This window comes from Monodelphis domestica, chromosome 4, assembly GCF_027887165.1.
Source record: "Monodelphis domestica isolate mMonDom1 chromosome 4, mMonDom1.pri, whole genome shotgun sequence".
Classification (NCBI taxonomy): Eukaryota; Metazoa; Chordata; class Mammalia; order Didelphimorphia; family Didelphidae; genus Monodelphis; species Monodelphis domestica.
The window spans coordinates 990163-1278520 of record NC_077230.1 but is presented as its reverse complement, the minus strand read 5'-3'; the positions used below and the strand labels follow the sequence as shown (position 1 = coordinate 1278520).

At 44.9% G+C, this 288358-nt stretch overlaps 1 protein-coding gene and 1 non-coding gene across 8 annotated transcripts; both read right to left on the bottom strand.

The window, feature by feature from the left end:
* Positions 1-3653: 3653 nt before the first annotated feature.
* Positions 3654-3735, bottom strand: MIR125B-1 (microRNA mir-125b-1). The gene has a single exon (NR_032167.1). It is a non-coding gene; the product is annotated as a microRNA mir-125b-1 (primary transcript).
* An 81143-nt stretch (positions 3736-84878) lies between these two features.
* On the bottom strand, positions 84879-262219 carry USP25 (ubiquitin specific peptidase 25). 7 transcript variants are annotated; one of them, XM_056797044.1, is made up of 26 exons: positions 261411-262219; positions 233163-233240; positions 226785-226929; positions 194011-194134; positions 180566-180728; positions 170509-170595; positions 166353-166490; positions 164936-165012; positions 163788-163861; positions 161179-161327; positions 157329-157456; positions 156800-156895; positions 155496-155657; positions 153979-154187; positions 148190-148260; positions 147348-147576; positions 146189-146389; positions 136659-136798; positions 133929-134042; positions 132088-132183; positions 114850-115028; positions 97193-97271; positions 94776-94855; positions 87449-87572; positions 86114-86309; positions 84879-85418 (listed from the first exon to the last, which is right to left on the bottom strand). In XM_056797044.1, the coding sequence occupies exons 1-26, from the start codon at positions 261453-261455 to the stop codon at positions 85246-85248; spliced, it is 3357 nt and encodes a 1118-aa protein (XP_056653022.1). In that variant the 5' UTR covers positions 261456-262219; the 3' UTR covers positions 84879-85245. The 7 variants fall into 7 exon arrangements, with proteins under 7 accessions (XP_056653022.1, XP_056653023.1, XP_056653024.1 ...); XM_056797045.1 differs by having other exon boundaries at positions 164936-165009; XM_056797046.1 differs by lacking the exon at positions 155496-155657.
* Between the last annotated feature and the right edge of the window lie 26139 nt (positions 262220-288358).

The window sequence follows — 288358 nt, the reverse complement described above, 5'->3', positions numbered from 1 at the left end:
TATCTGACAAGTAACACATATCTGACAAAATTAAATTGATACGGCAGAGCAATGAGTCAAGCCCAACTAGAATGGGCGCCACCGATCAATACATACTGCTTCCCAGAGGCTGTTTATTGTCTTGGTTTTAAAATGCAATGATCTGTTTTTGTTTTGTAACTTATTTGGTTAAATATTTTCCAATTACACGTTAATCTGACTCCAGTTGAACTTGGGACAGCTCTGGACAACGGGTCTGACTCCTTTGCTCTAGAGTGTGTGGTGCTAACTGTAGAGTGAACAGTCTGTACATCCTAAAAGAGTTGCCGTCTATATTCACAATCTGAATGAAAAGCTATCATAGCCTTTGATAACGGGAGCTGTGGATTGCAAAATGGGTTCAAACACGCTGTTGGGATCATCGTCCACTGCCATTTGCTTTGGAATGAAGCTTTGGGCAAAAACGAGAAGAGCTGGTTTCTAGTATATATTTGGTCACGAACAGAAAAGGTCTTTAGGTGACACATTGCTAGGCTTCTGTCTGCTAAGTGTGTATTTATAGGGGTTCGCTGAGATTTCACAAATCCTTCCATCCTATTGATCACTTGTTCATTTTTCAGGCTTTAGAGAGCTGCTGAAGGAAATGGAAACCCAGCACCTACTTAAACATCAAGTCAGAAATGGAACAAACGAATGTAATAAAGTGACGACAATGGCTACATTTACTGCTGACACTGCACTCACTGCCTATTAAAGTGATCATAAACGGTGGGAACTAACACGTTTTCAAAGTGCTGTCCAAAACATGTGGCAGCTTGGCAAACGCATTTCCATATTTTACAAGCGGATCCCCAAACATTCAGAACTACCGACTTTATGTAGACTCTACTTTGACCACGGTCAGCAGTAATAGACAGCATTTCCTCAAATTACTCACGAAGGCGAATGCCCACCTGGTTAAAGAAGAAAAGACTAATGGACTGCTTCTGCAACTTCATTGTCTTCCGAAGGTGTCAAGGACTTTCCATGCTGTTCACAGATATTCACCGAATGAGTCCCGACATGAACCAAGACCCGATTTTAACTTGGTATTCATTCAAACACAGAAACTTAAAAAGGCTTCGAAGAATCTCAGCCGGGAAAACAGATGTTTTGTGTGCACAGATGAAAGTCCGGTTGCATGATTTCCATTGCAATAAATAATCAAAACAGACAACAGAAGAACACTTCGTTACACCCTGCTGGATATTTTGTGGGGTAAAAGAAGGAAAGCCTCATACTTGTCCGCTAATTCATCAACAGTGTGAGGGAGAAAAGGGGACTCCTGCAGGATTGAAATATTTCTGTGATTTTCCAGTTTAGAATCAACTGTACCAATAAGCTGGCGCCGGAGACAAGGTGATCCTTCATTTCCACTGCACTGAACAAGCTTCTATCGGCAGCAGACAGCACTTAATATATGCGTCTGGCTCAGTCTGGTCTAGCTGAGGAAGGAATTCACGGAATTGTTAATATCCCTCCTTTTTCTGTATGCACCGCACATCATTGTATTCCGCTGGGTGCCTGGAGGGGCTTTTGCTCTTCGCCTGGTCTTGCTAAGACCAAATCCCATTGAACAGTACCTAGAAAATGCCGTATTGCAGGGTCTAGGCTACAAATAACACAATATGGCCTTAATGTTATATCTAGCAGCCTACAGAACTAAAGCCCCTCACCAACATACGACTGTCTGCATGCAAGCATCCAGTAAGCCCAGAAATCCTCTGCTCATGCTATTGATCGTCCAAGAAAGAGAAGATTCCCACATAGATGGAGCACACAGAGTGCATTACAGAATGCTTGTTTTCCGAGAATGAACCCTTTCTGAGCAACACTGTTGGTTTGTGTGTGTGTGTGGAAAAAGCCCCCCAAACATTCTACTTTCAATTTGGTTTTGGTCTCTTGACCATTGGGTCAGAGTGGCTTAATATGGAGATAGAGCCCCAGCTCATCGCAGAGTGCCGTTCTCCCCCCCCCCCCCCCATTCATCACTTGTATAACCTGGAGATCACTAGGGTGAATGCGATCGATTCCTAGTCTATCCATTCATGATTTGTCCTCACAAATCTACAGACATCAACACACATAAATGCTGATGTTATCCTGAGAGGCCGTGTCCACTATGGCAGTATGAGGAGTACTAAAAGTCTTCTATGTCCGCGTGTGCACACCCAACTAGCATTTTATGAAGGTGATTCTAGACTAGGCGGTCTTGAGCTTCCTTGGTATATTCAATGACTGTTAGAATGAAGTTAGAGAGTCCCACAGTGAAACAAGGACTACCAAGAAGCAATATTATTTCTGTTACTTTAGGGAGTACCCTTTTAACACAACTCTAAAGAACTTGAGGCATGCAAAGATTCTTTTTATCAATGGAATGTTGCCAAGTAACAAGTGTAAGTAGAGTGGGTGCCTCATGGACATGGAATATGTGTTGTGAACTGTCAAATGTTATGCTTATATGAAATATAATTTTTAAGTGTATGTATGAAAGTTCTGAAATAGTTGCTGCACTTCCGACTAAGTAGTTTTAACAATTTCAGTATAATATAAATTTAGATCTTTCAAGAGATGGAAAAAAGCAACTTTAGCAAGACTAAAAAGACATTTCGTTTTTTCTACTCAGAAAAGGCGAAGCGACCAGTTATTCAATTTCAACTTCAAAGTTTGATTTTGAGACAAATTATTACAGTATCTTGAAACATTTCTTTTAAAATGCTAATTGTTAAAGAAATATTTTTTAGGAAAACAATCAAGTACCAGGCATCACCTAAGAGTTTGGGAATTTAACTTTTGTGAGTACCAAAATATCCATTTTAGGAAAGGAAAATAATAGGTTCTTTAGAGAAATACATTTTAGAGATAATGACCCAAAAGTGCATAGGAAAAACTATTGAAGGTTATGGTGAAAAAAATCTTTTATTTTCTATCACAGAGAACTTTGAAATGGATACAAGGAAAAATGGAAAAAAGAACGATAATCATTTGAAATAGGCATGTAACTTTTTCTTGCCGGGATCATTGTGAATTAGTGAATTATTCAGACTGTTTCCTGTTTGGACATGGAATGATGGTAAGGTGTGATAGATAATGAGCACACTTTTTAAAGTGAGCAAACTTTTCTCCTTAAATGTAGCCCAGAAAGAGATCCGACTAGGAGAGAGGATTAGACACTTACTTATAGGCACTTAAGATTGTGTATATAAACTTAGCTGAAATGGCTAGAAACATACAGTCAGTTTCTGTCTCTCATGTATATGTGTGGATGTGCATGCACATATGCCAGCCAGCCCTGCGTATTGGGAAGTTGTGACTGTGAATTCCTTGGTTTTAGCTTGGCAGTGCATTCTATAATAATTCCTCCAAATAAAAAAGGAAGGAGAAATGAAGCAGTCGTGTTTTGGTATTTGGCTCCTTCCATGCCAATTAAAAATGCGCTGCCGTGTTTTAAAGGATCAGATACTCCGACAGTTATGCAATAGCCTCGAATTGCACTGCTCCTCTGGGGTAATCTGAAAAGATGACTGCTTACAAGCAAAGGATATGTATGCTCTTTCCCCCCTACAGTTACACGTTCTTTTGTTCTGCTGGTCTACCGCAGGCGAACACTCAGTGGAGTCCCAAGCTGCTGTTCCCCTCCGCCTAGGTCCCAAGAGCCTGACCTGTGGTTGTCGCTGAAAAGCCTCACAAGTTAGGGTCTCAGGGACTAGGAAAAGTCTCATCCGGCGCAGTAGGATTCTTCTCCCAGGACTGTGGAGATCCGGGGACTCCGACGTTAGAAAAACAAAGCGCAATAGAAGCTGGAGGAGTGTGAATACAGAAAATGAACTCTTGAGGCTACTCTTCAAGCAATTAGGAGCAAGAGAAACACGACACACCTTAAATACCGAGAAAGGGGCCTTCTGCCCAGTTGGAACGAGACCCTGAACACATGCTGAAAGCTGTTTCGGAAACAGGCTAGCTCCTCGAATGCAGGAAACATTAAACTGTCCTTCAATGCCATTCTCACCGAAGTGATGTTTCCCATCACAGCTCCAGCACTGTGCATGCGGCCCCAGACACGGACTGGCTCAAACTGAGCCAAAGATGGCTTCGGACAGCTCACAGAAAGGAATCAAAGCCGTCCTGGTTTGGGCACGCGCCGCACACTCGGAATTTAGGGCAGCTGCAGCATTTTCTCTTTGAGGTTAAACAAGTTCCTATTTACACAGCGAGGGTTTCTGCCAACAAAATAAACCTCGAACTCTAACCCGGGGACACGGTCAGAGGAAGAGCCATTTTCCTGAAATCGCACCGAGCCCGACACCGCTAGTGCCGCAGGCAGTCCCAGTCTGGACCTCGGCCGCTTTGGGGCTTGCCTGCGGGAGGGACAACAGAATTCCTGCCTTAGAACAAGCCCGAGGGGTCACACAGAGCCCGGACTAAGGCTGCCAGACAGAGCAGCCGCTAAAGCAAGCTGTGGCTCTTCTGGAGAAAAGGGCAGGAGGAGGGAGAGGAAAAGAACGACCGATCTCAGGCGCGCTGTAAGCAAAGTCCGCGGGAGAGACTCCCCCCCTCCCCCGGCCGCCACCACACCCCTCTCCAGGCGGCTATTATTTCAGCGCTCGGGATGCCCTGGAAGACCAACTACCGCGCTGCTCGGGGCACTGAAACGCGCTGTTTCTCTCCGAGCATTTGCTTTCGCGACCGAGTCAGACCTGCCTTAAAGGAGCGGAGAGTTTAAAAGAGGCTCTTCCGAGAGAAAACCGAAGTCAGACCTTCGGCCAGCCCGGGCTTTCCTTAAAGGGGAATGTGGGGACTCGAGCTTTCCAGCCAATAATTAGCGTGAAAGGTCCCCCCCCCCCCCCCCCCCACGTCCACAAGTATGACATTGACATAATCCGGCCCCCTTCCCCCCTGCAGAGACCCGTCCTCCTCAGGGAGTACAGCGGACGCGCCAAACAGGGGAATCACTCCGATTTGGGTTGCTCTCCAACGTACCTTTGCTTCTCACTGACTGACGGGCTTCCTACCCTTCACGCGCACCCGCGCACACGCGCGCACACTCCCACAGACAGCCACAGACACACGCAGGAGCCGGCGCGGGCTCGCGCACGCGCGCGTTTGGAGGACACACACGGGCGGTACAGCGGGGGTATTTGTAGGGAGTGGTATCCGCTGGCGTGTTCATTGCGCTCCCGACGGTCTAACATTCGCTCTCGCCCAGGTCTGCCGGCCGGCCCGCGGCATTTGTGGCTCTTGTAGGCCACATGCTGGAAGAGAAAGAGAAGGGAACGAAGTGCGATCAAAAGCGCCAGGCAGACTTCCAGGAACGCCTTCATTTCCTCGGGGCCGGCCGGCCCCTTCTAAGCCCCTTTCCTCTTCCTCCGCGGCCGCCTCGCACTCGTTTGACAGCTTTCCGGAAGAAAATGTCTGGCGCTCCACGAAGCCGGTAGCCAGCGGATCATCCGCCGCCCCCGATCAATAAGGCCCATCCAAACGGAACTGGGCAAAGCGGGCTCCGACACGGGCCCCCCTTACTTCCTTCACGGCCTCAGGCAAACGGGCACGTCCAAACTAGCGCCCTGGAGACAAGTGATGCCGCAGAGGCCTCCCGCCTTCGACTCCGTTTCTGCCCTCCTCCTGCTCTCCGGCGCTGAACAAATGGAACCCAGCTCGCTTCTGACTCCTCTTCCAACACACTGCCCAGAACTCGGGGGACCAAACCTGCAGAAACACCAAGCGCCCTTTCCCCACACAGCGGCGCCTGACGCCGTCGCCCCGGACTCCGTCCTGGCCGGCTCTGAAGCCGCTGGGACCTGGCCAGCGGCTCCAGTCATCTTTGCCGCCGATAAAGCCGGGAAACGGAGCCCGGAGAACATTCGCGCTCGTGCCTGGAGAACGAATGCTTTTCGGTGACGGAGATTCAAACATAGCCAGCTGCACACTCCCACCCCTGTACACGCGTCGTTGGGCCGCAGACGAAGAAGGCACCCGCGCAAATACCCCACAGCCTATGTATGCGTTCGTTCCTTTACCCGTAGACTGAGAGCTAGAATGGAAACCCACAAAAGGAGGTAAGTTCCGAGTACAAAGCAGGCGGGCTTGTCGCAGGTCTGTCTGCACAGCTTCGGGCACTCACTCTGCCCCGCGGCTCTTCAGTGACTGCTGTTTGTTTGTTTCTGACAGATCACAATCCGACTACCTTCCCTTCTCTCGGGAACAAAGTTAAAACAACCACCTGGGCAGAGTGATCTGCACAAAGGGGAAAAGTAGGAAATCCTCGAGTCAGTTCTAAAGTTGGGGGGGGGGGGGTATTTTACAGGACCCACCTTGACAGATCCCAGAATGCTGTGCGGCACCGCAGCGCCAACTAAGGGAAGAGTTTGCCAATATCATTATGGCAGCAAACTTCAAGCACATCCACTTGCAGAAAATATGACAAAGCTTCATAAAGGGAAAGAAGTTTCTCTAATAAGATCTGGCTATCTCAAGGCAGCTTCTTCAGCCTCCTAATTAAAAACAATAAGAAAAACTGGACAAAATGAAGCAACATAGCCAAGTCTAATCACTGATAGAGACAAGAAGATGGAAAAAGAAGTCAGGAAGTAAAGGTAGGCAAGGAAAGAAAAGAAGAAAGAAAAAAGGAAAATAGAAAGGGAGAGGACTAGATAAGAAGCACCAAGCATTATCCAATAACAAACACAAAGAAATTTGATTTGAGAAACTGAAAAATTTCAAGATCAAACCATTGTTTTAGTATTTGCCAAGGTCTTCAAAAAATAACAGCATGGATTAAACACTTACTTTATGATGCACTCTAGCTTGGACATTAGATTGGTCATTGCCTCTTAACCATTCTTTTTTAACCAGAGTTTTCCCCTTTCATATATGTATACATAACATAATATATTTACTTTTTGCCTATACAGGTACCCATAATACTCTGGATAAATTAATATTAATTCACTATTACACTAGGGAAAAAGTATACTATACCTTTATTTATAATACCATGAATATTAATTATTATATGTAATAACAGTAATTATTATATTATGTTACATATTATTATTAATAATAGCATATGCCTGGAATATATATTTAGAGCCATTTCTTTGGACGATCTCCATTAGCATTCTAATCTAAGTTCAGAAAAATCACAAAAAGATGCAAATAGCAGCTCTATTTTTTGTTTTCTTGTTTTCTTTCCTCTCCTTTTGCCATCCCTTCCCCCTTCCTACACACACACATCAATCATGACAATCACATACACAGACATATTTTCTTTTTCTTTCTTCAATAGTTTGAAATGTTAACATAATGGTTCTTGAACTATTTGAGACAAAGCATTACGACATTAAAAAATAATTAAACTGAACAATTTGCAAATTTATATCCAGACAACTAGTATAGTGAAGTTCAAGAGTGGAGGCATCTGTTGGGATGACTTTTGAGGGCACTTGGGAGGGAAAGCTAGATGAAATCAATAGTTATCTTAAACTAGTTCTTATAGTCAATCCTTTCACTTACTACTGTTATATAGCTGATATATCACTCAATGACTGGCTTAGCATTTGGAGGAGGAGCTCTAGCACACATCAGCATTGTGGCAGCAGGGGAGCTGAGGACTCAAGGCAGAAGAGAATGCTTCTGGTTACTAATAGACCAGAGCACAGGCTGGGAGAGCACCAAACACATCTCTCTTTATATCATACCACCTGGGAAAAATTGAAGGTAGATAATAGGGAGAGCGAGCTCTGAGGTCAACTCCATGAAGAACATGAAGCTTGGAACAGTGAAGAGAGCTTCACCCAGCCACAGAGCCCACCTTGAACTGTTGCTGTTTTTATTCCCTAAAGTCTTTTTTAAATTTAAAGATATTTTAGTTTCCAAATGACATGTAGTAATAACTTGGAACCTAGACTTTCCGAAATTCCAAGATCCACGCTCTCTCTCCCTCTCTCTTTTTCTTCCCCAACTCAAAGACAGCAAGCATTTGAGTGGGGCCAAACACATATTATCATGCAAACCACACTTCCATAGAGTCATTAGTGTATGGACTACACAAATACCAAACCAAAACCACCAAGCAAGGCTCTAAATACTCTTCGGCTTTGATCCCCACCCATTGGACTCCAACAGTTCCGTCTCTGGAGGGGGATAGCGCCCCATCACAAGCCCTTCAGAATTGTCCCTGACCATCGTGTGGCTGAGAGTAGCCAAGTTTTCACAGTGGATCACTATACAATCTTCTTGTCATTGTTTACAGTGTTCTTCTGGTTCTGGTTATTTTGTTCTGTATCATTTCACTTGGAGCTTCCCAGCTCTTTCTGAAGTCAGCCCGCTTATCATTCCTTGTAGCACAGTAGCATTCCATCACCAGCATAGACCACAACTTGTTCAGCCATTCCCCAAGTGGAGGGCAACCCCTCATTTCCCAATTTTTGCCACCATAAAGGGGGCTGCCATAATATGTTTTGTACAAGCAGGTCCTTTCCCTTTTCTTAATGAACTGTTTGGTATACAGGCCCAGTAGTAATCCTGTAACAACAGGGTCTTTGGGCATAGTTCCAAACTGCCCTCCAGAATAGTTGGATCAGGTCACAACTCCACCAAAAATGCATTAGTGCCCCAATTTTGCCACATTCCCTCCAACAGTGATCATTTCCCTTTACTGTCATATTGGCCAATCTGGTAGGAGTGAAGGGTTCTTCAGCATTGTTTTAATGTGCACTTCTCTAGACAAGAGTAATTTAGTGGGGGCAGCTGGGTAGCTCAGTGGATCGAGAGTCAAGCCTAGAGATGGGAGGTCCTAGGTTCAAATCTGGCCTCAGACACTTCCTAGCTCTGAGCCCCTGGGCTAATTGCTTAACTTTCATTGCCTAGCCTGTATCACGAAGCCTTGGAACCAATACATAGTATTGACTCTAAGGTGGATGGAAATGGTTTTAGAAAAACAAAAAAGAGTGACAGCATATATTTTCTTAAGATTATTGAAAGCTTTGATTTCTTCATTTGAAAATTACTTGTTCATATTCTTTGGCATAACTGGTTTTTAAATTAAAAGAAAAATCTGGAAAATGAGCAAACAAATAAAAATCAACTTCTAAAGTTATTTTAGTGACAGGTATAAGGTTTAAAAATGAAAGGTTGTACTAAATGTATAAAAATGTGGTTACTCAAGTCAGGATGACTTTTTATGGTAGTTTATTTACCAAAGGAGAAAGAGTAAAAGACAGAAAATCATAGAAAGTCAATATTTACTCCAGCCTGGTGTGAACCAGGCAGGGCTTCAGAGGCCCCAGCAAAGGGACTTCAACCAAGAATCGCTTACCCAACAAAACAGCATGATCCTTCAGGTGAAAAAATGGGTATTCAATGAAATTCCTGATGTCCGAAGACCAAAGCTGAAAGGAAAATATGACACTAAAAGGTGAACTAAAAAGGTAGACAGCAAAGAACAATCAAAAGACATTCAATGAGGTTAAACTGTTTACATACCTACATGGGAAGATGATTCTTGTAACTCTTAAAACCTTTATCATTATTAAGGTAGTTTAGGCATGAGAAGGACAAATGCATTGGGAGAAGGAGAAAAGGAATAATAGATTGGGATAAGCCATTATCCAAAAAAGAGGCATGAAAGAACTTTTACAGTGCAAAGGGGACGATGGGGAAGGTGGGAAGAGGAGCACATGAACCTTACTCTCATCAGAATGGGTTCAGTGAGGGAAGAACATACTCAATGTTCCTGGGGGATGTGGGAAAAATAGAAATCTGTCATACCCTACAGGAATGCAGAAGAGAAAGGAAATAAGAGATGGGGGCAGAACACAGAGAAAAGAGGGAAAATTGGGGGATGTGGAAATCAGAAAGTAAACTGTGAAAAGCAGGATGGAGAGTAACATGCAGTAATCATAATGATGCAAAAACACTTCCTAAGAATTCTCATTAATAAAGGCCTCATTTCTCAACTGTGTAGAGAAATAAGTCCAATGTAGAAGCATAGAAGTCATTCTCCAACTGGTCAGTGTTCAAAGGGTATGAGCAGGCAGTTTTCAGCCAAAGTCATTAAAACACATGCAAACACAAGCTTTAAATCATGACTAATTAGAGAAATACAAATGAAAACAACTGAGATCCCAACCCAGACTTATCAGATCGCCTGTTATAATACAGAATGAAAATGACAAATCTTGAAGGGGATGTGAGGAAATGGAAGCACTAATGTTCCATTGGGGGGATCGTGGACAGATTCAACATTAGAGAAAGCTATTTGGAGCTATCAAATAGCACGTACTCTCTGTCCTCGCCGTACCACTGAAAAACCAACCGAACAGAAAGAGGAAAGACCTCGATGCACAAAACATTTAAAGCAGCTCTTTTTGTGGGGGCAAAGGATTGGAAAACAAGGGCAAACCTGTCAATCAGGGAATGGCTGAGCAAGTGATAGTATCTGATGGCCGTGGAACACGACTGGGCTGTAGGAAGTGATGAGCCAGAGAAACCTGCTAAGACTGACCTGTGTCGGAGCCGAGTGAAATAAACAGCCTCAGGAGAATATTGCATGAGTGACATTCTTGCCCAGGTCAATAACTGCTATCCCTAGAAAATCAACAGATGTGCTTTTGGCAAACACCATCACCCTAAATTCTAGATCGCTCCCTAGTGACTTGGAAAGGCTCAAGCATTGTCCTTTCTACTGCCGTCTCCAAGGACTTCTACTAGAGTCTCTTGGAAAATCTTCATTCATGATCAGTTCCAGAACCGGAAATTAACATTTTGTGCTTTGCACATATGTAGCAGCATAAGGAACAGGCAGAGAGTTTGTTTCTATTTTTATGATCAGTTTCCTGACAGGCGAAGTCACTTTGCTAATGGTCAGTTACACAGCTCCAATTCTCAGACACAAAATGGATGTCATAGGATGGTCCATGTAAATCTGCTCTTGGTCTTGTATGTAGGTAAAACAAAGCTATGGGAAGAATCTCTGGCCATTTTAGATGAGTTTCATCACTGAGTTTCCCCACCATAGTCTTGAGTTCTCTATTTACACACTCCACTTGACCTGAACTTTGTGGGTGATAAGGAACATGATATTTAGGTGTTTTTCCTAGATTCTCCTACTCTTTTCAATATATCCTGGGTGAAATGAGATCCCTTATCAATATTATGTAAAAACACATTTTTGTTAGTGTGAAATTACATTCTAGTTTTGAAAGCTTCATGTTTGCACATGCCAATAAATTGCCTTGAAAAAGCAGCATTAAGTTTTGCTCCATTGATGTGCATCATCTATTAAATGTAGCTAATTGTTTTATATAGCTAGGCATATATTTACACATTCTGAAGCCCTCCTATAATTTGTACTTATTGGCAAACATTCAGCCAAGAAAAAATGTAGGCTTCAATTTTATTTAGCTTGACAGAAATCCAGTGATTCTGAAACATTCAATTCTGCAAACGATATTATTTCATGATAAATATTTCCTTATCATGTTACATTATATAACTTTTGTTATGAATGTTTACAAAATGAATTTATGAAACCAAAATTACTTAAGAGACAGTAATGGACAAAGATAAACATAAAATAATACTGAAAACTTTTTTGATTTGATGACTAAAACTTCTCTGTATTTTTGTGCTTTGTTCCCATTCTTTTCAATCAATTATACTGATTTTTCAGGGGCCAGAGGGAATCATCAATTGGTCAAAGAAATAGCCTAAGCAAAAGAGTCTGTCAACTCTATTATTCAATCACAAATTTGTGAACTTTTGAGACATTATGGTTATTTATTTTTTATCACTGTGGTTCTTTAGCTTGTTTCTCAACATAAGGGAAGAGGCAAAGAAGTAAGCACTTTCTTAGTAAGGTAATCATATTTTAGGTGACTTTTTCTTCTTGGGATTATGGAAGAACATGATAGAATTTGTTCAGGGCATTTTGAAAACTTCATTACATTCAAGCATTTTACCCACTTGTGGAATTTTATAAACTCTTTCACAGAAGGAATACCTGTTAACATTACTTTGAAAATCCAGAAGTTGATGGGATAACAATGATTTCATATATTCACACATTGTACATGTTTGTTTTTAAAAAATGCATTCAAGAATAAAATCTACCTGAAATTCATATATTCTTCTGGGAACTTTTATATTTTTATAATTTATAAAACTAAATTGTCATTGGAAATAAATGAAAAAACCCTCCTGAACTGAGTTGTACACACTTTGCAAATTCAAAAGCATTTTTTGGCTTTTACACATTTGAAAAACTGAATGTTATTTGCCTGCTTATATTCTCCATCTAGTCTTTATTTTAGAATATACATAGCTCATATTTTTATGAATTGATTTCATTTGTGTGTCCAGTTTCAAAATTCATTTAATTTTTATTTGGAATCAAATTTAAATGCAGTATGTTCAAGTATGCTCTGTTATTTTAGAGACAAATATGAATTGAAAGGAAAATCTATATCTATTCGTGTGTTTTAAAAACTTTAAACAAGAGAAAAATGATTTCTAATAATAAAATGCAATGTTAAACAAAGCAGAAATATCACTGCTATTCCTAAAGGCCAGGGACATTAACAACACTTGTTGGCTTACAATATAACACAAAAACATTTTCTTCAGTGAAGAAAGAAAGCTGAATGTGCAAATTTCTGAAGAGTGTTGAATAAGTCTATTTGTCCAGCTTATTTTGCAAAGACTTTAAGAAAACAGCCCCATAAACAATTTCAGTCCCCACACAAGGGCTAAACAAAGAATCCTCTTTCCAGCCATCTAATCTAGTAATTTAATTTTTTAACTATCACAGAAATTGAAACACAGCTGTAACCAATATCTTGCAGATCTAGTTCCTAGCCAGCTGGATTCTGTCTTGCTAAGGAAGCAAAATTTTTACATTGTTCACTTTTGTACATCTGGAGAAATCATTGAGGTTCAAAAGTGACCAGAACACCCCCCCCCCCCAACAACAACAACTTTAAATAAATGGATAGTGAAAATCTGTCTAAGGATCTCATGAATCTACACATACTTCCATTAAAATCTTCATTTCATGAAATTAATGCCCATGGAAGTTATTTGCAACACCATCTATTTTGTTTTGTGGAAGTTTATTCACTCAAATGCCAACCTTTTTAGGGACAGATGTTTTCAATTTTCCCCACATTTATCTCTTTAATAAAAATATATTAGAGACAGTCACTTTAAAACACTGTCATTCTTGGGGAAGTATCAACCATAAGAAAACATAAACACCCCAAAAGCTAACAAAACTTGTTTTCAGTAAAAATGTATAGTATAGCCTTCATTGTTGTTCTTTTCTTTCTTTCTTTCTTTCTTTCTTTCTTTCTTTCTTTCTTTCTTTCTTTCTTTCTTTCTTTCTTTCTTTCTTTCTTTCTTTCTTTCTTTCTTTCTTTCTTTCTTTCTTTCTTTCTTTCTTTCTTTCTTTCTTTCTTTCTTTCTTTCTTTCTTTCTTTCTTTCTTTCTTTCTTTCTTTCTTTCTTTCTTTCTTTCTTTCTTTCTTTCTTTCTTTCTTTCTTTCTTTCTTTCTTTCTTTCTTTCTTTCTTTCTTTCTTTCTTTCTTTCTTTCTTTCTTTCTTTCTTTCTGTTACCCTTAACTTTTGTCTTAGAAAGGAGAGGCGCCATTCTAAGAGAGAAGAGTGGTAAGGGCTAGGAAATGGGGGTTAAGTAACTTACCCAGTGTCACACAGCTAGGAAGTGTCTGAGGCCAAATGTGAACTCAAGTCCTCTGAACTCCAGGATGTAAAAATTAAAATAAAATCTTGAATAGTAAAAATATTATATTTTTAGGAGATTTACTAATGATCATTAGAAATAAAGGAATAAAAGGGGTACAAAATAAAGACCACATGCCCATGGATGATCAACCCATTTATAATCCCTGTGCTTAGCTTACCAATGCCACCAAGCTCGATGTCATCATGCCAAAGAGAGGTGGGACTCTCCACGTCCCCACCTAATATCCCTCGTCTACAGGAAATATGTAATGACAGGAAGTCAGTGGGCTCTTGGGAAATGTAGTTTTTTTTTTAGAGTAACAGATTTTCAATTATACAATCCCCCCTGAGACTAGTCTCTCCAATGGATCTTATAAATATAACCAACTTTGAAATTACAATATTTGGGAATAAAAGGAAAGAGAACAAAGCCAATGATTGCTAGGTGCATTGACAAAAAGCTAGTTAGGGGGAAGTCCCCTTTGGCATAAGAGTATACATACAAAACAAATGCATTCAACCCCACACAGTTCAGATCACCACATCCCAAAAGTTTACTTTCTGGATTCAAAGAGGTAGCATGTTTCTTATCCTAAAATTACTCTCAAAAAGAATTTAAACTTTGCATTTTAGAATAATAATACACCCCCCCCCCAAAGAAGGTGTTGAAAAAACACAGGGATCACTTAGGGATGCATGAGTGAGTTATGAGGTATATGAATCAATTGGCACGAGAAATCAAAAACATCAAAAAATATACACTATCAAAGTCTTATGTGTAAAAATTGAATCAGGACCCAATTAAAGTGATTTCTGTCCCACAAATCTGTAGGACAAAATGCAGTAATATTTCACTTACCCAATTGCAGCCAAAACTGCAAGATGTTGCCATACTATATGAGATAAAAAAGGACTAAATTTTCATGTGATAGGGAAGTGTCATTCCCTGGCCCAATTTTACCTCCACTCTCAGGGATAGAGGGAGCCAGGGTGATAGCCATACTTTGGTACTTCTCAGTGAATATTTCACAAAGAGTGTGGTACAAGGTGTCCTACATCTTAACATATGTCAAGTGCCACAACCTCTAGTCTCACACTAGGTTCAAGTCCTTTCATATTGGCTTAGAAGTTTATCAATCCTACCTGTATTGGTTTGGTCTTTTTTGACCTTGTGCTTGATTGGCATTATGCAAGTAGCTTTGTGCTTCTTTGGTACTGTGCAAAGGTTCTTTTTGTATTCCCTTCTCCTGGAATCAGACAGAATCATTAAGCAAAGTCCCATAATTTTTTTGAAACAATCAATGGCATCATTTTTATAGTCTAAAGCTTTTTGGGTATGCATTGATATATTTTAAACTTATATTACTGCAAAATCAAAAAAGTTAAAGAAAATCTTCTTAATACTATTGACATGTGCTTCAAATACAAAAAGGATAGAAAAAATAAAACTAAAATAGTATATTGAACATGCAAGCAAAAACAATAATAAAAAGGTTTTAAAATTTAAAAATATGTAGCTTACAATCATTGACACACTGTCAGCTAAGGAAAGGTAGAATGCAAAGGTTTCTCACCCAAAAAATGAGATCCATTTCCTCTTCAAACTTGGTCATGATCCACTGTTTACAAAGTAACAGTTTTATAAAGAACAGTAATACAACGGGTAATGTGCATTAAAAAAGTATCAAAATACCCAATGTTAATAGTCCATTTAATGACAATAGCAAACAAACCCACTATCATTAGGATTCATATGAGTCTGCTGGGTGATATTTAAAACTAATGGGAACTTGTCACAAGTTTTTCAGGTGTAGCAATGTTTCAACCTTGGCTGAGATATATTTTAAAAAATCTGTTACTGCCATCATTACAAAAATGTGGCAGAGGAATCTAGGAAAAAACACCCAAATCTCTGTACTATTGATGTTGTGTCTAAAAGCATCATCAAAAAACTAGATCATTCTGGTGGAAGGGTAGAATAAGCCAAAGAGTTACAAACGAGAGATGCTTCCTCTTGGGAACCATCCAGGGGTACCATTTCCTAGTATCAACTTCCCATCTCCTTTGGTATGAGACTGTTATGTCCCATGCATTCACATTTTTACAAATGTGGAGGTGGGGATTATAATAGTGCTTCACTTCAGCTATTAAAATGGACTCTTTACCTCTTGTTACAATATTCAGAGGCAGGCAAAATGATCAGTCAGAGTTTTTGAAAAAAAAAATGAAAAAATCATGTCTGAAGACCCCTTAAAATCAATTTGAGATATTTAGCTCATTGAATTTTCCAAAGGTTATCATACAATTGTAACCAGTTTTTGATGAAATTCATTCATTCTCTATGTGACAATTAACAAAGCAAAAATGGAAGAAAAGGCTGTTTTTTATAAGCTTATTCAATAATATTTGTTCAGTATAGTTGCAGGAGAAAGCTAACAGAATATAAAATAGTTAAAATACAGTAGATTAAAATGATTCAGTATAATAGAATAGTATTGATCAGATTAATATATGAACTTAAAACCAACCAAATTAAATCTTAAAGCAGACAATCATCAAAATACAATAAAATACAGAGACTTTCATAAAACAATGGAGTCTGAAGAGGCTTAAAATTTTCACCTCCAGTCTCTTTAAAGTTTCTTTCTCTATCCATTCAGATTCCTTTTGTCAGAAGTCTTGGATCTCCCATAGTGAGGGAGAACTCCTTGCTGAGCACAGTGTGAAGTAATCCCAAATTGGATGACTCTTAGAGTCTGGGCAGGCCCAAATGGCAAAGGGTTGTAGGGAGGTGAATTTCTCCCCTGAATCTCAGGTAAGATAAGTGAAAGAATCACTGCACTCATGAATGGTAGAAGCTGTTTGAAATAAGCACCCTTTCATAGAGTACATCATGTTTGTAATTTACTTCCTGTTTTGAAGAGTAACTTCCTTCTTCCCTTCCCCCCTTGAGGTCCTCTGCCATGTGGAGGCTAATTATTGCCTAGGGAAACCACACTCAGGTCTTTTTACCAGCTGCCTGGAGAGCAACTCCAAGAACTTCCAGGTTCTTGGTGGCAACAATCAGAAGCACCAAAAGGATCAGCAACAGGGGCAGCTACCAGGTTTGGTGCCTGGGGCTGGGGCTGGGACTGGGGCTGGGACTGGGGCTGGAGCAGGAGCAGGGGCAGGGGCAGGAGCAGGAGAAGGAGTGATTGGGATAAAGAAGTTTAGGAGCAACCAAGGAGGCTGGATTGGCAGTAGTATCAGCAACACCAGAGGAAGCAGCGAGAAACTGAGGAACATGGACTTAAGCAGAGGGGTGAGAGAAGTGACTTCTCTCTTCTTCACCAAAAGTCCCCCAGATAAAAGTAACCTGGTTGGTAGGGAGAGAGACAAAGCAAAAAGTAGGGAAAGAAAAAGGTAACAGCGCCAAAGAGAGTTTGGAGGTCTCTCAGAGTTTGCAAGAGTGGGTGAGTGGGGGGTGAAAAGCAGGAGAAACATGTCTTAAAAAGATTGAGAATTCCTTCTCCAAGTGGTTGCCATCAATGTAAAAATTAAAATTAGCTCTCATATATTAAAATGTTGTATTTTAAGGGATTTATTAATGATCATTAGAAATAAAGGAATAAAAAGGATACAAAATAAAGACCACGTGCCCATGGCTGATCAACTCATTTAAAATCCCTGTGCTTAGCTTATCACTGCCACCAAGCTCAATGTCATCATGCCAAAGAGAGGCGGGACCCTCCATGTCCCCACCTAATATCCCCTGTCTACAGGAAATATGTAATGACAGGAAGTCAGTGGGCTCCTGAGAAATGTAATTCTTTTTTTAGGGTAACAGATTTTCAATTATACAAGGTCTGGTGCTCTATCCATTACACTACCCACCTGCTTCTTCATTAATTTTTCTTTAAAATAATCTTTTACTTAAGTAGATATAATAAGAAATACCTTGAAATAAGGTTTGTATTATTTCCACTGAGAATATTAGAAGAAATCCCAAAGTAACAGAACAAATGGAGATTGGTGATGTCCTCCATTCTGTGTGGGCTTAAGAGAATCATGAGCAAGATGGTCTAGTAGCCCCTGGCCAAAAGTTTCTGAGAAAGTAAAGGTTACCTCTCAGGAAAATATTAACGTATACCAGACAGGGGATAGTTTAATATTTATATAACAACAACAATAATAGCTAATGTTTATTGAGCATCACCTATGTGGTAGGTATTATACCAAGAACTTTACAAATATCTCATTTGATCTTCACAGCAACACTGGAAGGTAGGTGCTATTATTATTCCCATCTTACAAAAGAGGAAACTGAGGCAAATGCAGGTTAAGTCATTTGCTTAGGGTCACACATGTAGTGTCTGATTCCAAGCTTGGCATTCCATCCAGTGCACCCCCTTGTTGCCCCTTAAAGTTAGGGAATCTGATGCAAAAGATATTTTGTGTAAAGTGTATAGTACGAGAGTATAGCAAGTTACAAACGTGTCCATGACATTTAAAATAACAAAATACATTTTCTCAAATATATTATTTTCTTTAGAAGAGAAATCATAAGCAAACCAGCTATATATTTGGAAGGGAAATGCAAATTTAATATCAAACATTCACAGTCTTGTAGGTCTTTTTTTTTTTTTTTTAATTTTTACCCATACCATCTTAGAATTAATACTATGTATTGGTCCCAAGGCAGAAGAGCATTAATAGATTCACAATGTAGGTTAAGTGACTTTCCCAGGGTCACACAGCTAAGGAGTGTCTGAGGCGAGATTTCAACTGAAGACCTCCAGTCTGTAGACTTGGCTCTCAGTCCACTGAGCTACCTAGCTGTTCCCAAACTATTAAGTCTTGATAATTTGCCAATGAAATCACATATATACTGGAATTTATATAATTTTCAATTCACATTTTACTCATATAAAAAGGAATTCTTTATTCCTTTTTTAAGTGAATGGGGGACCTGGAGGTCCTCTTACCATAGAGATGTGTAGGGATTAACCAGCCCACAGTGACAGGAAGTAGGAGCCTGAGAGCCCCCTGTTGGGCAAGTGTCAGTTGAAGGCTGCCAATTGACAGAAGAGGGGAATTTGGCTGCTGGGTGGGAGTTGGTTGTTGGGGTTGATTGATGGTAGTTTGGGTTGGCAGTTTAGTTGCTGGAATATAGGGCGGGCCTGAGCTTACTGAGAGGGCTTTTGGCTTTAACCTCGAAAGGGTCTTTTGCCTCTGGACCTCGTGGGAGCAGGAGTCTGTCTCTGAGGCAAGGGGCGACTGGCAGTTAAACACTGGCCGTTTAAGGATAAACCTTAAGGAGGTTGTAGGAGGTGGCTGTTTATTTATTAGTTTAGATAGGTAGTGAATCAATTTTAGGTAGAGTAGGTTAGATTAGACCTGGTCTGGCCAGGCAGAAGAACCTGTCCTTGAAGACAGTTAGAGTAGGGTTTTTTAGGAATTTTAATTAGTATTAGGAATTTTAGGTATATTTATAGGGTATAAGATTAGTAATCTCTCTATCTTTTCCTCCTTTACTATATTCTTTTACTATTTCTATTTTAATTAAACTAAATTGTTATTTGTTAAAAGCTGCTAGAAGTTTTCTTTTCTCTGGCTTAAAGGGATAATATTAATTTATGATTCTACTATATTCTCATCAAAACTTAAATTATTAAAAGCTGCTCTATTATTTTTGTCAAAATCCCCGTTTTAACACTTACACTCACAACTAAAGATTAACTTCAAATAAATGAATATTTAAGCCCTTAGAAATGGCTTCTCATGCTAAAACTAATAGAAAAAAAGACTTTTGGGGAATATATTATTCAGATTAAATTGATGGAATACCATGGCATCTTTTGGATTTTAAATTAATTCTGTTTTCAATACTAATTTTAAAGTGGGATAAAATAGATGGTAATTTGGTCTATTAAATAGTATTATGGAATTATGGAGGTATTTACTTCATTTAATTCACATTTGCTTAAAATCTGCTCATAAAGTGTAATCCTACTCCCATGATATTCCCCCTTACTGATCAGATGCTAAGCTCACAAAATAATGCTTTTTAGTGTTGGGCGTATTATATACCTAACATGACATTTGACACTTTATTGCCCACATATGTACATGTTATTAGAATGATTTTAAACTATCTAGAAATTTTTGTTAGTGTCAATTATCCTTTCTGTTGTTATAACAAAGGATTGTATCAATCAGTCAATATGTAATTCAGAAAATTACTTGTTTCTATACTTGATGATTGAGGATTAGGGTTAGGACACATAAAAATTGAAATCAAAGAGGAAAAAAATAATTTTTGTTCAATTCAGGAAATGTTTATTATTTGTCAATTGTTCAATTAGACAATAAATGTATATATATATATGTATGTATATATATATATATATATATACCTTTTATAGTTGTATAAAAATCAGAATATTTTATCCTTCTACTATAACTAAGAATCAAGAACTGCGAGTTACAGTCTTCCCTTGGTTTATGCTATTTCACATGAGTTAAAAGAGTGAGCCTATTCCATTCGTTTTCACCTACATTTCAGTTCTGAGTTATTAATGAAGAAATTATGTTGGCAAAATATTAGGGGGTCATTTTCTGTCGACTTTAAAGTCTTTCTGGGTTTTAGAAGTGAAAACTCCTCAACAGTACTTCATTAGAAAATAACCAGTATAAAGATGGCTAAGACGCATTCCTCAAGTTTCTCCCTCCAAATGACTCTCAACGTGCTCATTTCAGTTCAGTGAACGGTCTTGTTTTTCACTTGGTCAGTCGTGTATGACTCTCCGTAACCCAGTTTGAGGTTTTCTTGGCAAAGATACTGGAGTGGGTCGCCATTTTCTTCTCCAATGAGGAAACTAAAGGGAACAGAGTTACGTGACTTGCCTAGCATCTCACCCAGTAAATGTCTGAGGCCAAATTTAAACTCAGACCTTCCAGACTCCAGGCCTGGAGCTTTAGCCACTCTACCACCCACCTTTCCTACCACTGAGCCAGTCATCTGTCTTGCATCTTTTCTAAGAGCATAATATTGTGTAAATAAAAAACTAGACTTGCAGAATTAGCTTGCTATAGCCAGTCTTACATGCTGAAAACAACTTGAATCTTAATGCTAAAAATTGTGTCAAATATTTTGAGCATTTCCCTGTGGTCTCTGGGGAAGCATAAGCAATGTTTTTTCTAGCAGTGAAATGCAATCTTCCATAGAGGAGTGTAGGTTGGATTCATACATTTAAAAAAAAATAAAAAATGAAACTCAAGTTATATCACATTTGTTCATCTCAACAGTTTTCCCATAATGCATTCCTATTTAATACACTACAATATGCTTATGAGGTATTAACTTGAGATCCGTGTTCCCCAAAGGAAACTCCACATTTAAAAAGGAATATATTTTGCTTTTATTATTCAGAGCAAACATTGAAGCTAGTATTAATAAGTTCTTTGTATCAATTAAGCATTTTCAGAATGCTGGATACTAAACCAGAAATAAAAGAAATGGCACTTAACCTTTTTTAAAAAAATCTTCATTAGTTTTAATTCAAATTTGCAAAATCTAATAATTATAAGTAATTATTCTGCATGGAAGTATTTGAATAGCAAGGAAATATATATTACATTTACTAAGGAGGAATACCAAGACATAAATATAACCATAACCTAACAGGGGATTTATAAAGTATTAGACAAAGTGCTGAACCTAGAGACAGGAAAACTTGTATTCACATGCTTGCCTCTGTCACTTACCAGCCCTGTGAATTTGAAAATGGCTCAACTGCTCTGAGTTTGCTTCTTCATGTGTGACCCTGGGCAAGTTGCCTATCCCTTACTGCTCTTCTGCCTCAGAAATGATACTCAGTAGTCATTCTAAAACAAATGTCTACCCTTTGACCCAGCCATACCACTGCTGGGTTTGTACCCCAAAAAGATAATAAGGAAAAAGATTTGTTGAAAAATATTCATAGCTGCACTCTTTGTGGTGGCAAAAAATTGGAAAATGAAGGGCTGCCTATCAATTGGAGAATGGCTGAACAAATTGTGGTATATGTTGGTGATGGAATACTATTGTGCTCAAAGGAATAATAAACTGGAGGGACTCCATGTGAACTGGGACGACCTCCAGGGAGTGATGCAGAATGAGAGGAGCAGAACCAGGAGAACATTGTACACAGATGGATACATTGTAGAACAATCAAATGTAACTGACTTCTCTACTAACAGCAATGCAATGACCCAGGGCAATCCTGAAGGATTTACAAGGAAGATGCTCTTCACATCCAGAGAAAGAACTATGGGAGCAGAAATGCATTAGAAAAATATATGATTCATCATATAGTGTGATAGGGATCTGATTAGGGTTTTGATGTTAAAGAATCACTCAACTGCAAATATGAATGACATGGAAATAGACTTTGAACAATGATACATGTATAACCCAGTGGAACTGCTTGCTGGCTTTGGGGGGGCATAGAGTGGGGTGGGGGGATCATGAATCATGTAACCATGCAAAAATATTCTAAATAAAAATTAAAAAAAACACAATAGGTAAGAATCTATTTTTAAAAAAGAATATATTGTACTTCCAGTCCCTTGGGCTAGCCACAGTTTTCTTTGTTAGAGTCATGCTATCTTGATCATGTCTCCTTGTATTCATTGCTGAGGAGGTCAGGAGAGTGGAAATGGACACTTCTGGATTTGAGTAGAGGTTTTCCAGTGCCCTCCTCCTGGACAATTAAGATACTTTTACATATCTAGAATGGTTTGTTTAGGATATTCAGGGAAGATTGATACTGTTAGCATGAAGACTTGCCAAGACCTTTTCAGAAAGGGCTGTTTTCCTGTGTCTATCCAGCTATGTGTGTGACTGGGTATGACTGGCTCCAAGAAGCTAAAGCATATTCAGTGGTCACACCCCAATAAACCATCTTGACAAATAGGCTAAACTAGGTTGACACTAACCTACAACCCTCAAACCCATTGGTGAGTTAGAGTGGTGTCTACCCTCTCTCCTGGTAGGGTCAGTTGTAGAGTGGATCCATTCCACTTTAGACCAGAGGTGTCAAACATGCAGCACATCACGGGCAACATTACCAAGAGCTGCCGGAACTCAATTAACATGGAATTGGGAAATGTTAAACAGAATAAACAAACAAAAACATAGATAATGTTAATTTGTGATGTTCTAAGTCAAAATGTAGCCTACAAGGATCAGTTCCTGTTTTGAGTTTGACATCACTGTTCTAGACTGTTTTGTTTTCCCTTGAGAATTAGAAAGCTTTTGTTTTGTTTAGAATTTTATTTTGTTTCCTAAGGCAACATGTGATAAAGCCAAGATTACTAGAATTGCTAAACTGTTTGGAGGACAGGAGGGCAGTAATTGAGAGGAAATCTACAAAGAAGGATATCTACTCAGTAAACTGTAATAAGTATTTATTAAACCCTTACCGTATCCCAGAATTGAACTAAACACTGGCAAAAACAAAAGGAACCCTCATTCTTCTAGGGAAGACAACATGCAAACAACTAAAAACAAAATATATATTGGATAACCTGGAGGTCCCACTGAAATAGTGGGAAGCAACTTGGTGACCTGGAGTTAGGAAGACAGAGTTCATATTTTACTTCAGACATTAGTTGTATGTTCCTGGGTAAGTCACTTAGCTTGTCTGCCTTGATTTCCTCATTTAAAAAATGTGGATAACAACACTAGCCTCCTAGAGTTGTCGTGAGGGCCAAATAAGATATTTTTAAAGTGTGTGCCTGGAATGGAGTAAGAATTTAGGAAAATCTTTGCCTTTTATTTATTAAGGAGGATCATGAAAGACTTTTTTTGCAGAAGGTGGGACTTTAGCTGATATTTTAAGGAAGCCAGGAAAGCCAGGAGGGAGAAGAAAGGAAAGATATTTTTGCAGGTGTGAGAGATCACTGGTAAAAATCAATGGAGAAGGGAAATGAAGTTTTTTGTTTGAGGAAAAGCAAGGAGGGCAATGAAACTGGATTGTAGAGTGTTTGGAGAGGAATAAAGAATAAGAAAATTGTCAATATAGGGAACTAGGTTGTCAAAGTCAATAGAGAATATCATATTTGATCCTGAAGATAACGGGGAGCCGCTGGAGTAATGGTGACTTTGATGGGTCTGTACTTTAGGAAAGCATTTTTTGTAACTAAATGGAGGAAGGTACACTGGAGTGAGTAAGACAAACCAATAAATAAGACCAACCAGAAGGCTATTGAAATAATTCGGACTTACTATGATGTGGACCTGAATTGGGGTGTTAATGGTGTCAAAAGAGAGACAGAGGCATATGCAAGACATATTACAAAGATAAAGCCATCAAGAAATCAGGATATTGGATATAAGAATGGAGGAAAAAGAGTAACGAGTCTGTGATTGGTAGCTTGTGGATCGTTAGATTGTTTAGAGTTGGGTCTTGGTGTACTAGGAGGATGGTGGAAGCCCTGACAGTTAAAAAGGTTGGAATAGGGAAAGGTTTGCACGGGGAAGACACGTTTTTGGACATATTGAGTTTAAAATGTCTCTGATGCATCCATTTCAAGATGTCCAACATTCACTTAATATGCAAGAATGAAAGTCAGCCAAGGATCATCGGTATAGAGATGATAACTGAACCCACCAGAGCTAATAAGATCACTGTGAGAAATAATAGGGATGGGGAACAAAAGAGCACCCAGTTGACATGATTTATGTGAGGAGGCAGCAAAGGAGACTGGGAAGGGACCTAGAAACAGGGAGGAGGAGAACCAGAGGAGAAAATAGTCCCCCAAATGGATCATGGTGAAGTCTGCTTCCAAACCCGGTTCCAAAGGCTCTGGGTAATCCTATAGTTCAGAAGAAGCTGGTTTGAGCCATTACAATAAAGCCGTCAGCAATATTTTGGCAGAAAAAAATATAGTAGATCAATCAAAACAAAGTTTGGATGGCGTATTGATGAATTTAGGGGGTGATTGATGGGAAATTGAGAATAAGGAGATTTCGGAGTTTATTTCTATGAAATCCACATGAATCCTACCAGCAAGACTTCTGGTTGGAGGCTCATATTCAAAGAATAGAGAGAAATTGCTGATTTTATTTTCATTTTGATTAGTAGAAGGAACATTTGTATTCGTGTTTCACTGGACATAAAAAGGAATCTATAGCATTGTAGAAGCAGTAAATACTGCATGCAAATGCATGGCCCAAGCAGGAATGAATAATTAATATCTCTTCAAGTATTTGCCATCTCAATAGTGTTCTATAGCTGTAATTTTGTAATCACTATGTATTTTGGAAGATTAACTAGCAGATCGGTAATACATTTTGTAGTTATTTCGAAAGGAATTTCTTTTACTGTTGCTTCCTATTGGGATTTGTTGTCAGTATTCAGAAAAAAATTATCTTTTGTGACTTTTCTATATTGCTACTTACTTGAAGGAACTCTAAGCAAAACCTCAAATAATAACTTGACCAAAAAATCAAATAGAAAAATGAAGTAAGTTTAAAAAAATTATAAATCAAAGGTGAATGCTACAGTAAACAAATAGAAAAGAAACAAGAGCTTTGGGGAAAGACTTGAAAGGGCACAAGACCTGGCCCAAGCCAAAATCTCTTAGAACTTAGAATTGACAAAGGAGAAGCTAAGTACTCCATGAAATAAAGATAACGTTGAAGTAAAAAATGGAAGATGTCTCATAGCAAAAATAACTGACTTGGGAAATAGATGAAGTAGACATAATTTAGGAACCACTGCATTATCTGAAAGCCCTGAGCCCACTCCCCAAGCCATGTATGTTTCACAAGGAAGTATAAAAGAAAACTGAACAAGTCTTTTGGACTAAGAGGACAAGATGAGAATAGAAAGAATTACCAGTAAGAAGACGTTACAAGTGCCTCCTCAGAACTTCAATGCCATCACAAGTACTAGAGGAAAGATTAAAAAGACAATAATGGAAGTAACTTTGGTATGCTTTGATGATCTTAAAAGCATGAAATATAAAGACATACTGAGAGCATGAATGAGAAAATGTATTATTTCATGAAATCAGTTGCACAAGTAGAAGATGCTATAAATAAGGAGGGAAGGGTGGAAGGTAGACATTTCTTTTGATTCTCATTTTCACCTGGACTGGCCATAAGGAGGGTGGAATACGCCCAGACACACTCATAAAAATACATTCAACTTATTAATAAAAACAGGAGGCAATGAAGAGAAGGGACAAAAGAGAATAAGAGCCAAAGGACATAGGTGAAGAACAAATCACCAGCAAAACAATCTTTAAGTTTCTAGTGTGGGTTTTGAGAAGGAGTTGAAAAGGTAAGAACTTCTGATTCAGCTCTGTGCAACTGAAAGAAAAGATAGAAAATCAGAAGCGGATTCAATCAAATATCACCAACTGTTGTTGGGTACATTCCTCTCTTACCACTCTTTAAAAAGGACTGTGAAACAAAAAGAGGGAAAATGTATGAAAGAAGAGGATGGAGGGAAAATACACAATTAGTTATCACAATTATGAATGTAAATGAGATAAACTCACCCATAAGACAGAAGAAAAATGGGAAAGCAAAATAAAACAACATGTTGCTTGTAAAAAACATACTTAGACCATTGGATGCACACAAGAGATAAAATGAGGAGATGGAATAAGGCCTATATGTTTCCACTGAATTTTAAAAATTAAAAAAAATTAAAAGCACATTAATGATTCTCTACAGTTACCTTTTATTATTTCTTGATATTCTATATTCAGGTTTTTTTGTTGGATCATAGATCATAGATTTCTGGCTTTCTTTCCGCCCATTTTTAAATTTAGTTTCCTAAAGTGTAAACATCCCACTTAATCATTTAGTGGGAGAGGTCTGTGACCCATGTGTACAATAGTGGGTGACAACTCAGAATCAAATAGACTGCCCCCTGGGCAGTCCTAAACAAAGCTTCAACTGTGATTAGTAGACATAAAATTAGGGGAAGGCACAGGAAGAGATGCAAAAGAAAGCATCTTTAAAAGGAGCTGCCACTTCCTGTGAGAGAGAGTTCTTCATTCTTTTGGAAACTGGAGACTTCTTAAGTTGGGAATATTGACTGCTCTCATATTTGGGATTTCTGAGTTCGAGTTGGAGGCTGAAGAGGAATCTGCTGACTGGACCTATTCCTGGTGAGACTCTCCCTGAATCTCTCCCTTTGGACTGACACGTGGTGAATGAAAAAGGTGACTCCTTTTCTATATTTTCGAAGAGACTAGCCTAAGGAGATGCCTACCTTTTGAGAGAGACTTCTCCAGGTTCTCAAGGCCTCTCTGGTTAAGGACTAACTCTCCCTGTCCAGGTTGAGCCGGGGGCTGGGAGTAAATTACTTTGTGCTTAGGCTAGATATCTTACCCTATTCTCTCTCTCAGATTTCCTACTTCATTCTTTCTATATTTTGTAAATAAATTAATTCTTTGGAATAAATTAAATTCCTGGTGACCATATTTCATTTATTTATTTATTTATTTTTGAATTAATTTATTTAGTCAATTTAGAATATTATTCCTTGGTTACAAGAATCACATTTTTTCCTGCCTCTACTCCCCTACCCTTTCCAGAGCTGACACACAATTTCATTTGGTATTACATGTGCCCTTGATCAGAACCTATTTCCATGTTGTTGGTGTTTGCATTAGAATGTTCATTTAGAGTCTATATCCCCAGCCATATGCCCTTGACCCATGTATTCAAGCAGCTGTTTTTCTTCTGTGTTTCTACTCCCACAGTTTTTCCTCTGAATGTGGATAATGTTCTTTCTCATAGATTCCTCCAAGTTGTTCAGGATCACTGCATTGCCACTAATGGGGAAGTCCATTACATTCGGTTGTACCACAGTGCATCAGTCTCTGTGTACAATGTTCTCCTGGTTCTGCTCCTTTTACTCTGCATCACTTCCTGAAGGTTCCAGTTCCCATGGAATTCCTCCAGTTTATTATTCCTTTGAGCATAATAGTATCCCATCACCAACATATACCACAATTTGTTCAGCCATTCCCCAATTGAAGGGCATCCCCTCGTTTTCCAGTTTTTGGCCACCACAAAGAGCACAGCTATGAATATTCTTGTACAAGTCTTTTCCCTTATTATCTCTTTGGGGTACAAACCCAGCAGTGCTATGGCTGGATCAAAGGGCAGACAGTCTTTTATCGCCCTTTGAGCATAGTTCCAAATGTGCCCTCCAGAATGGTTGGATCAATTCACAACTCCACCAGCAATGCATGAATGTCCCAATTTTGCCACATCCCCTCCAGAATTCATTACTTTCCTTTGCTGTCATGCTAGCCAATCTGCTAGGTGTGCGGTGATACCTCAGAGTTGTTTTTATTTGCATCTCTCTGATTACAAGAGATTTAGAACACATTTTCATGTGCTTATTAATAGTTTTGATTTCTTTATTTGAAAATTGCCTATTCATGTCCCTTGACCATTTATCAATTGAAGAATGGCTTGATTTTTTGTACAATTGATTTAGCTTTTTATAAATTTGAGTAATTAGACCTTTGTCAGAGGTTTTTGTTATGAAGATTGCTTCCCACTTTGTTGCTTCCCTTCTAATTTTGGTTGCATTGGTTTTGTTTGTACAAAACCTTTTTTAATTTAATGCAATCAAAATGGTTTATTTTACATTTTTTGATTTTTTTTTAACTCTTACTTGGTCTTAAAATATTTCCTTCCCAAAGGTCTGACAGGTATACTATTCTCTGGTCACCTAATTTACTTATTATTTATTTCTTTATATTCAGGTCATTTACCAATTCTGATTTTATCTTGGTGTAGGATGTGAGATGTTGATCCATACCTAATCTCTCCCATACTGTCTTCCAATTTTCCCAGCAGTTTTTTAAAATCAAATAGTGGGTTTTGGTCCCCAAAGCTGGGATCTTTGGACTTATGATAGATAGACTGTCTTGCTGAGGTCACTTACCCGAAGTCTGTTCCATTGATCCTCCTTTCTGTCTCTTAGCCAGCACCAAATTGTTTTGATAACCATTGCTTTAGAGTATAGTTTGAGATCTGAGACTGCAAGGCCTCCTTCCTTTGCATTTTTTTTCATGATTTCCCTGGATATCCTTCATCTTTTGTTCATCCAAATGAATTTTGTTATGGTTTTTTCTAATTCAGTAAAAAAGTTTTTTGGTCTAAATAAGTAAATTAATTTGAGTAGGATTGTCATTTTTATTATGTTAGCTCATCCTACCCATGAGCAATAAATATTTTTACAATTGTTTGGATCTAGTTTTAATTATGTGGAGAGTGTTTTATAGTTGTGTTCATATAGTTCCTGTGTTTGTCTCGGCAGACAGATTCCTAAGGATTTTATATTGTCTCGGGTGATTTTAAATGGAATTTCTCTTTCTAAATCTTGCTGCTGAGATGTGTTGGAGATGACTTATGTGGGTTTATTTTGTATCTTGCTACTTTGCTAAGGTTGTTGATTATTTTGACTAACTTTTTGATTGATTCCCTGGAGTTCTTTAAGTAGACCATCATATCATCTGCAAAGAGTGATAGTTTGGTCTCCTCATTGCCTATTTTAATACCTTCAATTTCTTTTTCTTCTCTAATTGCTACAGCTAGTGTTTTTAGTACAATGTTAAATAATAGAGGTGATAATGGGCATCCTTGTTCCACTCCTGATCTTATTGGGAAGGCTTCTAGTTTATCCCCATTGCAGATGATGTTTGCTGATGGTTTTAGATATACACTGTTTATTATTTTTAGGAAAAGCCCTTCTATTCCTATACTTTCTGGTGTTTTCAATAGAAATGAGTATTGTGTTTTGTCAAAGGCTTTTTCTGCATCTATTGAGATAATCATGTGATTTTTGTTGGTTTGCTTGTTAATATGGTAAATTATGTGGATGGTTTTCCTAATATTGAACCATCCTTGCATTCCTTGTATAAATCCTACTTTGTCATAATGAATAACCCTCATGACCACTTGCTGGAGTCTTTTTGCTAGTATTCTATTTAAGATTTTTGCATCTATGCTCATTAAGGAGATTAGGTTGTAGTTTTCTTTCTCTGTTTTTGACCTGCCTGGCTTTGGAATCAGTACCATATTTGTGTCATAAAAGAAATTTGGTAGAACTTCTTCTTTGCTTATTCTGCCAAATAGTTTGTATAATATCGGGATTAGTTGTTCTTTGAATGTTTGATAGAATTCATTTGTGAATCCTTCTGGTCCTTGGGATTTTTTTAAGGGAGTCCCTTGATGGCTAGTTCAGTTTCTTTTCTGATATAGGGTTGTTTAGGTAGTCTATTTCTTCCTCTGTTAATCTAGGTAATTTATATTTTTGTGAATATTCATCCATATCACCTAGATTTCCATATTCATTGCCATATAATTGAGCATGATAATTTTTAATGATTGCCTTAATTTCCTCTTCAATAGAGATGAGGTCTCCCTTTTCATCTTGGATACTGTCAATTTGGTTTTCTTCTTTCCTTTTTAAAATTAGATTGACCTGTACTTTGTCTATTTTATTTGTTTTTTCAAAGTACCAGTTGCTAGTTTTATTTATTAAATCAATAGTTATTTGAATTTCAATTTTATTAATTTCGCCTTTGATTTTTAGGATCTCTAATTTAGTTTTCATCTGAGGATTTTTAATTTGTTCACTTTCTGGTTTTTTAATTTGCATGCCCAATTCATTGGCCTCTGCCCTCCCTAATTTATTAATATAGGAACTTAAGGATATACATTTCCCCCTGAGTACTGCTTTGGCTGCATCCCATAGATTTTGAAAGGATGTCTCATCATTGTCATTTTCTTCAATGAAATGATTGTTTCTATGATTTGTTCTTTAACTAAATGATTTTGGAGAATCACATTGATTAATTTCCAACTAATTTTTGATTTGCCTCTCCAATACCCTTATGTGTTTTAATAAAAATCCAAGATTTAAAATTTTTGTTTGAGCAAGATCTTCAAGGAAAGAAGCTTACTAACTCCTAAATCCAAAGAATGAACTGTTTGTAGAAAAATGCCTGAAAAACCTACACTACATCAAGAAGATCCAGAATGAACTTTGGTGGTTGTGGTTGATTGAACTGAAGGTTGATTGAACATTTATTTTGAATGTACACTCATGCCAAAAGGGGACTGCCCCATTTTTGTCAATGTGCCAAGCAAGACATTGGTTTTGCTTTCTCTTTTCTATTCCCCTCTTATCTCTAACTATTGAAGTTTCCTCTTTGAAGGTGAACTTTTGTATGCACCTGCAGTTAGAAGACTTTAGAAGAACAAGATGATTATGTTTAGTGATCAGTTATGGAGACTAGTCCCCCAGTTGTCATCAGGGGGGATTGTGAATTTTTAATTTTACTCCACCCTTCTTAGTCTTTAGAATTTTGGCAACCAGGAATATATACACCCTTACTTAAATATTAACTTTGGGGAGGATTGCCTATGACTGACCGGCATGTGCTAGCAAATGACAAATCAGAAACAACTGATTAACCCCTTAGGCTGTCCTAAGCCAAGCTTAAGTCACCATTGGTACATGTGAGACATAGGAAGTGATGTAAAGAACTGCCTTTATATTTCTCGTGACTTTCTGTGAAAGGGGTTTTTGGCAACTTTGCAGCTTTGACAGCTTTTGGTGTCTTTTGAGGCTTTGGTGGACTTTGGAGGTGCAGGAGCTCTGAAGCATGGTCTAGGTGAGATGGCTTCCTTGAACAGTCACATGGTGAGTGATCAAGCTGACTCCCCTTTCCTTTGACATTTCTGAAGGCACCAGCCTCCAAGGAGGTCCCTCATCTTGGAGGAGGCCTTGTGGCTGGAAGCAGAGGTAGCTTTAATCTTCTGAGGAGGCCCCTTGGCTGAGGCCTCTGGACTAGCTTGCCTGCCCTCTGAAGACTTGATAAGATTAAGCCATGCGGAATTGATCTTGCAGATCTGGATGCGTCATGAGGCCAAAACCTCGGGAAGTGGTGTGGGGGGGGGGGTGCAATATGGAATGTCTCAGTTGTAATTGGGCTGCCTTCTCTGAAGTTCTCCTCCAGCTGTCTCCCCACCAGCTGTGTTCAAAGCTCTGAGCCGGGCACCGCTTCACCTGCAAGGTTCTCCCTCCATACTAGCGCCCTTGCCTGTCCAGAGATTCCAGCCACTGCTGGAGACTCAGTACTGTAGGTGGGGGAGAGGTCCTGGGACCTTCCTTCTTCTTTCCCCTTAAACTCAAGTGTTCTCAAATTCAAGCTTTTTGGGGGTGTAACTTTTAAGTTGAATCCAGTAGGAGGGTTCCTTAGCTCTGTCCTGTTGTTAGATTTGATGTTCAGTCCCCTAGGAGCATTTGGTTTTTAATTGGTGAGGAAGGGTTTTCAGAGGTCTGAACTTCCACTGCGTCTATGCTGCCATCTTGACTCTGCCTCCTCAATGATGGTTTTGTATAATTTTTCTGCTTCACACAGATAATTCTGTATTACATAAAAGACTTGAAAAGAGGGGATACCATGTAAAGAACAGGACAGTGTTTAGTGTGAAATTTCCCAAATTCTTTATGAAGCCACCCCCCCCACAAGCCTGAAATAGTACACCGGCTGCCCAGCAATGTACCAGAACAACTAGAGAGTAATTTAGATCAGATAATGAAATGGATTGAGGAGTGGATAAAAGATAATAATTGAACCTTGAGGGGAAAGCGTGGATTCTCAAGGCTTTCCACATGATGGCTAAAGATTTTTCTGGATGATCTCTCCCTCCTCAGTGCAATAGAAATGAAGACAACATAGGCCAGATTTTACTATCCAAGATTGTGTTGTAGAAGTAAAAGGTGGACAAAACAAGGTTGCATTATGTATGGCTGAATTATTTTTTTCTTCATTAGAACACTGAAAACACTGAGATATATGAATATGGTATCAAGGCCTTTTTACGTTTTGGGGGAAAAGATTCTGCAAGCTCGGTTTCAGTAATATATGAATGGAGAATTCCCGAAAGAGCAGGCTTGTTTCCAAAGAGGCAGAGGAACTAAGTATTCATTGGATTATGGAGAAAGCATAGGTATTCCAGAAAAAATCTACTTCTACATTTCTCAAAGGGGGAGGGCGGATATCGGATCATCTTACTTATCTCTTGAGGAAACTGTATGCTGTTCAAAAAGCAACAATTGGAACTGAACTTGGAATAATTGGTTGGTTTAATACTGGGAAAGGAGTATGACAAGTTTCTACATGTGTCACCTTATTTCTTTAACTTCTATGCAGAGTGCTTCATGTGAAATGCCAGGGTTGACAAACCAAGTTTGGGTTCAAGTTACCAGGAGAAATGTCAACAATCTCACATATTCAGGAGATACCACTCTGATGGAAGAAAGCGAAGAAGACTTAAGAAGCCTCTTGGTGAGTATGAAGAGGAGAGTATAAAAGTTGACTTGATGCTTAACATTAAAAACAAACCCTAACTTCTGGGCAACTTTCCCCATCACTTCCTGCCAAAGAGAGGGAAAAGAAATGGGAGCCGTGTCAGCTTTTATATTCTTGGGACTCAAAGATCACTGCAGATGGTGGCTACAGCTCTGAAACGACAACATGCTTGTTCCTTGAAAGGAAAGCTAAGAAAAATCTGGACAGCACACTAAAAGCCGAGAGATCTTGCTAACGAAGGTCCATAAAGTCAAAACTATAGTTTTTCCAGTAGCAATGTATAGTTGTTAGAGTTAGGCTATCAGGAAAGTGGAGCCTGCAGAATGTACACTTTTGAATTTGGAAGCTGGAGAAGACTTCTGAGACTCATTTGGAAACCAAGGACATCAGATCAGTGGATACGTAAAGGAATTAATCCAGACTCTTCACTGGGAGGTCCAGTATGGAAGCTGAAGCTTAAATTCTTTGGCCATACATTGAGAATACAGGGCTCACTGAAAAAGACTGATCTTGGTCACGATCGAAGCCAATTTTTGGATGGCAGAAGTTGTACTAGGTAGGATTTTGTTGTGGAAATGGGCATGAACTTAGAGAGACTTTGAGGGACAGTTAAGGATAGAAAGACCTGGCCATTTTTGTCCATGGGGGCAGGAAGAGTTGGACACAACTGAATAACTGAACAACTATAATTCTGCTCAATGAGTTCTGGTTCCATTTATTTCTTTACCTCTGAGGTTGGATTAATAGCCCTATTAATGAAAATATCTAATTGGTCTTTTGTTCAGATATTTTATATTTTTGAAGTTATTCATCAATTTCATTTGTATTCTCCATTTTGGTAGCATAGAAATGAGCTTTTGGGTTCTGAGAATTCTTTTACTTTCTTCTGGTTTTATTATAATTTCACCATGTTTATTTGTCATTATGTTGATTTATTTTTTCTGCTTTATTCACTTTAATCGGGTTCAAGAAATGTTCATCACTCTTTTGCAGTTCTTTTCAAGATCTTGTTTTATATTTCTGTAGGATTTTTTGTTTCCAATTTAACATCTTTTCCAATTTAAAAAATCCATTTTTTGCTCATTTCGAATGTTTGTTTGATTTCTAATATTTAAATAACCATATTTTAATTCCAGATCACATAAACAACAAGATGGTGGACTAGCCATTTTCTACAACGCCTGCCATCTCCCAAATTTCTCCAAAACAGAATTTCCATGTGAAAAGATAAAGCATTTTCTGTTTTCTTCCTGGTGTCGGACACACAGAATCTAAAAGAACATTAGAAAACTGCCCACAAGTTGTGCTGCACTTTTAGACCCAATTTCATGACACCGGGTTTGCTATAACCCTCTTTCCCTCTTTCCGTGCCATGGAGCCAGGGATTCAGGTTGTGGAAGTTTGCCTGGGTCTTGAGGGCCAGCCTGGCCAAAGCCCTTCAGCAATAAAAGTCTGTCAGAGGCTACACCCTGGAAGCACCAGTGCTATTACTAAGCTCGGAATCGTCCACGCCAATGCAAATAGTTCTGCAAAGCTCTGAATTGCCAGAGACATGAAGATGAGAGGGAGTGAAACAGGGCACCAGGGGAGAGCTCTGTGCATGGGGGGCGGACGTGAAACATTCCTGCCAGAAATAGCACAATATCCGGCTCTGGCCAGTTCTGACCTGGGTGAGCGTGGACTGAAAAGAAGTGAAAAATGGAAAATGAAGAGCAAAAGAAAGCCTTTTTGAAAAGGAGAACGGGGCTGGGTAGCTCAGTGGACTGAGAGCCAGTCCCAGAGATGGGAGGTCCTAGGTTCAAATCTGGCCTCAGCCACTTCCCAGCTGTGTGACCCTGGGCAAGTCACTTGACCCCCATTGCCTAGCCCTTACCCCTCTTCTGCCTTGGAACCAATACACAGTATTGACTCCAAGATGAAAGGTAAGGGTTAAAAAAGAAAAGACAAGAAGAACGAAAAAGAAAAGAAAAATGAATCAAAAGAACTAGTTGAAAAGTGGAGAAAGGGGAAATCTACCCACCTGAGGATACAAAGGGTGAAATAAGTTTTATTTTATTCTTTGCAGCTTTATACAATTTTTAAGACTCATTTTCTGCTATTTTGTTATCCATGTTCTCTCCTTCTCCAAGCCCTTCTCCCTTCCCAAGATAGCAGGAGTATAATATAGGCTGGGCATCACTACAATGTCTATTTCCATTTTCATCACATTGTGAATGAAGGTACGTATCCCACTAGAAAGAGATTTTTGAAGAAAATAAAGTAAGGAATGGTATGCTTCGATTTGCATTCAGACTGCTGGTTCCTTTTATGGTGGTAGATAGCCCTTTCCCTCAAGAATCCCCTTGAGTTGTCCTGGATCCTCGCATTACTGATAACAGTTAATTCACTCACAGCTGATCATTTTACATTATTGCTGTTACTCTGTACACGTTCTCCTGGTTCTGCTCACTTCACTTTGCATCAATTCATGTAAGTCTTTCTGAGTTTGTTTTTATTGTTTTATTCATCATTTCTTTTTTTTTTTAAACCCTCACCTTCCATCTTGGAGTCAACACTGTGTATTGGCTCCAAGGCAGAAGAGTGGTAAGGGCTAGGCAATGGGGGTCAAGGGACTTGCCCAGGGTCACACAGCTGGGAAGTGTCTGTGGCCAGATTTGAACCTAGGACCTCCCCTCTCTGGGACTGGCTCTCAATCCACTGAGCCACTGAGCTGCTCCCTTATTCATCATTTCTTATTGAATAATAAAATTTTATTACAGTCCCATACCACAACTTGTTTGGCCATCCCTCAGCTGATGGACAGCACTTCAGTTTCCAGTTTTTTGTCATAAAAAAACAGATGCTAAAGATATTTTTGTATAAGAAGGTCCATTTACCCATCTTTGATCTCTAGGATACAGACTAAGTAGTAGAATTGCTGGGTCAAACAGTAAACAGTTTTATGGCCCTTTGGGCATGGCTCCAAAATGGTTGTGTCAATTCACAACACTACAATAGAGAGAAATATACATACATACATACATATGTATATATATATATATATATAGAGAGAGAGAGAGAGAGAGAGAGAGAGAAAGAGAGGAAGAGAGAGAGAGAGAGGAAGAGAGAGAGAGAGAGAGAGAGAGAGAGAGAGAGAGAGAGAGAGAGAGAGAGAGAGAGAGAGAGAGAGAGAGAGATGAAGGAGACAAAAAGGAACTAATAAATTAAACCCTAAAGAGAAAAGAATAAAAAATAAGAAAAAGAGATTAGGGATGAGAAGAAGAGAGCCAGTGGGAACAGGACCACCTTAAAAAAGGATCAATGAAGGAACTTAAATTGTGTTTACATCAGTAGAAAAAAAATCAAATTGGAAAAAAATTTAGAGACAGATGGAGGAAAATATAAGCCTAACTCATCATTTTAAATGATTTAAATAATTAAGCAATGCAATAAAACAAGAGTGACAGACTAGATAGGAAAAGAAAATCCTACCATCTGTTGGGTTACAAGAAACAAATTTAAAAAACAAACACATTCAAAAGATAAAAATGTACGGGAAGAAAAAATTGCTTTACATCAAGAAATAAATCTATATGACCAATCATAAAATTTATGACTAATAACACAACAGATAAGCAGATGAAATTTATGAGCAAACATTGAACTGAACAATATTCAGGAAGAACACAGGAAGAACTCCAAATTGCTATTAATGAGAGAAATTCAAGTGTAGGCACACCGTACATATTATGATCCAACATATGTTGGAGCTGTGAAATGGTAGAATTAATTTTTGGGAGCAATTTGGAATTATTCAAACAAAGTGCCTCAAATGTTGAGTCCTTTGAACACGAGACTTCATTACGGGCTTATCCTCAAAGGCACAAGGAATAAGGAGACCATCACTAAGAAAAGAAGACTCAGTATACTCCAATATTTATAGCAACATTTTCTGGCGGTGGTTGAGAATTGGAAACAAAACCGATACCTATCAGTTGAGGAATGCTGAAACATGTTGTGGTGCATTGATGAAATGTCGCTGTGCTGTAAGAAATGTTATATGATGAATCCAGAGAAGGGTGGAATGGTCTATGTGAACTGATGCAGAGTCAAGTAAGAAGAGCTGAACAAACAACACACACAGGAAATACAATGTAAATGGAAAGAACAATACACCAAAAAAGCAAAAGTAAACTAAAAAAGTTACAAAAATCGTATGGGACTTGAATGAAGGGAGACGAGAAGTCCGTCGGTGTTACATATTATGTGTGTTTTTAGACTTTTTCATTGTGCCAATCAGTTGTGCTTTTTTTCCTTTAAAAATATTCTTTATTATATGGGATGTCTCTCTGAAAGGAGGAGGGGGAAGGATTCGTGGAATATTATAAATATATAAGAAACAACATATCACCAAGAAATTTTAAAGCATATTTTATTCATTAATTCTTTCCTTTTAAATTTTGTTAATGGATGATTTCATTCCCCCCCCCCCCCCATTAAGCACTGCTTTTGTTGTATCCTAGAAATTTAGGTATTTTTTTCAGCAATTCACATTTTCTTTTATGGCATTGTTATTTCTGGTTCTTTTTTGGTTCACTTGTTATTTAGCATTTCATTTTTAACTTGTCACTTGGGTCTTAGTATTTTTTTATGGTCCCTCATTTGACAGCTATTTTTATGTTGTTAGTCTATAAAGGTTGTGTTTATTCTTTCACCCTTTTTACATTTCTTTGTAATGTCTCACTGACCATTTTTGGGGGGTAAAATTTTCATGTGGGGCTAAGAAACAGATATATTCTTTAGCAGGCATTTTAGAAAATTCCACAAATCTTTTGACTCTAGTATCTTCAGCAATTTGTTCAATTTTATTTTTTCCTTTCTGCCTTCCATTAGATTTGTCTAAAACGATGAAATGATATTAAATTTTCCTGTCATTATTCTATTATTATGTCCTCTTGCCACTGTTTATTTTTCCCTTATAAATTTAGATACTAAAGTATTTGGACATATAAGTTAATATTCGTAGCACTTTATCATCAATGGTTCCTTTTACAATAATGTTGTTTCATGGTTTATCTCTTTCTTTGTTATAATTTTTTTTATTTGTCTTATTTCATGATTGTAACTTCTTTTTTTATTTACTTGATAAAGAGTATTTTCCCCTAGCCACTAGTTTTTGTTCTATTTACATCTTTTGGTTTTAGTTGTGTCTTTTGAGAGAACAGACTGGAATTTTGTTTTCTTATAAAATCTCTCAGTCTTTCATTTTTTGGATTGTTTAATCCATTCACATTTAAAATGATAAGAATTAGGTTTAAAATTTCCTTCACTTGTCTCTAACATTTTTTTTTCTGAATTAGGATTTTCCCCTCTTTTTTTTCCCTAGAAAGACAGCATTTTGTCTCTTCCATTATTTTAACTTAATCTATATAAGGTCATCCTATTCCCACAGGCTACTTCCCTTCACCCTCAAGTCCCTGTTCTCATTCTCCTTTGTCTAAGTACTGAGTTTCATTTAACTTCTTTTCTTTTTCATCTATTTGTTTACTTTCCTAATTTTTCCCAACTTTTTTTTCTGACAGATTAATCAAATAGTCCCTCTTCTTTTTCTCCCCTTAGATTTCTTTACATTGATTTTTATTTCATTTTCCATGCCTTTTTCAATTTTTTTTCTTTTATTGACTTTAATAGTTCTATCCCGTTTCTCTCTATTTTGGACTTTTGTTCTTTGATCTTAACCCTTATACTCATTTATTCTTTCTTTTGACTCTATTTTCCATGGAATTAAAGTTTCTAAGATGCCTATTTGAGACGCTTCTAAACAATTTATTTTTATTTTTAAATTTTTTTTTTTTAAACCCTTACCTTCTGTCTTGGAGTCAATACTGTGTACTGGCTCCAAGGCAGAAGAGTGGTAAGGCTAGGCAATGGGGGTCAAGTGACTTGCCCAGGGTCACACAGCTGGGAAGTGGCTGAAGCCAGATTTGAACCTATGACCTCCTGTCTCCAGGCCTGGTTCTCAATCCACTGAGCTACCCAGCTGCCCCCCTAAACAATTTTTGTTATGCTTTATAGACTATCCCTCTGCCTCTATCATTTTTGTTCTCCCTCACTTTTAGACATATCACTTGCTTCAGGTGATAGAAGTATTGCTCATCATAGGGCCAATACTGTGCCCCTGATTATGGAGTTTATTACTATACTTTGCCCTTCTTGGGATACTTTTTCCAATTCCAGCCTTCCCACTCTGCTGGGTGTCCTTTGTTTCCTGTAGCTCTTGTTCCACTTCTCCTGTGGCAGAATTCTATCTTTGGAGGCACATTACTCTTTTGGCAATGGTCTCTTTAAACACCGAGACACCACAGATCATATCCTCTTTAAGGTCTCTATTTCCCATTATAAAGTATGTTTCTCTCTTACGGGGGAAATTTTCTCAGCCCAATTGAAATATGGTTTCCCCCTTTCTTTCCCTTTGATTCAATCCCCTCTTTGAATTTTCACCAGTTCTTCAGGAGACCCCTTTCTTTCTGAGAAATTATATTGTCCCTTTATTATTAACCATTTACTTGCTTGGGGTATATAACACGTCATCCTCCATTTTTTCATGTCCCCTCTCCCTTTTTATGTGCCCTCCCTTTTTTCAGCTTAGGCTCACAAAAATACCTGTAGCCAGGGTAGAGTGCGGTTGTGTCAGGGTGTTTCAGACATTTCTCCATGACGCCTTCTATTTCGTTTCTAATTTTTCCTTTTCTACGGGTTCTATTATAAAGAAGGCTTTAGTTGTCCACTGTTGTGTTTTATTTATGCTGTTGTTATTAACTCCATAGAGGAGTTTCTCTATTTTCTCCCACCCCTTGTTTACTGGGGACAACTTTTTTCATTCATGTCTACATCTGCCGAGTTTTCCACCATGGAATGCATCTTGAGCATGTTTGATCCTCAGAACGGATTATTTCATTCTTATGGTTTCTTATGGGTACAGAATCGTTTTGTGCTCTTCAAATTTCTTTTCCTTTTTATGTTGAAGCCTTTCTCAGAGTTCTTTGTTTGTCAATTGAATTGTTTTCTTCAGTTTAACCTCTGTATGTTTTGGAATTTGTAGTACAGTTTTTACTTTTTTCCTCCCTGAGATCACTATATTCTTTAAATGGGCAGTCCATCAGGTCCTCGGTCTCTTCAAGTACTGACTTATTTTCTTTTGTGTGGCAATTAAAAAAACAAAAAACCTTACCTTCTGTCTTGGAATGAATACTAATTAGGCAACTGGAGTTAAGTGACTTGCCCAGGGAAGCTTAGCTCAGAAGTGTCAGAGACCAGATTTAAATCCAGGACCTCCCATAAGCCTACACCTATCTCTCAATCTCCTTCCTTCCTTCCTTCCTTCCTTCTTTCCTTCCTTCCTTCCTTCCTTCCTTCCTTCCTTCCTTCCTTCCTTCCTTCCTTCCTTCCTTCCTTCCTTCCTTCCTTCCTTCCTTCCTTCCTTCCTTCCTTCCTTCCTTCCTTCCTTCTTTCCTTCCTTCCTTCTTTCCCTCAAGAAGAATCTATTAAATTCCTACTATATGTGATATATTACGAGTTAGAATACATAACCAAAATGAAACACCTATTCTTAAGGAACTCACATTCAAATTGGAAAAAATGTGTGTGTGGTGTATATATACATATATATAATATATATATTCTGTGTGTGTGTGTGTGTTTGTGGCAGTTTGGGAAGGGAGATTATTGATGTAGAATAGCAAGTGGGAACTGAGATTAGTCTAGAATTAAAAAACAACAACAAACCAATCAGGGATTCACATCAGTGGAGGTTAGGAGGCATGGCATCCCAGGAATAAAAAATGGTTAATGCAAAGGCACAAATATGGGAGATAGAGTGTCATGTCTATAAAGGGACAAGTAAGCCAGTATGACTTAAGTATAGAGTAATATGTAGTATGTAGCATGTAGTAATTAATATATAGGAAAATTATATAGGAAAATATATAGGAAAACTCAAAAGTGGTCAAGTTGTGAAGAGTTTCAGATGACAGAGGGGCTTATATTTGATCCAATTTTGGGGGTAATAAGAAAACTCTGGATTTTAGTAAGCAGAAGTGTGAAATTCCCATACCTGTGTACTTTTGATAAATAATTTTGACTATTGGAAGACATATTGAAATGGGGAGAAACTTAAGTCTAGAGGATAGATGATTAGGGCCTGTACTAAGATGATGGCAGAGTGAAAGGAAAGGAAGGAATATGTTTAAGAGCTGTTATAAAAAAAGAACTGACAATATTTGGCAATTGATTGGATATGTGAAGTAGGTGTGAAGAGTCAAAGAGATCACTGATAATGCAAATTTAAGTAACTGGAATAATGGAAATGATTTTGAGAGCCTTAGGGAATTTAGAAGAGAAATGAATTCTAGCTGTTTAATTTTGGTGTCTAATTTGTTTGTCATTTAATTTGATTTCTGGGTTGCTTTCTCCAATTGGGAGTTCCTATATTTTAAAGTGTTATTTTCTTTTTGAACTATTTCTGATTTTTCTTGCCAATATTCTTCCATCTTTTTGATAAGCTCTGATTTAAATTCTTCAAGAGCTTGTGGCCAATTTCCATTGTTTTTGGAAGGCTTAGATGTATTTATTTGAAGGTCCTCTTCTGCTATTTCCTCTGTAGTCTGGATTTTTCCTCCATAAAATTTACCCAGGGTCAAATTCTTCTTGTTGTTCTTCTTGGTGTTGAGAAGTTGATTTTTTTGCCACCATTATGCTGGTTTTTCCTTCCCTTTCCACTCTGAAGTCTGAGTGAGGGGGCAGGCTCTCTGTGTGTATGGAGCTAAGAAGTGAGGTTTTTGCCTGAGGCCACCTCTGGAGACTCCATGACTTCTACTGTTTGTAGCCCTTCTCTGCTCTATATTGGCACCCAAGGTCTGTGCTCTTCCACCTGTTGGGGTCTCGAGTCTAGCATCAGAAGACCCAAAATGAACCATGGAGTATAATTGATTGAACTGTGGGGGGTTATAACACATTTATTTTGTATGTATACTTTTATGGATTTTTGTCAATGTGTTTAGCAATCATTGGTTTTGTTCTCTTTCCCTTTTATTTCCAAATTATTGTAATTTATAAGTTGGTTATGTTCATAAGATCCACTGGGGAGCTACCCTTCCAAAGGATTTTAGGGGGGGTTGTGTAATTATAATCTGTTACCCTAAAAACTACAATCCGCAGCAAAACTACAATTCTCAGAAAAATTCCCATCCCCATTCAATCCCCAGCTATGATTTCCAGAACTTCACTCACTTCCTGTCGTTATGTGCTGATGTAGACAGGCTGTAAATTGGGTGGAGGTCAGTCTCTCTCTCTCCTTCCTGTTATGGCTTTGGTAGAGTGGGGACTTTTGAGCAGGTAGAAAACTTAAATATAAACTTTATAGGAGTTAGGCAGAATCAGGAGAAAGCAGGGTCATGAGACTTAGAGAAGAAAAAGTGTTCTGAAGGGTATGTTCAATAGTATCAGATGATACAAAAAGATGTAGAAGAATACAGATTAAGAAAAAGTCATTTGATTGAGTAATTAAGAAATCAATGGGTAACTTTAGAAAGAACAATTTCATTTGAATGATGAGTTTTTAATAATGGTAGAGACTTAGCATATAGAACTCCCATCTCCACAAAGGGGTAAGTTGAGGGAAACCTTTTATATCTTTTCATTTGAATCATACTTTAATTTTATAATTCTGCTACATTCACTTTTGGTAGCATGGTAAACATTTTTTCTTGCTAGTAATTCCCAGGAATTCTGTGATCTTTTGTGCTAATATCTCAATAAAACAAAAAAGATTTCAGACAATATTCTAAATTCTGTACAGCAAATAACATTCTTAAAACTAAAACATTTTTTAACCAGAATCTGACCTTCCACTGTCAGACAGCATTGTCAGACAGCGTGTGTGACAGCTTTTTACTGTAGATTATATTTCTCTTTGGCTTCCCTCTGAAAAGCAAGATAGAGGTTTCTGGGACTTTTGTTGCTATTGAGAAGATTAAATTGGTTCCCTATCATTTTTATTGATCTTATTAATGGCACTAAGAGTTTTTATTTTGGGAACTCTTTCAGGAACTGATAAGTATATTCTCCTAGTTTCTATTTTATCCTCTTTCTTATGAATTATCAAGGTAGTTTCCCCTGATAATTTCCTATAATATGGTGTTCAGGATCTTTTTCTGATCATAGCTTTTAGGTAGTCCAATGATTCTCTCCTGGGTCTATTTTCCAGGTCAATTGTTTTCCAATGAGATATTTCTGATTTTCTTCTTTTTTTCATTCTTTTGATTTTTAAAAATCCTTTATTGATGTTTCATGAAGTTATTAGCTTCTACTTGTCCAATTCTAATTTTATTATTTTCTTCATTGAGCTTTTTGTGCCTCAATTTCCATTTTGCCAAATCTATTTTTTAAAGGAACTGTTTTCTTCAGTGAATTTTTGTATGTCTTTTATCAAGCTGTTGACTTTTTTCTTTCATTTCTTCTCCCAGTTTTTTCTACCTCTTATATGATTTTTAACTCCTTTTTGAACTCTTCCCAGGAGTTATTTTTAGGTCTAACATACTTTTAAACTTTCCTTTAGGCTTCATAGGTTTCCATTTTGACATTTTTGTCTTTTTGTGAGTGTGTTTTGATCTTCTAAGCTACTAATGTACCTTTTCACTTTTTAAGGTCAAATGTTTTCTTTGTCTTTTGCTCATTTTTCCATCCTATTTTATGATCTTTGCCTATGTGTTAAAATTGGACTCTGTATCTAGGGTGGAGAGGATGCTGTTCCATACTTCTTTTGCTGGCGTCTACACTGTGTGCTTGCTGTGATGGTCAAACTGACCTGCTATGGGAAGACCTACATCTGTTTTGCCAAAATGCTGCTCTCTCTGGATTGAGTTTGACTTTGCTCCTCCAGATGCTGGTCAACTTTGATTTGCCCAGACCCTTCAAGAAATTCTAGAGCTGGACCATACTCCCGTCCTACTAGTGAAATGGATCTTGACAGCCAACTTTCCATGCTGTCTTGAGGAGGAAAGTGGTTTTACTCTCTCTTTTATTGATTCTGTTCCTCCTGAATGCTTTTTTTTTTTTTAACCCTTACCTTCCGTCTTGGAGTCAATACTGAGTATTGGCTCCAAGGCAGAAGAGTGGTAAGGGCTAGGCCATGGGGGTCAAGTGACTTGCCCAGGGTCATACAGCTGGGAAGTGGCTGAGGCCAGATTTGAACCTAGGACCTCCTGTCTCTAGGCCTGGCTCTCCATCCACTAAGCTACCCAGCTGCCCCCAGAGTGCTTTTTAAGATGTTTTTGGTAGTTTTTTGGAGGTGAGTTTGGACAAGTTCAGAGCACTCCTTCTTTATTCCATCCTGGCTTCTCAAAGTGGAAGTTGTTTTTCTATTATTTTTATTGATCCCATTGACATTGAATTAATTTTGTCCTATAGATGCCTAGTTATGGTTCTTTGTCTCTGAACTTAGTGCAGAAATTCAACATGTCTGCAATGAGTTAATTCTAGACATCCAGTTCTCTGGTTAATCACTGTTCTATTTTTGCCTTAAGCAAATCTTCTATTCTTTAGGAGTATAAAATGGACATCAGGGAATCTTATCTAGTATCTTTATACTACCAGCTATCCTTCAATTTTGCTATCCAAAGAAGCCTGATCTTGCAGGTAGATTCAAACAATGAGTATTTCTTATTCTCAGGAGGGTAGTAAGGGGTTGTTGCTCTACCTTATTCCCAATTCCCAACTAAACATATTGTTTTCCTTCCCTAATCTATATAACCAATCATGTCCTCAACCTCATGATATCATCCACCTTGTTCAATTCTTTGTTCTAACCTAATAAAAGTGAGTTACATATACAACTGAGGGTTTTTTTATATAAATTAAGGAAAGACATTTACTCCTTTATTAATAAGTTCAGGCCCTAATAATACATTTTTATCTTTCTTAGAGAATATATGCCTTAGTCTACCTTTGCTAAATTTTACTTGTGATCAATAATGTTAGAAAATGTAAGACTGATGAGGTCTCACTTTAAGAGCACAAGGGCAAACATGACAGAGGAAAGACTCGGAGCGAACACTCTGATGCAAATACTAACAACATGGCAATGGGTTCAAGTCAAGAACACATATGATACCAGTGGAATCACGCGTTGGCCACGGGGGGGGTGGGAGGGAGGAAAAGAAAATGATCTTTGTCGTTAATGAAAAATGCATGGAAATGAACAAATAAAATACTATAAAATTAAAAAAAATAAATAAATATTGGGTTTACACTTTGGGGATTAAAATCTAAAACTAGAAAGGGGATTACAATTTAATCTTTACAATAAAGGAAGAGCTAAGTAAAAAAAAAAAGAGCACAAGGGACTTGCATTGTGCTTTGGGGGCATAATTGTAACACAAAATATGAATATTAAAGGCAAACAATGAAAATATGCAATGCCTGAAAATCTCTTTACAATGGTAAAGACCAGTGAAGCACCTATTAAAATTCCAGCCACTCGACAAACTTGTGTATATCACACTTATTGTTTTTTCTACTCTACATAGCTGAGAATGTGTGTGGTTGCTAATGGGAAAGTGAAAATCAGAGAGAAGCTTGAAGTTATAGAAGTTAAATGTGCAAATGTTGAGGACTGACTATAATTCTTAGTTTTTTCAAAAATAGCTGTGCCATTTAAAGGTCAACCAACAATGCATTAGCATACATATCATTATACAAATCCTTCAAGATTTTTTGTCATATTTGCCATTTTTATTATATTGAAGTGGCTTAATTATGAGCATTAACTATTCCTCTAGTTATTTAAATCATTCTTTATTTCATTAAGAAGCACTTTAAAAATGAATCTATATATAATTTGTATGCTTTACACACTAGATCCCTAGATATTTTATACATTTTTGATGTCAGTTTGAGACCAACAGGTAGCAAATCAAATATTTATACTTTATATATTTTGTATACATTTGGAATGAAATTTCCATTTCTATTACTGCTTTTTTGACTTTATTATAGAGGAATGCAGTTGATTTTTTAGGATTTATTTTGTAGTCTAAAACTTTGCTGAAGCTATTGCCTTAATTACTATCTTTGTTAATTCCCCAGGGTTTTCTAAGTATTCACTATCAGCAAATAGGGATCTCTTCCTTACCCATCTTTTTGCTCTTAATTTCCTTCTCATGTCTTATTGTTGAAGTTAGCATTTCCAGAACTTTTTCAAGTAAAAGTGAGGGGAGTAGTCAATTTGGAAACATTTCTGACATATCCTCATTGCCTATGATTCTTTCTTTTGGTTGCAGATAGATCTTTTAAATCATATTGTTAAAATCCCACTAATTGTAGGGCCTTTTTAAAGCACAAAAGAATGTTGTATTTTTTGAGGTAATACTGCATTTTGGATGTTTTTGTTTTTTGATAAGGTGATATGTTGGTTTTTTTCCTAATGTTGAACCAGTTTTTATCCTTTATACCCATTGGTCATAATGCATAATTTCTTGGAAAATTACTCGATTTGGACAATATTTTGTTTAAAAAATTTGGACTCAATATTCATTAATGATGTCAACCTAATATAGGTTTCCTTTTGTGTTTTATCCTTCCCTGGTTTAGGTATTAGGACTATGTTTGTTTTATAAGAGGATTCAGGCAGAGTGCTTTCTTTCTTAATATTTGAGAACATGTAATATGGACACTAATTTTCTTTAAAAGTCTGATAAAATTTTCCTGTAAACCTATCAGAAGTAGGAGTCCCCCCCCCACTTTAGTAATTCCTTTATAATTAGATGTATTTCCTTTTCTGAGATTGGGTTATTTCACATTTGTAGCTGTTCTTCTGACAGTCTGGGTATTTTGTGTTTTTAAAGGTAGCATTGGAGGAGGAAAAAAAATGAAAGCATAAAGACTGCACAATCTCCATAAGATTCCTCCAATAAGCAATATAATGAGCCCTGAAGAAATAAAAAAAACAACAGGACAATCAAGACCAGAAATTCTAGGTCTTGCCTCTTCCCCTTAAGACAAACATTGTCCCAGTTCTTAAATAAGTGGTCCATGTGGTGAATAATGCCAAACTTTAGTAGTTCACAATCTGTCTCACAAAGTGGCCCCCTGGGGGAAATGACAGGTTATGTAGGGCAACCAAGACATCCTTGACTTTATCTGTTCCTTTGGAACAACAGTCAGAGGTCCTAAAAATCTAGGTAATGGCAGCCATTTGTAGTTCCTAATTTCTGCCTCGATTTAAAGCTAGAATGATGAGCAAGAACTAGCTAGCACCTGTGCTTTGGAACAGATGATCCATTTCTATCCCTTTCCCTGATCCTCACCACAAGCAAGGGCCATTTGTAATAATGTGGTCAAGAGTTAATTACCATTTTATATGCAGGGTGCTCTGGTGTTAGCTTTGAGCCCCCAAACCATCCTCTACTACTCTACTGATCGCCTTGTTGTCCAGCAGGGAGGGCCTCCCATTTCATGGAAGTCCTCTGAGGTGTAGAGGCTCAGCAAATCTTTGTCCCTTCAGAGGAACCTACTGGAAGACTTATTGCCCTTTTCTTGACTGTTCCGTATTTTCCCCTCCCTCTTGTCACTAGACAGCATCATGTCTCCTTTCTCAGATCACGTCCTTCAAAGGGGTCTGATGACCACTGTCTAGATTACAGTAAGGAAGGAGCTGCCTGTACTGAGCCCGTCTTTATTTCTATAGCATTCCTTCATCCCTATCAGCCTGGAGGCCAAAAGCTGCATGGACTACTTCTGCTCCCCGTTCTGCTAACGTTCCATTTGTGGGAGAGAAATGAAGAGAGAGGATTTGCAGGCCAAGCTGGGATGCTGATCTGCAAAATCAAGGTGAAGATTCCCATCGGAATGTTCCCAGAGGAGGCAGTTGGAGCTGGCCAAGAGAGGAGAAACCAGGACTTGGATTCTCTGTGTCTCGGGGGTGACGGACCAAGAAAGGAGACTTGGGCTCTCTGGGCTTTCTCTGACCAGGGGAGGCGAGCCTGGCCGGAAGGGGAAGAAGCTGGACTGATCCTGTTAGCGTCTGCCCCGGGCGGGAGGACCCTCGAGGAGTTAAGGCTGAAAGGAACTTGGCCTTTGTTGGCAACTCCGTGAATTGAAAGAAGAAAGAAGACGAACCGCTGTCCTCCGTCTCTCTAACTGTCCCTCTGTCGCAGCGGAGACTGGACTGATTCCCCCAATTCCTCCCATCCCTCATTCGAGATTAGGGCCACCTCCAGCCCTCTTACCTCAATCCTCACCCGGTTTCCCAATAAACCTCCTTCCCTGAAAAAGAAAACAAGAGTATATAGTCCGGGGGGGGGGGGGGAGGGAGCAACAGGCTTTGGGTGGTTAAGGGGGGGGAGTGAGGGAGGAAGGGGGAAGGAGAAATCTATTGATCCATCAGCTGTCAAACAGTGAGCGGCCCCCAGTGCAGCATCTCTCGGTCTCTCTCAAAGTACCTCCATCCCCCTCGTAGCTAGGCAGGCCTGCGCTGTGTCCCTCTAGCGGCAGCTCTCCAGTAAGCCAGTCTTCAGTCATTACAACCAGAAACAGTCACACAGATTAACCTTTCTGTACACATTTCTTAAAACACCAGAGAACGGGTGCGCCACGCTTCCCCGGCTCGATGAAGCTTCCGGCACCCAACGCGTCTGTGAGTGAGTAGCGGGTGCAGAGCTGACATCTCCAGGACCGCCTCCTCTCCCCCTCTCCCGTTCCCCTCCAACCCCCCCCCCCCCCCATCAGGTCTGTTGCGGGAAGTGAAGCGCTGCCTTGCCAGGCTGACTGGAGAGAGGGTCAGGCTGCCCGAGAGGCACGCGCGCCCGCCGTTAGACCCCTCCTTTGCCTTACCAACAACGGAGCTTCTTACTTAGTGGAATGGCCTCCTAGTTGTTTCTTGGCCTAAATTCCAGACTCCATTTACGAGCAGAGTGAGGGGAAGATAGTGGAGGCTGATGCCAGATCACGTGGGATGAAGAGATGGGGGAGGGAGGCTTTCAGTGAGTGACGTTTCTTTTGGGGTGAGATGAGAGAAGGCTACAGTCAACCTGAATAAACAGAGATGTGACAAGGAACTACTGTGTGCCAGGTGTGCATTACGCTCCGGGAGTACAAAGAAAGGGGGGAAGGGATCAGAGAACGGAGGCTTCTGCTGATGGCTAACTCTTGCGTAAAGTGAGACGAAAAGGAGACAAAGACATCCAGGACAGAGAAAGAAGGAGAACGTTCCGGCCTGGGAGAAGGCGGGTGAAGATGCACAGAGAAAGGCAATGGATTGTCTTGTGGGAGGCCAGCGCGACCAGACCATGTGGAGGGGAGGAAACTGCAATAAAAAGAGGCCCGAGCACTTATTTGATCGCGGAAGTCCTAGGAGTTTACTGAAGGGCTGACCTAGGCAGACCAGTTTGAGTGGCGAATAGGAGTTCTGAGAGACTCCATGCAAGATCAGCAGAGAGAGGAGATGTTTCTTTTCTTTCTTTTATTTTAAACCCTTACCTTCCGTCTTGGAGTCAATACTGTGTATTGGCTCCAAGGCAGAAGAGCGGGAAGGGCTAGGCAATGGGGGTCAAGTGACTTGCCCAGGGTCACACAGCTGGGAAGTGTCTGAGGCTAGATTTGAACCTAGGACCTCCCATCTCTAGGCCTGGCTCTCAATCCACTGAGCTACCCAGCTGCCTCCTAGCAGAGATGTTTCAAAGAAAGAAATGAAAGGATTTGGCCACATATTGGATACAGAGAGTAAGAAAGAGTGAGGAAGAAAGGGGATGACATTGAAGTGATTATGACTGGAAGGATAATGGTGCACTCGGTAGTAATAAAGAAGGCAGAGCCAAAATCACAGAGCTGTGGAAAGCAGCATAATCGAACTCTGTACCACAAAACTCCAAACAGATGTAGAAAACATACCAGACTAATCATAGTAGGGAAAACCTAAAAAATGTCACAATGAAGAATTTTGTCCAGCCCCGTTTGGCATAGGGAGCCTGGAAGGTGTTTAGATATCAAGGTCAGATCAGGACAGGAGCATAACATGCTGAGAGCATTCTAACCTAATCTAGTTGTGCCTCAGGACAAGAAGCCATACCAGGCTACCACTAGACCTATACTGGGTCCCCCAAGATGGGGACAGGTACCAATTGTCAGGTTTATTGCCCACTACTCGTTTCTGGGTCACAGATCCAGGATGGACCAAGAAGGGAGCCTATGCAAGAGAATGGTATTTTCTGGTAAGGGGACCCTGGACCCTTACCTACACAGGTAGATAGTGTACCTAGATAGGAGCAAGTAGAGTAGCAAGTAGCAATGGTGTGGTTCAGACCCCAGGAGCTGATATGTATCTCAGTTCCCACAGCTAGACCAGACAGCAAAGGAATAACCAAAGGAATCCCAGAACACAAGGGAACTTAAAATATTGCTATTCCTGAATCACTCCAAAATACTTTTTAAAAAAGCAAAGCCTCAGAGAAAGACATAGCTTGGACATAAACCCAACTAGTATACCTGGAAGAGATGAGGTAACAGTTTTGGTTGTTTGGTTTTTTTTTTTAAGTTAAAATACATCTATAAATGGAACAAGATCATTTAAGAGGGAAAATGGAAAAGAAATGCGAATATTAAAGAAAGGAAATTAATTGTTTGATACAAGAGGTACAAAACCTTGCCCAACTAACAAACTGATTAAAAGTGAATATGGATTAAATAGAGGCAATGAGGTAATGAAATATATTAAAACAAAGCCAGAAGGCTGAAAAAAATAGAAGAAAATATAAAGTATCTCACAGCAAAAATCAAATGATCTGGAAATCAAATAAAGGGGAAAAAAGGAATCACTACACTATCTGAACACCATTTCCAAATCAGATATATTTCAAGAAATCTTAAAAGAAAACTGCCTAGATCTACTAGAATTAGAGTGCAATGTGGAAGAAAAAAGGATCAGCCAATTACCTATTTAAAGGAACCCACAAATGAAAACTCCCAGGATCAGCATAGTAAAATGCCAGAGTCTTCAGGTCAAAGAAAAAAATACTGACATCAGCCAGAAAGGAAGAATTCAAGTACTGAAGAATCACATTAGAGATTAAAATGTATCCCCCATGCACTCACTGCTCCTAAAGAATACACTCTGCCTCCTGGATTCTCTGGCTTCAAGTCTCAGCTTCAAGTCCTACCTGTTACAAGTCTTTCCCGTTTTTCCATAATGTTAGTGCCATTAATTATCTCCAATTTATGCTGTTTGTATTTTGTTTATACATAGGCATTCTCAAGTTCTCTCCTCCATTAGACTACAAATTCCTTGAGAGCAAGAATCTAAGGAGAGCCATCCAGTGGTCTCTATGACGGTCTGAGCTTTCTCCGTCTAAGTGTGACAATCCAGTCGAGTAATGGAGATGAGAGACACTGTGTGCTCAGGCTCACGTGCTTAGGCGTCACATAGTGTTCTGCCATAGCATGGAGGTTTGTTTATTATATAGGGTTTCAAGTACATACTTCTTTAGCACACAATCAATTTTCTACATATGTGTTTCCATGGAACTTAACAACAGATGCCTAGCCTAAGGAAATAGTCAATGAAACATTGTTGCTATGATGAATGACATAAACAGGGTGATCTAGAGGTTAGTTCTTCATGACCTAGGAGAATCATTGTTACTTTTGGTCAGCTTTCACAATCAATTACAATTACTTAGGAGATGGGTAACAAAACATTTCCTAGCTAGGTACAAGGTTAGAGGGCAATTTAATGACAGACCAGATTTGGGATTTTCCTCAATTTACAAGTTCTATTTTTCCTGTGTTACTTTAAAGAACCTGCAAATGTTGCCTGGTTTCTGTCCATAAACAGAATTCAATGGAGTGTGTCTTGAAGGTGATTGATGTTCTTGGCTTGCCTGGCTTGTAATGGGAGTGAATGTAGCTCTGTGGAGAAGGAAAGAAAGGGGATAATGATCTTTAGGCTTTAATTCTGTGAATGTAATCTTTTAGGGTAATAATCTGGGGGGGGATCAAGGTGGGATATATGTGTGTTGATCCTATAACTGTTTGCTCTCATATTATTTCTTCTGTATTGGGGAGAGAATAATATTCATAACAAGTCCATTAGTTAGGAAAGTTGGAGTGAGAGAAGTCACAGAGGGGGATCAGTGGGGGCCTCATTCTCTGGGGGCTGCTTTGCAGACCCCATTTCCCCAGACTGTGACCTTGTCAGTCAGTGAGGGTATGATGGCCTCCAGCATGTATCCCCAACCACTGTGCTTAGAAAATAGTAAATATTTAATAAATGCTTGTTGGCTGAATTAAAAAAAAATTATATAAGATAAATTTGTCTTCTTCTTTGTTGAAGGCACCAAGATTGGGTAAGACTTCTTGCAGAAAGCTGGACTTTGCTGTGGTCTTGAAGGAAGACAGGGAAGCTAGGTTGCAGAGATGAGTAGGGATAGAGTTCCAGGGTTAGGGAATATTACAATAGTGGGAGAAACCGTGGAATAGTACAAGAAGAGGTCCCAAATCTAGCACAGATGGAGATTTTTGAAAGTGCCAAGAATAGATCCCAAATGGTAACTCTTTTGATTACTGATCTGAATTACAAAATGTTAGAACTCACTAACAATGAGGATCAAATAGAAGAGAATGAATGATCAAATAAAATGAGAGAGAGAGACAGAGAGAGAGAGAGAGAGAAAGAGAGAGAATCTTGGACATAATATTTTAAGGAATCATAAAAGAAAACTACCCAAGTCTCTTAGAACCAGAGGGCAAAGTGGAATCTACTCATTATCTCTTGAAAGAAACCACAAAATGAAAACTCCTAGTAATATTATAACCAAAATCTAGAACTTCCAGGTCTAAGAAAAAACACAGCATGCATCCAGATAGAAAGTGTTCAAGTACAATGGAGCCACAGTCAAGATTAGACACATGAGAGGAGAGCTTGCAATACAATAATCCAGAAGATGAGGTATTTCAACATATAACCAACAATAATTTACCTGGCAAAACAATGTAATTCTACAAGGGGAACAGGGGACTTCCAAGCATTCCAGAGGAAAAGGTCAGAGTAATATAGAAACTGTGAAGTGTAAACACATCATGAGTAGCATAAATAGGTAAATCTAAATAAGTATAAGGGACTAAACAAGTACAAACCATTTGTATCTGGATATAGAGGGATGATACATACTCCCTCAAAAACCTATCGTTCTCAAAGATGACAGTGTCTAATGAGATAGATGGTCTGGGAGGGTTCCTGTTAGGTTCTAATGATCCTAAATGAAAAATGGAAAGAGAAAGGAAGAAGAATACACTGGAGGAAGACAGGGAAGTGAGAAGGATTAGAGGAAATTATCCCATTATTGGGATATGAAAATAGAACAAAGGAGGAAGGGTTAGAGGATCTAGTGACCTTTTTGTCTGAATGGGTCAAAGAAGGGAAACACATATACACACATATACACATGTTGTAGAATACAGAAATATACTTCACTTAAGAGGAAAACAGGAAGGAAAGGGAGAGAGAATAGAAGGAAGACAAATTAAAAGAGGGATTAGTCTTAAGTAAAACAAATTCTAAATAAGGAGAAAAATGTGTTTGACAAGGCAAAGAATTGTAAATGCAGTGTGGGTTGGAAGGTGCCCATCATTTGGTGACAGCTGAATAAATCATAATATATAAATGTGATAGAATGCTAATATGCTATAAGAAAAAAGAAGAGGGATTGTTTCAGAGAAACTGGGAAAGATTCAAATGAACTGATACAGAATGAAGTGAATAGAACAAGGATAACAATACACAATAATTTAATAATAATATAATAAATTAATAATAAAATAATTAGTATTTCCTAATTCATCACTGAGAAGTGAGTTGAGGAAGATTATTTCCCCCAAAGGCCAAGCAGCACATGTGAAAATGGTGTAAATCAGAGGGTGAGGCATTGGTAAAGAGTGAGTATCTTGGCTAAGCCTTCACAGGATGTGCAAATTCCAGGGAAAGACTCATTCATCATAGAGATGGCCTCAGTTGGAATCCCCACAGGTGTTGGGCATCTTATATGGAGTTATAAAAGGGGGGACAGCAATTCTCTTATGGGGTCAAGATAACTGATGTGTGCTTAGAAGGGTATATTGGGACAGCTGATGATATAAGGGATTGCAGAGTGAGGGAGTGAACACAAGAGATTGATATAATCCAGATGTGGGACCTGACAAGATCTGATTTTTGTTAGGACAAGGAGACAAAGGAGTAAAGGGTAGAGGATTAAATAGAGTTGAATTGGTTCACCAATGGGTTAAATAGAGGTTATGATGAAGATGAAGAAAAGGCTTAGTTTTAAGGGTCAGAAGGCATTGAGAAAGAAGGAAAGATGAAAGAATTTTAGAGTTCATGAACACAGAAGTAGAGAATTTGTGGGTTATAACATTATTAACTTTGTGCATATTTATGGGAAATATTATGGCCAAGTGGACAAAGTGGCTGAGCCCTTAACTTTTGTTTGCCTTAGTTTTCTCAACTGTAAAATAGGGATAATCATAGCACCTACCCTCTATGGTTATTGTTAGGATCAAATGAGATAATAATTGTAAAGCACACATAGTAAATACTATATAAATGTCAGGTTATTAAAAGTTATTATTATTATATTGAATACCTGGTATAAATATGTATACTTGAAAGAGCATAAATAAATATGTTGAAGTAGCCTAGTTGGCTGGTTGGTTGGTTGTTGTCCTTCTTACTCAAAGCATTGGAATATGAACAACTCCAAGCTAAGTAAACAGTTGTTAGGTTCCCTCAGCACACCATTGGGAATAACTAAATTCAAGACTTCCAAGCCCTGAGTTAGGAATGGATCAGAATTCTGCTTATTTAGTACAATTGCTCTGAACTTAACAGATTCGAGGGTAAAACCAAACTCAGTAAAAATGAGATTTTTTAGTTACAAAAATTATTTTTACGGTCTCTTTAACAAGGACTCTATGGCAAATGCACAATTACTCAGAATTACATTTTATCGTTTTCACATTGAAAAACAAAAAAAGAATGCAGTGTCAGGCTAATACTTGAGGAATAAGTATTAGAATAATTTTAAGTGTGTTAACCATACTAATAATAAGTGAGTTCCTATGCTAATTCTTGGTGTATAAATCTTATTATTATTATGTCATAATAATAATAATATTCATTATTATTTACATCAAATTAATTCATGTAAAAGTTTACAGGGACCAGAAGATCACTTAAAGTCCTGTCTTGGAAGACAGTAGCCCTAAGGGGCTGGAGCCTTGGAGGCCAAGGGTTTCATGGGAGTTGGGATGTACTCTGTCCAAATGACCTGTAAAGAAACCTGGGTCAAAAGTGTTCTAACCTATCCATGACCTAGAAGCCATTATTACATCAAGAGTGATCCCTGTAAGTCTTTATCTGGACTCTGTTGGTTCTTCTTTTTCTCTTAAAAAGGCCTGTCCATATCAATGATCTGAATGATGGGTTTTGAACTGGAAGGAAACCTGCAGCCCTCTGGTCCTGGGATTTCTCTGTCACAATAAAGTCAGATCTTTACCCAGAAAAAGGTTTTTCCAGAATCTTGTTTTTACAATAGGTTAGATTAAAATGTTGTGATGGCTTTTTAGCAGATATGCTGGGAAGCACAAATTTCTAAATATTTATTACTCACAATATTGTTATTGATGGACTTGATCATCATTGATTCATTACATCCCAGAATATTTCTATTGATTTGTCATTCAGTATTTTCAAATAAAATACAGTGATTTATTTTACAGTGTTATTCATGAATACTGACTCAAAATCTTAAACAAATTCATCTATTTATCAAACAGACTACAACTATTTATCCAAGGAACCATTCATTATGACTAAATGGGATTTATACCAGATATTCAAGGATGATTTGACAGTTTGGAAAACAATAAAAAAAGTATGACCTAAAAAGCCAGAACATTCAAGATCATATGATCATCTCATGAGATTCAGCAAAGCCTTTAACAAAGTAAAGCATTCTTTTATGCTAAAAGCCCTACAAAACATAGGCATGGTGGGATCTTTTTAATATCACGAAAAGCATACAACTAAAACAAAAGGCAAGCATCACATATAAAGGTGATACACTAGGATCTTTCCCAATAGCACAGGAGTAAAGGAAGGATGTCCACTATCTCCACCATTGTTAATTATAACAACAATAATAAGACAAAAACAAAATTAAAGGCATAGAGTGAGACCCATAGGAGAAAAAACTATAGCTATTTGTTAACAAATTGTTGGTGTACTTGGAAAATCCAAAGGAAACAACATACAGGAAATAGCTTCAGTAAATTTGTAGGCTATAAAATAGACTGTCAAAAATATTGTATTATAGTTTTCTGATAAGGGTTTAGCATTGATGGAATGTAATTACTATGTACATATATGTTTATATATACACTATGGAAATGAAACAAGACTGACAGTTGGTGGAGGAAGGGCAACTGGGAGTGGCAGTTGGGTCTTGTGACTAGCACCTCCTTCCTGCTGGGGTGGACTTCCTTCCTGGTGTGGGGAGTGTGAGGAGGTTGTTCTTCACAGTATCTGGAGAGTAGTGCCGATATTTTGTTCAGCCTGAAGATACCGGCCCAATCAGCTCTGAAGGTCAGAATTGTTATTGTTGCTTTTTGTCTACTGCTAAGATTCTGAAATTGACAAAACTAGTACAGAGGATGGGAGTGGGAGAAACCCTCCACCAGCCTGTGAGGCCTGGCCTTAGCTCCAAGCTGAGGAAGACCCCAACCTTATTTAGGAACATCCCTTGCCTCTCTTTCCTGATACCTCTAAAATCCCAACTGGTTATTAAACTTTATTTTATGTGAATTTGCAGTCAGAGAAGTGGAGTATCTTTTCTGGGGCATAGAGGGAGCTAAACATCAGTTCAGTCATTCAATGACAAACAGTCCTTATCAGACCCCTTCTGCGTCCTCTTGGCAGGGGGCATCTCTCTCCTTTTACCTCACCGGCGGCCATATTCCCTCTCTAAATTCAACTTCTCCATACCCTGCTTACAAGCCTTCCTTATCCCGTTCTTCATATCCTTCCTATCTTTCCCAATAAATATTACAACACACACACACACACACACACACACACACACACACACACACACACACATATACACACACATACATACAATAGCTAAGTGGTAGAAGGATCTGAAGAAGCATTTCTCAAAAGCAATGAAAAGTGTTCCCAACCACATAAAAAATGCTCCAAATCACTATTAAGAAGAGAAATGAAAGTTGAGATTTCCTACTTAGTGTTGCAGGGTTTGAGGAATAACAAGCCCGCTAATATATTGCTGGGGGAGCTCTGAGATGGTGAAGCCATTTTGAAAATCAATTTGGAATTCTGTCAATAAAGTGACTAAAATCCGCATGCTTGGCAGTCGAGGATTCTTACTAGGCTTGTAGCCCAAGGAAGCCAGTGATAAAAAGAAAGACCTTTATAGTATTGATCGTGAACCGAGGAATCATATATAGTCCTTTCCATAAATAACAGCAACTCTGATTTTAGAGTTATGATGATGACTCCGTTTAAGATATTAATAGCAATGAATATTAATCGTAATGTTAGAAAAGATCTCGTTTGGTATATTAGAATATTATGGCAGTTAACGAGATGAAGAGCTTCTGTTGGAGGAATACAAACTTCAGGTTTGCGGAGCTATCTGGGGAAGCTGAAATTCATTTGGCAGGAAGTAGACTGTGCTCATTTGGAATGGCGAGTGCCCGGTGGTCCTGATGAAGTCGTAGAGAAAAACCATGGCGTGTCCAGGTGCTCTCTGATCCTGGGAGATTTGTGTCAGCCACGGCCCCAAGTGTCCCAGCCCAGAAAGGCTCCTTTTACCCAGCCTCTCCCCGAGTGTGGGTGGTGTGATCGCCTTGGAAGGTCAATTCAATCTTCTTATCTTAACCTTCTACTGGAACTTACGGCTTCCTATCAGATGCTGGAAACCCTTTTCACCGAACATCACAGCATGTTTCTTAACATACTACGTCCTCCCGCCTTGTTCATAATATTCAGCTAATTGGCTGTCAAAACCTATAAAATACGCTCTTGAACACCTCTAGGAGACCTTTGCCACAGGTGGGGCATAGTGAGACCTCCAGCTTCTATCTCAACAGTTACAATTTAGACCTTCGGCTCAGAATAGCGCCCCAAGATTGTTTTTATTTCTTACAACCCAGAATTACTCCCCAAAGCCCATTCGTATCATTGACATATTGAGTGGGACCTTGTTAGAAAAGGCGGAGAAGATAGTCTATTCTCAGAGGTGCAACCCTAATGTGAGCCTCCCCCTTCACCTCCTTCTGGGGCTTCTCCAAAATTGGTAGCCTAAAACACCCACTTTGGGAAGAGATTCTGGGTAATGACTGGGGGAAGGCGAGGGAGGGTGGAGATGAAGAAATCAATATTTTAAAATGCCATTTAGGGTAAAGCCTCTTTAATGGGCCTCTTTAACGCTGTCACGGGGAAGGGGAAGCGCTTTAAAAAGAAGAACCGCGGTCATTTCTCAGTTCAGAAAACGTGAACCATCAAAAAGCGTGTACAAGTACCCTTTTTACACATGTTTTCATTGGGATCTGTTTGTGTCAGAAGAAAACGGACACTTCTGGAATATCATAAATCTGCCTCGTTCTCTTCCCTCACAGCCATGCGCCTTGGCACCATTTTATCGTGAAAGCATTGCGTGTTGCCACAGAACGTGCCTTTGCTCGTCATGCCCGGCCCAGCCTTTGCGGAGCAGGAGGAACATTTCCCTTAAGAAGCCCTTCGTAGACCTGCATCCATGGAAGCAGAGGCCTTTCCCCGATCCCTGCTTCCCTCCTGTTCAAGGCAGCTTTCGGCATCCCGACTGAGCTCGCCGCTTCCTCCAAGGGCGCGATGCTGCCACGTCACGGAGCCGGACCGTTTGCATGGCCTAGAGAACAGCCTCGCTCTACCCCTTGTACTAACTGAGGCACAGCAGCAGTCAACCAATAACAGATGTGGAAGGACCCTGCAGAGCTGTCCTTGGAGAGGAATCCATCTGATCTTAGCCTTGTGCCTTCTCTGGATCGTCGTCATGCCACTGAGCTTGAGAAATAGATTAGGCAGCCCTTCCGTGCCCCACTATTCGGTGGGACAAAGGCCTTCTTCCTCTCGGTGTCCGCTACCTTTTCTTATTCACTTTATTATTAATTCGAGAAATTGGGACCGACCGCCACGCTCACTGCTCTGGAGCGACTTTACCAGCAAGCTCTTGGCTTGGATGCGAAGGCGCATTTCCTTCGGCGGCTTCCGTAGCAGTTCTTTCTCCAAGACCGTTTCATGACCCCGTAGCTCTGACGAAAGCCCTAACAGACCAAACGATGAAGGCGTGTCGGTCCGGCCAAAGACACGCTTGGCTCAAGGAGTGTCAACCCAGAAAAACGAGGGATTTCGGTGACTCCGACTGTAGGAAGACCCCAATCGTCCACGCTACATTCAGCTTTCTGAAGTTTAAATCAAAACGGTGCTTTTTGCTTGGTTTTTGGAGGAGAGAAAGGGACGGTTTACCCATTTTTCTCCATTACACTCGGGTGGTGTGAGAAATTTTACTTGAGAGTAGACCGAAAATACTGAGATTTCATGTGTATACAAGCTACCCTCTACATGAACAATCATGCTGCTCCTTGGAATACATCACAACGTGCTTAATGCTCTAATCAAGATGCTGAAACTGAGGAAAGCCTTCAAAATGTCATAGACGGTTAAACTTTTATTTATTTATTTATTTAGTCAATTTAGAACAGTATTCCCTGGTTACAGGAATCCTCTTCCTTCCCTCCCCCCACCCTTCCTGCAACTGAAGTGCAACTCCATGGGGTATCACACGTGTCCTTGATGAAAACCCATCTCCATGTTGTTGGTGTTTGCACTTGGATGTTATTTTCCTAAACTTAAATGGTAAATATCAATTTTTTTAAACCCTTACCTTCCCACTTGGAATCAATACTGTGTAAGGGCTAGGCAATTGGAGTTAAGTGACTTGCCCAGGGTCACCCAGCTGGGAAGGATCTGAGGTCACATTTGAACCCAGGACCTCCCGTCTCTAGGCCTGGCTCTCATTCCACTGAGCTACCCAGCTGCCCCCTCAATATCAAATTTTTACAAGAGGCTAATTTATTAAATAAGTCTAATTCTAATAAACAATTTGTTCAAAAAGAAAAAAATCTCACCATAATCTACTGAGTCACTCTAAAATGTCTATGTCTAGGTCTTTTGTATGTTTTATAATATCTGATCATATTTTAAAGCCACACATTCTTCAGCATACTGCTTAGCCAAAATGACAATGTTTTTAAGAGTGCCGTTATTTTATATGTCTATTGTAACATTTATTAGGAAAGATGGGAGAAACGGGATAGGGTTTGTAGCAGGGAATGGAGGAGTTGGAGGGAGAGAGGAAATGTTGCTGCTGGTGAGGCCAAGGTGAGAGATGCCCTGGCCAAAAGGCAGCAGAAGGGCTCTGATAAGGACCGTTTGTTGTTGAATGACTGAGCTGATGTTCAGCTCCCTCTATGCCCAGAAAAGGTATTCACTTATCTGACTGCGATATTCTAATAAGAGAAATTTTAATAACCTGTTTGGATTGGAGAGACATCAGGGAAAAAGGGAAGAGGGAGGTCCCTAAATAAGGCTGGAGTCTGAAAACGAAAGATAGTAAGCTTTGATTGGAATCTGACTCCAACAATTCTTCCTCTGGAGGTAGATAGAATTCCCATCTTAAGTCCATCTATTGCTGGAGATTTGCATGTTGGAATGTTTGGTATTTTATTTCATCCCTGGAAAGGCATCTCTTTTTTGAAAAAAATTGACTTTGTTAACTTTTATCTATTTTTCTTTATATGCATTATGAGTTTCTTCATTACCTACTTTAACTCTTTCAATTTTTTTCTTTTCTTATAACTAAAGCTAGCATTTCCAGTACAATATTAAATAATAACGGGCATCCTTGTTTTGCCCCTGATTTTATTGGTAAGGCTTGTAATGTATTCCCATTGCAGATGATACTTTGCTTATGGCTTTAGGTAGATACTACTTATCATTTTAAAGAATGGCCTATTTGTTCCTATGCATTCTAGTATTTTTAATAGAAAAAGTATTTTGTTGAAAGTTTTTTTTCTGCATTTATTGAGATAATCATGTAATTTTTTAGTTTGGTTATTGATATGGTCAATTTTGCTGATAGTTTTTCTAAAATTAAACTGATCCTGCATTCCTAGTATAAATCCTATCTGATCATTATGAATGATTCTTTTGATATATGGCTGTAGTCTCCTTTTATTCACTAATGAATTTGGCCTATAATTTGCTTTTTCTGTTTTGCTAATCCTAGCATAGGTAACAGTATCATATTTGTATTATAAAAAGAATTTGGCAGGATTCATTATCTACCTGTTTCCCCAAATAGTTTATGTAGTACTGGGATTAATTGTTCTTTAACTATTTGATATAATTCACTTGTGAATTCATTTGGTCCTAGGGATCTTTTCTTAGAGAGTTCATTGATGGTTTGTTCAATTTATTTTTCTGAGATGGAATTATTTAAGTATTCTATTTCCTTTTTGGTTTATCTCAGCAATTTATACTTTTGTAAATATTCATCCATTTCACCTAGATTGTCATATTTATTGTCATGTAATTGTACAAAATAGTTGCTAATGATTGGTTTAAGTTCCTCTTCATTGGTGGTGAGTTCACTCTTTTTATTTTTTATACTGATTATTTGATTTTCTTCTTTTTAAATCAAATTAATAAATGCTCTATTTTATTTGTTTTTCATAAAACCAACTCCTAGTCTTATTTATTAGCTTAATGTTTCTCTTATTTTCAATTTCACTATTTTCTCCTTTTAGTGTTTAATTGGGGATTTTTATTTGTTCTTTTTAAAGTATTTTTAGTTGCATGCCCAGTTCATTGATCTGGTTTTTCTCTAGTTTATGGATGTAAGCATTTCAAGATATAAATTTTCCCATAAGTACTACTTTGGCTCTATCTCATAAATTTCAATATGTTGTCTCCTCATTGTCATTGTTATTCTCCTTGATGAAATTGTTGATTGTTTCTATAATTTGTTTTTTGACTGACCTCTTTTTTATCATTAGATTAGTTTACAATTAATTTTTTTCATGGAGTCTTATTGATTATAATTTTTATTGTGTCATGATTTGAAAAGGAAGCATTAATTTTTCATGCTTTTCTTCATTGACTGTGAAATTTATATGCTCTAATACATGGGTACTTTTTGTGTAGGTGTCATATACTGCTAAAAAGAAAGTATGTTCCTTTCAATTCCCATTCAGTTTTCTCCAGAGATCTATTAGTTCTAACTTTTCTAAACTTTCATTCACTTCCTTTACTTCCTTCTTGTTTTTTGTTTGTTTGACTTATCTATATCTGAAAGGGTCCTAAGATCTTGATATTTAATCTTACTTTTTATTTTTTAGCTTCTAATTCTGTTCCAGACCTTCATTTTTACTCTGTGTATGTCTCCTTGCCTCAGATGTGTCTTGTAAACAGAGTATCACAGGATACTGGTTTTTAATCTACTCTGCTATCCACTTTCATTTTATGGTTGAGTTCATCCCACTCATGTTCACAGTTATGGATATGAACTGTGTATTCCCTCCAACTTATTTTCTCCTTTTGGTCCTGTTCTTTCTCCTTTCATTCTGTTCCTCTTCAAAACGGTTTTGCTTTTAATCACTGTCCCCCCTATTTCCCCCTCCTTTTTATTATTCCTCCCATCCCCTTATTTCTTTCCTATTTCTCTCTAGGGCAAGATGTAAAAATAGAGACTTCAACCCCGAACTCCAATCCCCAGAAGTCCCAGCTCTAGCTCCCGAGATGCTTTGTAACCTCACCTGAATTCTCACATGGGCAGAGAAAAAAAATCTCCGCCTATAGCTCGCTCTCCTTTTCCCATTTCCGCTTCCAAACAGACATGTCTCTCATGATGTAGGTGAGGTTGAATGGGCCTCTCGGCCCACCTAGGCACCCGCTTTCTTACTTGTATTTTCTTAAATTCTTAACCTTTAATAAACCTCTAAAAAAATGTAATACTTCTAGAGTAAAACTAATCTTTACCTGCCACAGTCTGGCCTTAAATTTTACTCTTAACAAAGGTAGGATTCTATATCTATTTTTGAACAAGTATTTTTCCTTATTATCTCTTTGGGGGACAAACCCATCAGTAGTATGGCTGGATCAAAGGGCAGGCATTCTTTTAAAGCCCTTTGAGCATAATTCCAAATTGCCCTCCAGAATGGTTGGATCAATTCACAACTCCATCAGCAGTATATTAGTGTCCCAATTTTGCCACATCCCTTCCAACATCAATCACTTTCCTTTGCTGCCATATTGGCTAATCTGCTAGGTGTGAGGTGATAACCCAGAGTTGTTTTTTATTTGTATTTCTCTAATCAAGAGGGATTTAGAACACTTTTTCATGTGCTTATTGTTAGTTTTGATTTCTTCATGTGAAAACTGCTTATTCATGTCCCTTGACCATTTGTTGATTGAGGAATGGCTTGATTTTTTGGTAAATTTGACTTAGTTCCTTATATATTTGGGGAATTAAACCTTTGTCAGTTTTGTTATAAAAATGTTCTCTAAGTTTGTTGCTTTCCTTCTAATTTTGGTTGCATTGGTTTTATTTATACAAAAAAAATTTAATTTGATATAATCAAAGTCATTCATTTTACATCTTGTAATGTTCTCTTTCTCTTGCCTGGTCTTAAATTCCTTCCTTTCCCACAGATCTGACAGGTATACTAGTTTATGTTTACCTAATTTATTTATGATTTCACTCTTTATATTTATGCCATTACCCATTTTGAATTTATCTTATAGTGTGAAACGTTGATCTTGTGTTGATGGAATTTGCTCCCCAGAACTCTCTTACTCAGCATCCCATTTGTGTGTTTAAGGTATGTGCTAACGTAGGGAGGATATATTTTGGTGTGACCCTGCCTCCCTCTCTCTTATTCCCAGAACATGGCTGTGGGGGCTGGGGGGGATGAGCTTGACAGGAAAGTTTACTCACGTGGTCATACTTAAACTTTGTACTTCTATTTTTTATTTCTTTTACTTCAAGCAATTACTAATAAATTTCATAAAATATAATACTTGGAATTGTTGATATTAATTTAAATACTACATTTTTGGTGACCAGAAGTCTGGAGTTTAGAACCTTTATTCCTATCTTTGTTGAAGACAGATTAACTTTAAAAGCCTCTGCCACCCTCTGCTCCTCTTCCTCCTCCTCCTCCTCCTCCTCCTCCTCCTCCTTCTCCTCCCCCTCCTCCCGGTGAATGAGAAAGTTGGAGAAAATCTGCAACAGAACCAAAGGAGTAAGATTTGCAAAAGCTGTCAATCAAGAAGCATTCTGGAATGGAATGGCGGCCAGGGGGGAAGACTATTGAAAGGAACAGCCAAACTGTGAGAGGTGGTCTCGTGCTCTTGAGACAGGAAGGAGTAAGGAAGGAGAAGATCCTTCTCTTACTGATTTCTTCCTACTGGACAAAAGTGACTAAAAATCCTCAACCTGTTAGCCATATCCCCCAAATTCAAGACTATTCTTTTATTCTTCAATTTAGGAGTATTTTAAGATTATGGAAACCCTAAACCGTCTCTCCCATCAAACTTCCCTGTCCTTCCCCTTTCCCTAAATAAACCCCTTTCTTTAAACTATCCAAAGAAAGTTTTCAATTAGATTTAGTGTCACCAACTGATGGGGGGGAGAGGGGGGGAGGGAGAAGGGAGGAGGAAAAGGGAGGGAGAAAAGGGAGGAGGGTGACAGATCTGATCTCTCAATCACCATAACCCTTAAATCAATTACCTAATACATCCCCTCCCCCTCTTCCTCCTCCTCCCACTGCTGCTGCTATTTCTGCCTCACTCACTAACCACCTGGGGGTTCTTGCCTACCCTGATACTGCCTGCCTGCAGGCACACTGGCTGGGGATCCTTGGGACCTGTTTTCCTGCGAGAAGGGTGAAGTATAAATCCCCCTCCCCCACATGGGTCTCAGGGGTGCTCTAGCCACTTGAACTTCCAGCTTGGAGTTTAGGCAGCTCTTAGACCACTATACATATCCTGTGTTCTTCCTGTGTGTAGAGTAGTGTAGTGTGGGAAACCATTGCACCTAGAGTAGCCCTTTCCATACTGACCAGCTCCTCCCCCATTAAGCTTCCAAGCCAATTTTAACCTAACTCAGGGAAGCTTTCATAGCCTCTTTTAGAGCTCAAATCCCAACAGCCTGTATTCAACACACATAAAACCAACATAGCTAAGCAGTTCTGAGGTGTTTTGTTTCATTGTGCCTAAAATAGATTTTTGTTTTTCTTGTTGTCCCTCCTAAATCTAGTTTCTGGCTAAGGCTTTTCACACCACCCTTCATTCAGTGGCTGATTGGGGTGTGTCTCTATTAGCCTTGTGAGGCTTTTACTCCTAGACAGTACATACTAGGATAGCACCACCTTGGAACAGGAAGAAAAATTGCAACTAATTTAATAATTTGCTTTAAATGCATGGCCCACTCTACCACAGTTTTAGAGTGTCTTTTCTTACTACCGTTCCTGGGTGTTCTTGTATCAATAGGATATCTTGGTGTTAGCAGGAGTAATCTCAAGATTCAGAAGGGAGATTCATCCCCCTTACTATCCAAGCATGCCCAGTCTCTGCAACACACCCAATATGGGGTTTGTCCACACTATGCTCAGTGTGGAAATCCCTCTCAGTATGGGGAACCCCAGAGGCAGGATCAAAGCAATCTAGATGGATGATGATACTTGGTAGGGGAAGGAAACTCATTAAGTCTGGAGGTGAATTTTAAGACTTTTCAGACTCCATTGCCTTACTTTTTTTTGAAAAATTTATTTAGTCAATTTGGAACATTATTCCTTGGTTACAAAAATCATATTCTTTCCCTCCCTCCCCTCCCACACCCTTTTCTGTAGCCAATGCCCATTTCCATTGGGTTTCACATGTGTCCTTGATCAGAACCCATTTCCATGTTGTTGGTGCTTGCACTTGGATGTTCATTTAGAGTCTACATCCCCCATCATATCCCCATTGACCCATGTGATCAAGCAGTTGTTTTTCTTCGGTGTTTCTACTCCCACAGTTTTCCCTCTGAATGTGGAAAGTATTCTTCCTTGTAAATCCTCCTGAGTTGTTCAGGATCACGGCATTCACTAATGGAGAAGTCCATTACATTCAATTGTATCCCAGTGTATCAATCTCTGTGTACAATGTTCTCCTGGTTCTGCTCCTCTCACTCCGCATCACTTTCTGGAGGTTGTTCCAGTCTCCATGGAATTACTCCACCTTATTATTCCTTTGAGCACAATAGTATTCCATCACCAACATATACCACAAGTTGTTCAGCCATTCCCCAATGGAAGGGCAGCCCCTCATTTTCTAATTTTTTGCCACCACAAAGAGTGCAGCTATGAATATTCTTGTACATGCCTTTTTCCTTATTATCTCTTTGAGGTATAAACAGTGCTATGGCTGGATCAAAGGGCAGACAGACTTTTAGTGTCCTTTGGGCATAGTTCTAAATTGCCCTGCAGAATGGTTGGATCAATTCACAACTCCACCAGCAATGAATTAATGTCCGAACTTTAATAATTTGCTTTAAAAGCATGGCCTGCTCTACCAGTTTTAGAGTGTCTTTTCTTACTACTGTTCCTAAGTGTTCTTGTATCAATAGGATACCTTGCTGTTAGCAAGAGTAATATCAAGATTCAGAAGGGAGATTCATCCCCCTTACTATCTAAGCATGCCCAGCATCCCCTCCAGCATTCATTACTTTCCTTTACTGTCTTGTGAGCCAATCTGCTAGGTGTGATGTGATACCTCAGACTTGTTTTGATTTGTATCTGATTATAAGAGATTTAGAACACTTTTTCTTCTTAATAGTGATTTCTATATTTGAAAATTGCCTATTCATGTCCTTTGCCCATTTATCAATTGGAGAATTGCTTGATTTTTTTGTACAATTAATTTAGCTCTTTATAAATTTGAGTAATTAGACCTTTGTCAGAGGTTTTTGTTATGAAGATTGTTTCCCAATTTGTTGCTTCCCTTCTAATTTTGGTTGCATTGGATCTATTTGTACAAAACCTTTTTAATTTAATGTAATTAAAATTATTTATTTTACATTTTGTGATTTTTTTCTAACTTTTGCTAGGTCTTAAAACCTTTCCTTTCCCACCTAATTTGCTTAGTTTCATTCTTTATATTCAAGTCATTCACCAATTCTGAGTTTATCTTCATGTGAGATGTTGATCTGAACCTAATCTCTCCCATGCTGTCTTCCAATTTTACCAGCAGTTTTTAATCAAATAGTGGACTTTTGTTCCAAAAGCAGGGATCTTTGGGCTTATCATAGACTGTCTCACTTACCCCAAGTCTATTCCACTTATCTTCCTTTCTGTCTCTTAACCAGCACCATATTGTTTGGATGACCACTGCTTTATAGTATAGTTTGAGATCTGGTATTGCAAGGCCAACTTCCTTCACTTTTTTTTTCATCATGATTTCCCTGGATATCCTTGATCTTTTGTTCTTCCAAATGAACTTTATGTTTTTTTTCCCTAACTCAGTAAAAAAGTTTTTTGGTAGTTTGATGGGTATAGCACTAAATAAGTAAATTAATTTGGGCAGGATTGTCATTTTTATTATGTTAGCTCATCCTACCCATGAGCAATCAAAGTTTTTCCAATTTTTTAGATCTACTTTTAATTGTGTGGAGAGTGTTTTGTAGTTGTGTTCATATAGTTCCTCTGTCTCAGCAGATAGATTCCTAAGTATTTTATTTTGTCTAGGGTGATTCTAAATGGAATTTCTCTTTCTAATTCTTGCTGCTGAGATGTATTGGAAATATATATAAATGCTGATGACTTATGTGGATTTATTTTGTATCCTGCAACTTTGCTAAAGTTGTTGATTATTTCTACTAATTTTTTAGTTTATTCTCTAGGATTCTTTAAGTAGACCATCATATCATCTGCAAAGAGTGATAGCTTGGTCTCCTCATTGCCTATTTTAATATGTTCAATTTATTTTTCTTCTCTAATTGCTACTGCTAGTGTTTCTAATACAATGTTAAATAATAGAGGTGATAATGGGCATAGTTGTTTCACTCCTGATCTTATTGAGAAGGCTACTAATTTATCCCCATTGTAGATGATGTTTGCTGATGGTTTTAGATATATACTGTTTATTATTCTTAGGAAAGGCCCTTCTATTCCTGTGCTTTCTAGTGTTTTCAACAGGAATGTGTGTTGTATTTTGTCAAAGGCTTTTTCTTCATCTATTGAAATAATCATGTGATTTCTGTTGGTTGGCTTGTTAGTCAATTATGTGGGTGATTTTCCTAATATTGAACCATTCTTGCATTCCTGGTATATATATCCCACCTGGTCATAATGAATAACCCTTGTGATCACTTGCTGGAGTCTTTTTGCTAGCATTCTATTTAAGATATTTGCATCTATGTTCATTAAGGAGATTGGTCTGTACTTTTCTTTCTCTGTTTTTGACCTGCCTGGCTTTGGAATTAAAACCATATTTGTGTCATAAAAGGAATTTGGTAGAGCTCCTTCTTTGCTTATTCTGTCAAATAGTTTGTATAATATTGGGATTAGTTGTTCTTTGAATGTTTCATAGAATTCATCTGGTACTGGGGATTTTTTCTTAGGGAGTTCTTTGATGGTTTGTTCCATTTCTTTTTATGATATGGGATTATTTAAGTATTCTATTTCTTCTTCTGTTAGTCTAGCCAATTTATATTTTTGTAAATATTCATCCATATCACTTAGATTGCCATATTTATTGCCATATAATTGGGCAAAATAGTTTTTAATGATTGCCTTAATTTCCTCTTCATTAGAGGTAAGGTCTCCCTTTTCATCTTTGATACTGTTAATTTGGTTTTCTTCTTTCCTTTTTAAAAACAGATTGACTAGCACTTTGTCCATTTTATTTGTTCCTCCCCAAAGTACTAGCTTCCAGTCTTATTTATTAAATCAATAGTTCTTTGACTTTCAATTTATTAATTTCTTCTTTGATTTTTAGGATCTCTAATTTAGTCTTCATCTGAGGATTTTAATTTAATTAAAATTTTTAATTTTTAATTTATTTTAATCACTTTCTAATTTTTTAATTTGCATGCCCAATTCATTGACCTCTGTTGTCCATAATCATAATATATGAACTCAAAGATATAAATTTCCCCCCCAAGTACTGCTTTGGCTGCATCCCATAGATTTTGAAAGTATGTCTCATCATTGTCATTTTCTTCAATGAAGTTATTAATTGTTTCTATGATTTGTTCTTTAAAAGATTTTGGAGAATCGTATTATTTAATTTCAAATCAATTTTTTATTTCCTTCTTCATGCACTCGTATTATTTTCATTGCATCATTATCTGAGAAGGTTGTGCTTACTATTTCTTCTCTTCTGCTCTTGTTTGCAATGTTTTTATGCCCTAGTACATGGTCAATTTTTGTGAATGTGCCATGTGCTGCTGAAAAGAAGATGTATTCCTTTTTGTCCCTATTTATTTTTCTCCTCATATCTACTAATTCTAATTTTTCCAAGATTTGATTCACTTCTCTTACCTCTTTCTTTTTTATGTTTTTGGTTTTATTTATCTAGTTCTGATAGAGGAAGGTTCAGGTCTCCCACTAGTATAATTTTTCTATCCATTTCATCCTTGAGCTCCACTAGTTTCTCCATTAGAAATTTGGATGCTATGCCATTTGGTGCATACATGTTGAGTACTGATATTTACTCAGTCTATACTGCCTTTCATTAGTATGTAATAACCTTCCCTATCTCTTTTAATGAGATTGATTTTTACTTTGGCTTTGTCAGATATCATGATTGTGACTCCTGCCTTCTTTTTATCAGTTGATTCCCAATAGATTTGACTCCATCCTCTTACTTTTACCCTAGGTTTATGCACTTTCCTCATGTGTGTTTCTTGTAGACAGCATATAGTAGGGTTTTGGATTCTAATCCACTCTGCTATTTGCTTGTGTTTTATGGGTGAGTTCATTCCATTCACATTCAGAGCTATGATTTCCAGCTGTGTATTTCCCAGCATTTTTATTTCCACTTAGTCCTGACTTTTCTTCTTTCACTATTTTCTTCTACCCCAATGTTTTGTTTTTAATCAGTCCCGCTAATTCCCACCCTTATTTTACTTTCCTTTCTACTCCCTCCCTTCTTATTCCCCCCTTATTTTCTTTACAGCCTTTTTAAACTACCCCCACCCTCTCCCTCCCTTGTACTGCTTCCCTCCCCACCAGTTCATTTGTTACTCTTCTACTTCTACTTCCCCCAAAAAATTCTCTTCCCAATGGATTGTTCTTCCCTCTTTGAGTCAATTTCAATGCATGTAAGAGTCAAGTATTTCCTATCTCCAACCTCCTTACCCTTCCAGTGTATTGAATGTTCTCCTCCCTCACGCCATGAGCTTCTTTGTGACATATAAATTTATACCCTTTTGTTTCTTTTCCCGTTTCTTTAGTATTAACTTCTTTTTTTAGCGCTAGTTGCATATATATGTGTGTGTGTGTGTATACATATATATGTACTTTATGCATATATATCTATATACATATTTATGTCTTGTCCTTTCATCCTATAGAGTTTGTCACTGTTCCCTCTAAGTGTAATTCTTCTAGCTGCCCACATGATAATAACAATTTTTAAGAGTTACCAATGACCTCTTTTCTTATAGGGACACATATAATTTTAACTTATTAGGTCTCTTAAAAAAAGATTTTTGTTTTGTTTTGTTTTGTTTTTCTTTTTTCCCTCTTTTTAAATTACCTTTTGATGATTCTCTTGAGTTCTGTACATGGCGATCAAATTTTCTGTTCAGATCTGGTCTTTTCTTTACAAATGCTTGGAATTCTTCTATTTTGTTAAATGACCATATGTTCCCCTGTTAGAATATAGTTAGTTTTGCTGGGGAGTTGATTCTTGGGTGTAGTCTAGTTCCCTTGCTTTCCGGAATATCCTATTCCATGCCTTTCAGTCCTTCAGTGTAGATGCAGCCAGATCCTATGTTATCCTCACTGTGGTTCCATGGTATCTGAATGACTTCTTCTTAGCAGCTTGTAATATTTTTTCCTTTGTCTGATAGTTCTTGAATTTGGCTGTACCATTCCTGGGTTTTGTCAGTTGGGGACTGAGTACAGGAGGTGATCTGTGGATTCTTTCAATCTCCACGTTTCCCTCTTGTTCTAGAATACCAGGGCAGTTTTCTTGGTTAATTTCTTATAGTATGATGTTCACGCTTTTTCTTTTGTCATGGTCTACTGGTTGACCAATAATTCTTATGTTGTCTCTCCTGGAATGATTTTCTAAATTTTCTGTTTTGTGAATGAGGCGCTTCATATTTTTCTCCATTTTTTCATTCTTTTGATTTTGTTTTATAGTTTCCTGCTGCCTTGTGAAGTCGCTTGCTTCTAATTGTTGTATTCTGGTTCTTAAAGATTGGATTTCATCCCTTGCTTTTTGGTCATCCTTCTCATTCTGGTCTGATTTTCTTTGGAGGTCATCTTTCATCTCCTTTGCCTCATTTTCAAGTTGATTAATTTTGATTTTCAAGACACTGTTTTCCATTTCCAGATGACTTATCTTGCTTTTAAAGTTGTCTTCAGTCTCTCTTAATTGTGTTTTGAATTGTATTTTGAGTTCTTCCAGAGCCTGTATCCAATTTTCTGGGTTTTGTGTTTTTGCCTGGAGTTCTCTCATCCTTCTCTGTTCCATTTGCTCTTTAAAGATTCATTGCTTGTATAGAAGCTGTTGATGGTAATTTCTTTCTTCTTTTTCTGTTGTTTGCTCATATTTACCCCTTCTCTACTCCATGCTGTTGCCTGAACTCTTACTCCTCTCACTTCTTGGGGGGTTTTGGGCTGTTCTTTCTGCCTTAACCCTTGCAGTTTTCTCAGTAAATCTTTCAGTGCAGTCTGTGGGGGAGGGGTTTTGGAGCTTAAGCTTCCTTGCCCTCTGAAGACTTTGATGTGATTAAGTCTGGCTGGGTTGCTAGATGTGCCCTGGGGCCAAAACCTTGGGAAGTGAGGTGCAATATGGAGTGTCTCTGCTGATGCAACTATGCCTCCTGCTCTGGGCTCTGCATTTCTCCTCTGTGTGCTTCCCCACTGCAAGTGTTAAATACTCTGAGCCTGGCACAACTTTGCCTGCAAGGTACTCCCTCCAGACCAGTGTCTTTGCCCACCCAGAGGTTCCAGCTGCTGCTTGAGGCTTAGGGCTCTAGGTGGGGAAGGGGTCCCGGGACCTTCCTTCTTCTTAAGCCTGAGTGTTTGTGAACTCTGGCTTTTGGGGGTGTACCTTTTGAGTCCAGAAGGAGGGTTCCTTGGCTGTGTTTTGTTGTTAGTTTTGATTTTCAGTCCCCTAGGAGCATTTAGTTTGTAATCGGTAAGGAAGGGTTTTCAGAGGTCTGAACGTTTGCTGACTCTATGCCTCCATCTTGACTCCACCTCCCAAATTTACTTTCTTTAAGAACTGCTAAGCCATAATTACCTATTGTGGTTCTCCAATGTACCCCCTCTTCCCTCCCATATTCTCATTCCAGAAGGGCAGTGAGACCTCTCCCACTGTGACAAATAATGACAAGGTGGACAATAGGGAACAAGAGACACACTGGGGACTCTGGCATTTCAGAAGAATTTCCCAAACTTGTGCATGCTCCTTATTCTCTATGATGTATCAAACCCCAAAACACACATCCACCTGAATTTGGCCAAGCCTATTTTCTAGGGTTTTGAGGAGAGGAGAAAATTTCTCTGTAATGGGAGATGACTAGCTCCCAGATGCTAATAAATATGCCAACTCTGATCCACAGAGGCACAGAAGCACTCCACACTTGGGAGTTGCTACTCTGCCCTTGGGGCTGCTACTCCATACCTGGAGAGCTGTTTGTTATTCCTTCAACTCTATTATCCCCTGGGCCTATCCATCAGCCCTAAGGCTACCTGATTAGCCTCTAGACAATTCTATCAGCTATTAATTACACAAGTATAAACCTCTTCTTCAAATAAAATTCTTTTCTTACTTCTGGATTGATTGGAGTTTGAGTCTCCTATTCTTGGGGCAAGATCCTGCCACAAACTTGAGTGTGTTTCTCCTACAACACTTTGATGGGCACTCTTGAGAGAAAATCTTTATCAATTATTATATTTTAAACATTTCCCAATGCAAAAGCCAAAAGTTGTATCTGGGTTTTCTCTTGACAAAAGTCTGAATCCTGAATAAGAAGATTCAGATAACAGCAAAGGGGTTTAGGTGCATAAAATAAAAGCCAACATTTCCTTAGAGGCATGAGAACAGAGCTATTAATTAAGGGATAGTCATGTGCTCCGGCTAAAGCTGAAGGGAGGAGTTGGTAAAGACAGGTGGAATAGAGGAGTAGTAAGTAGTAAGGCTGCTATAACTCAACAATATGTAGAGTGCCAGAAGAAAGTAATGAGTAGGAAGCCTGGAAAGGCAGGAAGTGGCCAGGTTATGAAGCTTCAAATGCCTAAGAGGGAATTTGATATTTCCCCCAAGGGGAACCCCCTTGGAGTTCACTGAGAGTTCACTGAGTAGAGAAGAGACATGGTCAGATCTACATTGCCAAAAGAAAAATTGTTTGTTTGTTCTTTCAAATTAAGAACAAACTGAAGTAGGATGCAAAATAAGTTGTCCAGAAACTTGTTCTAAGGATCACAGCTGGAATTATTTGTTAATGATATTAAATTAATTTCACTGGGAATTGATGTGAACGTTAGTTGGAAGGTCTCATTCTTTTCCTTAATATTTATGGATCCTATAAAGCAGCGTCATTTATGAATACTTTGACCTGGTGTAAAGGCATTCTAAGTCCTGACAGGCCAAGTGCTGTGATGAATACATTCATGAGATAATTCTGGTCCTGAAGGAATTTTCATTCTAATAAGGGGAAATAACAATTATGGAAGGGGTAGTCAGGAAAGCCTTTTGGTTAGAGAAGCTCAAAGGAGTGGGTCGGTCAGCCAGAGGGCAGTTAATTAATTTATATACCCTTTACAAAAGTAATGATATTATTAGTTAAATTGTGATGCTGTGAGCATTAGGTGGGGATAAGAATATAATGTGTGTGGGGACAAGATGTAAGTCAAGATGGCTGAGAATGGGACCATGGTTGGAAGGACTAGAAATCCAAGCATGATCTGTGGACTGATTAGACAGAAAGAGTCAATGAAGTTCCGGCTCTCAACCTGATAAAAGAGCTGGCGCCAAAGGGTGACCACTCACCTTTACTCTTTCCCATGCCGGGGCCACCTCTTGCCCTTTCTCTGGGACTTGAGTTGTGTATTGTTGCAGCACCAGAGCCAAATAAGCCTCCTTTTGGTAACTGTTCAGTAAGTTCAGCAACGGCCTCATTTTGCCCCAACATCAAACTGGAAGTGGAAACTGCTCCAATAGGGCACCTCAGTGCCTCCAGACAGACACTTTGTGTTCCCAAATTGTCCCCTTTCCCGTTATCTTTGAGAGCACTTCTGACCTGGCTGAGTTCTGGAGAAGTCATTTGCTCTAGTTTCTCGTTGGATTTCTTGATCGTTATTCATCCTGCTAAATGCTGTGGGGTTTGCCAGAGCCGGCACGTGGCACTCAGCAATCCATCTTGGCAGGAAGTAGACATTTCTTTTCGATGTTCTTATTGCAGCCTTACTTTATGCCCTGGTCTAGTCCCCACTAGGGCAGACCTGTGAATCCCCCCATCTGTTCCCTGTTCTATTTGCCACAGGAAGCACACTGTCTCTTTTCCCCTCAGGCCTTCCACGCCATCCCAGCCTTCTATTTCTCTGCGGAGAAGAGAACGAGGCCATCTGTGGAGTTTGTGTCTTCGTTGTGCCTCCCTCCTTTGCCGTTCACTCTGCTCTGTTTCAACTCTCGTCGTCGATGACGACGTCCTTTAGTTCAGAGACTCTCGACTACTTGACGAACAAGAAAAGGCGCTCGGGACGAGACGCGGCTGCTGGCTGTCGTCCCCTCCTCTCCCTACTTGTCTGAGACACCGTTTCAGGATTGCCACAGCCATGAGCGGGGGGTGCCCGAGGGCCCGAGACCTTCCTCTCGTCCTCCTCCTTCAGCTGGCGGTGAGCTCGCCTACGGCTTCAGCTGGGAGGCTTGTGCAGACTCTCGATCCTGGCCAGTACAAGCAGGCACCTCCAGTGCAAGGGGCGTCGTCACCTTCCTGCCACGCTGCCTTCCCAAACGGCCAGCGATCGATCGCGTATGCCGCGTTTCCAGCCGATTGCCAAATTCTGTCACTTCCGCCGCTCTGGCCCTCACTGCCTCCCCCTCCTCATTGCACTCCTTGGGTAGCGTCTTTGGCCGATGGACGGGAACCCTGTTGGGTGTAGAGCCCTGGAGGGCTTTGCTCAAGAACGGCCTCCACCATACTGCCTGGCCCCCTCCTCTCTGCACTGACCTCCTGGCTGCTCTGCCCCTGCTGCCCTGCACTCCCCCCTTCCTACCTGGACCGAGCCATCCTCGGAGCCTCGACTTCCTCGCCACAACGGCCCCAGCAGCCCCTGCTTCCTGCTTCCTTCTGCCCAGCTCAAGGGCGTTCCGTTCCCCGCAGGCTGGAAGTCGGGGGGATGTCGCCGCCGCCTCGGAGTGGTCCTCTGCCTGTGAGCCACGCCAGAGGGCTGGACGCTGAATGTACTCGGCAGACTGTGCGGAAGCAGCCGTCGCCGGCGGCCCTTCACCCTCCTGGACCTCTTTTCATTTGGGCTTGATCTTGAGCGCGGACAGGACTGCGCTCTGCAGACCCCGTCGTGGGGAGTGAAGAGGGCTGGACGGACCCCGAGCAGAGCAGCGCGCCGGAAACACGCCGCGGGGCCAGGCTCGGGCTCGAGAGCAGCCCGTAATCGGACACGGCTCCGGCCGGGATGGAACGTCCCGTGGAGCCGAGCGCGGAGGCTCCGTGTCCACGCCCCGTGACTCGGGGGGACACTACCTAAAGGAAAGGCTTTCCCCGAAGCCTGGCCAAGCTCTCTGGCGATCCGGGCTTCGTGGCGTCAGGACGGGGTGCCGGGGCTCAGCGAGCACCCCGTGACGGCCCAACGACGCCCCATTTCCCGACGGCGATGAGAGCAGGCGCGTGCTTGGGGGAGCTCGCTGCGTTCCGAGCCCCAACCCAGCGGGAAGGCTGTGCTGAAGCGACTCCTCGTGGAAGGGGGTGAAGTAGATTTCCGCCTCGTTTCCACTTGGACAACGAAGACGCAGAACGCACATATCCCACGTAATACAGATCACCAAGTCGCTCGACCGCATGAGCCGGGAGGCGCGGGAGGAGGAATAGACAAGGTCAGGCGCCGCCCCCAAGACCTCCGCACTGAGCACCGGCTCATCTCTGCCGCGCCAGGGCCGCCAGGCGCACTCGGGGCGCAGAAGGACGGACGTGCGTGAGCGTGAGCCCAGGCGGCGAAGGGCAGCCGTGGGGCACCCAGCGACGGGCTGGCAGGGGCAAGAGCGTGCCTGCCCGCAGCGTTGGCAGCCAAAGCACAGTCCGAGGAGATACCGAGAGGGAGCCGCGCGAGGAAAGGAGGAAACGCTGAAACGACTGAAGGCGTCAGGAAGGGTGACGAGGGCCGAGAGGAGCAACACTTAGGAGCAGATCTAGAGAACGAGTCCAGGAATCAGCCTTCCAAACAAGGAAAACGGCTCCATGGTGGGCGTTGAGCACAGCAGAGCCACCGCAGGCTCTTTAGGACACGAGGAAAGCAGAGCTGACAGTCTGCCTGGCTGAAACCATTGGCAGAATATCCCGAATCAGCCTTCTTTAAAACAAGAGGCGACAACTTTGGTGGGAAAGTGAATACACAGAAGGGAGAGTCTAAGCGGAACAGAGAGCCCCCAAAGCTACAGTACAAAGGGACAGCTTCATAATCCCACAACAGGTCTAAAGAAAAACACAGGAAAATTGTCCGGAACTTCTGAACACATAAAGCGAAGAGCCAGTGAAAAGAATCCATAGAACGATCCTCAAAAACAGACAAGACGAGAAACTCCAGGAAACAGAGCAGTTAAATGGAATGATTCCTTTGAGAAATAATCCGCTTCGTATGAGCAGGAGAGAAACTTTTATATATAAAGGAAAGACCATTTGAGTAACCCGAGACTATGTGGCACCCACAAGAAAACACGACAGGAAATGAAAACATTCCTGAAGAGCAATGGAGCAAGCAGCAACCCCAGGGGACAAGCCCGGCAAATCATTTTCCATCTATGAAAAAAGATGGAAGTTCTAGGAAAAAAATGGGACCTGAAGAGAGCGTTTGTTTTTTAAATATCCTAGGCCCGTAGTGGCAAACCTACAGCCCACGTGCCAGAACCTGCTAGAGGGAGCTGCCCTCTTTCCCCTCTCCATGGGCGCCTGCAGACATTTGTCTGCCCAGCAGCCCAACAGGAGTGCTTCCTCCCTTCTGTCTGGGGTAAGGTTGGGGGGCTCACACATGGTGTGAGGGTTGCAGTTTGGGCACTCAGTTTCTAAGGTCTCTAAAAGGTTCGCCATTACTGTCCTAAGCAAATGAAATACAGGGAAGGGGAATAAACACAGTAGCAAAGAACAGCAGTAAGAGTGGCAGCAGCTAGATGCATAGGAGGACTTCTCTCTAAACACACACGAGGAGGCTGGAGTGCGGATGAAAGTCAGGAGAAGGTGACAAGAGAAAGGACGGCCTGGGGAATCAAGGGCTGGCTAAATGATAAACTTGTAAGATATATAAACGGGAGTACGGAAGGAGGGTGTGGAGCCGTCTGAGCTCTCAAGAAAAGGAGAAGCTGCAGGAGAGAAGAGGTAGGAGGCAAGGGGGCAGGGACTGGGAAAGGGGAAAGGGCCAAGTCTTACCTTGGTAGGGGGAAGGAGTGACCCGAATGAATGCTCTTGAGAAGAGAGATGAGGAAACTGGGCAGAGGGTTGTGGTAGGGAGTCAGTGTAGGGAGAGCCGAGGCCCTCAGATTTAAGGGAGGAGGAGCAGGAGCTTCTGGTGGCAAGTGGGGGAGTGGGAAGGCATGAGCCCAGGGATGAGACTTTGAGGCAAACGGGGAAGGACAAGTGACTGAAGAGCTGGGTCAGTGCTGGGCTACATAATCAGAGATTTGGTAGCAGGAGGGGGCCCTTCAGTGAAGGGATATCCTTTCTATCCACTAAAAGAATTGGAATTTTCCAGGAGGAAGGCACGGTGAAGGAGGGCTATGGAACCTAGTCAAGCAGTGGCAGAAATGCTTAAAGGAAAGAGCTCAGAATGGAGACACTGGAAGCTTTTATACTACTGAAGCAACAGTGGATCGAGAGGCATGTCTAACTCTAAGAGGCACGTATCAGGGATGAGAATCTAGACAGAAAGGGATAATCAAGAGTGAGGGAAAGAAATTCTTAAGAAATGAACAGGACCAATTGAAGAAGAGGAGAAGAAAGGGGATTTTACTTGACTGAGTAACCAGATAAAAGATGAACAGAAAAAGGAATTAATAAGCAAAACTCCAAAAGGACAGAGGAAACAAATGCGTCCAGGAAAGGGCGAAGTCAAGAGAAGAAAAGAGTCTGTGGGAATAGGGCCATGTTTAGAAAGAATAAGCTAAAGAAAGAAAAGACATTGTTTACAATGGAAGAGGGAAAATTATGAACTGGAAAAATTTAATATTAAGAGACAATACAAATCTAATTCTCATAGTTTTAGGTTAATGGATTAATTCAACCAAAAGAAAGCAACAGGATAAAAAACTTTTGAAAATTAAAAAAAGACAAACAGTACTTAAAAATTTACCTGTGAATTCAAAAAGCAGTTGTTAACATGCTATTTGAAAAAGCAAAAACATTCAAAAAGTAACATTCTAGAAACTTCCAAACAAGGAATCTGCATTCTGCTGAAATAAATCACAGACAATAAACCAACATCAGTATGAAACCATCAGTATTAAGTGTGTTAGCATTCAAATTCATGAAGGAAACAGTAACTGAGCTGTAATACTATATAGACAGTAACACAATAGCAACACGAGACTTTAATGTCCCCTTCTCAGACTTGGATAAGTGCAATTGAAAGATAAAGGGGCAAAGAGAGAACCAACCAAATCACTAAAAGATTTAGAATAGATTTATGGCATCTTCCAAATGTGACTAAAAAAGGTGTTTCTCAGCAGCACATGGAACTTTTGACAAAAACCTGACAATATGCTAAAGCACAAAAACATGGCAAACATATAAAAAGGAGGACATAGTAAAGATATACTTTGACATGTTAACACAATAAAAAATATTCATTGGTTCAGGGATGACAGCCAGACAAAAGACACAGAACTCCCACTGAGACTTAGCAATGCAATCCAAAGTCATCTAAGAACCAATCAGAGAAGCAATAATTACGTAAAAGAAAATGATAATGGTTGACCAACATACCAAAATTTATGGAATTCAGTAAAACATTTCTCAGAAGGAAATGTGACATCCCTACAATATATGCTAACAAAATAGAACAAATTACAATGAACAGAATGTGCATTTCAAAATCAGAATGCTGATAAACACATAAATAAGCACAAAACATATAAAACTAGAGAAATCAAAAAACCAAAGAAATAAGTAAAACTAAAAGCTCTTTTGTTTAAAAGACTAATACAATGGATAAACCTTAAATAATCTTATTAAATCTAATTAAAACAAGAGTAGAAAGTCACTAAGATGGAAAATGAGCAAGATGAAATTACAAACACACACACATACACACGCGTGGGCGTGCACACAAAATCGAGAAGAAATAAAGACTAACCTGAGCCTATTAAATGGGACAGTGAATGGATACTGATATTAAAATTGATCTACATTATTTCCTTATTGATCCTATTTACAAGTAATTGATTTTGTCTTGCACTTTCCCCCCGTAACTAAGTCATGGTCTTTGTCTTTAAACTGAGCTGAGAACTGAGCTCATCTACAATGGGCTGAGCTTAGAAATCCCCCCCGGCTGCCCATAATCGTGCTGACCTTGGGGAGCAGGTGAGAAGAGAAGGGAGGGCCTGATGTCTTTAGCTGTCCTTTAGTTGTCCTTCAAGGATGTCCAAGCCCTTCTTGTCTTGTGGGAAAAGGGCTTGGGGTGGGGTTGGTAGCCGTAATTATCCAACTTTTAATCACGTGCTTTCTTGGGTTTCAGTTCTCTAAAATCATGTTTACTCAATGCCAGGATGCCATACGCCCTGCTTGGTGCTTTGTTTTTAACTTCTTAAAACTTATATAAGAGAACCGTCCAACTGCTTGGGATCTCCTGCATGAATGAAGGCAAGTCACTGACTCATTTACGGACAGGGAGAAGAATGCCTTTGCAGGGAGATCTTCCTCAGTTTACCCCTTTAAGAAATTCTACTGAAACAATATGCAATTTTAACATGAAACATATTAGGAAAGATTTCTTAAAAAAAGGAAAAAAGATTGTATGAAAAAATCAGACCAGAAGCAGATCATACAGCTCCCACAGAGTCTGAACTACCAAAGACAAAGTGGATAATTTTGATTATACGAGATTGAAACGCTTCAACACCAACAAAATCAATGCACCTAGAATGAAAAGGGAAGCCAACAGAAAGAAGACCATTTTGTATCAGAATTCTCTCCTAAGGATTTCATACCCAAGATGTCAAGAAGCTGGTAAAAGAGGAGGTATTCAAAGAACAGGAACAGTTTAAAAAAAGAAGGAAGAATTGCAAAGGATTCATCACCATGAGTGAGTGCAAACCTCAGAAATAAGGTAAATAAGAATCAGAACAATAGCCAGCACTGGAAAGGTCCTGGGTGACAACCATGCCTGCGGGACTGTGGGTGGAACGAGGACACTGAACAGCCCTTTGGGGAAGCCACTGAGACTTCCGCAGCGTCTGAAGCGTTCATCCCTTTGGGCCCAAAGATGCTGTTCCTGAGCTCGTGCCTCAAGGAAGGCCGTGAGCAGGAAGTGCCCATACACGTCAAAATACTGACCGAAGCACGTTTGTGACAGCCAAGAGCCAGAGAAGAGGAGGTGTTCATGTAGCTAAAAGCAAAGTGAAGCCTGACACGGGATGTCTTGGTGTCTCGCGGGGCCTGGAAACCTGTGAATGGGCAGCCGGGCCGACCCGGAGCCTTGTTCCCCGATCCCACATTAGAGGTGGGCTGAACAAGGCGAATAATGTCCTGTGAGACTCCAGACCCCTCACTGTCAGGCCATCTAGATGAGCTGCTCAATGGGACTGTTTGATGGCCGATGCCAGTTTGGATGGAGGAATGGCCCCGCCTGAACAAGGAAGCAATGTCTTCTCCGACATAATTTCCCCCATCATCATGGAGTTCAAATGCTCATCCGGGCTGAGCAGTCCAAGGTAGGCACGTCCTGGGATGACGTCTGATGGGGCTTCTTCCTAAAAGGGCCTTTCAGGGCATGATTCCCGGCCAAACCCCGACATTCCTGCCTTTACTTGTTTCCCCCCATTTGCCATTTCTGTGAAATCGCCAGTGCAGACAGCAGCGCAGTGTCCAGTCCCTGAGCTTGGCGCATGTGGGCTGTCGGTGAAGAAGACCCAGGTTCAGGTTCTACTCCCCGCCCTGACCCGTCCTAGCCTGGCAACTGACCGGTGTCTACCTCCGCGTTCTCAGCAGCAACCTGGGGACGAGGAAGGTGTCTGCTTCCCAAGGGGGCTGTGAAGGTGAAACGGTGTATTTGTAAAGCACTTTCTAAACCTTCAGAGCCATGATGCTGGCTCGTGTTTCTGCTCACTGTATTCCTGTACGGCACCGTGTACAACACACACACACACACACACACACACACACACATGCTTCTGGCAACGGGCCTTTGTCTTGTCTTCGGGATGTTCTGTGACATGTCCAGGGTGTTTTTGGAGTGATTTGCCATCTCCTTCTCTGGCTCACTGGACAGTGAAAGATAGAGTCAGTGAATTGCCCAAGGTCACACAGCTCAGAGGTACCTGAGGCCAGGACGGAATTGGGAAGATGAGTCAGTGTTCATGATGTCAGACCTGGCCCTCCGTTCCCTGACAGGCTACAACAGAAATGTAAGAACAGCCCAAATGTGTATATTCCTACAGTTACAAATTGATCCTGGTCGGGATCATTGACTGGGGCTCGAGGCTTCTTCTGCTGATCTTGGTCAGGATCACTGACTGCCAGAGTCGGGATCGGAGCCTCTTCTGCTGATCCTGGTCAGGGTCATTGACTGGGGCTCGGGGCTTCTTCTACTGATCCTGGTCGGGATCCCTGGCTGGGGCTCGAGGCTTCTTCTGCTGATCCTGGTCGGGATCACTGGCTGCCAGAGTCGGGCTCGGGGCTTCTTCTGCTGATCCTGGTCGGGATCCCTGGCTGGGGCTCGAGGTTTCTTCTGCTGATCCTGGTCGGGATCACTGACTGCCAGAGTCGGGCTCGGGGCTTCTTCTGCTGATCCTGGTCGGGATCACTGGCTGGGGCTCGAGGTTTCTTCTGCTGATCCTGGTTGGGATCACTGACTGCCAGAGTCAGGCTCGGCGCTTCTTCTGCTGATCCTGGTCGGGATCATTGACTGCCAGAGTCGGGCTCGGGGCTTCTTCTGCAGATCCTGGTCAGGATCACTGACTGCCAGAGTCGGGCTCGGGGCTTCTTCTGCTGATCCTGGTTGGGATCACTGGCTGGGGCTCGAGGCTTCTTCTGCTGATCCTGGTCGGGATCACTGACTGCCAGAGTCGGGCTCGGGGCTTCTTCTGCTGATCCTGGTCGGGATCACTGACTGCCAGAGTCGGGCTCGGAGCCTCTTCTGCTGATCCTGGTTGGGATCCCTGGCTGGGGCTCGAGGCTTCTTCTGCTGATCCTGGTCGGGATCCCTGGCTGGGGCTCGAGGTTTCTTCTGCTGATCCTGGTCGGGATCATTGACTGCCAGAGTCAGGCTCGGCGCTTCTTCTGCTGATCCTGGTCGGGATCATTGACTGCCAGAGTCGGGCTCGGCGCTTCTTCTGCTGATCCTGGTCGGGATCACTGACTGCCAGAGTCGGGCTCGGGGCTTCTTCTGCTGATCCTGGTCGGGATCACTGGCTGGGGCTCGAGGTTTCTTCTGCTGATCCTGGTTGGGATCACTGACTGCCAGAGTCAGGCTCGGCGCTTCTTCTGCTGATCCTGGTCGGGATCATTGACTGCCAGAGTCGGGCTCGGGGCTTCTTCTGCAGATCCTGGTCAGGATCACTGACTGCCAGAGTCGGGCTCGGGGCTTCTTCTGCTGATCCTGGTTGGGATCACTGGCTGGGGCTCGAGGCTTCTTCTGCTGATCCTGGTCGGGATCACTGACTGCCAGAGTCGGGCTCGGGGCTTCTTCTGCTGATCCTGGTCGGGATCACTGACTGCCAGAGTCGGGCTCGGAGCCTCTTCTGCTGATCCTGGTTGGGATCCCTGGCTGGGGCTCGAGGCTTCTTCTGCTGATCCTGGTCAGGATCACTGGCTGGGGCTCGAGGTTTCTTCTGCTGATCCTGGTCGGGATCATTGACTGCCAGAGTCAGGCTCGGCGCTTCTTCTGCTGATCCTGGTCGGGATCATTGACTGCCAGAGTTGGGCTCGGGGCTTCTTCTGCAGATCCTGGTCAGGATCACTGGCTGGGGCTCGAGGTTTCTTCTGCTGATCCTGGTCGGGATCATTGACTGCCAGAGTCAGGCTCGGCGCTTCTTCTGCTGATCCTGGTCGGGATCATTGACTGCCAGAGTCGGGCTCGGGGCTTCTTCTGCAGATCCTGGTCAGGATCACTGACTGCCAGAGTCAGGCTCGGGGCTTCTTCTGCTGATCCTGGTTGGGATCACTGGCTGGGGCTCGAGGCTTCTTCTGCTGATCCTGGTCGGGATCCCTGACTGCCAGAGTCGGGCTCGGGGCTTCTTCTGCTGATCCTGGTCGGGATCATTGACTGCCAGAGTCGGGCTCGGGGCTTCTTCTGCTGATCCTGGTCAGGATCACTGGCTGGGGCTCGAGGCTTCTTCTGCTGATCCTGGTCGGGATCACTGACTGCCAGAGTCGGGCTCGGCCTCTTTGGCCGATCCTGGTCCTTACTCGGTCCGCCGCCCCGCTGATAAAGGGTCATTGATGAGTCGGGAATGGGTTTGGAAATGAGACGGCCCTGTGAATGCCTGAATTCCGTTGACAGCGTTTCTTCACGAAGTGGGAGCCTTCTCTCTGCACAGCAGTGCATCTTCTGACAGCATCAGCGGAGAACGTCGTCCCAAGGAGAAGCTGGACCGTGCGGCGTGAGACGTCCCACACCCAGCCTCATCACGCGTTGCCAGCGCTCTCTGAACGCTCGCCTCCTATCTGAGTTGTGAAGCCGGCTCTGCAAGGCTGGGGTCGACGCGAGAAATCAGCCTCCGACTCTGATGAAGGCGGCACCCGGGACTAGACCCAGCCTGGAGGCCGTCTTAAGGGAAGCCTCCCTGGCGGAGATGCAGACATTGTGGCGCCCGTCAGAGACCCGGACTTGCCCCCACGTCCCTGGCGCTCTCCTCGGGTCCCGGCGACCCCCCAAGCTCACCTGGACCCTCTCTCCCAAGCATCCGGACCACAGAGCTCCTCACAGACACTTCAGTAGCCATAAATAGAACTTTATTCTTTCATTTCCTTTACACGGCTCCAAGCACTACGCGCCTTACAGAGCAGCAGACGCTTAAAGCGGCCGCCATCCACAAGGATCCAGCCTGAACGGGGTCGGAGATGAAAGCCAGTAAGAGTGGAAAGGGCGTCTGCCGCGTCAGGTCCGGTTAAAACAAAGACTGAGCGCCATGCGATTCTCAGCTTTATTGGGTGCAGCCTGGCTAGTCTGTACAGTCATCTCGGCTTTTGCAATTATCAAAATAAAAAAGTTAAAAACTATAGCAGCAACAAGCAAACCTTGTGACAGGAAGGCAAGGGTTAAGAACGAAGAAGTTTATACAATGTGCTTAAGAGAGGTCTATTTATCTTCCATCAGCGGGCGTTCGACTGAGGGACAACATGATTCGGGCAAAGCGTTCACACAGTTCGTGTGTCGAGCAGGGAGGTAATTTCGGCGGCTCGCTGAAACCTTTCATCTCCGTAGAGCAATCGAGCAGTTTGGGCAGGAAGTCAGTCAGCTTTTCCTGGAGGCGGGCTGCGAAAGCAAAACAGATCATTCTACGGATGGCGGGAAAAGCAGCTCATGGGACAAATCTCTTCAGCAGGGGCATCTAGGTGCAGTTTACAAGTGACACGTCAAACATCTACTGTGTTCTACAAGAAGCCAAAGCATCAGCGGAAGGCAGCTCCCGGCTGAGATAAAAGTGGACTTCAAGGCAAAGAGAGCACCGAGAGAGCTAAACGTCTAGAAACGAGAACAAATATCATGGGATGGAAACCCCAAAGGGATGTTGGGAAGGGCTGAGGCCAGGAAAGGGTACGTGAGCTGCTCTCTCCGTGCAGCTGGAGAGTCAGGCTTGAGGGGGGTGAGGAGCGGAGAAAACCTACAAGGGATCCGCTCAAAGTCGCGGAGGAGGCCTCCTCAAATCGGCTTGGAGGCTGCTAAGAGGGCAGCTGCCGAGTCATTGTGAACAGAAAATTGATACAGTGAAACGGCTGCCGTAAAAACACGAATTTGGCAACTCTGTATGGATGGATTGAAAGCAAAGTCTAGGTTGGGGATGACGAAGGCCTGAAGTATGATCAAGGGGATGGACGGAGGACACGGAGGAAGGGACAAGAGCTGGCAGCTTGGTGGACGTGCGGAAAGCAGGAAGGAAGCAGGAGTCCAGGAGGAGTCCAGGGGGACGAGCTCGGGTACTCGGGGAAGGAAACAGGGATCACACTTACATTCCATTTCTTGTCCGAGATACGAACACCAGCGATTTCTCATATCTTCTACAGCAACTATGTCCTTCTCTTCCATCTCATCCACCAGCAACAACGGCAAACACGGGACAATCAACTCATTCATAATTATCAATCCATTGTTCACTTCTTGATCATCTCCAGATTCAAAGAGCTCCGCAGCATGCTCGTTTAGCTTCTTTGTGAGATAGAAGAGAACAACTAAGTTATGCTATGATCTCGCTACTGAACACAACGACACGCTATGCGCTCCAGTTTATGACAAAAGGCCACTTGGAGGCTTGAACATCACCTGCAATACATGCTTATCTCTGGAAGATAACCAATTGGCAATTTTTCAAAGAGTAAATGATTTTTTGGTATCATTTTAGGCATTATTTTCACTGATTCTACGGTGGAAAAAATGCTGATTTCTAAAATAATACTGTATACTTTCATCACCCCCATTCTAAAAATTCAAAAAGGAAGGAAGTGTGGTAAGTTATACAGAGCTTCAAGGGAAAAAAACAACCAAAAGATGCACTTTGTGATGACTTATGAAGGACCCGTATGTTGAACCCCGTCTTTGTTCCCATGGAATTGAAGCCTGTATTTACTGGGGTTGTAAACTATTGCAATGGATCCAAAGAGCGTAATCTGTGGTCCTTTCCAGTGGCCAGCAGAGACTGGCTTCTGGGAAAGTGAGATTACACGGCCACGTGCCACCGATTCACATAGAAAAGTGCTTCAGAACCAGAACTGGGCAGCTGGCTACCTGTGAGCCGCAGAGTTCCTTCCTAAGAGCCCACAAAAGAGTTCCGGCTTTCGAGGAGTGAACTTTAACGAGGAAAGAGCAGCAAAAGGGGAAGGCTGCGCTTTACACAGCAGTTAGCTGAAACGAGTGTCGTTGACGCTTCCCCATGGACACACTTCAAGTCATTGCAGCTCATCGGAGGGGAAACAGGATGCAAACGCCGGAGAAGAAAGCTCACGGGAAGGCCAAGCCTTTTTAGACAGGAATGGTAACGAGTAATGAACTGTGACGGTTTAAACACGCCAGTTAATGATTAGATGAGCACAATGAAAGGACAGTAACATGCTCACGTCTTCTGGGCTCGCGAGAGCGTTCCAGAAAAGGGCGTCCCAGAGAAAGCTTGAGAAGGGCAGACCGTCTGCTCTAGGACGCTGAAGGGATCCGGCTACACGGGACGCCTTCAGCGCAGTCTCGTCTCAGACTTAAACCCCCCCTTCTGACGACCCCTGCCCGCGCTCTCCGGGTAGGTCTTCAGATCTGGCCACTAACGGCCTAAATTCGGAATGAAACGGGCAGACACTTACCAGCAAACACTCTCTTCGGTAATGTGACAGCAGCTCTTCATCGTGCCCTCGGTAGGGACCCTTGGACAAGAGCTCCTTGTTATGCTGGTAAGCACAGATGAGATACAGTATGGCTTCTACATAACTTCAAATGAAAAGAAGAGACAGAAGGTCAGTGCGTCCAGCCAACATTAGGACCATCTACCTGTCAAGGAAAGGGGACTCGCACCCACTCACACTCGGCACTACTCTGTCTGGACTGTTCTTCCACCAAAAGGGGCATTTATCAGCCATTCAGTTCCTAGAAGACTGAAGGACAAACGAGGGCGGCACGCTATGCCATGCTCATTTGTACTTTTAGCTTCCAAATGTCCTACTTTTTCAACCTTCAAATAGCAAACAAGAACGAATCGGAGAGGAAAAGGAGTGGGATCCGTTCCATTAATGAGTAACAATTCCTTTTTGTAAAGAAGCACAATATTATTTCAAGTCCTCGAATCACGAAAATTAAAGAACATTGGGAAGAATTTGGGAGAATTATCCACTGTGAAAAAATGACAAAGAAAGAACGTCCTTTGAAAGGCGCAATAAAGTAGTGGATGAGGCACTAACGTTGGAAGGGGGCTCTTCCCCCAGAAACTTCCAGGCGCCAGGAAAAGCAACGGAACTCTCGAAAAACACAAAGTAGGCAGTGAATTAGGGCGCCAGACCTGGACGCCAGTGAAGTCGACCTGAAGTCTTGCCTCACAGATGGACTGGCTGGGGGTGATTCTGGGGAGGCCAATTAATACGTCCACGTCCTCTGTGGCACGGAGAGAGCAGAATTTACTTTTCAGACTCATGAGAAAAAAAAGAGATCTCGGCCAAGTGTTTGGAGAACCTACACGAATGCTAGTATCGTGGTCGGCGTTTTCGGATACCAGACCAATGTAACTCAACCTACTGCTTAAAGATGACATCTTCGGGGAGATCGATGAAAGCATCCAAAAAGAAGCGCGACGGGAAAGCACCGAGACCTAAAGCTAGAGCAGAGAACGGCCACATAACGGATTCTATGCTGCTCCTTCAAAGAAGACATGGCAGACGTCGAGTGCTGACATGCATTTGCACCGAAGAAGGTTATCTGTTCCCTGATGAGGCCACTTTCTTCATGCTCAGGTAAAACGTCACCTCAAAAGTCCCTCCAGCTTTCAAGAGCCATCATGTCCTCCTTTGTATTGTCTTGTGGAATGGACATACATCACAGCAGGTGAAACGGCGACGCTGTCACACTTAGTTGAAGACATGAAGCGGGTTTGGAGAGACGGTTAAGGAAATCTATAGCGAGAGGGTCCATTCGTGCCCCCTTTCAAGATGATCAAACCTTTTCGAACGCGATCTACCTCTAGAGAAAGAGCTGGTGGGAGGTGGAATACAGATGAAAGCTTGAACCTTTTCACTTGTTGATTTGGGTTTTTCTTTCTTTCGGGTTTTGGTTTTATACGATTATTCTCTTACAGAAACGAAATGTATGGAAACGTTGAGTATAAGCCAGATTGATTGCTTTCTAGATCTGGCAGAGGGGAGGGAAGGGAGGCACTCTGGATCATATCACTTCAGAAAACTTATGTGGACATTCATTACAACTGGTAAAAACTATCATTATAATAAAAAAGAATCAAACCTTTTAAAACTATCCCAAGAATGCTGATGAAATTATTTGATAAAAATGTACAGATATACATACATACACACACGGAGTCAATTTTAGCTTTAATACTATTAATCCTGGGAAAAACTAATCAATATTGAATTTTAATTTTTTGTAATTAATACAAAGTATTATATCTTATGCTAGGAAATGTAATACTTTCATAAGTATTTATTAAAAAGTTTAAGAAACAAAACCAATGCAACCAAAATTAGAAGGGAAGCAACTGGGAAAAAAAATTTTATAACTGACAAAAATCTAATTTCTCAAATTTATAAGGAGCTAAGCCAATTGTGTAAAAAAATCAATGATAAATGGACAAGGGACACGAATAAGCAGTTCTCAGCCAAAGAAATCAAAACTATTAATACGCACATGAAAAAGTGCTCTAAATCTCTTATAATCAGAGAGATGCAAATCAAAACAACTCTGAGGTATCACCTCACACCTAGCAGATTGGCCAACATGACAGCAAAGGAAAGTAATGAATGCTGGAGTGGATGTGGCAAAGTCGGACATTCATGCATTGCTGGTGGAGTTGTGAATGGAGGGCAATTTGGAACTATGCCCAAAGGGTGCTAAAAGACTGTCTGCCCTTTGATCCAGCCATAGCACTACTGGGAGAGATCATAAGGAAAAAGACTTGTACAAGAATATTCATAGCTGCGCTCTTTGTGGTGGTAAAAAATTGGAAAATGAGGGGATGTCCTTCCATTGGGGAATGGCTGAACACATTGTGGTACATGTTGGTGATGGAATACTATTGGACTCAAAGGAATACTGAACTGGAGGGACTGGAACGACCTCCAGGAATTGACGCAGAGCGAAAGGAGCAGAACCAGGAGAACATTGTCCACAAGAAGTAAAACACTGTGGAACAATCCAATGTGATGGACTTGCTACTAGTAGCAGGACACTCCTGGAGGACTTATGAGGAAGAAGGCTATCCACAACATCAGGAGAAAGAACTGTGGGAGTAGAAATGTGAAAGCAAAGCACTATGGGTATGTGATTTGGCATTTAGGCCTTTAAAAGATGGCTCTATAGCAAAAATGAATAATAGGGAAATGGATATCAAGTGACAGCATTTGTACAACCCAGCAATTGCTTGTTGGCTCTGGAGGAGGGAGGGAAAAGAAAGTGAATCATGAAAAGATGGGAAAATATCTGTAAAAACCAAAACCAAAGGGTTAAGAAGGCATGCAGTGAATCAGAAAACGAGATCAGTGCTGTAGGCTCCACTTCTTTCAGTGAAATGCCAGTAAGGACACGTGGGATCTTTAAATGGAATTCTGAGAGAAGCACGGATGTACCCTGCTTCGAGCCTTCTCCTCCAGGAAGACAGTGACATCTTTTGAACTTCCCGCCCCTCAGTTCTTCTCCAAAGCAAGACTAATGTCCACCCTTTGTTTTAAAATACAGGGAGATCTCATTGCCGAAGTGCCCGGAAGCAATTAGAAGCGGAAGCTCAACATTCAAGAGGCCTTAAACACTTGGCACCACAGAGAGGCGTTTGCTGCGGGGGGCTGTGTGAAAGGCCTTGTGCTGCGTATGAGTCAAAGACGAGGGAACGTCGGTGGAGAGACAAGATGTACCAAACAAAGGTGCAAAGTGTCCGCAGCACGGGGCACGGAGGATCTGGGGTGGAGGCCGTGGGCTCCAAGAGGCCGAGCTGGGGACAGGCGTGGAGGGAGAAGACGGATGGCCGGGCTGTGCCAAACAGGACGTGTAAGGGGGCCACGCCATGAAGAGGACACTTCATCTCGGGGGTAACTAACGGGGAGCCAATGGAGCTCCCCCAGTCGTTCTCTTCAGGAATCTCTCTGGCGGTTTGCGTGTTGGAGCTGAGAGGGGAGACTGGACTGTGAGCGGCAGCAGGGGCCACACAGGAGAAGAGGGCGCGCGTGGGGAAGACGCTGTTGGTGTGAAGGAGCCAAGAGTGGCCGCGTTCGCTGGGGGGCGCTTCGTGGCAGGTTCTGAGGGGCGGTGCCGGAAGTATCTGAATTCGCTCAATGAACACTGAGCAGAGTGAGCGGTGCCGCCGTGCTCCAGTGCCTCATGATTTCACAGCCCGGGTAACGTCCCACGGCCACCCACGGCCACATCCTTCTTGCTCACACGCCTCAGAAACCACGAGAAGGGGTGAATTCTGTGCCCGGAAGCAGCTCTGATTCTGCTGCTTTGACTGGGCTCGTCGGTCCTGTCTTCGGAGGCGCTGTGAGAAGGCTAGTCACTGCTGTGCTGTGAGAGCAGGTTCTCATTGAAGCTGTCAGAGGAAATCCCGCCCTTACTTTAGATCCAATCACACGACACCGCGGACTCTGCTTCCGTTCTTTGGGGACCCGGTCGAGCCGCCATCTTTAGAGGAGGACTCGCTGCCGAGCATGGAAGCTCCGCCCTCTACAGTCCAGGCGCTTGGAAAAGTGAGGAGCGTCATGAAACGACGGGGGAGGAGGAGGCGTCACCGGCCAGCTTCCACCGCAAAAAAGCCAGAAATGTCCTCCGGAGGAGAGAAGCGCATGCCTCGTGCACCAAGAGGAAACCGTGCGTACCTATCGCACCCCAACGGAGAGCAGTGCCCTCTGCTGGAGATGGGCTGCAGCGACTCACGGCTCTCGCCAGCCGACTTGACGCTGACCGTGAACCAGGCTGAAAGGCTCCATGTGCCAACTATTGGATCGTGGATTCTACACACCGACACAACCCCGCATCGCTGGCAGGGCGCCATCTCTCTGCCCTCCCTTCTGGGCGTGGGGACGAGAAAGGACGCTCAACACGTCTACAAGCCGGGACTCAATTAATGTCACAGTTTAACAAGAGTCACAAGAAGGGTCTCAGTTAGTGTCACTGTTAACGAGAGTCACAAGAAGGGACTCAATTAATGTCACTGTTAATGAGAGTCACAAGAAGGGTCTCAGTTAGTGTCACTGTTAATGAGAGTCACAAGAAGGGACTCAGTTAGTGTCACTGTTAATGAGAGTCACAAGTAGGAACTCAGTTAGTGTCACTGTTAATGAGAGTCACAAGAAGCGTCTCAGTTAGTGTCACTGTTTAACGAGAGTCACAAGAAGGGTCTCAGTTAGTGTCACTGTTAATGAGAGTCACAAGTAGGGTCTCAGTTAGTGTCACTGTTAATGAGAGTCACAAGAAGCATCTCAGTTAGTGTCAATGTTAACGAGAGTCACAAGAAGGGTCTCAGTTAGTGTCACTGTTAACGAGAGTCACAAGTAGGGTCTCAGTTAGTGTCACTGTTAATGAGAGTCACAAGTAGGAACTCAGTTAGTGTCACTGTTAATGAGAGTCACAAGTAGGGTCTCAGTTAGTGTCACTGTTTAACGAGAGTCACAAGAAGAGTCTCAGTTAGTGTCACTGTTTAATGAGAGTCACAAGAAGAGTCTCAGTTAGTGTCACTGTTAATGAGAGTCACAAGAAGGGACTCAATTAATGTCACTGTTAATGAGAGTCACAAGAAGGGTCTCAGTTAGTGTCACTGTTTAACGAGAGTCACAAGAAGAGTCTCAGTTAGTGTCACTGTTTAATGAGAGTCACAAGAAGAGTCTCAGTTAGTGTCACTGTTTAATGAGAGTCACAAGAAGAGTCTCAGTTAGTGTCACTGTTTAATGAGAGTCACAAGAAGGGACTCAGTTAATGTCACTGTTTAACGAGAGTCACAAGAAGGGTCTCAGTTAGTGTCACTGTTAATGAGAGTCACAAGAAGAGTCTCAGTTAGTGTCACTGTTTAACGAGAGTCACAAGAAGAGTCTCAGTTAGTGTCACTGTTTAACGAGAGTCACAAGTAGGAACTCAGTTAGTGTCACTGTTAATGAGAGTCACAAGAAGGGTCTCAGTTAGTGTCACTGTTTAATGAGAGTCACAAGAAGAGTCTCAGTTAGTGTCACTGTTTAATGAGAGTCACAAGTAGGAACTCAGTTAGTGTCACTGTTTAATGAGAGTCACAAGAAGAGTCTCAGTTAGTGTCACTGTTTAATGAGAGTCACAAGAAGGGTCTCAGTTAGTGTCACTGTTAATGAGAGTCACAAGAAGGGTCTCAGTTAGTGTCACTGTTTAATGAGAGTCACAAGAAGGGACTCAGTTAGTGTCACTGTTAATGAGAGTCACAAGTAGGGAGTCAATTAATGTCACTGTTAATGAGAGTCACAAGAAGGGTCTCAGTTAGTGTCACTGTTTAATGAGAGTCACAAGAAGGGTCTCAGTTAGTGTCACTGTTTAATGAGAGTCACAAGAAGGGTCTCAGTTAGTGTCAATGTTTAATGAGAGTCACAAGAAGGGTCTCAGTTAGTGTCACTGTTAATGAGAGTCACAAGAAGGGTCTAAGTTAGTGTCACTGTTTAATGAGAGTCACAAGAAGAGTCTCAGTTAGTGTCACTGTTTAACGAGAGTCACAAGAAGGGTCTCAGTTAGTGTCACTGTTTAACGAGAGTCACAAGAAGGGTCTCAGTTAGTGTCACTGTTTAACGAGAGTCACAAGAAGGGACTCAGTTAGTGTCACTGTTAATGAGAGTCACAAGAAGGGACTCAGTTAGTGTCACTGTTTAATGAGAGTCACAAGAAGAGTCTCAGTTAATGTCACTGTTAATGAGAGTCACAAGAAGGGACTCAGTTAATGTCACTGTTTAATGAGAGTCACAAGAAGGGTCTCAGTTAGTGTCACTGTTTAATGAGAGTCACAAGAAGGGACTCAATTAATGTCACTGTTAATGAGAGTCACAAGAAGGGACTCAGTTAGTGTCACTGTTAATGAGAGTCACAAGTAGGGACTCAGTTAATGTCACTGTTAATGAGAGTCACAAGAAGGGACTCAGTTAATGTCACTGTTAATGAGAGTCACAAGAAGGGTCTCAGTTAGTGTCACTGTTAATGAGAGTCACTTCTATTAGATCACTTTAATTCTGTGGTTGGTTCATTCTTTCAGCGGTGGGTGACTCTTTGTGACCTCATGGACCATCTGTGGGCTTTTCTCTGATGAGGGCCCCGCAGTGGTTTGTCATTCCCTTCTCCAGGGGAGCAGAGGTTAAATAACTTGTCCAGGGTCACACAGCTAGAAAGCATCTCAGGCTGGATTTGAACTCGGATCTTCCTGACTCCATGCCCAGAAGCCCACCCATAGTGGCCTCTATTTTCCCTTGTTTGACTAAAATGAACCCGGAACCAATTTGCAGCCGCATTTCTTGCTGGGCCGGTGACAGCGCAGCAGAGAAATGGCATCTTGTACCTTTCAGATAGGGGGCTCTGGGGGCAAAAGGGAGCCGGACACAAGGAGGCAGAGCAGAGCCCAGTGTCACACAGCTAGAAAGCATCTCAGGCTATATTTGAACTCGGATCTTCCTGACTCCAGGGCCAGCACTCTATCTATTGAGCCCCTAGACATAGTAGTTAAGTGACTTGCCCAGGGTGACACAGCTAGAAGGCATCTCAGGCTGGATTTGAACTCGGATCCTGGTCCTTCTAGTTCCCATGTTGTGCTTGGCGGCAGTAGATGGGGATACAGTGAACGTCGCCTAAAGGACACATGAGGTCTACAGATGATAAGGAGGATGTAAAGCACGTTTCCATAGAAACGGCGCCTGTGCCACGCACGTAGCTATGAGGCACCAACGTTCCCCCAGAGCCAGCAGGCTCTCCACAAGCTTCTCTTACCTCTTGGTCTGGAAGTGCTCGAGGCCTACCGTGAGATAGGCTGTGGTGTCTCGGAAGCTCCTGTAGTCCTGGTGCCACTTCTGTAGGGAAGAAGAAGACACGTTTAAGACAGCTAAGGAAGGCGAAGCGCACCCACGGCATCTTTTCCTCACACTCTTCTCCAAAGAGGGAAGAAGGCCCAGAGAACAAATAACTCCTCCGGGGCTGCTTCTAGAACTGTGATGGAACTTCCTGAATGCGGTAAAATTCGACATTAGGCTATGAATTCACTTTTAGGAGGAAACTAAAACACATTTAACAAACTCCCACACAATTGTGAACATCTGAAGGGCGCCATTTCCTCTGTAGATAGTGGAATAAAGGCCGTGGTCTGAAGTCCGTGCCTTGCACACACTACGTGATCTCACAAGAAAGAGGTCGAGAGACCGCTTGGCCCCTCCATTCCAGAAGTGGTATCGGTGGCCTTTCTGAGTCCGCACTAAGTGGCTGAGCTCGGGTCCAGGCTACTTCTAGCCTGGCTTCAGACTTCCCCACTTCCCCTTGAGAGAAGTACGTCAGCGCCGCCCCCCCCCCCCACCTCCCCTTATCCTGTGCTGGTCCTCGGACACGTCTAGGGCCTCTGATGGGCTTGTTCTCTGCAATCAAGCACGCCATGGCCAGCAGAGGCTGCCCACCTCCTCCTCCCAGGCCTTTCCCACAAGGACCCATCAGACGTGCCGGCCCGTTCTCCTTAGATGAAAGCGCCAGCAGAACAAGTGGGACCCGATGGTTAGTCTTCAGTTTTGCAGAATGGTCACTTGCCAAATGAGTGGTGAAGCACTTGTTCAATGCCGGCACTACGGCTTGGGGATACAAATGGAAAAGTAACCTTCTCTGAAGAGACTCACATGGTGAGGGAGACAACATATATTCTGGCTACAACTCATGTGGGAAGGCATCAAAGCACAAGTAATGCCTCTTGTTTAATGCCATCTCCATCGATAAAAAGATGTCAGCATAGGAGGCTCTTTGCAAATGGACTCGAGAGGATGGCTGAGGGCTGGGCTGGCGAGCCAGCGGTCTAAGGGGTGCTGCCCCTCCGAAGACTCTTATGCCTCTCCGTGTCTTGGTGGGAGCTGGAAGATTAGCAGCAGCTCTGCTTTATCACTAAACAAAACTCTATTTATAGGACCAACAGTTGATATTTAAGGATGACTTAAAACGATGATGTTTACATCCTTTCTCTATGCTTAACCAGTCTTGCCTTCTTGAGGATTTCAGAACATTTTTACTCTCCTCTCATTAGTCATTCTTTCTTCTCTCTCTCTCTCTCTCTCTCTCTCTCTCTCTCTCTCTCTCTCTCTCTCTCTCTCTCTCTCTCTCTCTCTCTCTCTCTCTCTCTCTCTCCCTCTCTCTGTCTCTCTCTCTGTCTCTGTCTCTCTCTCTCAGCTCAAGTACCATATTCTGCATAGAGCATATCCTGGTTCCCCCACCTGCTAGTGTGGCCTTCTTTTCAATTGCTTTCTATTGACTTTATATGTTAGCATGTACTTGTCTGTACCATGAGAACACAAAGCCTTTTAAATGGTGCCTCATTCTTTGCACATTTGTCCTCTGCATCCAGCATAGCAATTGGCAAATAACAGGTGCTTAATAAATACCAATTGGCTGGCTGACTGATAAGCTGAGGAGCACAACAAAGGTCAGGAAGGACTTGCACGTGCCTCCTACTAGTTGCTTAGGATCTCTTAGTGCTCTGAGCAACCAAAAAGTTGGACAAGTTGTCAGCATCAGGGAAAAAGTCTACCGTCAGGGACTCTCCCAGTGCGCCTCTCCACTCTGAAAGTGAAGCCAATCAGTCACGAGGGAACTACAGAAGGAGCAAAATCAGAGGACAGCTTCACACGGCAGCCATCTATCCATCCTATCCATGCATCCATCCATGCATGCATCCATCCATCCATCCATGCATCCATCCTATCCATGCATCCATCCATCCATCCATCCGTCCATCCATCCATGCATCCATCCGTCCATCCTATCCATGCATCCATCCATGCATCCATCCATGCATCCATCCCTCCATCCATCCATGCATCCATCCATCCATCCATCCGTCCATCCATCCATGCATCCATCCATGCATCCATCCATCCATGCATGCATCCATCCATCCATCCATCCGTCCATCCCTCCATCCATCCCTCCATCCATCCATCCATCCATCCCTCCCTCCATCCATCCATCCATCCATCCATGCATCCGTCCATCCCTCCCTCCCTGACCGCAGCCGAGATGACGTTCTCATTACAGAAATGCCACTTGGCTAACAGGAAATGGCACTCAGTCATGGCTCGACAGAAATGCCATCTCAAGGCCAAGGTAACGGGGCTAAGAATCCTCGCATCCCATCACTTACCCCCCAAGATAGAAATTACCTCGTATTCTTCCATGTTTACTTCTTCTGGCTTTATCATTTCAAGTTTAGCTTGAGCAATTTTCATGATGTTGCGACACCTTCAAAAGAAAAAAACATTTGTTCCCAGATTGATAGCAGCACCAGTAAGGGTTAAGACACGCGTGTACTGTACACGTTAAAAGCAGGGTGGCCCTAGCTGTCAGGTCACGGAATTAGCCCATCCCTGCTGGGCAATGGGTCGCATGGAAAGGCATCCCAAAGGCTTCCATGGCGAGAGAGCCTACGTTCTTAGGGCCAGGACTCCCGGACACCTGGGACTGCTCATCCGTCAGTCGGCCGAGGACGTAGTGACCTGCGGCCAATGAGGAGACGTATAGAAGGAAGCCTGGGAGGGACTACGGACAGGAGAGCATTCTGTGAGGGATGGCCGGGGGGGGCAGGGGGGCCTCGGGAGAAGCCCCGCTGAGGGCTGAGGACACAGAGCATCACGCCCTCTGCACCGCGGCGTCTATCCTGCCGTGGGAGGAATCACGTTTCCGTTTCACTGCCACACTCCGGAGGCTGTCACGGAGGGGCCAGACGGAACAAGTACCCACGAGGCCACAGGGGTGCCCAATGCTAGAAACCTGGTACGTGCCCCCCCGCCCCCCCTTCCGCCGAGAGATCCCCGACGCCCCCAGCCCGTACCACCCAAGCGCCCCTGGAAATCCCTCTCACAGGCTGCCCAACGCGCCGGGTCACAGAGCACAACGGAGCACAGCGCGGCTCTCCCTGCTCTAGACCTGGGCACGTAGCCCAAACGTGGGCTGCAAGTGCAGCCCTTGTTGGACGGACGTCAGCTCCTCCAGGGCCTCCATTCGCCACTTCCGGAGCGCGCCCGCCTCCCCGCGACTCTTCAAGCAGGGTGGCGCAGACTCCCGGTGACGCCCTCGCACAGACAGCTGTGGGTCCGGGCCAGCATCTCCCACAAGAAAGTGCCCTTCGCCTCCCCTTTCCGCGACCGTAGCAGCCATGACGGAAAAGGCAGGGGCGACGGACATTTTCCGTGCTTCTCTGGAGCCGTCGCTTGTGTCTCGATCTGTTAAGAACACGTTCACAGCGATGCTTTCTTCCCTGTCACCGTCATGCCGAGGGCGCTTCCTCTTCCCAAGGAGCCGATCCCGGGAAAGGCTGCCCCATCTCGAGGGGGGGCGGGTTCGAGGAGGTCTTCTCGGCTGCTCTCCACCTACGTCTGACCTGGGCGTGATGCGTATCCTTGGGGGGGGGGGGGCCTCTCTTTTACTGTCTCCTTCATACGGGCCTCTCCATGTTTCCGGGTGCGTCGCAGCCGAGCTCCAGGTGGACCCCAAGAACTGGTGAGCAGGTCCGAAAGAGCACAAGACGCCGGAGGGGCTCCTCCTCCACCCGACACCAGGAGCCCCTGGCGAAGCGGCGGGCCGGGGGCCGAGTCGGGGTACACGAAGACTCCTCTCAGTGGGACAGACGGACAACCCCTTGCAGCGCTTGGAGCTCGATCCGGCCCTCACTTCTGCCCTCGATTTCAATCCCTCCGGCAGAGAGCCGGGCTGAGGGCCGCTGGCAGCTGCATCCCGGACATCCCTGCAGGGCGCCATCGGCCCTCCTTGAGAAGGAAGACAAGCAACGATAACCGGTGGCAGCCGTGCGCCCCGCTTTGCTCAGGCGTTTCCCAGCGGATGGCTGCCTGCTCGGGGCCACAAAAGGCGCTGCTGCAGCTATTCTGGAGGACACGAGGCCGAGTTCCTCCTCCACTGGCGGCTTCAGGAACGGAAACGGATTCAAGGCGTGTGGACGCTTCAGCGACCTCCTCTGCAGAGTTCCAGCAGCACCCAACCCGATCCCGTCGTGCTCCGGCCCCACGACTCGCCACCCACGCCCACAGGGTAGAAGACGAGCCCGTTGGGCGGGGTTGCGCTGGCCGCTGGGTGTAAATGTCCTGCGTCCTTCTTTTGGACCACGACGAGGGGACGCTCATTCACGTTCCACACACTCACTCAAGGGTTCGATGTCTTGGGTGTCAGGCCCTTTCCAGAGAAATGCGACACAAACGCTTTTCCCCTTTTCATCACTTCATCTTTCTTCTCCTGGACGCATTCCTGTCTGCTTAGAGCCCCGCCAGGTCCCAGCAATCATCTACTAGTCTGCCTTCGGTAACGGCCTCTTAGCTCTTATTTGCCTAAGCATCCACCTCATCCACCGCGGAGAGAAGCACGTGATCTCTTCACCTCTACGTTTGAAGAGTCTGCTGTCTTTAATATCAGACTGGCAGATACACGTAGACTGTATTGTGCAGAAAGGTAGAAGCATGGAACGGCGGTAGTATTACACAATAGGATCCTGGCCCATTTCTGCTAGACTGCTTTCTTGTTTTCTAGCAGTTTTTACCAAATGAGCAGTCCCTCCTTGCCCCCCAGTTATTTATGTTTTCTATTTTATCAAATATTGGGTTATTACGTTCTATTGCTTCTTAGTCTCTTGACCAATGTATTTTACTGATCTAGCTATCTATTCTTTAACTAATACCAGGTGGTTCTGATGTGTAAAAATAAAAAAAAAATGGCAAGCTAAACAAAATGTAGATAGAAAAACTGTTCCAATATAGGTTCAAAACTCTTCAGATACTTTTGATAAAGGTAATCAAAAGTATCTTCAGTGATGAAGTGAAGCTCAAATGTGAACTTCCCTTCAGGGCCAGGTGCAAGGACACTAAAGAGACCTGTTATAAAAATATTTACTGAAACATATAAGGAGAAATAAAGGATTTCTAATTCTAAGGGATTCTAAATCCACCCAAATAAACTCCCTGGTTCTGCAAAGAACTTCTGCTCCTGTGTTTCACAGGCTACACTACTCTTCCCTGATTTGACTAACCCAAATTTATACTATCTAAATAAAAACTATCGCTATTATCCTTATAAATCTTAACTTTACCTTTAAATTATAAAATAGCAAAGGCTAGTTGGTTGAGTCTCAACAAGAATCCAGTTAGGACTCTGAGTCCAAACCAAAGACCAGGTTTTTCTTTGATCTTCTCAGTGTTAAATCAATCTATAAAAACCACAATAGATAGTCACTAGTGTTTCCCCAGTTGGGAAAGGAGAACCCTGAGCTCCTTCAGGTCTTTCCCTCAGACAGAGAGGGACAAAGATGTTCCTCCTCCAGCCCTGAGAGAGTCTCTGCCAACTGCCAGAGAGAGTCATTGACACAGAAAAGTGGTTATAACTGTCAGCAGTTGAAATCAACACACTCTCTCAGCTCTGCTTCCAACTCCAGGTCTTGTCTCAAGCAGCCACTTTACTAATTATCCCTAAACGAATAAAACAAGACTGATTTTCTAATATTATCCTTACAATTTCCCCCCTTCGAGCATATGGAGAGATAAAAAAATCTCACCCATATGCTGGCTATTGTATGTCATTCTAAAGCTATACCTAACCTTATTATTATTATATTTCCTAAAAATAGTCTTAATCTTATGCTCTTATCCTATTCTTATTGCTACACTTTATCTATGCTAACCTGTACTAGGGATATAAATGAAAGAAAAGAAAATTTCAATGAAAACAAATGATCAATGAAAACATTTACAGAAATTCAAGTGTAAAATGTACAATTACAGAAATTCAAAATGTAAAATGTAAACTTTTGAAAAACTTTAGAAACAATAAAATACAGTTACAAACTAACTTATGTTTTACAAAAAACTAAAGTTAATCTAAAATAATAAATATGCAAAACTCAATGAAACTTCATTTTATAAATCCTATTTGAACAATTCAAATGAAACCTTTTACTATGCTAAGACCTTATCCTATCATTAATACAGAAAACCAAAACTAACTACATTAAAACTCAAAATCAACTTGTTATACTAATAAAATCAAAACTTTTAAATAATTTAACTATATACATATCTATATAAATATACAGATCTGTACAATTTCTACAGCTATGTATATGTTATATATAAACATGTTGCAGGAGGAAAATAAACTTCCCCCTCAAGATAGTCTAAGAAAACCTTAAAGATTTTCTTTAGAAAGTTAGGTATGTTTTCTTGATTTTATCTCCAAGGGACACATCAAGTCTTCTTGTGAGATAAGATCTTATTATTTCAATGTGTACAATTATTATTATTTTCCCAAGGTGACTTATCTGTATTTATTTATTTCTATGGATACTCATCACCTGGTTATGGTTGCAGAGTTTGTGAGAAATGGGTTCTATGTGTGTATGCTATTTTGTAGCAAATATTTAATAAATTTTTAAAGTCTCCTCCTCTGTTACTATCTTGTCTTCATGTTACTATGCAGTTTGTTTGCAACTATGATGAAAGTGTGTAGTGTTATAATGGCGCAAAAATCTTACAGTTCATGTTCATAATCAGTCTGTGTTCCTCTTCTCTATGTTGATTTTTTTCTGCAATGTCTTTGTTACAGTTCAATTGTCCTTTCTGCTCTCATCTTCTATGTTGTCTTCTCCTTTGTCTTGATCTTGATCTCTGTCTTCATTTCATTCTTCTTCTGATATCATTTTGACTGTAGCCTTATTGTCTGATGTAATCTATTCTGCTGCTGCTTTTTTCACATACAAGCAATGCAGCCACATTTCTTTCTCTAAAACATGGATAGCTGATGGTGTTGTCAAAATAACATGAAAAGGTCCTACCCATAATGCATGTGTTGCGCTAATTCTATTAAAGTTTTTATGTAAACAGAATCCCCAGGTTTTATCGAATGGACTAATTCTCTAACCTTGTTTTGCAACTCCATGATATGTTCAGCAAGTGCAAGATCCCCTCCAAGCATACACATGTAAGCTGATTTAAAACTTTTTGCCTGCAATGGTGAAGGTCCAAATAGCATTTCATATGGTGAGATATGCACATCTCCTCTTGGTCTAGTGCGCATATAAATAGCGCTAGAGGCAAAATCTCTGGCCACTTCAAATGAGTTTCCATGCATAATTCCCCAACCATAGTTTTGATTTCTCTGTTTAGTCTCTCCACCTGCCCAGAACTTTGGGGATGATATGGGACATGAACTTTTGGTGTGATACCCAGATTCTCATAAACTTATTTTAGAACTAAATCTGTAAAATGGCTCCTTTTGTCAGAATCTACTCTTAGGGGTATATCATATCTTGGAATGATTTCTTTCAACAAGATTTTGGCTACAAAGCTTGATGTGTTTTTACTAGATGGAAAAGCTTCTGGCTATCTAGTTATTTGGTCCATTATTACTAGACAAAATTTACATTGTCCTGATTTGGGCATGTGGCATGTTGATATAATCTATTTGCAAATGCTCAAATGGTGCGTGAGCTGGTGGACAACCACCAAAAGCCTTTTGCTTAAATATGATTTGGTTAAATTGTGCACACACAGAGCAAGCTGAGCAGATCTTATTTGCTACAGTGCTAATTCCTGGAGCTAACCAAGTTCTTTTAACATCCTTACAGATGAGTCCTGCTTTATAATAGATGAGGTCTGGAAGTGATTTTTCTCCTTCATTTTTACTTTACCATTTCCCTTCATATTCTTTTGAAAAAAATTTTTTAAATAATTTCTCAATATTCTAGATCTTTCGTTTTTCCAAATTATTTTAATTATTTTCAAGTTTTACAAAGAAACCAATTAGTAATTTGATTGCATTTAAAAGTATTTAAAAAACATAAAGTAATTTTAGTTATGTTGTTATTTTTCTTATATTGGCATGGTCATGTCCCTAGCACTGGATATTCCTCCAGCTATATGAGGCAAATTAAATAAGCTGATCTTTAGTTCTAAATGGAGCATTTTGTAAATAACTCTATACATGGCTTTTGCGTGCTTTGGGAGGAACATTTCCAGACATTTTATGTATTTTGCATTTTTGTGCGTGTTATTTGGATAGGATTTCCCTCTCCATTGTTACTTATGTTTTAATATTATTATATAGGATAATATGTGTTATTATGAAGAAAGGCTGTTGATTTTTTAGGATTAATTTGATAGCCTGAAATACTGCTTAAGCTATTCATTGTCTTAACCAGTGTCTTTGCTGATTCTCTGATTTTCTAAGTAAACCATCAGATCTTCTGTAAACAGGGGCAGTATTATCACCTCGGAATGTGTCTATTCCTTTAATTTTTTTCTTTTAATAGCACAGTAAGCTCCAGAACTACGTAAGGCATTAGTGAGGAGAGGAGGTATCTTTGCTTCATTCTCATTTTTAGTGGAAAAGGTTTTTGTGCATTTCATTACACAGAGTTTTATGATATAAAAAGGTCCCTCTATTTGTTGTTATACTTTGTAGGGTTTTTAATATAAAAAGTATTAAACTTTGTCAAAGATTTGTTTCTGTATTGATTGAGATGATCATGTAGTTTGGGATGTTTTGGTTTCTAATATAATTATGCTGATTGTTTTCCTAATGTTGACCATTCTTGCATTCTTCATATATCCATAATGAACAATTTCTTGGATAAATTGTTATAGTCTGATAGGATTTGGGTTAAAAATTTTGAGTCAATATTCACTAATGATATTGGCCTTGCTTGTCTTTCCCTTTTTTGGGAATTAGGACTATTTGTCTCAAACAATTTTAACATCTCCTCTTTTCTGCTTATTTCTAGGTTTGCTTATTTGCTTTTTATTTTTTTTTAAACCCTCACCTCCTGTCTTGGAGTCAATACTGTGTATTGGCTCCAAGGCAGAAGAGTGGTAAGGGCTGGGCAATGGGGGTCAAGTGACTTGCCCAGGGTCACACAGCTGGGAAGTGTCTGAGGTCACATTTGAACCTAGGACCTCCCGTCTCTAGGCCTGGCTCTCAATCCACTGAGCCACCCAGCTGCCCCCTTATTTGCTTATTTTTAAAGATGCATATTAGGAGTTTATTAAGTTGCATCACAGAAATTTGGGTATATTTTTTCGTCATTATCATGTTCTTTCACATACTTATTAAATCTTTCTATTATTTGTTCTTTGACCTATTCATTAATTATAATTTCAATATGATTTCTATTTGGGTCTACATCTTTTCTTTGTAGCCCCTGCATTAATTTCTACTTTTATTACACAATGGTCCATATGGATGTATTACTAATAATTAAGTTTTTATATTTGTGTGCGTTATCCTGTCTGTGTCCTAGTACGTGGCTAGTTTCTGTAGAAGTATCCCCGGTTAGAAGAAGCCATGGCTCAGCTCTACTTTCTCCAGCCATTTGGTCAGTTCTGCACTTTTCCTTTTACCTACCTTTTTGTTATACGTATTAGTTGAGATGCGCCCTTTATGGCTTGGCTGCCAAAGCACTTAGAGGTTATGTAAAGTTATTATTTGTATTGATTTGTTGTCTGTGGATCTTTTGAGCCTAACGGTGGTTTCCTTATCTTTCTAATTCTTTGAATGCCTATTTTTGCTTTGTCATATAGCAAGATTGTAACCTCTGCTTTTTTGCATTCACTTGATTCACAGTAAATCTTGTCTATTCCTTAAGTTTTATTTTGTGTATTAAAAAAAAAAAAGTATTGGTGGGGTTAGCTGGGTGGCTCAGTGGATGGAGAGCCAGGCTTAGAGACGGGAAGTCTTGGGTTCAAATCTGGCCTCAGACACTTCCCAGCTGGGTGACCCTGGGCAAGTCACTTGACCCCCATTGCCTAGCCCTTACCACTCTTCTGCCTTGGAACCAATATTGATTCTAAGATGGAAGGGAAGGGTCTTAAATAGATAAATGAATGAATGAATACGTGTAAGCAACAGATTGTAGGATTTTGTTTTCTTATCCAATGTCACTTTAATATATTTTTTTAAGGTGGCCCTGCTACCACTAGCTTTACTCATCCTGATCTTCTCCTCTTCTTTGTTGCCCATTTCCCGTCAGAGATTTTGTCCCCCCCTTTTTACACTTGCTTTTATCAGTTTATTTAATTCTCCCTTCCCCCATCCCCTTTGACACTCTCTTCCTCTCCTGCTTTTTAACTAGTCCGATGTGTAAATTTTTCCATTTCATTTTTGGGGCCCTTTGCAGAAAGAATTTTTCTTACTCTCTTCATTATCCATTCTCGTTTCTATCCAATAAAAACCCTCCTTTTCTGATGCGTGACCTCGATGACCATCTGGCCTTTTTTCAGGCTCCGATCCGAGGCCTCCCTAGTTATGTGCTCTCTTCTGATCTCCTCATACAAAGCTTCCAGGGCGTCCTTTCTAGGCTCTCTCCACCATGACCTGGTAATTCTAATGGTATGACGGCTGCCGTTTATTTAGCACGTACAACATGTCAGGCACAACGGGGTGGCTTCACCAATGTGATCTTCTCTGGCTTTCACAAAACCCAGGACAAAAAGGAGCTGCCAGTTTATGGATGAAGAATCCACGTCTGACTTCGGGCTCTAAGAACTGTGCCACCGAGTGCCATTTCCAACGCCGGAACAAAGCCACATCCTGCAGGTGTCTGAGCGGGAAGAGATCATCCTACGGTAGAGTCAAAGACCCGCACGAATCGAGACGCTTCCAGTCACCGGGAGCCAATGCGAATCCGCCTAAAGACAAACTGGATCCACTGAGGAAAAGCCGTCCTCAGTTCGCCCAGGCTCTCAGGGCAGGGCCGAGATCTCGGAGGAGCAGCTCAGATCCAAACAGAGACCTCTGCCCAGAGCCTTCCTCATAATAATCCTCGGATTGCTTGTGATGGCGCCAAGGAGCGCCAAGGACTCCCCCGATTCCTGTAGGCTCTCGTCACTGTCGGTACTCCTCCAACCTGCCTCTGCAGATTTGGCTAAATTCTGTTCATGAGCAATTTTCCGTGAGCACGTGACCCCTTAGGAATGACGTCATCCTTAAGGGCTGAGGGTCGGCCCATGACGTGGTAACGCTCTTTCTGGTGGTCGGAGAACCCTTTCCTGCACATATTGGCCGGCGTTCTCAACAGGACTTGCTTGTGGCAGCCCCCTCGTTCCACTTGGTCCTCCCGACACACGCTGGCCCCTCAGCCGTTGAACTCAACACGTCCTCCTTGTCTTCGGGCTCCCTCTGGGCAGAGTCAACGGTTCCAGCACCAGCAGGAAGTCCTGGTCTCTGTTGGCAGACAAGGCTTCTGCCCCCAGACGTGCAAGTCTTCATTGGAAGCCCCTCCCACGACCAAAGGAAGGCCGTTTCTCTTCCTATGCCCTTCTCAACTGGTCCGGCAGCCTCCTCAGCAAGCCTCGCACCGCTCTCCTCTTCCCTCTGAGGGCACAATGCTCGCTCGTCCCCCCGCTAGCACGTAAGGGGACCCCGAAACATCGTCCGTGCTCTCTACGGCCTGAGCTCCTCTCCCAGACTGAGGCAGCTCACAAAAAGCACCAATTCACCTCTTGGTAGGTTTTGTTCCCAGCGTTCCCTGTCGTGTGCCTGTCTGCCTTTGTGCATGATCCCTGTCACCTGGTGCACAGCCACCTAGAAGATCACCTCTTCCTGGTCACGCTGGGGCTGCCGTCGTCCGAGAAGCGAGTGTCTTCTTTCGGGAGCTCCTCCCTGAACGCCGTCGTCCGAGAAGCGAACGTCTTCGGTTTGGGAGCTCCTCCCTGAACGTCGTCGTCCGAGAAGTGAACGTCTTCGGTTTGGGAGCTCTTCCTTGAACGCCGTCGTCGGAGAAGAGAACGTCTTCGGTTTGGGAGCTCCTCCTTGAACGCCGTCTTGGGAGCTCCTCCTTGAACGCCATCGTCCAAGAAGCGAACGTCTTCGGTTTGGGAGCTCCTCCTTGAACGCCGTCGTCCGAGAAGAGAACGTCTTCGGTTTGGGAGCTCCTCCCTGAACGTCGTCGTCCGAGAAGCGAACGTTTTCGGTTTGGGAGCTCCTCCTTCAACGCCGTCGTCGGAGAAGAGAACGTCTTCGGTTTGGGAGCTCCTCCTTGAACGCCGTCGTCTGAGAAGAGAACATCTTCGGTTTGGGAGTTCCTCCTTGAACGCCGTCGTCCGAGAAGCAAACGTCTTCGGTTTGGGAGCTCCTCCCTGAACGCCGTCTTGGGAGCTCCTCCTTGAACGCCATCGTCCAAGAAGCGAACGTCTTCGGTTTGGGAGCTCCTCCTTGAACGCCGTCGTCTGAGAAGAGAACATCTTCGGTTTGGGAGCTCCTCCTTGAACGCCGTCGTCCGAGAAGCAAACGTCTTCGGTTTGGGAGCTCCTCCCTGAACGCCGTCTTGGGAGCTCCTCCTTGAACGCCATCGTCCAAGAAGCGAACGTCTTCGGTTTGGGAGCTCCTCCTTGAACGCCGTCGTCCGAGAAGAGAACGTCTTCGGTTTGGGAGCTCCTCCTTGAACGCCGTCGTCCGAGAAGAGAACGTCTTCGGTTTGGGAGCTCCTCCCTGAACGCCGTCTTGGGAGCTCCTCCCTGAACGCCGTCTTGGGAGCTCCTCCTTGAACGCCGTCGTCGGAGAAGAGAACGTCTTCGGTTTGGGAGCTCCTCCTTCAACGCCGTCGTCCGAGAAGCCAACGTCTTCGGTTTGGGAGCTCCTCCCTGAACGCCGTCGTCCGAGAAGCGAACGTCTTCGGTTTGGGAGCTCCTCCTTCAACGCCATCGTCCGAGAAGCGAGCGTCTTCGGTTTGGGAGCTCCTCCCTGAACGCCGTCGTCCAAGAAGCGAACGTCTTCGGTTTGGGAGCTCCTCCCTGAACGCCGTAGTCCGAGAAGCGAACGTCTTCGGTTTGGGAGCTCCTCCCTGAACGCCGTCGTCCGAGAAGCGAACGTCTTCGGTTTGGGAGCTCCTCCCTGAACGCCGTCGTCCGAGAAGCGAACGTCTTCGGTTTGGGAGCTCCTCCTCCTGAACGCCGTCGTCCGAGAAGCGAACGTCTTCGGTTTGGGAGCTCCTCCTTCAACGCCGTTGTCCGAGAAGAGAACGTCTTCGGTTTGGGAGCTCCTCCTTCAACGCCGTCGTCCGAGAAGCAAACGTCTTTGGTTTGGGAGCTCCTCCCTGAACGCCGTCGTCCGAGAAGCGAACGTCTTCGGTTTGGGAGCTCCTCCCTGAACGCCGTCGTCCGAGAAGCGAGCGTCTTCGGTTTGGGAGCTCCTCCTTGAACGCCATCGTCCAAGAAGCGAACATCTTCGGTTTGGGAGCTCCTCCCTGAACGCCGTCGTCCGAGAAGCGAACGTCTTCGGTTTGGGAGCTCCTCCTCCTGAACGCCGTCGTCCGAGAAGCGAGCGTCTTCGGTTTGGGAGCTCCTCCCTGAACGCCGTCGTCCGAGAAGCGAACGTCTTCGGTTTGGGAGCTCCTCCCTGAACGCCGTCTTCCGAGAAGCGAACGTCTTCGGTTTGGGAGCTCCTCCTCCTGAACGCCGTCGTCCGAGAAGCGAACGTCTTCGGTTTGGGAGCTCCTCCTTCAACGCCGTCGTCCGAGAAGAGAACGTCTTCGGTTTGGGAGCTCCTCCCTGAACATCGTCATCTGAGAAGCGAGCGTCTTCGGTTTGGGAGCTCCTCCCTGAACATCGTCGTCCGAGAAGCAAACGTCTTTGGTTTGGGAGCTCCTCCCTGAACGCCGTCGTCCGAGAAGCCAACGTCTTCGGTTTGGGAGCTCCTCCCTGAACGCCGTCGTCCGAGAAGCGAACGTCTTCGTCTTCGGTTTGGGAGCTCCTCCCTGAACGCCGTCGTCCGAGAAGCGAGCGTCTTCGGTTTGGGAGCTCCTCCCTGAACGCCGTCGTCCGAGAAGCGAACGTCTTCGGTTTGGGAGCTCCTCCCTGAACGCCGTCTTGGGAGCTCCTCCTTGAACGCCATCGTCCAAGAAGCGAACATCTTCGGTTTGGGAGCTCCTCCTTGAACGCCATCGTCCAAGAAGCGAACGTCTTTGGTTTGGGAGCTCCTCCTTGAACGCTGTCGTCTGAGAAGAGAACGTCTTCGGTTTGGGAGCTCCTCCCTGAACGCCATCTTGGGAGCTCCTCCTTGAACGCCATCGTCCAAGAAGCGAACGTCTTTGGTTTGGGAGCTCCTCCTTGAACGCCGTCGTCCGAGAAGAGAACGTCTTCGGTTTGGGAGCTCCTCCCTGAACGCCGTCGTCCGAGAAGCGAACGTCTTCGGTTTGGGAGCTCCTCCTTGAACGCCGCACTTTTTCCCCGCAGTCTATCAAAGGTCAGACGGGCAGAGCAGGCCACATTCTTCATTCAGGCCTACCACACAAATCCTCCTCTGTCTTCTAGCGGGCAGGAGACAGTTGCACATCCTGTGAAGGCCTTTCCTGGGTCCTGCAAAGTGTCTCTCGATCATCTGTAGATCTGGTTCCTGAACTGAGGAGGAAATGGAAGCAGCAGGTTTGCAGTCTGAAAGGGGCTGTGAGTTCTTTCGACTGGCATTTCATTTTCCATGCTCAGAAGTTCAGGCGGTTCTTTTCTATTATTGTCTTTGGGTTCCTGTTAGGGCTTTTTTCTGTTGCGTGCTTGGGGGAAGGCTGTTATCCCTAGGTCATCACTACCGATGCGGACTCCAACGGTATTGTTTTCTTGTTTCTTCTTGTAGACTGTCTTCCACTTCCGTGTATCTGCATTCCCAATATGCTGTTCTCTCTTCTATTTCATTAGCAAGGCTCGCCACCTTTGAAGATTCCAGTTTTTCTCTTCTACCTATTACTTTTGTTTATTTTTGGACTCCTTCCCCTCTTATTGTGGGCTTTTGAGGGATGAATTGCAAAGTATCTCAGCTTCCTCCCATAGCAGGGATTCGCTGTTCATCAACCTGGATCTCTGCCCAGGTGAATTTTGGTTGCAGAGACCTCCATTCAGAGATTTAGCACAACTGCAGTCCTAATGATATTTTTGTTGAGTCTTGACATGCTTTTGTATTCATTCAGTGACTTGCCCTTGCTTCTGTCGGTGTATTCCTTTTTCTAAGTTCATCAGTAAGGTTTCTCTGACAAAAATGATGGGTACCTGCCCAGAGATAGACCCAGGTTGTGGAGACTACGTTTAATTGAATACCTGTTGCTCTGATCAGGCAGAATTTAAGCTGAAAAAGTTGTGAAAATTCCTACATATACTTTTGACCCAAGTATATAATGGATGTTATCAGACATGACAGGGAAGGGAAATATAACAGAGTAGGAGGAGATATATATATGACTTCATAAGGCTAAAGAATCAGAAAAAGGGTCAAGAATAATATGTATGGTCACTTAGATGCCAATATAAATAAAAATACCCACAGTGTGAATAGTAAGGAAAATGCTTGATCTATTTGCCTAGCTATTATTGCCCTTCTTTCTTAAGAGTTGTTACTAAAACAGAAAGGGTTAAAAAATTAATTTCATGTAACCTTCCTATGTTTAAAAAAAGTAATATTTCATCAAAATAATGTTTAACTTGTTTATCCATTCCCCAACTGATGGGCCTCCCTTCAATTTCCAATTCTTTTGCCATGACAAAGAGAGCTGCTATAAATATTTTACAACATAGAGGTTCTTTTCCTTTTTCCCGGATCACTTTAAACATATAACCTAATAGTGGTATTGCTGGATCAAAGGGTATATATACATGGTTTTATCTTCCTTTGGACCTAATTCCAAACTACTCTTCAAAATATTTAGATCAGGTCACAGTTCCACTAACAGTGTATTAGTGGCCCCATTTTTCCATATTCTCTCCAACTTCTGCCATTTTATAATTTTAGCCATTTTGTTTGGCATGAAATGAAATCTTAGTTGTTTTAAATTGAATTTCTCTAATTGATAATGATTTAGAATATTTTTATGTAGTTATATATAGCTTTGATTTCTTTATCTCAAAACTCTCTGTTCATATTTTTTGACCATTTACCAATTGGGGAATGGATCATATTCTTATAAATTTGACAAAGTGCTCTACATACTTTAGATAGGAAACCTGAGAAACTGCCCATAAATTTTTTCCTCCAATTTTCTGCCTTAGTTATACCGATTCAAAACCTTTAAAATTTAACAATCAAAATTATCTATTTTATGTATCACAAGACTGTCTACCTCTTGTTCATTCATAAATTCTTCTCCTATCCATAAATCTAATAGATAATATGTTCCCTGTTCTTTTAATTTGCTTATGATATCTCCCCTTTCTGTCTAGATTGTGTAGCCATCTTGTTCACATCTCATGGCCTTCTATGTTATCTCTAAAGGGTTAGGCACCTCAGAAGCCCATCTGAGTTCTAAGACTCTCAGTTCACTTCTATAAAGTCAGTGCAGTCAATTCCCCCCCCCCCCCCCCCAGGTGGGACTCCTTCTGCTATGTCTCATGCCCATTTTCTATTCTGAATGACATATATGCAGCTTGGAAGAGCTAGTAGTCATCTCCGTTTCTTATCATGATTCTTGGTCACGAGTTTTCTTGAAGTAGGGATGTGGAGCTGGGCTGTTATTTTATTCAGGCGAACATCCATGGTCACTTAATGACTGTTTATTCATTGATTGAAGTTCTCCTGAAAGGAGGTCTAAACTAATAAAATGAAATTTTAAGGGGACAGTTGTAAAAGGTTTCATTTAGATTCTAAAAATTCATTGTGCAAGTTAAGGTACAAATGAAGAGAAGGGGCAAAATGAAAGCTGATGTAAAAAACCAAACTGAAGAGGTTCCAATTTAATTCCAAGTTCAATATTAGTCAATCGTATAACATGGATGCTAAAAAAGTCATGCAATTATGATCTTCATATGAATAGAAATAGTCCCACTAAACTTTGTGCTGATCAGACCACATATGGAATATTGTCTTCTGTTCTCAGCACATTGTAAAAGTAACACTGACAAGCAAAAACTCTGATTATAGGTTCGTAGATTTAGAGCTGGAGTCTTGAATCTAAAAGATCTAAAAAATCTCAAAGTATAACCCCCCTGGTTTTTTATTTTTAAAATTTTATTTATTTAATTTAGAATTTTTCCCTCATGTTACATGATTCATATTCTCTCTCCCCTCCTCCCCATAGCCAATGAGCAATTTCACTGTACTTTATATGTATCATTGGTCAAGACCCATTTCCAAATTATTAATATTTACAGTAGGGTGATCATTTAGAGTCTATATCCCTAATCATGTCCTTATAGAATCATGTGGTCAAGGAAATGCTTTTTCTCCTGGGTTTCTACTCCCACAGTTCTTTCTCTGAATGTGGATAGTGTTCTTTCTCCTAAGTTCCTCCGAGCTGCTAGTACAGAAGTCAGTTACATTTTATCGTGCTACAATGTATCTGTCTCTATGTACAGTGTTCTCCTGGTTCTGCTCCTTTCACTCTGCATCAGTTCCTGGAGGTTGTCCCAGTTCACGTGGAATCCCTCCAGTTCATTATTCCTCTGAGCACAAGAGTATTCCATCACCAACATATACCACAGTTTGTTCAGCCATTCTCCAATGGAAGGGCAGCCCCTTATTTTCCAATATTTGCCACCACAAAGAGTGCTAACCTCCTTGTTTTATGGAAGAGGAAAATGAAACCCAAAGAGGGTAGAGTTTATATGGTTTGCCCAAGGTCACATACAATTAAAGTAGTAAAACCAGGATTGAAGCCTAGATACTAATTCTAAATGTGATGCTCTTTCCACTCTAGTATCATGTCCAGGGAAGCTTTCTTATTTCAAATGCTTGTCATGGCAGAAATCACATATCTGATTAATACTAAACTTGGGATGAATTCTGTTCTTAGAACCTCAATTTTTTTTTGACATGAACTATCATTCTGTTGGTGTGGTAAACCATATTATATGAGGGCGTCAGTTTATATGCAGGAAAGATGGCTATCTGCAAATATGTAAATTTGAAGATTGAAGAGTTTCTGTATTGATCTTAATGTTCCAGAAAGTAAATCGAAGACTAATTAGTGGAAATAATAGGAATTTTAACTCAATATGAGGAACTTCACAACAATGAACCTGTCTAAAAAATGGACTTGGTTGCCCTTATCAGTGTGTGGGCAATCTATGTAGTAATGTGAGGGAGGAGCAACGGGAGCAGTACCAGATTTTACATTCTTGGGCTTACAGATAGCCAGTTTCAGCCATCAAGTTAAAAGACACTTGCTGCTTGGATGGAAATAGAGAGCAAATAGGAACAGGATACTAGAAAGCAGACACCACCTTGCTGACAAAGATCCAACATAGCCCAAGTTAGGGCTTTTTCCAGGAGCAACATATGGCTGCAGGAGTTTGACTATAAGGCAAGCTGAGCACGACAAACTTAAAGAATTCAAATTGTAGTGCCAGAGAAGACTGATCAAAATCAGATTAGTCAACACTTAAAGAAATCAATGCAGACTATTCACTAGAAAGCCAAATACTGAAGCTGAGGCATACATTTTCTTTGGCCACATATTGAGAAGCCGGGACTCGATGAAAAAGGCCCTGATGATAAGGAAGATTAAAGATAGAAGGAGAAGGACAAGCAGAGGTTGTGATGGACAGATGATGTCAGGAAAACAATGAACACAAACTCGGGCAGTCTTCAAGACAGTGGAGCACGATGTGATTCATGGTATCACGAAGGGTAGGACATGCCTGAACAGAATGCCGACAACATCCTTTCCAACTGAGAGTCGATGAAGACTCAACCAAAATTTCCTTTTATCCCTTCAAGTGAAAGTGACAGCCAGTTTTGTTTCCAGAGAAGAAACTAAAAATATTCATAGCATTTGAATAAAAAGAAGGACAGTTTTAAACCACAATCTCGTCTGGATTGTTGCTTATAAACAAAACAACCAACCCTCCACTAAACAGGAAGCTGATAGAACAATGATTGATTTCCAACTTTGTAAGAAAAAATACTGTGGCGATTAAGGTAGGTCAATGATAAAAACATAATCCATTTACTTGCTCAAAGAGAAGTCCTTCCATTTAATACTCTACACATACTTTACTACAGCCAGTGGTGGTTCGTTGGCTTCTGTCATCATCATTTTTCCCCACTCATCTGGGCTCTCTCAATAAATAAAATATTTGATGACCACAACAGACTATAACAAGTACTATTTTTATAACGATTGAAAGAGCATAAGTGATCTGATGAAGGCCTCGCAGAAAATAAGTATCTGAGCTGGAACTCAAACTCAGACCTCTGCTCCTGACAAGTCCAGCCTCTACTTACTATGCTACGTGGCTGCCAGGCACATACACATGCATTAGCGCTTACTGACTTTTAGAATCCCTTAAACACGCATCTGCAGAAATACAAATACGTGTGTCGATAAATGGACGCAGATGCAGACATCCATCCATCCATCTATCAACTCCTTGATCACGCGAGAGCTATTTCTCGGCATTTTTCCCCTTCCTATTTCCATCTGTAGGAAATTTCAATACGAGAGGACGGGAAGGAGCGAGAGGAAGAGCTGACCGTCCGCTCTGCATCGTGTAAGTTGAACTAGGGCTTCTACGGGACTCCAGGACTCATTTTCTCGCGCTATAATTTTGTGTAAAACGGTACTTGGACCATCTGAGCAATAATAGAGCTCTGCTATGAGGCACGCACGTCCTTGCGACCAGTTCCAAAGTTCTTAAGCAGGAGATAGTGAGGACCTTCGCTAGCTTCGCCTTTGGACGGTCTGGAATGGGACTGAAGCCTGCAGCACCCCTATCAGCTATCTGAATGACAACTTTAGAAAAGGCGCACAAAGCCCAGGCGACAGGCTTGTGCTGAAGAGGACCTCGAGACGCCGCGCCAGGAACCGCTAGAAAACGAGAAAAAGGGGTCAGTGCGTGGAGCTCTTAGTTACCGTTCGTCAAAACTCAAAGTGCGGTTTCCAAACTGTTCCAACAAGGTCCTCTCAATGATTCTCTTGGGCGATTGGTTCTGGATGAAATAGACCACGGCGTGCTGCAGGCGGTAGTCTCGCTCCGGGGGCGCGTCCTCCTGAGCCAGCTTCAGGAGCCGGGCGTACTCCAGTTTGATGGCCTAAAAAATCACCAAGGAAACGTCCGTTGTAGTCATTAGAGTCAAACACGGCCTCCTAAGCACCGGCGCCCTCTACAACTAGGTCTACGCTTTCTGGAGGGCCCGACCCGGCCCTCTCGAAGCCGCTTCTCGGGTCTCGGTCTGCTCTGCGTGAACAGCGTCCTGGACACGGCCCGGCTCTACGCAGCGTCTCGTTTTAAAAGACAGCAAAGCCACGAGTGGCCGTCGCGGACGCAGGCGGCTAAAGGGAAAGAGCGTTTCTGACATTTCGGCGCCTTATTTACGACCACGTAAGAAAGACGCCTGCGCGGGGCGCGACCCCGTCTAGGCCCGGCGCAGCAGAGACCAGCGTAGGAGGGGACGCCCGCTCTGACCCTCGTCCGGGGGCAAAGGGGAGGCGGGCCTCACGCAGAACCGCTGGCAAGATGCCCGGCACGGTCCCCGGCGTGCGCCGTAACGAGCAGCGGCGTCCAGAAGGCTCTAAGGGGAACAGAGGCTCGCACAAGCTCACATCCGTCTGGGCACCTTCCGCGACACGGCTGGCCCAGCAGCTCAGCGCGCCACGTCAGCGCCTCCCGGCCGCGTCCTCGCTCCACCAGGGACGCTCCTCCTGCTCCCGACGCTCCTTCTCCCCGGACAGGGCCCGCGGCTGGAGAGCAGCTTCCTGCTGCCTTGTCCTGCGCGGCTTCCCCGGCGCCCGGAGCACCGCTAAGTCTCTAAGGCGCGGTGGCTGCTTTGCCTTCTTTTCCCCAAAGCAAAGCCCGACAGCCACCATCTAGACACTCCTCGTGAGGCTCAGGATCGAGGAGCTCATTTCTAATAGACGAGAGGCCGAAGGGCTTTTTTAAGAAAAAACACCGACAATTCTCTGAAAAACGGCTCGAAATCGCTGATGAAGAGGTGAAAATTAACTAATAAACAGCTCTGACACACCGTCTCTATCACTCTAATAGAATCGGCAAGGACGCCATGGGGCCGTGTGGCGCTGTACTTGGAGACGGAGGGTCTGGGTTCAAGTCCACCCCCTGCCCCCGATCGCGCGCAACGAGCTCTCAGGCCTCGCTCCATCTCCAGAGCGGCAAGCCTGCGACTCCCAAGCCCCAAGTAAGGCTGCTCAGCGGCGCAGACACGGAGTTGGCCAGCTCACGTGCTTGTGCCAGTTCACAAGGACGTAGGAGGCCTCCCTGAACCAGAATGTCTAGGAACAGGGACGAGGCCAGGCCAGAACGGGGAAGGGCCTTCAGGCCAGGTGGGTGAGGGTTGCCTGAGGAGAATGAGAAGAGAGACTCTGCGCCACCCCCTGGACCAGGCCCTGCACCACCCCTGGACCAGGCTCTGCGCTCTGCGCCGCCTCCTGGACCAGGCTCTGCACTCTGCGCTGCCTCCTGCACCAGGCTCTGCACTGCCTTCAGGCAGTCCTCACAACCCTCCTCGCTGTCACACAAGATTGTGCTCCTGACAGTCATTCGGCCCAATGGCTGATGGCTGACTTCCCCAACACTTCTGGCCACCTCTTGACACCACAATCACACACTGGATGGTCTCTCCTCGGGCCGGATCGGTCTCGGCTGCCCCAAAGGCTTCTCTGTGGAAGTTCCCGGAGCCTTCTGAGCCCGGCCTCGTCCCTGGGCTCTGAAGGCCGCCTCGGTCCTTCCCTTTTGGCCTGGACGTTCCACTCTGCCATCCAAATGCACTGAGCGTGCCCGACTTTCCCCGCCACGTGAGCTGCTGTATCTCACCCATGAGTGAAGGAAGCACAACACGCGGCCTGTGTGCCGGCATGTGCTTAGTCCAGGAGTGCCTCCTCTCAGAGAGCTCCTGCTCTACCAGGAGAGTCGCTGCACCCGTAAGGTCTGTGAGGCAGGGCCGCCATTCTTCAATGGGGTGCTGGGCACAAGACGCACAGGAAATCCAAGGAGACGTGTGGCCAGACGAGTCTGGGGGACAGATTCAGCCTCGGCGAAGAAGTGCGGGTCGCTTCCGTTTACACACACACACACACACACACACACACACACACACACACACACACACACACACGAGGTCCCCGTGGCGCCGCACACAGAATTCGAGCTGGAATCAGTGGTGCGGCGGTGGGGGGGGGGGGGGAGGGGGCACTCCTGAGGTCTGCAGGGTGAGCATCCGCTGGCAGAGTGAAGCCCAAGCAAGAGCCCTCGCAGGGCGGATGAGGGATGGGGGCTCAGCCGGGGACCAGGGTCCCTTGGGTGGCTCGCAGCCCTGCGAGCTGTCCCGACTGCACTGCCAAGAATGTCTAGCCGTGAGACAGACTGGAATGGCCTGTCCCCAGGTGACCGCTGTCAGACAAGTTCTGGCCTCGGGTCTCCCGTGATGGTCTTGGCAGCCTCCTCCACGTGCCATTCACAGAGCGGATTCGCTCACTGTCAGGACAGGCCACCAGCAGCGTCCTGCTGATCTGGTGGGGCCCCCCTTCCTTGGTATCTGCAGAGTTCCTTCCCTAGGTCAGGGATGGGGGGCCATGCCCTGCCCCCACCCCCTAGTCCAAGGGCTGTGCCAGACTCCTACCAGGGTCTGTGGGCCATTCTGTGCTCCGCCCCTACCCCAGACAGGGAAGGGAGGAAGGAAGCGTTCCGGCTGGGCAGAGGGGCAGGTGATGAGAGGGAGGGGAATGGCCTCTGCTCTCTCCCAGCTCTGTAACCTGCGAGCTCCCCTTGGCTGCTGGGCAGAGGGCATGAGGATATAAAAAGCGTCATCAGGCCTGGTGGAGAGGGAGAAGGGGGCAGTTCCACACGAGCCCCCCTGTCTTTCTAGTAATGAACTCCGGGGCCAGAGTTGGGGGAGGGCGGCCTGCATGCCCACAAAGAGCGCTCTGTGCTCCGTGCCATAAGTTCGCCATCACTGCTTTAGCTTAACCAGGATGGAAGCCACCAAGCCGCCTTCTGCTTGAACCTCAGTACCCTTTCGGGTGAAGTCTGACGTTAAGAACAGACCATTGGAAGGTAACCGAGTTGTCTCCAGAGGGTCTTGTGCTCCCCTGAACCAGGCTCCCGGCACCTGTACAAGGCACGTCACACTGACGGGCCACTTGGCCGCTCGGCACGCAGACAGACTCCTTATCGCCCCCCGGAAACGTGTCTGACCCCTTTTCTAACCGCAGACCAGAAGCTGTCAGTCCAGCTGGGGAAGCGGCGTCGCAGACGTGCTCCGAGAAGGGCAGGCAGACAGACCAACAGAGCTCCTGGACAAACGGCTCTCTCGGGGCTTCACCTTATTTGACGTGATGAAAATGGCGGCTGTTCTGGTCCGCTTTCTTCTCTGGCAGGACGACCCCAACGGGGGCTCCCTCGTGCTCACGGCCCAGGTGACCGAGGAATGACACGGCCAACACGCCACGACAGCCCGATCAGACACTTACTGTGGGCTGGCATCAGGCCGGAAGCCGGTGTCTGTTTTGGATCGCCGCGAGAAACGCGCATCCATCCTGGCTCCCACCGTACTCCGTCCGCCATCGACGGAGGGCCACCAGGGACGGCCATCGAGCGCGCTTACAACCCCCACCATGACGCAGTTCTGATGTCCTTCTAGAGAACCTACTTAATCGCCGATAAATGAAATCCTTCAATGAACGACTTACACGTTACGCAGCAGACAAACCCCCCAAAGAGGCGGCGTAAAACGCATCTATTCTGGAAAACGGACAAAACCCTTTTCTCGCCGCTTTACGCCAGAACAGGGCCTTTTCCTTTGGGTGCCGCAGGAGCAGCAGCACCGCCGGTCTGGTATTCCGGCACGTGCGCAGAAAGGAGCAAGAGCGCTCTCCCTCGCCGTGAGCGCGCCACCGACCGCAAAGGCCTCCGGGGCGGAGGGAGCTTCCTGCAGCTGGCACCTTCCTGGCGCTGTTGTAGTTGTGACCAGGGCCAGGCTGGCCCCGTGTCTGCGAGCCCCTGGAACGGGGCCAGCGCGTGTCCGGCACGGACGCCCCCTCGGCCTCTCGCCGCCGCCATCGGTAGCTTCTCCCCCGACGCCGCTCCATCTCTACCCCCACCGGGCTCCTTTCGGGGAGAACTCGCCGGCCTGATCCGCCACCCGCCGTTAGGGGGCGACGGGGGGACCGACGAGTGCCGGCCAAGGCTGCCTGAGGCGCTCTCCGCGCTCCGCAGGGCGCGCCGGCCTCTTGGCCCTCTCTCTCAGCCCAGGAGCATCGCTGGCTCCCTTCAGACACCAGCCCCTCCCGAGGGCTCCCTCCAGCCTCTGATGAGGGGCTCGTCAGGACACTCAGGCCGCCCTCCCCTCCCTTCTGGTCTCTGCAGGCTCTTCTCTGCCTCGGACGCGGGGCTCCTCCCCGGACAGCTTACGGCTCGGGCTCGAGTCGAAGGGCCTCCTCAGGGCGCTCGGCTGATTTGGAAACATCCTCACCGACTTGGCGTTTTCCACGGTAGGCCCTGAATGCGAGTGTGGTCAATCTGGAGGCCCTTCTGGAGGAGGCGACGAGCGAGCGAGTAAGAGAATGTTCAGGCTGTCTGGGACGTCTCCACCTTCTGTCTCCTACGGCAGGCGTGGAACATGAGGAGCAATCGGGAAGGCGCCGCGTGTGCTAGGAGATCCCCGGGGAGCGTGCGGTGAAGCCTGCGAGAAGGCGCCAGCCAAGCGCCTTTCTCTGGGCCCTTCTCACTTCCTGGAGAGAGACCGGAAACACCGACTCACTTCAACAGGATGAGCTCCGTCCTGACTGTGGCCTGGAATTTCCAGCCAGAGAAGACGGCCGATCCCAGCCCCTCCCTAAAGATGGCTGCAACGAGAGCGGCCATGTTGGCCCACTTGTCAGACTGGGGAGGGCGAAGACCTCCGACACGCTCCCTCCCCCCCCCCCCCTCCGTGCTGAGAGAGGACTGTACGGTGGTTCCCACGGCGTGGAGTGGCGAGATGGAGGCCCAGGAAGGAAGAAGTGCGAGGCCGGCAGGGCCGGACGCTGACGAGGAAGAGCATGAGGCCGCCACGGTTGGAGGACGCTGACGAGGAGGAGCGCGAGGCTGCCACGGCTGGACAGACGCTGACGAGGAGGAGCGCGAGGCTGGTACGGCCGGAGGACACTGACGAGGAGGAGTGCGAGGCTGGTACGGCCGGAGGACACTGACGAGGAGGAGCGCGAGGCCGCCACGGCTGGACAGACGCTGACGAGGAGGAGCGCGAGGCCACCACAGTTGGAGGACGCTGACGAGGAGGAGCGCGAGGCTGCCACGGCCAGACGCTGACGAGGAGGAGCGCGAGGCTGGTACGGCCGGAGGACACTGACGAGGAGGAGCGCGAGGCCGCCACGGCTGGACAGACGCTGACGAGGAGGAGTGCGAGGCTGCCACGGCCAGACGCTGACGAGGAGGAGCGCGAGGCTGGTACGGCCGGAGGACACTGACGAGGAGGAGCGCGAGGCCGCCACGGCTGGACAGACGCTGACGAGGAGGAGTGCGAGGCTGGTACGGCCGGAGGACACTGACGAGGAGGAGTGCGAGGCCGCCACGGCTGGACAGACGCTGACGAGGAGGAGTGCGAGGCTGGTACGGCCGGAGGACACTGACGAGGAGGAGCGCGAGGCCGCCACGGCTGGACAGACGCTGACGAGGAGGAGTGCGAGGCTGGTACGGCCGGAGGACACTGACGAGGAGGAGTGCGAGGCTGGTACGGCCGGAGGACACTGACGAGGAGGAGCGCGAGGCCGGTACGGCCGGAGGACACTGACGAGGAGGAGCGCGAGGCCGGTACGGCCGGAGGACACTGACGAGGAGGAGCGCGAGGCTGGTACGGCCGGAGGACACTGACGAGGAGGAGTGCGAGGCTGGTACGGCCGGAGGACACTGACGAGGAGGAGCGCGAGGCTGGTACGGCCGGAGGACACTGACGAGGAGGAGCGCGAGGCCGCCACGGCTGGACAGACGCTGACGAGGAGGAGTGCGAGGCTGGTACGGCCGGAGGACACTGACGAGGAGGAGCGCGAGGCCGCCACGGCTGGACAGACGCTGACGAGGAGGAGCGCGAGGCCACCACAGTTGGAGGACGCTGACGAGGAGGAGCGCGAGGCTGCCACGGCCAGACGCTGACGAGGAGGAGCGCGAGGCTGGTACGGCCGGAGGACACTGACGAGGAGGAGCGCGAGGCCACCACGGCTGGACAGACGCTGACGAGGAGGAGCGCGAGGCCGGTACGGCCGGAGGACACTGATGAGGAGGAGCGCGAGGCCGGTACGGCCGGAGGACACTGATGAGGAGGAGCGCGAGGCCACCACAGTTGGAGGACGCTGACGAGGAGGAGCGCGAGGTCGGCACCGCGCAGACGCCCAGGAGAGACGAGGAGGCTGGGAGCTACACCACGGAGCAGGGCTGACTTTGCTCTGGGTGTGACCACAGAAGATGAAACACCCCCCAATAGCGTTTGACTACAGCACAGCAGCCACCAAACACCCAAGGGTGCAAAAAGTGAAAAGCCAAAACGTAGAGGAAGGAAGGAGGAAAACAAGGAAAAGCCAAAGCGTAGAGGAAGGAAGGAGGAAAGTGAAAAGCCAAGAAAGCCACATTTCGTGCGTCGTCACGGGTCACGAAGGTGAGGACGCCGGAGAATGAGGCGAGCGGTCCAACCCTGAGCAACACTGTCTTACAGAGGCAGGACAGGAATCTCTAGTCTTCCGTGGGGCGGCAGCCCCCGCCCGCCCCCAGTCCAAGCTGCCTTCACTGAAAAACAAAAGCTCGCCGCGGCTGAAGGGTCGAGGAAGCCAAACGGCAGCACAGGACTACCCGGAGGGAGGCCGGTGAACGATGACGTGCGAGAGATGACGCGAGAGCACGGCGCTCTCTACCCCCAAAACAGGTCCTGAAGAGCGTCCTGCACCCGGCCGGGGAGCTTAAAAGGTGGGGAGGGGCGAAGGGGAGCAGAGGGAGGCGGCAGGTACTCAGCGGCCCGGGAACGTGAGTGAAGGCGGAGGAGACTGGAGGGTAAACCCGGAGGGAGGACTCCCAACTACGGGCTCCACTACAAGCTCCCGTTTACATCACTCCCTTCTTGTCCTCACCACCGCCCTGGGAAGAGGGTGCTGGGATAAGCTTCACTTGACAGAGGGGGAAACTGAGGCAAAAAGAAGTAAGGAGTCTCCCGGGATGCCTCGCGCCCCCGACGCCTGACACGTGCCCAAGAACTAACAGGAAAGACCTTGGCCAGTCTTCTTCTTGAACAGCAGCAGCCTGATCCGAGACGTTCCAGCGGAGGCCGATAACCACCAGCACCCCCCCCGGCCCCCGCATCGCTGGGGGAAGTCCACCTGCCGGGCGATCAGCAGAGATCCCTTACCAGGCGGAACAGGGCGTCCCTTCGCCCTCCCTAATCCTTCATCCAGAGTACCAAAGCGCGCTTGAGCTGGACGCGCGTAGAGCGCTGAATGGGCGCAGAGAAAGCGCGAAGGCTTCCGGGCGCGTCTGCGTCACGGGCTGTCCAACAGACGAAGCCCATTGCTAAGCGTGTCCTGGGCCCCCGCTAGAGGCATCCAGGGCAGACACGGAGGGGATGGCAGCCGCCTCTGGCCTTCGAGTCGAGGCTCGGCAGGACGGACACACACTCTGAATCGGGGCAATGGGCCAAATCTAGTCACTCCGGGCTCAGCGCGGATGGACATGACCCACGAGCGTGCTGAGCGCGTGAATCGACACAAGTGCTTTTAGAACAGGCGGCCCAAGCCGTAGTAACGCCTGACACACACAGTCGGATTGGTCACGTGTCCTGCGGTTCCTGCTCTCAGGCCGTGCATCCGGCCGCCTCAGAATGGCACCCAAAGGGGCAACAGCAGCAGCGTGAGCCGAGCTAGCTGAAGGCTGAAAGGGAGAACTGAACTAGGCGTTGGGACGCGCTGGGGAAGGAGGACTCTGGAGGGCTGGAGGACAGCAGAGCGACTGCCTAACGTGTGCCCGGAAGCCGCCAAAACCCGCCTCCAATCAAAGGCAAGCCGTGACCCGAGGGCCGGAGCCGAACACGAGCGGGATGAATCGTGACACATCGTGACAGGAAGCAGACGCGCCCCTGCCTGAAAGCAGCCAGTGGCCACCCAGCAACACTCCCGCCTCGAACTGTTGGAGGAAAATGACACCTGATCATCACCCGCCGCGAGCACCATTTCCGAGCTAGGAAGCGACACCTCTGAGCAGGAGGCGACAGACTGCACCATCGATCCCGTCACCGAGCGACTGCCCTCACGCTGCGTCATGGCCTGTCAGCGCTCTGGACAACAATCGGGGCGTATCGGACAAGAACACGCAAGCACACAAGTCAGTGCGGAATTTAGAAGATTCACCACGGAACGGCCTGGAGTTTTAGCAGCGAGCTGGGTGGTCCAAGGGGGAGTGCTGGGCCTGGGCCGGGAAGACTCGTTTTCCTGGGTCCACATCGTGTGAGCTTAGGCACGTCGCTTCGACCTGGTTACCTCAGCTCCGGTCTGTCACGTGAGCAGGAAAAAGAAATGGCAAATCGCCTGAGCGTCTCTGCCAAGAGAACTCCCGATGGAGTCATTGACAAGCATGTGGGAGTGGACACGCCTTCAGCACCCCAAGAGCAGCCTTTGGGGACGGACAGGAAATGGCCGGCCCCTCAGAGTAGCTGGAGAGCGTGCCCAGAAAGCTATCCTGGAACTGGAGCATGACCAGAAGGAGAGACGCTCCGGAGCTGCCCCAAGAGAGCAAGTCATGTAAAAGCACACGAAACTAACGCTTTCATATTTTACTCTATCAAACATGGCTTCACACGACCCACCCAACAGAAGAAATGACAGCCGTGTGGGAACAGGAAAGGCCGGGCACGTGCTGCCAGCTATCTCTGCCCAGGGCCGGAGCTGCCCTCGGGGGATCCCTCGGTGAGGCACGGATTCCAAGCCCGCAGGATGCCGGCCTTGGGCTCTTCCGTGCTCCTTCTGCAGGATCGTCTCTAAGCAGAGGAATCCCGACGAGCCTCGTCTCCTTCTCGAGCTCCAGGCCCACATCGGGCACGTGAACAGGAATCCCCTACAGGAACGTCACCGCGTCCACAGCAGAGCTCCTCCCCCCTCGGTGGACACCAAGAGAAAGCTGACACCCGGCCGCTGCCTGTTTATGGTCGGCAGCCCCAGCCTCGGCGCCTCCCTCTCACTCGGCCACCAGACCCTGTAACTCTCCCAACAGCTCTTGGACAGGCTCCTTTCCTGCTCACGCTCCACCCTCTGTTTCTCACTCGGCTGAGCACAACAACCGCCCTGTATCCCTTGCTCAGTGGCTCTCCATCAGCTCGAGGATAAAACTCATGACGCTGTTTGGTATCTAAAGCTCTTCGAAAGTTGGCCTCCGGGGCCCGGCCTAGAGACAGGAGGTCTTGGGTTCAAATGTGGCCTCAGACCCTGCCCAGCGGGGTGACCCTGGACAAGTCACTGAACCCCCCTTGCCGAGCCCTCACCGCTCTTCCGCCTTGGAGCTGAGACACCGCGTTCTTCTGGTAGGGCTTAAACCACCCCTGACTTTTTCTTTTCCTTTACTTCCAGGCACTCATTTCCATGCGTTGGCGCCTGCTCCTTCCCTTCCTTCCAGACAGAAGGCCTTTCTGGGCGCCTCGAGCAGCGAACCTCTCCGTGAATCTTCTCACACACGATTTCCCCCCATCCCGGGGGCTCTCGAAGTGATCGTTCCATGAATTCATGCTGGTTGACTGAATAGTAAGTTAAAAAGGCTCCCCCCCCCGCCCCCCAAGAGCACAAGGTGCCGAGAGAAAGAGCAGGGGGGGAGGGGGAGCCGTCAGCCACTAGACGGGGTGATGCTCCGAAGCACCACTTCGTGTGTCCTGAGATGGCCGACGGCAGAGCCTGGCAGGAACTCGGCAGCGCCACGGATACAACGTGTCCAAGCCCTAGATGGGGCTGCAGCCAGCCACGGTTAGGCTGACTAACATGGAGAGCGGCAGAACAGCAGGTGCTCGTCCTCCTCTGGGCTCCGCACGGACACGCCCCCTGCCAGAGGCCCGGTGACGGGAGTGGCGTGGCAGGAGCGCGCAGGCAGGGCTCTACTGCGCGCGAGAACTACATGGTAACAAAATGAGAAACAGAGCTTACCCGCGAGAGGCAAGGACTTCATTCTGCTTTGGGCCAACGACCTCCTCGGCTCCAAGTTACACAAGAACTTACTGCGGATCAGTGCATGGCAATCGTAAGAAATAACTTCATTCCTAAACCCAGATTAGACGAAATAAAAGCGGAAATGGAGGAGTTACTCAGACCTGGAGAGGGAAAGTGCAAGAAGCCGAAGGCATTACAAGCTACACTTAATGCAAGTCACTGGAAAAGATGGTGGGGGTCAGGCTGGCCGTCTCTCGTGACTCTGCAAAGACGGGCGGACTCGGAAGAGCCCTCGGTAAGGGTGATGACGGGGATCCCAAGGAGGCAGCTCTGGCCAAGCCAAGTCCTTTCTAAAGCTGGCACTGACCGCTGCTCTATCCATCACGAACACGTGCTCCGGGAATGTCTGACGGGACGTGCTACTGTATGTTCCAGGGGAAGGAGGATGGGGGCAAAGGAGCCAAAGTCAGGAAAACTCCTAATGACACCCAGGGAAAGGCGACTTGAACGCTTTGCAAAGACAGTGGAGGATGCCAGTGTCTAGCCATTCCACGTAGTAGCATGGCAGGAAACGGGCATCCCATTGTCCGATCAAAGACAACGAAGAGAGCGTGTGAAACGGAATCCGGAAAATAAACGAAGGTCAGAAATTGCCGATATTCTTAATCAGAGCATGCAAGTGAGAGTCAAATGGCCAAGGCCAGCAGAGGGGAGCGAAGAGAATGCAAAAGTAATGAGAAATGATAGTGGAGAGGCTTCAGAGGCGAAGAAACGAGAAGAGGCCCGGAAGGAAGAGGTGGAAATTGGTAATCTATCTGATTGAAAGAAGACCAATGCAATGAAAGCACAAGATGGAACAAACAGGAAATGGCACGCTGAAGATAATGAATGACAGAAGTTAGACCTCTGGAGGCAACTAAACTAGCTTTTCTGCCAAACGGGCAAGTGGTGGGTCTGAATGAAATCCCCAGTTTTGGGCTCAAATGTGTCACACTGGCAGCTGAACTTTAGCAAAGGGCGTGACCAGCTTCCTCTCTGATGAACGACCAATCAAAAGGGCTACACACATAGCAAAGGAAAAGAACAATGAGTGGCCTCCCTCAGCATGTCCATTGATTACCTCTTGAGATACCTCATACTGGATAGTCACAGCTTGTCTGCTAAAAACAAATCAATAGACAGAAGCAAAACAGGAAGGGTATGTAAAAACTCCCCAACAAATCGTATGGAGCCAATTGCTGCCGAGCACTGTAGCGTTCCCGTCGTCTTTCTGACTTATCACAAAAAAGGTAAGACATCGAACCAATAAACACGGACATCCCAGAGGATATTTCATGCCCCCTGAGAAACTGCTCTCTCTTTAAACTATCCCGTCAGCAACATGCCAGGAACAATCGAGGCAAAACAGGCTATCTTCCAGGGTGGCTCGCCATAGTTTTCCTAAATAGGACTTTCAAGTCAAAGAGGAAACAATATCAACCCTATTTACTATTTGATGTACGTGGAAGACGCAAACTGACACGGCTCCAACGAAGAGCAAATACACAACGACTTCGTTCCGTGGAAACTTGTTTTCTAATGGCATCACGATTTGGTTTGTACTCAATAGGAGCAAAATTCTTAATGTATGCCAAGGAAGATGAAGAGGCCCAAAGGCTTCAAGTTTAAATCGCCCACGTTGGACTTCTCCAGACAAAAGAGGCGGACTCTGAGGCTATCAGAAAGGGAAGTTTCTTCATGCCAGGACACTAGTCGTGGCACCTTCATGTCAAAGGCAATAGAAAGAACATGTTTGGAGTGACTAATACTGGCTTAATTCATGGCATGCAAAGAGAGTGAGAAAATCCTAATGAAAACGCTTTGCTTATCACCCTACAGTAGAGGTAGAAAGACGGACATTTCCTTATCACAAAAACTAGTTCAACATTTATAGAAAGACTTTTGGAACAAGGAGACTTCACTTCCCACCTCTGAATATACCTCAGCACGCAGCCTGGCACATAGTGGGGATCTGTCAAGCAGAAGCCCAAGGGGTTCATCTCTTAGTGGACCCTAAAAAAGGTCTTGACTTTTAACCAAGAGGGGAAGCAAAATGTACTCTTCGGGGCGAGCCACACAAATTCAACCCCTACATCATGACTAAATGGTTGCCATGTAGATGCCTTTACCCAAGAGAGCTGCTTCCTATAATTGCGGGTCAGGCCGTTGTCAGAAATGAAGGTGAGATGATTCTTAAGGAACCCAATGGTGCAGCTTACATAAAGAAGCAAAGTGTAAATGTGCCGCTCAGTCTGGGGCACAGAAACTTGGAACTGTATGCCCGAAGTTCATTATCCTGTTGTTAATTAACGGACGACTAATGCCGACATGATGATTCAAACCCAAAATACCAGCGAGGGCATCCCAAGTCCAAAGGTAAGGAAGTAGAGCACCATATCGGCAGAGCTTTGGTCCATAAAATGGAAGAAGAATGCAGTTAAAGGATGACGCTACAGCAACTAGGCAACCTCCAAACTATCCGGAATAACAAGCTTTCAGAAACGGAACAAGAGAAACTGGAAATGCTACGAGAAGAGGATGAGGTGCACGTCGTCCTGCTGTCCTCTCTGCTACTGATGCTATTCTGAAACTTCTGGTGAACTGCCGGTGACATCTTGATAGTCACTAAATGAGGAAAAGCGTCACTTGATTCTCCTGAACAGCAATCGAGAGCACATGAAGTCAGAAGGAACCCAGCAAAATGGTCGGTCTCCGGATTTTCTATCCAGACACCGTCAACAATGGCGAGACCAAGACGAGAATTGGTGACGATGACGACGACCAAATCTCTACAAGACATCAACTGGGGGTTAAAGGGACACGGAAGGCTCTCTGTCTCTCAAAGACAGGACAAACCCTCGTGCTAGAAACAGGAACCTCAAAAGAGCCTCGAGAATCTAACGAATACATAGTGGATCCGGATCCTTATGACCGAAAGATTGGTGTTCGCAACGACCCAGCGAGAACGGCTGCGAACACCATTATGGGAATGTCGCCGTAATGGATGCTAAAGCTCTCCAAGCGATGCGTTTGAAAACAGAGGCAGCACGCAAAATGATGTCGGCAGAAAATGAGGCGGCTATCACACTGGAGGAGAATTTGGCGTCCTAAAAATGCCTTCAGCGAGCCTCAGGAAATGAGTTACGTTCCAACACCTACATAGCTGTAAATCGGTTTGGATTTTACCCATCTGTACAATGAACTGCACAGCATCCAGTGTAAGGTATAATACATATATAGAGCTGAATGAATGAGGTCATAACAACAAGAACGGAATTAATAATGCTCTCCTTTCCAAGCATTTATTAAGGGAAGGGGAGGAATAAAAGGGCTGGTCACAAATAAACCACGGTCTAACTTGGAGAGGAACCATGGAAAGAGTTTTTAAAAACGTGTGCAAATATAAATACATGTTTTCAATATACACACATATGAAAACACATGCACTGAATCAAATAGTTCCTAAAGAATTTAAGGAGAAAACTAAATGAATTAAAGAAATAAGAGAAGAAAATGATAATAGTAAGTGAATTAAATGTATTCCTTTCAGCCCTAAATAAATCTAACCAAATGGACAAAAGCAGAATATTAAATATATCCATTATAGACCACATTTTAATGAAAATTATGTTAAACAACACTAAAAGCACTAAAAATTAGCCGGAGAATAAAGATTCACCTAAAAATTAGGTGAGAAAAAGAACAAACTATAGAATGATCATTTCATTAAAGATAACACAAAGCAATCCTAAAAAGAAAATCTGCCTCTTTAAAAACTTTCATTAACAAAAAAGAGGAAAAAAGAATTCAACAAATTAGGGATTCAACAAAAAAAATCCTAACAAATGAAAAAATCAAAATAGAAATACTAAAAATCAAGGAAGAGATTCATAAATTTGATAGCAAAAATACTTAATTAATAAATAAAGCTGGTTTAAAAAACTATTTAAAAATAAAATAAGCAAATCAGAACTTTATTTTAAAAGAGGGAAGCAAAACTTTAAAAATTTAATAAACATTAGCAAAGAGGCAACCACCTATCATGTTCTTTTACTAATTTGTATTTATACTAGGAATATAAAGTTGGCTTCCTATTAAGAAAATGGAAATGGAAATCATTAATAAAAAACAACAAAAATCATGAGATTTTATCAACAGATGCTGAGAAAGCTTTTTCACAAGATATAGGAATAAAGAGATTTCTTTAACATCATAAAAAGTATATATCTAAAACCGAGATTTTTTACAAAATCTCAAGGGAAAATAAAGACTTTTAGAAAAGGCAAAGAGAAAATCGTAGCAGCAGGATGAGTAATTTTCAGTGCAGTACGGTACCGCTTAAAAAAATAAATGGATCAGCAGAAAAGACTAGGCTCACAGCATAAAGAAGGGAAGGAAGCCAATGGCCTGGTGGTCGGTTTACACAAAGGCCTCCCCTCTGCGGCCTGGACATGCTGCGGCCTATCAAACAGCAGTAATACAGAAACTGGCTTCAGAGCAGCCCCTCGTACGAAGAGGGATTGCCCAAGGAAAAAGAAGCCAGTCGACACCCAGAGCCTAGAGCAAATGCTCCAGATCACTACTTAGAAGAACAAAAATCCAAACCTCCTCATGGCCACAAGGCCGGGGGAGCGGCAGAGCGCCAGACAAGGCGCTCACCCATCGAGAAAGCAATCTTGAACTGCACACAAAAACTCTCAGAGTCCGAGCGGCACGTCCTGTGTTGGCAAAACAGCTGGAGATGAAGGGGACGTCCACCAAGTGGGGAAGGAATGACGGGAACGCTGTTGTCTCATAGGAGATGAGGGAGACGTTTCAGTCCCAAAGGCTCGACAAGGTGGAGTATGCCGGACCAGAAGGAAAACGTGGGCTAGACGTCAATCCTGTCCCAATGAACACTGGCGCAAGGTCCACGATCGCAGAAGACTGAAAACGGCCGACGGCCGCAGGCGGGGTTGGGACTCATGAGAGGCGCTCTGGGGCGTGATCGACGCACGCAGTTCTATGCTTCTCTCCCTATCTTTTACATGGACAGGAGGAGGTAAGAAAAACCCCAATGGCTGGCCGTGGAAAAGATCAGAAAAGTGAAGAAGGGGAACAGAAGACGTGGCTTTACCGTGGGCACGCATGCCTCGGTAAAGGGAGGAAAAGGCACTGTTTGGTGACGGGGATGACTTGGACCAAAGGCTTAGGGGAAAGGGTTTGATGCCGAGATTTAGAAAATCCTAAAACGTGAGCCGGGAGACACGGGCCTACAACGTTTTTTCTTAAATGTTGATGCCACACTGAAGACAGAATTTTCTTTTAATACTTTAGATAACAGTATTTTAAAGAATGAATGAGCTGGCAAGCTGTGTCACCAAAGGGGAGGAAATTATCTCTGAACATGACAACAATTATATGAATAGAAAATAATTAAATTTATCAAAACATAGGGGTAAATTATTTTTAGGATAAGAATAATTTACTGTAGAAGCAGGAACACAAACGAGCCCATTTTTAACAAAGGGAACAATTGTATTAACATTTAAGATATAGTAAATGTACTAAAAATTAGCAAAACTTTTTTTCTGAAAAGTTCATAGGATCCAGCTTAATACCCTTTGCTTTAATCAAAGGAGTCTGTCCTAAAAACAACGTCCCTTCCTAATTTAGAGTTCATGAATTTATTCTTTAAAAACATTTTGACAATTGTATTTCAATGCAATTGGCTTTCTTTATAATTTCCTATTTTATGTATTCAAAAATATTATTCCAAGAAGAGATCCTTAGGCTTCACCAGATTGCCAAAGGGGTTCATGACAAAAAAAAAGTTAAAAATCCATTCTCGAGGGTTTCCCCATTCAAATCTATCTTCCATAAATCTGCCAAATTGCCAGGCCTAAAGGATAGGATGGATCATGCCCCTTCTCTGCCCATAAAACTCCCTCTTTCCCCTAGGATAAAACCAACGTCTGCTTCTAGTATTGAAGGTCCTCGTACTCTGGGCCTCAGTTTACCTTCTACCTTTCAAACGCTCTAGTCAAACCGGCCTACGGGCTGCTCCCCTTACAAGACATTCTGCTTTCCATTGCCAAGGTGTCATCGCTTATCTTCCATGCTGCCAAAATCTATTCCGCTCTCTCAGAGGATGCTGGAATTCTTTTGTATTCATTTTTCATTCCCACGTCTGTGCGTGTATAAACATAATCTAACGCACATGCACACATTATTCTCCCCTCACAGGTCAGCCATTTGTTTGCACAAATTGAATCCGTGTAGGGCACACAGTAATTATAGAAGACCTGTCGAGTGGGAATAGAAATAGCCCCGACCTGCTATTGTGGTGCTGCTGGGAGGATGGAACAAGACGACAATATAAGTAAAGGGCTTTGCAAACCTCCAGCTGCTGATAGTATAACTGCCCTAGCAGAGCAAGGATTATGATGCTGGGCTTAGAGAGGAGAGAAGTGAGGCTCCAAGAGGTTGCATGACTGCCCAAGTTCTGTCAAAGGGAGAATTTGAACCGAGGCCTTCTGACCACATGTTGAGGGGGGAATTCTCAAGACTTGTCTAGCCGTCAAAATGACGGTCTTCAACATCAAAGACTCTCCCGCATTGCCTCTCTCGCAACCTTGCTAGGTCAACACGCATGAAAGAGAAGAGAGAACTCCCGAGACACTTCAGGTAAAGCATTCTCCCCACCCCAAATACCTGCACATTTTCCCAGTGATCCACTTGGCTTTAGTAGCCTTTTAGACAAGACAGGAGAACACTGACAGCACCAGTAACAAGACGTCACGTACAAGACCAACGTTTTAGAATCAAAGGGGGGAATGACAAAGAAAGCAGAAAGGAGGAAGGGTCGCTGTAACAAGAAGTCACGTGCAAGACCAACGTTTTAGAATCAAAGGGGGGAATGACAAAGAAAGCAGAAAGGAGGAAGGGTCGCTGTACCTTCAAGAACCCTGCTTCAGGGCCACACCTGTCATACACACTCCTCGATTGAGCCAGAGCCATGATAATACCTTGCATGTCGGGCGTCATCATGATCTGCCACAAGGGATTGAAGGGAGAAGGTTGGAATGGTTAACGGCTGTCAGGTCAAGAGAACGTCCTCGCGTTCATGCCAGCTAACAAGCAGCCCGCAGCTAGACGAGTCTGGGACAGCACCGCTGCTCGCAATGGCCCCATCCATCGCAGTACAGGTCCCTCGACCCTGCTCAAATCCATGCACTTCTCCACAGCCCCAGCAATGAAAGGTTCTGCCCCAGCACACGCAGGCACTCCAAGCCAAAGAGGAAAGAACAGAGCCCCTCACCCCTGGGCAAGCAAGTCCCCCCATGAGAACTCACACACGTACATGCTGGTTAAATCAAATAAGCTACTTTCAGAGGCAACAGGAGGCCCCAATGTTACATGAGACAACTGGCCAATGCCAGAAAGCAGTTTGTATCACTCTTTTTGGCTTCGTGCCCTCTTTGAATGAGCAGATGATGCAATACAACAACAGAATCTTCCATGACGAATGAAACGTCTGCAAAGGACAGAGCTAAATGGAGGCCATGCCAAGTGGGCACTGTGGAAGAGGCCGGGCGCTACTTTGACATTAGCATACAGAGACCTGTAATTAGGGCATTCTAACTGAGCCACACTGTCCCCAGCTTCCAACATCACGTCCCAAACCAGCATCTTCAAACCACCTCGCTCTCACTCTGAACTCCTTTCTGTCTGATCTAATGTTAGACGTGCTGTTTTCAGGGCAGTAGCGTCGGGACGTTATGAAGCCCCCGCTCCAACTTGTACCCTCACATAGACGGTCTGGGGCACTCTAGACATGGCACATAATTCCCCAAACAAACTGCCGAGAGCATGTCTGAACTGGCTGCAAGGGGTCTCTCCCCGGCACTTCCCTCCCCTGCTGAATTGCACGTCCAGTCCTTATTGCTACGAGATTGAAAATGACTTTGGTTTGATTGTTTCTAACATTTGTACTATTAAAAATCATAATCACTTTCAGTTCCCAACTGCACATTCAATGTAGACAATTTAATAACTAAACTCAGCTTCTTTTTGGGTGGATTTTGCTTGCTAGAATCCCTCCTCCGTCCGTATTCCTCGCCAAGGGAAGAATTCCCCAGCAGTGAGAGAAACAAACCATCCCAGCCCCCCTCCCCCCCAGAAAGTGTGAAAGGAATAAGCCAGATTTCCCTGGCCCTGCTGGAAGCGCTTGGCGTCCATAACGAGCACTTCTTACAAGGTGCAATGGCAGCCCTAAAGGATCTTTTCTAACTCCTAAGGAAGTGGAAGAACGACGTTAACTAGCGGCTCCATCTGTGCTGCTTCACCCTTTGCCGGGGCCTCCCGCGCTCTCTATACCTTTCCCTCCTGCTCTCAGGCTCTACAACGGAAAACCTAAGAAAGAAGAACTTGGGCATGATATCAAGATGTGGAGAATTTGCACCAAAGGCGCTTTTAATGCTCAGACATATTAGGAGATTTCACCATTCGATGCCACATCAGTTATTTTCCCCATTTTGACATGACCCCAACTCCCCCTTCTTGAGTTCCAACACAATCTCCAGCTTTTCGGAGGATGATCAAGGAAGTTGTTCAATACTGGGGATCACCACATCCAATCTAGAGGCTGGAAAAGAGTGGCAAAGCTAAAACGTCACCTAGAAAGTGGCCCAAACGCTCTACAGATGTAAGTGTGGCTAGGCAGGCATGCTCCAAATACTGTGCCAAGCAGCAAAATGAGTCCGTTCAGGGGGTGCAAAGGACTCCAAGAACAGTACCTCATCGTCATCACCCCCCTTCTCTGAGGCGACCGCAAAGGTCCCTACAGGAGCGAGTGCCACCTCTACAGCGGGCTGCTTAGAAGGTGGGGGGCTGGTGGCTTTTTCAGGGGGCTGCAGGAGAAAATCATGAGCAGGAAGAATTCGAAAAACAGAAGAGAACCATCTAAAAGAGCAAAACTATTTGGGGGGCGGTGAAGGACTGCAAGTTCCTGGCACGACCACTCGGATTATTTCAGGCTATAAGAACGGAAGCAACATTCACTTTCTTCCTCTCCATTGTGGGCCTGACAACTAAAACTTCCCCGTTTTGGTCCCTTAAACAGGCTGAACGCCAAATGCTTAACAGACTCTCAAAGTATTTTCCTAACACGATATATCCCGCAGGCACCCCGAAGATTACGTGGAAAGAGGCCTTTTCTCTAATCCGATGCCAGTCTTTAATGTCTCTGTGTGGTAAACATGTTTATTTAGTCTGGGAAGAAGATGAGAAGGCTCATCCTGGGAGCCGAAAGGAGCCTTAGCAGGCGTTCCAGGCCAGGACCTTGATCTTCCCGTGGACCAAACAGCGCTCAGAATGGCCACATGAATCAGTAAAAGAACCAGCATCTGAACCGGTACCTCTGCCTGCAGATCTCGGAGCCTTTGCAGTGAACCAATAAACCATGGTACAAAGTACAAATGACAGCTATTTGGGGAAATGAAACTCGACTTCAGATAATGATCGCTTTATCAGTACGGGGCGCGGCTCACAGACATCATCGCCCATTGACATGGGATGCTTTCTAAGGAACTGGACCTCCCTCACGTTTCACGACAAAGGAACGCTTCGATAAGCGGGCCACCAAAGGAGACTGCGAGTTAGGAGGTTCTATTCTACTGTGAATAAAGGTACTTTAACACCCGAAAGAGGGACGTTTCCTGCCTCTGGTTACTGGCCGTGATCCTCTCCACTCAGGGATGTTCCTGTTCGGGTGTCGCCTTGGATTCTAGAACGCTACCGGCCAAGGGGCAGCCTCACGAAGGGATCGTTCCTGTCTGTCTGTCGGACGCGGTGACTGAGGAAGAGTTTCTGTTAAAGCGAAGGGGACTGTGCTCTGTGACAGGTATGGCTGCACCCGTCCGTCCCAGGGAAGGAAGTCCTCGATCTTTGCTCGTATTTCATTGAATTCAAATACTGTGGACTCGTATGAAAACGAAATGAAAGGATGAGAGACACGCCATGATGGCTAGCTCTGGGCACATCATGTACCCGTTTGATAGGCGTTCTCTTAGTTCTGCCAATATTCCCGTCAGTGAACAATGGAAGAAACTAAATTTCCATGTGAGGAAGACAACATTTGAGGTTAAACGAGTTTAAAAACAATGGAGACACTCAGGCCAAGCCAAGGGAAAACCGATTCCATGATTCCTAGGAGAGTTTATTGTACTAATTTCCTATCAAGAGAGCACACAGGACGCTATGAAGCATAATGGCACACGGAGGAGAGATGATGTCATATCCACCTAGTGGAAATGACAATCTTAAAGACTCTATTTTGGGACACCTAAATATTAGCACACCCAAACATTGCTGCCTTCAGGAACGTTCTTTTTCCACTTTCAAGGAATACGGCACTTTTCAAAGATATTTTTTAATGTTTTTAATGACTTTTTCATTTTATGTATGCTGAATTTGGCTCCATATGTTCAAATTGTGTGGAAAAGAGAGCACAGAGTTCCTCAGATACCATCTAAACCAGTTAAAGACTGATCACATTTCATACATCAGAAAAATAGGGCCTATTTCTGTCAATTCTTTATAATAATACACGTGTGCACGTTCTGAAAGTCAGTTAATTGTTTCTAGGTGCATTGAATAATAATCCAAATTACAGAATATGAAAGGACTTTTAAATGATCTGGTCCAAACTCCCTTTCTAAAGAAACCAGTCCGGTGAGGTTATAACTGGTTCAAAGCAAAACAATGAGGACCCAAAACAGGATGAGAGCCCAGAACCCCAAACCCCAAGCCCAATGTTCTGTTCTCTAAACTCCCTTGCAAAAAGAGAGGCTTAAACACACGCACACTCACACGCACACACACACTCACACATACACTCACATACACACGCACACACTCACACACGCACACTCACACACATGCACACACCTTCACTCACACATATGCACACTCACACTTGTATACACTCATACTCGCACACACTCACATACACACCCACACATACACTCACACTCTCGCATACACTCACACACACATGCACACTCACACACCCTCACTCACACGCACGCACACTCACACATACACTCACATACACACGCAACACTCATACACGCACACCAACACATGCACACTCACACACATGCACACACCCTCACTCACACACTCACATGCACACTCACATACACACCCACATATACACTCACTCTCGCATACACTCATACACATGCACACATACACTCACACACATGCACACTCACACGCACGCACACACATACACTCACATACACATGCACACACACCAACACACGCACACTCACACCCATGCACACACCCTCACTCACACACTCATATGCACACTCACATACACACCCACACATACACTCACACTCTCGCATACACTCATACACATGCACACATACACTCACACACACACATGCACACTCACACACCCTCACTCTCATGCACACACACACACACACTCTCATGTAACAGCTAAAATTTCTTACCAGCTGTAAAACGGTTTCAGGGTTTTTATCTTCATGCTCTAACGATGCCTTGGTGATGGCTCGCATGGTCTCTTCTTTCAAATACTTGGTGACATCACTTCTTGAGGGCTGCTCTAGGTATTCCGGTTCTTCTGCAGGAGCTTAACGACAAAGCAATTCATTACACAGTGAGTGCGGGCCCTAAAAGGAGCCAAATGAATGGCGTTCATCAAACGGTTCTCAAACAACGCGCACAATGAACTCGACGTTGTCATGCAGCCCCTTTGCTCATGGCAGCTTTTTTGGAAGCGCACTCACAGGTTCTTCACAAAGCTACTGACTGTAATGGTTGGCCATTTCCTTTTCCAGCTAATTTTACAATGAGGAAATCGAGGCAGGCAGCATGACGTAGACTGGAGCTGGGCTACCTAGCCAGTGAGGGGGAGGGGGGTTCTCCTATACAGACATGAGATGGAATGTCCCAGAGCAGAGCTTTCTGGGAGCCCAGGGAACTGTGAACCCCGGAGACAACTGGAACAACCCCTTCGGGATGATTTTCCCTGTCCTATCCAAGGCCCAGGGACTCCACTGATCCCGTCTCTGCACATTCAAGGCCTGCGAGGACCGACAGGCCATTCAGCTGCCTGCAGGAGAGGCTGGGTCAGCCCCAAAGGATGAGGCTCTTCATCCGTGCAGCCACACCTGCAGCCCTGGCTGCTTCTTCCTTTAGGAGGGCCTCTGGGCAGGGCTGGGGGTTAGCTGAGGGCTGAGGGGGCCTGGCGTCAGCCTGTGCTCTTAGCTAGGGAAGCCCTGCAGACCCTCCTCCCTCACCCCACCCTCCTTGTTCTGTCCCCAAATGAGGGTCTGCTGCTCTGGGAGGCGCAACCACATCCATAGAAAGAATATTCAAGAAGTTCCGGGGGGGCTGGAGGTGCTCTATTCCAGGGGGAGAGTGTGCTCAGGCCAGGTTCTGTGACTCCTGGCCGACCATTCCTGCTCTCTGTCTGTCTGACTGTCTCTGTCTCTCTCCCTGTCTGTCTGTCTGTCTGTCTCTCCCTGCCTGTCTGTTTGTCTGTCTCTCTCTCTCCCTGTCTGTCTGTCTCTGTCTCTCTCCCTCCCCCCATCTGTCTGTCTCTGTCTCTCCCTGTCTATCTGTCTGTCTCTCTCCCTCCCCCTGTCTGTCTGTCTGTCTCTGTCTCTCTCCCCCCCCCCCCCCCCCTTGTGGGAGAGGCGAGGTCTAGTGAAACTTGACAGACAACCGATCCTCCCCTCCTCCGGAGGCGTCCTCTGTCCCATCTCAGAAAGTGCTGCTGTGGCCTCCCGCACAGAGCAGCCATCTTGCTCTCTGGCAGTACCTGATCACTCATCTCTATGGACAAGCAGGGTCTCCCTCCCTTTTATAATTTGTGTCTGAGGCTGACAGAGCTCAGGGAAATGGAGTCGGCCTGGGTGCACTCCTATGGAGAATACATTTTCTCTTTAAAATCACATCAGTCAAAGGACAGGCTTTGCCTTTCTAGGACTCTCGAGTATCATGAAAGAAAGACTCCAACTGAGGAAAAGAGGGAGAAATCTGAACTTGGAAAAGATAATTACAAATAACTATGGAATACGAAACAAGCTTTTTGTTCTGTCATCACAGCCAAATATGGTCACAGAGACATTCCAGTGGAAAGTAGTGAATATCCAATAAAGAGTGGATTCTGACCCCGCAGGAACTACAAATGGAAAACGTGACGACTGAAAGGAGAACGAGGACAGAACGAGAACAGGACAAGGTCAGGACGAGGACAGGACAGGACGAGGTCAGGACGAGGTCAGGGCGAGGACAGGACAGGACGAGGACAGGACGAGGTCAGGATGAGGTCAGAACGTGGACGAGGTCAGGATGAGGTCAGGACGAGGTGAGGTCAGGACGAGGTCAGGACGAGGACAGGACAGGATGAGGTCAGGACGAGGTCAGGGCGAGGACAGGACAGGACGAGGACAGGACAGGATGAGGTCAGGACGAGGTCAGGGCGAGGACAGGACAGGACGAGGACAGGACGAGGTCAGGATGAGGTCAGAACGTGGACGAGGTCAGGATGAGGTCAGGATGAGGTCAGGACGGGGTGAGGTCAGGACGAGGTCAGGACAGGACGAGGTTAGGACAGGACAAGGACAGGACAAGATGAGGTCAGGACGAGGACAAGGACAGGATGAGGTCAGGACGAGGACAGGACAGGACGAGGTCAGGACAAGGTCAGGGCGAGGACAGGACAGGACGAGGACAGGACAAGGTCAGGATGAGGTCAGAACGCGGACGAGGTCAGGATGAGGTCAGGACGAGGTCAGGACAGGACGAGGTCAGGACAGGACGAGGTTAGGACAGAACAAGGACAGGACAAGATGAGGTCAGGACGAGGACAAGGACAGGATGAGGTCAGGACGAGGACAGGACAGGACAAGGTCAGAACGAGGACAGGACGAGGTCAGGACGAGGTCAGGATGAGGTCAGGACGAGGTGAGGTCAGGACAGGACAGGACGAGGTCAGGACGAGGTTAGGACAGGACAAGGACAAGACAAGACGAGGTCAGGACGAGGTCAGGACGAGGTCAGGATGAGGTCAGGACGAGGTGAGGTCAGGACAGGACAGGACGAGGTCAGGACGAGGTTAGGACAGGACAAGGACAAGACAAGACGAGGTCAGGACGAGGTCAGGATGAGGTCAGGACGAGGTGAGGTCAGGACAGGACAGGACGAGGTCAGGACGAGGTTAGGACAGGACAAGGTCAGGACGAGGTGAGGTCAGGACAGGACAGGACGAGGTCAGGACGAGGTTAGGACAGGACAAGGACAAGACAAGACGAGGTCACGACGAGGTCAGGATGAGGTCAGGACGAGGTGAGGTCAGGACAGGACAGGACGAGGTCAGGACGAGGTTAGGACAGGACAAGGTCAGGACAGGACAGGACGAGGTCAGGACAAGGACAGGAAGAGGATAGAATGAATGAGGACAGGACGAGGACAGAACCTGAAGGCCTCCTCGCTCCGCTCCTAGTGAACTTTCGGAGTTATAGCTGGTGGTATTTCCAAGAACTCCCCATGGAGGGTGTTACTTAAGGGAGAACATACTGGTTTTAATAGGAATGCATTTATGTATCCATCAGCTCCATTCAATGGGCTCCTTATCTGACAAGAACTGCCAGAAGAGTTTTTGGACAAAGAACTGGCTAAAAAAGGATTTTACTGAACATTCCGAATAAGTGGACAACCAAAACACAAAGAAATCCCATCCAACCTGGAATTGAATGATGAAAAGATGAAGGATCAAAAAGAAAAGGGCCGCTCAGGGAACACAGCAGTAAAGTCAGTGAGTCCAGCCTCACCGCGAGGAGTGCAGGACCCACTTTGGGAAACAACCATCAATGAAGTGACAAAAATGGCGGAACTCTGTCACTCGGAGATCCTGATTCCAGGGATATACTTCAAAGAGCTGAGACAAAAACGAGGCCACAGACAATGTTCAGAGGCCCTTTTTGTGTTAGGAAGACTGAAATAAGGTCAAGAAATGGCTAAAAGAGGTTAAATGAATGCCTGAGGAGTCACTTCTAGCATGTGACTGACTCAAAGGGAATAAAGAGCATAAAGAGCGAGCGTTTCCCTGCAGGTACCGAGCTCACAAGAAAGGACACTCCAAAGGAGTGGAAGGATGGCAGAAACCTCCAAGAGAGCGTACAACACACTGAATTGATGCACACCCTGCAGGTGAACCCCCCAAAATGGACTGAGCTTCACCAAAGAGGCCCCAGCGCGGGGATAACAAAACAATCAGTAGAGAGAGGGGACCTACGGGCTCCGGAGAATTCCTCTGAGGCGGTCAAAGAGAATATTGAAGGGAATAAAGTTGACGAGAGAGAATGAAAATACAACGTAGGAGGGGCATGTGGATGTGACAGAAGCCAAATGAAAGGAAGAATGGATGGAAAACCTCAAGACCTCCGAGGACCCTCAAAGAACAAGAACCCCGGAATATCACAGGCAAAATAAAACGATGAAACTATCCAGAAGGAAATAAAGACAACAAAATGTCCCTCAAGACGGTTAAAAGATGTTGGAGGCAGCTAGGCAGCCCCCTGGGCAGAGAGCCAGGCTCAGGTACCAGAGGTCTTGGGTTCGAATGTGGCCTCAGACCCTCCCGTGGCTGTAGGAGCCTGGCAAGCTGCCGAATCCCCAGCGCCTGGGCACAGCATAGCACAGCACAGCACAGCACGGAGGCTCGCTTGAGGGGAATTAAGAGGGAGCATGCCAGCCAACAAGCCTGAGGGCTTCCACAGTGCACAGGAGATCTTCTACTGAAGAGCCGATCTGAAAGGTCAGGGGAAAGTGCGGCCCTCCCCGTCCATCCTGACAAGGAACCCGTAAAGACTGCACAAGACCAAAGAGAAAGGAAGCGGCACCCAAGCAATTGCTGCGCAACCACAGGACCGCACGGTGCAGGAAGAGCTGGAAGAGCAACAAGGAACACTGGTCTCTGTCCCAGCAAGCAGAAGGGAAGCCAGGCGGCGCGGCTAGAGTGCCTAGGAGTGGGAAGGAGGACCCGGAGGCTGCGGGGCTGCTGCTCTACCCGGTGGGGGGGAGGGGGAGGATCTCCAGAAGAGGAGGCGGAGTCTGAGGGCGAACACCAGCTCCAATGAGGATGCGGAAGCCGAGTTCAAAGTCGGGCCTGAGGCAGGAAGTAGGGCTCCATGGCGGCTTATGATGTGCCCGACAGTCCAGGGCCGGGTTCCAAACCAAGAAAGCAGGGATTACAAGAAAGCAACACCCAAGGAAAAAGGCGCAGCATCAGAAAACCCCCAAAGCAGAGCGATCACAAGCAAGCTGGAAGAAGGGAAGCGAGGAAACATTCTGGAGGGAAAAGCCAAGGAAGAGCACAACTCCTGGAGCCGCTGGCAGAAAAGGGACCCGAAAGGCGTCGTCTACACAAAAGGCGCTTTCAAGAGGAAGAAAAAAAGGAGGACAAAGACTTAAAGAAACATATTACCAAAATAGGTGAAGCAGGGCTAACGCAAGTCATCAGACCCTCTGGTGGCCATAACCAAACAAAAGTAGCCACTGTATTTTTTAGACATCACAATAGAAGAAATCCTGTATGTATTCAAAGCAAAGGGATAAATAAAAATAAAGAAGACAATGAGTGTATCTTTGGGGGGGGGAAAGGTCGAATTGAAAACTCCCAGAAACAGAGCCAAAATACCCAATTCCTAGTTCAAAAAAAACCACTCCAGTTTTCCAGAAAAATGGTAACAAGAAAATACAGCTCACATAATACACTAAAGCTATTATGGAATGAGGAAATCTAGACAAAAATTCAAGATTTACAATAAAAAAATACCCCCAAAACTCATGCAATTGAAAAATGGCCTCATTAAAAAAATCTCAAGTGCTCTCCTTTCCTCATCCATTCTTCTTCATTCATCTCTATTCTTCTCTTTCAAATTTCTTTGGATATTTTAAACGGTTTGTTTTTCCCAAGAATTTTGTTATTCATAAAGTTCTAAAAGATTTTTGTAAAAGTGATAAAAAATTAAAAGTATAAATAAATGGATAACACATTTTTTTCCTCTCTGTAATTTAGTAATAATGAATAATTTCCTGAATGCCTGTTGGACGGAATCAACCTTCATCAATGGTGTTGGCCTATCGTTCTTTTCTGCTTTATTCTTCTCTAGCTCAGTTATTAAGACAATCTTAGAATCCTGAAAGGATTCTGCAGGGCATTTTCGATGAGAGCTTTGGGTGGTGTAAATGCCACGCTAGTTGAGCACTAGGAGGCACTACTAGGCTTTAATTCCTATGAATCCACCAGGAATGGCGCTTTTACCACTTGGCGGCTCCTCTGCAGGCAGCTCTATTCCTTTTCTGAGGACGGGCCTCTTCGAATCTCCGTCCAGTGCCCTGACAGCTCGGGCAGCTGATGCTCTGGAAGACGTGCCCCAGCTTCTAAACGTGCTCATTTGGTTAGCACAGAACTGCATACTCGATCTCACTACGCTAACGGATTCTGATTACTTCTGGCAATTTTTCTGCTTTTCTTGTGATTTCCTATTGGCTACTTTCAAACAACCAGCATTTCATTGGACTGATCATTTCCATAACACTTGGGAGTGGGCCGAAAGAGGGCTCCAGACGGCTCACTTTACTTTGGGTTTGTTTCAGCTCTTCTTTACGCTGATTTCATGCTTGCTAGTTTCTAATTTTCTAAAATGCTTATTAAGTTAATTATATCCCCCGCCCAATTTTGTTACTCTGTTTGCAGGGCTATGACTGTCTCTGTGAGAAATGCTTTAAGCTGTATCCCAGAAATTTGGGGCTATTTTACCAACATTTTTTTTACTCACTAACTTCTAAGGCTTTGACCCACTCATGATTTAGTATTTCACATCTCCACTGGGGCCTTGGGACCTCTACCAGTCAACTACTACTTTTACTGTGTTACAGAATATAAAGAATTCACTAGTGTAGACTTCGGGTGTTTGTTCACAATGTATTTCTGTTTTAAAGTCTAATCCAATTTTTGCAAAAGTTCCATGTCGTGCTGAGAAATATAGCTTGTTTTCAACTGATTTCTCTAGGAATTTGTCCAGTTCTCTATTTTGTTTATCTTTATGTTAGAGTTATCCAAAACTGAGAAAAGGACATTGAAGTCTCCTGTAACTATTGGGCTACTCTCTAGAGCTTAGCTAATATTTTCTTTATTAATTTAGATGTTTATTTTTTCTTGATTTTCTGGGTTCAGTGGATGAAAAGTAAATTTGTTTTTCAAGTTCATCATTTTTATTCTCATTATGACTTTGTTCTTTAATTATATTTCTTATGAGGTGTATATTGTGGGTTTAGAAAAGAAATCCTATCGATCATTCTTAAAAAAAACAAACAAACATCTTCCATCTTGGAATCAATACTGTGTCTTGGCCCGAGGGCAGAAGAGTGGTAAGGGCTAGGCCATGGGGGTCAAGTGACTTGCCCAGGGTCACCCAGCTGGGAAGTATCTGAGTTCAGATTTGAACCGAGGACACTTCCTGCCTCTAGGCCTGGCTCTCCATCCACGGAGCCACCCAGCTGCCACCTAAACTATCATTCTTTTACCTTTTATTACCTTTTATTTATATTCTTTATATTTATTTATATTATTACCTTTTATTAGGCTGTTTAGTTCATTCACATTTAAAGTTATTGGAATTAATCTTACATTTTCCTCCATTTGTCTTTACTATTTTTTCTCAAATTAAGATTTTGTTTCTCCTCCTTATCTATGGTTAAAACAATATTATGTCTAGTTATTAGCTTATTGGGGGGGGGGGCTCCTCTAGTCCCCCTGGTTCTTTTGGAAATTTTATTTATTGGGTTCCTTCTTGCTTTTTAGCTGGTTCATTTAATTCTTCCCCTCTCTTTTGACTCTCAGTTTCAATACTCAAATAAGTCTCGTTCCTCTCCTTCCCTTCAATTTTTAAATCAGTTTAAATTTTTTAAAAAATTATTTTCTAGAAAAAATGTCTTTCCCTCATTCTCTTTATTACTTCTCTTACTTTCATTTTGTCATTCTTTCTCTTCTGTATTCTTTGAGGGGAACAGAGAGCCCAGTAACAGCTCATTACTGGTCTTTCTCTATTGTGAATTCAGCAGATTTTTACCTTGTTCAATGCTCGGTTCTAGAGACCGACGACGTGCTTAAACCTGGGCACAAAATTCTTAATCTAGGTAGCTTTGAGAGGCTCTAAGAGTCGGAAAAACGGCCCTCTTGTTGGTGCTACAATGAGGCTGACGATCCCGCTCTCTCCCCCTTGTTCTCTGTAAAGTCGGAGGTGAAGAAAAGCAGGAACAATGGTCGGGTGAGGCCAGAAGAGGCCCAAACGAGAAGGAGACACTCCACAAAAGGGAGATGCGACGATGGGATTCCGCAGTGACTTTCTGAAACCAGGGAGAGGGGAGGCTTGGGGCGGGACAGCTCTCGAACTGGAACAGGGATGACGCTCTGAGTACAGCGAATGCATGGAGCAAGGGTCCCCCAGGGAGCCCCCTGCAGCGAGGGCCCCACAGGGCAGCTAAGTGAGCAAGCGGAGGGAGTCCCTGGTAAACGTGGAGCCGCCCTTTCCCCTTCGCCCACCTCAGGGCTGATGGCTGTCTGGCACACACTCACTCGGGCCTTGGGCAGATTAACTGGAGTCTGGCAGGCACTCTGCTAAGCCCCTTCGGAGCCATGCGGAGGGAGTGCTGACAGCCCAGGACTGGACAGTGGAGCCTCGCAAACAAGCCCGTCCCGGTGGCCGCTATGGAGGCCTCCACGTCAGGGCGGCTCGTGTCCAAGGCACCAGTTTCAGGCTCTTTTGCAGCCCCGGGACAGAGCTCTTCCTTAGACAGGGTGGTTTCCTGAAAGGAAAGTGAGCCTCTATCCAGCCTCCCGGAGAAACAACACCAGAGGAGAGAGACAAGCAGGAGGACTGAGGGGGCTGCTCAGTGGATGGAGAGTCAGAGATGGAGGCCCCAGGTTCCAATCTGGCCTCAGACACTTCCCAGCGGGGTGACCCTGGGCCAGTCACTTGACCCCCGTGGCCTCGCCCTGACCCCTCTTCTGCCCTGGAGCCAGTGCACAGTATTGGGAGGGCCTAAAACAAAACAAGTAGAATGGAGGAAGGGCGGAGTACCCGGACCTGCTGGGCGAGATCATGTGATCAGGTGATCAGCTGGGCAGCAGAACCTACAGCAGAGCTGCTGAGGGGAAGGAAGGGGAGGTGGCTGGGAAGCTCAGAGCGGGAGGAAAGTCTTCCTCAGGGGAGCTGTCTTTAGATTCTTCCTAGAAACTGCCCTTCACCGACACACTTGGGGAGAAAAGGATGAGGGCGGCCACTAGCCTGCAGTCACTTCCCATCTGAATGACCCTGAGCCATGGGAGCATCCTGGAGTCTTGGCTCTGCTTCCTTTGGTTATTTGTGGTACCATTTCCTGTTGGCTCCTTGTAAAGAGAGCCCCACCCTGGTTAAAGAATTGCCCTTTTCAGGATTTCATTCTGTGCTGTGAACGCCCCGGAGGGCAGTGAAGAACTTGAAGTCAGGAAGACCCGAGTTCAGATCTCGCCGCAGATACTTAGGAGCTCTGTGGCCCTCGCTGGGCAAACGAGCAAACCTTTCTTAGCAGCTCCTTTTTTGATAGGGACACCGAGAGCACCGATTTCAGCTGTAAAGACCAAAGGAGCTCCTGAAGAGCACAGAAACTGCTCGCTGGGTCTAGGCGAGGCCTGCCAACCTGCGCCTCTGCAATACATATAGGCACATACATATAGGCACGGGGTGTGGCCTGGCCGAATCTTTCCCAACAGACCCAGCCACCTCTTGCCTAGGGGAAATGGAGCGAGACTGGCAGCCGCCACTGCCATGGCCAAGGGCCTGGAAGACACCATTCCTACATGGACGTGCCATGCAGCATCTGCGGGCGGGTGCGCCCATACAGAGCGTGCCCACGGCTTGCACCCAACACCCTCCCGTGTCTCGAACCGTACTGAGAAGAGGCTCACCTGCCGTGGTGGGCGGGGCGGGCTCCCTCCCTTTCAGGGAGGCGGCCATCTTCTCCTGCAGGGCGTTCTGGGCCAGCTGCCTGTCCCAGTCCTCCAGCTCCCTTTCAAACTTCTGGTTGTCCTCTCGGACAAAGTCCCTCAGATCTGCCGGGAGCGTTTCCATGCCGACGAGCTTCTGTCCCGTCTCCTTGTGGAAGTCTTCTGCAAAGCACACAGTTCAGAATGTCTCAGGTGAGCGAGCACAGAGAGAACATGTTAACGCCCAGCAGAGCGAAGGGCACAACTACGAGGCCTGGGCCTCCCGCCGCTGGGACGGCGACAAGAAAAGGCCTTTCTGGGCCCCGTCACAGAGCAGTGTTGGGAAGGACAGGCCTCGGCTGGGTAAGCAGTAAAGAGGGCTCTCCGCTAACGGCCTGGAGCAGGAGAGCTCAAGGAGCGCGGCCTCCCCAGACTGGAAATGGCCCCCATATACTGGGGATGCAGCGTCATGCTCGGCTCCGGGATGGCCACAGGGAAGGGCCTTGCTCAGCCCCGGTAAAGCCCAGAGGGACTGCGCGGGGCTTAAACATGGCGTCTTTGTCACAGCCAGGGAGAAACCCCAGCTAAATGGCAAGCGATGCCAAGCCTGTCTGCCCAGAGCACTCCTCGCCGGGCTCAGAACCAAAAGCAAGGCACATCGCTGGGGCATCACCAGGATTGCTTGGTCCGAGATGGCCACTTGCATTTCTTCTACGGACCAATCGCCCTGAAAGAGGGGAGCAAGATGTCTCAGCCTCAGTGGTGGAACTCTTGGGGCACATGGGCATAGCCATGAGATGCAGGGGGGCTCACTGCTCCCCACCCCCACTCTGAGCGTTCCTCAGCCACCCCCTTAAAGAGAAGCTGTGAAATGCAGCACTAATGACAGGCAGGTTGGCTGCCCCCACCCCCAACCCCACCCCGTCACTATATCCTCAAGAGCACAACACGGCCCACATGAACCTCTGGTTCTGGTTCTGCTCTGCTCTGCAGGCTACTGGTCCTTTCAACCTCCAATTGCTTCACTATAAAGCAGTAATACTTTGGCACGGACTTAGCACGCGATTAACTGTGCCAAATGGCTGCAGAGAGCTTTGGATCATTTCTTAGACTAGCCAAGAAGGAACTGTTGCCTCCTTACCTTGTATTAAGAATTGTTCCTTGTCGTTAATGTACATCAAGCAGTAAGCGCTGGCATTTCTGTAGCCACCGAACGAGTCCCGCTCCAGCTCCTCCCATGTTGATTTGGTCACAGAAATGTCGTTATACTTCATCCACCTTTCTTGGTGATGGTCAAAAATGTATGCCCAATAGTGGCCGGCGTTCGCTTGGCCTTCATGAACCAACACCGCATGCAAGCGATAAGGAACCTACACGGGGAAAAGGTTAACTTGCATTTTGCATGTCCAAATCAGTGTGACTTTATACTTGCATGACCCACATGGAGGACGTGCCTCCAGTTAAGGGAAACCAGATGAAATGGAAACATTGCTGTCCATAATAGAAACAGCTGATTCTTCGGTCTATTCAAGGCAGGGAGACTCGTCTGAAACATGGCGGATAGTCGACGATGGGTCGCTACCGACATACTTATACCACTATTGGCTAATGGCAAACGTCTCGGTGATGTACACGAACACACGTGAATTAGAATGGAATGCGCATGAAGGTTTGGAGTCCTGGACCAACGTCTAATTATAAAACGTTCCGGTTACTGTCACCAAGAGATTGGCAGGAAACAAGGATTCCAAACCTTTATCGACTTCACCTCCAACAACGAGAATGTAAATGAAAGCCCCAATGACTCGAGGAACAATAACACTGGAGACATTGTACACACCAACAACAGTATTGGAAGACACGGTGTGTTGAAAAGGGGTTCAACTAAAATGCTGAAAAGTGAAACGTAAAATTAGACTGCTTAAAGATACGTGTCGGCTGAATATAATTTTAACGTACTTCCCCATTCAGAATTTCACTTACTTGTATCATAGACTTGTCAGAATACATTAGTTCAATTGTACGATGAATTCTAGATATGCTTTCCTGCAGATCTAAAGTAATAAAGAAATATTTTAATAGCATTAACTTTGTAATTAATAGAACAAACTTCTACTGAAGCTACATGGAAATGGATAAAACATTATTTCTTACTTAACATTCTGAGCGAAATCGATGCCTCAAATCAACATTACCTTTAACGTCGCTAATTCAGAATATACTTCATGAAATCCAACACTATTACTACAGAGAATCTGACTGTTTGAAATCTATTTCAAATACATGGGCCGTTCTCTGAAGCCACTTATGAACTAGACGGATGGGCCGAGAATTATTTGGAATGGTATTTTTTGTGATGGAATTCCAAGTATATGTTCAACACTTAAAAAAATCATGCTTAAAAAAAATCAAAAGTAGTCAAAGTTAGACAATGTCTTTAGAAGAACCTTTTTTGAAAAAAAAAAGTGTAGCATGTCATAGTTTTGCCATTAAATTTGTTAGAAATAGAGAACTCAGCACATCTATTTCTATTTAATTTTGATTAATTCAATGAAAAAGTATTTATGAATAAAGACGTGGAAGGGGACTGTGATATATATGCAATGCTAAATTTCTGACTTTTAAGGAAATCCATAAAATCAAGAAACATGTAGGCTGTCTAATAAATAATTTAGACAATTAAAAACAAAACAGTATCTCCCTGAATTTATTTATGATTCAATTTTTGGTGCACAAATTTTGAAAGTTTCAAGTTTTAAAATGAAATTTAGAAAATTATTCCTTGGAAAAGTTTCAAAATTAGGATTCATTATATTTTAGAAGTATTTTCAAGAAATTGTTGTAGTGGAAACTGAGAGATTTGGCCGCAAAAAAGATCAAGATAGGAATATTGCGCTGGACATTAACTTCCTCTGTAATTAATAAATGTACTTTCAATGGTCCATTCCTCAAATAAATACAAATTTGAGCAACTTAAAATAGTCCAAACATCAGTGACATTCTTTTGTAATTATAACAGAGAATATTATTGTATTTGTATTGTTCAAAATATGTGAGTGATTTTTCCTGGAAAGTGGAATAAATTTTTTTTACACAAAGATTTTTCAATAATTATTTGGAATAATATTACTCAATGCTTGGAATTCCAAGTATATATTTAATTAAAATTTTTATTATCAAGATTTCTGGGTCACGTGAGCAACAAGATAGAGTGGTAGATGTTTTCTCTGATCTCCCAAGCTTCTTCAAAACAGAAACTGAGCCAAAGATAAAAACAACTTCATCTGCCTCCGTGGGTAAAGACACCCAAGAATTCAAAGATAAAAACCCCAAACCAAAACACTCATTATGATGACGTTCACTCAGCACCCAGTCCCTCTTCTCATGCTAGGAATAAAGAGGCTTCCCTAGCAGACCTAAGGATAAGACACAGACTCACAGCAAAGCTACTCCACATCTTAGTCTCTGTTCCTTCTTTCTCCAGTGCTGTGAATGAGACCCCAGTTTCGGGGTGCAGAAAATTGCATAACAGTAGCCCTTCCAGAAGCAAATGTGTGCTGGAAGCCCAAACCCGGAAGTCCTGGCTCTGCAGAGTTCTGAACTTCCAGAATAGTCAACCCCATAGCACCAATGGCTACAAGGCTAAAGGCACTAAGTCGAGTATAAGAACTAGGGAAGAGAAACAGAGGGGGAAGGGACACTAGGACAGGTCACTGTGTGTGTGTTGGTAATAGCTGCTAGAAGTGGCAGAGAGAGGAATTGTACATCATTTTACTAAGCCTGAAGCTAAGAGCACAATATCCACGAGAATTACTTGAGGAAGGTATCTAGGATGGTTAACAGTAAATCGCCAAGTGTAAAAGTAGGCTGAGATGCCATGAGATTGAGCTTTCAAGGCAACCACAAGGAGAGGAAATCAGAAAGTGTACAATAGGGAAAAAAGATAACTGAAATTACCAAAGATTCCAGGAAGAAAAATGTGTTATCTGATCCTAGCCACAGTTTTCTCATCTACATTTACTTAAGTGTCACAGTGTGGATCAAATGAGACAATGTTCATAAAGCACAATGAAAACCCAAAATACTATACAAATTTCATTTCTAATTATTATTATTATTGTAAATTTCTTTCCTACAAATTTGTAGGGAAACAAATCCATTAATATTGTATTTATCCATTATAAGTCAGGACTACAGGAAGTTGCCATACTATAATAGAGAAAAAAGGGCTAGATTTTTGTGTAAAAGGGAAGTGTTATTCCCTGGTCTGATCTTTTGTCATTTCTCAGGGATAGGGAAGCCAGAACAGCCAATTGTTAGGTACTTTCATAGAAATTATTTCACAAGGAGTGTGATTCAAGGAGTCCTGCGTCTTAACACATGTCAAGCACCACAACCTCAAGTCTCACACTAGGTTCAAGTCTTTTCATATTGGCATAGAAGTTCATCATATGTAGATAAAGTCTGTGCTCTTTCTTTTAATCCCATTTCCTAGAATCAGACACAAACATTAATCACAGTCCCATAACTTTTATCAATAAATGGCAGGTTTCCATAGTTTAAAGCTCTTAGGTATGCATTTATATGCTAGGCATGGAACATCTAGCTTATTCTATTGCAAAAATAAAAAAAATAGTTAAAAGAAAGTCTTCTCAATACTGGTGGCATGTGTGCTTCAAATACAAAAAAAATGAGAGAAAAATCATATACTGTATGACACATGTAGAGGAAAAAAAGAATGTTAAAAACGTGTATATTTTACAGTCATCAAGGTAATGTATTCAAAAATCCATTTCTTCTTTCTTCTTTGCTACTATGTGGAGGGGAGACAAAACTGAAAAGGGCTAATTAATATCAACAAAATTAATAGAGTCTAAGAGGTACCACTTTCTGTCCCATGTGGAAGGGCAGTAGCACCCTGAATAATTTTTGGATGAGCTTTACTTGTTATATTGTTGTGGAGTTATTTGGCTTGAGTTATCATTTTCCCAATTTCTATTTCTAGAATATAGATTTCTAAAATTTTGATTCCTATAGTCATAACAGTTATTTCTATTAGTCCTAAAGTTGTGATTTCTATAATTATTATTTCTGATTGCCTTGAATACATTTCTATAGTCCATCATTTTGTGGCCCTTTTTCTCACAGAAGTGGCAGATAATAGATCGGTAGTTAGATTCTTGGAGAGGGGCAATTGTCATTGGTTGAGTATCATGCCCTTTTTCCTGTTTATCAATTCTATTTCTTAAATATTTCAATTCTTTCCTAATTGCCTCCATGAAATCATTAGCCTCTTCCTCTTTTTCTTTGTTGCCTTTTGAAACACAAACAGCAGTTTTTCTCAATTGATCAAGATCCATTTCAGGCCACCATGGGCAGTGAGTTCTAAAATAACCCCTGATCACTTTGCAAGAGTTATGAACAAAGTGTCTTCTAATTTGTCGTATGTAATTTTCTTTAGAAAGATCAAAATCTAAGTACCAACCCCCAAACCCAATGAGCCTATCTACATATCTAGAGGGTGTCCCATCATTTGATTGCTTAAGTTTTTCAAATTCTGTCTATTTATCTGTGTTTTCAGAGCACTCTCTCATTGTAGTTAGAATGGCCGCCCTACAACGATATAGTTGAAAATAATCTTCAAAGATGTTATAGTCCCATCTGGGACCTTGTGATGGTCAGTGTGCTACATTGAGCCCTCGGACTTTATTAACATAAGACATTATTTTATTTTTCTCACATTCTGTTAAGAAAGCCTGGAGTAGATTTTCAAGCTCTTTATAAGACAGATCATACACAAAGGGATATGCTTCAAAAGTGGGTACATTGCATTTCAATGCATTTATGTCTTGGGGAGTAAAAGGTATACAGTGTCTTAGTGTCATAACATCCCTATTGCGTCCTGTTTCAGGCACTTCCCTTAAGGGGAAATGGAATTTATTTGAATCAGATAATGGTGAGTCAGCTTGGGTAGAAACAGTTTTATTAAAAGGATGAGATTTCTAAGGGGCTGGGATTGGTCATGGGGTGGGAGAAGGAACAGGAGATGAGATGTCAGGAGAAGGATCTTGGGAAATAAGGTCAGCCAAGAGTTTCAGAGCAGGAGAGAGGTAGTTCTGAAGCTGAGCTATAGGAGAGGGGTCTTCCATCTCTATTTCGGGGGGAGGATTTTCCTTATTTTGAGGTTCAGGAACAGGCTTGTAAAAGTCAAACATGTTTTGGGTGGGGTCAGTATTTGCCATTTGACCATGTAAGAAGTATCTGAAATTCTCTAATTGGATTTGTGTGTCTGCCTGCATTTCAGCTTTAATTTTTTGTCACACTATTTAAGGTTCCTAATTGTTCAAAAGTCAGAAAACTTTCATGTAATGTAGCATCCACTTTTTTCATTTATTTATTATAATGTATATTTTATTTATTAAATTGCTTATAATTCTGGATGAAGCTACTGGCTAGGGGTTAAATTCAGGCTGTGAAAATTAAAGGTAAGGGTGTGGTCCCTTTAAGGATGGCACGCCTTAATTGGATTAACTCCTTGGTTGGAGGGTGGGAGAGGATTAACTAACTCCTTTTGTTGTAGGCTAAGTATAGGAGTGGCAACTGGAAGCAGCTAATTTCCCTCTCAGGGTAAAACACCAGAACTATGTGTTTTCATCACCTGCTTCCAGAGCACTTTTTAGAATGGTCTGGGGCAAAAAAGGTTTTTATAAATTATTTTTTTACCTTATTTGGGCTGTGAAAATCTCTTAGGGTAGAGGGCCAGTTTTTTGTTGTTGTTTTATTTAACACTACTCTTCCTCACTGATCTCTCCAGGTTTTACTTCTTTGTTTCTTTCTTGTTTCCAAACCCCACCATCAGATGGTGGGGTTTGGAAACAAGAAAGTAGATTTTCTGTTGGGGCAGATGGAGGACTATTTTCACCCTCTTAAGAGGGAGTGAAAACTTTTCCTCACAGGTTTTTGCCCTCACAGCTAATTATGAGACAAGGCAATGTAGCTAAAAATAGAATCTTTCTCAAGGTGAGAACTTGAGGGTCTGCTAATTTGTTTGTGAGAGGGGGAGGGTTAGTTTGGAACAGTTTTCCCAGGTGAGGACTCAAAGCCTCTAAGATTAAAGATGGCTATGTTCTATTTGTTTTTGAAAGGAAAAAGGAAAAAAAAATTAAACTTACCTTCTGCAGCTGATTTCTATAGATTCAAAACAAGCTATCAAAAGCTGATAGTCTTAAAAGTAAAGGAAAAGTTTAGGAAAGCTAAGAAGATTGAGGGTATTTCATCACAACCCAGTGATTGCCAAAAATGTAAGGGAAAGTGATCAAAGAGTTAACACTTATAAATTATGTTAAACTGACAGGAAGTATAATTTGATATACAAATATTATTTGAATATATTCTTGAGAGTTTATCAACATGAAAAGAAAATTCCATTTTAAACATTTTAATCAAATGTACAAGTGAATAAATAAACTATATTCAGTCAAGGTCTATTAAGATAATTTCAAATTAGAAAATAAGACCTGAGAGCAAAAGTTAAAGATTCGTTTTTATTAGATAAGGCTAAATTGAAAAGGCCCACGAATATAAAAATCATTTTCATTCTATGGACAATACAAAAACGGGCAGTGAATCATCAAGGCTGTAGCTTATCAACTTCTGTACTAGGCTACTCTAAAATCGCAAGAGGATTTCTATGTTCTTAGAAATGTAATTTATAGGATTTCCCTGAACACAAGACATCTTGAGGTCACAATTATTAAGCTACACTATCTTACCTCTAGTGTCATTTTCTACTTCAGTCCTCCAGCGATGCAAACAGCCTTCTAGTACAGAAAGTTCTTCTTCTGTTATGTGTCTTGGTGCTGGATGCATGGGCAAATCTGGAGGTATTCGTGACTGTGTAAATGGCTTATATATAAATGATCTTGGTGTCGGTGATGTGCTTGGAAGTTCTGAAGGAATTCCCTGTTGTTGCTCTGCTGGGCTGCATTTTTAAATGACAGAATAGGACAACCCAGCTTGTCATATAGTCACAAATCTTCACTATTTATATAAACAAATATTTAAAAGAACTATAATAATCGTCTTTGATGCATGTTGTCAGGATATGACTTTTTAAAACCAATAAAAGAATTAGATATTCACATTTGATTTCTGTATTCTAATGAACAAAAAAGGCCAAGAGCAAATCTTCCAGCTTGCATTGCTCAGTAGGGTAAAAACAAGTTATGTTGCTATTCCCTTTAAATTGTTTCCACCATGTCCAATCAGTTAAGTCCTGTCAGTTGTAAATCTATTAACTCCAAGTCTTTTCTCTGCCTCTCTCCACACACGCACACACACTCTCTCAAATCCACCCATTTCTTCTTGCTTAACCCTATAGTCCTTTCCCCGCATCTGATCCCTAAAATTGTTCTTCCCAATCTTCCTATTATGTTACTCTTTTGCTTAAAAAAAAAAATCACCATTAACTTGGCATTTAAGGCCTTATACAATCTGGCTCTCCTATCTCTTTCCAGCCCCATTTCTCAAGTGTGAAAATCGTACTCTTTGGCCTTTGTGGTACTAATGAGACAGGTTAGACCACTACATGTTCCTTCACCGTGACACAACATTTCTAACCTCCACGTATTCAGAGCTGTTCTCTTTTAAGAACTGAATACAGCTGCTTCTGCTTTCTGCCTTTCAGAGTGCGTCCTTTCCTGTAAGTCCTAATTCAGTTATTCTTGCAAGACTCGTCTCATTTCTACCCTGTCTATGAGTGGCGCTTGTGCTACCATGACCAGGGTAGTAACATTTACAATCACTGAATTCCTTGAGCTTTGCAATCGTGGGCATAATATAAAGTGACGTGAGCTGAGATCATCCGATAGATCGATTTCCCTGCAAGCCCAACAGATGAGCCCTTCACACCTGGACAGCGCGTCTGCTCTGGACGCTGTCCCTAGGCTGGCACAAACTATCCACGGCCTTTGGCGTCCTGATTACCAAAGTCTAGGGCTGCACAGGGAGAAGGTTTACAGGGAAAGGCGTGTTTGGCCTCGTGCTCCTAAAGGCGCCCAAATGCCTAAAACTGTATAAACAACAGCGTCTAATTTACTAAGCTACGAATGAAGAGACAGAAAACAGGCACTTTCTCAGCTTACAAATGAAACATCTGATAACACACCCATTCTAATCGAGTATAGCAAATGCGTAAGACATGTCCGTCACAGTTTGTTTCAATGACTTTCTCCATCTTAACTGTCACACTGTAATAAATGTTTCCGCTCACATTAAAAAATGTTTTTACCTGGGTAATGTCTGTGCTGGTAGGGAACCACTAGGTGGGGAACTAGCATCAATATCATCAACAGGAGAAGTGCAAACAGGCTTACTCGAGGCAAACTCCAGGGCATACTGCAGAACATCTACCAAGGGGAATCGCTTAGGGCCAGAACCATAGCTTAAATATCTGTTAACCATAAAATGGACGAATGCATTTACTAAGAGAGTCAAGAAGTGCCGTTTTCAGCAATTGTTAGTTTTCAACACCTGTTATATAACGATAAAATGAAATTACTTTATGCCACCCTTTTCCTTAGGGAATCAAAGGAGTCTGTTCACATAGAGAAAAAGGCTAGTGGAGCAAGTCAGGAAATGAAACCCTTAAATATGGTCCAAGTTGATTCACTAACGCTTCTTCTGCATGCACGCATGCACGTGTGTTCGTGTTGTTTTCATTCAGAGAATTCCATTGCCCGCCCCATGCAGGAGGACCCCTAGGGCAGGCTTTTCTTTCCTGCAGACCCATCACCTGTCAGTGGAATCGCTTGCTTGGCTCTACCAAGTCTAGTGGGCTTCCAATAGAACTACAACCCGCCGAGTCACGGAGTGACAAAGAAGGGCTCCTCTTTGAAAGCGGGCGACTTGCTTGTCTGTCCAAGATTTTGAAGTTTGGATTTTCAGTGAAAGAGAGTAAAGGTGGGAAAAGGGATCGACTGCATTTTAGGGCAGCTGAAATTGTTATGGCTAATCAGAGTAGCAAGGACAAGGCACAGCCACACTACAGCAATCATAGTGAGTGTCCGTAGGCTACGGTGAGCCTCAACAACAAAATGACTGTAAAATTACTTTGGTAGGAGCCAGCCTTTGACAGGAATAATCTAAGGCAGCGATTTTCAAAGAGGTTCCCAGGGACCTCTCTGGACCCAAGACTCTTTCAGAAAGTTGGGAGGTCAAAACAAGCCCAAATGCAGGTACTCCCCTTCCCCTCCTCCCTCCCCCCTCCCCCTCCTCCTCCCTCCCCTTCTCTTCCCCCTCCCTCCCTCCCCTCCTCCTCCTCCTCCTCCCTCCTCCATGAAAAAGCAAAGGTCTGCTGCTGGGGTGAGGGATCTTTCAGAATTCTTAAGAATGAAAAAAGACTCAGGGCTGACCAAGCTGGTATTGAGACGACTCACAGGCCTGATCACCCCAGAAAGACTGCTTCTGGCCACAGTTATTGGGTGCCCAAAGAGAAATGAAAACCCATCTCTATAATGACACGTTTTACATGAATTGTGAAGAGCAACAGTACAAACCAGTAAACGGGACTCTGTGTTTTGGGGGAAAGAATACCTTTCTAGTCGCTGCTGCAATACTGTAAGGTACTCTTTTAGCCTCTTGATCTCATCCCGTTTGATCCTTGTTATGTCTCTGTTTTTGTGCATATATCTGTAAATAAAAGCAAAAGCCGCATTTAGAATCCCACAAACCCAGGGAGCACCATGACAGAGATCACTGCAAGGAGCACTAAGCTCAATTCGCAGTCATTTCTGTGCAACCATTTCAGCTCATCGTCACTATGGAAAAGCCTCTCATTAATTATAGGCTGTTAAGATAAAACAAACCATCTTATTTGACCGTCTAAAAGTCAGTCTGTCTCTCTAATTTTTGAGACTGCTTGAACTGAATGAAATACTCCCATCCATAACACCCCCGGGGTCTTCGCAAACCGATGCTCTCTCTGCGTGTAATACGAGATACGGCGAGCACGGAGGCATCTGTCACTGAATGCTCCGTCTGCTCCGCGGGGCACACACAGCCCCCACCCGCACATCCATGCCCACGTTCATTCTTGCTGCTATATTAATGAATTAAGCCGTACCTGTCCAGATATAAAACTTGAGGAAATTCTAACTTGTTGTGAATTTTCTCTGGTCTTCCCAAGGCCTGATTGAATTCAAATCTCGATAATTCAAAGGTCAGTACAGGCGGAAGTTCCGTAAACCAATGCTAAAGAAGAGATATTTTAAAATCGTTTAACTCTTTTTCACATTTTCACAGTCAACAACATTCGTATCTTGGTAACTAATTTCCTCGTACCTCAAATTCCCCCAAATGGCCCAATCTTGGGGGTTTTCTAACAGAAAAGGGTAACACAATCGGCCCTGATCCGCCCGCCTCCGCCCCCCACGTACAGACAAAGGGTCACGAGGAGATGGGTGGTATTTCGAGGCCCTCATCTCGCCCGCTTCGGAGGAATACAAGGAAAGGCGCGAAGGGTCAGAGCTGACGTCCAGCTGACACAGCGGACAAACAAGGTTTTGAGCTCAACAAGTGCGCACGTTTCCAACAAGGTGGTCGCATAACTTGGAACTCCGTGGTCGGATGAGAACGTCTCGAGACAGATAGAGCTGGGCTCTGCCTCCTCCATAGGCTGCACCATCTGACAGCTCACATTTCTGTCATTTTATTGGCTGACTCGCTGATGGCCACCTGCGTCCTCTGTGCGCAGGCGCGCACACGCACACAAACACGCCGATAAATATCACGTGGTATCCGGGGACTTCATCCCGATGGCTTGGGGGGATGCTTTAGTCCATTCACTCACTGCATAACGCCAAAGGGCTTTTCCAGTCCTATCTCACAGCGCCCCCACACGGCAGGACAGCGTACTGCGCCGGGCACCAGTGAACGGGCGTCAGAGGAGCGGCCTCTTTCTGGAACATTTCCCTGATGATGCAGCCGACCGCTGGCCTAGACGTGCTCCCCCACGTGGCCCATCTCTGCTCTGCATCCTTCTCCAAAGGGCAGAGGCCCCCAGAAGCTCCCGCTGCCCCTCCCAAGGGAGGCTCAATGACGTTTCTGACCAGACTCGGGGCCAAGTTCAAGTCTCCCTCACAGAGCATCTCTTCACCCGGAAGGAGGCATCTTGGGAACCCCTGAGCCCTTGGCCCTGCTCCTACGGGCTCAGCTCGCCCTGCTTTCAGCCCACATCCTCGCTAGGTCCCAGCTTCCCTGACCCGCATTTCCACCTTTCTAATGTGGATTCCGAAAATGTAACTTGGACAATCGTATCCGTATTCTGACCGGAAGAAGGGCTCATTTCTCCAGCGACATTCTGAATGTGGACCCTAGACCACTGGCATGATTTCATGCTCTTTCATGCTTCCGCCGTAGCCCAAGAATTTCTTTTTGTCCTAAATTATGAGAGCTGGAAAGTGGTGATTTTACAGCCAGCAAAGCCACAGACAAAGAGGAAGCGGGGCGGATGGCGGACGGAGGTCTGGTCTGAGTCTATCTCTGAAATGAATTTTCGATGGTTTTTACAAAGTTTGAAGAAACATAAATTCATATTAAAGTGGCCCCACCCACACCCATTAAAAAAACCTTAGCTTATAGGGAATAAAAGTGGGCATCCACTAAGAAAGTTTACATAAAATACTGTTTCAAAACAAAAAAATGGGCACAGTGAATAAGAGTCCTGAGGCCATGGAATCAATGAGACCTCAATTCAAATCTAGCCTCAGACATCTCCAGGGCGGCTCTGTCTGCCTCAGTTGTGTAAACTAAAACGGAGACAATAATAGCACCCACTTCAGAGGCTTGTTTGAGGACAAAATAAGATCAGTTCTGTAAACTGCTTAGCACAATGTCGCGGACAGAAGACGTGGTTGCTCCCCTTCCTTTTTTAGACCAGGAGGTCCTATCTCGGCCATATAAACGGATGTCGCTACCAGGAAAAGGCTACTTGGAGTTGATAAAAGCCATGTAGTTGAAAGAAGGGTGGCTTTAAACGTGAAGAAAAGCCCCATTTCAAACTTTGCCCATAGTATTTACTAGCTGTGTAGCATGAGAAACTGACTCCACCTCTCTGAGCCTCGATTTCCTCCACAGTAAAATGGAGATAATAACACTAGTAATACCCACCTGAGTCGTTACTAGCATAAATAACACTTTGTAAGCCTGAAGGCATGACAGAAAAGTCAAGTGCTATTATTAGCTAGTGTGGCTATTACATCACATTACTGCACATGAAATGATTCGAATTGATGAAAAGCAGGCAAACTAAAGCAGAAAGCTAGTTTTTCCCGGTACTGACGTTTCAGGACTCCTATATTGCTACCTAACTGCTGATCTCACTTGGCCTCCTCTGTCTAGGTTTTGAGAAGGGAGGTGAGGCCTCAGAATGAAGAGGGAGAAAAAGGCCTTCCCTTGACTGAACAACCTAGGCCCATGATGGTGAACCTATGGCACGCAGGATAGAGGAGCCCTCGGGGCCCTCTCTGTGGGCACGTGCACCACCACGCCAGCAGAGATCGCCAGAGGGCGTGACAGGAGGGCCAGAGGGACGCGGGGCCGGGCCTTCCCCTTCGCCTCCCTACTGCGGCCCGAGAACTTTCCTCACATCACTTGACCTGCCGAAATATGTGCCATCACTGGTCGAGGCAGTATTTATGAACAACCAAGCAGCCAACTGGTATTTATTAAGTGCCTACTATGTACGAGGCAGAGCGCCAGTGGTGGAAGTATACATACCGAGAATGAAGCAACTCCTGCATCCTGATGAAGGAAACGACAAGTACGTCTAAGACTACATACTTAGTGCAAACATGCGGCATGCATTCGATAAAGCCTAACAGAACTATGGAAGCCATATGAAAGAGCTAACCACAAGGCAGTTTAAAAGGGAACGCACTGGCAGACGCGGGATTAGGAAAAGGGTTAAGCAGAATATCGCCCTTAAAATGCACCTTCCGGCAAGAAAAGGCCTTTGTGATGCTGAGATGAAGAGAAAGGCACCCCCGAATGGGCCACTTTAACACCCAGAGAAAAGGACAGTGTGCAGAACGGAAGAGTCTGGGAGGGGAGGAACAGCCAAGAAGGGTCTAACTTCAGTCTGGGGACGGAGAGGAAATGGTGAGCACACTGCTGAGATTGGACAGAATTAAGGAAGTCTGGAAAAGGGGAGGGCGCATGTGGAAAACAGGGACAAGGGAGGAAGGAGGAGGAGGGCGGTGAAAGGCAAAGGGGCAAACTATCTCTCCGATGAATCGAATTGAATAATCATCTAATGAAATCATAAATAAATCTCATCAGGCTAAGAATGTATTCTGAAAAGAAAAGACGCTCTCGTGGGAGGGACTTCAAGGGACCAGAAAAATTTCTTGAGCTTTAGAAGAAGAATGTATCTTCTGCTACTTTTGAGGAGGCCGTGTCTATGTTTTATGATCAGCAGAATTTAACTGTGTGAATGAAAAACATTTTATTATTTGCCTATGCGGAAACAAATTCTTCCATATTGCTCTAAAATATGCCCCAGCAACTTCCTAAGAAAAGAGATTCTGACTTATTAGGTCTGGAAAATGGTATTTTCATTCAAGAAGTACTAGATCCCTACAGATATATTCCATCGCATCAACAGCTGCGTTTTCCTCCTGTCAAAATATCGGCACGCCATAACAAACAAACAAACAAACAAACAAACAAACAAACAAACAAACAAGTGCTACAATTCACAGAAAGAGGTGGGGCGGAATGATCCATGACCAGTTAGAAGACAGGGATTGTGCGGGTCTGACAATGAATATTTGACAGAGACACACGGTAGGAGAGATTCATAGCAGATTTGTTTGGTGGCGATATTGCCACCACGGTCAACAAACCTTTGTAATGAAGGCATTATGAGCCTGGAGTGGAGGAAGAAGAAATGACCGAAGAGCCGCACAACCCACCTCTTGGCCAGACTTTCCTGAATTCTCTGAGTGCAATGACTCGATCTCTCCTTCAATCATGGCAGCTTCCAGGCATTCGTGCAAGTCTTTAAAGCCATTCACCTGAAGAGGATACTGACCAAACATCTCCGTATTTTCGAATTTTTTACCTGTAGAAGAAAAGACAATGAAATGTGCGCTTCTACATTTGACCCTTCAGCTTCTACGGAGGGGCTCCAATAGAGGCTTCATGAATATGCAAACTCCTTAAGAACTCTCTGTCTGTACTCCACAGCGCGGCTCACACTCAGCACTCCGCAGAGGAGGCGCCATCTTGTCAAGAATGAAGGCCACGTGCACAGGCTCCAAGTGGCCGCCAGAGGGTCCAAGACAGAGAAAAGAACCAGAAATCGAGGCTAAGACGGCACGTGGTCCATACGGGAAAATCTTTCAATCAAACAAAGTCTGAAACTCAAAAAACCGAGATAAGTATTTATTGAAGAACAAATGCCACTTCTGAAGAGGCAAATCAAGGCTCAGAATTAGCCAATCAGAAATGAGAGTCATGACAGAAATGGGAATCAGATCATCTCCACAAACCGACACCAAGTCAGTGGCGCGCTGACTGACTTGCGAATGGATAGAACCATTCTAAACAGCATCGAGAAATGCTGTGGAAAAGGTGACTCTGGTGGAGAAAAGTCTGCTGAGAAGCACACGTGCTAAGGAGGCCCGACACAAAAGGAGGGCCCTGGGTGCGTGGCGCGCTGTGAGTGTTCACGAGCTGCAAAGAAGGCCCTAAGAAATCGCCAGATGGGACGTCTGATGGAGCGTGGCAGAGCCTCGTGGCTACAGGGTACCAGGCAGTGACCATGTCTGCACGCATTTATATGTGTGTGTGTGTGTGTGTGGTGGGAGGAGACAGACAGACAGACAGACAGACAGAGACGGGGGAGGGAAATTAGACTTATTATACGTATTTTTTCTCTTGGTTTGGGGAATGTCTGGAGCCTTTTCTTTCTCTGGCCCGTTTTTCATTGTTTAACAGATAATTATGAACATGACACACAGGATGACGTCAGCAAAGTCTGGCCATACAGGAAATGAGCAGAGCCAGCAGAACGTGGTACGCCGTGACAATGATGTCTTGATGAGCAAACGCGCATTCACAGCCATGCACGGACCCGAGCTACTCCTTAGATTCAGGATGAAAAGTGCCATCAAAGGAGGAACTGATAGAATCTGCATTCTGATGACACGGGCTGTCTCGTCTCTCCCACCGAATGACCAACAGGGGAACGTGTTACGTGACTGCACACGCCAACCTACTCTTGGAGGTCAGAAGGAGGGAGGCCACGTGGAACCCAGAACTCAAAGAACTCAAACACGTCATAGGAGAAAAATGAAACACGGAAAGGTGAGGAGTCTCGTTTTTGTAGTACCAAAGAAATGGAAACAAGGTAGACACCACGACAGACTCTGAATATGCAGAGAAGCATGAATAGAGGCGGACAATGCAAAGGCTTTGCGATGGGTAGATGGAGTGCCACATGGATGCAAGAGGGAAAAGGCAAGACAACACCATCGTAAAGGAAGAAAAAAGGCAGACTAAGGCTGTACAGACAAGTGAGGGGAAGTGCTCTAGATCTCCAAAGACAGACGAGAAAAAGTGAGAGCCACCGAGGAAGAAAAATAGTCGTGTGAAAGAGATCAGCGCTGAAGGAGACGTACAAGGACAGCGCTGAGGAATTGGGAGGGATCAAAGGCCTTCGCGGTATTCTAGGCACGAGGTCAACTGGAGGAGTCACTGTGTAGTGAAGACTGGACTGTGACCCCGATTGTGACCACGAAGGCACTCGGCTCCTCCTGGATTGCGAAGATCAGACTGTAATCCCGTCTGCTTTTAGATGTTCATCCCCAAAGTGCTAACCCAGCACTCAAAGTAGGTCTGCCCGTGTTAACTAACCACAAGAAGGTGGGAACACCCATTTCGAACTTGAGTGGGAGGCGTGAGAGTGGGCAGTCCTCCTGTGACTGGTGGACGTAAGCTTTAGGGGAGGGACACAAGACAGACCCTCAGACTGGACATATACAAAGACTGGCCACGTCCCAGGGCCTTGAAGGTGAACCTATGACATGCCATAGATCTCATTCATTGTCTTCATGTGTGCGTTCTGCTCTCACTTGGAGGATATTTTTAGAGCGAGTGAGTGAGTGAGAGTGTGCGTGTGTGCGTGTGCATGCACACGCGCACACGCTTGTGGAGTTGGGAGGACTCAACGCAATGAACTGAGGGGTGAGACCAGGAAAAAGAGCCAAGAGCAAGAAAAGCGAGCAGAGCTGTTAATCTAGAATGGCTGAATGGAGGGCTGTCCTCGGCTCCAGGAGAGACGCCGGAGTAGTCTAGAACAGTAACATAGAACATATTTTGGTGTTCCTACATTTAGCACTGCTCATCCACTCAGAGAGGCCATTATACATACGTGTCTGGCCAAGAACATCTCCTCACACAGGAGGGGTTCACTGACATCCCCAGGTTTGGCCATTTCCAGCAGGGTCTGATTAGAAGGGAGGCCTATGGTGAACCCAAAGTATATATAACACACATACATGCATATTTTTCATGATACCTTCGAGCACGCCCACTGCTAGGAACCTTCCATAGAATAATTCGAGCATCGGATTCTTTGGTTTCTCTCCGTCCCTGAAAAACATTTGAACATGGAAATGCAGTAACAACTCTTGGACTTAGAGGGAGGAATAAAGAGCTAAACTGTAAAAAGCTCTATCGAAACAACCTTATTCTGTGCTTTATTTAACACCCTTGCATTTGAGAGCACAGGTGCTCAGCTAGGGCTGGGCAACTTTTAAGAATAGACTGTGATGAATGCAGAGGAGCGCCTTTCTAACCTTGCATATAAGAATATTCTCATCTGAAGAATTCCATGGGCTTTAGCAGCTCCAACAAAGAGGTTCAGCACCCCAGCAATGTTGAGGATCCTGTTTTAAGCACAACATCTTTGAACATTTCAGTAAACGGTACTAACTGAACTAGAAGAAATGAACACGGGGCTTCTACGCTGTAGTTTCCGACCTTCCACATTACTCAGGACGACAAGACCCAGACAATGTTCTCTCTTAGATGCCTGGGCTGTTCGCTTTCAAGGAGATGAAGTCAAGAGCATGTAAACATACTCATGTTTAGCAGCACTTCCATCAGAAAAGAGAGCATTTTCCATCTCACAGTCAAACTGTAGCTAACTTAGTGTTGTCTGATTCCTAAAAGTCTTTGCATGTCCCAAGAGCACCCAGGAGTGGCCAGGTCCAACAGCTCTCACACGCATGTCAACAAGTTTTCATGGAGCCAAAGGTAGAGGAAGTCCATTCACTGTCTTCCCCATCAAGGCTACACGCTAAGGGCTGATTTCATTCTCGTTCCTGCATGTTGTCCAAACTCCTGAAGAGCATTTTTTTGCGAGATATGACTGGGAAGGGGGTTGGGACGTCTGACTTCACAGATGTGGGCGGGTCACCCCTGTGGACTTCCTCGCTTTAAGGCACGTGTCTGGGCACGAGCACGCTAAAGGACGTGTTAGTCAGGACGCTGAAAGCTGGCCCTCGTTCCAATGAGGTTGTAAAGTGGGTACGTTTAGACGCTCACCTATGAAAACGCTGCTAATAGAAGCAGGCGTTAAACCTGCATGCGAGCACCCACTCCACGTCAGGAAGAACTGAACTAAAGGAGGCCCGCCAACAGTCAGCTTGGCAGGACACTTACCTTTCCTCTTCGGCTTTCATTTGGAAGGCGTCTTCTAACCAGTCCAGCAGTTTGTGGGTGAACTCGCTCACATCCTGCTGCAGTGAAAGAAAGAGCGTTAGAGGGTTTCCCCACGAAAATCCGCTTCTGGGAAGCATCTGAACACCGTGTTCAAAGCAGTCTGACACGAAACGCTGTAAATTTAACAAGAGAAATGCAGGGCGAAGATTCGATAAGAAAACCAGGTAATACACAAGAACTTCCGGCTCTAACACACGCCTCACCTCACGAAACCCTCAGCTTCAAACTCCTTCAAGCAGTCTCCAAGGAACACAGGCAGATGCCTTCATTCCTCACTGGGACTGTCCCAAGCATGTCTATGCGGTGACGCGCCCAGCAGTAAATTGGGAAAGCCAACCCTCTAAAGGCTGCTCTCATCTCAAAGGAGGATGAGTCCAACGATTGAAGGGCAAAGGCCGGAGGAGGCCTCAGGGCCACAATGCTCTCCTTCGTGAGCCACTTTGAGGTCAAGGACCCAATTCTGCTCAGTGTAACAGGGACAGCTGCTCCCGGCTGCCAGAACTAAGGGCGATCTGTCACCGCAACGCTCCTTCTCGGGCTTCTCCGTCAGGCGCTCGGCAGTTTGGAAGCCGGGGAACAGAAGACGCCCACTGGTTTTAGAGGGCCCTAAAGGAGCACGAACATAAAGGGAGCCTATCCAAAAGAGCCAGAGGGAGGGTTTGCAATGGGGGGAACAGAGACATGAGCTGCTTCTTCTTTGAGGAGGACCTCCGTGTTTAGTGCAGAATTCTTAGAGATGTGAAGTAGTAAAGAAAAGGTCACTTTTCCCTGTTCAGTGATGTGCCTATCATTAGTCTCCAAAAAGTCTAACTCTTGAAGCCCAGATGATAAGTGTACCTGGAGACCTACTTGGTCACTGGCGAGTTCTTGGCAGGGGGGGTGGAGGGGTAGGTGGGTGGGGGAGTGGGGGAGGACAGCCCTGCCCAGGCTGCTCCTGGCACTTCTAACTTGCCCTCTGAGGGGGTTTCACCTCCATCCTGGCTACCCTGTCCTCCCTTCCCTTGTCTCTGGTCGGATCTCCTCCATCAGAACAGAAACCTCCTAAAGAACAGGAATTGCTTTGCTTCACGTGTGCGTGTGTACATGTGTAAACATCAGACCCAAATGCAAAAAGGGGAAAGATTTTCAGACAAAACACTGTAAAATTAGTTTCTTTTCCTAAGCTTGTTCTGGTGGGTGCATGCTTGTGTGTTTGTGCATGTGTGTGCATGTACGCTCATGCCAAGACATTAAATATTTAATATGGGCCAGGAATGCATGGAAGGGAAGGGGAAAAGCCAAGTCTTTTCAAACAAGGCATTCACAATGGAATCAAATCAAATTAAATAGACATAGACATAAATTAAATAAAAGCTACCTGTTGGGAGCCATTCGACTTGAAAGCATCTTTAAGAATATCAACTGCTCTTGAAGGATCGACATATTTTCTCTTGGAACCAACAAGCAGTGCGAAAAGATGCCGCAGCTCACGCATAAAAGGCAGATTTCGATGTTCCTATGTTTTAAAAATACATAAAATTCATGTCATAAAAACTTTATTCTCCTGAGACAATCATTGTGAAGTTAGCTAAGAACATGTCAGCAAAACAAATGGACACCCTATTAGGAGTCCAGATAAGGAAAAGCCAGTCTGGAAGCATTCAGGGCGGTAGGAACAAGCCACAGAGATGGAACTGCTGTGTAGGGGCTACCATCGGCAGCAGCTCGAGAGCTCTCTTCCACATGAAGGTGTGCCCCACCGTCTACACAGAGCTCGTTTCCGTTCCTGTTGTAATGAGGGGAAAAGGGACAAGCATCATCGGGGGCAGTCCTCCTGAGGAGGGCTCTTGAGAGTGAGGACACAGAAGGCAGTGGAAGGAGGAGCTGTTTCTTGGACCCTTTCATTGGCCCACCCCTGACAGAAATCCTAATGTTGCTGGTTCCTGCTAAGGAAGCCGATTACTCTGCAGACTTTCACAGTAGGACCTGGAGGCACCTTGTGGAGCGGCGTGTTCTCCCCTGCCTACAAGAAACGCCCCTTATTTCTGGAATCAGATGGCTCGGAAAGAGAGATTTAGGAGGAATTTGGGAAGGGAAGGTGAATTCTGAGACACGGTAAATGCCACCCACTCAGGGGATGGACCTCTGAAGGATTCTGAAACTGGGGTGACCTACCAGCCCCCAATCTCTACCCACATCTGCTTCCAATGAAATCACCCCGAACAGTCAGACGGCGACTTCAAACTTGTTGATTTGCTTCAAGGGAATAAGCTCATTGGCAGACTGCATCTTGCTGCTAGCTTTCAACAGGACACGAGGGGGGGGCTTGGGAGCACCCCAAAGGAGCTCCTCAGGGGATTGGGGTCCCACATACCTCTTCCTGCACAGATGACTTCCTTGCTGCTCTTGAGGGCTGGCACGGCTACCGAGGGAGGACTCCCTCAAGTAATTCAGGGACTCTGGGAGGGGGTAGTGAGGGATGCCATTTTCATCAACCCTTTCCTCACTGCCTTTAACCCTCCTTCTCCATCTAAGGAGTGTGAGTCCCCTCAAAATTCCACAAGCCCACTCCTACCCCCGCTTTCCCTCTAATCTCATAATGTTCAAAATCTTTTCTATGACATTTTAAAAAACGACTATAACGATCTTTAAATTAGGCAAAGGGAATTTTCAAAAGGAAATTCAATTACCTAATGGAAACTGGCAAACCTTAGGACATGTGTGGAAAGATAGTGGTGCATTTTCTACTACATGATGATTGTGTGTGTGTGTGTTCTTGTTTCATCTCCCCTATTAAACTAGCCCCCACTAGGGGAAGCGCTCTGAGAGAAGCAAGGGGAGAGGGAGATGTTCATCATCTGTGGACGTCACGGATTGGGAAAGGGAAAGCAGACGATGATGAACTGCTACTGGATGAACACTTCACCGCCCGGGGTTCGGTTTCCCGTTTGAGTAGGGCCTTCTAATGCTTATCTGACTGAACTGACACTGCACACTTCTGCTCAGGCCATTCTGCACATTTCCCTCGTCTATCCAAAAGCGACTGAAAATCTTTGGCACTCGAGCATCACATATCTGTAGGCTACCAAAGAAGGCCACGAGGAGGGGGCTTGAAGGGTGAGCCTTTTCTGACACACACCAGCTTGAGACCACGAGCCCTAAGAGCTGCCCCAAATGACGAGCCAATAGAACTGCTGGCAACGTGCAGCGATGGAAGAGTCCAGGCTGACAAAGGACGGAGACACGCCCCGGTGCTTTGGGTAAAGTAAGTAAAAAATGGACTTTCCCCAGAACTTACAGAGTTAGATGAAATCACTCCTCGGATCCTCTCTATCGCTCAGAACATTTTTATGACATTCTAGATCTCATTCTCTAAGGAAGAAAACCTTCATTGAACAATCCATTCTGCCTACGCGTTAACTTCTCTGGAAAACGTCTTCAAGCTTTGTTTCCCAAACTGGCCTATTTGCATTTGTTTATTTTCTTTTTGAGCTGATCGCGTCACCATCATTTTGCATGAGGGCACAAAGATCCGTGCACACGTCCATTAAGTTCCATACAGCGTGGATGCCATACAGGAACAGAAGGCAAATATTCGTTTTTAGTTTTAAAACAATGTAAGAAAAATGGGAAATGGGGTTAATATCACGCTAGATCTCACTCCGTATTCCTAGAACTATGTCGGGTCAGAGTTAAAGGTAGCAAAAGTTATTTTATTTTAAAAAGGAGCCTTCTGCCTCCTCAGTGTGGTGGAGGGTAAAGAAAATGCGATGACAAATGTCCTCCAGGATCACGGGACACAGACACCCTCCTCCCTTCCAGGGGCACGCGGGCACGTACGGGGTACGGCGAGCAGTGACTCCCTGGGGACGGCTAATCCTTCCCAAACCTAATCTTTATGCTCGGTCAGATCACAGTATCGTCAGAACAAATAGAAAACGGAGACGTGTCAGCCGCAGCTCAAGGCCAAATTGCTTTGTTTTCAAATCCCAAAATGGACAATTAAAAGCACACACTGATTCTAGCATCTTTTGTCAAAACTATGAGATAAAGAAATGGTCAAAACAAGGCCAAAAAGACCCTGAAAATAGCCTCTGCCAACAATTTCTGTCAAGTAAACACTGTAGATAAGGACATCAATTTAAAGCATTGCTGAAACACTGACCGGGATTAGAGTAAGACAGAATGAATTAAGTAAAGCTCAAAAGAGCTCTTTCTTGGAAAAATTTAATAATCACGGGAAAGTTTAGATGGAGTACCAAGGTGGGGCGATCACAAGCAAATGAACACGGAGAACGGGCGGGAGAGTACAAGGTTGGCGCAGGACAGTCAAGGCAGTTACACTCTTGCCTCCAAGGACCGCCCTCTGGCCCCGATCGTCAAGTGGCAACGTCTTAAGCTGCTAAACGGAGCCAAATGATTACGAGGTCAAGGGTGCGCTCTGGAACCCGCTCCAGGAAGTCGGAGATTCCTGAGGTGCCTGATTTGGAGACCCTCCGCGGCTTCATCCATCTCCCACCATCTTGGAAGATGGATTATCTTGTATGAGAACAGCAAGAAGGCCCGTGTCGGCGCTGGATCCGAGGATATGGCGGAGGAGCAACGAATCACGTGCACAAGGCAGGAAGGGCTTAAAGAAGCCAAAGGAGTTTTGATCCCACGGAATGTTGTTGTCATCATCATCATCATCATCATCATCATCATAACCATCATTATTGTTATCATCATCATTATTAATATTACGAGGATGATGATGATCACCATCATCATCCTCGCCATCGTCGTCGTCGTCACCGTCGTCGTCGTCGCTGTCGTCACCGTCGTCGTCGTCATTGTACATGGGGGGGGCACGGGCGGGCCAGCTCCCAAGAAAGGTAAATTCAGCAGCTCAGGAGAGTCTGCAGGGAAGTGAGAAGAGCCTCGGGGCAGGGAGAAAACCGGCCCAGAAGACTCTGGGTCTTGTGCCTGCAGACAGGCTGGCCACTGCACCGAGGGGACACAGGCTAGTGGACGGAGCAGCAGGAATCCACCGTTTGTTCCGCAGGTCACCAAAGGAGAGCCGACCCCATCCTGTAAGCCCCTTTGGCCCTTTTTGTCTACCCCAGGGCAGCCCTCGACTAGGTCACAGGAAGAGAGACCAAGGACTCGGCACGAGCCACAAATGCCCCCCCCACAGGAGAGCCACAAATACCCCCCCCCACAGGAGAGCCACAAATGCCCCCCCCCACCCCCTCGGACAGCAGGAGAGCCACAAATGCCCCCCCGCCCCCTCGGACAGCAGGAGAGCCACAAATGCCCCCCCCCGCCCCCTCGGACAGCAGGAGAGCCACAAATGCCCCCCCGCCCCCTCGGACAGCAGGAGAGCCACAAATGCCCCCCCCCCGCCCCCTCGGACAGCAGGAGAGCCACAAATGCCCCCCCCGCCCCCTCAGACAGCAGGAGAGCCACAAATGCCCCCCCGCCCCCTCGGACAGCAGGAGAGCCACAAATGCCCCCCCCCCAAAACAGGAGAGCGTTCATTCCCGGAACTTCACCTTTTGGTTCCGGGGGAGGTCTTGGGCGCTGGCCGGAGGGCTGTAATTCAGCACTAATCTTCGGAATTCCAGAAGGTTAAACAGTGACTGAAAAGGAAGGAGAGAGACGACATCGTTAAAGCAGGAAAAGAGGACGGACACCCTTTCACCCGGCTTCCTCCTCCGAGGCTCGTTCTCTGCCCGCCAGACAGTCGGCGAGCGCCCCCAGGCCGGGGTCCTGGCACGGCGCCCAGAGAAGGGAAGGAGGCCCCAAGCGCGCGGCCTGCTGGGGAGGAGGCGCTTTCCCCGGCCGTGCACGCGCTGAGGGGGGCGCAGGGGGGACGCGAAGTCGGTCCTTCCTCGTCCGCCTCATGCCTGGATGCTCCACGTGGCGCCCGTCGTCCTGCCCGGTTTCCGCTCCGACCACAGGACGCCCCTCCCAAGAGCAGCACGAAGCGGCCCCGTTGAGCCCCGAGTCCCCAAACTCTCCCGGTGACCCCCTTTACAGAGGGCACAAACCGGGTCCTCGAACCGCTCCACTTGTTCAGGGCGTGGCGCCGTCCCCCGCGCTTCTGCTTCCTTCTCCACCCAGCTTCCTGCCCCCTTTCCTTTGGCTCTGGGCGGCCAGGAGCTCTCTCGTGGGGCTCGGGGCTTCCGAGAGCCGACAGGCACAGATCCCGAACGGCCTCTACGGAGGCGACAAGGAACACGTTCATTTCTCTGTGCAAAAATAGACGAGCTCTTCGGGTCACCTTCACTGGGGCACGCGTGACTCAGTTTACCTCTGAGGAACTCCAGCGCTCAGCACACCTGCTCCGTTTGTTCTGAAGGGCTTCCTAGCGTCTCCTTTACTTTGTGAGAGCTGGCCATTCCCGCGCCGCGGCCATTGACGACAGAGGCGCTGCGTGGCCAGTCCTTGCAGGCCCCCCGAAAGGCACGAAGACGCTCTCTCGGGAGAAACCGTTCCGCCCCAGAGAGGAGTGGCGGCACTCAAGGCCTTCGGCTTCGTCCAGTGCTCGGCGTGACGACACGCGGCACAAGGATCCAGCCTGCGGTTGCTCGATCCGTTTTCCTGCGGGTGATAGCTTGAGAGGGAGAAGGAGCCGGAGGGAAATGGGCGACCAATGAAGACTCGCAGGCGAGCCAAGAGGCCCCGGGGCGGTGCGAGCTCCTGCAGGGTCTTCCCTTGAGGATGGACTAAAGGGACACACGAGAAATAAAGACGCGCGCGGCGAGAGAGCGCCGAGATGTCAGCAGGGGCGACGGTGACGCTAGGAGAGATCAGGAGAGAGAGAGGAGGAGAGCAGGGAGGAAGCAGGGGAGAGAGGCAAGCAGGGAGGAAGCAGGAGAGAGAGGCAAGCAGGGAGGAAGCAGGAGAGAGAGGAGGAGGCAGGAGAGAGAGGAGGAGGCAGGAGAGAGAGGAGGAGGGCAGGGAGGAAGCAGGGGAGAGAGGCAAGCAGGGAGGAAGCAGGAGAGAGAGGAGGAAGCAGGAGAGAGAGGAGGAGGCAGGAGAGAGAGGAGGAGGGCAGGGAGGAAGCAGGAAGCAGGAGAGAGAGGAGGAGAGCAGGGAGGAAGCAGGGGAGAGAGGAGAGCAGGGAGGAAGTAGGAAGCAGGGGAGAGAGGAGGAAGCAGGGGAGAGAGGAGGGCAGGGAGGAAGTAGGAAGCAGGGGAGAGAGGAGGAAGCAGGGGAGAGAGGAGGGCAGGGAGGAAGCAGGAAGCAGGGGAGAGAGCAGCCCCTCCGCAGCCTTTAGTGGGTCGGAGGTGATCCGTGAACACGTCCCAGGTCTTAGTGCTGGCCGAGGGTGGGGATTCCCCGACAGGCGCCCTTCAGAGGACGGAGGTCCGAGCAGCCGAGGTTGTGGCTCGGGCTCAGGCATGGACTGTCTGTGCAGTGACCGTGAACTGCTCTGACCGGGTAGCTGGTGACTGAGTACAGACACTACAGCAGCCACACTCATCCAGACGTCCCGGATGCCAACGTGCCTGGCGAGCTCCACGTGGGAACACCCCTCCTCCGGGCTCTCTCTCAGGCCTTGGAAGGGCGGCACGTATTCCCACGTTCTCACTGGTGATGCCGCCGTGACAACACAGACAACAGACAGGCATCCCGTGGAGGAGGGAGGCACCATGTAAAAGGGTGAAGCCAGGACACACGTGCCGCGCGTCTCTGCGCAGACATCGGCACCTCTGGAGGAGCCGCTCTTTGGAGCGGCTCCACGTCCAGTCGGGGGTCCGACCGCCTGGACAAACCGTCCAGCGGTCCCGGCCGGGAGGGCCGAAGCCGATGCTGCAGACGCTCTCCCCACCGCTGACCTTCGGCCTGCACGACGAGCTGACGGCTCGCACTCGGCCGGGGACGCCGCCCCTCCTGGCCCTCGTCTCTCGACAGCTGCTGCCCCCCGTCCTAGCGTGCCTCGCGGCCCTCTGACTGCCCCCTTTGGGCTGCCAGTGGCTCGGAAAGGAGCGTCTCCAGCACTAGCGAAGGTGCAGGCGGCCGGGCCGGGAGCCAGAGCCCAGCAGGGCAAGCACGGCAGCCGCCCCAGCTCGGAGCTGCTTCGCTTGTGTTCCACAACCAGGACGTGTCCAGGGAAAGCTGAGACGGCGCTTTAAGGGCGTCTCCAGTGTCTCGGGCTGGCGAGGCCAGGTCTGGCAGTCAAGCGCTCGGAACCCCCTCTGAGACGAGACTCGGCGCCGCCGAATCCCGGGAGAACGCGTGGAAGGGAGCCACGCCAAGAAGCCACGCAGACTCAGCGCCAAATCCCGGGAGAACGCGTGGAAGGGAGCCACGCCAAGAAGCCACGCAGACTCGGCGCCGCCTAATCCCGAGAGAACACGTGGAAGGGAGCCACGCCAAGAAGCCACGCAGACTCAGCGCCGAATCCCGGGAGAAGGCGTGGAAGGGAGCCACGCCAAGAAGCCACGCAGACTCAGCGCCGCCGAATCCCGGGAGAACGCGTGGAAGGGAGCCACACCAAGAAGCCACGCAGACTCGGCGCCGAATCCCGGGAGAAGGCGTGGAAGGGAGCCACGCCAGGAAGCCACGCAGACTCAGCGCCGCCGAATCCCGGGAGAAGGCGTGGAAGGGAGCCACACCAAGAAGCCACGCAGACTCGGCCGGGAAGTTTGACGGACCCTTTCACAGGCCTGCAGGAGTTCAGGGGTCACCGCTGGTCCCTTGAGACGCGCCACAAGCCTCAAATGGGGAAAAACGGGAGAGACCCCTTGAAAGGAGGCTCGTCCTGAGCGAGGCGGCACAAAGTCTGGCACTTTCACCATGCAAAGAGGCAACCTAAGACGAAGCTTTCCTTCAAGAAGACACCCAAAGTGCTCTCGGAAGAGCTCTGGGTGAGCCTCCAGGATCTCCGGCTCCTCATCAAACACTGCGTGGGGGGTTGAGGCTCCAGGGCTCCGGAGGCTGTCTGTGGGGACGACGGGCTCTAAACGGCACTGAGACCGCAAGCAAGAGGGGCCTGGCGTGGAGAAGGGGAGAAGGACGAGAGGCCGCCGAGAACGAGACGGCCTTCCATGTCATTCCGGGACACTCGGCCATACACACTGCTCTTTTGGACCTCACCTTCCGCCCGTGAACGGGCCCAGGGCAGAAGAGCGGTCAGGGCGAGGCCACAGGGCTCCAGGGACTCGCCCAGGGTCACCCAGCGGGGACGTGTCCGAGGCCACATTCGAGCCCAGGACCTCCCGTCTTTAGACCTGGCTCTCCATCCACTGAGCCACCCAGCTGCCCCCAGAACTGTGTACTTCTTTAATGGCTTTGGAAGAATTAGGTTTCCTTCAATGGGTGATTCTTATGTGTAGATAGATAGACAGACAGACAGATGGACAGACAGATAGCTTGATAGATAGATAGATAGATAGATGGACAGATGGATAGATAGATACATGGATAGATAGATAGACAGACAGATAGATAGATGGACAGATGGATAGATAGACAGACAGACAGATGGACAGACGGATAGATAGACAGACAGACAGATAGATGGATAGATAGATAGATAGATAGACAGACAGACAGATGGACAGACAGATAGATAGACAGACAGACAGACAGATGGACAGATGGATAGATAGATAGACAGACAGACAGACAGATAGACAGACAGACAGATAGATGGATAGGTGATATAGACAGACAGATAGATAGACAGACAGACAGACAGATAGATGGACAGATGGATAGATAGATAGATACATGGAAAGATAGATAGACAGACAGATAGATGGATAGATAGACAGATAGATGGATAGATAGATAGATAGATAGATAGATAGATAGATAGATAGATACATAGATAGATACATAGATACATAGATAGATGGACAGATGGATAGATAGATACATGGATAGATAGATAGACAGACAGATAGATAGATGGACAGATGGATAGATAGACAGACAGATGGACAGACAGATAGATAGACAGACAGAGAGATGGATAGACAGACAGACAGATGGACAGACAGATAGATAGACAGACAGAGAGATGGATAGACAGACAGACAGATGGACAGATGGATAGATAGATAGACAGACAGATAGATAGACAGACAGACAGATAGATGGATAGATGGATACAGACAGACAGATGGATATAGACAGACAGACAGACAGATAGATGGATAGATGGATATAGACAGACAGACAGATAGATGGATAGATGGATAGACAGACAGATAGACATGCACACACATGACCGTGATCACCGGTTATCATTGCCAAAACTCGACAACGAAAGCCGATATTAAGGAAGAAGGCGAATGGTCTAGAGTGACCTCTTGTCCTTCAGCATGTTGGGCTTCGAAGGTCTGGCTTCTGACAAACGGGACTGGGTTCCAGAACTGTACCTTTGACGAGCACTAAATAGAAGTTTTAAAATAAAGTGGACAGGAAGCCGGGCCAGGCTGGCGCTCAAACTCTACCTCAAAGTGGTGACCGCCCAACCACCTGGAAGTGCCTCAGAAACAGGGCGGTGACTCGACGGCACAGCTCAAGTAGATGATGACTGCACTCACGGACAATAGTAACGTGGTAGGCGATAAACCCCCAAATCCTCGATTTTGGGACAAAAACTTGTAACTTGGACCAAAAATGCTGGCAGAAACTAGATGCAAAGCAACATGTGACGCTGGATACCAAGATAGGGTCACGATTCAGAGCAAAGGGGAGAAGGAGCCCAGGAGAGTCACTTCTCAGAGCTGTGGTTAATTACGAGCCGTAACCGGGGGCTGATGGTGATGACGTCACATTAAAAAGCGTCTGTCTGTACAAAGGAAGCCACAGTCGTTCTCCGATGGATCCATGGCCAAAGGCCACGAAGAGGCCGTTTTCAAATGAAGAAGTCAAAGCTCCCGAGAGTCGAATGAAAAAATGTTCTCGATCACGAATAGGACAGAAAGAGAAAGTGCTCAATGCTGGAGAGAATGTGGGAACGTTGGCGGACGAACGCACTGCTGGAAGAGCGGGAAGTGATAGACCCCTTCTGGAGAGCAGTCTGGGCGCGGGCCCAAAGAGCTATCAGGCCGCGCGTCCCCTCGGGTCCAGCACGATTGCTCCTCGGGTGCTCCCGAGTGACTAACACGGGAGGACAGCCCTGCTTACACAGCCGTGGAGCAGCTCCCGTAAAAGACCGAGGACTGGGGGGATCCCATCCATCCGGCGCACAATGGCTTAGAAAGCTGTGATGGGGTGTTACATGAAATGGTAAGCAAGACGATTTCGGGAAAACCAGGAAGCGAAAGCAGGAGAAGAGCGGCAAGAGGTGCCCCTCAGCACCACCACGACGTGGCTTCTCCAGACGACTGCAAAGGCCTCAGAGGAAGAACAAGCGGAGCCTTCATGCTCACGTCATTGTCTTCCACAACAGGATCAATATGGAAGGGTTTCGAAGGCCTGCCCCTGGACAACACTGTTTTGTTACGGAGTTCTCAAGCCCTTTATTCATCCCTTTGTTCTGATAATCATCAGAATCTACTCCCGTTCCCTGTCCCAAAGCATCCCCTAAAATGAGAGCGATGAAGAATGAGACTCGCGAGACAAATCTGGCTCCATATTGGGGTGGGGGCGGGTATGGGGGAGGGGCACTACGGCCACGGTCTTGATCCACTACTAGGATGAACCATTTCGCCATCTAGATCTGCAAGGATTTCGGAATCAACAGCACCATCCCGAGGGGATGAGGAAGGGACCGGGACGGCGGATGAACCCACTTCCTCGTTAGGTAGTCAGCAATTAGACGTGCCCGAGGGCCATCGTGAGCTTTCACAATAGCGCTGAAATGGCGAGAATCCGAATGAACCGCGTGTTCCGGAGTCACGGACTGACACATTCATATGAACTCATCTATTTAAAGTTGATTTGTCATCCCTGAACTCCGCCTTTGGGGATTCTGATAAACAAGTGGAAATATTATCCGGTGTACGTTGGTCCAGAGGACCGGGGGGAGGCGCCGCGCTCTGGCTCGGGGCAGCCATCGATTCTTCTAAGGCGAGAGCTGACGCAGAGGAGGGGCTCAGCGCTGGGTTAGAGGAGAAGCGGGAGAGCCGCCTTTCCGTGGCGACACGGAGAGAACGCTTCTGGTTTTCATAAAGGGCAGGAGCGAGAGAGGAAGACCTGATGACTCAGCTGTTTCCCACCGAAACCTTCCGCCTCCTAGAGCAGTGATGCAGAGTCCATGGGGCACCAGAACTCTCTCTGCGGCCATGGCTGCAGGCCTCCGCCAGACTTCAAAGCTCTTTCCCTGGCCCTCTCCATGGGCCAGAGGTCACTCCGTACTTCACGGGCCCCTCTGGCCAGCAGTCCAATGGGACGCTTCCTTCCTGCCGGGGTGGGGGTGGGAGGCTGTGGTGCAGAGAGCAGCCTGTGGAGTCTGTGGTGAAGGTGATTCCTGTGGTGGCGCTAGAGAGGAGCTGGGTTTGAGGGGAGCAGAGCTCACAGTGTGGCGCATAGTGGGGGGTGGGGGGGAGCAGAGTGCTTGAGCCTCTCCACAAGTGCCTCTCATCCCAGTGGCCCAATGGAAGCACTTCATCCCTCCTAGCACAGCCCTCGATCTGGGGTGTGTGGTGGGGGCAGGACCCGGCATTCTTTCTCTAAAAGGTTCACCATCACTGTCCGAGTCTAGTTTAGACCTTGATGCAAATGTAAGTAAGATTAAGGCTAGATTGGGGAAAATGTATTGTACATCAAAGGTATATTTAATATTCAATAGGACAACTATAAGATTTTATGATGAAGGTTTAAAGAGTAGATCTATAATCTGGGAATTTAATTCTAAATTGTGTAAAATAAGTCACTGAAATTCTACATGAAACGTTTTTAAAGATTTACAAAGTTGAAAAGTTTATCGAAGATGTTAATAAATGTGTTTTCCCTTCTGGTTCGTTCAGGCTAGTGCACACACAGTTCTCATTTTGCAACCAAAATGTCAACTCCTTAAAAGAGGAGACCGTTTCTCTGATCTCTCTCAATCGAGACAGAGCGGACCGTACCCTGGCTAGTCCTCAACAATGTCTGCTGAATGGAGACGTCCAGTCCTCCTTCCCATAAAGGAGTCCACCTGGTTAGGAACTTCCCTTCCGTAGCATGACGTCAGCTTCGACAAACAACTGCTTTAGAGTTAGAGGAGAGCTGCTGCTGATTCAATGAGCATTTTGTTCAGTGTTTGAATCCCAAGTTTATAGCACTAGTTGCCGTCTGCAGAGTGCACGTTCGAAGGGTCGTGGAATTTGGGTTCATCGTGCACTTGACCTTCCTTTCCCAACCTCGACAGCACTGCTGTGCTACTGTGTACAATTTCTTTTACATTCACGGGCTTGCTTTGGATCTGGAATTTGTTCTGGAACAGGCCCCTCGGTCAGCGTGGCGACTCTGCAAAGTTTATAACGCCTAAAATAATGCACGAAGGAAACGACTGGTTCTGAAATTCGGTCATCAAAACGTGCCCAGTTCAAACTCCTGGGCCTGGCGAAGGACCTCTCGGCCTTTGAGCCGTGTTAGCGGGCACAAGGCAGCAACTCCTTGGCGCAGCCTCGCGGTACCTGGCCCCGGTTACAAAGACGCCCCCGAGTGGCAAGCGTTTCGTGCAAATACTGTGTGGGTCGGAGATTAGCAAAGGGAGAAAGAGGACGATATGGCGAAAGCAAAAGAAATGTTAGAAACGATCGGCTTGACTCCTTATAGCCACGTGCCAACAAACTGAACGTGGAAAACGAGAGGACACTTACAACAGCATCGAGCGCCCCGAACCCTAGGACGAAGCCAAAATCTTAAACATCTAATCTCAGAACCCCCACCGACAAGGCAACCTCAACCTGCTGGACAGGCATTTCTGGAGGACAACGTCCAGGCGGAGGCAGCTTTCCACGAGAATTCTCCGTTTTAACTACCAGTTAAATCTAAGAATGAAGACACGGCACCGCGGCCGAGGAAGGAAGTTCTGGAGTGGATTCGATCTCCCAGGAAGCGGCTTTGCGGTAGCCCATTTCGAAAGCAACAGACATGAGAACAGCCTGTATGGCCCAAGAAGGCGAGTAGCCAAGAAGGTCTCACGCACAACCTCCTTCAAGAACCGAGCCTAAGAACGAGGTGATGCCCCTCTTCAGCCTGGCTCTGCCAACCCACCGGGAGGATAAGCCCCAACGCACAGGCAGATTCACCCACTTTGAAGTTTTGTGTCTTCCTCCAGCTTGGAATGTGGGAAAACCAAAGACAAGGAAGCGCAAACTTGAGGGAGAGCGTGTGCACGTGTGCAGAGGGGCGGCGGGAGATGAGTGCAGAAGATTCCGGAGCTTGGGGGGAGGCCGAGACTGGAGCCGAGGGGTCAGCTGGAGGAGGGGCTGCCTGTCCTCAGTGGGGATCGCATCCTTCTTCCTGTCTGCTTGCTGTCTTGTGGGCTCTCTCTGGAGAGCCCGAGCCCGTGTGTGCTGGTTGGGCGAGCACAGCGAGGGTCTCCCACAGACCAGTTCCTTATGTCACCCTGAGGGGGGGAGCTTGGCAAGAGCAGGAACTGAGAGTTAGGGTGGAAAACTCGGTCTAGGAAGACGCTCGCTGGGGAGACGGGAGATCTTGGGGTGTTGCTTGGAAACTTAGCTTTAGGCCATCCCCCGCCCTTCCACTTCCCCATTTCCCTGAGCCTTCCGTGGGTGATCTCGGCCCAGGCTCTGCCCTGGTCAGAGTCCAGCAGCCTTTTCAGCCCACACTGGCCCAGAACGATCCACTCCCCTCCTCCCCCCTTCTCAGCACGCGAGAATCCTGTGCTTTTTGTCTGGCACACACACGTGCCTTCATGAAACACACATTCTTTCATGTAGCACACGCGTGCCTTTATACACACGTGCCTTCTTTATGCATGCACACACACCTTCTATGCACGTGTGTGCCTTTAAACACATGTGCCTTTATACACATGTGCCTTTATGCACACACATGCCTTTATACATGCACACACATGTCTTTATACACACATATTTATGCACACACGCCTTTATGCATGCACACGTGTGCCTTTGTACACACCTTTATGCACACACATGTGCCTTTATACACGTACACACATCTTTATGCTTGCACACACATGCCTTTATACACACACATATTTATGCACACACACCTTTATGCATGCACACGTGTGCCTTTGTACACACCTTTATGCACGCACACACATGCCTCAATACACACATGTGCCTTTATACACGCACACACATCTTTATGCTTGCACACACATGCCTTTATACACACACATATTTATGCACACACACCTTTATGCATGCACACGTGTGCCTTTATACACACATTTATGCATGCACACACATGCCTCAATACACACATGTGCCTTTATACACACACATGCCTTTATACATGCACACACATGCCTTTATACACGCACACATATTTATGCACACACGCCTTTATGCATGCACACGTGTGCCTTTATACACACCTTTATGCACGCACACACGTGCCTCCACACACACGCCTCCACACACGCACACATGTGCACATGCACCTGATCAGAAACACAGGAAGCCTCGCCGGCTTCCGATGGAGCGTGCACAAAGGCTTTACCTGGATGACGGCACTGAACCAGCACGTGTTGCCCACGTTCTTCAGCCCCACGGGGCAGTTGTCCTGCCTTTTCCGGTCGTGGGGATTTGGAGAATCGTTCCAGACCTCCGTGTGCGTCCTCTTCAGGCTGGCCTTGTTCTCCGCGATGCTGGCTTCCAGGACTCTGAAAGGGCAAAGCAAGGACAGGAAGCACGTTAAGGAGCTGCCGAGCACCGCGCGGCCGCGTCTCCCCCCGGAGCCAGGGAGCGGAAACGACTCCTCGGAGGCGCCGACGGACTCTCGGCGAGCGCCGGGGCGACGTCGCCCTCCCCAGCCCAGACGGGCTCAGCGCACCTCCAAGGGCCTCCGTCCTCTCCCAGGAACCTGTGCGCTCTGAGCCGCGATCCCGCCACCCCCGACGCCTTCTGGCCGTGACTCCGGGGGCGTGGATGGCCGGCGCCTTCGCCAGCCCACTTCACAGACGAGGAGACTGAGGCAGACAGGGTTAGCGACCGCCCGGAATTCGGTGCCGTCGGCCCGGAGGAAAAAGGCCTCCAGCAATAGGGAAGCTCCTTGGAGCGCTGTGGCTCTGCAAGCTTGAAAAGCGGCACGTCGTGGCGCTGAGACGCCGACCGCTCGCGCCCTCCTTCCACGGAGACCGTGTCTGCAGCAGGCCCCGACTCCACGGGCCTGAAGGCCGAGCGCGCGGGGAGCAGGAGCAGGCCCGCCTTCCCCGCTGTCCTTGGGATCCCGAGGAAAAGGCGGCGCCGGGCCGCCCACGGGAGACGAGACCCCGAAATGACCGGCCCTCGGGCTGCCGTCGAGGACGTCCCGCAAACCACGGCCGGCCAAATGCTAGCTCTGCTGGACAGAAGCGCCGCTGCAGCCCCGCCCGTGGCCGCCCCTCCACTTCTGGCCGCTGCTAGGCCATGCCGTCGGGGTCTCCTCTAGCTCCATGCGGCGTCTTGCGTGCTGGCAACGAGCAGCCCGGCCCCCCAGCCTCCCACAATGCCGAGCGTTCACGGAGCACTTCCTCTTAGTCGCGCTCAGCACTCTCGCCCGGGGGTGGCCGAGCCTGGCCCAAGCAGCTTTGCTGGACGGCAGCCCAAGAGCCACTTTCGCCAGCTTCTTCTCAGCGGCCTGGGCGGCCCTCGCGCTGATCGGCTGCTTCCTAGCGACGCTTCTTCGCTCTAAGCACTGTCTCTCCGCTTTAAGCCTGTTCTGTGCACTGACGGGTCGCGCCTCGCGGGGGGCTTCATTGCTTCCCTTTGACATCCCCCGCCGCGTCCTGAGCAGTCGTTAACACGGATGTGCTTCCTTGGACTGCCCGTCCGCTCCCGAGAACAACAGAACGAACACGGCCGAAGGGAGCGATGAAATAGCCTGACAAAGAGCCGACGGGGGACACGAGCCGTCTGTTCACTTGAGGAAGCTTCCTGTCAGGAGAAGCAGCCGCTCAGGACCACGGCCAAGAGAAGGCCCAGAAATCACGGCCAAGAGAAGGCCCAGAAATCACGGCCAAGAGAAGGCCCAGAAATCACGGCCAAGTGAAGGCCCAGAAATCACTGCTCCAGATGGAGGAAACGCGGCCAAGTGAAGGCCCAGAAATCACTGCTCCAGACGGTGGAAACACAGCTAAGCAAAGGCTCAGAAATCAGGAAACACGACCACTGAGTGGAGGCCCAGAAATCACTGCTCCAGACGGAGGAAACACGGCCAAGTGAAGGCCCAGAAATCACTGCTCCAGATGGAGGAAACGTGGCCAAGTGAAGGCCCAGAAATCACTGCTCCAGACGGTGGAAACGCAGCCAAGTGAAGACCCAGAAATCACTGCTCCAGATGGAGGAAACGCGGCCAAGAGAAGGCCCAGAAATCACGGCCAAGTGAAGGCCCAGAAATCACGGCTAAGTGAAGGCCCAGAAATCACGGCCAAGAGAAGGCCCAGAAATCACGGCCAAGAGAAGGCCCAGAAATCAGTGCTCCAGACGGAGGAAACGCGGCCAAGTGAAGGCCCAGAAATCACTGCTCCAGATGGAGGAAACGCGGCCACCAAGTGAAGGCCCAGAAATCACTGCTCCAGATGGAGGAAACGCGGCCACCAAGTGAAGGCCCAGAAATCACGGCTAAGTGAAGGCCAAGAAATCACTGCTCCAGACAGAGGAAACACAGCTAAGCAAAGGCTCAGAAATCAGGAAACACGGCCACCGAGTGAAGGCCCAGAAATCACTGCTCCAGACGGAGGAAACACGGCCAAGTGAAGGCCTAGAAATCACTGCTCCAGATGGAGGAAACGCGGCCAAGTGAAGGCCCAGAAATCACTGCTCCAGACGGTGGAAACACAGCTAAGCAAAGGCTCAGAAATCAGGAAACACGACCACTGAGTGGAGGCCCAGAAATCACTGCTCCAGACGGAGGAAACACGGCCAAGTGAAGGCCCAGAAATCACTGCTCCAGATGGAGGAAACGTGGCCAAGTGAAGGCCCAGAAATCACTGCTCCAGACGGTGGAAACGCAGCCAAGTGAAGACCCAGAAATCACTGCTCCAGATGGAGGAAACGCGGCCAAGAGAAGGCCCAGAAATCACGGCCAAGTGAAGGCCCAGAAATCACGGCTAAGTGAAGGCCCAGAAATCACGGCCAAGAGAAGGCCCAGAAATCACGGCCAAGAGAAGGCCCAGAAATCAGTGCTCCAGACGGAGGAAACGCGGCCAAGTGAAGGCCCAGAAATCACTGCTCCAGATGGAGGAAACGCGGCCACCAAGTGAAGGCCCAGAAATCACTGCTCCAGATGGAGGAAACGCGGCCACCAAGTGAAGGCCCAGAAATCACGGCTAAGTGAAGGCCAAGAAATCACTGCTCCAGACGGAGGAAACACAGCTAAGCAAAGGCTCAGAAATCAGGAAACACGGCCACCGAGTGAAGGCCCAGAAATCACTGCTCCAGACGGAGGAAACACGGCCAAGTGAAGGCCCAGAAATCACTGCTCCAGACGGTGGAAACACAGCTAAGCAAAGGCTCAGAAATCAGGAAACACGACCACTGAGTGGAGGCCCAGAAATCACTGCTCCAGATGGAGGAAACACGGCCAAGTGAAGGCCCAGAAATCACTGCTCCAGATGGAGGAAACGTGGCCAAGTGAAGGCCCAGAAATCACTGCTCCAGACGGTGGAAACGCAGCCAAGTGAAGACCCAGAAATCACTGCTCCAGATGGAGGAAACGTGGCCAAGTGAAGGCCCAGAAATCACTGCTCCAGACGGTGGAAACACAGCTAAGCAAAGGCTCAGAAATCAGGAAACACGACCACTGAGTGGAGGCCCAGAAATCACTGCCCCAGAAGGAGGAAACATGGCCACCGAGTGAAGGCCCAGAAATCACTGCTCCAGATGGAGGAAACGCGGCCAAGTGAAGACCCAGAAATCACTGCTCCAGATGGAGGAAATGCGGCCAAGTGAAGACCCAGAAATCACTGCTCCAGACGGAGGAAACGCGGCCAAGTGAAGGCCCAGAAATCACTGCTCCAGATGGAGGAAACGCGGCCACCAAGTGAAGGCCCAGAAATCACTGCTCCAGATGGAGGAAACGCGGCCACCGAGTGAAGGCCCAGAAATCACGGCTAAGTGAAGGCCAAGAAATCACTGCTCCAGACAGAGGAAACACAGCTAAGCAAAGGCTCAGAAATCAGGAAACACGGCCACCGAGTGAAGGCCCAGAAATCACTGCTCCAGACGGAGGAAACACGGCCAAGTGAAGGCCCAGAAATCACTGCTCCAGATGGAGGAAACGCGGCCAAGTGAAGGCCCAGAAATCACTGCTCCAGACGGTGGAAACACAGCTAAGCAAAGGCTCAGAAATCAGGAAACACGGCCACCGAGTGAAGGCAGAAATCACTGCTCCAGACGGAGGAAACACGGCCACCGAGTGAAGGCCCAGAAATCACTGCTCCAGATGGAGGAAATGCGGCCAAGTGAAGACCCAGAAATCACTGCTCCAGACGGAGGAAACGCGGCCAAGTGAAGGCCCAGAAATCACTGCTCCAGACGGAGGAAGCAAGGCCAAGTGAAGGCCCAGAAATCACCGCTCCAGATGGAGGAAACATGGCCACCGAGTGAAGGCCCAGAAATCACTGCTCCAGACGGAGGAAACACGGCCACCGAGTGAAGGCCCAGAAATCACTGCTCCAGATGGAGGAAACATGGCCAAGTGAAGGCCCAGAAGTCACTGCTCCAGACGGAGGAAACACGGCCAAGTGAAGGCCCAGAAATCACTGCTCCAGATGGAGGAAACGCGGCCAAGTGAAGGCCCAGAAATCACTGCTCCAGACGGTGGAAACACAGCTAAGCAAAGGCTCAGAAATCAGGAAACACGACCACTGAGTGAAGGCCCAGAAATCACTGCCCCAGAAGGAGGAAACATGGCCACCGAGTGAAGGCCCAGAAATCACTGCTCCAGATGGAGGAAACGCGGCCAAGTGAAGACCCAGAAATCACTGCTCCAGACGGAGGAAACGCGGCCAAGTGAAGGCCCAGAAATCACTGCTCCAGACGGAGGAAGCAAGGCCAAGTGAAGGCCCAGAAATCACCGCTCCAGATGGAGGAAACATGGCCACCGAGTGAAGGCCCAGAAATCACTGCTCCAGATGGAGGAAACATGGCCAAGTGAAGGCCCAGAAATCACTGCTCCAGACGGAGGAAACATGGCCAAGAGAAGGCCCAGAAATCACTGCTCCAGATGGAGGAAACGTGGCCAAGTGAAGGCCCAGAAATCACTGCTCCAGACGGAGGAAACACGACCACCGAGTGGAGGCCCAGAAATCACTGCTCCAGATGGAGGAAACGCGGCCAAGTGAAGGCCCAGAAATCACTGCTCCAGACGGAGGAAACACGGCCACCAAGTGAAGGCCCAGAAAATCTTGTTCTAGACTGCTTTAGATGGAGGAAACACGAATGCAGCACTTCATCTCGTCATCTCTGCAACAGACAGCTGCAAATCAGTAGCCCGTACTAAGAACAAGACTCCTCCGAGCACTTGTGGTGGACATGCCACGTACCAGGAAGAGGAACGACACGTTTCTCGTCGCAGCCCTCTCTCAAATGTAGAGCCTTCAACATTTCATCCCAACTTCTAGGGCAGCTTCTTGTACATTTTACAGGAAAAAAAGTCTCTTCTTTTTCTAATTAGCAACTTGCTGCTCCACAGAATAACGAAGCTATTCCAAAATATGTCCATTGCAATCCGGCTTATTCAATTAGGGAGTATCGATCCCGTATAAGCAACCCTGGACTCACACACAAAATCCTTCCCCAAGGCTAGGCCTTTCCCTCATAATAGGATGCAAAATTGTATGTGTTCATCTACTGTAAAATCAACATTCGTTCTCCTAAGTATCCCTAATTAGTCCATGAGTCTATTTGGAATTGGGTAATAAAATCTTTTTAGGAAATAAATAGTGCAACCAGAAAATATGGATTTCTCTTTCCATTTCGAGTCTATTATTTTTTCTATTCCATTTATTTTTAACATATATTTTCATTTTAATTGTTGAAGGAAAATTCCACATACATCCAAGACAGGGTAATTTTCTAATCTCCAGGATCAGTAGTCCGAGGGACAGGCTTCGTAGGAACACAGCTTAGCAACATCAGAAGCTCGTTGTGTCTTGTGAAGGCTTCATTAAATGATGGGAAAGACCCAGGATTTGCAACGACTCGTTACATATTAAGAGTGTGCCAGCCTAAAAGATCACCTACTCCAGCCCTTACCATGATGCATATCGTTTCTCTAACCTACTTCAGAGTCAGCTAGCCTTTGCTTTCAAAGGCTTCCAGCGAGAAAACTCACCACTTTGCACTGTTTCTGGGTATTTCCATTGAGCATGCCAGGTTCTTCCTTATTCCAAAAGCTTTACGTGCCTGTTATTACACAAAGTGCTTCCGGCCCACTTTTCTTGGGCTCCCTTTCCCCATTGCTTTCCTGTCTGGAGGAAATGGAAGGCCACAAGGAGCTTGAGAAGGACAATTCGGATGGCGGAGGCGCCTGGGCTAGGGGAGACGGCTTGTCCTGATCCCTTGGGCACTGGCCCGGAGGTGGAATCCTTCCCATCTGTAGGATGCTCCAAGGCAGAAGGAATCCCCAGGCCCTCTTCTGATGACCAGAAGGCCTCTCTGTAGAATGGAGCTGAGGGGACAGATGATGGAGGGTCCTCCTTGGACGCTCCTCTATGTCATGGCTGAGGAAACCTCTTTGGGTTCATTTTCGAACACCCTTCAGCTATCTGGTGTTGGTCTAACACAAGACCCTAGACTCAAAGGGGCCTGATTTGAGTCAGATATTTCTACAGCAATGAATCAACATGCAATTCAATGGACAGAACAAGTTGTAACAGGGCAAAGATCATGGGCTACTTCAATCTCAGGTGCTAACTGGAAGTCTAGAAAGCTAGCGTATAAATGAATAATGTGGACCTCAATGAGGTAAGAGGATGTTTCCCCTTTTGTTCTTTAACTCACTCAAACTTTAGTCTCCAATTTGTTTTTCCTTTTTCTTTCCACAATATATATATATATATATATATATATATATATATGTATATATATATATATATACTTTTTATTGAGTTATGGTCTGAAAAGGCATTTAATATTTTGCTTTTCTTCCTTTAATTCTATTATTTTTGTGCCCTAATATAGGGTCAATTTTGTGAAGATACCAAGTACCGATGAGAAGGTGTACTCTTTTCTGTTCCCACTGGATTCTTTACAGATAACTATCATATTTAACTTATTTAAGATTCTATTCATATTTTTGACTTCTTTCTTATCTTAGGCAAGATTCATTGAATTCTGAGAGGAAAACTAAAGTCCCTTAAAGTTTTGTTATCTACTTCTACCTTATTTAGTTTTTCCTTTAAAAACCTGGATGTTCTAACATTTGGTGCATACAGATTTAATATTGATAATGCTTCACTTCATTATGTATGATACCTTTTAACATAAGATAGTTTCCGTTTATCTCTTTTGCTTATATCTATTTTGCCTTTAACTTATCCAGAGATTATGATTGCTACCCGTGCTTTCTTTGCATCAATACATTCTGCTCCAATCCTTTAGTTTTACTCTATGTGTGTCTCTCATTTTTAAGTATATTTCTTGTAAACAACATATTTTTAGATTTTGGTTTCTGATCCATTCTGTTTTTATTTTATGGGTAAATTCCTACTATTCACATTCAAAGTCAGTTACTAGTTGTGAATTTCCCTTCATTCGGTTTTTCTTGTTTGTCCTTCTCTTTCTTTCTTCTTGGAATGCCCCTCCTCAGAAGTCCAATTTTTTTCTATTCACTACTTCTCCAACTCACACCCCTTCTAGAAACATCCCTTATCCCCTCCCCTTGGCCTTCTAGTCCAAACTGACCCACCTTTCTAAAGGCACCTGCCTGGTCCTTTTCCTCTTACCTTTTAGCTCTTATCCTATTGCATCTACCTTTCCATAATTCCCTTCCTTATCCTCACAACTGTGCCCTTCTATTTCTTGATAAAAGTTTGGTTCTTAAAAAAATCTCTCCCTTATCCTAAAATCCTCCCTTATCTCTTGACCTTAGCTGCCTGATTTCTTGATGTGTACTCCCTTCTAGGTATCTTTCCCTTTTCTTATCTTCTTGGCTCTCCTTTCTCTTAATCTCCCCTTCCTTCTCTTAGTTAAAGGGGGAACTTTAACCCAGAACTGATGTGATTAGGATTCTAGTACTACCATCTCTCCAACCCCTTCTCTCTTTCTTTGGGCAGTTCATCCACTCGTTCCTCCTTTATATGATAATTGTTTTACTTAATTTTTTCTTCATCCTCTTTTTTATTCTTTTAGCTCATGGCATTGTATTCAATTCAACCTTAAATCTTCTATTTTATTCTTAAGGGTTATAGATGATTTTTCTTCATATGAAAATTGAATAATTTGAATTTTTAGGTTCCTTTTAATGGTCTTTCACAATTACCTTCCTATGTTTCTTACAGATCAAATTTTCTATAAGGTTCTATGTTTTCCTCCTAGAATAGCTGAAAGTTCATTAAATATCCATTTTTCACCTTGCACAATTTTGCTCAGCTTTGCTGAGTATTTTTTGGTTGTAAGCCCAGTTCTTCTGGTTTTCAAAATATTATGTTCCATGTTCTTTTAATGTTGAGGCTGCTAAGTCTTATGCATATTAGAATATAATGGTAGCTCCACAGTATTTAAATTGTTTTTTTCCCCCTTATTGCTTATTTTCTCCTTAACTTGGGAATTATGGAACTTAGCAATGATGTTCCTGTTCATTTGGGGGTTCCTAAGGTGGTGAAGGGTGGATTCTTTCAATTTCTGTTTTATTCTTTGGATCTAGAATTTCTGGGAAGTTTTTCTTGATGATTTCTTAGAGTATGGTGTCTAAACTCTTTTTTTAGTCATAACTTTCCAGGTGTCCAACTATTCTTATATTGTCTCTCCTTGATCTATTTTCCAGGTCAGTTATTTCTATGATTTTTCATATTATCTTCTATTATTTGATTCTTTTGAGTTTGCTATATTTTTGTTGTCGTTCTTAATAAATTATGTCCCTCGGTGAGTTCCTCTTTTCCCATTTGGGTGACACCTTTCTTTCATCATTTAAAATGAGTGCTGTTGGTTTTTTCCCCTAATTTTTCCTCAACCTCTCATTTAGTTTTTGATATCTTTTAAAAGCTCTTTTTGAGCTTATGACTATAAATTGCTTTTCTTTGCTGTTTTAGAAGTAGATATTTGTATACTTCACTGTTCTCTGAGTTTGAATCCAGGTCTACTTTGGCTCCATAACAGCTATCAATAGTTGGGCTCTTTCTCCTTTTCTTGCTCATTAAAAAAAAAAAAAACAAAAACAAACTTTAGTGGCCAGCCTGACAGACTTAAATATTAGCTTTATGCTGGAGTACGAGGCTTCCTATGCTACTGGGGAGGATGATATCTCAGGATTTCTTTGTTTCTGTTATTTCCTGGATCCTATTCTAGATTCCAAGGTGAGGTATTCCCAGTCAAGCCCCAAGCTGTGATTGACCTCAGGTGCTCCAAACAGAGGCCCCTGGGCAGTTGTAACATTGTAGCTATAAGCAGACTTCCCGCCTTCCCCTGTGACATCAACTAGGGACTCTACTCTTTGTGGGGTGCCCAAAGCCCACAGTCCCTCAGCAACTTCCTCCCTGGTGTATGCTGGCTACTCACTCTTCCTCTCTTACTGTCCTAGCCTGGGATAGAGCAGGTGTCTAGTCTGTGTTCCTTGAGGCTCCCAAAGTCCTTCCCTGATCAGATGAAGGCTCCTGTCCAAAGGGTCTGGTGACGACTCCCTTAAATCCCAGCATTGGGCAAGTGGTGATCTCTGGAGCCACGGCTCATGCCAACAACAGCTCCTCCCAGGTCCCTCCTCCTCCTGCTTCCAGGGGCAAACTCTGAGACGCTAACTCCCAGGTTCAGCAGATAAGGCGAGGCTACCTATCCTGCCCCCCTAGGTTGCCTTGTTGATCCCATGTCCTAATCTTGGGCCGATAGCTTATCAATTCTAGTATTTGTTCTGGGGACTCTACATTACCAGACAGAGGCCAGGAAGTTGGAGACCTTCCTGCCTAGTTGTCCCTTTCCACTCAGCTTCACTCTCAGCACATATTTTTTCCACTTTAGCATTGATTCTGTGAAGTTATTTTTGATTATTTGTGTAAGGTGGGCAAGAAGTTAGTACTCTACCATCTTCCCCTATTTTTCTCCTTTTGAAAAAAGTCTAAGTCCTAATACAGAGAAGAAGTTAGTACCGTAACCCCCTCCTCACACGTCTCGAGACCCTTGGAAATGCAGGCTTTCTCTTCAAAATCCCAGATTACGTTGCCAGAACCACCACCTTCTTCCCCTGCCTTCAGATCCAGAGGGTAACATGGATTTTAGACCACTGGGATGAACTGGGAGTCACCAATTTTAGTCCCAGAAATTAAGGACCATTCTTAGGCCTTGTTATCTTGGCTGCCACAACACCCTCGGGACCAATGTTCCGATCTTGTCATCCACCTTCTGCTGATCCCTCCCTAATGAATTCTGGGCTTTCCCCTCGGGCCGGGAGCTACACTTCTCCAATACTAGGGTTCCTAGGGAAGAGGTGCCCTCTGGCTTTTTCTATTTGTGTATCTAGGCCTTAGCATCCTATGGTTACAATGGAACCTAGTGAAACAAATACTTTTCCTCCATTCGCATCTGCTATAAGAACACCATGAGATGTCCGTGATCATCAGCTCCAGGGCAGACTGGCTCACACTGATGACGGTGATCTACCAGGTGGGATACTCAATCCGCTACAGCAGGAGATCATGTTCTAATCTGCGTCAGAAGCAGGAAAGCTTCACCGCGTGGATTATGTCACCAAGCAACAAATAACTACAACTGAGTTCTAGGGCTCCTTCCCAACCGCCAATCTATTACCACTATTGAATATAAAATTCATATTCAGGTTCCTTATCAAGAAAAGTCCATGCTCTTCCTTTCAAGTGGGAGGAAAGGAAGTGTGCAGGACAGGAAAGGCACATTATCTATAGCAAGCGTTTCCTAGAATGCGATGGCTAAAGTGCCTCCATTTATAAACAAGGTTCCATATATCATGAGGGTCCCCAAAGCAGCAAAGTCTAAAAACACATTCAAAGAATGAACATTTTACCTCTCCTGACAGTTGGAGGAATGTCCTTATATTCATCTTTGCCCAGAAAATCCCAAATGGGAATGACAGTTTCCTGACTGATACAACTAACCATAAATTGATCATGCTTGGAACTTTTCCCCTCCGTTTACCTTAATTTCCTAATATAAAAGGAAATAAGGGTAGGATTAAAAAATGTAAATGACCTAAAAGATAAAATGCGAACTTTAATATTAACTTCTTTTCAAATGAGGAAATAATCTCTCTGAAAGTAAACTCCAAATGTATTCTGGGAAAAGAAGTCCTAAAGATTGAAGCCTGAAAATACTTCGGCATCATTTTGTTCCTACACCTCAAAAACAAAAGGCAAGACAAAGCAGAAATTTTCAGTGTCCCTCTTCTAATTATTCCAAATATGTTTTAAATGGTGACACCTGAAACTACACTATGCTTGGTACGGGCTGTATTACTTGTTTGTTTTTACTTAATGAAAAGGAAGTGATGGTGAAACTAAAAGTTAACAAGAAAAAGGGGTTGGGGTCCTCGATTTAATGATTCTAAAGACTGCACCAAGATGTTCTAGTTTTACTGGTCCTCTCTAAGAATGGGGTGCGTTGACTCTTCTCTTGTTGTTCTGGAGAGGTTTCTCCCTCCAGAACACTCCGGAAAAGCTTGGAGATGCTAAGTGTTCCCGGAAGTGCTCAGCGAAAGGCAGCGGGTGGTGGCTTTGGAGCACTAGCTCTGCCGACGTCTCTCAAAGGAGAATGAGAGAGAAGGACACCAGACGCGGCTCAGCGCTCTTCCTGTGCCCGTCCTGGCTCGCTCCGAGCGCGCGCCGCCGGCCGGGTCCCTACAACGGCCCGGCGAGCTGCACTCCGAGAAAGCCAACGTTCCCGGACCGCACAGCTCACAGAGAACCTCACGGGTCATAGACGCTCTGCAGAATAATCTGAAGTTCATTTGCAGATAATGGAAATGAGCGGAGACATGAAGGAATGACCCCACATTGACCCCTTTGGACACTCCCAGCGTCCGTCTTCCAAGCGGCCCCAAGTGCGGGTTCCCGAGGGAGTGCTCAGGCCGTGCCAGGGCCGCCCGCGGGCCTTCAGTTTCCAGGCCGGCTCTCCCTCCACGGCGCCCCTCGGCGGCCCCAGAGACGCTTACTGCAGGACCAGGGAGGAGCCCTAAGATGGGGCTCCCCCTCGACCAGGAGCTACTCTGAGGCCAGGCCGGCCGCTCGGCTCGCCCGTCTGCTCCAATTACCGGGCGGGGCCTCCAGGACTCGCACTCCGGCCTTCCCTCCCGGGTCCGGAAGGAGCGGCCGGCCAGGGGAGGCCCTCCGAGGCCCGGGCTGCCTCGTGTCTTCTCGGCGCGCCCGGTGGCGGGCCTGGCGGCGCTTTAGAAGAGCGCGACCTCCGTGGCATCCGCAGGCAGCGCCCCGCCGCCGCTCTTCAGCTGCCGGTCACAGGCCTTCGCCGCAGGGCTGGGCGCCGTCCGCCGGAGCCGGCAATCCCGTAGCAGCCCAGACGCCCGGTCTGCCCCCTTGTCAGGGATCAGCCAATCAGCCGCGCTCGCGCACGTCTTCCCGGCCACACGGATTAGGAGCGGGAGGAGGGAGGGCGGCCGAAGACCCGGGTTCAAATCCGGCCTCAGACGCCGGATGGGGTCCCCGAGATGCGGCTGGCTTCCGGCGCCCATCGGAGCCGACGGCGTTTTCGGGTCGGGGAGGGGCTTGGGAGGGCCTTGAGCGAGCGAGGCCGGGCCAGCGGCCCAAGGCTCGGCACGGAGGAGAGGGCGCGACCAGGACGTCCAGGCGGAGACGGGCTCCGTCCTGGAGGCCCCGTTGCGCTGCGGATGACAGACAGCCCCAAGCGGGCCCTGCTCCGCAAGGGGCGCCCCCTGTGGGAACGGCCGGGAGGCCGTGGGAAGGGCCCTCTTCAGGAGGGGCCGGAGAGCATGCTGGGAAAGGAGCCTGCCCACAAGGGCCCGCGTGCAGCCCGGAAGGGAAGGCCGAGGGGCAGGCACGAGGGCTGCGAATGCCAAACACGGGAGTCAGAGGAAGCAGCTTCGCCAGCCCACGGGGGCCCTGAGACGGGCTCCCGGGTGGATCCCTCCCTCCCGGGGCTGGCAGGAACCCTTCGGGGCCAGGAGCTTCTCCCGGGTCACCAACACAAACAAACCTCAGTCCTCACCGTTCAACTCTTGGGCTCTGGAGAGAGAGAAACGGGTCAGCACGTCCTCCATTTTCAAGAGCGACTTTTAGGGGCTTCCAATGGATCAATTCGTTGCTGAAATAGTGACTCGGACGTGTAAATGGAGAAACGCAAGGAAGCGCTCTTCCCTCGTGCGAGAGGCAGCGGTCAAGGGACTGCCCAGGGCCTCCCCCCCTCCCCCCCCGGGTCCGGCTCTCAGGCCGGAGCTGCCTGGCTGCCCCGTGGAGGACTCGAGCAGCTCCCGATGTTCTGTAGCCTAGAGCCGTAGTGACGGACCGCCCGGGGGACCCCGTGCGGCCGGCTGGCTTTCGGGGCCTCCTTGTGGGGAAAATGAACCCTGAGCCAGCCGCCCGAGGGGCGCCCGACGACCAAAGCGCGAGCGCTTCAGTGGCCGGACGCCACACGGGCCGTTTTCCTGGCTATGGAGAACAAAGAAGCACCCGAAGCACACAGGCTCATGGGTAAACCGTTCAAGGAGGAGCCGTGGCTCTCGGGGAGGGGCCGGGGCGAGCCATGATCAATACAGAGGACCTCGGGGACGTGCGTGTTCTCTTAGAGGTGCTTATAGAAGGGGTTGTTTACCTGCTAATAGCTTGCTCCTCATCAGTTATTCCAGTCTCCCTGAAAGCCCTGTTTGATTCTTCCAAACTCAAGGCAATTGCTCTCTGAAGATCATCTTTATCATCTCCAGTGAGATCAATCACATCTGAAAAGCAAAACTATCTTTCTCAAAATGAAAAGGAAAACAGGATAACGGAAATTGACATCATAGCAATTAGCCCAAATGGAAAATGCAGACTGAAGCCCCATGGGAAACCCTCCTGCTTCCGGCACGCCGCTGCTCCCGGGGCAGCGCTTTTGGTGCTTCTGGAGAGCTTAGCTGGACGGCCTGAGCCTCGCTGTCTGGCTCTCGACACAGAAAGGCCACTGGCACCTCTTTCACGAAGGAGAAGAATTTTCTCAGCATTTTACGAAGAAGTGGGAAACGTGGATGTTCATCCCTCTTTACGTCACAGATTGAGAACAATCATGCAGCTGACACTGCAAACTGGCATGAATGGCAAAAAGTCTAGCAAAGCCCTTTTATTCTCACTATCTTTGCCTTCTAAGATGTTCCAACACTTGAATCACAGGCCAAACGCTCAGTCTTCTAGGATCAATGATATGCATTTTAAAAACCTGAACGAATCAGAGCTCAACTCTACCTCAAATGTCATTCTGGAAAGCTGGAGCAATTAGAGATTTTGGTGTTCCCCGAGGACAGTACAGACGTCCTCGGTGTGTAGACTGAACAGGAAGAAACAAACCCCAAGTACGACTCTCGGTCGTCTGTGGGGTCCTTTCGACAACCACAAAACTTCCCGGAATGGGTCACATTTCACTTCCTTTCTTCGGGGGATAAAAACTCAACGGCCTCATTCGCCAAAGGATAGGCATGCCCTGAACAAGCAAAATGCAGGAAGAGGAAGCTTTGTGAGGAAAAGAGCATGATTTTGAATATGGCAAGAGGAGAGTAAAAGGAACTGTTACTCGTCTTTGTCCAGAGACACTCAAGCACAGCACACAGAATATGGAATACCCGAAAGCCGTATCACACCAACACAGAATTCCAAGCGGAAGGAAGCACCCTCACAACAAGGCTAAGCCCTGGTCCCATCACAACCCAAGACCCCGAACCCTAGAAGATGGCCTTTTGGATCTCAGGGAGAAATCCTATGAAAAAGAAAAGATTCTCCTGCCTTTCACACAGGCAGTTCTTAGTTAGGACCCAGGGCTGATGGAGCTGGTGAGTGCAAAAGAGGACCACTCTGGGTGGTAACCTCCATCTATTATGATTGTGGACCCTTTAAAGGCCTTCGCATGCTTGGTGTCTTTTACTGACAGTATTAGGGGTCAGCAGTTTGTAGAAAAAAGAGTGGCCCCCCCTCCTAGGGGACCATCCTGAGCTTGCACCCAGGGCAGACCCCCCTCCTAGGGGACCATCCTGATCTTGCACCCAAGGTAGGCCTCGCCCTCCTCCTTGGGGACCATCCTGAGCTTGCACCCAGGGTAGGCCCCCCTCCTAGGGGACGATCCTGAGCTTGTACCCAGGGCAGGCCCCCCTCTTAGGGGACCATCCTGATCTTGCACCCAAGGTAGGCCTCGCCCTCCTCCTAGGGGACCACCCAAGCAGGGTGTGCTGGGCTTGAGAGCAGCTTTTGGTGATCGGCTCAAGGTCAAAAATTCTGCCGCCGCCCTAACATAGCTTTCTTGGCAAACGGCATCACTCTGACTGAACTCGAAACTAACGAGGGCTGTTCTGGTATCAGAATGATGGCAAGGGGCTGCTCTAGCAGGAGGGACGGCGACCCATTTTAATTTTTAAATTGTCTCAGATTGTCTCCACGTTTACCCAAGTCCTGCCCCCTTCTGAGAGGACAAGCAGGAACTAGAAGTCTAACCGCCAATGCCACAGAGAGAAAGTGGGTCTCAAAGGAATGCAGAGCTTCGGAGATAGACGGGGAAGAGACGGCACGTTCTTAGCGTGATGCAGGACAGGAGGCCAGAGTTACGAGTCTTAAGGACTATAGATAAGCGCAGACAAAACATGCAAGTTGGGGCCAGGCTATCGCATTGCTACCAAACCAGGCCATTTGTGTAGGAAACAGAGAGAACAACTTCTGTGGAGAAGAACAGTGAAAGTGGGGTCTGATCATTCCCAAGAGGGCTTCGTCATTGTTTCCCAGCAGCTAATGGCAGGTGACTCTTTGAAGTCGCTTTGGATATTCATGGCTGGGAAACTCTGAGTCAGGAAATTGAGGACCTCATGAAGTGCAGATCCGTAGGTTTGTGTTGGGGGGGGGGGGGGCGGGGAGCCTGCCTGGGGCAAGAGAGCAAGGAGATGCTGAATTAAGAGCCTGGGCGAGAAGAAGGCCTCATGGTGATACCTGAATGTAATGTGACCCGATCGCAGCACCGTAAGGGATGGCGCAGGTGACAAATACAGAAAAACGCAGAATGATCCAGAGTGACGCAGAGACGGCGATGATGGGAATGAAGAGAAGAGCCACAGCATGCTGAGTACTCTGAAGCGAGCACAACCAAATGTTAGAGCTCAAGCATGGCTCCATGAGCTGTGGAGGGAGCGATGCTGCACACGGCCCTCGTTTAGACTCTTTCCATGGTAACCATGAGCTGGGATCCTTTCCCCTCTGTAAAATCAGGATGTGTTCTGGGGGAAGAAAGGGAGAGCGCAGATCTTGTGATCATGGAAGAAACGGTCTTCAATACAACCTTTTTTAGAGAAAGTCGCCTTCTACGCCAGAAGACAAGAGCTTGGAAGCAAACGGAACTGAGACGCTGCCAAAATTAGACAAGCCTGGTGGAAAAGCAAAGCAAGCAGCAGCTGTTGCCAAGGAAGGCTTTACAGGAAAAGAGAGAGAGAGATCCTTCAAGAAGATGGAGGACAAGGGAGTCCCGAAGGGGGCAAGGACGATGAAGGGAGGGGGAACAGGGAAGAGGAGATGGGAAGAAGAGCTTCTGTGAGAAGTGGAACAGGGAACCAATGAGGGAGGAACACAAAGATGGCCTGGTGGAGTCAGTGCCAGTGGAAGTTGTACAGTCTGAATTGGTGACCATTCCAGGGAGCACCACTGGGAGAATACCTGTAGCTGCATGCAGAGACTTGTGAGAAGGAAAAAAGGAGGCAGGAGGCGAGAGATGGTTAAGATGGGGCAAGAGGTGACCGGATGATGGAAGCACAGATTTGAACTCGGGACGGGGTAGAGCTGAAATAGCTAGCCATTGGGTTGAGGTGAAAAAGAAAGGAAACTGAGGTCACTGCAGCGGGCAGTCGAGGAACCCTGGAGCTCAATCCCCAGGTTTGGTGCAAGGAGAGCCAAGCGGGGCTGGACTGGGTGTGCTTTTCCTTCAGAGTAGCTGGTAGGACAGAGACGACGGGGCGGACAATCTCCACCCTGCTGGATCCATTGATTGCTAATCAATCATCGCCTTCCACATTCTCCTGGGGAACGAAGAAGGAAGTGGCCAGGGCAGCGTCCAGGGCTTTGTGATTCTTGGCTCTGCAACTGGCCAAATCCGAGACGAAACGTTGGCCAACCCTTTGGCTAAGGGAAAAGTCAGCTTTACAAATATAAGACGGGAGAGCCGGTCACGTGGGGAAGGTCTGAGACCTTCAGAGGGCTACAGCCAGTGGCCAACAGCGGCCTGTGACAGCCTCCAGGCTGAGAGAGAACTGCCAGGAAGGAGGGGACGGATCAAGGCAGGCCGCTTGGGGGGGCTGCGCTCACTCTGGGCTGCCACATGCCCAGAGAAACACTGACTCCATCTGCGCACAAGGCCAAGCCGCGCGCACTGTCTGAGCCTCCGGAGCTTCCTGCCCGAGGGGGGAAGTTGTCAGCATCAGACAAGACGGCCTACTCTAAGGATCGCTGGAGCCGCTCGCAAACCCGGAGGACGGCACGAACGCCAACGACGACTGCCGGCCATCGGGAAACGGGGCTGCTTCAACGGCGGCGTCCTGCCACACGCGGGAGGCTCGGGCCGGTCAGAGGTCCGCCGTGGCCCCAGGCACGTCGCCATCTCTAGCAGGAGCCGAGAAGGACGTTAAGAAAGAGCCCTGGAAGCCCGATCCAGGCGTGCGGTAAAGCGGCATCGCAGAGCCCGCAGACAGGGACTCCCGACAAACACGAGGAGGACGCCAACAATCCGAGGAGGAGGCGCCCTGGGAAACGGGGCCTCCCTCGTCCCTGGCCGCCCGCCATGGTCCTGAGCCTCAGGAAGCCACGAGGACGTCTGCCCAGAGAAACGCCTGCAGAGCGCGGCCACGAGCAGCCCCGCCGGCCGTGCGCCCCGCGAGTCGCCTCGGTCGCTTCCCGGCCGCCGGCCGGCCGTGCGCCCCGCGAGTCGCCTCAGTCGCTTCCTGACCGCCGGCCGTGCGCCCTGCGAGTCGCCTCGGTCGCTTCCTGGCCGCCGGCCGTGCGCCCCGCGAGTCGCCTCAGTCGCTTCCCGGCCGCCGGCCGTGCACCCCGCGAGTCGCCTCAGTCGCTTCCTGGCCGCCAGCCGTGCGCCCCGCGAGTCGCCTCAGTCGCTTCCTGGCCGCCGGCCGTGCGCCCCGCGAGTCGCCTCAGTCGCTTCCTGGCCGCCGGCCGTGCGCCCTGCGAGTCGCTTCCTGACCGCCGGCCGTGCGCCCCGCGAGTCGCCTCGGTCGCTTCCCGGCCGCCGGCTGCTCGCGCTGCAAGCGCCGCCCTCCTGGGCGGTCAGAGCGGGTCATTCTGCCTCCTCCAAACCAAACCACGAGCCCAGAAGCCCCGGCCACAAAAGGCTGCTCCTCAGGAAGCTTTCGAGACCGTCTCTGGGCAGTCGGGCCGGTCCAGGGCCCGAGCCTGGCCTTGCCAGTGACAGCCCGTTAAGTCAGAACACCAGCAAGGCCGAGACACCGGGGGGACAAAAGCAATCGGACTCGCCTGAGCCCAAACACCCCCCGTGCAAGGACGGCGCCAACATGACCAAGGGGGGGTCTCCGAGGACTGGGAAGGCTCTGAATCGAGTCCCGAACGAGACCAGGTCAACGAGGCGTCGGCGCAGGGCTGAAGGGAAGCCACCCTGTCCCGAGTCAGTGGACGGACGCCGTGTCCCTGCGGCGGGCCGAGCCGGCCGGGCACAGACAGCCCCCGAGGGACGCTAGGGCACGGCCGCTGGGCGCGCAGAGAGCGGCGCCTCCTCCGAGGGGCCCGCCGGGCCGGAGGCTCCTGGCGCCCACAACGAATGGCCTCCGGCATCTCCGTGAGGCCCTTCGGGGTCCCGGCCCGAGCCAGGGAAGACCCAGAGCCCAGCCCTTCTTGGACGGAAGCTGGGCGGCCTGGCGCCTCGTCTCTCGGCCCCCCCAGATCCGTCTCATCAATACTGTAACCAGCCTCGACGCCGGAAAACTCCGCTGAAACATCGTGCACGGGAGCAAACACGACCGCGGCGTCCCCGCACTGGCCATCGGCAAAGCGCAAGAGCACCAGCCGGTGTCGCCCGCCGAGAACTCCTACGATACGGTACGGATGAGCGTCTCCGCGGGAGCGAAGGGGGCCGTCCTCGTCCGCACGCTCCGACGAGTGACCGTATCAGACGGTCAACAAACGGGTGCAGAACGTGCTGTCCCTGCCGGCGAGAGCACGTTCATCTGCAGTCACACTGGCTCGTGGGGAAGAAGAGCCTGTAAAGACGACTCGGGGAACGTTGCCCCCACTTGTCACGGAAGAGAGTCCCCTCTAAGACTATCACAGGTAACCGATTTCCTTCTCCATGGACACAGGCGGTGGAAAGGTCCTCGATTTTCTGGGGGTGACCTCCAAGATGTCAGCCAGCTTTCCGAGGAGCAAAGAACTCCCTGCCTCAGGAACTTCTGCTGGAATGGAATCAGCACCAGGCATTTTCCGCCACACACTCACTCACACACACACACACTCACACACACACACACTCACACTCACCACATACACTCACTCACACACACACTCACTCTCACCACATACATTCACACACTCACACACATACACACACTCACACACACACTCACACTCACTCACACACACACTCGCCACATACACTCACTCACACACACACTCACTCACACACACTCACACTCACCACATACACTCACTCACACACACACTCACTCTCACCACATACATTCACACACTCACACACATACACACACACTCACACACACTCACACTCACTCACACACACTCGCCACATACACTCACTCACACACACACTCACACACACTCACACACACACTCACACTCACCACATACACTCACTCACACACACACTCACTCTCACCACATACATTCACACACACACACATACACACACACACACACACTCACACTCACTCACACACACACTCGCCACATACACTCACTCACACACACACTCACTCACACACATACACACACCACACACTCACCCTCACACACACTCACCTCACACACTCACACACACACGGAATCTAAAGGTATTCAAAACATCCAGTTGGAAGTTTGGCAAGAGAGGGATTGGCTTCTGTCATCAATAGCTTCAGCACTGACTGTTGATGTTCCCTGATCAGTCCGACTCTCCCCTCATCATTCGTCAATGGTATCCTTATCCACACCGAGTAGCTGAGATGCACAACAGCTCTCTGACTTGCCTTCAGAGCATCAGAGAAGCACTAGTATCAGGCAAAACTGAGTTTCACGTGCCTTCTAACAGAGCCAAGCATTTGGCATCTCTCTGAGCTTTGTTTGCGCTTTGCTTTGGATGGCCTTGAGCGTGCGTTTCTTAGAAATGGAGGCCGTTGGTAAGGCGCACGGAGCGCTCGTTTTTCATTTGGAAGCTTCTGAATTTCCTCATTATTTCATCAAACCCATTTTGATGGATGGGACGATTGTGGCCCACATACATAAATGCAGAGCTGTACACCAAGCCTTTGACCGCTTTTCACTCCTTTTCTGTTCTACCGTTGCCCACCGTGTGCCGTTTCAGCTTCCTCTGCAAGTGGGCAACAAACCATGCCAGCATGGAGACGTGCTCTAATCTGCCGACATTAACAGTCCTCTCTATGTAGGCTGAAAGGTTCAGTGAATTCCAATGTTGGGCTCAGAGATGGGGAGTTGATTACCCACCCAGCATTCTGTACCTCTGCTTCCCGCCTGTCTTTTCTGCTACGCTCTTACTGCGAGAGGCTGGCATCCAGACAGCATCAAGGTTGGCGAAGGAAGGCCAGCGAAGCAACGTCGGAGCCGTCTGTTCTTCGGGTCCATTGGGTTTGGGATCACGTATACATTTCGTAGACTGCTAAGCAGAACTGGCCTCACAAAAGCTTTTGTACATCTCTGTCCTTTTGACTGTAAGGTCCGATCCCCAGGCTGAAGTGGGGTCAAGCAGGCAGTTCTTAGAGCCCCTTTTCTAGCCCTTTCCTGGAGCCAGGGGGTGAGCAGTGCAGTTCTTAAAAAAAGGCTTTTATACCAGAAATACTACTCTTCCCTGAACACAACGTAAAACCCCATGTGCATTAGCAGAGGGATATTTAATATGATTAACATATTGTACTGATGCCCTTTGAATACATACATTCAAAAGAATATGAAGATTGTATTTCAGAACTCTATAACTAAAGGATTCTAACTATCCTGATATGGCAGAAAAGAGGAATTTGAAATCTGCTGAGTGAAGAGGAAAGGGAAGAGAATAGCATTTGTTCAGTTCCTAATATATGCCCAGTGCTGTGCTAACCACTTTAATAACATTATCTCATTTAATCCTCCCAACGGCCCTAAGCGATAAGGGCTATTATGATCCCCATTTCAGAGTTGAGGAAACTAAGGGAGACAGAGGTTAAGTGACTGGCCCAGAGTCACACAAGTAACTGTCTGAGGCCAGATCTGAACTCTAATCTTCCTGACTCCAAGTCCAGTTGCACTGAGTCATGAACCAGAGTACAAGAAATAGACTAAGTTGAGTTACTAAAATAGAAAAGGAAATCTTTCTGCAGCAGACACATGAATGAATTTAGAGATATTTAGGGATTATGATTTACTTGTTCTGGAGAATTTTAGAGAATGATGAAGTATATGAAACCACAAATATTAAATGACCTGCTATTTTCTCGCATAAGTTAAATCAAAATGATGAACTTACGGTGTACATACAAGCAACTATGACACACATTTGGGAGGAAACTATTTTTTAAAGCTCCCTTGAAGGAATTCATAGAATTAACTAAAGGAATAAAGAATAAACACATGAACTGTTTAATGACATACAAATTAACAATAAATACAGAACAGAGTTCCGGGTAAACATGGTGGCATTCTAGACACAGGACTCTTCGTCTCCTCAGCACCTACCTATATAGACAAAAGACCAAAAAACCCAAATTCATGAGAATGAAGGGACTCTACAGTAGGGCTCAGCATTGAAGGTACATGGGATTTGGGCATTTCCACACTATAAGGGGGTGAAAAAGTTCCCACCAAAACCTTGAGCTGGTCTACCCTCCCCAACCTACAGAGCCAGAGTCAAAGCCAGCACATGCTAGAATCAGTGAGTGAGGGGCACCTCTGGAGTGAGTGAGGGGCACCTCTAGGTCCTTGGCAGCTGACTAAGACCACCAAAGACCTACCCCTGAGAGCAGCTACACCTGAAACCCCAGCAGGCTGAAGAGCGCAGAATTGGGCCCTCGTGGGAAGATAGCACAGAGAAGGGAAGCAAATAGCAGAAGTTGCAGATATTCGAGTGCTTGCTTCAGGCCAAATCCTTGCTCCTGAACTCCATACACAGAGAGCCTTTCCATCTCACTCAAGGGAAGGAAAAACTTCTATAGTGATGGCAAATACTGCCCAGGAACATCAACATCCCTAAACCAAGAAAAACAAGAAGGGGTTAACCCTGGATGATTTTTATGGAGAACAAACACAAACTGCAGAGGAAATAGCAGAAGAGGAAATTCAAATGAATGCACCAAAACCTTCCCCCAAAATAGAAATTGTCCACAACCTCTTGAAGAATTTAAATTGGAGCTTATCAAAAAGATGGAAGCCTTCTGGCAAGAAAAGTGGGAAATAGTTCAAAGAGGAAATAACAGTTTAAAGGAAAAGAACACCCAATTGGAGAAACAGCTAGAAACCACAAAAAGCAGGATAGGCCAAACTGAAAAGGAAAAAAACTCTTTAAAATTCAGAATTAGTCAATTGGAAGAAAATGATCTGGCAAAACAGCAAGAATTAATAAAGCAAATTCAAAATACTGGCAAAATACAAGAAAACAAACTATCTCACTGAGAAGATGACAGATCAGAAAAACAGATCAAGGTGAGACAATTTGAGAATCACTGATCTACCTGAAAATCCAGAAATAAACAGAAATCATAACATCATACTCTAAGAAATTATCCAAGAAAACTGCCCTGATATTCTTGAACAAGGGGGCAAAATAGACATTGAAAGAGTTCATAGAACACCCTCTACACTAAATCCTCAAAAGACAACTCCCAGGAATGTAACTGCGAAATTCAACAGCTTTCAAGCTAGGGAGAAAATTCTACAAGAAGCCGAAATGAGACAATTCAGATACCAAGGAGCACCAATCAGGATTAAACAAGACCTGGCAGCTTCCACACTAAAGGACCGCAAGGCTTGGAATATGAAATTCAGAAAGGCAAGAGAATTGGGTCTTCAACCAAGGATCCCCTATCCATCAAAACTGACTATATATTACCAAGGGAAAGTATGGGCAGCATTCAACAAAATAGAAGACTTCCAAGTATTTGTAAAGAAAAGACCAGAACTAAGCAGAAAGTGATATCTTTGTAACTTTCTCAAAAATTATGTTCACTATTATAGTAATTAGAAGAGTCATTCACAGGAAGAGATTGGGGTAATAAGTGCTATAAGAAAATATGCAAAAAAAGAAAAAGAAAAAAGTGAGGGGGGAATCAAAGATGGCACCAAGAGATACTTGAAGAAATAAAATAAATAGGATCATCTTCATCACACAAAGATACTCGTAGGAAGAGAAGGGGCAGAATACTCTTATGAGAAGGAGGAAGAGAGTGCTAATAGGCAATACTTAAACCCTACTCTCAGTGAAATCAATTCTGAGAGGGAAGAGCATCTAGATCCATTGCGGTCTTGAATTCTATCTTATAATACAGGGAAAGTGAGAAGGGAAAACTAAGGGTAGAAGGGGAGGAGGGAGTACAAAAAGAGAGGGAAAGAGACGGGGGAGTGAACTTAACAAACCTTAAAAAAAATAAGAAGGGAAGGAAAATGGAGGGGCCAGGAAGGGAACCATATTATGGGAGGGGATTAGGGGGATTGATTAAAAGAAAACCACTGGTTTAAAAGGATATAGCAAAAGAAGAAAGGACAGAACTAGGAGAGGATATCAAAATGCTAGGGAATTCACAAGTGACAATCATAACTTTGAATGTGAATGGGATGAACTCACCCATAAAACATAGATGAATAGGAGAGTGGATTAGAATCCAAAATCCTACCATATGTTGTCTACAAGAAACACACCTCAGGTCATGAGACACTCACAAGTTAGAATTAAAGGTTGGAGCAAGACCTATTGGGCCTCGACTGATGGAAAGAAGGCAGGAGTTGCAATCATGATATCTGGCAAAGCCAAAGTAAAAATAGAACTGATTAAAAGGGATAGGGAAGGTAAATACATACTGATAAAAGGGAGTATAGGCAATGAGGAAATATCAGTAATCAACATGTATGCACCAAATGGGATTAGCATCCAAATTTCTAAAGGAGAAACTAGTGGAATTGAAGGAGGAAATAGATAGCAAAACTATACTAGTGGGAGACCTGAACCTACCACTATCAAATTTAGATAAATCAAATAAAAAAATAAAAAGAGGTAAAAGATGTGAATGAAATCTTAGAAAAATTAGAGTTAATAGATATATGGAGAAAAATAAATAGGGACAAAAAGGAATACACCTTCTTTTTAGAAGCACATGGTACATTAACAAAGATTGACCATGTACTAGGTCATAAAACCATGGCAAACAAATGCAGACACGCAGAAATAATAAACGCAACCTTTTCAGATTATAATAAAATACAAATAATAATCAGTAAGGATACATGGAGAGGCAAATCAAAAATTGGAAATTAAATAATATTATTTTCCAAAATTGGTCAGAGAACAAATCATAGAAACAATTAATAATTTCATTGAAGAAAATGACAATGAAGAGACATTCTTTCAAAATCTATGGGATGCAGCCAAAGCAGTACTCAGGGGAAAATTTGTATCCTTGAGTTCATATATTAACAAATTAGGGAGGGCAAAGGTCAATGAATTGGACATGCAAATCAAAAAACTTGAAAGCAAACAAATTAAAAATCCCCAGAAGAAAACTAAATTAGACATCCTAAAAATTAAGGGAAAAATTAATAAAATCAAAAGTGAAAGAATTATTGATCTAATAAATGACTAGAAGCTGATATTTTGGAAAAAAAAAACAAAATACACAAAGTGCTGGTCAATCTAATTTAAAAAAGGAAAGAAGAAACCAAATTAACAGTATAACAGATGAAAAGGGAGACTTCACCTCCAATGAAGAGGAAATTAAGGCAATCATTAAAAACTATTTTGCCCAATAATATGGCAATAAATATGGCAATCTAGGTGATATGGATGAATATTTACAAAAATATGAATTGCCTAGAAAAAGAAATTGAACAAGCCATCAAAGAACTCCCTAAGAAAAAATCCTCAAGGCCTGATGGATTCACAAGTGAATTCTATCAAACATTCAAAGAACAGTTAATTCCACTATTATATAAACTATCTGACATAATAAGCAAAGAGGGAATTCTACCAAATTCCTTTCATGACACAAATATGGTTCTGATTCCAAAGCCAGGCAGGTCAAAAATGGAGAATGAAAACTATAGACCAATCTCCTTATTGAACATAGACGCAAAAATCTTAAATAGGATACTAGCAAAAAGAGTCCAGCAAGTCATCACAAGGGTTATTCACTATGATCAGGTGGGATTTATACCAGGAATGCAAGGATGGTTCAATATTAGGAAGACCATCCACATAACTGACCCTATAAAAAAGCAAACCAGCAAAAACAACATGATTATCTCAATAGATACAGAAAAAGCCTTTGACAAAATACAACACTCATTCCTACTGAAAACACTAGAAAGCATAGGAATAGAAGGGTCTTTCCTAAAAATAATAAACAGTATATATCTAAAACCATCAGCAAACATCATCTGTAATGGGGATAAACTAGAAGCCTTCTCAATAAGATGAGGAGTAAAACAAGGATGCCCATTATCACCTCTATTATTTAACATTGTACTAGAAACACTAGCAGTAGCAATTAGAGAAGAAAAAAAATTGAAGGTATTAAAATAGGCAAGGAAGAGGCCAAACTATCACTTTTTGTGGATGATATGATGGTCTACTTAAAGAATCCTAGAGAATCAACCAAAAAGCTAGCTGAAATAATCAACAACTTTAGCAAAGTTGCAGGATACAAAATAAACCCACATAAGTCATCAGCATTTCTATATATCTCCAACACATCTCAGCAGCAAGACTAAGAAAGAGAAATTCCATTTAAAATCATCCTAGGCAATATAAAATACTTAGGAATCTATCTGCTGAGACAAAAACAGGAACTATATGAACACAACTACAAAACAAAACTCTCCACACAATTATAACTAGATCAAAATCATTGGAAAAACATTGACTGCTCATGGGTAGGATGAGCTAACATAATAAAAATGACAATCCTACCCAAATTAATTTATTATTCAGTGCCATACCCATTGAACTACCAAAAAAAAAACTTTTTTTTTATTGAATTAGAAGAAAAAAACATAACAAAGTTCATTTGGAGGAACAAAAGATCAAGGATATGTAGGGAAATAATTTTTTAAAATGTGAAGAAAAATGTGCCTTGCAGTCCCAGATCCCAAACTATACTATAAAGCAGTGGTCATCAAAAGAATTTGGTACTTGGCCAAGAGACAGAAAGGAGGATAAGTGGAATAGATTTGGGGTAAGTGACCTCAGCAAGATAGTCTAGGAGAAGGCCAAAGATCACAGCTTTGCAGACCAAAACCCACTATTTGATATGATAAAAACTGCGGGGAAAATTGGAAGATAGTGTTGGAGAGATTAGGTTTGGATCAACACCTCACACCCTACACCACCAAGATAAACTCAGAATGGGTGAATGACCTGAATATAAAGAAGGAAACTATAAGCAAATTAGGTGAACACAGAATAGTATACATGTCAGACCTTTGGGAAAGGAAAGACTTTAAAACCAAGCAAGAGCTAGAAAAAAAATCACAAAATGTAAAATCAATCTTTTTGATTACATCAAATTAAGAAATTTTTGTACAAACAAAACCAATGTAACCAAAATTAGAAGAGAAGCAACAAATTGGGAACCAATCTACATAACAAAAACCTCTGACAAAGGTCTAATTACTCAAATTTATAAAGAGCTAAAGCAATTGCACAAAAATTCAAACCATTCTCCAACTGATAAATGGGCAAGGGACATAAATAGGCAATTTTCAGTTAAGAAAATCAAAACTATTAATAAGCACATGAAAAAGTGTTCTAAATCTTTAATAATCAGAGAAATGCAAATCAAAACAACTCTGAGGTACCACCTCACACCCAGCAGATTGGCTAACATGACCGCAAAGGAAAGTAATGAATGCTGGAGGGGGATGTGGCAAAGTTGGTCATCAATGTATTGCTGGTGGAGTGGTGGGAATCCAACCATCCTGAAGGGCAATTTGGAACTATGCCCAAAGGACACTAAAAGACTGTCTCTCCTTTGATCCAGCCATAGCACTGCTGGGTTTGTACCCCAAAGAGATAATAAGGAAAAAGACTTGTACAAGAATATTCATAGCTGCACTCTTTGTGGTGGCCAAAAATTGGAAAACGAGGGGATGCCCATCAATTGGGGAATGGCTGAACAAGTTGTGGTATATGTTGGTGATGGAACACTATTGTGCTTGAAGGAAAAATAAACTGGAGGGATTCCATGTGAACTGGGACGACCTCCAGGAAGTGATGCAGAGAGGAGCAAAACCAGGAGAATATTGTACACAGAGACTGAAACACTGTGGTACAACCTAATGTAATGGACTTCTCCATTAGTGGCAATGCAGTTATCCAGACAACCCGGAGGGATCTACAAGAAAAAACACTCTCCACATCCAGAGGAAACACTGTGAGAGCAGAAACACAGAAGAAAAACAACTGCTTGATCACATGGGTCGAAAGGATATGGCTGGGGATGTAGACTCTAAATGAACATCCCAGTGCAAACACCAACAACATGGAAATAGGTTCTGATCCAGGACACATGTGACACCCAGTGGAATTGTGCGTTGGCTACAGGAAGGGGTGGGGGGAGGGGAGGGAGGAAAAGAATATGATTTTCGTAACCAAGGAATAATGTTTGAAATTGACCAAAAAAAAAACCAAAAAGACAAGGGAAAAAAAACCCTTCTAGTTTCCTGGATAGACGGATAGAGAATGGGGGAACATCTTCTGGGCTTTGCAGATTTAACAGAGGAAAATCTAGGTCATATCAGGAGACAATTTAGGAAAGGAAGGTGTCTACCTGTAAGAAATTATTTTGGGCTTCAATGTCCGAGCTCGAAGTCTATGGGACTAGAGGATCTTAGAAGAAGTCAAGATCATGGCTACACTGAAAACCTATAGGCGTAGACAAGAATATGCACCAAGGCAACAGAGAACAAATCAAATGAGATATTTCCCTTTGCCACAGATCAGAGCATTTTTTGACAGAATACAGATTTAGGGTCCAGTTAAATAATAACAACAATAACAATTATTATTCAAATAACAGCAACGGGAATGGAGGTTGAAAATGGAATGGGTCAACCTACCAGAAATACCAAAAGAGTAACAGGCAGAAATATGGGCACTGTTGTTCACATATTTGTGGACAGTCAATGAGTCAGGCACCCAACTTAGAGATAATGCAGGAGTTCATAAAGGCACAGACTCATCCTAAATACTCCACTGCAGTTAGGTACAAAAGCCAGTAGCTCAATTTTGGAGGTTTACCTTGAGAGATGCAGAAATTAAAATCCTACAAAATAGTGATGGGGAAAATGGAACAGAAAACAGTGATATAGAAAATGGGAACAGTGATAATGACATAGCAATGCAAGAAAACAATATTGCATAAAAGAGTGAGCAAACAAAGAGTAAGAATAGTGGGAAATACAGTAAGTGGAAGAATTAAAGGAAGAAGAAGAAAAAGAGAATAATGAGCATAAGGAATATAGTTTTAGGGAAGACAAAGAAACTGTGAGTAAACTTCTAACAACAGCTGAAGGAAGTTATGGAATGGATACTAAGTCTACGAGGGAATGCAAAGAAAATGCTGAAAATGCAGATGTAGAGAGTAGTGGCTGGGATATTAATGGGAAGGATTTTTATTTTTCTGTTGAATCTCTCGTAGCCCCAAAGGTAGAGAATTTTACACCTCCTAACCCAACTGAACCACATGTGGCAATTAAAATGGAAAAAGAGTACTACGATGTCCTTGTGGACACTGGTGCAATCCAAACAGTGTTGCAAACACCTCCTGAGGAGAGCAGGGTGGTTGGTTCAATAGAGGTTGTGGGGGCAATAGGAAGGTCACAAAGAGGTCCAAAACTGCAATAGAAAATGGTTTCTTTGGGTCCCTTGTCAATAGAACATGCATTCCTTCTCATCCCAAGTTGTCCAGCTAAATTGATGGGAAGGGATTTGCTTTGCAGATTTGGGGCAACTATTCATTGTGATCCTTCTGGGAAAATGTTGTTAAATCCTCCAGAGGATTCTTTAAAAGCATATCCGTTGCTGTTTCTTGATGCAATGGAAGAAAAGGAGGAAACAAAATCTATCTATGAGATCCCTAAAGAAATTCCAGATGGTGTTTGGGCTAAGTCTTCTACAGAGGCTTGAAATCTGCAACCTCAGTTAAAGTGAGAACTAAGTCAGAGCCTCCTCCCAGAATTCCTCAGTACAGGATTAGTAAAGAAGCTACAGATAGGACCCACCCAATTATCGAGCCCTTGATCAAGCAAGGAATAACTGTCCTAATCTTTTCAGAAGACAATACACCCATTTTAACAATTAAAAGAGCAAAACTGGATGACCAAGGCAGACCAACATGGAGATTTATTCAGGATTTAAGAGCTGTCAATGATTTCATAATCAAATCTCATCCTGTGGTTCCAAGCCCAGCCACCATCATATCCTCTATACCAAGCAATGCTAAATGCTACAGGGTTACGGACTTAGGCTCCACTTACTTTTCTATCCCAATTCACAAGGATAGTCAAGACATATTTGCTTTCACGTGGGAAGGGACTCAATTATGTTGGACGCGTTTGCCCCAAGATTATTCCAAATCTCCATCCCTGTTCTCCAAATACTAGAAAAAGATGTAAAAACAATATTATTCAAGGAAAGCAAATTAGTGCAAAAAACTTTCTTCGTTCCTTGGAGTGCTGACTGGACCTGAGACCCTGTTTCCTGGTGAAGCTGATAAAGAATCTGCTGACTGGACTGACACATGGTGAGGGAAAGGCTGACTCTTAACTGCTGGTTTTTCTCTGAAGACACCGGCCTCAGGAAGGACCTCACCCCTTGAGAGGCTTCCCCCTCAGCTTTGCCAAGGCGGGCTGAAACTACCTCTCCCTGCTGGGGGGTGTGGAGGGGGGACGAAGAGAAGATAACTTACTTAATTACTTACTGCTGAGACTAGATAGCTCACCTTAGCCTCTTTCTGATTTCTTGCTTCACACTTTCTACATTTTGCAAATAAATTGGAATGAATTAAATTGCTGGTGACCACACTCTTAAAATATAAACTCCAATCCTTTAAAAATTAACCCCTTCTCCCCCTTACAATTTACAAATGTTGTGTTCTGTTTAAGCTTTGTAACAATGGAGTCAAGCTTTACCCTTACCATTACTGTTCCTTTCCTTTGTTGAAATCCTGAGATTCGGCAAAGTTAAACATAGGCTTAGCACAGAAAGAGCAGGTTGTATTTTTCTGGGGGTTTAGATTGTAGAATAAGTGATTCTGATAAATTAAGGTAAATATTAAATGGAGACCCTTGTGAAAAGGGGGACGTATGAGAATAGAGCGAGAGGGAAGGTAAGTGCAAAGAGATACAGGGTGCAAAGCAAAAAGATCTTGGCTGGAATTCAAAGAAGGATTCCAAAAAGAATGTGGGAACAGGATAAAGGGAGGACTTGAAGCTGAAGCTGGGAGTTCCTGATTCATTCGGAACTTGGAGATGTAAAAAATAGACTCGAATACAGGACTACAATCCCCATGAGCCTTTGCTCCACTTCCCCAGAATGCCTTGTAATCTCACCTGGGCCGAGATCGAGAAGGTATTTAAGCTGATTCAAAGGCTTTTGAGGGTCTCTCTTGGCTCTTTTTGGACTTCCGTTTTGGAGCAGGCGGTCTCTTGCGTGATATGAGGTTATTTTGTCTAGGCCTCTGGCCTAGGCACATGTTTCTTACTTGTATATTCTTTAATCTTTAACCTTTAATGAACCTCTAAAAAATATAATACTTCTTGCAGAGAGAAACTAATTTCTACCTGCCTCAGATGCCTCAGTCTCCCCGTCTCCCCTAAATTTTAACTGTTACAGAGAGGAGACTTCTGGGAAGTTAACTACCAGCCCTGGAAGGAGCAGTGGAGCCATCGGAGCAGTTCCCAGCTTCTGGGCTGATTTCTCCCTGTTCCTGGTTTTGTTCCTGTTCTTGTTCTTGTGTGTTCCTGATCTTGATTTGAAACTACCTGTATGACTGAGCTCTAAGAAATCTAGCCTGAACCTAAAAATGCGATTTGTCCATTACTTCCAGCAACCCTGCGGGCATTGGCCTGTAGGCCTCCAAGGCCCTACCATTTGGCCACTCCCTTATCCAACCAATCTGACCTATTCACATTTACCAAAGACCGGTTTGGAGTGGCTAGAACAGGGCTTTGGGTTATAGCAAAGATTCTAGGCAAATCAATCTCCTTATTCCTTATTCACCTATCAAACTACCCAAAACCTTTCTTAAGAATTAGAAAAAATTATAACAGAGTTCCTCTGGAAAAACAAGAGATCAAGAGTATCAAAGGAAATAATGGAAAAAATGTGAAGGGTGGGGGTCTAGTACCATGTCTTAAACTATGCTTACTCTAAGGCAGTGGTCGTCAAAACCATATGGTACTGGCTAAGAGACAGAAGGGTGGATCAGTGGAATAGACTAGGGGTAAGTGACCTCAGCAAGCTAGTGTCCAATAAACCCAAAGTAAAGATCCCAGTTTTGGGGACAAGAACTCACTATTTGACAAAAACTGCTGGGAAAATTGGAAAATCATATGGAAAAAATTAGGCTTAGACCAACATCTTACACCTTATACCAAGATAAAATCAAAATGGATAAATAACTTAAATATAAAGAGTGAAATCATAAATAAACCAGGTGAACATAGAATAATATACTGGTAAGATCTGTGGGAAAGGAAGGAATTTAAGAACAAGCAAAAGATAGAGAAATTACAAAATGAAAAATGAATGACTTTGATTATATCAAATTAAAACATTTTTTACACAAGCAAAACCAATACAACGAAAATTTGAAGAATATCAACAAACTGGGAGAACATTATGATGATGAAACTCTCTGACAAAGTTTTGATTTCCCAAATATATAAGGAATTAAGTCAAATTTACAAAAAATCAAGCCACTCCCCCATCAACAAATAGTCAAGGGACATGAAGAGGCAGTTTTCAGATGAAAAAATCAAAACTATCAATAAGCACATGAAAAAGTGTTCTACTTCCCTCCTGATTAGAGAAATACAAAGTAAAACAACTCTGAAGTACCACCTTATATCTAGCAGACTGGCCAACATGACAGCAAAGGAAAGTAGTGAATGCTGGAGGGGATGTGGCAAAGTCGGACATTAATGTACTGCTGGTGGAGTTGTGAATTGGTCCAACCATTCTGGAGGGCAATTTGGAACTCTGCCCAAAGGACGATAAAAGACTGCCTGCCCTTTGATCCAGCCATAGCCCTGCTGGGTTTGTCCCCCAAAGAGACAATAAGTAAAAAGACTTGTACAAGAACATTCATAGCTGCGCTCTTTGTGGTGGCCAAAAATTGGAAAAAGACAGGGGGTCCATTGATTGGGGAATGGCTGAACGCATTGTTGTGTGATGGTGATGGAATGTTACTGTTCTGAAAGGAATGATGAACTGGAAGAGTTCCGTGTGAACTGGAAAGACCTCGAGGAGCTGAGGAGCCTTCTGAGGTAACTGCCTTTCTACAAGAGGATACCTGCAAACCCTAACGAGGAGTCTGACGCGGGATGAAGATACTTGGGTACGTGAGGCCACCTAGAGGCCCACTTAGGAGTGTTTCCCCCAATGCGGGACTCCATGAGGTCATTAGGGTTGTACAATTTCCATTCTTTTATTTCTAAACACAGTTTCCTGAAATCGCCGAGGCCCATTGGTCCTCCGTGGGAGTGCGCCGTCCCTACTACAAAAGGGGTCCTCCATTGTGAAAGGCTGGCCTCTGTGCGGGTGGTTTGTTCACCGTGTTTAAATGAGTCGATCAAGAGTGGATACTTAATACCAGACCCTTATCGGGACTACCAGAGGGTGCAATGAGGAACCTCGTCTGCTGAGTCAAACGCCGGCTTATCCAATGTGCGGGCCCAAGATGGAGGCAGAATGGCGCCTCTTTCAGGCAGAGAACCCTCAAAGGAGCAATGAAGCGGCTGTAATCTCGTTTTGCTGGGAGGACAAACAAATACAAACGTGCAATTCTCTGCAGTATGAGACGACCCAACGCTAACCAGCAACTAGAAAAAAGAAGGCTTGTGGCTGCCGTGCTACCTTTTCATTAAAGCCAAGTGTGGCTTCCTGCACGCTGTCTGAGAGCGCAACACAGACGGCAGAACAAGGTGCAGTGGTGAAAAACAGGGTCAGGAAACTAAGACTTCAGCAGTCTCTGAGGCAGCCTGACTTCTTGCTGAACCAACCCTTAGTCTTTCTGCAGTAGGGAGCTTTGGGAGAAAAGCACGACTTCCACTCCAGCGGCGGCGGCCCACTTTGTTTGAGCCACGCTTGCTCTTAATCCACTGGTGGAGCCAGACACAGCAGAGCTGAGCTTGGTGAAAGAAGCAGCTTGTTCTCAGAGTCTGGGGAGAAGGCGAGACCTCCGGGAGAATCCGGGGGTGACATCACACACTGGCCTGAGCTGTTCCAGCAACACAAGCGTACCGAGCGTCCGCCGGAATCCGAAGACAAGGAAAAAAGGGGATGACCCTTTAGCCACAGAACAGACCTAAGATGATCTCCTCGGTGGCTCTATCCAGTCGGGTGGAGGAGAGGCGAACCCTCGACCTCTACTCCGCACTAGCAAATCAAGAGCAGACTCCTCGAGGCCCAAGGGGGTCGGGATCGAGAGAAACTTGAAGCGAAGGATGACCAGCTGGACAGAGCAGGTTTCCAGCTCATCTACTTGTGCCGAGTAGGACCCCAAGAAGGGGCGAATGCGCTTTGGTTTTGAGCCGTGCTTTATGTTTCCAGGTAATAAGGAGCCACCATTCTCCAGCCTAGGAGGGGTGACCAAGTGTTCCTCCTTACACTGGTTTCCGTTGTCACACAGGACATTTCTTGGGGCTCAATGGCCCGCCTGCATCCCTCTTATCTTTTGATCACACTTTGTTTGCTCAGCTGTGGCACATCTTGCTCTGGTTGCCTTATACTGGTTCTTTCCTGTTTTAAAAAAGTTCAAAAGAATTTAATGGCCACAAAAGGGACAACGTCTGCTTTCAGGTTTCCTTTAAGAAAGCAAAGCTTTACACAGGCCCTCTGGGAAGTCCTCGTCGTCACAGAATCTTCAAACGGTCTGCTCTACAGGAAGTACCGCGTGCCGATCCTACTTTCCTTTTCATTTCTGGGTTTTTAAGGACGGCATTTTGATCTACATCAGAAGATAGCAAATGCGTGTCCTCGTGCCAAGACAAATCGGAACGTGTCGAAGAGACACAAAGAGGGAAACGTGGGATGAGTTGGGGGTTTCCTAAACATGGCAACTATCAAAAGGGCTTATCCTCTTTCCCAGCCATCCCACCCACCCACAGGAATGTCACACATTCAAGTGTGGTTGCAATAATTTACAGGAGGAACGAAAGTATTCGGGTGTGAATTCTATGACTGAATCTGTCTTGCAGAGCACAGGTTTCCCCGGCACTCAACGCTGTTCTGTTACTGAAAATATTAACTTCGTGGTTTTGAATAGTTATAAGTGTTCTTAGACGTTATCAGCTCGTTCAAGTTCACCAAAGGATTTTTTTCACTGACATTTGAGAGAATTTGGAAACCCTCCGAAATGTTCCTCCAAGACTTTAGCATTTTAGGACGAAGGCTTCTGAAACCGATTGCCTCTGTGCCTGGATGTCTAAGATAAACAGACACAATCCATCCCTTAGGTCAGTCCACACTAAGCCATGTTTCTCTGTAATAACTCCCTTAAAGAGCCAGAAAGCTTCCCTGAGTTATGAGTCAGCACACATCTGACCCTATTCCTAGACTATCCGGACATAATTTTAGGCAATTTTTAAAAGAGAAAAGGCAAGAAACATCCATTTAACTTACAAACAGAATCTCAATGGGCTGCTTCTCATGTTTGACTGGAAATGGTCAAAGAGCAGGCCAAATTCTAAAAACAAGGTTGCGACGGCACCTTGGCGTGACACCTAAAACCTTCACAGGAAGTGGCAGCCAATAGCCCAGGGCTCTCTTTGGTAACAGAAGCTGAGAAGGACCCACGACTTCATTCTGCCCGTTGGCAGGTTGGCATCTCATTGGAAACTTGTGTTATTGGACAGTGACTGGCCTGCAGGGGGCGGCTAGCAACTTTCCCGACAAGCCTTGATGTCTTCGCCCCACCACTAGTATTCTATCAACTACAACAGGCTGCCGCTGATTTCCAGATCTAAAAACACTCGGCCCTGCTTGGATGATCCCACTTTGCTGCATCCTATAAGCATGACATTCAAAGCCACAAAACATTCCCTAGATCCGCGATGGGCTGCTTTGGGGACTTTCTAGGGTCCCTGTGCCCTGCCCCCAGCCTGGATGGCAGTGCCCACCCCCACTGCGTGCCATGCCCTGCCCCCAGCTGTGTGCAGGGGTGCGGGGCTGCAGAGGGTACCGGTGTGTACAATTAGAGGAATGCATCCTCATTCCCGTCCTGGAGATGGCAGGATTCCCAGTACGTTTCTACCCAGTGCACAGGCAACCGACCCAACCTTAGCAAAGGCCTTATGGGGCCACGGAGTCAAAGTGAAGGGCTCTAGCTAGAACCAGCAGTGGACTGAATTTCCTGGAAGGCTCAGGATGTTCTAGCAGTGGGGGTGGACAGGATGGCTCGATGGGGCCCCTCCCATGGCTCCCATGGTGAGCTGATCCTGGGCTTGGGGTAGGATTAACTCTCCACCCTCCTTTGAAGAAGCAGGGAAGAACTCCTTAGCACGTTCCCTCAGCCCCAGACTGGCTCCGTAGGGTTAGTGAAAGCTGGAGGGCCGACCCCAGTCAGTTTGCTGATTACAAAAGCAGGACCATCAGCTGTTCTATTCACCCAGGAAGGGTGTCCACAGAGACTAAAGGGCTTTCTACCCTTTGCAGAGTGATAGGTAGGTGCATAGAATCGATCACCCACCTGAGGGGAGTAGCCTCAACCCTGAAAGAAGCGGTCTATACTGCTGCTACCTCTGCTCAGCTCCCCAGAGCCTGAGTGGGGGTGGGGTGGGGAGGGGAGTGACCACATCCTAGGCTCAGCCCAGGGGCTCCACCAAGCTAGCTCAGCCAAGCCTAGCTCACTCATCCCCTGCAACAGTGGAAAGAGACGAGAATGCCCCACCCCCAAATGCAGGGGGTGGAGCCAGCCACTCGAGTGGCCAAGCCAGGGATCTGTGTGTGCCCACAGATAGGCCTCCGCATGCCATCTTCGGCACTCATCCCATAGGGTTGCCACCACAGCCCTATAAGTTTCATGTCTGTGTTTTTTGTCTGTTCAAACAGATTTCGGAAACCACAAGGACAGAAACACTACCTTACACCATACTATAATAGTAGTAAATGGCTTTGTAGACAGAAACTGGATCCATCAAGACAGACCTCCTAGTTTCAATCGCATTGATGCCATAGTAGTTGCGTTCAATAACAATCTATTAAATGCTTTCTCTGTTCATTGGATGGGCACACAAGACACAAATTAACTAACTCCTGCTCAAGAGAAGCTGACATAGTGGAGGGACACAAATAAACAGTCATCAGATAATGTGAGAAAGACAGAGACACCAGCACCGGAGACAATTACAAAAGGATTCCCGGGAATCTCTCCCGTGAGCCGAGTCTTCATAAAGCATTCTTAAAAGGCAGGGATGAAGGGCATTCCAGACGTGGAAAGACGGAATGTTAAGTTCTTCTGTTTGCATGGATAAAGCCGAGGAAGAGAAAGAATGAAATGGACGTTGGGCTGGTACTGTGAAAGTGGGATTAACTCTCCCCTGCCTACCACAAGCCTATGCACCCCACTCACGTGTGGGGAGGTCTGTGACCCACGGGTGCGATAACGCGTGACGAATCGGAAACCTACCGGTGCCCCTGCAGCAAAGTTGCAGCCGGTCCACGTAGAAGTGGAAGGAAGGCACCGGAAGTGACCCGAACTTGACCTGGAAGGAGCTCCAGCCTGGGACCTCCGACTGCTCTTCTGTTTTCCCTTAGGACTGCCACATGGGTGAGTCGAGACGTCCGGTCCTGGCTCTCCGGAAGGTGCTGGCCTCTGGAGAGGCCCCTTGTCTTGGAGGAGGTCTTGTGGCCAAAGCCCTCCACTTATCTCTGGGCCTCCGGAGCCCTGCCTGGCTCAGTCCAGGTCAGAGTAACTGTCTCTGGTGAGCACACTCTCATCAATTTAATCCGGTCCTTTCATTTTTCACCCTTACAGCACCACGTCAGCCCGAAGTCTGGGATGCAACGCTAAGTAACACCTCTTTTATGGTAGTGTCAATGGGAAGCTACGCTACATTTCTGAACAGAAGACTAAAGTGGTTGAAACTGTACCTTAGAGACCTACTCGTACAAAGACATCATAAGTACTCTTTTTGTGGCGGCAAAGAATTGGAAATCGAGGGGTGACGACCATCAATCGGGGAACGGTGGAGCAAATTGTGGTACATGTGGGTAGTAGAATCCTATTGTGTTATAAGAAATGATGAGGGGGGAGGGAAGAAAAGAAAATGATCTTTGTTTCCAATGAATAATGTTTGGAAATGACCAAATAAAAATGAAAAGAAAAAGAAAAAAAAAGAAATGATGAGCCAGAGGATTTCAGAGGAAGCCGGAAAGATCTGCAGGAGCTGCGGATGCCGAGCGAGATCAGCAGAACTGGGAGAACAGTGTACTTAATAACAGCAATGGTGGACAATGATAACCTGTGAAAACTTGGCTACTCTCAGCAATGCAATGAGCTGGGACAATTCTGAAAGACTTGTGATGGGGGAGTTGCCTTTCACATCAATGAATTTTTTGTTTTATTTTGGGGTTTGGGTTATGAATGACTTTGTTAATACAATGACCAATATGGAAGTGTGTTTTGCATGACAAAAAAATGGGGAAAAAAACCCTGTACCTTAGGAAAAAGGCATTGGTAGCTATTGGGAAAATGGGATGGAAAGAGAGAAAAGATCCCGGTGAAAGATGATAAGGCCTAAACCAGGAGAGTGGGTATATGCTTAGACAGAAATAGAAAGGGAACAAGAAATATCATAACCAGAATCAAAAAGACTTGATAACTCATTGAATGAAGGGTGTAGTGAAGAAAGGATGGAAAAGGAAGGGAGACTGATGAGTGGGAAAAGTTCCTGGAGAAGACTAGACGAAATTGGAGATGAAGCTCGGCATTGATGGCCTCAATATTCTTTATAAGTAGGGAGTTAAAGTTTTCTGTTGTTAGAGAATAGTACGTAGGAGTGGCAGAGAAGCATAGGAAGAGAAGCCTTCGAGCAGATGTTGAAGAAAATGTGATGAAGAGCATCAAAAAGGGGAAAATGAAGGAATGGAGGGCCCAGTAAAGATAAGGAAACCATCTCAGAGAGGCATTTAGTCAGCACAGATTCATGACTTCAAGAAGGCAAGGATCCAAACAGTAACCAATTTAGCAAGCTAACTATAAGTCAAGATTGTCCAGGGAAGAAACGAAGGCAAAAACTAGGGAGAAGAGTTGGAAGAGTAGAGGATCACCGTAGAGTAAATAAAGCACTGGAGTGAATCTGGAAGAGCAGGGTTCTTATTCAGGCTCACATGTGTACTAACTAATCACAGGCAACACTTCTATAGCTCAAGGCTTCTGTAAAATGAGATTAGATTTGATTAGACACCTACAGTATACTTCCTTCTCTAGATCTACATTACATGACTGAATGAGACTAAATAATGGGTTGGAGAGAGTCCTCAAACCCAATACAGGTCTGCAGCAGGGTCAAAATTAATGGTTGGACACTAATTTTATGAAATTATGTGGCTGCCAATATTCGATCTCAAGTCAGAAATCCATTCACAAATGAAGAGGAAGCAATAAAGAAGAGAAATGTGAGGGCGATCGAGAAGTTATTTGGCCTATCTCAACCAGGAAGGCTGGGGATGAGTAACCACTTGGCCTCCTCAAAGGTTTCGAAGCTAGTATCTTAGGAAACTAGGAAGAGAGTCAGCCTCACTCAACCAGTAAAGTAGTCCAGGGCTCAGAGTCCAAGCTGAAGCCGAGCTCCAAGCCCACTGTCCAAGTCGCGGTGTCTAGCAAGCTCCCTCGGGGACTCTCCCCAGGTACAAGTCTGGATCCAGAAGACAACCTCTTCAGACTATCTTCTCAAAGACCATCTCCCGCACTGAGTTCAGGGCTTGCTCTTACGGTGACTCCTTGTCTGCCCCTCTTCACAGGGGCCAATCAGTTTCCAAAATTGTCTAGCACGGCCCAGTTTCCTGACTGAACAGTTTCTGAGGGTGTGAACGCTTCTGTGAACTCACAAGAATTCACAAGTTTCTGGCTGATTGAGTTAAAAAAGGGCGGAGCTCTCTAAGTATCTTGCTGGCTTCTCACCTAGCACCAAGTAGGGTGTGAATTCACTAAGTGGTTTGTGAGCTCCTCCACCTAGTTCAAGCTTGTGTTGATTCAATCAAAAGGTAGACAGAAAAGAGTTAGTCCTGTCTTCACAGTCTAGTGAGATACTTCAGTTCCTGTTAACTTGGGACAGATAATAGAGTAAAGAATCCTCTTTCACAAGATCAGCAGAGCCCTCAACCAAACTGTAGTCTATGATAGGACCAAAACCCAGTGCAAGTGACTAGGAAGCCCCCCCCCCCCACACACACACACACCTGGGACTCCCCCACTAGGGCAGGCCAGCAGGAAGGCCCTCCCCACACTGTATAATAATGTAGCGAGGTCGCCCACTATGGGATGCAGCAGCTGAGGGCTCTCACTGTACAAAACCAACAGCAAAGACCCTCAACTAGTGCAAGCTGGTAGCAAGATCCTTTTATTGTTCAAGAAAACAGCAAGGATCCCCATTGTCCAAGCAAGCAGCAAGATCTCCCACTGTATAAGCCAGAAGTGAGGTCCCCACACCAGTATAAGAAAGGTAAGCCCTAAGAGGCATGTGCAAACTGGAAGCAAAGCCCAAAGCCCTATTAAAAAAGTCTGAGACACTGAGTTCTCCAACACAGGAAAAGAGCTGGGCTTTAATAGTTTAATGTTATAAAATCTGGAAAAATGAGTTAAAAAAGGACCTAACTATAGAAAGTTATTACTGTGACAAGGAATCACAAACTAGAAGAGAATAATGTCAAAACAGCCACAAGTGGACACCTCAAAGAAAAATGTGAATTGGAATCAGGCCAAAAAGAACTTCTAGAAGAGGTTAAAAAAAAAACTTCAAAAATCAGAAACTTAGAAGAAAAACTGGGGAAATAAACAAGAGTAATAGAAGAATATAAGGAAATCTATTGACTCAACAGCTTGTCATAGGAAGCACCAAAAACAATGGGAAAAGATAATAAAAATTCACAAAAGAAAACCACTCCTTAAAAAGTAGAGTTGGCCAACTGGAAAAGGAGTAACAAAAATTCAGTGAATAAAACAACTTCTTAAAAAATCACAACTGAGCAAATGGAAGCTCCATCAAGAAACAATCACAAAAAAAAAATCAAAAGAATGAAAAAATAGAAATAAATGTAAAAGTTCTCAGTGGAAAAACAACTGACTTGGAAAATAAATCTAGGAAATTGCCATATATTAGGGCATAAAACCATACAAATATAGAAAAGCAAAAATATTAAATGCATTATTTTCAGATCATAATGCAATAAAAATTACATTCAATAAAAGACCACGGAAAGATTAAAAATTAATTGGAAAGTAAATAAGCTAATTCTAAAGAATATAGGGGTCACAGAACAAATCATAGAAACAATAAGTAATTTAACCAAAGAGAATGACAAGACCACCTATATGGGATAAAGCAAAAGCAGTACTTGGGTGAAAATTTATATCATCAAACTGTTACCATCAATAAATTAGAGAAAGAACAGAATTCGGCCTGCAACTAAAAAAGTAGAGAAAAAGCAAATTAAACTTCCTAATTAAATACCAACTTGGTAATCTTGAAAATGAAAAGTGAGATTTATAAAACTTAAAGAAACCCTGGTTTTATGGGGGGAAACCCCAATAAAAGAGATAAAACATTGGTTAACTTGATTAAAAAAAGAAAGTAGGAAATCAAATTATCAGGAACAGAAAAATGAAGAAGATAAATTCACTACTAATGGAAAAGAAATTAAAGTAATTATTAGGAGTTATTTTATATATCAATAAATTTAATAATCTAAGTGAAATGCATGGTTTTAAAAATAGAAACAATGAACAAAAAAGGAAATAGAATACTTAACCTCATTTTAAAAATTGAAATCAAACAGGATCAACTGTAAAAACTTGGTGACTCTCAGCAACGCAAAGACTTATCACAGGGAAAATAGGTAAAGAAAGAATCCTATTCCTATCAAATGACACAAATATGGTACTGATATCTAAATCAAGTAGAGCAAAAACAAAGAAAAAAAAACTAGACCAAATTTTCCCGATGAAAACTGATGCAAAATTTTAGATAAAATACTAGAGCGAGGATTCATCACTACAACTAGGTGGAATGCAATATTAGGAAAACTATTAGCATAACTGACCATATCAATAGCAAAACTAACAAAAATCACATGATTATCTAAATAGAGGCAGAAAAAGCTTTTGGCAAAATACAAGACCTATTCTTATTAAAAACACTAAAGAGCACAATAATAAATGGAATTCCCTTAAATTGGGACATAGTACCCGTCTAAAACCATCGGCTAGAATTTTCTGTAATGGGGACAACAAGCTGGAAGCCTTCATAATAAAATCAGGGCTGCACCAAGGATGCCCATGACCACCATTATTATTCAATAATGCCCTGCTAGCTGTAGCAGTAAGAGAAGAAAAAGAAATTTGAGGAATTAGAAGAGGCAATGAAGATAGAAGACTGTCACCCTCTGCAGATGATATACTAAAAGAATCCTAGAGAATCAACTAGAAAGTGGTGGAAATAAAAGAGTTGTAGGATAAACCCACACAAATCATCAACATTTCGATGTTCCCAACAAAGCCCAGCAGCAGAAGGTAGAAAACAGAGGACACAAAATGGGTGGTAGGAATCACGGGGACTCAATCACAAACTACGTTTCACTGGGGCAGCGACTGGATCTGGGTTCAAATATGGACTCGGAGCCTTACCTGGATGCGTGATTCTGTCACTTGACCCCCGTCGCCTGGCTCTTCCCCATCGGACGCCTTTGAGCCAAGGCGCAGGGTTTGCAAGGAAACACTTTCACGCCAGTAAAACGGGTCTCGACGACTGTAAAAATATCAGTGCTCAAGTGTGATAAAAACGACAACCGTGCCTAAGCCGATCTGCTCACCCCACAGCACACCAGACTGCCCAAAAGATTGTCATCGGCCGCCTAAAGGACAAAAGGTCCAGAACACGGAGGACAAATGAAGGGCTGTCGAGGAGGGCAGCGTGGCAGGCCCAGATGCCGAGCCTCGTGGCCCAGAAGTAGGCGCCGAGACCGCCTGGCACTAGCGAAGAGCGAGCGGGGAGGCGGTGGATTCTGGACGCGGTTTCTGATGGAGCTTGGCCAAGATTCACTGTTTGCCAAAAGCGTGGGCAGAATTCGAGGGCCTCTCCGGGGCCCTACAGAGACGCGCCGTGGACGGGAGAAGGCCCTGGGACACAGACGCCGACGCCGTTGGAGTTCGCCATCGTCTGGGGAAGGCCCGAGCCCTGTGGCTGCTCCAGGAACACGCGACGTGCCGGAAGCGGAGCACCGTGCGGAGGGCCGGCTCTGCTTTCGGACTCTTGCTCCCAGCGAGGCGAGGCGAGGCAGCGTCCCTGACGCGGAACGGAGAGGCCTCCAGGGGCCGCCCCACAAACAACGGACGCCCACTGAAGGCGCTTTCTTTCCTTTGACTCACGTGGCTGCACGTGCAAAACGCGTCTCGTGACGTGCCTGGAGATGGCCAAATGGGCGACAGGAGGAGTGGCGGACCCTGAGGAGGGCCAGCTCCAAAGCTCGGGAGTGCGGCCGCTGAGGCCGCGTAAGGAAGGGTCCCTGCGGCCCAAAGGACAGCTGGCAGACGGAGGGAGCCACGGGAAACGAGGGCAGGCACCCCACGAAAAGAAGGCCGCCGCGACGGAGATGAGCTTTAAGGCACCGGGCGGGACCCCGGAGGGAGGCCGAGCCGCAGGGCCTCGGGGGAGGCCCTTCCAGGCCGTCATCGACGGTCTCATGAGGAAAGACGTCAGTCGCCAGAGAGGCCGCAGAAGGGCCGGAAGCAAACTGCCGCCTGGCTGCCGAGAGGGAGCAGAGGAGGCGGGAGGGGAGACGAGTACGCTGGCCCCGAGAGGACGTGACGGGGCCCCAAATCGCATCGACAAGCCGCACGGAGCAGGCTCTGAACTCGAGCTTCCCCGCCGCAGCCCGGCAATGGGCTTCTCTCGGCCATCTTGCAGCCTGCCACGGCGCGCCCTCACCGACGTCTGCGCTGCGATTTCCCAAGAGAAGGCAGCAGAAGCAAAGCTCTGCGCTCACTTGGCATCCTGGCACGGGAGGCGAGAAGCCCCCACGACGAGTCGCGTTTCTCCTTTGCTTTCACTGGCGAAGCCCCCGCCATCCACGAACCGATGCTGCCCAACGGTGCGCTCTGACGCGAGACTGAGCCCCACCGGCGGGTCCTCGGGACGCTCGTGCAGACTCTTCCCAGCGGATCCTTTGCTGTTCCCGTTCCCGAAGCCCCGGACAAGACCTACAACGTCTTCTCTTTTGCTGAGATGAACTGTTATTCGCCCGAAGAGTCCTGAATTCCCGGTGGCAAAGCCCCAGCGGACACGGGCCTTCCAAGGGATCTCTTCACTCCTCCCACTAGAGGCGGGCCGGCCCTCCTCCTTCTAACCTTCTCCCGCGATGCGCCCCGCAGCCATCACCCCACTCTCCTGCGGCCGTCGACGTGTCCTTGGCTGGCGCCTGAGCCTTCGTCCCAGCCGTTTCCCCCGGGCCCGCCTGGCCACGTCCTGACGATCTTCCTGACACTCCACGTCGCCGCCTTAGCTCTGCCTCCCAGAGCCTTTTTGCCCCATTGCTCTTCCTCTTCCTTTAAATGCATGCTTATGGGACTTCCTATGTGGGCCCTGCGCACTGACGAGGCCCGCCTCCCTTCCACGGGTAAATCTCCTCCCCAGTCATGAACACGAGGAAGTAGCATTCGGCAATCCTGGGATAATTTTCCAGGCCGTCTTCCTTTAGAGGGCGCTAAGGAAAGCAATTACAGAAGGCTACAAGATACTTTGTATCACTGATGTTCGGAAACGAGCAAGTACTTCTCTAACGAGGGTCCGCGTAGAAAGGCGGGACTTTGCGTGTAAAAGAATGGCTTGCCGATTCCATTCTAATGTCTGCCATGTTCCCGGCACAACGGAAAGGAGCCAACTACCGGACACATTTCGCCTCAGTCATCAAAGGGATCATGAAATCCTGACTTCAAAGGGAGCTCGTAAGTTCTTTAAAGGTCTGTTGGAAATGCTCTGAAAAGCACCAGGAAATTATGCTCCGTCACGTCATCGCCAAAATCCGGTTTGGCCACCTAAAACTGAAAGCAAGGCTCGTGCCTGGAACATCCCAGCCGCTCTCCTTCAGGAAGAGCAAGCTTCCTTCTAAAATGGGCCACTTGAAAGAGCAGCATCCCAAAGGCGTACCAATGTTAGTTTGGAGCCTGCGTTCGATTGCTCTATACACGTGTCTGGCCATATTAAGGAAGCACAGAACTAGAAATGCAACATGCCATTCAAAAGGGCATTCAGTCATGAACATAAGTAACTGTATCATAATGCTTCATTTCTAGCCTACACCAAAGAGAAAATGAGTGTGTGAGAGTGAGTGTGTGTAAGAATAAGTATGTGTGAGTGTAAGTATAAGTGTGTGTGAGTGAGCGTGTGAGTGTGTAAGTACAAGTGTGTGAGTGTGTGAGTGTGAGTGTGTAAGTATAAGTGTGTATGCATGTAAGTGTAAGTGTGTGTGTGAGAGTGTGTGAGAGTGAGTGTGTGTAAGAATAAGTATGTGTGTGTTAAGTATAAGTGTGTGTGAGTGAGCGTGTGAGTGTAAGTACAAGTGTGTGAGTGTGAGAGTGTGTGAGTGTGTGTAAGTATAAGTGTGTATGCATGTAAGTATAAGTGTGTGAGTGTGAGTGTGTGAGTGAGTGAGTGTGAGTGTGTGTGTAAGAATAAGTATGTGTGAGTGTAAGTATAAGTGTGTGTGAGTGAGCGTGTGAGTGTAAGTACAAGTGTGTGAGTGTGAGAGTGTGTGAGTGTGAGAGTGTGTAAGTATAAGTATGTATGCATGTAAGTATAAGTGTGTGAGTGTGAGAGTGTGTGTGAGTGTGAGTGTGTATGTATAAGTGTGTATGCATGTAAGTATACGTGTGTGAGTGTGAGAGTGTGTGAGTGAGTGTGAGTATAAGAATAAGTATGTGTGAGTGTTAAGTGTAAGTGTGTGAGTGAGTGTGTGAAAGTAGAAGTGTGTGTGAGTAAATATAAGTGTGTGTGCATGTAAGTATAAATGTGTGAGAGTGTGTGAGAGAGTGAGTGTGTGTAAGAATAAGTATGTGTGAGTGTTAAGTATAAGTGTGTGTGAGTGAGCGTGTGAGTGTAAGTACAAGTGTGTGAGTGTGAGAGTGTGTGAGAGTGTGTAAGTATAAGTGTGTATGCATGTAAGTATAAGTGTGTGAGTGTGAGAGTGTGTGTGAGTGTGAGAGTGTGTAAATATAAGTGTGTATGCATGTAAGTATACATGTGTGAGTGTGAGAGTGTGTGAGAGTGAGTGTGAGTGTGTGTAAGAATAAGTATGTGTGTGTTAAGTATAAGTGTGTGTGAGTGAGCGTGTGAGTGTGTGTAAGTAGAAGTGTGTGTGAGTAAATATAAGTGTGTGTGCATGTAAGTATAAATGTGTGAGTGTGAGAGTGTGTGAGTGTGTGAGAGAGTGAGTGTGAGTGAGAGTGTGTGAGTGTGGATACAGACATACTTGCATTACAATCTTGAAAAAGAAAGAAAAATACCCACTTGTATCTGCTTGGCTTCCCACACTGATGTATCTATCATTGCCAGGAAGGGCTGTTTGATAGTAAGTCGCTTCCTCTTGCTGAGGTGTCTTGGCATTCTTCGCGGTCAGGAAAGCCACAGCTAATTCCAAGTTTCCGTTGCTATCCTTTAAACAGCAAGAAAGAAAGCCGTCATTTTAGGGAAAAGGCAGGTCACGGTTATAAATGAGGGGCTCATGGTCATACGGGGGGGGGGGGCACAGTCTTCCGTGTTTTTAAGGCAGGGGCAGTATACAGACCCCATTTTCCAATGACCCAAAATGCGTCCCGACCCACCGGGCTAAAGCAGCTCAGCACGGGGAAGCCTCACTTCCATACCAGTCGCCTCCAACAATCTGCTTCTTACTCTGCATTAGCGCAGCCTCCGTTTCGTCGGGCAGGCAGGAATCAAAATCGATCCCCTGGCTTAGCCGACATGCCCGGACACTTGGAGCCTGTCTAATGCGCCGCTGGGAGACCACACAGAGTGGAGCTTGGTGCCGGGCTCTTGAGGCGTTTTGAACTGTCCGTTCCTAGAATATGGACATCGTAGCCTCAGCGGCTCTCTTGGTTCCACTCTCTAGACTCTCCATCAGTCCGTAAGTCTTTCCACATCTCCTGTTCTCAAGTGATGACACAACGGTCTTCTACTCGATTCTCCCAGCACACCTTGTTCCGCCATCCCCCAAGGCAGGGCACTTGGCCACTCTGCTCTTCACTTTTGCACACTGAATGCCTTTCGGGCCGGTCTTAGACATCGTCCGGGCACAGCCTGGGGGTGCTGTGGTGGGCTCAAGGGGCGCCCCGAAGGGCAACTTTTGCATCATCATCCCAAACTTTCCAGCCCCGTCTTACACCGTCGCAGTTCCACACGCACAATGTGCCCATTTCCGGCAGCCTTTCCAATACTTGTTACTTTCTTTTTTCATCATCTTTGCCAGGCTGTTGGCATGACGGCATATCTCAAATGACCTCAAAAGTGCTTTCATCTGCATTGCTCGAATTCCGAATAATTCAGATCCTTTTTTCATATGGTTTCATGTGGCTATAAATAGGAATTGTTTGTTCATCAGGAGGGGTTCTGTGTGAACAGGAAAGACCTCCAGGAATGGATGCCGAGTGAGAGGAGCAGAACCAGAGATCTTCAAAGATCCTGAATTTGAGATACTTACAGAACACTGATTTAGAAGTGTCTGTTGGCAGGTGATAAAGGAGGTAAATCGGAATTTAATTTGAGGACTAACCAATTGTTTTTCCCTAATTCCACACATTATTTCTTAAAGAAAAATTCCTCAATCTCTAATTACAACAGTTACAATCATTTGATATTGTGGCACAATCGAAGGTAATAGACTTCTCTGTTAGCAGCAATGCAATGATCCAGGACAATCTGGAGGAATCTGTGAGGAAGAAGCTCTCCACATCCAGAGGAAGAACTGTGGGAGCAGAAACCCAGAAGAAAAACACCTGCTTGATCACGTGGTCGATGGGGCTATGATGGGGACGTAGACTCTAAATGATCCCCCTAGTGCAAATATTAATAATATGGAAATAAGTTTTGATCAATGACACAAGTAAAACTTAGTGGAATTGCTCATTGGCTCCAGGGGGGAGGAGGGAGGAGGGGAGGGAAAGAACAAGAATCATGTAACCGTGGAAAAATATTCTTAATTAATTAAATTTTTCTAAAGAGAATTGTTTGTTCATAACAGTTATCAATTGGAGAATGGCTCTTATTCTTATAAATTTAAATCTGTTCTTTATATTTCTTAGAAAAGAGACTTTTCTCTAGAGGATCTTGCTAATAGAGTTTTTCCCCATGTACGCCCCTTAATCTTTATTGTATTTGATTTGTTTATGCAAAAACATTTTTCTCCATCAATTGATATAATTATATTATTTTGATGTTTTTGTGAACATGGATAATTAAGTTTATAGTTTTAGAATATTCACCTAACCCGGCCTAAGTCATATAAATCGGACTTCGTCATAGTGTGTAACCTTTGTGATATGTCATTGAGCCTGTGTTAATATTTTATTTCAGATTTTTGCATGAATGTTCATTAGAGATATTGGTCTATAGTTTCTCTTTAGAATTTTCTCTGGTTTAATGACATGGAGATCGCATTTGTGTCAGAGAAGGAATTTGGAAAGATTCTTTCTGCCCAATTTTGCAAACACTTTAGGTATGCCGGACAGAATCCATTTGTGGATTTATCAGTCTTGGAGATGGGTTTTCCTTTGGAAGGTAATTCATAAATCCTTCAGTTCCTTTTTCTGAGTTGGTTAAGATTTCTAATTCTGGCTCTGTTAACTTGGGTATCTCTAGTGTTCATAGATGTCCAAGTTGCCAATTTTGTTGGCATAGAGCTGGACAAAACAGTTTGTCATAGCAATTATTTCATCTTCATTTGTTATAAATTTGCCTTTTGACATTTTTTGTACTAGTTATTTGGTTTTCTTCTATCATCTTTTGAATCAGTTAGTGAATGGTTTATCTGCTTTTAATTTTAGAAAACAAGTTGGAGTTTTATTGATGAATTCAACTTTCTTATTCCAACTTTGTTCATCTTTTTTCATTTAAAAGGATTTTTAACATTCCCATTTCATTGTGGGGTTTAATTTGTTGGCAGTCCAGTTTTTAGTCGCACATCCAATCCATTAATGATCTGCTCGCATTACCTCTGGTTGATTTAAAGTGCTGAGAGGCACACAGTTTCCTCCACAGAAATGCTTTAGCTGCATCATAAAGCTTTGGTATGTTGTCTCACTGCTGCCATTATCACTAATGAAATTAGCTACTACTTCTTCTTTAACTCATTCATTCTTCAGAATCAAGTTTTTCCATCTCTGGTTGGTTTTTCATTTTCCCCCCAGCACCCTTTTTTAAAAATACTATTTTATTGAATTGTGCCGAGTAAAAGATGTTTTCAAAGTTCTGCTTTTGTTTATGTTTTTGTTATTTTATGCTCTACCTAACATCTGGCCGTTATGTAAAGATGGCTACACTCCAGGTTACAGCCTGGAGTGAAGAATCCAACCTCACATAACTAGCGGTGTGATCATCGGCAAGATAAAAACGGCGAAGCCCTATTTAGCACAAAGCCTGGAATTGATGAACACTGCATACGTGTTAGCGGTAGTAACGGCCGTAGTAACAAATAATGTGATTATTGCCCGTCGGCAATCACCAGAGTGAAACCATAACTTGTCTTAAGATTTTATTCATGACATTTATTTCTTCGTTAATTTTTTGGTTAGATTTACCAAAAGCCGAGTGGGGTACAATGAAGTCTCCCATCACTATAATTTTACTTCCTCTTTCAGGAAGCAAAAAAAAAAAATCCTTATTTTTGTCATTTAAAATTCAATCTTTTTTTGCTGATGGCTTATTGGAAATCACTGAAATGGACATGCCATTACTTTTTTCTGTTCAGAGGAGGCATATTAGCTTTTGCTCCAACCCTCTTATTTTAATTGTGAATCTTTAGGTTTCAGGTTTTTCCTTGTGAACAAAATATTACTGGATTCTGTTATCACTCTTGCTTTGTGGCTGAGTTTATCCCATTCCTTTTCACAGTTAGGACCAGTAGTTGTGTATTTCCCTCCATCCGATTCTCTGATACTTTTCTTTTATTCCTTTTTCGTGACTTCCTTTCTAATCTTAGAGTTATTCATTTTTCCCTGAAAAAAAGGCAGGGATGGGGAGCTATTGAACTCCAGACATGGGGGAAACAAAGGCAAAGAAGTGAGAGACTGAATGCTGAAGAGAGGGAGCATCTAGTAAGACTCTATAATTAGACTGGTGAGGACACAAAGTAATATGAATTAAGACAAGAAGCCTACTACAATAATTCAACGGAAGAGGCCATGAGGACTTGAAACAATGTAGAAATGATGTGAAGGAAAAACAAAGGATGGGTGCAAAATCTGTTTAGGGGAGAAAATGAACAGGACAATGGAGAGAAGACTCAAGGATGGCTCCTGGGCCTGACGGGAAGAATAGCGTTGTCCTCAGAACTAGAGAAGTCCGGACAAGAGATGGCCTTGGGAGGAAATATTATCCTGAGTTCTTCAGAGATTCTGAATTTGAGATATTTACAGAACGATGATTTCCAAGAGTCTGTTGGCATCTAATAATGGAGTTAAATTTGAATCTAATTTGAAGAGTAACCAATTTTTTTCTAATTCTACACATTATTTCTTAAAAAACTCATCAGACAATCTCTCATTACAGTGGTTATAATCATTTAATTATAACTAATTAACTAAATAGTTCTTCTATTTATCACTCCATGACTTGTCATTTGTTTCAATGACACCTGACATAGCCGAAATTAACTATTTAAATGGCCCCACTAAAACGAAGTGCAAGAAAGGAAACGCTCTTCAATATGAGGTCGCAGCTGATCTTCCTCGCTGCAAGAGTCACCTGAACCTTCTCTGCATTTTTCCTCTATGATTTATAGCCTCTAAGGCTGCTGCTTTCCTCTGCTTTGGCCAAAACCAAGCTTCACGCTCGGATCCAATGGAAGCATGAATCCAAAGGAATGAGAGTCGTTTCCATCTTTTCGTGACTACATTGCTAAAAGAAAGATGAAACACAGCGGTCAACGGCCCCTGTTCTACTTCCTTCCAATGGACCACAGCCATGAATGCACGTCAGCGGGACTTCCTCATTACGTATTCCGCATGGCTACTTCCCGCGAAGTCACTGATACAGATTAGAAGCGGATCATATTCACTTGATCAGACCCAAATGAGCTTCAATCTGGCAGTGAAGCCAATTGAGAATGTCACGTAATCGGAACGCTCTTAAACATACAAATGCTAATGGTGTAAAAGTCAAGGAAATGTTGAGGAATTCTCGGGAGCTAAAGGAGTACAAACGATGCTTTCAGCTGCCTCAACAGAAATGAAATCTTAACTCAAATAGGAAATGTTGCTCATATAACTTGCTCTGACAAAAAATTACACAAACTAGCAAGATTTTCCCCCGAGAAACACTGAAAAGTGCATTATAAATATCTTGGAGGAAAAGCTCAGGAGGACCGACAGCATAACTGTTAGATACACTAGAAACATACTCAGTCATCAAGTTTCCATTCGTTTCAAGATCTCTGGGGAGCTTTTGCCAATATGAACATTAATGCTTTGAACAATTAAATGTTAACACCATAGAACAGGAAAAACTAAAGCACTTCCAGATAGAAAAAAGTGAGCTCCATTAAAAGTTAGGCAACCAAACAGTAACCGCAACAAATGGCGGCTTCTGGACTTGTGCTACCACTTTACATAGAAGAAAAACCACCTCTCAAGAAGATGCAGGTAGGCTGATCCAAGCCATCGCTTCCACTTCTGAGAGTTGCTCCTACGCTCTACTAATTAATTCCTTTCTATTAGGAAAAATTACTGTGGATGCCTCTGTCTGAGATACCATCGTCTGCTGCTTCTTGCATTTTCTTGGTCCTTGGGAACCCCAAGGAATAGCTTCCTGTTCAACAAAAACTGGTCAGTAAATTAAGGGGGGAAGGCTGGGGGGGGGGCACAGGCGACCTGTCTAACTATGGGGATGGGGAGGGGTGGATAGACCACTTCCTAATGAGCTATTGCCAATTAAAAATGTCTTCGGCTGTTCGAGGGATGGACTGAAGCTTTGAAGATGCCTAGCAGGAGAGCCACGGAGACCTCTATCCCTTTTACTGCTTATGATGGCGCCTAAAGCAATGACACTGATCGAACCCACAAACTTGGATTCTGGCCCCCAAACTGGCGTTGGAGCTCCGGTGACGCTGGGAGGCCCTCTAGGTGGGAAAAGGCCACCAAGCTTGAGGCATGTTGCACTAAGAGGCCGCAGTGCTCCTCTGAGGACATCTTCCGTTCCTCACAGCTGCCGCTCTGGGGGTTCATGTAGTTGTCTACGGGCAGATCGACATCTTTCTGAATTCGCAAGTGTCGGTCTCTGCGATTTGAACACTGATGTCTGGGCTCTTCCGCTGCCAGTCCTGCACGCCTCCGGCACGAGGGTCAACGATGGCCTTTAACAAGCAGCGTGCGGCCTTCCCCAGTGCGCCGTCCTCCCTTCCTCCCCCTCGTGGCTCGCCAGAAAAGACACGGCCCAGCCTCCGTGCAGAAGCGACTCGGAGCAAGCGGGTACGCCGTGGGCCCCACCAGGATGGAAGCCGACCGCCTTTTGTGAGCTCGGCAGCCGCGCCTCGGTTCTTGGCCCCTGGCTGAGGCCGCTTCCATCCGGGGTCTCGGGCAGACCCTCGAGGGAGGGCCAAGAGCGCGTCGATGGGAACTTTCCCACCAGGCATTTGGGCAACTCATCAACTTTTGAGGGAAACGGAATGGCGACTACCTTCAAGGCTTGCTGCAGTATCTGCGTGTCATTGATGCCGGTGATTTCTCTGAGCTGATTCAAAAACGTCTGCTGGTGCTAGAAGAGAAACAGAAACGGTTCGTTAGAGCGTCCGTGACAGCCGGACGGACTGAGCCAAAGGTTCGAGACAGACTCGTCCACACCATCCCCTCCTGCGCGGGAGCACGGGGTCTCCAAGTCCCCACCGAGCCCAAGGGGAGGCGCGGGGCCCGTGGGCGGGGACGCCGCAGGAGGCGGAGTCGTCTCCACCTCTTGGCATTACTGGGGGCGCCGTGAGTGACAGACCCCGAGGCGTGCGGGCTGGACTCCAAGCACCACCCTTCCTGGAGGAGGGCGCTAACGTTGGAGTGGGCGGCCCTACTGCTCCTGACAGACGGCAAAATACTACACTTTTAGGAGCGTCAGTTATTTCCCGCTTCGCGAGACACGCACTCCTGTGGATCACCCAACCCCAAACGGCAGGTTCACGTTAAAAAGGACGTCCGAAGAGTCCAAGAAAAGAGATCTAATGACTTCACTTAATTGGCTTTCATTTATTATCTAACTCCAAAAACTCACTCTTTCCACTCATTCTTTTTTCTGAATTCATTTGCTTCTTAAGGTGCCGCTAAAATTAAAAAGGAGTATTCAAAGGATAACTGCCAATAAATTATAAATTTCAATGATATTCATTGCTAAGACATACAGAAAGTGTAATGCAGAAATTAACTTATAGGAAACCAGTAATAGTAGAAACAATGAATTCAGGTACAGACACATTCATTTCTGTACTTATATACTGCAGAAAGAGAATAAAAAGGGAAAGAAAAGGAGAGGAGAAGGGAGGAGAGGAGAGTGGGATGGGAGCGGGGTGGGAGGAGGGGAAGGAAAGAGCACGAATCATGTAGCCATGGAAAAGTATTCTAAATCAATTAAATAAAACACTTCAAACCCCAAAACAAACAAACAAATAAATACAAATTGAAGAAACAAAATAAAATAAAATGGTTCCCCATGGGGAGAAAAACACAGTAAAATCTGGAAAACAAAAGAAAACTAAAAAAACAAATCTCTGTTTTTAAAAGCCTTTGAATGTATCAAAATTTTGGGAATTTGAGAAGCAGATTATAGAAGGTCCAAAATGTCAACCTAAGATTGCAATTAATATTATAGAAACTAAGAACATGTAGTAGGCTTTTGAGCAAGTATTTTTGCTTTTTTAAACCCTTATCTTTGACTCAGTACTATGTATTGGTTCTAAGGCAGAAGAGCTAAGTGACTTGCCAAAACAGGAGTTTGAATATATTCAAAGATATTAAAAGCTTTCAAGTTCTAGAATTTTAGAATTATCTTAGCAAAATTAGTGGTTCTTACTTGGTCTCCCGGCCCCTTGTAGTAGTATTCTAAAATGCAAAGTTTAAATTCCTTTTGAGAGTAATTTTGGGTCTAGAAACACGCCACCTCTCCGAATCCGGAAAGGGAACTGTTTGGAGAGGCACCATGAAGATGCCTGCCCAGGCCACACGCTGCGCCAGAAGGTCCAGTGAACTTGGGAGGTGGAGATCTGAACTGTGCGAGGTTGAATGCATTTGTTTGGATGAACACTCTTATGCCGAAGGGCACTGTCCCCAACTGGCTTTGTGTCAATGCGCCGAGCAATCATTGCTCTTGTTCTCTTTTCCTGTTTATCCCCCAAATTACTGTAATTTAAAAGTTGGTTATGTTTACAAGATCCATTGGAGAGACCAGTCTTCCACCGGATCTAAGGAGGAATGTGGAATTGAAAATGTTTCCCTAAAAAAGAACTACATTTTCCGGGAGCCCACTGACTTCCTGTCATTACCTACTTCCTGTAGACAGAGGATATTAGCGAGTGGGCGGTCCTCTTGGGCCTCTTCGGGCTTGATGACAGCAAGCTTGGTGGCAGTAAGGCGGGTGGGCGTTTGAACTGGCTGATCAGCCATGGGCACGTGGTCTTTATTTTGTATCTTCTTTATTCCTTGATTTCTAATGATCATTAATAAACCTCCTAAAATACACTATTTTTATTTGAGATTAATTTTAACTTTTACACACTGCCTCTGCTCTCTCCTCTCCTCAATCCTGCCACGTAGCTTCCACAGTAGTATTCCTTAGGCTCGGATTTTAAAAAGCCATCAAGACAAGGATATTCAAGACACGAAATGAGAAGAGAATGACTGAAATTTCTATAATCCATGCCTCAAAGAAAAACAAGTTAGGCACAAATTCGCCATAAATCCAGGAGAAGATGAAACTAGAGTTCTGGCTGTTAACTTTGCTTTCTGGACTATTGCACTCCAAGATATCCTCTCTAAAAGAGCCAGAATTAGCTGACTCAGAAAAATTGAGTATAATCTTGCAAGGGGAAAAAGTTGGCTTTTAATGAAATGGGAAAAAATCCACTGAACGGGTTCCTAAAACTGAACCCCAAGAAATATTATATCCAAAGTTCAAGTCAAAGAAAAAATACTTCAATAAGCCAGAAAGAAAGAACAAATGCAAATGCCAAGAAGCGAAGGTCCAAACTAGCACACGATTGAAAATAAAATAAGGGATTTCTAAGTATTTTTGATAGAAAAAAAAAACAAACAGAGGTTTGTCATGATGTCATGAATGAAACTAAGGTAAACTGAAATAAAGTTCTGGGCATGTTCAATTCTTTTGGTAGGGCCGGCAGTCACCAATAAGATTGTTTTTTATCTCTTCGGCAAGCCAAAAGTCATCAAAGTGGCATTTTTTGAGGTTTAGGGAAAAGCTGAAAAAGAGAGTTTGATTTTTTTTTGGATAAGAGATGAGATTTTCTCCTCGTGGCTGGGAAGAGCATTTCGTTGTGTCGAGCCCTGTAGCAAGGGCAGCTAACGGTAGATGGTGTCTCCGCGCCACACAGGCAGAACGGTGTGATTTGCAGAACTCGATCTCTGAACTCACGAGGTTCTGACTTAACGTGGAGACAAAGAAGTATGACTTGAGCAATCACGCGACACACCAGAGTTCAATCAAGCGGAAGCAAGTTGATTTGGTCAGCCATTCAGAAACTTTAAGAACGCAGGGATTAGGGGCAATGTCGACACGTGCAAGAGGCCAACCCCAAAGCGCTTGCGTTCAGCCCCAAAGGCTCCATGCTCCCCATCAGAAGTTTTCTAATCCAATCCATTCGCTTCACAGATGAGAAAAGTGAAAGCCACCATTTCCGTGGCCAGTTGTAGGATTTGAACACAGCTCTTCCGACGTCAAAGCCAGTGCCCCGGGCTGCCTCTGCTCTGCCAGAGGAGTGGCGTTCCCGGCTGACGCGGCGGCCGCAGCTCCGATCTCTTCCGGATTCACCGGTGCGTCCGCACGATGACCGCTCGCTGAGAGCCGAGGGAGGGCCGGCTCCGAGGCCGGCCTCCCCTTCCCAGGCTCTGGCTTGTCCCTCCCTGTGATCCGGCGCCTGTCCAAGGGGACACGGGTCTAACGGGGCCGTCCGAGGGCCGAGGCTGGAAACGAGATTCTCTCACTCAGAGCATTAGCCGCGACACCCGGCCGTCTCCACAGGCAAGCACGCAGGCCCGAGTTCACGCGGTTGCCAAGAAGCCTCCACCAGGGCTGCGGCAGGCGGCCAAAGTAGTTTTCTCACATACACGGGACTCTGGACGTTTGCAGGTCCGTGACTAAGAACTGGCTGCGGTCCGAATCATCGGTGGAAGTCCCAGAAAAACCAAAGCCTCTCCCCCTTTTAGAGATGGAGGGCCATGCCCCGCCCCCGCACTGTAGGCCGTGCCTCTCCCTACCACCAAGTGCTGGCCTCGGCCTCCCCTTACCCCATTCACGAGAAGGAGGCAACGCTCCCACTGGCCTGCTGGGCAGAAGAGCGGAAAGTGTGGTCAGGCAGGGTTGAGAGGGAAGCCGCTTCCCTGACATCCTCCGCCTTCCTAGTAAAGAGCTCTGGCAGGGGGAGGGGCCGTGTGCCCAAGAGCGTGTACCATAGGTTCGCCATCACCACTCTGTCCTACCCGAAGCAGGTACTAACAAGGACACTGGAGAAGGCATGCTAATTCAAGGTCTGCCCTAATGAGTTAGCACCCGGGGGCCCAATCCTTCACTTTCTCTGCGCCTCAGTTTTCTCATTTGTAAAATCTGCAGATGACGATCCAAGATACATGCAGGAATGTGCCGAGGCCTGGGCAGCGACATTCAAGGACACATTCAGGGCTTCCAAAGACCCCTTCAGGGAAGCGGGAGAGAAAAGAAGGTCCACGGCGAGGCCTCTGCAGGCCTCGGAGGAGGGCCGCATCCCAAGGCCTGCCTTCTCGTCAAACACTCGAGAGATGCCAACTGTAGAAATGAGCCAGCTCGACAGCGTTCTGCGTGCCAGACAAAAGAAACGGGAACGAGGATGCCGCGCGGAGAGCCCCACTCCAGCCACGTCTGTCCGCGCGAGTCACTGGGCGGCAGACTTGGACTGAACTGGCTAGTGGGGAGGAGGAGGAGATCGGTCCCACTGGGGAAACCACCACCAGAGGGGAAGTCAGAGCGAGCAGGAGGGGACAATACCAGGAAGCAGCGAAAACGCAGGAGACGCTGAAGGATGAGCAGAGCCAGTAACAGGGAAAACGTTCACGGGAGACAATGTGGTTTCCAGACGGAGTGAATGAGTTCAGACACCGACGAGCAAATGCAGGCCAACGAGGCGAAGCAGGTGCGCGTCACCTGCTAGTCCTGAGCGGTAAAAGGCGGCCGGCGTCGCTGCGTGATCTTCAGAACAAACTGCTCGCCATGACGGGAGGACTCGCCAGAGAAGCAAAAGGACAACTTACTAGGAATGGAGACATAAAAGATGGGAGGGACGATGCAGAAGAAGGAGGAAAAGGCAATAACATGGGGGAAACCCATGTTGTCCATTCGAGCCCAACGTTCACACTGCTGGTATTCAGGGGTTTGCCTCTCGGCGTCTCCATGGACCACAGCAATCGAGGCCGTTTTCTTGTCGAGGATACTGAAGTGGTTCGCCATTTCCTTCTATTTGTGGAGGGTCGCACAGCGAAGAAGGTCCTGAGGCTGGATTTGAACTCAGGTCTTACCACTCCGGGCCCTTCCTCCCTAGGCCACAACGACCTCTGCTCCAGTAAAACAAGTGATCTGCAAAGCAGGATGCACAGACAGATCAAAGATGAAAAGTCTCCCAGAAAAACACTTGAAGATCAAACTGCCATACAAGAGGTGGCCACAGAAACAGAATTCCCAGGAAGAGAATCTGTGGCTCAGCTTCAGCGACGGAGTCTGCAAGCTACAGAATCTGTGGTGGGGAAACAGAGCAGTCCTGTGGAGGAGGAGGAAGTCTGCAAGAGAGTGAGAGGCCCTTTGGACGGGTTTGTGAGGAAACGGACCGGTCCGGCGCACAACGGCGCTCATGGCGGTGGCCCACCCCCAAGCCTGGGCTGAAGAGAGACACCTAACAACAGCGGGGCATGGAGATGGGGTCAGAGACAACAACTGACTCAGAGATTGTCTGCGTTGCAAGCCCCGGAGCCACAGAAACAGAAGCGGCGGACGAGGACAGCAGAAAGGTGCCCGAGGAGACAAGAGGGAGGAGGGGAGTCGGGCAGCCGGAATAGTGAAAATGAGCCGGAAGAGAATTCGAGGCAAACGGAGGCACACCAACGGGACCGACACATTTCGGAAGCGTCCTCGGCACCGCCGGGACCTTTCCCAAAAGCGGATAGGCGTCCGCGGGCAGATGTAAAAAGGAATAGTAAATACAGCCTTCATACACCTGGAGAAGACGTACGCAAATGAAGCCTTAACGTGGAAATCTCAAAAGATGAGCGGGTGAAAGGACAAATTGAATCCTAATCAGGTTCAAAAGTTAATGTGAAAACCACCCACCAAAACATCAGGGCGCACGCAGCTAAAGCATCCCTTGGGGGAGGGGCACGCAGCTAAAGCATCCCTTGGGGGGGGAGCACGCAGCTAAAGCATCCCTTGGGGGGGGGATCATCTTCTTACAACTGCATATAACAAAATAGAAAAAAAAGACATTAAGAAAGCACAAGAGATTTAAAAAATTAGGAGAAATATATAAAATGGAAATCAATATCAAAAAGAAAAATCCAAAGCTAGTTCTTTGAAAAGAGTAATGAGGACAGAAAACTTAACAAACTACCTAATGGATGAGGTGAAACCACAATAAAACCAGAGTAGAAACAACCAGAAGCTCTTTTGCAGTTATACCCACAAAACGGAGAACACCAAAACAAACAGAATGCCTTTAAAAATATAAAATACTCAAAATGTAGAGATGACAATGACTCCATCTCGGAAAAGGACGTACAACTAGCTCTAAAGAAACTCCCCAAATAAGAATTCCTGCTCCTAAGCCAAGATCATTCTATCAAACACACACTTCAGAAACTGGTCTTTAAAGCTGAGAAAGAACGCACCCTTCAGTCCTAAAACCTAAACTGGGAGGCTTTTCCCAGTTTAGGAAAGGCTAAAACACAGAGAGCAAATTATAGGCCAACATAAGTAATGAATAAATCCTGTCAAACAAAGCTGGATGCGAGGATAGTTCACTAGTAAGAAAACAATCCATGTAGTTCCGTATATTAAAAAGAAAAACATCCCAAAGCACATAATCACCTCTCAATGAACGCTGAAAAAGCTATAGACGAAGCACAAAACTCTTTATGCCAAGAATCCTAGAAGACAAAGGCACAGGAGGACATTTTCAATATCATAAAATGAATCTACCTAAACCAAAAGCAAGCATCATCCACAATGAGGACATTTATGTTTATCCCCAGGCTTATTTGATGTCGTTTTGGAAATGCAAGCAAAAGACAGGAAAAAGAAACCAAGGGCATAAAGACAGGAAATAAAGTATTCCCCTGTCATAGAGTAGGTAAAGATACCAATCAAGGCATTATCTTCAGGAAGTTGCAGGCTACAAACTACAGCTTCCGAAATGAAAAGCTTCTCTATATAATAACAACATATAAACGAATATCTCACTCCGAATAACTACAGAAGATCAATGCTGGAGAGCAGGACAGGGGAATGAAAATATAAAACAATGGCATGCAGACAACAGCTCATTTAGTAACGCACATGCAGCTACAGAACTGGAGCTTCCTCACGTACAATTTGGGGGGAGGGAAAAACAGGGAAAGCAGGAAATAGGGACGCCTGGTTTCTTCTTGATAAGGACATCTGAAGACACTGGGGAGGGGAGGAGTAGTTTTCAGACAGTCCTTCAGTCACAAGTAACCGCCGGGGAGGGAAGTCATCTTGGGACTTCTCTAAAAATCCCATGACTTCCACGAAGCTGTAGTGTAACGCCACAAAATGACGGAGAAGGCCAAATGGAAGCCACTAATGCCATCTGAATGGAGCAGTGGATGGCAGAATGATGAGCACACTGATGTAATCCTGGTGGAGCTCTGAAATGATCCACCCGTTTTGGAAAGCCGAAAGCAGTCCTACCCACTGAACCAGAGGTGTTCATTAATGGGATAACATCCAAGGAAATAGGAAGCTCCCACTGAATGCTTGTGTGTGTGTGTGTGTGTGTGTGTGTGCGCGCGCGCGTGTGTGTGTGTGTGTGTGTGTGTGTGTGCGCACGCATACATAGTTCCACACTTTTAGTGACAGGAAAAAACTGCAAACAAAATGGCCACCAATGGGGGAACTGAACGAACTATAGTATATTAATACAATGGAATCTTATTGTGTTGTAGGAAATGACAACTATGATCAACACAAAGAAAACAGGGAAGGATCGCCCTGAACTGGTGCAGGGAAAAACCTACACAATGACTACAACAACGTCGATGTAACGGACAAAAGGGAAGATGAACGCCACAAAATGAAGAAGACCGAGGATACCTTGAGTGAAAGAGCATCGCCCAGGGCTGGCAGCCGGTGACTCAGTGGATGGAGAGTGAGGCCGCAGATGAGACGTGCTGAGCCTAAATCTGGACCCAAGACCCCGGGCCATGGGCAGCTCGCGTGGTCGCCAGTGCCCGCCACTCTTAGCTTTGCAAGCGATGCACAGCACTAGTTTCTCGTCTCCCTGTGAGTCAGTCTCAAAGGGAACGATCCTGACCTCAAGGCTGCAAGGAGAGGCGGAGTCAAGAGGGCAGCTCAGGAGCAGCCAAAGCCCAAGCTGCTCCGACAAGCCCTCCACAGACAGGAACCCAAACGAGGAGGAGTCACAAGCCTCTCCCACGGAGCACGATTTGAAAGGTGGCCAGAGAGAGTCAGCTTTCATGGGATAAAGTAGGGGCCAGAAACTAAAGGATCTACAACTAGTGATAGGATGACTTCAGGATCCTGGGACATGGGCTGCACCAGCCGAGGTTCTGGGTCCCAACGGCTGTCAAAGAGGAAACGGGACCTAGCTATCTGCTTGGGCACCTTCTCCATGGAAGACTTGGCCCCAGGGTAGATTAGCTCAACCGACCTAACACAGTAAACCAGCAAAGGAGAGACCTGATAGCCCACAAGCAAAAAATAAACAAACCAAAAACCCGGAACTAAAAACAAAAGGATGAACAAATAACGGAAAAAGAAGGTAAGTATCAAAACCTTCTATGGGAAAAAGACCAGAGAGCAGAAAGCAGAGAAGATGATGGGATACAAGAAAATATAAGCAAAGTCTCAAAAAGAACCCTGGAAATTGGGCTGATCCTCTGGAAGGACTCAAAAAGGAATTAAAAAATCAAATAAGACATTTAAAAAATTGGAAAAAGAAAACAACAGCTTTTCAAAAGCAAAATTGGTTAACTGGAAAAAGAGCCACAAAAATCAAATGAATAAAAGAGCAACATGAAAATAAGAATGATGGAAAAGGAGGATCAAAAGAGCATGAAAGAAATTCAGTTTTTAAAAATCAGAATTGGGGAGGGAGGAGTCAAGATGGCAGCGTAGAGGCAGCGAATATGCAGACCTCTGAAAACCCTTCCGTACTGATTACAAACTGACTGCTCCTGGGGGACTGAAAATCAAGCCTAACAAGACAGAGCCAAGGAACCCTCCTGCTGGACTCAAAATAAAAGGTACACCCCCAAAAGGTGGAACGAAAAAGGAAGGTCCGGGGACCCTCACCCACCTAGAGTGCTAAGCCTCCAGGGGCAGATGGAACCTGGGGGGGGGGGGGGAAGGCACAGGCCTGGAGGGAGTACCTTGCAGGCAAAGGTGTGCCAGGCAAAGAGCATCCAACAGAGGCAGCCGGGAAGCAGTTTGAGAAGAAACGCAGAGCACAGAGCACACCGCAAGAGCAGCAGCAGAGACACTCCATATTGCCGCCCCCTCTTTCCCGAAGTTTTGGTCTCAGGGCACGTGCAGCAACCATCCAGACTTGATCCCATCAAAGCCTCCAGAGGGCAGGGAAGCTCAAGCTCCAACACCCCTCCCCCACAGACTGCTCTGAGAGATTGACTGACAAACTCCAAGGGTTAAGGTGGAAAGAAAAGCCCAAAACCACAAAAAAACAAGACGAGCAAGAGCTCAGGCAACCACAGGGAGAAAAGAAGGGGTAATTATTAGAAAACAACAGAAAAAGAAAAAAAGAAATTACAATCGACAGCTTCAATACAGGCAATGAACAAAGAGCAGACAGAACAGAGAAGGATGAGGGAACACCAAGCAAAAAAACAGAAACCCCAGCAAATTGGACACAGGATCTAGAAGAACTCAAAATACAATTCAAAACACAATGAAAAGAGGCTGAAGACAACTGGGAAAAGAACTTTAAAACTAAGATAAGTCAACTGGAAACTTGAGGCACTTGAACTAAAACAAGAAAATAGTGTTGTAAAAGCCAAAACCAACCAGCATAAAAATGAGGCAAAGAAGATGAAAGATGGCCTCCAAAGAAAATCAGACCAGAAGAAGAAGGATAACCAAAAAGCCACAGATGAAATTCAGTCTTTAAGAACCAGAATACAACAACTAGAACAAGCAACTTCACAAGACAGCAGGACACTATAAAACAATACCAAAAGAATTAAATATGAAGTACCTCATTCACAAAACAGAAAATTTAGAAAATCATTGCAGGAAAGACAACTTAAGAATCGTTAGTCTACCAGAAGACCATGACAAAAGGAAAAGCCTAGACATCATACTACATGAAATTATCCAAGAAAATTGTTCCAATATTCTGAAACAAGAGGGAAAAGTGGAGATTGAAAGAATCCACAGATCACCTCCTGTACTTAATCCCCAACTGACAACACACAGTAAACTTACAGCCAAATTCAAGAACTATCAGACCAAGGAAAAAATATTATAAGCTGTTAAGTAGAAGACATTTACATACCATGGAACCACAGTGAGGATAACTCAGGATCTGGCTGCATCTACACTGAAGGACCAAAAGGCATGGAATATGATATTCCAGAAAGCAAGAGAACTAGGTCTACAACTAGGAATCAACTACCCAGCAAAATTGACTATATTCTTTCAGGGCAAAGTATGGTCATTTAACAAAATAGAAGAATTCCAATCATTTGTAAAGAAAAGACGAGAACAGGACAGAAAATTTGATGCCCAAGCACAGAACTCAAGAAAATTATCAAAAGGTAATTAAAAAGAGAGAAAAAAAAAACAAAACAAAAACAAAAGAAACAAAAAAACCTTTTTTTTGAGAGACCCAATAAGTTAAAATGATATGTATCCCTATAAGAAAAGAGGTCATTCATAACTATTAAAAATTATTATCACCTGGGCAGCCAGAAGAATTACACTTAAAGGGAACAGTGACAAACTGTATAGGATGAAATTCCAAAACATAAATATGTATATAGATATATACATGCATAAATACAAACACACACACACACACACACATATACAACTAGAGCTAAAAAAAAGGTTAATACTAAAAGAAATGGGAAAAGAAATAAAAGGGGATAAATTTATATGTCACAAAGAAGCTCATGGCGGGAGGGGGGAGAAAATCAATACACTGGAAGACTAAAGAAGTTAGAGAAATTGACTCAAAGAGGGAAGAACAATCCAATCGATTGGGGCAGAGAATTGTTTTTCGCCTTGCACCCTATAGGGAAATAGAAGGGTAACAAATGGACTGCTAGGAGGGAAGCAGTACAAGGGAGGGAGAGGGTGAGGGGAGTAGTTAAAAAAGACTGTAAAGAAAATAAAGGGGGAATAAGATGGGAGGGAGGTAGAAAGGTAAGTAAAATAAGGGTAAGAATTAGGGGGACTGATTAAAAACAAAACATTGGTATAGAAGGAAATAGTGAAAGAAGAAAAGGTAGGACTAGGAGTAGAACTCAAAATGCTAGAAATACACAGCTGGTAATCATAACTCTGAATGTGAATGGAATGAACTCAACCATAAAATGCATGCAAATAACAGAGTGGATTAGAAACCAAAACCCTACCATATGCTATCTACAAGAAACACACAAGAGGAAGGTAGACACACATAGAGTAAAAGTAAGAGGACAGAGCCAAATCTATTGAGCATCAAATGATAAAAAGAAGGCAGGAGTCACAATCATGATATCTGACAAAGCCAAAGTAAAAATAGATCTAGTTAAAAGAGATAGGAAAAGTAATTACATACTGATAAAAGGCAGTATAGACAATGAGGAAATATCAGTACTCAACATGTATGCACCAGATGGCATAGCATCCAAATTTCTAAAGGAGAAACTAGTGGAGCTCAAGGATAAAGTAAAATAGTAAAACTACACTAGTGGGAGACCTGAACCTTCTTCTATCAGAACTAGATGAATCAAACCAAAAAATAAATAAGAAAGAGGTAAGAGAAGTGAATGAAATCTTAATTAGAGTTAGTAGATACATGGAGAAAAATAAATAGGGACAAAAAGGAATATATCTTCTTTTCAGCAAAATATGATACATTCACAAAGATTGTGCATGTATTAGGGCATAAAAACATTGGAAAACAAGTGCAAAAGAGCAAAAATAAAAAATGCAACCTCAGATCACAACACAATGAAAATAATAATTAGAAAGAATGCATAGAAAGGCAAATCAAAAATTAATTGGAAATTAAACAATACAATTCTCCAAATTCAGTTAAAGAACAAATCACAGAAACAATTAATAACTTCATTGAAGAAAATGACAATGATGAGACATCCCTTCAAAATCTATGGGATCGGGGGAAATTCATATCCTTGAATCCATATATTAACCAATTAGAGAGGGCAGAGGCCAATGAATTGGAAATGCAAATAAAAAAAGAAAGTGAACAAATTAAAAATCCTCAGATGAAGACTAAATTAGAGATCCTAAAAGTCAAAGGAGATATTAATAAAATTGAAAGTCAAAGAACTATTGATTTAATAAATGAGACTAGAGGCTGGTACTTTGAAAAAACAAATAAAATAGACAAAGTACTGGTCAATCTAATTAAAAAAAGAAAACCAAATTGACAGTATCCAAGTTGAAAAGGAAGACCTCACCTCTAATGAAGAGGAAATTAAGACAATCATTAAAATTATGCCCAATTATATGGCAATAAATATGCCAATCTAGGTGATATGGATGAATATTAACAAAAATATAAAATGCCTGGTCTAACAGAGGAAGAAATGGACTACCTAAGCAACCCCATATCAGAAAAAGAAATTGAACAAGTCATCAAAGAACTCCCTAAGAAAAAAATCTCCAGGACTAGATGGATTCACAAGTGAATTCTATCACACATTCAAAGAACAACTAATCCCAATATTATACAAACTATTTGACGGAATAAGCAAAGAAGGATTTCAAACAAATTCCTTTTATGACACAAATACAGTACAGATTCCAAAGCCAGGAAGGTCAAAACAGAGGAAAAAAACTACAGACCAATCTCCCTAATGAACATAGATGCAAAAATCTTAAATAGGATGCTAATAAAAAGACTAGTGATCACAAGGGTTATTCACTAGGACCAGGTAGGATTCCTACCAGGAATGCAAGGATGGTTCAATAATAGGAAAAGCATCCACATAATTGACTATACTATGGTCAAGCAAACTGTCAAAAATCACATGATTATCTCAATAGATGCAGAAAAAACCTTTTTACAAAATACAACACTCATTTCTATTGAAAACACTAGAAAGTATAGGAATAAAAGGGTCTTTCCTAAAAATAATAAACAGTATATACCTAAAACCATCAGCAAACATCATCTGTAATGGGGATAAACTAGAAACCTTCCCAATAAGATCAGGAGTGGAACAAGGATGCCCATTATCACCTCTATTATTTGATAGTGTACTTGAAATACTAGCTGTAGCAATTTGAGAAGAAAAAGAAATTGAAGGTATTAAAATAGGCAGTGAGGAGATCAAGCTATCACTCTTTGTGGATGACATGATGGTCTGCTTAAAGAATCCCAGAGAATCAACCAAAAAGCTAGCTGAAATAATCAACAACGTTATCAAGGTTGCAGGATACAAAATGAACCCACATAAGTCATCAGCATTTCTATATATCTCCAACACTTCTCAGCAGCAAGAATTAGAAAGAGAAATTCCATTTTACATCACCCGAGACAATATAAAATACTTAGGAATCTATCTGCTGAGACAAACACAGGAACTATATGAACACAACTAACACTCTCCACACAATTAAAAAGAGATTTAAACAACTGGAAAAAACATTGACTGCTCATGGGTAGGATGATCTAACATAATAAAAATGACAATCGTACCCAAATTAATTTAGTTATTCAGTGCTATACCCAATGAACTACCAAAAAACTTTTTACTGAATTGGAAAAAACATAACAAAGTTCATTTGGAAGAACAAAGGATCAAGGATATCCAAGGAAATTATGAAAAAAAAAAGTGCGAAGAAAGGAGGCCTTGCAGTTCCAGATCTTAAACTACACTATAAAGTAGTGGTCATCAAAACAATTTGGAACTGGCTAAGAGACAGAAAGGAGGATCAGTGGAATAGACTTGGGGTAAGTGACCTCAGCAAGACAGTCTATGATAAGCGCAAAGATCTCAGCTTTTGGGAGCAAAACCAACTTTTTGATAAAAACTGCTGGGAAAATTGGAAGGCAGTATGGCAGAGATTAGGTTTGGATCAACATCTCACACCCTACTCCAAGATAAACACAGAATGGGCGAATGACCTGAATATAATGAAGGAAAGTTAGGTGAACACAAAATAGTATACATGTCAGATCTTTGGGAAAGGAAAGACTTTAAAACCAAGCAAGACTTAAGAGTCACAAAATGTAAAATCAATACTTTTATTACATCAAATTAAAAAGGTTTTGCACAAAACAAAACCAAATGCAACCAAAATTAGAAGGAAAGCAACAAAATGGGAAACAATCTTCATAACAAAAACCTCTGACAAAGGCCTACTTACTCAAATTTTCAAAGAGCTAAACCAATTGTACCAAAAAAATCAAGCCATTCTCCAATTGATAAATGGGCAAGGGACATGAATAGGCAATTTTCAGTTAAAGAAATCAAAACTGTTAATAAGCACATGAAAAACTGTTCTAAACCTCTTATGATCAGAGAGATGCAAATCAAAACAACTCTGAGGTATCACCTCACACCTAGCAGATTAGCTAACATGACAGCAAAGGAAAGTAATAAATGTTAGAGGGGATGTGGCAAAATTGGGACATTAATGCATTGCTGGTGGAGTTGTGAACTGATCCAACCATTCTGGAGGGCAATTTGGAACTATGCTCAAAGGGTGATAAAAGACTGTCTGCCCTTTGATACAGTCATAGTACTGCTGGGTTTGTATCCCAAAGAGATAATAAGGAACAAGACTTGTACAAAAATATTTATAGCTGCGCTGTTTGTGGTGGCAAAAAAATTGGAAAATGAAGGGATGCCCTTCAATTGGGGAATGGCTGAAAAAATTGTGGCATATGTTGGTGATGGAATACTGTTGTGCTCAAATGAATAATTAACTGGAGGGATTCCATGTAAACTGGGACAACCTCCAGGAAGTGATGCAGAGCGAAAGGAGCAGAACCAGAAGAACACTGCACACAGAGACTGACACACTGTGGTACAATCGAATGTAATGGACTTCTCCATTAGTGGCAATGCAGTGATCCTGAACAACTTGGAGGGATCTATGAGAAAAAACATTATCCACATTCAGAGGGAAAACTGTGGGAGTAGAAACACAGAAGAACAACTGCTTGAATACATGGGTCAAGGGGATATAGACACTAAATGAATATCCTAATGCAAACACCAACATGGAAACAGGTTCTGATCAAGGACACATGTAATACCCAATGAAATTGAGCATCAGCTATGGGAAGGGGGGAAGGAAGGGAGGGAAATAATGTGATTCTTGTAAACAAGGAATAATGTTCTAAATTGACTAAATAAATTAATTCAAAAGAATAAAATCAGAAGTAGGCAAATAAATAGAAGCTAATGACTTCAGGAGACATCAAGAAACAATAAAATGAAATTAAAATAATGAAAAAATATAAGAAAGTATTAAATATCTCATTGAAAAAAACAACTGACCTAGCATATAGATCCAGGAGAATCGATTTAAGAATTATTGGACTAGAGAAATAACTGTTGGAGTTGTAATGTAGATCTAAATATGATTTTTCACTTGTTTATTACAGAATATGTTTTGGGGCTTTGGTTTTATGAGATTATTCATTTATAAAAATGAATAGTGTGGAAACATGATTTGTGTGATAATAAATATATAACCTAAGGGGGAAAAGTTATCCACTTAGTTAAGAGAAAAAAATTATTGGAGTACCTTAAAGTCATGACCAAAAAAAAAAAAAGCCTACACATCATATTACAAGAAAATAGGGAAGAAATTTGCCCTCCCTGATATTCTTTAACAAAAGGGTAAAATAAAGATTGAAAAATCCACAGGTCACCTCCTACAAATGACAACTCTCAAGAATGTTATAGCCAAGTTTAAGAGCTCCCAGGCCAAGAAGGAATACTGCAGGCAGTCAGAAAGAAACAATTCAGATATTGTGGAGCACCAGTCAGGATTACATAGGATCCAGCAGCTTCCACATTGATGAACTGGGAGACTTGGAATATGATATTCTGGAAGGGAAGGGAACTTGGTTTATAACCAAGAATCACTTATCCATCTAAAACTGACTATATTCTTTCAGGGAAAAGTATAGTCATTTAATAAAATAGAAGATTTCCAAGCATCCTGAAGAGAAGAACAGACAAACAAAATATATGACATCCAAACACAAAATTCAAAAGCAACAACAACAAAAAATTTGAAGGGCTTTGATGACGACAAATTGTTTAAATTCCAATAAGGAAAGACATTTCTAACTCATAATAATTATTATCATTATCATATTAATTATAAGTATACATAAAGGGTGTGATAATAAGCTGTTTAGGATATGTAAGAAACGGAATAAAATTAAGGGTGAAGAAGAGGATAATACCAAGAGAAATGGAAAATGAGAAGTAAAGTGGGATAAAGTATATTACATAAAGAAACTGGGGGAAGGGAGCAAAAGGACTAATATAATTGGAGGAAAAGGATAGTGACAGGGTATCCTTAAACCTTACTCTCATTGGAATTGGCTCAGAGATGGAAGAACAGCCAGATTCACTGGAGAATAGAATCCTATCTTCCCCTATAGAGAAGCAGAAGGAGAATAAGAAATGAGGTTATAAGGAAAAACAGTAATATAAGAGAAGGAAAGGTAGGGGTGGGGGAGGGGGGACTGTGATCAAAAGATTATATAAAGAAGTAGGAAGGGAATAGCAGGGAGGTGGAAAGGGAGAAGGGAGGGGACTGATTAAAAGCAAAACACTGAAGGGGAGGGAAAGAATGAAATGAGAAAGGTCAGGATTAAAAGAGGAAATCAAATGGAGGGAAATACACTGATGGTAATCATAACTATGAATATAAATGGGATGAATTCACCCATAAAATGGAAGCAGATAGCAGAATGGACTAAAAACCTGAATTCTACCATAGGTTGTTTACAAGAAACAGATTTGAGGCAGGTAGACACACACAGATTAAAGGTAAGAGATTGGAGAAGAATTTATTAGAATTCAACTAAGACAAAGAAGGCAAGAGTAGCAATTATTATCACAGACAAAGCTAAAGACAAAGACATATCTGGTTAAAAGAGATAAAGAAGGAAACTACATCTTGATAAAAGGCAATATAGATAATGAAGAAATATCAGTACTCAACATATATGCACCAAATGATAAAGCATCCAGACTTTTAAAGGAGAAACTAAAGGACTTTCAGGAGGAAATAGTAAAACTATACTAGTGGGGGACTTCAACATTCCCATATCAGAACTAGATAAATTAAACTGAAAAATAAATAAGGGAGAAAAGTAAGGCAAGTGAATGAAATTTTAGAAAAATTAAAATAATAGCGATGTGGAGAAAATTGAATAGGGATAAAAAAGGAAGAATCAGTAGCAGGTAAAACGGAGTATCTGGTGATGGGGGGCGGGAGGTGATGGGGACCTTTCTTGAAATAGAAGACAGAAGTGTTTCTGACGAAAAGACCAAAGTGAAGTAGAGATTCTGAAACAGAAAGACAGGAATCCAGAGGAACACAGAAAGGTAGATACAACCAAACAAAGATGAAGCGTTTCTATCCTACTCTAAGGAAAGATGTTTCTTCATGACATGGGAGGGCTAATGTATTTGCATATTAGGTGTTTCAAGTCTTGGGGAAGTTGTGTGTGCGTGCATGTGTGCGCGTGTGCGTGCATGTGTGTGCGCGTGCGTGTGTGTATCCAATATAGACGTATGGGGGTGGGGGGAGATGATGAAGAGAAAAGAATACCCTGGAGTGGGGAAAGGGAGATGAAATGAGGGCTTCCCCCAGAATTTGAGTATAAAAGTAGACGTCTGTACATACGAGGAGGAACAGATGGGGTGCGAGAGGGTGAAGAACACCCGCATGCGCACAACTGAGCACAACCATACGTTTTACTCAACAGAGAAAAGAGGGAGGAAAGAAGGAGGAGAAGAAAAAGGAGATCAAGAATGGGCTCATTCTGAGAAAGACAAAGCCTGGCAAGGGAACAGAAGCGTTGGCTCCTCCTCTCTTCGCCCAGAGGGCAGGACATGTGCGTGGAGGCTGGACCCCCCTCTAAGCGGGCGGCTCTCGGCTTCGTTGGAGGAGGGGGTGCAAGGGGGGTTACCGGGGTTTTAAATGTGTAACCATGTTTCAGTGCTTTAAAAAGAGGGGATGGGATGAGTGCGACCACGCCCAATACAGACGTTAACAGGAAAACACGAGATAGCAAGTTTCTCGAATGAACTATTATTTCCAAACTATATAAAGAACGGATTCAAATGTATAAGAATAAAAGCCTTTTCCAAATGAATCATTTCTCAAAGGATATTTCACAGGTAATTTTCAAAAGATGAAATTCAAGTTATCTGTAGCCATATGAAAAAAGACGCCAAATAATAAAATAAATAATAATAATAATAAAGGAATCCTTATTGTGAAAATGGAGATTCGAACTCTGGACTCCATTCCCCAGAAGGCCTTGCTCACTTCCCAACATGCCTTGTAACCTCACCCGGGCCGAGAGCGAGATGGGGTATTTAACCTGGTTGTAAAGGCTCCTGGGGCCTCTTTCCTACTTCCACTTTGGAGCAGACGCGTCGCATGATGTGAGTGAAACTTGAATGGGCCTCTCCGCCCACCTAGCACGTGCTTCTCTTAAATTCCTTTTCTTAAATAAAACTCTAAAGATATAATACTCCTTGCAGAGAGAAATTAGTTTCTACCTGCCTCCGTTTCCCCCCAAATTTTAACTCTTACATTAGGCAAGAAAAATGCAAACCAAAGCAACTTTAAAAGTTCTCTTTTTGTCAAAGTTTACCAAAAACAGTCCTGAAGAGGCTATGGGGAAATGGACAGCAATGAACTGGCCCCGGCCGTTCTAGAAATCGACTCGGAACCAAGCTCAAAAAGCTATTAAGATGGGTATAACAGTCGATACTATTCCTGAAGATCTGTAGCCCTGACGAGATTAAAGAAACGAAAAAGACCTGCACGTGCAAAAACATGGCTGTTTTGAGGAGGAGGAAAGAGCTAAAACCTAAGAGAGTGTCACCAATCACAGAACAGCTGAACGGATGACATTAGGTACATCCGCGGAGCCTAGTCTCAGAAAAACGTATGAAGACCTTTAGCAACTGAGACAGAAGGAAGGGAGCAGAACAAGAAAAGACAAGCAACTCTGAAGGATCTGAGAATTCCGATCAACGCAAGGACCCACAATTCTGGCAGACCACCGATGAAAATGCAAAATGGCATTCTTCGTGACCAGAGCGGAAATTTTCGATTTGACGAAGCTGCTTCTTAGAAGGCTTTTGGACGGTGGAGAGGAAAGAATAAACGCCTATTCACTGAAAAAGTCCTCTTTTACAAGGGCACATTCCAAAGCGGAGTGTCCTGTGCAAGGAACAACCAGGAGGAGAGTATCAAGTTCAAAGAAATGGCGTAAGAATCAAGACTCCCTGAAAATCAGGACCAGTGAAAAACAAGGATATCGCTTGTCAGCAAAGTATTAAGGAAAATGGAACGTTAGGACCAGCGGGCGACGTGGAAAAGAAAACGAATTGGTGACTTCCTCAAATTCCCAACTGAAAATACCCAGAAAGGTCAACGCCAAGGAATCAGATCATGCTACAATTCCAATAAGGGAAAGGAAGTCTTGGAATATAATATACTAAATGACATGGAAAGAAAACGTAAAACCAGAACGAATATCTCTTAAAAAAACCTTTTGCAAAAGTACAATCTAATGCAATAAAGTAGAATGAAAAAAGAAAGGGAACTGAAGAAAAAAATCAGTCTATCAGATTTCTCTGACAAAGGTCTGACCTACAAAAAATACCGTAAATGGACACGTATGCATAAAAACAAGGCAGAAACGGCATGCCTTTTGCAAAAGAAACGTGAGCGACTGGTAACAGCGTTCCAGGGTGAAGTGAGCCAAGCAGACCGATTTCTACAATGAAAATGTTGCGTGGAGAGAAGAACTTCAAAGCCTTTAGGAATTTCTTGCACTAAGAACACTGGAGCCTTTCACGACTTCACTTGGAATGAGGAAACCGACAAAAATGAACAAACAGCGGCACGGAATAAATCAGGAAAGAACACGAGAGCTTCCTGTGAGCTCGGACGGGAGCGAGCACGCCCAGCTTCTTGGCCTCTGGTGGCCACAAGAGCGAGTGTTACAAAATCACACAGAGCTCGGCCAGGCCAAAGAAGAGAAGAGAAGGGTCAGGGGCCGAGGAAAGGGCCCGCGTGCCCAAGCAGGGACAGGGAGGTCCAGTGGGCGCACCTTCGGGGCTTCTCTGGGCAGACCCTGACACGGTTCGCCGTTTTCTTCTCAAGTGCATCGTACACACAGCGGAGGAACCTGAAGCCGTCTGGGCTGCCAAGTGGCTTGTTCTGTGGCTACGCCTGAACTCGGATCCTCCTGACTTGGCACCTCTGAGGAAGCCTCGGAAGAAGTCTAGGAAGGAGCAGAAGCCCCGCTCACAGAGGAACCCAACTTGGAAACGTTGGCGCTGGGATCCCCTACAACCAGCAGTCGTGACTGCAAAATCCGACTGGCCGGAGTCAGTGGCTCGAGGGCAGCCGGCCAGCAGAGCATCCATGGGACTCCCACAGAGACCCAGAAGGCCGCAGTCAAAGTAGACGCTCCAGGCCAGCTCTGTCCGTCATGGTGGAGCCCGCAAAGCGTTTAAACTGTGCAAATATTTCACATGCAAACGCGCTTTGTTTATTGAAACGTCCAGCACAAAATGAAGCAGGAACAGCCCCTTCAGGGCGGCACGTAAAGCAGGGAAGAGCGTCCCGGAAAGCTCCGCGTTCTCCGGCCTGGGGGCTTCCGGGTAGAACGATGGGATTGGAGCAGTGGGGCCGTTGCTGAGGTCTTGACCAGGGTCGTGCTCTCCTCTCTTCCCCACTTCTAGACAGCGCACAGAGAGGTCTCTAAAGTACTACTCTGATCTGATCACTGAGGCCATCGAAGATCCTTCAAAGCCCCCATTGTCGATCTGTTTCCCAGAAAAACCCCATTTGCTGTGAGCGCCTCAGATCTTGGCACTGCAGGAAGCCATCCCTCCAGGCCTGGGGTAACATCTCGGCCCTCAATCTCTGAACCTCAAGTTTTCCCATCTGTAAAATAGGGATACGAAGACTTCAGATTTCTTACTCCAAAGGAAGGCTATGAAAAATGCATTTGGCTCCCCAGTAAGTCATGACTAACATCCCAAGCAAACCCCTCCCTCCTCGAGTCTAAGTGGACCTCGACGCATTAGGAAAGTGGTAACCGAGGAGGAAGCGGGAGAAGGCAGAGCTGGAGAGAAGGGAGGAGGAGCGCAGAACTGCGCGCAGGAACCAGAAGAAGCGCAAGCGTGCGGGATCCTGGCTTCAACCTTTTCATTCACATCTGTCGACACAGAGGCCCACAGGTGGTGCGGCACGTACCCACTTCACCGGCTAAATGGACTTGACTTGACCTCACTTCAACTCTGTTTCTGCTCACAGGACCCCTCTCAAAAGCTCAAAACCTGATGTCTTTGCTCAGTCTTTTTCGAATCCACACTAATGGCTAAAATACAAGGAGGGATTCCAGGGGGGTCCAAAAGGCGACCTCAGTACCTGCCTCGTATATCACTTCAAAGGGCTCCCGGAAATTTGCACGATGGAAGCTGTCTTTGCGAAGGCTGACAAGAGGGCACGTGGGAAAGAAATGCTTCTACAACAGTTTAGCAGGACTCGTGTTTTAGAGGACACTTCAGGATAACGATCCGTTAACTGGCCTGGCCAGGACCGGTCTTGCTCTGACCTGCTTAAGGTGCAGCTCTTTGGTTCTGAACCCAGTTCTGAGTTCAGCTGGTGGGTGAGGGAGGAAGTTGAGAAATCAGCTCTCCTGTCTTAGAATTCATCCCGTCTCCTTCCTCAAAGGTGGTTGGATGGCCTCCTTTAGAAATCAGCTCTCCTGCCTTAGAATTCATCCCGTCTCCTTCCTCAAAGGTGGTTTGATGGCCTCCTTTAGCAATCAGCTCTCCTGCCTTAGAATTCATCCCGTCTCCTTCCTCAAAGGTGGTTTGATGGCCTCCTTTAGAAATCAGCTCTCCTGCCTTAGAATTCATCCCGTCTCCTTCCTCAAAGGTGGTTGGATGGCCTCCTTTAGAAATCAGCTCAAAGGTGGTTTGATGGCCTCCTTTAGAAATCAGCTCTCCTGTCTTAGAATTCATCCCGTCTCCTTCCTCAAAGGTGGTTTGATGGCCTCCTTTAGCAATCAGCTCTCCTGCCTTAGAATTCATCCCGTCTCCTTCCTCAAAGGTGGTTTGATGGCCTCCTTTAGAAATCAGCTCTCCTGCCTTAGAATTCATCCCGTCTCCTTCCTCAAAGGTGGTTTGATGGCCTCCTTTAGAAATCAGCTCAAAGGTGGTTTGATGGCCTCCTTTAGAAATCAGCTCTCCTGTCTTAGAATTCATCCCGTCTCCTTCCTCAAAGGTGGTTTGATGGCCTCCTTTAGCAATCAGCTCTCCTGTCTTAGAATTCATCCCGTCTCCTTCCTCAAAGGTGGTTTGATGGCCTCCTTTAGCAATCAGCTCTCCTGTCTTAGAATTCATCCTGTCTCCTTCCTCAAAGGTGGTTTGATGGCCTCCTTTAGCAATCAGCTCTCCTGTCTTAGAATTCATCCCGTCTCCTTCCTCAAAGGTGGTTTGATGGCCTCCTTTAGCAATCAGCTCTCCTGTCTTAGAATTCATCCCGTCTCCTTCCTCAAAGGTGGTTTGATGGCCTCCTTTAGCAATCAGCTCTCCTGTCTTAGAATTCATCCCGTCTCCTTCCTCAAAGGTGGTTTGATGGCCTCCTTTAGCAATCAGCTCTCCTGTCTTAGAATTCACCCCGTCTCCTTCCTCAAAGACGGTTTGATGGCCTCCTTTAGAAATCAGCTCAAAGGTGGTTTGATGGCCTCCTTTAGCAATCAGCTCTCCTGTCTTAGAATTCATCCCGTCTCCTTCCTCAAAGACGGTTTGATGGCCTCCTTTAGAAATCAGCTCTCCTGTCTTAGAATTCATCCCGTCTCCTTCCTCAAAGGTGGTTTGATGGCCTCCTTTAGAAATCAGCTCTCCTGTCTTAGAATTCATCCCGTCTCCCTCCTCAAAGGTGGTTTGATGGCCTCCTTTAGCAATCAGCTCTCCTGTCTTAGAATTCACCCCGTCTCCTTCCTCAAAGACGGTTTGATGGCCTCCTTTAGAAATCAGCTCAAAGGTGGTTTGATGGCCTCCTTTAGCAATCAGCTCTCCTGTCTTAGAATTCATCCCGTCTCCTTCCTCAAAGACGGTTTGATGGCCTCCTTTAGAAATCAGCTCTCCTGTCTTAGAATTCATCCCGTCTCCTTCCTCAAAGGTGGTTTGATGGCCTCCTTTAGAAATCAGCTCTCCTGTCTTAGAATTCATCCCGTCTCCCTCCTCAAAGGTGGTTGGATGGCCTTGAGGGTCAGGCGAGAAAGGGAGGCTTGTTACCTCTAACCGCATCAAGCTGCACTTAAGGATGCCTGGTTTGCGGTCCAAAGTCTAGGGCATCATCTTGCACCTGAATTCCCTGGAGTCACAGGAAAGGGCCCGGTTCCCAGCTTTGTTGGGCCCCATTTGCCTGTGTTTGGGGCACTGCCCTTGCTCCCTCCTTTGTGCTTTGCAGGCAGAGTGATTCCTGCTTCTGTAGGGAGTGGCTCCGTCACAAGAGATGCCCCTGGCAAGCAAGTTGCCTTCTCTTTTAACCGCTGCCTCTGCTTCTTCCCACTCAACCAGGGCTCGCTCCTGTGTTTGAGGGGCGCTTTTGTCCGCTGACAACAGAACCGTCACAGGACTTGGCCAAGGCCGTGGGGCTATAAGCCCATTCAGAAATGACCAGAGTACAGAGGACGGAGATCCCTGCTCTGGTTGACGAGTGAGAAAAACCAAGTGGAAAAGCCCTTATGAAGTGCCTACTCTGGGCCAGACACTGCTACGCGAGGGGTCGAGGAAGGCGAGCCGAGGGGCCGTGGCCTTCATGGAGCTCGCGGCTCCCTGAGGGAGCCCACACAGACGATCTGTGAGAACAAGCCGCGTGAAGGCTAGACTGGCGAAGAGGGCAGCGGCAAGGTGCCAGCATCGGCGATGAGGGAGTCTGCCGGGAGAGACCCGGATTCCTTGTGGACACCCAAGAAAGTGAAGGAGTCAAAGCAGAGACAGAGCAAGAGAGCTCCAGAGTTGGGAGAAAAGCCGTGAAAACGCGCAGAAGGGTGGAGGGTCTCGTCGGAGAGGGCGGGCAGGCTCGCTGGATTCCTGAGCAGACGGGAGGCGGCGTGAGAAGGCGGGAAAACGCCACGTGATGAAGGACGTGAGGTGCTCCTTGGGCCTGGAGGCGACTGAACGGGGAGGCGGCACCGACAGCCGGGTCGAGGCCAGACAGAAGCGCAGAGGCAGGAAGGGTGGACGAGCAGCGTCAGGGGAAGCACAGTCTAGTCCGAGCGACACGACCAGAGTACAACTGAGAAGACTCGGCCGCTGGCTTGAGGGCGTCCGAGAGGGGAGGATGGCGGCAGCCTCGTCGCCAGCTGTGACACCCAAAGCCCGCCTGATCCTCTGCTAGAAACGAAGCCGGCCTCTCGGCAGTCTGGGGGCCTGTTCCCATGCATGGGCTACAATCCAACAAATACGCCGCCAACCTGCACGCCAGGCACGACGCCAAGTGCTGGGGCGACAGCAGAAGCTCGCCCACGTGCCCCAACAAGCGAGACGAGGAGAGCCGGGAGGGGAGGCCCCAGAGCTTCACGGAGGCCAGAGGAGGTCACGTGGAGGGCACGAGGCGTGGACGGGGCTGGATGCGTAGAGCTGACCAACATCTGCTCAGAGGCGGCCGCTGCACACCAGCGACCCCAAGGAGCAGAGATGGAGGGCCAGAGAGCCCAGGACGGCTCGGAGACATCCTCGTGGTCAGCTGGCGCGGCCTAAAGGACAAGCCAGCCGAGAGGAGCGCCCTGAGAGCGCGCGTTCTCGGCTCGCTCTCACGACGTCAAAGCAGCAGATCCGGGAGTCTGAGTCAGCAGTAACTGTGGAGAGAACAGTGTTGGCGGGATGATGAAGTTAGAAACCCGGCCAAGTCGGTGAGAGGAGAAGAAGGACGGTCAAGTTTCCATTGTTCAGGCGGTAAGACGGCCCACAGAGGGAAACGATTCTTGTAGTAGAGAAGACCCGAGTTCAAATGCTGCCCCAGGCACTAATGAGCTGTGTGAACCTAGGCAAATCCTTAAGACTCCTGGCCTCAGTTTCCTTATCTGAAAAATGGGGATCACAGCCCCAACCTTAAAAAGCTGGTCTGAAGACCAAGATACCATGTAAAAGGCTTTGCAAGCCTTAAATACTCTGAAAATGTCCTGCACGACCGTTATTATTCCTGCTTCTCCTCCAAGTTGACTGGCCACTCCTCTCATCTCCTTTAATGGATCTTCTTCCCCGTCTCACCCCGACCCGTGGGTACCAGCCAAAGCTCTCTCCTGGTTTCCCGGCTCTCCTCTCCATCATCCTCTCCGCCATCCAGGTTCACAAATGCTTAACTCGCTTCCCTCTTCCTATCTTGCGAGCAGCTTCTCTGGTCTTGTAGTCACGTGCCGATTCAGGCCCTTCAGGCCTCCCAATGACTCTTTCTGTCCGAGTCCCCGTTGGCCAAGTCATCCGTGCACCTAGCTAGTGGCCAGGCGCCCGCCCCAGAAACGGAGCATTCGGAGCGCGTTCCAGACAAACGGTCCTTTCCTGTCCCTAACACAGCGTGGCTTCTTCATCTCTGTCCCCTCCCGCCAACCTCTGCAATCCCTCGTCTCCTCCCCAGCTCTGCTCTCCCATCACGCGCCTCTCTGACGCTCCAAACTCCTTTCCTGCCTCTCTCCACAAGGAGCTTGGGTTGAACCTTAAACCCACTGCTACGCAGACACATTGTTTCCCAGGTAGAGTGGAACCTCTCTGAAGGCAGGACGGCTCACTGGTGACTGTGCCCCGAACTCCTAAGGGTGCTCGGCACAAAGAAGGGCTTTAGTCAATGAATTCTGAGCCCAGAGACATGCCTTCGGGAACTACAGTAGAGACTAGAGAGAGGAGAGAAGCCTTGTGGCTCTCAGGACACAAATGGTCTGAGCAGACTGAATTAATCCTGAGACCTGACTGATTGTATCTACTGTTCCTGGGAGGCAAACGACAAACCTGACTCTGCCTATAAAAATCACTTGGCACCCGGATACAGGTACTCAGGGCTCTGCCCAAACTGAAAATGCTGCAAACAGATGGCCATTAGCCCATCACAACGCCAGTTGGGCTCCTGATTCGTCTGCTTTTTGTCCCGGACCAGAATCACCAAGTTCCAGGGCTGGAAGGGATTTGAAGAGCCTCTCCAACAACACACCAACCAATGTCCCGGGAGCCATTGCTTGGAGACCTTTAGGGAGGCTAACTGAGTGGGTCTAATGGCAGCCATCGGATTCTACTTATTCTAAGGGTAAACTTCAACTTACTCTCCCTTTCCTGCAATAATGGGGACCTCCGAGGAAAGGATCTCTAAGACCTCTTCAGCCGGGGAGAGCAGCCCTAACACAGGGCGTTCACGGAAGGCTGGCCATGGGCTGGTGGGTCTCCCAACAACCCTACTGGGCCCAATATTGGGAATGCTTCTCATTCTACAGAGGAAGGCATCCTAAGCCGAAGGGCACCCACTGGCCTGGTACCCCGTAACAGCCAGTACGTTCAAGCCCACTTCTCTCCCCATCTGTCTACGAGCTCTCTCCGAACTCCTCCAAGTCGGAAGGTACATCCCCTCCCCCCACTGTTTCCATCCGGGCCGGGAGTGGCAGAAGGGGTGCAAGTGGAAGCCAGAACGGAGCAAACAACGCACCGGGCTCCAAGATGTTCCCGTTACAGCTACACACCCAAGGACACTGCTCAGCTCGTCAGTATCTCACGATAAACTTCAGTTCTGACCCAACTCTGTTCTCTCCTTCACCGGCTCAAAGCCAAGCTCCGGAGAGCACATCGGGAGGGGGCGCCAGACTCCCACAAGCCCCTGATGCCAATGGAAGGCTTTGCCAGGCCACCGGAGACAGGAGTTCGAGTCCAGCTGCCTCCTTCGGCTTCCCTCAGAGGAAGAGAACAGGAGCTCTAATGCCTGGGGTGGCCAAGATAAGTGAGATAATCCCAAAAGCTGAGCACTTGGTATACAGAAAGCGCTGGATAAATGCTCCTTCCAGTCCTCCTCCCCCGCGACGCAAGGCTGTGGGGAGCAGCTCGCGTTCTCTGACCCACGGGGTGACGACCAAGGCCCCAGCCAGGTCAAGGCCGAGACAAAGGTCTCTCCCGCAGGAGCTCGGCCCGGGACGCTCTTTTCTCCAGGCACAGCGTCGAGCTGCCAGTCCGCAAAAGGACCACAAATCTCCCCGCCTAGGGTCTGCCTACGTGCCTGCCAGAGCCGGCTATCCCTAACCCTACAGCCCAGGTCAGACGCATGAAGTACGGGGAACTGCTCGTCCCTCCTTCCCTTTTTTTAGTCACGGGGCAGGAATGCAGGCCGAACGCCGCACAGCTCGGGGACCGCCCCCACCCCTCCCGGTGGTTCCCCACAGACAAGCCAAACTGCCGCGCGGAGGCCGGAAGAGAAGGGCTGCAAAACCAGCTCCGGGGCCGAAGGACCAAACAAACCACGCCGCCACCCCGAAGCCGAAGGGCCCTCGGCTCCCGCCCAGCTCCGGCCCCGCTCCGGCCCCGCTCCGGCCCCGCTCCCGCCAGGCTCCCGCCCGGCCCCGGCCCCGGCCCCGCTCCGGCCCCATTTCCCTTCGGCCAGCCTCAGGCCCCGGAAGTCAACAAGTCCAGCCAGGGAACGCGGAGGACGCGCACGGAGCCAGCCGAGAGCCAGGCAGGCCGAGGCTCCGAGCGGCGGAGGGAGGAGTTTGTCCCATTCGGCCGCGTCGGGCCTATGACTGGCACTTCCTAAATTCTGGGTAAAGGAGTGGCCCGACCCCGGGGTTCGGGGAGCCAAGAGGTGGGGAAGGGGACGAGAAAGGAAGGAGACGGAGGCGGAGAACGGCCGAGGCCGCGGGTCGGGAGAGAAGAGCGAGCGGGGGAGGGGAGGGGAGAGCAGACTAAGTCAACAAACGTGAGCGTGGCGCACAGGGACGGGGGCGCGCCCGCCGGGACGACCCGAGTGAGTTACCTTCTGGGAGGTGCTTTGCTGCAGCACATTCTGCTCCACGGTCATGGCCCCCGCGGCGGCGGCGGCGGCGGTGGCGGCTCCTCGTCCTCCTCGTCCTCTTGCCCCCCGCGGTTGCCTGGCTCTCGTTTGCAGGCTCTCGATGTCTCCTCCTTTCTCCTCTCCCCTCTTCCTTTTCCCCTTCCCCCCGAGGACAGCTTGGCCAGGCCCCGGGTGAGGATTGCGGGCAGAGGATGAAAACGGTTCCTGGAGACCTGGGGCCGGGGAGGGAGGGAGGAAGAGCCGGGCCAAGGGGAGGAGGGGGCTAGAGGGCGGTCCTGGCCTCAGCGCAGCACGCCTGGGGCGCCCCTACGGGGGGCCATGGGAAAGAAAGGAAGGTGGAAGGAGAAGCGAGCGAGCAGGAACTCAGAAACCCAAGACGCCGCGGCGGACGGCGGCAGAGCGGAAGCCCGTCACTCCCTGGGCAGAGCCGAGCTCCGGGAGACGGAGAGGGAGGGAGGGAACCGAGGGGTAGACGGACTGAAACGAGGGAGTGGCCGGGTCCGGAATGGCGCTGTCCTCCCCTCGGCTCCTCCTGCCCCTCCCCTCCCGTAACTGCCGTCACTGCCGCTCTCCTTTCCGCCGGGCCAGGCTCCCTCTTCTCTTCTTTCTCTTCCTCCTCCTCTCCTGAGGCTGGACAGCCTTCCTCCCGAAGGAGCGCGGGCGGTCCCGCTTCCCTCTTCCCCCAACCTCCGCCCTCGGAGCTCACATTGTGACTGTGGAGGCTGCCGCAGCCCCTCCGGACACACCCTGCGTCCCAGGCGGCCAGAGGAGGAGTGACCCGTCCCTTTCTCCTTGCCTCCCCCACCCCCCCCCCGCCCCCTCCCTGCAGCCCCTAGACGGAAGGACAGATCTCTTTCCTCGCGGAAAGGGGAGGGAAGTCTTGTTGGGACCCCATCTTCCAGGCGTTGGGCCCGGGGAGGACCGCCCCCCATTCCCCTAGGACAGGGACGGCCGCGCCCGAATCCAGTTTTCTCCTGTCCTTTTCCCTGGAGCCGTCTGTGGGAGCCAAACTTCCTGCATTCGGCCCTTCTTTCTAGGAATTCACCCGAAGAAAGGACCAGGCAGACTCTAGTGTGTCTCCCGGGAAGGACCAGGGAATCTGTTTCTAGCCCTTCCGCTTCACTGGGAGTCCCCCAGACTGCCTTTGGCCATCAGTCCCTGCCCAGCTGGGGCGCTCTTTCGGGATATGAGACCTTCGTTCTCTAAAGCTGGGGGGGGGGGGGGTTCCAGCCCGAAACGAAGCCGTAACTCGGCTCTGCCTTCCAGGCTGTCAAACTGGGCTCCGGATTTTCAATCCTTCCGTCTGCACATGTGGTTCACCATGCAGAGGGGGGAGGGGCGGGGCGGGGCGCCAAGCTGAAGGGAGAAACTTCTGGCTGTCAGAAAGGGCTTTAGCTTGTCAGACTGGCGGGGAAGCGACCTGAGCACAAACTATGCGTGTAGGAATGCAACTTCAGCTAATAAGTCTGAGTCTCTACGGAAAGGTGATCGGCTTATCCGGGGGCCAAGTGTGAACTTCAGGAAGGCTGTTTATGATTCCGAGTTCTGCCGGGATCATATTGACGTAACTTTGCGGTGGATTTGTGCCAAGACTGTACTGAGATTGTAAAGGCACTTTAGAGCCCGTCCGAGCTATCCAGACAAGCCTGTCGATTGGGTCGGAACTAGCTCACACCGAACGGGCTTTGGGGGGTATCTCTGAATGTGCGTTGCACATGGCAGTACTCCCGAGGGGACTCCAGTGACCCGTCCAACGTCATTCGGGGCACACCTAGGCCACCCCCTGTCTTCCCACCAAGTAGTCCGCCCCCAATGGGTCTCTGTTCATCCATTACGAGTCACAATGCCTCGCTTTGACCTTCGGGGAGAAGCAGGGCTCCCGAATGGAGAACAGACTCATGCAGTGAGAAACGAATGCTAGTTCCCGTCATCGCGTCTCTCTCTTCCTCATTTTTATCTTGGGAGGTGCTAGTAAAGTTATCCATCAGCGCTCTCGCTTTGAAAAATTAGGGAAGCTTGGAGAGCACGGACTAGCGATACCGCGATACCTCGAGCCACGGCTCTCCCAATTCCCAGACTAGAGAATGTGCAACATTAAGCCATTCACAAATAAGGCACCTCCTAGCCGTTACTGCCTTTGTCTTCTACCACTTCCGCCTGAATTCTTCACCCAAACTGGGATGCTACAGCCCACATACTTAGGGGTGAGCACAGCCTGCTAGCAGGAATAGACACCCTTCAGTCTGGTGGAAGCCGGGCTCACTTAGACCCAATGAGAGCAGAACAGAAACACAAACGTTGGAAGTGAGATGTGAAATAGTAAAATCGTTTTAACGTTTTACCTAAATTAACAGTTAAAAACAATGGATAGAAACGATCCTAAAGTGTTTTTTGTGGAGAAGGGTTGGTACTTCCAGATCCCCAAACTTATTGTATAGACTCTGTAGTCCATCGGACCCTTGATTACAAATTCTAAAACTTATTGCAGAGAAAGAAATTGTGGCTCTGATCTGGGTTCAAACCAGCCTTATTTCCTCTCATTTTTTCCATCCAACGAGGTTGCGATTCAAAGGAGAGAATTTTGTATGAGGTCACAATGCTCCATCTTAGGGAGTGGAGTGTTCTAGATGGTGTTCACGGAGAATATGGGCCAGTCTTTAAAAGCTGGACATCCAGTGCAGATGGAGAGGGTAAGAAAGCAGTTTAAATGGAAAGGACATACTTATGACTAACGTGTAGTTCTTGAAAGTTTGTCTCCCATCGGAATAACAGAAAAGAATTAAGCAGCAGCTCAATCGGTCATTTTGTCCACTGAAGGAATGCTTCCAAGTTTCTGTTGCCTTTTGAATAAAGCTGCACTTGCTGTTGTTTTTTACTGGTTGGTTCCGTATCTGTGATCTCTGATCGCCCCTGTTATACAGGGATCCAAAAGGTCTTACAATAGGGTATGGCTTAGGAGCAGCCATTCTTTGGGGATGTTACACCCCCAGACCCTAGCCCGGGCTCCCCCCGCTGCTGATTTGCAATCTCCTACTCAGATGTTCCTCAGAGAGCCCAGACTTGTTTTTCCCCACCTTCTCTCTGGATTGTACACAGAATAGACACCAGTAGGAGGAGACCTGAAAACAAGTTCCATCCCCACCGATCCATACTGGCACGTAGTCCACGAAGACTATTGTGGGTCCCCAAGATGGGGTGGGAGAGATGAGTAATAGGTTTGGGGATCAAGAGGGCCAGAGACAAGCTGGTAGCAAATCATGGCAAAGTTGATTGATCCCAGCTTCCACTTCCTAAAGACATTGGAACAGGCTGAGAGATTAGGCTAGCCTCTCACATCCCCAAGGACGGTCAAGATCGACAAGTTGGCTGCAATGGATTTAGCTGACATCACCAAATCTAGACAGAGTTTTCTATAGGACCACAAGTCAACAGGGCGCCATCTAACCCAGATTCCCAGAGAATGCTTGCATCAGGAGCTTGGGGAAGAGCATTCAGTTATTGGGAGAGGGGTGGAAGAGGAGGGGTTTGAAGCCTCGGGCTACATGTCTAACTTTAGCTGAGCCATGGCTACCTCCAGAGCTTTGCTGATGGGTGTCTTTAGACTTTCCAGAGCCTTGCTCAGTGGAGGTCTCTGGCTGTCCCCACCGTCCTACAAATCAAAATATGATCAAAAGCACTGGTGTCATGCTTAGAACGACAGAAAGATTCCTCTGGCTGCAATATTGACTCAGAAAAACCTATAATCATATCTATGAAATGACATTTTAAATTTATAAAGCAATAATTATCAAAGCTATTTGAGATAGCATTGTGATGTATAATGGATAATTTTGATCCCATCAAATTAAATTTTTATAAATAAAACTAATGTGGCAAAGATGAGTAGAAAAGCAGAAACTTGGGGATGGGGTAGGGAATAGCACAGAGGTCTCATATCTAAAATATAGAAACAACTTTGTCAAATTTATAAGAATAGAAGCCATTCCCCAATTGATAAATGATCAAAAAATATAAAATTTTTGGATGAAGAAATCAAAGCTACCTATAGTCATGAAAAAATGCTCTAAAATGCTACTGACTAGAGAAATGTAAATCAAAACAACTGAGATATCTCCAACCTTTCAGATTGACTAAAATGATAAAAAGGCAAAATGACATGTTGGAGACTATATGCTTTGGTGGCACTGTGAACTGATCTAAGCATCTTGGTGACCTATTTGGAATTATGCCCCAAGAGTTATTAAATTCTGACCCAGCGATACCATTATTAGGCCTGTTTCTTAAGGTGATCAGGGGAAAAGGAAAAGAACCTCTATGCTCTAAAATATTTATATCAGTTTTGTGTAATGGCAAAGAACTGAAAATTGAGGGGATGCCCATCAGTTGAGGCATATGATGATGATGCCATTAGAAATGATAAACATATTTTTTATTTCAGGTGGGAGCTAGGGGTAGGAGGAGGCTTAGTAGATTAAGAGCCCAGGCTAGAGATCCTGGATTCAAATCTGGTCTCAGAGACTGAAGTAAGTCATTTAACCTCTTTTGCCTAGCCCTTGCTACTTTTCTGTCTTGGGAACTAATATACAGTTTTGATTCCAAGATAGAAGATAAGACTTTTAAATAACAAAATAGAAAACATGGGAGCAGAACCAGGAGAATGTTGTACAAAGTAACTATCATAGGATGCTCAACTGTGAATGACAACTGTCATGAACAAAACCAGGATCCAGGACAATTCCAAGGGACCCCAGGCAAAAAACAAAAGGATGTCCACCACCACCGAAGGAGCAGATTGAAATATATACCATTCTTCACTTTATTTCATCCATGAATTTTTCTCTAGAGTAAGGGAAATATGCATTACAGCATCCTATATGTACAACTTTATGTTACCTGCCGTCTTGGGGAGGGAGGACAAGTGGGAAAGAACATGGATTGTAAAATTAAAAAAAAAAAGAATGTTATGATGTAATTAACATGGAATCTAGAAAAAATAAAAAACCTGGAAGACCTGCATGAAATTATGACTAGGATGAGCAGAAGCAAGAGAACAGTTTATAGGTACACATATATACGTATATGAATAATTGTGAATGTCCACCTCCAGAGAACTGATAAATAGAAACGTGCAAGACATTTTTATGGATTCATATACATTTTTTTCTCCAATGATACTTTATTTAGTATAGGACAGGGAGGGAGGGAAAGAGCTACCTAGGAACTTGAATGGAACAAAGTCTACAAGAGAAAGAAAATGGCCTGAAAGTTTAAAAAAACACAAAAATGTTGATGCATTGAATCTATGAGATACAGGTTTCTGGTAACCACAGAAAAGTATCATCTTGCTGACATTAACTGAAAATACACAATTCTTCATCACAAAACATGAATTCTGATAATATGCACTTTCCTAACACAGTAACCATGAAATAGCTCCTAAAAAGCAGGGCGGTGCTTAATGGAAGGAAGAAGGGCTGAAGCAGCAGTGTCAGAAGAACTAGGTTAAAAAGGGAAAGAAAACATCTAAAGGGGGGGAGACCATCTACTATCCCTAATTTCCCATTTGGCTCCTGGACTGATTTTTCAAAGGAGCCCTTGAACTGAAGCCAGGGAGCCCCATGAGACCTGGTGGTATTTGGGAGCCCAGCAACATGGGGTGAGGATGCGCACTCGGCCCATCCAACATTGGTGAGAGGTGAGACTGGCCACCATTCTCATTTACCCATAAACAAGCACTTTTCCATTTCTTTCAATTCCCTCATCACACACTTGAGAGGTTACTGTATTACTTTCTAAAGTAGATTCATTTACATTTATGAACACTTTCCTCTTTTTTTCCCAGATATAAATTTGTGTGTTGCACCTCTCATTTTTGTTCTCTACTGGGAATAGTCTCTCCTATGTATCTATGGTTCCCAATGTGAAAGTTAAAATTAAGTTACTAAGAGAATGACTCAAATTCTTGAAGTCAAAAGTTAAATGGACGAATGTTGAGAAATGCCTATATAGATCCATTAACACTGAATATCCTTAGCCTCCTTAAATCCTGAGACAAATGGATAAATCTCATGGCTCTTTCATGCCACCTTAGTCACAAGGATTTCACCATTATCCATAAGTATTCCATTTCCCTAATCAGAAACTCTCTAATGTTCTCCTGTCTCATTACAACTGCCTATTATTTTGCCTCTCCTTATGCTTCACTCTCCCTAAGTCTATTTGTTGCCTTCATTAAGACCTCTAATCCATCCACAGCTCTTCTGATCTTAAGTCACTGATACGTTTCAACTCTACATTGTCGTCTTCCATCAAATTTCTTGCCACTTTGTTCTATTACTACTCATTTCTCACCAAACCTGTGTTCTTGTTCAGTCATTCAGTCGTGGCCCTGTGAGCCATAGCATACCAGGCCCTTCAAGGCCTCCACTATCTCCCAAAGATTGTTAAATTTATGGTTGGACTGAATATTTGATTGGTCATTAGGGATTAAATTTCTAAATCCCAAAAATGAATTACTAAAGTAAAATGGAATTTATGGTAGTTTATTTTACAATATAGGGAAGATATTAAAGAAGAGAAAGAGAGAGAGAGAGAAAGAGAGAGAGAGAGAGAGAGAGAGAGAAGAGAGACAGAGAGGGAGAAGGGAGAGACAGAGAGAGGGAGAGGGAGAGAGAGAGAGAGGAGAGAGAGAGAGAGAGAGAGAGAGAGAGAGAGAGAGAGAGAGAGAGAGAGAGAGAGAGAGAGAGAGAGAGAGAGAGAGCTCTGGCTTCCTCTGAGCCAGGTACCAATCCAAAGGTCCCATCTAGGGGAAAAGAGTCTTAAGACGATGGGACTTTCCCAGAGGCTCACGCCTCCAGAAAGGGCAAGGAAGGAAGTCAGCCTTTACACTCACTATGTCAGTTCAGTCAGCAGATTCTTTCATCAGCCTCAACTCCAGCAGGCTCCCCTCCAAGTGTGTCTCTTTCAAACTCCCAGAAGACCAACCCTCAACAACCAACCAAAGACCAACCACCACCAACTCCCAGAAGATCATATTGATTGTTTTCATGATGCTATCTATCCATCTCCTTTGCCTTCCTCTTTTCCTTTTGCCTTCAATCTTTCCCAACCTCAGGGGCTTTTCCAATAGGTCCTGTCTCCTCGTTAGGTGGCCCAAGTATTGAAGTTTCAGCTTCAGTATTTGTCCTTCCAAAGAATAGTCTGAATTCATGTCTTTATGTATTGACTGATTTGTCTCCTTGCTGGCCAGGGGATTCTCAAAAGTCTTCTCCAGTACCACAATTCAAAATGATCAATTCTGGAGTGTTCAGCTTTCTTCATAGTCCCAACTTTCACAGCTGAACATTTCTACTGAACCTTTGTCAACAAATTGATGTCTCTGCTTTTTAGTATGCTGTCCAGATTTGCCATGACTTTCCTTCCAAGGAGTGTCTTTTGATTTCTTGGTTGCAGTCACTACTTGCAGTAATCTTTGAGCCCCCAAATATAAAATCTGATATTGCTTCCATTTCTTCTTCCTCTGTTTGCCAGGAAGTGATGGTCAAATCTTAGTCTTAGATAACTCTCACAATCTGATTCCTCTGTGTGTGCTCACTAGGGCAACAGAAGTCTTACAGGGTAAAATATGCTGACAGAGTAAATTACAAATTCATGTTATCCAGAATTAACTTGGCCCTCACAGCAGCAAGGCAGTCTTCGTTCATTCTGGTTTCGATCTCAATCTCCAATGAAGCTATTAAAATTTTCTCTTTATCATGTTTCTCATATATCCTTCTTCACCCATACTTCTTTTGTCAAAGACTTAACTGACAGAATTGAGAGCCTTGAATGTGAACTCCCTCTTTTCCTTTTCTCTTCATCTCAAAACTTGTTGATATTACCTCCCAGTATCTCCTCCATTTCTAAAATCTTTGTCAGACATACATCTCTGCAAAAGCCAACTCCTCTATACATATACTTAATCCCCATCCCATCTTATCCAGCAGTTTCCACACACCCTCCTTTCTAAAAAACTTCAGCTCCTTCATATCGATTGGTTCTTTCCCTATTACCTTCAAACAGATCCAGATCTACATCCTTAAAACAAAACAAAACAAGGGGGTAACTGGGTAGCTCAGAGGATGGAGAGCACAGGAGGTCCTCGGTTCAAATCTGGCCTCAGACACTTCCCAGCTGTGTGACCCTGGGCCAGTCACTTGACCCCCATTGCCTAGCCCTTACCACTCTTCTGCCTTGGAACCAACACACAGTATTGACTCCAAGATGGAAGGTAAGGGTGTAAAAAAACAAAACAACAAAACCTTCACTAGACTCTAGTTGCCCCTTAAGATATTCTATATCTTCCCCTTCTCAGCCAAACTCCTTGGAAAACTAACCCTACAAAATGTGCCTTTTACTTCCTCACTTAACTGACACTACTCTCTCCAACATTATTAGTGGTATCTTAATGGCTAACTCCAATGATCTTTTCTCAGTCCTCAAACTTCTCAACTATTTGCTGCATTTGACACTGGGGAACAATCCCTCTGTCTCTGCCCCTGTCTCTCTCTTCCGCCTCCCTCCTTCCTCCAAATTGTGGATACTCCCTGAGAAGATTTATTTCTAATGTGATGTTATTTCCAAGTAATGCTTTGTACAATTTTGTACTTGAGGCTCATTTTCAAAGACTTTCCTCATTTCTTTGTTCCTAGTAATCCAAAAGAATGCTTTCATGTTCCCTACCCAAAGCAACTTCTAAGTTGGGATGATTGAAATTAAGATTGTGAACTTGATCTTGCTCAGCAAACAAGAACTAGTTTAAGCCAAATATGTCTGTGGGAAGCAGGACATCATCCTTGGTCGTCTCATTGAAAAGAATTGGACAGTGTCACTCTTAAACGAGCAAAGCCTGGTTTCTTTATGTAGATATTAGAATCCTAAAATAGGGTATGAGATTTTTGATCATCATCTAGGAATTAGGGAGGGACTGTAAATGATTAAGCTCCCCATTAAGTATTAACCAGTTAGGGATGTTTTAGACTGTCTAGGAGGAGGGATTGTATTTAATAACTTGAGATAATAAATATCTTGGTAATTGATGACTAAGAGAGATTACTGACCAATTAATTTTTTGGTTTTAGCCAACCTGATCAATAAATTGATTTTCTTACTCAGAACCTAGTCTCTCAGAATGTTTAATCATCATAGCTGGTAAACCACAAGGGAGTGCTCCCCACATTTTAATCTTACTCTTACAGAAACTTCCCCACAATTTTTTTAGTCCAAATAGAGATTTTATCCATCTAAGGTGAGCTGTCTGATGAGATTACCTGAAGACATGGTGGGACTCCCTCCTTATTCCTGACAATCAGATCTTCGTATGTGTCTTGCATGTTTGTTTTTTATGTGTATTAAATGACTTAAAGCATGGTCAGTGTCAGTTAGATAGTAGATTCTTTGGCCAAACTGAAAAGTCAATGGGGCATGTATTTTTAGGGAGCAATCTTTAAAAAAAAATTTATAGTGGGAAACAGGAATATCTTTGTGATATATTACTGTAATCTCCTTGCTAATGTTTTATTTAAAATTGTTACACCAATATTCATTTGGGAAATTGGTCTATCTTTTTTCCCTCTTTTTCCCCTCTTTTTTTTTTTGCTTGAATTGGTTTAGGTATTAGCACCATATTTATCATATAAAAGGAATCTGATAAAACTCAAACTTTGTATATTTTTAATAGTCTATATAGCATTGAAGTTTGTTTGTTTGTTTTTCTTTAAATGCTTGGGAGAATTCCTTTGTGAATCTGACCCTGGGAATTTTTCTTAGGAAGTCCATTGATGGCTTATTCAATTTCTTTTTCTGAGATGGGATTATTTAAGTATTCTATTTCTTTGGTTAATCAGGGCATTTAATTTCTTGTCTTTTTAACCTCTTACTGCCCACCTTAGAATTAATTCTATGTATTGTTTCCAAGGCAGAAGAGTGGTAAGGGATAGGCAATAGAGGTTAAATGACTTGCCCAGGAAGTGTCTGAGGTCAGACTTGAACCCAGGACCTCTCATCTCTGGGCCTGGATCTCAATTCATTGAGCTACACAGCTGCCACCACTACCCCCTTCACATTATTTCTTATAGACTAATAATATTCCATTACATTCACGTGTTTGTTTAATTATTTCTCAACCGATGGACTTCTTTGTTTCCATTTTTTAAACTATCCTCCCAAATACTGCTATTGATATTGTTATTAACTATTTTTGTTTTTTAAATTTGTTGACAATATCTGTGTGTCTAACACATGGTCAGCTTTTGTACAAGTTCCATACATAATATGCTAAGAATTATGTACTTTTTTTACAGTTCTACTTAGGGGAATTTATGAGTCTTAACTTTAGTATGTCCAGAAATTTGTTCAGTTCTATATTTTCCTTTTTGTTTGCCTTTCTGTTAGACTTATCCAAAACTGAGAGAGGGATATTGAAGTCCCCTGTCACTACTGTGTGAGTCTATGTTTTCATGTAGCTCAGATAATATTTCCTTTTTAAATTTGGATGCTCATGTATTTGAAACATATTAGTTTATTGCTGATATTAATTTGTTGTCTTCTTAATATAAGCTTCTCAATATAAGGTAGTTTCCTCATTTATCACTTTTTACTTTTTGGATGTTTGCCTTTGCTTCATCAGATAGCATGAATAGAACTGATTTTTAAAATTCTTTTGATGCATAATAATTTTTTCTTGTCCTCTCAGTTTAAAAAATATGCGTGTTTTTCCTTTTAAAATATATTTCATGTAAGCAACAGATTATAGAGTTTTGATTTTTTATCCAATCTGTCACTTACTGGATTTTTAATCCATTCATACTTAAAGCTGTAAGAGTTAGTTTTGTTTTCCTACATCTGTTATTAATATTTTTTAAGTTAGGTTTTTTCTTCTGTTGTAAATATAGTACTGTTCTTTCACTTACTCTACCTTAATCTTTTTTAAAAAGTGGTCTTACTGGTTCTCTTCCTTTCCTGTCTGCGGCCTTCCTTTTGTTCTTTATCTCTTTTCATATAGGATTTGCTTATTGGTTCCTTATAATTATATAATTCTTTCTTCCTTTTTCTTCCTCTTCATCAAGTAGATTCCTTTTCTCTCCTCTCCTTCACCTACTCCTCTTGCTTTAAAAAATTTTTTTTGGTTCTTTTCCAAAGAGTATTTCTCTCACTATTTTCATTATCCACCTTCTCTTTTTGTTTACTCCAGAGCTTCACTCCGATTCACAAGCTCTGTAATTACCTAGTTTCTCACTACTCTCTGTCCTCATGCAATCAAAACTTCCATTTGTAATATTGAGATTTGAACTCTGGACTTCAATCCCCACAAGCCCTTGCTCCACTTCCCCAAAATGCTTTGTAATCTCACGGGAATTCTGAGGTGGGCCGAGATCGAGAAAGGATTTAACCTGGTGGTAAAGGTTTTTGGGTCTCTTTTGGACTTCCGTTTTGGAGCAGACGTGGCTCTTTCCATAATGTAGGTGAGGTCTTGTCTAGGCCTCTGGCCTAGGCACGTGTTTTTTCTTATCCTGTATTTTCTTTAATCCTTAATCTCTAATAAACCTCTAAAAATTATAATACTCCTTGCAGAGAGAAACTAATTTCTACCTGCCTGCGTCTCCCCTAAATTTTAAGCGTTACACATTCTAGGCAGTTTCGGCCACTTCTTTGTTGAGTTTGCCTTCATTATCCTTTCTCATAGAACCTCCTTCACAGAACAATGCCAATTAGTGCATATTTAAGAGAATGCTCTGCCAAGGTAGAGCTTCTCTCCTTACATGTCTCTAATTATACAGCTCACCACTGCTCTACTGTTCTATGCCTTTTCCTAATTACAACGTTCTCTCCACAATTTGCCTCAGAATTGGCTTTCTGCATCCATGCCTAGCTCTTCTAGGAGTTCTAATTCCACCCTTTCCAGGGTCAGATAAGTGGACTTTTCAAGCACCAAAACCTCCAACTCACACGCAGTGGAACATCCCTGGTTCCATTCACTAAGCATCTCTTCGCCTATAAAGGCATTCATGGTTGGAATCCCCTCCTGTCACCAAAGCAGCACCTTCTTCCTCCCTTCTCCTCTGCTCTCCATCCACTCCGCGGAAGGTTCTCTTACGGAAGCCACAGGAGTCCCCTGCTCCTCCTTGCTGGATCTGGACTTGTCTTGGTCCCATGGCTTACTTCTCTCTATTGGCCCGCTCCTTTTCTGCCCATCCCCTTCATGTCACTTCTTTGCTGTACTATCTTTTCACAGAAACTTGGATTGACCTTTAAGCAGAATGTTGCTCCATTCTGTTCCCCAAACCCCAGGCCCGTGTTTCCACTGTTACTCCCACTGGACGGCACCTTCACCTCGGTCTCCTTGTGAAAGTGGAGAAGGGAAAGTCTCCTAAGAACCTCTCTCAGCTAGTATGTGATTTCTCTTGCTACTCTTGGCTACTGTATTTATCCATTCCTGCACTTCTCCTGCTGGAGATATTTGAGAAGCAAATAAACTCTTCAGTTCTGATGTTTCCCCTAAGAATTTTTCGAGCATCTCTTTCTAATGGAACATCCATTGTTTGTTTATGGTGAAGGCAGAGTTGCAAGATGGTCATCCTGAATTCCATTGTTCTTTGGACTGCATCATTGGATTCCTCTTTGTTTTCTGGCAGGTACAGAACAGAACACCTTTGTTGTTATCTGCATTTCCTTCCGTATTTTGGAAGGTCTCTCCTGATCACTTGTGGAATTTGTTTCTCTGAACTGAATTGTTCAATTTGAGCCCTGTGGGTCTTGGGGGTTTAGCCTTGGTTTTTTCTCAGGTGGCAGTTTGTGAATTCTTTCAGTTGGTTTTTATTTTCTATAGTCAGAATTCTGTGAAGTTCTTTCTCTCGTTTCCTGCGTTGTGTTCCTGCATTTCTTTTTGTCCTGTCAAGTTCTTCTGAAAGATCTTTGATTCTTACTTTGCCTCTTCACATCCACCAGGATGTTTTGCTTGCCTCGTGGGCACGTCTTCTTTTAATATTAGTGTGGGGGTTGCTTCTCTTTTCCCCGAGTGTCCTTCACTTGCACTTATTTGCATTCTGAATTTAGACTTCCCCCTTTTTGTAGAGACTTCCTAGATCATCGCTTTTCTCTTCTGCTGTCCAAGCCATAAATCCTGCTTTCCTAATTCTCCTTTTTCTTTTGAACTACTCATGAAGAACATGTTCTGGCTCCCCCATCTCCTCACATTCCACATCCTCCGTCCCATCTTTGCCCTTTGCTTTTCAGTATTCACCCGTACAGGCCTGAACTTGTTTACCAAATCTAGGAGCCTCGCGCCTTCCCGGTTCATTTATCTGCGTATTTATGTTGAGGTCTCTGGTTTTCTTCCTCTGGAGAGCTTCAGCAATTTCAATCATCACCCCCCATTTTACCATAAAGCTCAGTGACTGATTCTCTCCCTTCTTATGGTGGCTTCGGGATTGAATCTCAGAGCGCCAGGCTTCTCCCAGGGTGTACAATTTGTGGTCCACCAACCAGCGTTCGCTCTGCCCCCAAGCCATGCTTCTGGCGGATGATCGAAGTGGCCCCCGTTGGGTGCTGAGCTCTTTCCTTCAGGATTACTGGCGGGCTGGGCATCGCCCTCCTGGTTAGCCCTCCATCCCACACGCTCCTGTCCTGCTCTCTCTGTTCCTCAGGTCTCCGGTCCAGCAGAGCTGCGCAGCATTGGCCCTATGGAGTGGTTGGCTCTGGTGCTCATTGTCTGCCATCCCTCTGTCCCCCTGCCCCAGTCACAGACTGTCACTTCAGAAGGTCTGATCGTGCTGCCGTCTCTCTGTTATAGCTCAAGGAAGTGTCTACACAGCCTGCTGCTGGCACCTTCGTGGCCCTGCAAGCGGGGAGAGGAGACAGGCGTGGGGCTGGCTTTCATTGCCACCTAGCTCGCTCCTTGGGCCTGCCAGTGCAGTCTGCTGCCGGGAGGTGCAGAGGAGAGAGTTCACTTCCTTACCCCTTTTGTCTTCGGGTGGCCTGGAGCCTGGACCATCGCGTTCCGCCTACTTTGGTGCACAATTCGAGTTTTCGAGGTCTGTGGGCTGTGAAGATCCGAGAAAGTTCGATCTCCTACAGCAATCTAGTCATCATGCTCGGAAGGACTCGGAAGCTCGCTGAGCCAGAAAGGCTGTTAGAGAAGAGGAGGAAGCTCAGTAGAGGGGACTTTCCCGATTGTTGGGAAGCAGTGTGTGCGAGTTCTGGGGACAGCTGGAAAACGGCCCCTTTAGCGCCCAGAGTAAGAAGCTGAGGCCAACGAGCGCCAGCGGTCTAAATCCTGGGACCCTCCCATGTGGTATTCCCCAGGGGGTGAAGAGCTTATAGAATAGCCCCGAGCCCTGAGGCACTGGGACAGCTGCGAGGTCACTGTGCGTAGGGCTGTGGGGCGGCGGGGCCAAGGGAGAAACCACCAGCTGATACTGGAAGCTTCGCGTAATGTACGGGTCCAAAATGCTTAAAAGCGGCGGCGTGTTTTCAGATGCTTGGTCTCACGAGACAAAGACCGACGGCCCGTAATTGTGCTTTTGAAGACGAAGTGGCGCTTCCCTCAAACTGCCAGTGGCCAGATAACATTCGCTAAGACTCGCCCATATTAGGGAAGACCCTTTGCTATCGCCTAGGAGAGCAGATTCCGACCCGAGAAGCCTGGGAGTGCGGCCTGACTTCACCGACACTCCACTTCTGCACCAGGAAGGGCCTCAGGCCAGACGGCCCCTCCTCCGCCTGCATAGTGGTCACGACCTTTCTGTTCACGTGACCTCTGGATTGGGGTGGGGGGAGCACTGTGCAGCCAAATAGCCGCCAGCTCTCCCCCTTCCTCTTCTGGATTCATTGAGAATCCCCTCAAAAGTCACCTTTCTCTTCCCAGACACCAACTCCACCAAAAGCCTCAGCTTCTCACCAGAAAGAAAAATGATCAAGAAACCAAGCGAGAAACGATAGCAAATTACTTATTGCTGCTACAAAGAGGGATGCTCAAGGCGTTTTTCTGCACATAGCCCTCTCCCCTGTCTCTTACCCCTTTGGTATGCTAACCCAGTAGTGGTATTGCTGGAACCAAGGATAAGCACAGCTTTATGGCCCTTTGGGCATGGTTCCAAGTTACTCTCCAGAATTCACAACTCCACCAGCAGTGTATCAGTATCCCAATTTTCCCACATCCCCTCCAACATTTATCAATTCCTTTTTGGTCTTATTAGCCGATCTGGTAAATGCCAACCACCTCATTTAGATCTCCTTATCTTAGAAAAAGAAATTGAACAAGTCATAACCGAGCCCCCCAGGAAAAACTGGAACCCCCAGTGAATTTCTTACTAAATTCTACTATACGGTTAAAGAACACTTCTATGTGGTGGCAAAAAATTGGAAGATGAGGGGATGCCCTTCCATTGGGGAATGACTGAACAAATTATGGTATCTATTGGTGATGGAATACTATTGTGTTGAGAGGAATAATGAACTGGAGGGATTCCACGTGAACTGGAACAACCTCCAGGAAGTGATGCAGAGTGAGAGGAGCAGCACCAGGAGAACACTGTACACAGAGACTGATACATTGTAGCACAATTGAATGTAACTGACTTCTCTTAGTGGCAATGCAGTGATCCTGAACAACTTGGAGGGATCTATGAGAAAGAGCACAATCTACATTCAAAGGAAACACTGTGGGAGCAGAAACACAGAAGAAAAACAACTGCTTGATCACATGGGTCTGGGGTTATGGCTGGGGATGTAGACTCTAAATGAACATCCTAATGCAAACAACAACATGGAAATAGGTTCTGATCAAGGACACAAGTAATACCCAGGGGAATTGTGTGTTGGCTGCAGGAAGGGCGGGTGGAGGGAGGGAGGGAGGGAAATGATGTGATTATTGTAACCAAGGAATAATGCTCTAAATTGACTAAATAAATTAACTTAAATTAAACAAGAAAAAACAATTCTATATATGCTGTTTGAAAAAATAGGTAAAGAAAGTGTCCTACTAAATTTCTTCTATGAAATATAGTTTTTTGCTTAAAAAAATCTTACCTTCCATCTTAGAATTAATACTTGATTGTAAGGCAGAAGTGCAATAAGGGCTAGGCTATAGGGGTTAAATGACTTGCCCAGGGTCACATAGCTAAGAATTGTCTGAGGTTGAATTTGAACCCAAGACCTCCTATCTCTAAACCTGGCTCTCAATCCACTGAGCTGCCCCCAAAAATATTTTTTTTTGATACCTAAACCAGGGAAAACCAAAAGAAAAATAATATTATGTTATAGGCCAATTTCCCTAATGAATACTGATGCAAAATTTTAAAGTAAAATGTTAGTAAAGAGATGACAGCACTATATCACAAACATCATACGCTATGAGCAGGAAGGCAGACAGTTCAATATTAGGAAAACTAAAAGCATAATTGAGTATATCAATAGCTCAAATCACTTAATTTTATCAATAAATGAGGAAAAAAGCTTATGACAAAATAAAATAATCATTCCTATTTTTTAAAAAACTAGAAAGCATAAAAATAAATGGAGCGTTTAAGAAAATGGTAAGTAGTATCTATCTAAAAACTATAAGGTGGAGAAGCTAGAAAACTTTCCAATAAGATTAGAGGTGAAGCAAGAATATACATGATTATTTAATATAGTGCTATAAATGCTAACTACAGAACTAGGGCAAAAAAAAAAAAATAAGGAATATGTGCTGGGAGCCATCATGCCACAATGTTTGGACAAGGTCACTTGTGGTAGCTAAGGAGGCCCTTGGCAAGATGTGACTGCCCACTCAGCCCCCCTTGCATGACTTCTCTCATTATCATCCCTTACCTATGGAATTGACATGATTACTATTCCCCCTAAAGTCAGAAGGAATAATACAAGAGCAAAATACCTGTACTCTATTTCTCCAATCTGCTCTGATCTGATTTCTCTAATCTAGTCTGATCACCAAAAGTTCAGACCCTCAAACCCAATCCCAAAAAGACTCCCATGGGTTAACTTTTACTTAGGTACATAATTCCCAGCAAAACTGTAGCTACAAGCCAAGCGCAGAACTTTCCCACTCACAGAAACTTATTCTCATGAAGCCAGCATACAAATTACTCACAAAGTCCCATACACAACATGCAGGTACACCAAACTTCATCATGCCTCAGTGACTTGATTCTTCCCCTTGCAGAACTTCCCCTAGAAACTCCCTAGTAAACTCTGAAAAATGATCAGCCTAATATTAAATCTGAATTGTGTTCTCAGTACCTCTCAACCTCAATGTTATGATTGTGGAATTGTCTTTAAGAATTTCTGATTGATTATTTCTTTTTATTAAATGTAAGAAGTAAATTTCCTTGATTGTTTGCAAGCTCAAGCTCCTCACAGGGTAATGAGAAAATCAAGCCACTTGCGACAAATCATTTATCTTGTGTGAAACCTTTATTCTGTCAAGAATCTATAATCACAATACAAGAATATAGAATGTTAATCAAGTGATTTGTTAAAAGTTAATGTATCACTTTTCCAATGATCAATATTTAGACATGTGTGTTAGTTAATGTATCTGTGTGCCAAAAAATGGGTATAAAAATAAACACCAGGCTTGGGGATGGTGGAGCAGCTACGGCCATAAAATATACAGCTGTCTTCCATTTGTTATTTTCTTGACTGACCATTTCTCGACTGACCTTTCGGGAACCCCTGGAGTCAGTGAGGTTGGACCTTGCCCATGGCAAATATGCACAAGTAACAAGGAAACAAAACGATCACTTTTTGCAAATGATAGAATGGTTTACTTAGAGAAACCTGGAGAGTCAAATAAAACCTACTAGAAACAAACAACTTAACAAAATTGCAAGATATAAAATAAGCCCACATGGATCGTCAACACTTGTACATATTACCAACAAAACTCAGCAGGAATAGTCAGATAAATCTCATTTAAAATTACTTCAGATAGAATAGAATACTTGAGTCTATGTGCCAGGTATCTATAGGAATACAATTACCAATCACCTCCATAAAGGAACACCCAAAATAAGAGGTTGAAGGCTTTAGATGAACCTCTCATTGGAAAAGGATAGAGGTTTGTTTTACACACATACACACACGGAGTTTATATACACGAGATTATAGAAATACATGAGATTAAGGAAACAAGTTAGGTACTGATTCAATAGACAATCACATCTCCAGGGGACATACATTGTTTGTTGTCCATCTTATAAAAGAGAGAGAATAGGCAGAAAGAGCAAAAGGAGGCACACGTTTGTGGACATGAAGATAGTCATTCATTTTGCTTGATTGTGTTATTTGTTACAATGGTATCTTTTCCAATTTTGATTTGAGGGGAATTAAAGAAAAGATATAAGGTTTGTAAGAGAGCTATAAAAAAGAGCACAATTGAAACATTTTAAAAATTCATATGAGAGAACAAAAGGAATTTCAGGATGCATGATCAGGATACTTTTAAAAGGAACAAGTAGCATTCATTATACACTCTTATAAAAGTGAGCTTCATGAAATGGAGATTCACAGTTCTATTAAAAATCCATTTTTGTGTTCTGTGAATGGGAAAGTTCTGTGCTTGGCTTGTAGTCACAGTTTTGCTGGGAATTATGTACCTAAGTAAATGTTCTTTTTTATATCTAACTTCAGAATTAGTAATACATTTTTTTAAAAGAAATGTGGTAGTATTGTTTTAAGACAGAAGATAAAGGGGAGAAAAACAATCTAATTCCTCTCTAATGTCAAATTCTAAAGAAAAAAAACATCTTAAATCATGAGTATATTCAATAAGATAGTTTTTCTAATGTGCCTAGTGCAACTTCATTTGACTATTCTTGGGGGGGGAACAAAAGAATGAAATAAAAGGATAGCAGATAAAACCAACAGAATGATAAACTACTCAAGGTAGAATTAGTTTTATTTTTTAGGTCTTACTCGGAGATCTATTTAATTCCATCTTCATTTCTAAGCCTTCACCTCTATGAAGATATATTTATAATGAAATGGGTCAAACACTCTCATGAAAAAATGGTATATACATATACACACACAAGTACTCTCTTAACTCTATACAATTAACAAAAATCAAACAATTATTTCTTTCTGAGGATGTCACTTAGAGATAGCTCCAATACATCCCTAAGTAGCTTTCATATACTATGCTGGCCTTTTTAGTCCCATAAAATCTTCTGTGCAAATAGTTTAGTGTAGCTCTTGGATGTTCACAAAGAACTCTAAAGGTCCATTTTCCAAGACTTTAATTTACCTAAGCTACTAGCATTTACAATTGCAAGGTAGCTAGGGGATGCAGAGGACAGTGTTCTGGACCTGGAGTGAGGAAGAATGGAGTTGAAATCGGCTTGCCTCAGACACTTACTAGCTATGTGACCCCGGAGAGTCACTTTGTCTTTGTCTTCCTCAGTTTCCTCACCTATAAAAAAAGAGATAGTAATAGCACCTCCAAGGTCCCTTCCAACTATCAATCTAGGTTCTTTGTACCTGTGGTTTTGCTACGTGTTAGGAATTCCCAGCTGAGGAAGTTCCTTTTACCAATTCAGGTAGGCACTCCTAGAATTTATAGATTTGGAGAGTTATTTAGAACTCAAAGAGATCAAATAACTTGCCTAGGATCACACAACCATCATGTGTCAGAGAAAGAACTTGAAGTCTTACAAGCTCTAGTTGCTACACTATGCTGCCTCTTCTTTATGACTAATATGATTTTATAGAGAACTGGTTTTCTTTAATTAATTAAGAGAACCACGTAATTATCTTAGGAAGAGCTTAACTAATGTAGCTGCAATGTCAAAGTAAGGCATCAACGTTTGCACTCTCAAAATCAATTGGGAAGAATTCTTATGAATGGTCAATGTGAGACATTGAGGGCAACTTAAGCCTCTTAAAATGGTTTCCTGAAATTCAACAGCTAATCCCAAAAAGAAATAGGGAAAGCAAAGCTCCTTAGTGGACATAAAGATCTTGTCTTTCCCATAAACAGAATGAATAAGAATCCCTCCGGGTGTTCTCACTCTAGAAAGATGAGGAAAAGATTAAAATTCTTTCTGAAATGATGTGTACTCAATGCTGCATATCCTTGTGCTCTGCAGGGATTAAGCAATCAGAAAGATTCAAGTAACTTAAATATTGTTGTGCTCTAGTTTTAAGTCATCCGCCAAAACTTTGTATAGTTAAGGAAACCAGAGAGGAAATTTATATATATTCTTCACAAAATGGAGGCAAAATTCACTTACCAAGAAGATGAACTGATGAAGTCAGTGCGGTCCACTTTGCTAGAAACACATTTTCGTGATGCCAAGGACAGAACCTTCTGACCAGGCTCACGTTTTCCACAGAGAGGTCATTCCTCATTATCGCATTTGTCATCGTAAGCGCAAAGGAGGTGGTGGTCGAATTGGGGGGCAGAACTAAGACAGAGTTTGTTTCTTTCCTAAGATTTGGCCACTAAGTAAATCTACTATTTTGTGCGTTTGGAAAATTATCAGAAGACTCTGGTCAGCTTGGTGAAAAGCATTATGCAGGCAGCACCCTCTCATGTGATCTTATCTGCCTTAGCAATGAGAAGAAGCTTCCCGTGGATGATAGTCTTAGAAATTAGTAGCACAGCTCTGGGCAGTCATAAGGAAACGCCCACTTCACAATCCGCGAGCTGTGCCATTTCCTATAATTTGGGAAGCTTCCCCCAAAGATATCTTTAGCTTTCCGAGTTAACAAAACCAGACCCCAGTGTAACAGAAATCGGCACGTGCGCTTGGGGGATAATTGGAGTGTATGTTGGAGGGTTTCATCAATGGTCCTTCTCACAAGCCTTCGTTAATTCCTAGTGCGATGGACTGACGGCTTTCCTAGTGAACAACAGGGAAATCTTCAGCCTGACACTTTCAAGATCATGGTGGTTTGTAGCAGCCCTCAGTAGTGACCGCGGACCCCAGGACAAAAGCCAAACGCGCAGCTCACTCCTCACCTGAGGCTCCTCAAACCCCTGTCGAGGACTGGCTGTCCTCGACAAAGCCACTGAAGCAAACCTTTCCCTGCGAATCTGGGCTAGCTGGTTACCCATTTACCTGTGATCTATCATCCTACAGAAAACTCTGGCTAAGTCATTGTCCTAAGGCTGTAGATCATCACTAACCATCATCCATGGACAAAGCTTACCTGATCCCTTAGCCTACGTCACCTTCTCTATAAAATACTAGCTGGGATCAATGAACCTCCCCTCTGATTGGCACCAGCTTCAGTGGCCCTCCCGACCCACATCATCCTTCTGAGCACGTCTCATTCTCCTCTCCCCTTGGGAATTCAGTGGAAATCAGGGGACATTTCCCATGTTACCACTAGTGGCCTGGCCACTCTCTGGGTTTCCTGTCACATCTGCTGTTTTGTAAGTAAAATACCCTATTTATCTGAAGCTATTGCCTCAATTAGTCTTTTTTTTTGCTTATTTTCTGTGATGTTCTAAATAGTCCAACTTTTCTTCAGCAAATAAGGACGGTATTACCTGTTCTTTGCCTTTGTTTATGTATTTAATTTCTTTTTCTTATCTAATTTTTATTTCTAATAATACCCTAAATAACAGTGGGGAAGAGGGACATCCTTGTTTTACTCCAGTATTTAGTGGAAGAACTTCTATTGGTTACTCTTTTTAATTAGTTCTAATACAATAATAACACCCAGAATTTATGTAGTTCTTTAGATTTGCAGGCCTCATTTTATATCACATCATTTTGTCTATACCCTACGGGATAGATGCTATTATCAAGTCCAGTTTATAGATGAGAAAACTGAGGTCATTGCTCAAGGTCACGCTTCTTTTAAGGGTCTGAGACAGGATTCAAACTCCTTTCTTTCTGATTCCAAAAATGTCATTCCATCACCTGCCATAAGAGCCATGACATTTGGAAATGACTCAGTCTTAAATTTTTGTTTTTAAATTCAATTGTATTTTTGGAACTACATTTTCTCTTTCCTACCATCCTCTCAGCCCAGTTTTAACTGAAAGAAGCCAGGCAAACAAAATCTCTTGTAATCATGTATAATAAAGCAAAACAATGATCATATTCCCTCATTGGCAACATTAAAAAGATTTCAGTGCACCCTAAGTCCAGAACCTCTTCATGTGAGTGTGAGTTGTGTGTTTGATGAGTACTTTGGAATAGTTCCTAAGTCTTTACATTTCTCTGTTGCTAAAATATAATTATTACTGCACAAGTTGTTCTCCTGATTTTGCCTGCTTCGTATCAGCTTCTACAAGTATACATACATATGTCTTTGTCCTTCTGAAACCATCTCCTTCATTTCTTATAGCATCACACATGGTGGTGCCGTGCTGGCTGGTCGAGAATCGCTGTTTTCCTGGCGTTAATCATCAGGTCAACATGAGCAGAATTTTGGCTCGGACAGGACATCGAGTTCTCTCTGTAGAGAATCGATCCATCTCCTATTGCTTCTCACTCCGAGGGGCTGTCAGCTGTCACGGACCCACTCTCAGTTCCTTTCCAAGGTTTCAAGACTTTACCAGCAGTGCAGTAGCTGACTGATGTCCCTTGTGTCATTCCTAAAGGCATCTGACAACATGCTAAAAACCTGGGAGCAAGCACACAGCCCTCCTTCACTCACTGGAAACAGGAACGTGAAGAGCATTGTTATGTCATCATTGAACTGGCATAGAATACTGATTAAATCTCTTTTTGCTATGAACGTCCCCAAAGCCTCACAGCTGGCAGACCCATTGCTTATAGCGAATGAAGAAATTTCACCAGATGTGGAGCAGCCCATTTCCACTGGCAGCATTACTTTGCAGGGATATAGACATAGATGAGGAGGCTGATGCCTACGTGGTCAGAGTGCCCTTTGTGTTGGGGAGGTTCTGAAGGAAAGTGTGCAAGAAAAGAAGTTCTGCAGAGATGTGCTAACTTCATTGTGCTAGGCCTGTGATACCTGGACATTGCTTTCATTTGAGTAGTCTTAGGAAGATTCTGAAGATCACCTGGCAAGATGAGGTACCAGACCCTGAAGTCCTTTCTTGAGTTGAACTGTCCAGCATTCACATTCTGCTGCGGAGAGTGCAACTCTGATGGGCTGGCCAGATTGAATGCCAAATGCACACTTACCTAAAAACTATTTTAGGAGAACTCACACAAGTCAAGTGCTCACACAGAGGTGAGAAGAATTGATAGAAGGTCCCTCTGAAGTATCCCCTCTACCCCAGAAGCAGAGCATAACTCCAGAACATGGGTAACATTCATGAATTGGCTGGAAAAATAAGTAAAAGGTAAAGAAGATGATGGCCAAAGAAAGCTACTATGGCAATAATAGGGAAGATAAAAATACAAACTCAGAAGAGGACAGCAATGCCAAAACACATCTTTTTTTCCTGAAAGGAAAATGTGAAATGTTGTCAAATTCAAAATGAACTCCTGGAGGAACTTGATAAAGATTTTAAAAATTAAAAGAGGTAAGAGAAAAATCAGGAAAGGAAAGGAAAATGATGCAAGAGAGACTGAAAAAAGAGCCAACAGCTTGGTAAAGGAAGCACAAAAAATAGAATAAGCTACACAAACATTCACTAAAGAAATCAACTCCTTAAGAACTAGGATTGCCCAAAAGAAAAAGAAGGTACAAGTGTTCAGTGAAGTGTCAAAAATTAGAATTGGGAAATTAAAAGCTTTATGTCTCCAGAAGATATAAAGAAACAATCAAATCAAATAAAAATAATGAAAAAAAGAGAAAAAGTGTAAAGTACCTCATTGGATAAGGTACTGACCTAGAAAATGTATTCAGAAAAAGGAAAAACAAACAAATCTAGGAGAGATAATCTAAGAATTTTTGTACTATCTGAAAACCATGATCAAAAAAAGAGAGCCTAGCATTATATTACAAGAAATTATCAAGGAAAACTGCCTTGATACTTTTCTACAATGAGAAAAATGAGAAATTGAAAGAATATACTGATCACCTGCCAAAAAAATATATCAGTATAGTTTCCCAGGAATATTACTGCCCAAATTACAGAGCTCCCAGGTCAAGGAGAAAATACTGCAAACAGACAGCAAGAAACAATTCAAATATGATGAAATCAGGATCATACAGAATTTAGCACCTTCTACATTAAAAGGATTGGCGGGATTGGAAAATGATAGTCTAAAAGGTAAAGGAGATAGAATTACAGCCAAGAATCACTTACCCTATGAAACTGAGCATAATTCCCCAGAAGGAAAATGGATATTTAATGAAATAAAGAAATAAACAATGAAAGATTTGATGTTCAAATACAAGAAAGACTCAAGAGAAACATAAAAAGATCAACAGGAAGCAGAAAACTTAAGGGATTTGATAAAATTAAATGGCTTACATTCTTACATGGGAAGAAGATACTTGTAATTCTTAAGAACATTATCACAAATAGAACATTTAGAAAAAGACAAAGGGCACAGGAATATATTGAATATCTTGGGACTATATCCAAGAAGACAAAATTGATGGATAAGAAAAGCGAATGCACTCAGAGGAAAAGGAAGGAGAGATAGAAGAGGTAACTTTTCTCATGTGAAAAGACACAAAAATATTAATACAGTAGAGAGGAAGGTGGAAGGTTCTGGGTAATGTTCAAACCTTACTTACAATGGAATTAGCTCAAATTTGGGCATAAAAATCCATCTTACCCTATAGGAAAGTGGGAGGTGAAGAGAGTAATAGAAGGAGGTTATTGATAGAAGGGAAGGTGAAATAAGGGAAGCGGTGGTCAGAAGCAAACATTTGTGAGCAAGGTAAGAGTTAAAAGAGAAGAAGGAGGAAGAGGAGGGAGGGAGACACAGAGAGAGACACAGAGAAACAGAGACACATACACACTTACAGAGAGAGACAGAGAATGCATGAATGGGGGAAATATTATGGAGAGAAATACACAATCATAACTGTGAATGCAAATGGGATGAACTCCCCTATAAAAAAAGTTTAAAAAGTATTTTATAGTAAAAAAAGTTAAGGGTAGTGATCATAACAAAGGAAAAGCAAAAATAAATCTAATTAAAAGTGATAGGGAAGGAAACTACTTCTTGATAAAAGGTATATATATATATACATCAAATGGCATAGCATCTGAATTATTTTTTTTTTTAGAATATTTTTCCATGGTTACATGATCTATGATTTTTCCTACCCCTCTTCCCTCCCTCCTCCCAACACTGACAATCAATTCCACTGGGTTACATATATATATATGTAATTGTTCAAAACCCATTTCCATGTTATTCATATTTGCAATAGAGTGATCTTTTAACATCAAAACCCTAATCATATCCCCATTGAACTACATGATCAATCATATGTTTTTCATCTGCCTTTCTGTTCCCCTAGTTCTTTGTCTGGATGTGGATAGGTAACGTTCTTTTTCCTAAGTTCCCCTGGATTGTCCTGGATCATTTCATTTCTGCTAGTAGAAAAGTTCATTACATTCGATTGTGCCATAATGTATCAGTCTCTGTGTACAATGCTCTCCTGATTCTTCTCCTTTTGCTCTGCATTTGTTCCTGGAGGTCTTTCCAGTTCACATGGAATCCCTCCAGTTCATCATTCCTTTCAACCCAATAGTATTCCATTACCATCATATAACACAATTTCCAATTTTTTTGCCATCACAAAAAGTGTGGCTATAAATATTTTGGTACAAGTGTTTTTCCTTATTGTCTCTTTGGGGTACAAACCCAGCAATGCTATGGGCTGGATGAAGGGGCAGCCAGCCAGTCTTTTAAAGCCCTTTGGGCATAGTTCCAAATTGCCCTCAAGAATGGTTCGATTAATCTACAACTCCATCAGCAATGTATTAGTGTCCCAATTTTGCCACATCTTCTCTAACATTTATTACTTTCCTTTGCTGCCATATTAGCTGTCTTCTAGGTATAAGATGGCAGCTCAGAGTTGTTTTAATTTGCATTTCTCTAATCAGGAGGGGTGTCAATCACTTTTTCATGTGCTTCTTGATAGTTTTAATTTCTTCATGTGAAAACTGCTTTTTCAAGTCCCTTGTCCATTTGTTAATTGGGGGATGGCTTGATTTTTTTTGTAAATTTGACTTAGTTCCTTATATACTTGGGAAATTAAGCCGTTGTCAGAGAGTTTTGGTATAAAAATTCCCCCCTGTTTATTGCTTTCCTTTTAATTTTGGTCACATTGGTTTTGTTTGTACAAACCCTTTTTATTTTGGTAGTCATTCATTTTACATTTTGTAATGTTCTCTATCTCTTGCTTGGTCTTAAATTCCTTTCTTTCCCACAGATCTGACAGGTATACTATTCTATGTTTACCTAATTTATTTATGATTTCACTCTTTATATTTTAGCCATTTACCCATTTTGCATTTATCTTGGTATAGGGTTAAGTTAAACCTAATTTTCCCCATACTATTTCCCAATTTTTCCTGAAGTTTTTGACAAATAGTGAGTTCTAATCCCCAAAGCTGGGGTCTTTGGGTTTATCAAACACTCTTTTGCTGAGGTCATTTATTCCTAGTCTATGCCATTGGTCTCTTAGCCAGTACTATATTGTTTTGAGCATCCAAATTCTTAAAGGAGAAGTTAAATGAATTACAAGAGTGATCAGCGAGCATCATGAGAGCAATTGAGAAGTCTTCCCCATTGTACTAGAAATGCTAGCAATCAGACAAGGCAAAGAAAAGAAGGGCATTAGAATAGCCAATGAAGAAACTAAATTATCATGTGGTAGATGATATGGTGGCATACTTAGAGACTTCTAGAGAAGAAACTAAAAAATTGATTGAAACAGCACATTTATCGCAGTTGCAGGACCCACAAATAAATCCACAAAAGCATCAGCATTTCTACGTAGTATCAGCAAAGTTCAATAGAAAGAGTTAG

Excerpts from the sequence above, each read along its gene's own strand:
- USP25 (XM_056797044.1), bottom strand. The coding sequence starts at position 261,455 with ATGACCGTGGAGCAGAATGTGCTGCAGCAAAGCACCTCCCAGAAG. Across the intron at positions 157,457-161,178 it reads CAGGAAAGTCTGGCCAAGAG|CATTGGTTTACGGAACTTCC; the intron begins GTGGGTTGTGCG and ends TCTCTTCTTTAG. Across the intron at positions 134,043-136,658 it reads CTGAAACCGTTTTACAGCTG|CCCCCTGAAAAAGCCACCAG; the intron begins GTAAGAAATTTT and ends TTTCTCCTGCAG.